Genomic DNA, 243793 nt, shown 5'->3' with positions numbered 1-243793 from the left:
ACAGCCAGACAGAAACAGAGAGACGGAGAGAGACGAGGTGGAAGCACGGGGCGAGAGAAAGGCGGAGAGGGGAGAGAGAGAGAAAGCTTGGAATCCTGCCTGGAACTTGCGAAGTCCTCTAGCAGTGTTTTCTGAAACAACAAAAGCTCCTACTGCACACGTGTGGCAACGGCCGCTAGGCGAGGCCCCAGACCGTGAGCGCGGACCTGGGACTGGACCCCGGGGGCCCAACCTGTCTTCTGCAGCTGGGACCGCCCCGCCGCCGCGCTCCGGGCCGGAGGTCCTCGCCCCGCCCCGGCCCTCGGGGAGGTGGGGGCGGGAAGGGCGGAGCCGCGCGCATGTGCACAGCTGGCGCCCCCCGCCCCCGGCGCACAGCTGGGACGTGGGCCGCGCCTGGGCGGCGGGCGGGCGCAGTCCGGAGCCGGCGGTGGACGCGCCGGGCCCCTCGCTGTCGGTCCGCGCGCCCGAGCGCCCCGAGCGCCGTGGGTCATGGCCGTGCGCGCCGCGCGCCCCTGCCTGCTGGCGCTCGTGCTGTGCTGGTGCTGGGGGGCGCTGGCCGAGGTCGCCCCCAGGCCGACCAACGGGTGTCCGAGCCGCTGCCTCTGCTTCCGCACCACGGTGCGCTGCATGCATCTGCTGCTGGAGGCCGTGCCCGCCGTGGCGCCGCAGACCTCCATCCTGTGAGTGCGGCGGGGCGCGGGGCGCCGGGGGCAGGGCCCCGGGAACCTGGGCGCGCCGGGCGGCCGGGGACCGGGTCGTGCGGCGGGGAGCGGGGCGCCGGGGGCAGGGCTCCGGGAATCTGGGCGCGCCGGGCGGCCGGGGATCGTGCGGCGGGGCCTTTGTCCTCCGTGGCCGGACGGGGGGCGGACCTGAGCGCAGCGCGCGCCGCCTCCGGAGCCGCCTTTGTTTGGAACTCGGAGTCCCCGCGGGCCGGGGGAGTCGTCGGGGCCGCCGGGGAAAGCCCCCGCCCCGCCAGCCTTGCTGCTCGCCCGCTCCTCCCCCGCCCCGCTCGGGCCCCTTCCTCCCAGAGCCCGGCGCCCCCCTCTCCCGCGTTCCTTTCCCCTCCCCCTCTCCTCCGACTCGGCGCTTCCCCCTCCTGCCCAGGGCGCCGTACCCCGGTCCGGGCTCCGGGGAGCCCTCCTGGCGCCCCCTCTCTGACCCGCGTCCGGCGGGGCGCGGAGAGCCTCCGGCCCGGGCCCGGGTGGACGCACGGCTCTCTCGGGCTCCCCTGCACCGCGTTCCGGGAGGGGCCGCGCTCCGAGTGCGGGAAGGCGCGGGCGGAGCCGGGTTCCAAGCGGGTGTGCGCTCGGGGCCCGTCCCCGCCCTCGTCTCCAGCTGCTGCGCCGCGGCCGGGCCATGGGGACCCGGCGCTCCAGTTGGCACCGCGCGCCCACCCCCGCGCTCCCCTGGGGATCCCGCCCGCGATGCCGCTGAGTCGCCGGAGGCCTGTTCGGATGCACCCCTGATTAGAAAGTTTCAAACTCGGAAAAGGCAGTCGGCGATCCAGGCGCCGACTGCGCTCGGCGGCCCACAGCCGCCCTTCTGGATGCCAAAAATAGTTTCCACTCTTCTCTGAGCCCGAGTGCTTCTGGCACTGCCGAAGCGCCTGCAAAAGTTGTAAAGTTTGGGGTGAACTATTCAGGAAGTGGGCGGTCAATGTTCTTTTAAAACCAAGTAGGTGGACTCTACTCGTGGTCGCCCGCCTGCCGGCCCTTCCTCGGGGTCCGCGGTAGGACTCACCCCCGGCCTGGAAGCCCTTTCCCCGGCTGCTCCCCCGGCCGCCCTCCGAGGACGGGGCCGGCACACAGCAGGCGTCGCCACAGGCCGACTGAGGGGTTTCTGGAGGCCGTGATTTAACTCTTCGGTGAGTCAGTGGGGAAAACGCGGACCCTGAAGCCGTTTTTCACGTGTCGCCAGAATCAAATGCATGTACTGTGCTTTGCCCTCACGTTTTTAAAAAGGACAGTGTTTTAAAATATGACTGTGGTAGAGCCAAAACGGGCTCACCAGCCTCCCGCAGGCGGTGAGATCTCCACAGAACCTCCCGGAGTTTCATAAGACAGCTGAGGGTGGGCAGAGCGGGCAACATAATGGGTGACCCTGGCGAGAATTCCAGAAATGCTTCTTTTCCATATGCTCTCAGAGATGCCGAGAAACGACCTCACGTGGTCCCATGGGTTCTGTGAGGAGGCGGGGGTGCCCAGTTTACCAGGTCCTTGAGAACCACGAGGGTTGTCGCTGGTGTGAAAGTGAAGTCACTCAGTCGTGTCTGACTCTCTGCCACCCCATGGACCGTAGCCCACCAGGCTCCTCCGTCCATGCAGTTTTCCAGGCAAGAGTACTGGAGTGGGTTGTCAATTCTTTCCATCTTCCTGACCCAGGGATTGAACCCTGGTCTCCTGCATTACAGGCAGATGCTTTACTGTCTGAGCCACCGGGAAATCCTAAATTGGGCTTCCCTTGTGGCTCAGCTGGTAAAGAATTTATCCACAATGTGGGAGACCCAGGTTTTATCCCTGGGTTGGGAAGACCCCCTGGAGAAGGGAAAGGCTACCCACTCCAGTATTCTTGGGCTTCCCTTGTAGCTCAGCTGGTAAAGAATCTGCCTGCAATGTGGGAGACCTGGGTTTTATCTCTGGGTTGGGAAGATCCCCTGGAGAAGGGAAAGGCTACCCACTCCTGTATTTGGCCTGGAGAATTGTGGTGTGAACACACACCTATCTTACAGCTGTGTAGACACAGGCACCTGGGGAGGAGGCTCCCATCGGTGCCAGTATAGACTCAGGACGGGTAAAACTGAGTCCTCTGTGAGGGGTTCTGCTGGGGGTCCGGGACTGGGAGTCCAGAGGGAGACAGTGGTGGTGGGTGGGGCCTCATGGAGGAGCCAGTCCCGGCGGGAAGGCCCGCTGGCGAGGGGTGTTGCTCTGGGGTCTGGGGTCCAGTCTGGAGCCTTCTTGGGGGCTGCTTGTTGGGACGTGGTCCCCGGCTCTGCCAGTGGAGAGGTAGTCCGTGTTCACTCTGAGCTCCTCTCCCAGAGCTCTGCCCGCCTGCAGCTGCTGTTCTTCTGCATCCAAAGTATGATGTGGGAGCAATCAGGGACTGAAAGAATGTGAGGGTAAGGGGAGACTTTGGCCCCGGAGTCCATTGGCCAGTCCGGGCATCACTTATCCCTTTGCTTTCAGGACTCTCCCCTCTCCCCCCTCCCCTCGGCCCCCCAGAAAGACTGAATGGGAATCACCAGGAGCATCAGACTTGTCCCCCATCGTGGTGTCTCAGGGGTGTGCCCACGTGGGGCCCGAGAGAGGATCATTCTGCTTCGTGGTCGGGGCTTAGAAATCCTGGTCTGAGAGCAGGCCCTGGTCCAAAGCATGTGATTCTAGTTTGACCCGGAACCGTAGAAGTGGGGTCCTGGCCACTCTGCCGGCTGGGGTCCCTGCGATCTGGCGCTGCAGCATTTCGGAGCCCTTCAGCATGGGGTGTCGTATGCTCAGCTCAACTGTTGTAGAGTTAAGTGTTTAACTTGAGTATTTCACTCTGCTCAGCACGGCAGTAGAAGTTCATCATGGTGAGGATTAAACAGCTGGTGATAAAACACGCGCGGGGGCATCCTCACTCTGCCCGCTTTGTCCTCCCCTCGGCCTGGGCCTTTGGGGGCGTCTCCTTCTATACTTGCTGCCTCACGAGTCACCCTCTGCCCCTCACCCTCATTCTGATCTTTCCTTGTCGCCTCGTCTGTGAGGTCGTGGGAATCACCCCCATCCCTCAGTCCAGGCCGCTCCAAAGCCACCGTCCACGTGACAGGAAGCCCTGGTGTTGGAGGGGGCCTGGGGACGTGGACTGGGCGGCCCGGGGGAGTGCAGCCCGACCCACAGCAGGCAGGGGGCTGGCAAGAGCGCTTCCCTGGGGTCAGGCTGCTGGCCAAACAGCTTCTGACGGCCTCTGTGTCTGGGCCCGAGCCGCGTTCCAGCCCCCACCTCGTGGGATCCTTGGTCCATGGGGGCACCAGGGAGGGAGGCCCCGTGGGCCTGTGATAAGGGTGAGCGCTCAGATGTGCCTGGCCAGGGCGACGGCAAGGGGCCGGCCCTGGACGCCGTCACCTCTGCTGGCCTGAGGCAGGGGTAGCCATGGGCTGCGCCTTCTCCACAGTCGGAGAAGGTCCTGGTGCGGCCCCTGGCGTGGGTGGGGCCCCTGCCTTCCTGTTGGCCCTGCACTGGACCTGGCTGATGGGAGAACCCAGCTTCTCACAAGCTCCCCTGTCTAGGGCGCTGAGGTCTCTGCCAACAGGTGGCAGGCGGGAGGCAGGAAGGGGTGGTCCCGTGGGGGTCCCGTCAGGTCAGGAGGGGCTGGGGGCCTCCAGCAGGGAACTGCTCATCTGCCCTGTCTCCTGGTCTCCTGTCTTCCTGGGGCTCGGGGAGTTCCCTCTCTCTCTGCTGACCTGGGGATGCACTTGGCCCCGGGCTGGGCTGGCCTCTCCTCCCCGGGGGGTGGGTGATGGGCCCGGTCAGCAGATGTGAGCAGCCGTGACTGGGGCCGCGGTTCCTGCAGGACACCCGTGCCAGCCGGGACCTTGACTGTAGCTGGAGGCTCACCTGAAACGGATTTCTGCTTTAGACAGCCTGCTGGGAGGAAGTCAAAAGCTTTTATTAATGCAGTTCAAATGCGTTTCAAAAGCACCGTAGGAACATGTTTTAAGTATGTGCATGCTGGTGGTTTATTTTTCCAAAATGGTGGCGGACCAAGTACCTCCTCCCACCACTAACAGCCCTGCGGTATCCGGAGCCCTCAGCTCCACGGACGTCCAGCCCGCTGTGGGCAGACAGGAGACCTCGGGCACCGAGGAAGCTTCCAGGGCACTGGAGACACCGCCGGTTGGGAGCAGGACCTGGGTCCCTGCTAAGTTGGGACACAACTTATCTTTGGCAGATGCACCTTGGGAAGCTGCAGCAGGCTGGCCCTAGGAAGACCCCTCCTTCGTGCCGTTAATGAGTCAGGAAATAGTTGTAAAAAGACAGCACTGCACAGGCTGCTGACCCTGGCGCAGAGCAGCTCTGGCCTCGTCCAGGTTCAAGACGCCAAGACTCACGGCTTTCTGCCCCCTGCGCTCCTGGGCCCCCCACTCCGTCCCATGACTCAGCCTCTCTGCCTGGCGACACCCTGGCCTCCTCTCCGATGGCCTCAGTGCAGGGGACGAGCCTTGCTCACAGCAGAGGCCTGGGGACTGTGCCAACACATGCGTGTGTGCCCCTGGACCCCCACGGTGGCAGGCGGGGCCCAGGAAGGCTCTGCTCTGCCCGGCAACGCCAGGGCTGGGGGAGGGGGGCTCCCTGCCTGGGGAACGCGGGCCTCTTGTTCAAGAGACGGCCGGCCGCACAGAGCCTCTGCCCACACATTCCAGGTGACAAGTTCAAGTGTCAGCAGAACAAACACAGGATCCCCGTCTCCGGAGCTGCTTCTCATCAGGTTGAAAAACTGGGTGAAAGTTGGAAGGCCCTCGCCCATGTGCTAATTCCCACTGGCCAGGCGGGCTCTTCCGGGCACTGTTCACAGGAAGACACTGCGGTGGACGCCGTGGTGAAGGCCTGGGGGCAGAGCTAGCGGGTCACCCCCAGCTCGAATCGGGCCTGGTCCCCCTGCTCCCCCCCGCCGTGTGCTCCTGGGGAGGCGCTGGGGCATCCAGCGCCCGGCCTGTGAGGTCTCGTCCAGGTTTAAAGAGTATTTTCATCGTGACAGTTTCATATATTTCAGAGGACACAAGAAAATGCAATTTGTTTACAAATGCAATTTGGGGTGAATTCCATCTAAAAGCAATGGGACATCACTGAATTTGATGCTTAAGCAGTCACTTTGGGCTTCCCATGTGTTACTGTGTGTCTCTGTGGGCTGACTGCTCCCTGGGATCCCCCTTGGACTTGCACTGGTAACAGCATACCGTTTGTCGCCTGTCAGTGGGGAGAGAATGCTTTTGTGTTTAAAACAGCATGGTCACTAACTTACGACCTTTCTAAACTCGTAAGTCCAGAGCTTCATGTTTTCTTTTGTCGTTGTTCAGTCTCTCAGTCGTATCTGACTCTTTGTGACCCCATAGACTGCAGCACGCCAGTCCATCGAGTCGGTGATGCCATCCAGCCATCTCATCCTCTGTTGCCCTCTTCTCCTCTTGCCCTCAATCTTTCCCAGCACCCAAGAACTTTTCATAGGAGTCAGCTCTTCGCATCAGGTGGCCAAAGTATTGGAGCTTCAGCTTCAGCATTAGTCCCTCCAAAGAATATTCAGGGTTGATTTGCTTTAGGATTGATTGGTTTGATCTCTTTGCTGTTCAAGGGACTCTGAAGAATCTTCTCCAACACCACAGTTGGAAAACAATTCTTCAGCACTCAGCTTTCTTTATGATCCAACTCTCACATCCGTACACGACTACTGGAAAACCATGGCTCTGACTCGACGAACCTTTGTTGGCAAAGTGGTGTCTCTGCCTTTTAATATTTAATTTGATTTAATTTAATATTTTCTTTATTTGGAGTTAATTTTGAAAGACAGAGATCACACTTGTCCATCTCTTGGTCAGATGCCACCAGTCCACACACAACACAGGGAAACCCCGAGTTGGCTCAGTCCAACAGTTACTCGTGTGACTGAATCAAAACCGGCAAAGTTTAGGTAAGAATGCGCCAGTTGTTTCAGGACTTAATTCTCGGCTCCCCTTCCTGGCTTGGACACAGGGTCAGTTAAACTCGCAGATTTGATTAGTTCCTTTATTCCAGACACTGTTGCCTTTTCCCCTTGCTTCTCAGCTCCCTCAGGGGTAGGGAGGAGGAGACGCCGACCCGAAGAAGTTTCCCTGAAGATCCTGGGTGGACACTGTGTCCCCAGGCTCTCCTTGCCCTTGCCTGGTGTCCTTCAGACGCCTGTGCTGAGGGGAGCTTGTCCGACCCGGTGGCCGCTGGGTGACCAGCTCCGTAAGGAGAGGGGTGGCGTCTGGATGCACAGCCATGGGGGAGCCAGGACCAGGTTGCGGGGTGTGGGACCTGGCTGCTGTCCCCCAGCCCGCGGAGCCTGGAGGCGCACGGGCAGTCCTCTGGCTCACTGGTCGGGCCGGCGGTGGAAGCTCAGCCAGTGACGATGGCCCCCTTTCTGACCTCGGGGTCAGTGGGTGCGTTTTCACTGGGAAAGTGAAAAGCCTCCTGGAGATCCAGCCGGCAGGAAAGCTGCCGCTCGGGCGGGGGTCTGCGCCCGGTGAGCACGCGTGCCGGCGCCGTGCAGCCATCGCCACAATCAGGATGACGAGCCTCCGCGCCCCCGCGCCTCCTGGCAGCTGGCCCCCGCGCTCTGCCTCACTGGACATGCCTGCGTCTGCTCACGGGGACTCGGGCTTTGTTTGCCTTTCCTGGAATGTCTTTGTCTGGTTTGCTTATCGCAGAGGGAGTGCGGGGCGCGGCCTCCCGTCCGGCTCTGGGGAGAGCTCGGGTGGGTGGACACGGCTCAGCGGTGCTTAAACGTCTGGTCCTGCTTCCCCGGGAAGCCCCCGGCTGCGCTCGCCGTGGCTTTGGGGGAGGGTTTTAAACCGTGACTTCAGATTCTTCAGTAATCACAGCCCTGTCAGGGCTGTCCCTTCCCCGGTGAGCCTGGGGAGCAGGGAGCTTGGCCACGTCACACAGGAAAGTTGGCGCTTGTTATCCTCTCAACACCGAGGGTCTGTAGGGATCAGGTCTCTCGTTCCCAAAGTCAGAAGCGTGTTTTTTTCCTGATCAACCTGCCTAGAGGTTTTTCAGTTTCATTGATCTTTGCCAGAACCCAGCTTTTGGACTCACTGGTTTTTCTCTTTGGATTTTCTGTTCTCTGTTTCACTGCCCTCTGCTCTGGTTTCATCGTCTGCACGCTCGAAGCCCAGGGTTCCTGGTGTCCGTCCCTGGAGCTCAGCGTCCTGGCGTCCGGCTTCTCCCCAGACACGCGCACCTGCTCTCTTGGGCAGCGACATGGGGCAGTTCTGGGCTCGCCTCCTCTGTTCGCTCCGTCGGGACCCTGTCTGTTGCTGACCGACATACGGTATCTTAAAAGTAGTTGTTTCATGTATTCTGTCAGCGTTTTGGCTGTTTCAGACAATAAGTCTGGGCCCTGTTCGCCCACCTTTTTCAGAGCTCCCCATTGTTTTTTGTAATTTTGTAAAAACCTTCATTAAAGTAATCAGATAATGCATTCACAGGCCTGAGTCTAGAGTTTATAAAACTGAGAATCGCTCAACCCGGCTCCCTCTCTCCCTGTGGGTGCTGTCGTGCTGGGCGGGGCTCCAGCCGGGCGGCGATGAGCGGGCGCAGGATCTCAGGGGATTAAAGCAATGCAACTCCTGCCTCCCTCACGTGGCCTCTGTCACTGGGGACTCAGCTCCAGCCCAGGGTCTGCAGACCCCGCCCGTGGACAGTGGCTTGGGGTATCCATCCACCCATCTAGCTAGATAGGCAGACTTGCATAGTTGTGACTCAACAGTACCTTTCCTGTCTGGCCCTTTAAGGTAGCAGCGCTCTACCAGCGACCGGGGGTAGACAGGGGGGAAGGAAGCAGGCGATGAAGGTGAGGGGCCAGGGCAGCGAGTGCCCTCCGGGCTCATCACGGGGCCCCATGTTGCCCAGCGGGCGCTGGGTGCCCTCCGCACCTGGTGCATGAGCTCTGGGGCTGCTGCTCAGGGCCTCTGTGCCCAGGACGGGACCCAGCCTTGGGGCACCTCCCGCTTCCCTCGAGCCTGGTCTGGACGGCGGTTTCTCCTCTCGGCACGGTGCCTCACGGGGGACCCCTGGCTCCCCATTGGGGAACAGAGAGGCTGCCATTCGTGACCTCGGTGTCTGATGCTTCCTGCTCTGTCCCCCTTGGCTTAGACCCCGCTGTGGGCTGTAATGGACACCATCACGGGTTAATAGAAGTGGTGGTCGTTCAGCCGTTCAGTCCTTTCCGACGCTTTGCGACCCCACAGGTTACAGCACGCCAGGCTTCCCTGTCCTTCACCACCTTCCAGAGTTTGCTTAAATTTGTGTCCACTCAGTCGGTGATGCCATCCAACCATCTCATCCTCTGTCGTCCCCTTCTCCTGCTCTCAAGCTTTGCCAGCATCAGGGTCTTTTCCAGTGAGTCAGGTCTTCGCATCAGGTGGTTAAAAGCGCACGTCTCCTTCTTCTGACAGGGGTTTTGCCCGTCTCTAAGATGCCCCGTGTAATCATCGTGGCAGGTGGTGAGCAGCCTCAGCGCTGTGACCCGTAGATCACGGCTGGGTTGGAAGCCAAGTGCTCAACCCAGGGCTTCCTCGCAGGACGAGGCAGCGGTTGGTGTGGGTCCTGAGCAGTTCCAGGAGCAAATGGAGAGGCGGTGAGGGGTGGATGGGTGCACACGGGGGCTACCCCAGGCTCAGGCTGGACCCTCCACGTCTGGGCTCCAGGAGCCAGCCGTGCTTCTGAGGTTCTTGCCCAGGATGTCAGCGGCATCTCCCACCACCAGGCGTCAATCTGACAGGGCCCATGGTGCGCCCTGCCCTCTGCCCGGAGGCCCCCTCCTCCACAGCCGTGTGTGAGCGGTCAGGGTCCTTGGAAGCTTGCTGGCCGCCTTCTCAGGCCCTGCAGCTGCCGTCCTTGCGGGTGGAAGTTGGCCGGAGGCACAGTGGTTACCAGCCGCGTTGGGGGTACCCTGTCTCCCCAGGAGGCGACAACAAGTGTTGTGAAAGCTGCCCTCACCCATCCTGTTTACTTTTCCTAGGTGCTTTTAAATATTTTTATGTAAGCTGTACATGTTCATAGTAGAAAAATGTGAACATACAGACAGAAACACCAAAATAAGTGACTCACATTTCTATTATTGGAGGGACGCATTAGCCCGTTGGGCTCCCTTCAGATACCCAAGCAGTCGTGTGAGTGTACACGGACAGGAAGTCACGGGGGTGTCTGTGCGTCCGTCCGCCAGCTGTGTTCTGTGAATCATCTGTCGTCTGTGCGTCTATGGACCTGTCCCTCTGTCTCCATAACTGCCCGTCTCTCCATCTGCGTATCAGCCTCTGCGTCTGCTCACCTGCCTGCTCTTCTGTTTGCCAACATCAGATGGGGATCTGTGTCCCACTTTCCACACCCACTGCACGTGGTGGCCCTGTGTCCGCAGTAATTAGAGGTCTGCACCGTCCTTGTTAATGGCCACGCAGTATTTATTTTTTGGAATTGCCAACTTTATTGAATCAAACTCCTTCTGCGGGTCATTTCTTTGTTTCCACTCTTCTGTTGCTGCGCTCCTGCCTCAGAAGGTCTCTGCGCCTCGTGGGTTATCGCCCTGCTGACTTCAGGCACGTGTGTAATCTGCTGACTTCCGGGCATGTGCATAATCTGCTGACTCCGGGGCACGTGTGTAATCTGCTGACTTCCGGGCACGTGCGTAATCTGCTGTCTTCGGGGCACGCGCATAATCTGCTGACTTCAGGCACGTGTGTAATCAGCTGACTTCCGGGCACGCGCGTAATCTGCTGACTTCGGGGCACGCGTGTAATCGCTGACTTCTGGGCACGCGCGTAATCTGCTGACTTCAGGGCACGCACGTAATCTGCTGACTTCGGGACACGCGCGTAATCTGCTGACTTCCGGGCACGTGCGTAGTCTGATGACTCCGGGACACGTGCGTAATCTGCTGACTTCGGGGCACGCGCGTAGTCTGCTGACTTCTGGGCACGTGCGTAGTCTGATGACTTCGGAGCACGTGTGTAATCTGATGACTTCGAAGCACGTGTGTAATCTGCTGACTTCCGGGCACGTGCGTAATCTGATGACTTTGGGGCACGTGTGTAATCTGCAGGCCTCGTGGGTTATCTCCCTGCTGCCTTTGGGGCACGTATGTAACCTGCTTGGTCTGCGTCAGGGACAGGTCTGCAAGTCGGGGGCTTCTCCTGCTCCAGCTCCTCCCTGCACACAGTCCATGTTTCTGCGAGGACAGGTGTCCCTTGTTTGCTCCACGGCTCATCTCCCACTGAACCAACGAGCTTACGTCAGGCCGAGCACGTGTCTGTGGGGGGAGGAGGCTCCTGTGGCACCTGGCGGGGAGCGTGGTCTCCAGGGTGCCTCTCACACTGACCTTGGGGACGCGGTGTGTGCACGTGTGTCTCCTCGCTTGTAGCCCTGCTTTGACGACCATCACTGGTTCCCTCTGTGGAGGCTTTGGTCTCAGCAATCCCGAAAGCCGCACCCTTCCCTGGGCTCCCTGTCTCATGGTGGGTCTCAGCTGCCCCTGGCTGTGGCCCATCTCCTGCGGGGTGTGAGGTCTCTGGCCCGGGGCTGAGCATTCCTACTTGGCTGTTGGTCACCTCAGGGCCCTGAGACATGTGGAGGGAGGAGCTGGGAGAGTTTAAGGTTGATTCTCGTCCTTCTTGGAATTGTGAGAATTAGCTACCAGGAAACCTTGCTCCGGCAGATGCAGAATCAGGGTCCAGCCAGGCCCTGGTCGCAGCATAGTCACCACTTGATCCGTGGTTTTGTGAGCTTCCTTTTACAGATGCCTGTTCAGCATCTGTTGACTCATCACCAGGAATGGGGCTCAGGGCTTGTGCCTGGAGGAGGCTTATCCCCCACATGGTGTTTCTCTGTGACCGGATGTCCTTCAGCAATACGACAGGGGAGGTTTTAAACAGCAGAGTCACCAACAAAGGGCACAAAAATGCAAGCAATGCGGCACCAAATAGACCCTGAAGAGGACACTAGCTCACATGTCTCATCTCTGAGCTCCCTGACGACAGACATACCATGAGGACCGGTGGGCGCGCAGGTGGACTTCAGCAAGTGGCGACCTTCTCAAGGCAGGAGCCTGGGGACGACGGCACACGCGGTCCTTTGTGCCCCAGGTGGAGGCACTGTGACCTCAAGGCCCGGGGACATGCTGCCCGCCTGGCAAACCCCCCTCGCGCCTCCAGGCCCTCCTGGGGGTCAGGGTGTCATGGCTTATGTGGTTGGTTAGGAGCAGCCAGTGCAGCAGGACTCCTGCAGTCTCTGCCTGACCCTCTCGGGGGAGAAAGTATCTTGCCATTGACGTTCCATCAAGTTCAGAGTCGCTAAACTTAATTCTTCTCTGAGACATGCCAGGAGAACCCTTAGGGGTGGAGGTATTGCAGGCTAGGTGCCGGGCATGGAAGTGGACACGGCTGTCTTTGGTTTGGTCTCCTGGGCAGGGAGAGGGAGCCAGAAGAGACATGATTTTAATGACGGAGGCCGAGTTTGGGGGGACGAACCCACGCCGGGGGGCAGGGACAGCTGGGCTAGCCTGGCGGCCTTGCAGGATGTGGCCTGGGGCGTGACCTGCGGGGGCGTGATTGGGGGGCCTGGCGTGTGGTCGCGTGGCACGCGGGGTGTGGCCTGTGGGCGCTTGGTCTTCGGGGTGTGGCCTGCACTGGGCGGGGAGGGGTGCGGCCTGGGGCGTGGTCTGCGGGGGGTGGCTCGGGCGTGGCGTGTGGTTGCGTGGCCTGTGGACGTGGCCCGCGGGGGGTGTGGCCCTCAGGGTGTGACCTATGGGCGTGGCCGGACCCTGCAGGCCCTTCCAGCTTTCCGTACCGCAGTCTCGGAAGGCAGGTCCCCACCTGTAGGGAAGTGCTGGGCGTGGAGAAGGGGATGCACGTGCATCTCTTGACATAGTCTGCATGGCTGATGCTCTGCCAGGAGAGCCATTGTTCTCGTCACATCTGCGTTTGTTTCCCTGCAGATGGGAAGGTGACTGTACCCGAGGAGTTCTGGAGAGGAAGTTGGGATGCTGGGGCTTGGGCAGAGCTGGCCAGTTATCGTGGGCCCTGCCTTTAATTGGAGCAGACACGTCTGATGCAGACAGGAGATAGTGCTAGGCTAGTTTTCTGTGCGTTTTACACAGGCAGCTTTCTCAAAGGGGCCAAACTCAATGTTTAAGAAGCACCTTCAGCCTCCTTGTGAGGCAGCAGCTGGAGGTCCCTCTCCCAGTCCCGGGACCAGGAGGCCTTCTATGATTGTGAGTTCCTGCGCTTCCCCACTTTCCTTTTTCCATTTTGCAGAAAATGACTTTTCTGCATAGCTCTGATGTATTTGTTGAGAAGTAAGGACATGAATGAAAATTCAGAGTTACTCTAAACAAGTGAAAGCCTGGGGTTGGTAGAGATGGGAAGATTTTGCCTCCGCACTGTTTGGATTGCTATTTTCCCTTTTCTCGGGATAAAGGGAGGCCAGCACAGTCCTTGGGTGGGAGCTGTCTTTATGCAGAAAGAGACAGGACTGATGCAGGAGAGCGAGCTTTCCCCCAGGGACTCGGGCTGCCTTATCTGCAGCACTCGTGAATTTATGCTTCTCTTCCTGGTTGCAGCTTCCTGTAGGCGAAGAGCCCGGATCAGACTTGTCACTTCCTGCAGTGGACGGTATATCTAAAAATCCAGCTGAGCAGCTCTTTAACTTTTAAAAATAGCAGTTAAAGTGGATGCAGTTAGCCACCATTGTTACTTATTCCGACATGTGGGATGTTTGTATTGGCGTGGCATCAAGTGGCCAATTGTTAATCCTGAATGTTTGTTTTCTTGTGCATGTTATTTTGTTGTGTCATTTTCTCAGGTCAGTGCCTGTGTCACCCCATCTGTCCATCCATTCATCCGTCTGCCCTTCATCCGTCCATCCATTCATCACGTTCATCCATCCATCTGCCCTTTCATCCACCCATCCATTCATGCATCTATCCTTCCTTAACCAGCCACGCACTCATCTACTCCTCCATCCATCCATCTGTCCTTCTGTCATCCATCCATCCATCCGCCCGTGTGTTTGTAGGTGGAGGGTGTCCTTGGTGAGCATCGGGCACGGGTGCTGAGTTGAGTGGACCCCACTGCCATGAGACGCGCTCCGTGTTGTAGTCGGTGCTTGTCTATCTCAACACAGATCTGTCCCCAGTCCTCCCCCACTTCCACCCCCATTCCCCCGGCTCAGGGGTGGGATTGGAAGCCCAGCGGAAGGTTATAGAAAGGAGACAGCCAGGGAAGACATCTTAGACCCAGCTCTCTTTCCTCCTAAGCGCGGATGCACTGACTTTAAAGTCCAACTTCCTTGTTACTTTTCTCAGCCCCAGAGAAGCTCTCTCATTTTCTGCAGTTTTTCAGAGCTCTGTGCTGGTGGCCTTGCTCAACTAGGTCTGGAGAGAAGGAAACCCAACGGAAAATGATCAGAGTGATTATTTTCTTAGTTCTTTTAAGGATCCTGGTGCTGAGATAACCCAGTTCTTTGTATACAGTTGGCGCTGCATTAAAGCTTCTCGGTTTTTCACTGAGAAGGACTGTGAGACGGTGAGAAGTCTGAACATCAGTGCACTGGGAGGACTAGGCCAGCATTCCTGCCAAGGAGAGGCCAGTGTGGCGGGTCAGGCTGGCATCGTGATCCCCGGGCTGAAACCGGAGGGTCCCCTGAGACTGGAGGGTCCTCGGCTGAGACTGGAGGGTCCCCTGAGACTGGAGGTCCCCGGGCTGAGACTGGAGGGTCCCCTGAGACTGGAGGGTCCTCGGCTGAGACTGGAGGGTCCCCTGAGACTGGAGGGTCCCCGGCTGAGAATGGAGGGTCCCCTGAGACTGGAGGGTCGCCGGCTGAGACTGGAAGGTCCCCTGAGACTGGAGGGTCCCCGAGACTGGAGGGTCCTCGGCTGAGACTGGAGGGTCCCCGAGACTGGAGGGTCCTCGGCTGAGACTGGAGGGTCCCCGGCTGAGACTGGAGGGTCCCCTGAGACTGGAGGGTCCCCTGAGACTGGAGGTCCCGGGGCTGAGACTGGAGGGTCCCCTGAGACTGGAGGGTCCCGGGCTGAGACTGGAAGGTCCCCTGAGACTGGAGGGTCCCCTGAGACTGGAGGGTCCCGGGCTGAGACTGGAAGGTCCCCTGAGACTGGAGGGTCCCCTGAGACTGGAGTGTCCCCGGCTGAGACTGGAGGGTCCCCTGAGACTGGAGGTCCCCGGGCTGAGACTGGAGGGTCCCCTGAGACTGGAGGGTCCTCGGCTGAGACTGGAGGGTCCCCTGAGACTGGAGGGTCCCCTGAGACTGGAGGGTCCCGGGCTGAGACTGGAAGGTCCCCTGAGACTGGAGGTCCCCGGGCTGAGACTGGAGGTCCCCGGGCTGAGACTGGAGGGTCCCGGGCTGAGACCGCAGACAGGTTCCGGGAGGGACCGCCTCGCCTGAGGCCGGTTCCTTTGCATGCCCCTCCCTCAGAACCCTTCCCGATGACTCACGTCAGACCCAGCCCTTCTGAGTCCTCTTGGGTTTCCTTAGCCCCGCTCTTCTGTTGGCCTGTGCTGTTTCCTGACTGATGAGATGACCTCTTTGCTCCCTAAAGTGTGTGGTCATTCAGTAACTGTCTGGGGTTGCGTGTCCTGTTTTCCTGAAGACCGAAGATCTGTGTGTGCAGGAAGCCTCCTGGGTGAGATGTTCTCAAAGGCTCTGGGTGGAGGGTAACCGCTTGGTGCCAGGATTTGTTGATTCCCTGTTTGGTCCGTTTCCTCCGTGATGTTAACTGCAACAGCAGGCGAAGGTCAGCCTGTGTGGTGGAACCAGAAATCCCCTTCCCGGGCCTGGTCCGTGCTGGGGCCCGTGACTGTCCGCTTGCCGGTCAGCCAAGTGTCGGGTGAGCGCCCAGTGGAATAACACGATGGATCCGTTTACTTTGCTGAACTCAAAGGCGCGTCTGGCTGTCTCTGTGGGAACAGCCTCACCCGTTCACGTGTGTGAGTGATCACGCTTGTCGCAGCCAGCGGGCTGCCTCTCACGCCCGGGTGCCTGTGCTGTGCTGGTGTCCTGCCTGAGACGCAGTTCCCAGATGCGGGTCAAGTGTTACCCTAGAGGCTTCTGTGAAAATGCTTTTAGAGAAGATGGATATGTACGGCAGGACCTTGGAGAGACCTGGAGTGCCCTCCACGGTGCAGGGAGGCCTCCTCCCGAGAGCTGAAGGACTTCGGGGAAGAGAAGCAAGCTGGGCCTTGGGGCAGACAGTGGCCCTTCCCTGCGCGTCCAGCCCACCAGCCTGCCTGCAGATTGTGGACCTGCCGGCCTCAGTCCACAATAAGTGTGCCCTTAGTGGTGATCAGTCCCGGTCTCTCTCCACACACACACACACACACACACAGAGTCCCGGTCTCTCTCCACACACACACACACACACACACACACCCCACACACACACATTCCCGGTCTCTCTCCACACACACACACACACACAGTCCCGGTCTCTCTCCACACACACACAAACACACCCCACACACACACATTCCCAGTCTCTCTCCACACACACACACACACCCCCCCCACACACACACATTCCCGGTCTCTCTACACACACACACACACACACACACACACACACAGTCCCGGTCTCTCTCCACACACACACACACACACACACACTCTCTCTCTCTCTGATGGAAGGAGGGTTTCTCTACACACACACACCCCACACACACACATTCCCGGTCTCTCTACACACACACACACACACACACAGTCCCGGTCTCTCTCCACACACACACACACACACACACACTCTCTCTCTCTCTCTCTGATGGAAGGAGGGTTTCTCTACACACACACACCCCACACACACACATTCCCGGTCTCTCTCCACACACACACACACACACACACACACTCTCTCTCTCTCTCTGATGGAAGGAGGGTTTCTCTACACACACACACACACACACACACACACACACACTCTCTCTCTCTCTCTGATGGAAGGAGGGTTTCTCCACACACACACACACACACTCTCTCTCTCTCTCTCTCTGATGGAAGGAGGGTTTCTCTACACACACACACACTCACTCACACTCACTCTCGGATGGCTTCAGGCTGCATTGCTGGGGGCTGGCAGGCTGGGCCAGGAAGGAGGGTCTCAGGGACACGTGGTCAGTGTGGAGGAGGAGGCCTGAGGCCCTCCTGGGCTGCCCGGCTGGGCTGTGTGACGGTTCCAGGCTGGTGAGCACCCTTCTCTGCGCCTCTCCTCTCAGTGTGAAATGCAGGCTCCCACACGTGCGGCAGACGTGGCCTGTCCCTGTCTGCGGGCGTCCTTCTGTGGCCTGCCCCCCCATCACATCAGCGGCCGCTCTCCAGCTTGGCTGGCCCCACGCTCACGGGAGCAGTGTGGTCCCCTTACTCAGTGAGGAGCAAACCTCGGACCAGAGAGGCCAGGGTTTGGTCCAGCTGAGAGCAGGGTGGAGATTCAGACCTGAACACCTGTGCGTTCCCTGGGCAGTGTCCCTGCTGCTGCCCGACTGGGACACCGGGGGACCCGAGCCTGGCTGTTGGGACCCCTGGGGCTGTTGGAGGTGTGCCTGTGGACACCGTGTGCACACCTGCTCACAGACCCCACTGTCTCCCACACGGGGCCTGGATGAGCCCTGGACGGCTCTTCAGGGGGCTGAAACCACACAGCCCAGCCTGCAGCCCAGGAGGGCCCGAGACCTGCACCCAGCCCCACCGCCCGCCCCCTGTCTTCAGCCCTGCAGACTCGGGCTTCCACAGGGTTGACGAGACCCTGCAGGGCGCCACGGCGAGTTCCTCCCTGGGGAGACGCCTCTCCCGCCCCTGTTTTCGCGGCAGGAGGACGGCAGGAGGACCGTCCGCCCCCGGCACAGCGGAGCCCGCTTCCCACGCCTGGGCGGAGCTGGCGTGGCTCTGCTGGGAACCGGCCTTGCGCTCTGCTCGCTGGGCTGTTCCTAATCAGGAGGACGTCGGGCCGCCGTGTTTGCTCCGACTCGCTGAGCTGGGCAGCCCGGATTTCACGGTCCTGCAGCCGCTGCTCCAGCTCGCCATGCGCCGGGAGACGGGGCGGGGGCGGGGGTGCTTCCCCTGATCACACACTGTCCTTGGCTTCACCCTGCTCAGGGGGCTTCCTGGGGACGCGACGACAGGGCCCTGGGAAAGTCTCTGGTAGACGGCCCGGCCAGTTTGGGTCTGGAAAACAGGAGAAATACTCATTTCATTTTCAAACAGCCGTGGGAGAAGCTTGGGCGTTTTTCCAGAGGACTGACGTGCGTGAATCAGCAGACGCGTTCTGTTCCTTTGTGAGGCGGTGGGGGGTTAGGGTGGGGGGTTAGGATTCGCGTTTGCATGAGGCCTGAGAACAGGTCCCGACAGTGAGGCCCCAGGACGGTTCATCTCCTGGGCCATCACCACAGACTGCAGACCCCGCACCCGTGGCTGGCCGGCACTTTTAGTGTCCTGTGAACCTTGGATTGCACGTTTTTTTAAAATAAATTGATTGATTTGTTTTTGGCCGTGCTAGATCTTTAGTTGCCGTGTGCGGACTTCTCGCTGCGATGGCGTCTCCTTGTGGAGCCCAGTGTCCAGGGCGTCCTGGCTTCAGCGTTTGCGTCTCCCAGAATCTGGAGCGCAGGCGCAGGAGTCCTGGCGCACGCGCTTAGTCGCCGCGTGGCACGCGGGCTTCTCCCAACAGGGACTGAACTCGTGTCTCCAGCGTTGGCAAGGGGATTCTTCACCACTGAGCCACCGGGGAGGCCTCTTGCATTTTTTCAAATGGTTGAAAACAGTCAGAAGAGTGATGTTTCCCGATGTCGTAGTTGCAGACCCTGGTGCGTGAACACAGGTGTGCGCTATCAGACCAGGCCCCTCTCTTCGGCTCCGCCCTGGCTGTGTGGCTGAGTGTAGGGGTCGCCATGGAGACCACGTGGGCCTACACCCAAGCATCTTTCTGCCTGGCCTCTCGGGGGAGAGTCAGGCACACCCGTCCTGTGGGCCTTGGCCGTGGAAGTGCCCGGCGTGGGGTCTGCAAGGGGCAGCTGAGGGCCCAGCTCTGCCAGGAGGAGGCGGGCTCCTGAGCCCGGCAGGTGCGCCTTCATCAGGGGCCTCCCCGCGTCCCGGGGTGGGAGGGGCTTGGTCTGGGCTGGGGTTGGTCCACGCGCGTGCTTACTGGGGGCCCGGTGACGGTGATACCACGGAGACTCGTAACAAATGACACAACCATCTGAGTGCAGAGGCAAGTCTGATGATGGAGCTGGTCCACATCTGAACAGTGAACTCCCTGCTGGCTCCGGGGCGGCTGCGGAGCTGGAGTGTCCACTCTCTCGGACTCTTTTTTTTTAGTTGCCGAGGGCTGTTCCCAGAGGCCCCGTCTCTAGAACCGCCCTGGGTCGTCAGGATCAGGGATATTTTCAGGGTGACGGAGGCGTTTGCTGCCCCTGTGGTCCTCGCAGGCCGGCAGGTGGAGACTGGGGTCTTCCCCACCGTGTGAGCTCTCCTCTCCCCCCAGTTCGCTGAAACGCTCTCAGCTCCTCCTGTTGGCTCTTTTTAGCTGCTGGGAAGTTAAGGCCAAACCAGAACAAGCACCGTTTATGTATGTCTCTTCTGTGAATGAATCAGTACCTCGGTTTCTTTCCCAAAGTCAGTTTTCTTTTGAAGTAGTTTTCTGTCCTGCGCTTTGAATCATTCTCTCAGTGTTTTTCAGAATTCTCAGTCAGAAGAAAACCGTGGCTTTTTGCCTTGCTCTGTGTTCATAGATATTACCCGGTGAACCAAACTTGGCGGGATTGATCGGTTTTCTCAGGAGTTGACCTGATTCGGGTCCCGCCTTCAGGACGCTGAGCTGGAGTGGTGGGCACAGCAGGTGGGGACCCTGCCCCAAGCAGGGCATCTGTGCCCCAAGCAGGGCATCTGTCTCCTTGTTGAAGGGGCTGCCGTCTCGTCAGAGCTCCGAGCCCCGTGTTAGCCTAGCGTCCTCAGGTGGGAGGCCCTGCAGGAGGGCCTGTCCGCCAGGAGGCGGTGGCGGCTCGGGGTCCGTCCTGGGTCCTTCCAGGAGGCCGTCCGTCCGTCAGCAGAGCTGAGGGAGCCCCCTCACCACACCGCTCCCCGAGCGAGTTCTGTGCCCGTGAGCTGAGAGAGGGGCCCTTGTTTCCTGAGCTTAAATTCTGGACGGGGAGACAACAGAGATGGGACTCAGCAAGCCGCGTCCCGCATACGTGTCCCACCCCTGTCCACGCGGCCTTTTCCTGGGAGCTGAGGTTCCAGATGGAGAGCGGACGCGGCAGGAAACTCAGAGCTCTTCCTGCGGACGGAGGGGTCTGCCCTGGTCACCCCCGGGGGCCTGCACGTTGCCCACCCCTGGGCGGGCTCCAGGGGGCCATGCCCTGGGTGACAGTCAGCAGAGACTCCAACACCTGCCCTCTTGGTGGGAAGCACCAGCCCTCGGGGGGTACAATTCCACTGGGGCCACGCCCCCTTGCCCCGCGGGTCCTGTTGGGGAAGGGCCTGCATGTCCTCTGGTGCCCTGGACATGCCCCGCCATCTGCACAGCTGACCCCGCGAGGCCTCTCTGTCCCCCAGAAACACGGCGCTGTCCCCGCAGACAGACACTGCTCCCACGTCAGACAAGGCTCTCTGTGTTTTGCAGAAGTCCGCATGTTAGGGTAAGGAAAGAGCAGACCCGGCAGCCTGGCCTTTTGCCCCGCTGGCTGGACACCCCCAGCCTCTGTGACTGCGCCCGTCCGCTTCAGGGTCGGCCGTGGGTCACCTTGTACCACAGCCAGAGGGACAAGGGTGGGCGCCTGGTTAGCCAGAACTCCCCGGCCTGGGACGGCTCCATCTCTGAGAGTGAAGCGGGTTTTAACAAGTGTGGGGCTGAGACATGTGTCCTGGGTGCTTGGGAGGGACCGCCCGTCTCGTGGTGCAGGGGACACTGAACCGCCCCATGTCCGCGCGTGCCCTGGTCCCTCAGAGGTGGCGTGTCCAGCACCCCCCCCCCCCCAGCAGGACGGTCCCCTGTGACGGGCACAAGTGTCCCTTCCGCCCCTGCCGCCCTTCTCAACGCTTGTCTGCCTGCAGCCTCTGCCCCGGACCCGCGTGAGCTCCACCTGCAGACGCTGCTTTTTCCTTTGCTGACCTGCACTGCTGTTTTTGTTGATTTGTTTATTTTACTTGGTTGATTTTTTCTTTTTTTTTTTTCTTTTTGGCTGTGCTGCAAGGCTTGTGGGAGCTTAGCTCCCAGACCAGGGATGGAACCTGTTTTCTCAACAGTAAAAGCCGGAGTCTTAACCACTGGACCACCAGGGGGTCCCCTTTGTGTTTTTAAGTTTGAGTAAGTTGGGTACGGAAGGAGAGTGGGTGCCTGTTGCACCTGTCGGTGACACACTTCTGCGGGGATCAGCGAGCCCTTGACACAGATCTGGTCCCGGGAGAAGTCTAAGGCCAGGAGCATGCGCCTGGGTGCGCAGGGTAGGGCTTTGGGACTGCGTCCCCGGCGGCGCATGGAACCCTGCGTCCCCGGCCACGCCCTGATCCCTGCGTCCCCGGCCACGCCCCGATCCCTGCGTCCCCGGCCACGCCCCGATCCCTGCGTCCCCGGCCACGCCGCGATCCCTGCGTCCCCGGCCACGCACCGGATCCTGCTGCCGCGTCCAGGGCCAGGGGCGCACCCGTGCAGAGGCTGGGGACCTGTGCTTGGAGGGTACACCTGCCGCCACAGTCCGCAGGCTGCCCTGACCTTCTGCCAGTGCTGCCCTCCCCCGCTCTGGGGGTCCCTGCCCCCCGCCCCGGTGGTGCCGCTGCCCTCAGACGCCTGGTCCCCAGGCTCCTGGGGCCCTGGCTGCTCTGCGTCCTGCTGGGGGCAGAGCCCAGGTCTGGACCCTGAGGGCTCCCGAGACATTGGGTAGATTCTGAGGCCGGGCTCCCGTGGCACACGGGGTGTGTGGGCCCTGAGTGTTTGTGGAGTGACGGGCGCTTAGCAAGTGCATGGATGTCAGCTGTCAGGACGCGTGTTTATCCTTCAGCGTAGCAGCTCCTCTAGGAGTCAGCCCTATGAAGACATCAGTGACGACTTGAGTCTGTGAGCCCGTCGGGAAGCGATGGGCCACTCGTGAAGGGATGGGTCAGTGGGAACTGATAGGTCCGTGGGAACCGGTGGGTCAGCGGGAACTGATGGGTCAGTGGGAAGTGATGGGGCAGTGGGAACTGATGGGTCAGTGGGAAGTGAGTCAGTGGGGACGGATGGGTCAGATGGGTCTGTAGGGACTGATGGGTTGGTTGGTGGGGACCAGTAGGTCCGTGTGTTGCTGGGGACAGCTCGGAGTTGGGGAGGGAGGAGGGGGTGCTGGGCACAGGTCGCAGTCACTCCCTAAAGGACGTGGGGGCGTGTCCAGAGCACGTCCAGAGCTCTGAGATTTGTCCCTTGAAGAAAACCGTGTTCTCAGCAAGCAGCCTTTTGTGCAAGAAAGGGAGGGAGGTAGACCCACATTCTTGCTTGTATCTTCAAAAAGGATCAGTGGGAGGCTGAGGAAGCGCAGTCTCCACAGGGGAGGAGGTGAGCTGTGTGAAGGGGCAGGGTTGGGACGCACCGCCTCTGATGGTTAACCACAAACACCTTCACCCTTTCTGTGATGGAGAAGACGGAAACAGGCGTTAACGCTGGCTGCAGGACTGCCTTGGTGGCCCAGTGGGTCAGGATCCCGCTGCCAGGGCGGGGAACCCGGGGCTGATCCCTGGTCTGGGGAGATTCCACGTGCTGCAGACAGCCACGTCCACCATGGCTCAGCTGCTGGAGCCCCAGTGCCCGCCTGCGGGACTGCAGAGCCTAGCCCCCGCTGCCGAAGCCGAGCCCCTCAACAGGAGACGCCCCCACGCAGGAAGTGTGAGCTCCAAACCAGAGAGCGCCCCCGCTCCCCACAGCTAGAGACGGCCTGCACCCGTCGAGGCCAAAACTGAACAATTAAATTGATCAGTTAGAGACAGTAAAGCTGGTTATGTGATGCACCGGGAGCGGCTGCCCTGCACAGTCCCCTTACGGGGCTGTGTCTGCAGGCCTGGTCAGGCGGCTGAACGTGGCCTGGGCCTCAGGAGGGCTGCGGGCTGCGGGCAGGGTGGGCCTGATGGGCTGGGCAGTCATGGACGAGTCGGATCCCAGGTCTGGTTCGCAGACTCGGCCGGGCTCTCGGGGCTCAGATTGGAGGAGTCGGGTCTGGCCAAGTGTCCATGGCGGAGGAGGTAGAATCTGTGCTGTAACTTCTCTGGAGGATGCTGGGGCCTCCTGACACTGCCCTGGGATCGGGGCCTGGGGCAGGGCTGCCAAGGACCACGCTGAGCTTCTGGCGGATGGAACCAGGTGACGGCAAGAGGAACATGGGAACCTCAGGGAAGGCTGGGGTCCCGGGGAGCTGCTCCCCAGGGAGCCGCCCGTGCTGGTCTGAACATGAGTGTGAATTACCGTTTATTAAAGTGCAAGGCTGTCTGTGCAGTGGAAGGGGGCTCCTGGGGAGCGTGTCGGTGGTGACAGGGTCATCACGGAGCCTAAGCTTGGGAGCGGGTCTGTGCTGACCGTGGTTGCCTGGGTCCCGAGAACTTGACCCAAAGTCAGGGAACTGCACACCCGCAGGCAGGGCGCTTCACCCGCTGCCCAGCGTGGACACAGGCGGTTTCAGGGATTCAAACACTTTGCCAGAAGGCTCTTATCCCGCTGTGAACTAGAACCCCTTCCGTAACCAGTTACAGCTATAGAACTGAACTGATTAGATTCCTGCAAAGATTATGAGTGCTGGACAGGCTCAGCCAATATCACAGGAGAGTCCTGTGAGTCCTTGTGGCCGTCCTAACGAGCACCCGTGAAGGGGAGGAACAGGGCTTAGACTGGAGCCTTCTTTTGCTGTCCCAGAGGCGTGCACCCAAGGTCAAGGCTGGCCCATCTGCAGCCCTGGAGGGGCCCTGAGCCAGGCCCCTGGTGCTGGAGATCCGCCGCAGTCCTTGGCCTTCCCCGAGCCGGTCTGCAAGGACACCAGCTGCCTTGGAGCAGGGCCACCTCAGTGACCTCACTTTAACTTGGTCACCCCTGTAAGGACGCCTTCTCCAAATAAGGTCAAGTCTCAGGCCCCGGGAGTCTGGCATCAACATGTGAATTTTGGGGGACACTATCCAAGCCTTAATAATCCCTGTTGGACTGTGATGGAAGAGGTGAAACCAGTGAGTAAGGAATTTTCATGTTTCTAAGACTCTTTGGTAAAGAAAGGGGTCTTTGTGTCTCATTTCCAGGGACTGGCATGCTTGTTCAATTGATAGATTTTTAATTCAGGCTGGAGAAGGGTGGGAACAGGCGGCTTAGCAGACCTGCTGTACCTCACACGGCCCCAGGCCCAGCCCTGGCCGCTCTGCGTTGGCATCTGCTACTGCCCGCCGGCTCCTGCCTGGGGCCATGATCTCTCGGGTCCTCGGTCTAGCCTCTGTTCTACTCGTGCATTTATTTCACATGCTGAGAGGTACATGTGAAATAGCCTCATTTCCAGTTCACTCGCTGAGTGAGCTCTGTGACTCTGAGTGTTGGGGCCAGACCCCTTCCTAGAGGAGCCAGTTCCAGCTCGGAAGTTACAGGAGGAACCGTGTGTCTCCACGCCTGCCCGCGGGCGACTCCCTTCTCTAGTCCCTGAAAATCGGTCCTGTTGGTTGTCTGAACACTGAGACCTGAGCATTCCCATGGGCTGGTGGGGGTGGGTGGATGGGTCTAAAGGGACCTCTTATCTGTCCAGCTGAGCTACTTAAGATCCTTCAAGATGATGCTGTTCAATCGCTGCAGTCAGTATGTCAGCAAATTTGGAAAACTCAGCAGTGGCCACGGGGCTGGAAAAGGACTGGGAAAGGTTGGTTTTCATTCCAGTCCCAAGGAAAGGCAATGCCAAAGAATGTTCAAATTTCCATACAGTTGCACTCATTTCACATGCTGGCAAGATTATGCTCAACATCCTTCAAGCTACCTATGGCTGGTTCACGTTATGTATGGCAAAAACCAACACAATATTGTAAAGCAATTTTCCTTAAATTTAAATAAAATCCTTCAAGCCAGGCTTCGGTAGTACATGAACTGAGAACTTCAGATGTATGGTTGGGTTAAGAAAAGGCAGAAGAATCAGAGGTCAAATTGCCAACATTCACTGGATCATAGAGAAAGCAAGGTAATTCCAAAAAAAATCAGCTTCGTTGACTGCATGAAAGCCTTTGACTGTGTAGATCACAGCAAACTGTGGAAGATTCTTAAAGAGATGGGAATACCAGACCACCTTACCTGACTCCTGAGAAACCTGTATGCAGGTCAAGAAGGAGCAGTTAGAACCTTCCATGAAGCAACAGATTGGTTCAGAATTGGGAGAGGAGTACAACAAGGCTGTGTATTGTCACCCTGTTTATTTAACTTGTATGCAGAGTACATCTTACGAGGTACCAGGCTCACAAACTCACAAACTGAATCAACATTGCATGAAATTAAGATGCTTGCTCCTTGAAAGCTATGACAAACCTCGACAGCATATTAGAAAGCAAAGACATCATTTTGCTGACAAAGGTCCATACAGTCAAAGCTATGGTTTTTCCAGTAGCCATGTATGGATGTGAGAGTTGGACCATAAAGGAGGCTGAGTGCCAAAGAATTGGTGCTTTTGAACTGTGGTGTTGGAGAAGACTCTTGAGAGTCCCTTGGACTGCAAGGAGATCCAACCAGTCCATCCTAAAGGAGATCAGTCCTGGGTGTTCATTGGAAGGACTGATGCTGAAGCTGAAACTCCAATACTTTGGCCACCTGATTCGAAGAGCGAACTCACTGGAAAAGACCCTGATGCTGGGAAAAATTGATGGCGTAAGGAGAAGAGGACAGCATCACTGACTCAATGGACATGAATCTGAGTGACCTCCAAGAGACGGTGAAGTAAGGGAAGCCTGATGTGCTGCAGTCCGTGGGGTCGCAAAGAGACGGACATGACTTAACAGCTGAACGCCAACATCTCCCTGCAGTTACCTTTTAAACAAACTGTAATGTGAGCAGGTCCACCTGTCATTCAGACAAATATTTGTGTCTTTATCAGTCTTTTCCCAGAGCTGATTCAGCCAAGGATTGAATTCGGAGATTTAATTTCTTAAATGCCTTATCACTGTTTGGAAACTGAATGTTTAAAGGTGACACAAAACTAGTGACAATGGCAGATTTCTCTCTGTAAATAATCCATTTCTCGTTTCTTCACAGGGATCTTCGCTTTAACAGAATCAGAGAGATCCAGCCGGGGGCTTTCAGGGGGCTGAGAAACCTGAACACATTGTAAGTCCAGACATTGTCCTGGGAACTGGTAGAAAAAGATGCAAAGACCATCGCCGCTTTCCCCTGTGGGCAGATCCCAAGTGCTTGGGGTCCCCCATCACCTGCGGAGGGAGGGCGGGCGTGGCTGAGCGGAAGAGGCCGAGCCTGCCAGAGGGGTTTGCACACGGAGGTGTCTGTGGGTCCAGACTGGTGGCCTTCGTCCCTGTCTTCCCGACTGACAGCTGTGAACCCGTCCACACCTGTGCTGGCCACGCCTCCCGGCAAGCTGACAGGGACAGCCCTCCCCCCCGCCCCCGAGCCCCCACGGACCCCGGCGGGGGTGGGGTGCCGTCCGTCCGCGTCCCAGTGTTTAGACCCCTGGGGGAGACAGAGGGATGGGGCCCGACTCCAGGCCGCCGCGGGCTGTGCTGAGCGCCGTGGGAGGGGGTTCTGGCTCTCCCCCAGGTGACCGGTCCGTGCCGGGCCTGGGGGCTGTGAGCTTGGTGGGGGCACGTGTGGCTCTGCCCCTCACTGTGAAAAGGCTCCCTGGAGAGAGACCCCCTTGAGGACGCCCTGCACCTCCACGGGGGCCTCCCAGCTGGCTGGGGGGGGACGGGAGAGACGCAGAGAGGGCGCAGTCTCTGTGCAGGAGCGAGGGGATCGCGGCCCCACGGCACGCGGAGCCGCCCGTGTGTGCGGGTGTGGACGCCGACCTGCTGCAGCCACGCTGCGCTTGGTTGTGTCGGTCTGCATTTAGCGAGTGTCAGTGTTAAGGCCTGTGGCTTAATCCTTGTGTGACCTTCTCTAGGGCAGTGGAAACGACCTCCGCAAGACAATTCAGAAGTGTCGTTGTTTGAAATTCTTACTGGAACGTTTTTTCACAGGCTTCTCAACAATAATCAGATCAAGAGCATACCCGGTGGGTCATTTGAAGACTTGGAGAATCTGAAATACCTGTAAGTAGTGACCAGTTTTCTACACCAGAGTCTGTTGTCTGTATTTGGACTGTTTAATCATTGAGCAAAATTCCGTACTGTTATGAATTATTGCAAATACATTCAAGTGAAAAAGAGGTTTTGTTTTCAGAAGGTGAGTGAAATTTTGGCTGGAATTTTTTAAGTGAGTTGTTACAGGGTCAGGTGCTGCTCTGTGTGAATTCTAGTGTTTATCTGCTAAGCCTTAAGTAAATCGATTGGATACAATTAAAAACTGCAGTTCTGAAAATCCCTGTCTGGTAGCGGTAACCCCTGTGGAGCCTTGCAGCTGCTGCTGTGAGCAGCTGACGCATGTTCTCTGGGTCTGCGCTTTCAGGGCAGTTTTGGGTTGTCTTCAGCTGTGGGCTGTGGAACCTGGAAATGACGAATCCCTTTGGAATGTCACTAATTCGTGAATAACTTTCCCATCTTCGCGGAGTGATTTCGTCTCTTATTTTTATGTAAAGTTTATTTCCCTTTTAAGAATTGATTTGAATTAATGAGTTTATTAGCATTGAAAACATTTGCTTGTTGAAGTCAGTTTTGCAGTTAGAAAATGACCCACTTGGTTCAGTACTTTCACAGGCCCTTTTTCTGAAGTTGAAAACTTTAACAAAACCCTGGGCACATTGCTGGTTCTAACAGATGAGAAGTGAGTGTCATGTGCTTTGAGGAAATTATTCTCAGTTTTAGGACTTTAGATAACTGTTCAGCTAGAGTCATTCTAATGAGGGATTTATGTCAGTGATTTTGGGAAAATTTGTAATTCGTGTGAACCTGGGTGTCTTCGGTCCTGTTAAGTTTAGATGAGAGAGTGCTGGTGATTAAGATGTAACATTAATTCTTTATTAAATGCATTTTCCTCCACAAAGCTTCTTAAAGTGTTGTGTTTACACAGTTTTCTCTCACTTTAGTGGTAGTATGTTAATTTTTCATTAGCAGGGTTCACACTAAGCCTTGCTGCTCATTTTTAAAATGAGGGAGAGTCCTCCTATTTATTCTTGAGTTTTCATCTGCTTACTTATGTTTTGGTTTTTGATTTTAAAGCAGTGTAATATCCTGAAGGGGCTTCCCTGGTAGCTCAGCTGGTAAAGAATCCGCCTACAATGCAGGAGACACTAGTTTGATTCCTGGGTCGGGAAGATCCCCTGGAGAAGGGTTAGGCTACCCGTTCCAGTTGGGCTTACCTGGTGACTCAGACGGTAAAGAATCCTCTTGCAATGCGGGAGACTCGGGTTCGACCCCTGGGTGGGGAAGATCCCCTGGAGCAGGGCATGCTACCCACTCCAGCATCCTTCCTAGAGAATCCCCATGGACAGAGGAGCCTGGTGGGCTGCAGTCCGTGGGGTCGCAGAGAGTCGGACACGACTGAGTGACTCAGCCCAGCACAGCACAAGCTCCAGAGAAAGCAGAGGCAGAGTCCGTTAACTAATCGCCAGTATTTGCAGTGTGTGTACAAGTTTAGTCTTTTTTATTTTTTAATTTTTAAACTTTTGGGGCTGGAATTACCCAGGAGCACCTTATTTACTCTCTGAATGCGTTTCCTATTAAGCAATTTGGGACACTCCATTTTTCAGTTAAGATAATTTTTAGAAATAATATTTTTGATCCTCGTCTGTTGGCGGGATTCCTCCTCAGGTGTCCACATGTCAACCTTTCCCCATCTCCAACCCGAGGGCATCTGAGCCGCCCACAGCGGCGGGTCCCGGGGTCCCCAAGGGTGGGCTGAGTGGTGTTTGGCGGTAACGGGAGGCGGTGGTGGGAAAGGGTCCCGTGACCCCACCGTCCAGCTCCTGGGGTTCCTGCCTCCTCCCCCAACTCCCTGGACCTCATCACTAGGGTCCATCTTGACAGGCACTGACCTAGGAAACTGGGCAACATGCAGTGTGAATGTTTAAGAAGCTTTCAGAATTGATTATTTCATCCTTAGTTCAGTCACTCAGTCGTGTCCGACTCTTTGCGACCCCATGAACTGCAGCATGCCAGGCCTCCCTGTCCATCACCAACTCCCGGAGTCCACCCAAACCCACATCCATTGAGTCGGTGATGCCATCCTACCATTTCATCCTCTGTCGTCCCCTTCTCCTCCCGCCCTCAATCTTTCCCAGCATCAGGGTCTTTTCCAGTGAGTCAGCTCTTCACATCAGGTGGCCAAAGGATTGGAATTTCAGCTTCAACATCAGTCCTTCCAATGAACACCCAGGACTGATCTCCTTTAGGGTGGACTGGTTGGATCTCCTTGCAGTCCAAGGGACTCTCAAGAGTCTTTTCCAACACCACAGTTCAATAGTATCAATTCTTTGGTGCTCAGCTTTCTTTATAGTCCAACTTTCACATCCATACGTGACTACTGGAAAAACCATAGCCTTGACTAGATGGACCTTTGTTGGCAAAGTAATGGCTCTGCTTTTTAATATGCTGTCTAGGTTGGTCATAACTTTCCTTCCAAGGAGTAAGCGTCTTAATTGCATGGCTGCAGTCACCATCTGCAGTGATTTTGAAGCCCACAAAAGTAAAATCTGCCACTGTTTCCAGTGTTTCCCCTTGTATTTGCCATGAAGTGATAGAACCAGATGCCATGATCTTAGTTTTCTGAATGTTGAGTTTTAAGCCAACTTTTTCACTCTCCTCTTTCACTTTCATCAAGAGGCTTTTCAGTTCCTCTTCACTTTCTGCCATAAGGGTGGTGTCATCTGCAAATCTGAGGTTCTTGATATTTCTCCTGGCAATCTTGATTCCAGCTTGTGCTTCCTTCAGCCCAGCGTTTCTCATGCTGTACTCTGCATATAAGTACATATTTCATCCTTGGTGTTTATTTAATTGGTGAGTGTTCGTTACCTGCTGGAACTCCAGTGACTTCTGGGTAAGGAATAAGCTTCCCCTGCGCTAAGATTTCCTCCTGATGAAATGAACCCTTGAGATAGAACTCATAGTCAAAGGGTAAACTTTGTGATGAAGTAGAGAATTGTTTATGGTTTCTTATTAGCTCATGATCAATACCCAGTTATTCTTGGGAAAAATGGATTATCCCTGATGTCTTTACCAACATGCAGTGGTTCAGCTGTTGCTCATGTTCTTTGAAAGGATTTCTTTACTCTCATCTTTTTGAAGTTCATGCAAGGTGATGTTCGTGTTGACATTTTGCTTTGCTTTTGATTTTTTTTGTTTTAATTTGTTTTTAAGAAGTGGGTGCAGAAACCTCCCTTCAGACTTACCTCCTATAGGAGTTGCAAGAGGAGAAATCACTCAGACCCAGACAGGAGTCATCTTGTGTGGGGCCGTGATACAGAGCTTCTGAGTGTTTGTGGAATTTCAGTGATTGACCCGGGAAGACCGCAGTCCCCAGCTTTTTTGGCACTAGGGACCGGTTTTGTGGAAGACAGTATTTACTCGGATGGGGGTGGGGGTGGTTTCAGGAATGATTCAAGTGCGTCACGTTTATCGTGCTGTTTATTTCGATTATTATTGCATCAGCTCCACCCCAGATCATCAGACATCTGATCCCAGAGCTTGGGGCCCCGTGCTATAAGGCGCTACTGCTATTCCCTCCGTTTTGCACAGGAAGAAACAGGCAGAGAAGCCTGCGTTCTTATTTAAGAATCAGCGTTCCGTGGCAGCCCGGGGATTCAAGTCCCCAACCTGGAGAAGCCACGTCCTGCCAGGCCCTGCTGGCACCAGGCCTCCGATTCGGGGCCTTCTAGCTGGTTTAGGTTCAGGCTTGCAGCTCCTTGTGACGTGGCCTCCGCAGATGGGTGCCCAGTGAGAGGGGAGGGCGCCTAGGAGGACTGCAGCCCCAGTCCCGCTGGATTCCCCGCACAGACGTCATTCAGGGAGAGCACGTCCTGGGAGTGAAGGACTGAGCCAGAGTGGTGCTCCTCGCCAGGTGGGGGGACAGGCAGCAGCCCAGCCATGGAGTGTGCAGAGGGGCCTGCCTGAGTTACTCTGCAGGGACATGTGGGATTTGATCGTCCATCAGGGAGAGTGCAGAGCAGGGCCTGCCCGAGTTACTCTGCAGGGACGTGTGGGATTTGATCGTCCATCAGGGAGAGTGCAGAGCGAGGCCTGCCCGAGTTACTCTGCAGGGACGTGTGGGATTTGATCATCCGTCTACCCGCAGCAGCAGTGGAGGGGCGCCCGGGACAGGTGTCTCCATGTCTGCATTTAGGTGGTCACAGTAGAGACGTGTTCTGAGGTCCTGGGCAGACGGGCAGACTCAGCACACATGGGTTTGCAGGGTTGGGGAATTGGACGCTTTGGTGTGAATGTCTTCATCCTCAATGAGCCCCTTATGGAGCTGGCAGACTCCTGGCAAGGACCGGACAGCACACACTTGAGGCCTTGAGAACCACAGGGGTCAGTTTCCAGGGAGCATGGTGTCAGCCACAGGTGACCATAAGTGAGGTCGTGTGGCCCTGGGCCAACACAGCTGCATTTCGGACACAGATTTGAATCTCACATGATTTTCATGTGTCACCAAATATTCTTCTTTGAAAATGTTCAGTCATTTAAAAACATAAGAACCGTTCTTAGCCTGCAGGCCATATAGAAATAGGCACCAGCCCGTTGCCTGGTTCTTCCGATCAGCCTTGGTTGCTTCTGTTTTAGAAGAATGGGATTTGAGTGGATGACTAGGTCCAGACGAATTTAGTCTTTATAATTTCTATTCCCTAGATTATTTCTGGGCGTTTGAACGTGGGCTTCCCAGGTGGCTCAGTGGTAAAGAATCCGCCTGCTGATGCAGGAGATGCAGGTTTGACCCCTGGGTTGGGACAATCCCCTGGAGGAGGGCACCCACCACAGTATTCTTGCCTGGAGAATGCCATGGACAGAGGAGCCTGGCAGACTACAGTCCACGGGGTCGTGAAGAGTCAGGCAGGACTGAGCACACATGCACACATTTGAAACTGCATCGGTGTCAGTCCCAGAGCCTTACTTTCAGTGCCTTGTACCTGTTTGTCAGGAAATTTTATTTTCTTCAGGCTCTGAAGCATGTGCTCTGTCAGCCGTTCATAACTGCCCGCCAGCAATCCGTGCGTCTGCGGTGTGGTGGTCTGACGTCTCCAGTAGGAGGTTTTCCCTGGATAAAGAGAGAGGAGCCCCCTTGGAGGAGCTCTCCTAACTGTGCAAGCGTTCTGTTGGTGTCCTCACACGGTCTCCAGGCCCGAGCGGCAGTCTCGTCGCCCTCCAAGTGCCGGCGTGGCGCGTGTTAACCCCGTGTTTCTTGTTGCAGCCTGGCGCGTGCTGACCCCATGTTTCTTGTTTCAGCTATCTGTACAAGAATGAGATCCAGGCGATTGACCGGCAGGCCTTCAAGGGGCTTGCCTCTCTTGAGCAACTGTAAGTGCCCCCTGCTCTGGGTGTCTTGGACTTCACTTGCCCCTCACCTCTCGCCCGGAGCACGGGCCCCGTCTGCTGCCTGCACGATGCATGTCTGTGCGGGGGGACACGGGTGTTGCATGCAGACCACAAAGCCGTGGTGCTCCCTCCGCTCGCGCCCTGGGCCCTGCGTTCCCAGACAAGGGCCAGTGACACCAGCTGACCTCTGCCGCTCCGTGGTCGAGACAGCCTCGCAAACAGGTCTGAGCAGCTGGAGGTCTTTTGGGGAGAAGTGGGGACAAGGAGGCAGTCGTCCTTGTGCAGCATTTCCTGTTTGTGAATCTGCACGTCGAGGCTACTTCCCTCGCTCATGACATCATTATTTTGGAGAAAATAAACTTTCCTCCATGTGTTTCCAGTTAGGGAACACCGGATGCCGTTTATGGGGCCTCGTATGAAGTCCTGGTCTGCTGTGAAGTCAGCCTGTCCATTTTAAGCAGAGCTCCCGGTTAGAGGCGTTTCTCTGACCTGCTTATTCCTTGGCCAGCGCTGGGCTGTCCCTCACTGGGCTGGACTCACCATGTGCCAGGCAGTTTCGTCCCGCGATGCCGCAGTGGAGCAGGATGTTTTTGGTGTTTTGTCGGTTGGCAGGACACAGAAGCTTCCCCAGAGACCTCGAGGCGGAACTGGGGAGGCCTCACCCAAAGCAGGAGCTTCCGAAGCACACGCTGGGCTCGTGCTTAAATACCTGTTTATTTATTCGGCTGAAAGCTGCTTTCCCGGCCTGCTGTGCTCAGCGTGGACTGGACTGGGGGAGGTTGGCCTGAGGGCTGCGTGCACAGAGGCCAGACCATTGCAGGGACCCGTGGGCGTCTGGAGAGACGCGGGGGAGGGAGGCTCCCCGGGAGCGTGTCCCCGAGTCCCTCTTGGTGTGAAGGGGTCGGGGCTGGGCGAGACTTGCTCTCAGGAGCCTCCTGCCTTGGGGTTGAGGGAGTGAGCCGGGTTGTTTTGGAGGAAAACAGAGCCCCAGTCAGGGCGGAATGGGGAGGGAAGGGAGCGGCACCCCCTGAGGTGAGGTCTGAGTGGATGCTTGCAACTAAGGCCTTGAGGACTTGGGGCGCGTCCTGCAGACCCCGGGGAGGCGCTGGGCGGTGGTCTCTGCTGCTGAGACTTGGGGGTAAAGAGACGGCTCGGACCCGGGCCCACCCGCGAGGGAGAAGGGGCGTGTCCCCAGGGAGAGCAGGCTCAGGTCCGCCACCCATGAGTGCCCACCCCTGGGGCCTCCACACCCTGCGGGAGCTTGTGCTCGGCTGGAGGCGGGGCTGGTGCGGGGTGGGGGTCGGAGGAGGCCGAGGCCCTGTCTGCCCAGCATCTCTGCCCTCTCAGGCCTTGAAGGAGGGGGGCAGGCTGGTGCGAGTGTTTAGACTTTGAGTGAATCAATTGGGGGGGGGCCTCACTAATGGGAGGTGTGCACATGCCCCCTGTCCTGCTCCCGGGCTGGGCGAGGCCAAGGAGGGGGTCTCACTAATGGGCTGTGTGCACACGCTCCCCACCCCGCTCCTGGCCTGGGCAAGGCTTATGCAAGAGGGCCTCACTGATGTGGCCCCCCGCCCCGCTCCCGGGCTGGGCAAGGCCGTGGAGCTGGTGCACACGCAGAGCGGGGAACCTCTTGAGGGGCTGCGGCCTGAGGTCGCCGGCTGCCTGGTGTCCTTCGGGCTGCTCTCTGCCCCTCTGTTGGAGCCGCCCCGGGCTCCCTGGAGCCTGCAGGCTGGTGTCAGGCACTGAGCCGTGTGGGCCCCCTCTCCTCTCTGGGCCCATTTCCTCTCTGTCAGGGGGGTGGCCTCGAGGCAGCACCCACGTCTGGCCGCCTGCGGGGCCGGCTTGTGGGTTTTTAAACCCAGCATCAGGTCGCAGCTGCCATGTCATGCCTTCTCTTCCCCGTTGTCCTCTCCCAGGACTCATCCTGGCCTGACCGGCAGGCGGGCCACCGATCAGCCCGGCTGGGCCGCCCACACTGACTGCTGGGCGCGCGCATCCTCCGTAGTCAGGACAGAGCTCTCCTCCTGCTCCTGCCCGGCCACCCTGCCCTGAGGCCCCCTCGCAGGCGAGTAGGGTGCTGGGCACAGCCCAGCCCCACCAGGCTGCCGGGGGGAGGTGGCCCAGCAGCCGGGCACCCGCGCGGTCCCTGCGTGTCTTCCCAGCGTTTGGCCCAGGGAGAGCAGACCCCGGCCGGCCGGGGTGTCAGGAGGGGCCCCTGTGCAGACAGCCATCAGAAGGTGACTTAGCCGTTCTTCTGAGGGGAGAACCCTCCAGGTTTCACAGCGAGAAGAGCAGTATTCAGGAAAACCAGAACTTAGTTTTACGGAAACCGTGTCCTTCATAGAAAGCAAGGACTCATCTTACATGGACAGCGTCTGAGCTCTGAGGCTCTGTGTAATTAGCCCAAGGACATCTGAGGAGGTGCAGTGTTCACTTAACTCGGGCAGTTTCTTCTGTTATCTGTGTGGTCGTTGTTTCTGCAGCTGAGAAACATTGTCCCCAGCGTCCCTTTGAAGTGTCCGTTAGGCTCCTAAATCCACCTGTGAGTTAGATGGTTGGACCGAAGGCGTTCACATAGCTGCGTGTGTGGTGAGGTGAAGATTCTGTTGGGTTTTCTAGAAAGGTCCGTGTCTGTGGAGCTGGGCATCCCTGGTCCCACCCCCATGAGTGGGGAAGAGGCCCGGTGGGTGAGCCAGACCCTTCCTCGCACCGCTCCGTCCGCCACTTAAAGTCTGCGCCCAGTTCTCCGTGGTCTTGAACCTTCCTGCTAGATGACTTCATTTGATCTGCATACAATGTAGGCGCTCTAGAGAGTTATCTATTGATGTGTGGATTCAAATGACTTAGAGAAAACATGTGTTCAGCGAAACTCTAGCTCTGTAGAAACACAGAATTGCTTACAACTTGTTTCTTGTCCCCTTTTTTGAAAACTTCTCTAGATACCTGCACTTCAATCAGATAGAAACTTTGGACCCAGAGTCATTTCAGCATCTGCCAAAGCTGGAGCGGCTGTAAGTCCTCTCTGCCTCCTGGTCCCCTTCTCCACCCACGGTTCTGGGGCTCCCGACTCGGCCCTTCCCCTGTAACAGAAAGAGCACCTCACCTGTCAAACTCTGCGATATCTCAGCAGGGAATCTGTGCTGCTCCCCTGACAGTCCAGGAGTGGGAGTAGTGATAAGATGGGGGGAAATGTAGTTATTTTCTCTACTCAATAGCGTTGTTCTCAAGTTCATTTGTATTAAACAAAGGCAGTCATGGAGATACTCTTTAAAGGCTGATTTATTTGACTGCGTTTACTCTTTGCTACATGTCTAAGAAGTATTTTAAAGAATCTCTTTGGTTTATTATCTCTTTCAACAGGTTTTTACATAACAACCGAATTACACATTTGGTTCCAGGGACATTTAATCACTTGGAATCTATGAAAAGATTGTAAGTATACTGACCTTTATGCTGTCTTTCCAGCAAAGACGGCTTCTCCATGCTTTTCATTTACCTCCCTATTCACGGGGTATTTCGAGGATTTCATCCCATTCTGGATGTGACTTAGGAAGGGAGGGTGGATTAAACCATCAGAGCCACAACCCGGGCCTAGCTGACTCAGGAAATGTGGCCTCAGGCTAACACACTAGGCAAGTAAGACTTTTTTAAAAATCAATTTTAAATTCTTCAAATTAGTTTTTAATTCCGTGTTAACATATTTTACTGGTGGAAATAAAATCGGCCTAGAAAGAATCTCTAAGCTGTATTCCATTCCTTTTCTTTAGGCGTGCACACAGCTGAATTCTGTCCATTTTCAGATCTCTGAAAAGAAGCTATCTTCACACTGATCACTTCTGACAGAACCGATGACAGAACCGAGGTGTTCTGACAGAACTGATGACAGAACCAAGGTGTTCTGACAGAACTGAGGTGTTCTGACAGAACCGACGACAGAACCGAGCTGTTCTGACAGAACCGATGACAGAACCGAGGTGTTCTGACAGAACTGAGGTGTTCTGACAGAACCGAGCTGTTCTGACAGAACTGATGACAGAACCAAGGTGTTCTGACAGAACTGAGGTGTTCTGACAGAACCGAGCTGTTCTGACAGAACTGATGATAGAACCAAGGTGTTCTGACAGAACTGATGACAGAACCGAGGTGTTCTGACAGAACCGAGGTGTTCTGACAGAACTGATGATAGAACCAAAGTGTTCTGACAGAACTGATGACAGAACCGAGCTGTTCTGAAATAACTGATGATAGAACCAAGGTGTTCTGACAGAACTGATGACAGAACTGAGGAATTCTAACAGAACCGGTGACAGAACTGAGGTGTTCTGACAGGACCGATGACAGAACCGAGGTGTTCTGACAGAACTGAGGTGTTCTGACAGAACTGAGGTGTTCTGGTGCTGGTGGAAGACGCTGTCTCACGTCTTCTGTGTGTTTTTCTCTGAGGTCTTGAAGGCCATTGTTTCTCAGTTAGGTATTACTAAGTGTGAACAATGAACTAGACTTAAGAGAGAGACAGAAGAGTCAGATTGCCGAGCCTGGACCCAGAGTGAACTTTTGTTTTTCTCCTCAGTGAATAAGGCACAAGCTTTCCTCACTATTTACAGTCTTTTTCTTTAGTATTAAGAAGATAAATCTCTAGCCAAATGTCAAGCTAGGTGGCAGATAAGATAACTGCTGCCTCTTCAACAGATAAGAGAGCAGGAACGAGGTTGCCAGGCATTACCTGGACAGTCAGGGCAGACGGGGCCTCCTTGAGACCAGAACAGGCCGGCAGGGCTCTGTCCCTGCCTTCTTTCTGCCGTGCGTCTGCTTCGTGGCCTCTGCCCATCTGCGACACCTCAGACTTCTTGGCCCCATCAAGGTCCCCCAACCCCGGGATGGCTGAGGGAGCGTGCAGCTGGGGGCTTCCGGCCAGTGTCACCCACTTGGGCCCGCCTGCCCACCCTCTGTCCCTGGGGCCCGTCCTAAGCACAGAGGTCCTGGGGTTTTCCCAGCGGGGCTGAGGGGCCAGCAGGCACCGGGCAGGTCCCCGAGGCGGGGGGAGCTCTGGCGGGTCTGCGTGAAGCCCTGTAGACCCCGCCAGCCACACTCAGCTGACCATCTGGAGAGGGGCCAGCCCTACCTGCCGCTCCTGCCACCCCGAGCCAGCCTCAGAGAGATGCAGGCGGGAGGTCTGATGTTGGGCTTGCCTCCAGGAAGCCCTGGCCCGTTGGGGGAGCTGAGTGGATGCCTGCGGGCAGGCCCCTGGCTCTGGTCCCGGGGGGGCCCCTGCCCAGCGTGGCCGGCCTGCAGCTGCCTCCTCTGGTCTGAGCAGAGCTGGTTTCCGGCCTCTTGCCAGCATGTGTCAGGTCAGGCAGCCGTGGTTTCTGGTCCACACGTTAGACCCCTCACCTTGGGGTTTGCCACATAAACAGCCATCGTCCCGAGGGCAGAGGCGACACCTTGTCTATTCCTCTTGTTGGGAGGGTTGAGTCCACCGTCACGGGCCCCCTCCCTGGGGGCTTGCAGGATCATTCAGCCCCTGAGAGGTGCCCCTCAGGGGTGTCAGGGTCACATGAGATAATCCTGGAAGACGGCGGGTGGCGGGGGTGGTGCTTTGTTTGGGGATTCCCGCATTGTCCGTCTCACGCAGGCTCTCGTCCTGCGCCAACTCCGCCAGCCCACGTCGGTCCTCCTTCCACCCTGCATCTCACGCCTTTGATCACTCAGCACCACCCTTTACAGTGTCGCTTGGGCTCCCTGCTCCCCGGCTCTGGTTCTGCCGAGTGTGGGTCCTGCTGGGTTGGGTCCTGGTCAGGCAGGACCCGCTCAGATTCCGTCGTCTGCAGCCCCCGCACCGCGGGTCCCTCTGGGCTGGGTCAGCCCTGCGCGTCCGCGTTTCATGTCCTCACCCACAGCCTCCTCCGTGCAGGCGCCTGGACTCCAACGCGCTTCGCTGTGACTGTGAGATCCTGTGGCTGGCAGACCTGCTGAAGGGCTACGCGCGGTCAGGAAACGCGCAGGCCGCGGCCACCTGTGAGTATCCCAGGCGCATCCAGGGCCGGTCCGTGGCCACCATCACCCCGGAGGAGCTGGACTGTGGTGAGTGCGTCTGGAGGGCAGGGCGTGTGCAGCCCTCTGTCTGTCTGTCCCCGGGGACCCCATGAAGCGAGTCTGGGTGGGCCTCACCGGGTCCCTGCTGCAGAGTCTGTCTCTGTAGTATCTGTAGGAAACTATTTGGTAATAAATGTGTGTTTTATTGTCAGGTTTCCCTGCAAAAAAAAAAATAGCAACATGAAATGCATCAGGTTCTCTGTTGCTCCTTCCAACCCTCTACCTTTAGAGGCTGCAGCTGCCGGGCGGCGGGGCCCATGGAGGGAGAGGGCAGCTCCTGGGGGAGGGCTTGGGGCTGCCGGCTGGGAGCTGGCAGCCTCCTTTGTCTGGATCTGGGCGGTGGCCACGAGGGGTGGACGAGGCTGGGTTCGTCCAGCTGATTCACCTGTGTGCTGCCTGCAGGCGCGTGACCCCTCACCACAAACAACAGTCAGACCCTACAGGGCAGAATCTCCCATATTCGTAAATGCCGAGGAACTCAGCTCATCGGCTTAGCACGCTGTTGAAGTGGGAAAATTGGCTTTTCCAAGGCATCATCTTTATATTCATAAATTAAAAACAGAATCGACTGCAGTCGAAAGTCACTCTGTTTCCTGGTAACGCAGCAGTTCAGTCCCTTGCTGGTGACCACTTGTGACCTTTCATGACCATCCCTTTGTGGTCGGGGTCCTGGCCCCTTGCGTGTGCGGGTGACTGACTTCAGCCCCGGGCAGCCCTGTGGTCTCTCCGTGTCCTGCCCTCGCCTGTGAGGGCTGGTCTGGTGGGAGGGGTCGTGCGGTGGGCCTGAGGTCCTGGAAATGCTGTGGTTCGGCTCTGGCGCCGTCTTCTCCGTGGAGAAGCTGTTCTCCGCTGGCTGTCCCCACAGGAGTGTTTTTGGCTTGGACATGTGCGATTTTCTCTCGAACCAAAGGGGCTCGCTCTGGGCTCCTGTTTGCACGGTGGTTTAGGACCAAGACAAGAGGGTCTGCTTTCCTTTTGGCGCAGAAAGGCCGCGGATCACGTCGGAGCCGCAGGATGCCGACGTCACCCTGGGCAACACCGTCTTCTTCACCTGCAGGGCCGAGGGCAACCCCAAGCCCGAGATCATCTGGCTGCGGAACAAGTGAGTGCTTCCGGACGGGATGCTGGGCACCGGGTCCTAGACATCGGACGGGGTGCTGGGGGCCCCAGGTCCCAACCGTCAGAGGGGTGCTGGACTCTGGGTCCCAGCCATCAGACGGGGTGCTGGGGGTACTTGACAGGGTGCTGGGGGCGCTGGGTCCCAGCCATTGGACGGGTGCTGAACTCTGGGTCCCAGCCGTCAGAGAGGTGCTGGGCGCCGGGTCCCAGCCGTCAGACGGGTGCTGGGCGCCGGGTCCCAGCCGTCCCGGTACCCCAGGAGCTCCAGGTTGCCTGCCCACCCTGACCTTGCCTCCTCCTCCCAGCTGACCCTTCCTGCTCCTCCCTGGAGGGAACACAAAGAGGAGGAGACGTTTCTCTGGCACCTCGGGTTGTCCATGCCTCGAGGCCAGGGTCCCTGGGCTGGGACCAGACGCCCGGGGAGGACTGGGTGTTTCCTGTGCTTTGGGGACCTGAGCCAGCCGGGTCTGTCATTATAGCAATGAGCTGAGCATGAAGACAGATTCCCGCTTGAACTTGCTGGATGACGGGACCCTCATGATCCAGAACACGCGAGAGACGGACCAGGGCATCTACCAGTGCATGGCAAAGAATGTGGCCGGGGAGGTGAAGACACAGGAGGTGACCCTCAGGTACTTCCGGTCTCCAGGTAGGCACAGAGCTCCTTGGACACTCAGCCCTTCCCGAATCCCCTTCCTCCCCGTCGCTCCCTTCTCTCTTTGCCCCTGGTGGTGAGAGACAGACACCAGTGTCCCGGCTGAAGCACCAGCAGCAGGGTCGGCTCAGGGTCACGTGTGACCCCCGACCATTGCTCTGGTCCACTGCCAACCCTTCATCCAGGTGGTCACTCAGAGTGGCCGTGGGTAGCTGCTGCTGGGGTCACTGTCCAGAGGGCTGTGGACACCTGGGGAGACAAATGCCCCTGCCCAGTACCTCTGCTGGCGGTGGTCCCGAGGGCATCTCACTGGCTGCCCCCTGGCAGTGGGCTTGCTCTTGTGCTACAGGCCTTGGCGACTTTAAAAGAAACCCAAAATCTGAATTTTGATGCAAAATTCACATGTCTAAAGTATTGGTACCTGATCTGAAAAGATAGTTGGAGCCAAAGGAAGCACAGCTACGTCCTTGGATTGGCCTGGGTCACACCAGGTTACAAACCCCACTCTTGTCCAAGTGTTGACCCTTGGGACTTTGGCCAGAGAGGAGCTGGCCCTTAGAGAAGAGCCTGGGGGTGACCCTGGCCCCAGGGCCGCTGGACACAGCACCGCTGGCCGCGGTGCCGCCACGGTTCTGGTCGTCCTCGTGTGAGTGGTCCTGAGTCTGTGTTTCTCTCGTGCTGTGTGATTCAGGGCCTGGCAACACCCTCGGCGGCAGGATGAATGATTTCTGTGGTTCTTTGTTTAGAGTCTTACTATGAGAACTTTGTATGCCTCAGTATATCCTGGCAGAGACATAGTCCAGATTTACTGATGAATGAGAATCCCCAGCTCTCAAACACCAGTTCAGAGGAATGCGCAGGGCAGATAACTGCAGCCAAGTCAAACCCCTTTAATCCCAGGTTCCCCATGTGGAACCAGGCGTCCAGGATCTCTGCAGAGCCACATGGCTGTGAGTCTGCCAGAGAAGACAACAGGGCTGCTGGCCACAGAGGAGCTTGTGCTTGGTTTGTAAGGACCAGGGAAGCCCGTGTGATGTTGGTCGCGGTGGCGCCGTGCTGGAGGGACACGTCAGGACGGGGGGAGGAGCAGGACGTGGACAGTGCGAGTCCTTAGCGCAGCGGCTGTGATAACGGGGCGGGTGATCCCTCGATGGGAACAGTAGAGTCTCCCTCTGGCCCAAGAGTTCCAAATCTAACCTCTTTTGATCTGAATTTTCGTTTGTTTCTCAGGGACGAGAGCCTTCCTTAGTACACCAGTCTGAGCTTGTTGGCCTTGCTCCCAGAAATGCACGTGAAGGGTCTCCTACAGGGGGATGGGAATGTCACTGCAGTGACGGGAAGGTCACTGCAGATCCAGGGGGCAGCCAGTCAGCTTGGACCGGGGTCTGCCCAGCCTGGACCACTGCCTGGTTTTAGAAGATGTTTACACTAAGAATGTGTTTTACCTTTTTTATGCGATTGAGGAACTTAAGAATAGCATTTTAGAATACATGATAATGAAATTAAGTTCAGATTTCAATGTCTGTTGATTAAGTCTTTTTGGAACATAATCACACTGAAAGATTTATGGCGTAAAAAGCCCAAAATATATGCACTGAGCCCCTTTATGGACGTCTGTCAATCCTATGATATAGATGATGATGATGGACCCATTTGTAAGTTTCCATGAGTCACAAAGGGGTAAATGTACTTTATCTATTTTGAAGCTCTGTTATTAGGGGCATATTAGTCTGCAGTTTTTATCTTCCTCATGAATTAAACTTTGATTATTAACACTTTCACCTCTATCAAATATTTTTTGCCTTAAGGTTGATTTGATTTTATACAGAGGCAACTAGTTTTCTTTTAATTAGTTTTTATCACCTGTACGTTCCCCACCATTTTGCTCTGCTTTAAACTGTCACAGAATCTCAGATAACATCATTATCAATATATAAAGTCCTATTCAGTCCTATGAGTGTTCGGTAAGTGGAATAGATGAGGACTGTAAGTAGCTTTGTGCTAAATGGATCAAGGTTTGTAAACAAAGAAGTTACAAAAAGATTACTTATTTTTGGAGCTTTTTGGGTTGGAAAATTGCAGATAAGGATGTCAGCCCGAAGAAACAGCACAGTAATAAGTCCTTTTTAAAAAACTTGTACTGTTCTATAAGCCTATTAAAATACCTACGGGGTAAAGTCCTAGCAGAGTAATTTCTGAGCGGAAGGGTGAGTGAATGTCCAGTTTTGATCTACGTGGCTGCATTTCTGTCCTGGTGTACCAGGGTGGTTTGTGCTCCTGACGTGTTAGAAACGTTTTGTTTGTGTACATGCTCATCTCAAGAGCTCAATAATAAATATGTGGATTTTTTTTTTCTGGATTTAGAGTCAGAAACTATTATCATACTATTCATTTGTATTTTCCTTCCTGTGAGGGAAATTTGTTATTTCTGTATGTTCTAAATACCCTTTGAAAACAGTGTTTGATAACCAGTAAGAACTACTATTAAGGTTTACCTGCTAACAAGACTGACAGTGCTTTTAGAATCATCAGAAATGAGACTGGGCCAGAATTCAGTCCATGTTTGAAAAAGGAACTGGTTCTAACTGGTCAGCACTTCTGATGCTGGCTTAACCTAAGGCCGTGCACCATCTTTATGATCTGCATGTTTCTTTAAAAAGGAAAGGAGACAAAGCGTGCAGTCAGATTGAATTGGTTCTACTTATTTTAGACGTCAATAGGCAGAACAAGTAGAAAACCCAAGCAGAACCGTATGCTAGGCTGGAGGATGTTGATTCCGAATCTGTCTCCCGCGGCAGCTCGCCCGGCGTTTGTGATCCAGCCCCAGAACACAGAGGTGCTGGTGGGGGAGAGTGTGACCTTGGAGTGCAGCGCCACGGGCCACCCCCCGCCGCAGATCACCTGGACCAGGGGCGACCGCAGCCCCGTGCCCACGGACCCCCGGGTGAGCATCACCCCGTCCGGCGGCCTCTACATCCAGAACGTGGAGCAGGAGGACAGTGGGGAGTACACCTGCTTCGCCTCCAACACCGTGGACAGCATCCACGCCACGGCCTTCATCATCGTCCAAGGTGAGGCCCGTCCGCGTGGACCCCCGGCTCCCTGGTCCCCCTGGCCTGCCCTAGAGTGGCCCTGGAGCTCCGCCGGATCCCCCTGTCCCAGAGCCTGTGCGTCTTCTCCCGTCCCCAAGCCTGCCGAACCTTCTCCCGTCCCCGAGGACCCTCCGTGGGACTGGAGACACGTTTATTTTCCGCCCGCAGGCATCAGGCGGTCAGGGCTCTATTTCTCTGCTGTGTTCTCCATGTGAATGTGGGTGTGCGTGCCAATTCACTGCTGTCTAGAAGTTTGGCACACATCTTGGAATTTCCTTAGGGTTGATTTTTGAACTCTGAGTCTGAGAGTATATGTAGTTCTAAGACTTAACGTTGTGTATTTTCAAAGTCCTTAACTGGCTAGAATGAGTTTATGAGTAGTTTTCAAGTTTAATTGCAAAGTGGGACTTTGGTTGACAAGTGCTAGGACGGCACAGAAGTGTGAATGCAGAAAAAGAGTTTTCCCTCCTGTCTCCGCATCAGCTTTTCCAGCCTCCGGCGGAAGCAGAGTCACTAAAGTTGGTGCCTTTTACTCTGTCCTCTGGCTCGCTCTTTGCACGTATGACTGTACAGTCGTGTTGTTTGGTTTTGGTTGTGGCTGTTGTGTGTGACTTCAGTTGTGCCTGACTCTCTGTGACCCCATGGACTCTAGCCTGCCAGGTCCTCTCTCCATCGGATTCTCCAGGCCAGAATCCTGGAGGGGGTTGCCACACACTCCTCCGGGGGATCTTGCCGACCCAGGGATTGAGCCCCTGTCTCCTGCGTCTCCTGCATCGGCAGGCGGTTTCTTTACCACTAGTGCCACCTGGGAAGTTGGTTTGTTGCTTTTATAAAAATGGAATTATATTGGATATATTTATTCTGTAATTTACTTTTGTCTTTTTCACCCAGTAATAATAGCATGACTCCTGTCACCGCACACAGTTGCACTAGATAACATTTTACCCTTTTGCAAATACATTCGGTTTAGGCTGAGGAGATGAACCTGGGCCCTTTGCAGGAAGCAAGGCTGGTCGTTAGGGAGTTCTGTGCTGTTAGATTGATAGTCTCCGCACACGTGAGCGTGTGATGCTGAGAAGCACCCGAGGCGTGGTCTTCTTCCTGCTCTGCATCCTTTCACTCTCTGGCCTCTTCCTCCCTCCCTGGGATGCTGCACCAGCAGAGGGGTCCTGATGGGCCCTGGGTCGGGGGGGAGGGCTCACTCCGGGAAGGAGACTGACTTTGCACCCAGAGCTGTCCCCTGAATGCCTCGTTTCTGTGTCTTTCCTTCCGTAAGCGCTTCCTCAGTTCACCGTGACGCCCCAGGACAGAGCTGTCATCGAGGGCCAGACCGTTGAGTTCCACTGCGAGGCAAAGGGCTACCCGCAGCCCGTCATCGCCTGGACGAAGGGAGGTGAGTGGCCGCCAGAGCAGCGACCCATGCTGCCTCCCCTTGCTCCCTGGGGCACAGTGCCCTGGGCAGGCCACGCAGCGGAATCAGAACATGACCCAAAGTCGTGGCATGTCCGGGTGGACCTGTCCTCACCGAGGACCAGGGCGGCAGGCCTTGGGGCCGGTGGCTCCAGGCTGGACCCGGGGATAGCAAGCTGCTCGATCCTTCCGTCCCTCAGTCAGGCCTCTGCCTGGCCCTGAGGCTCTGTCTGCCGCCCCGAGGAAGGCCAGGCTCCTGCCCCCGCGTCCGTGTCGCTGAGAGCGTGTCCCCGTCTCGCAGGGAGCCAGCTGTCGGTGGACAGGCGCCACCTGGTCCTGTCGTCGGGGACGCTGAGGATCTTGGCTGTCGCCCTGCACGACCAGGGCCAGTACGAGTGCCAGGCCGTGAACATCATCGGCTCCCAGAGTGTCGCCGCACACCTGACCGTCCAGCCCCGAGGTAGGCGCTGGTCCCCACCCTTCCCCAGGGGACCAGCCCTGGACGCACATCCTGAGACCTTGGTCATAGCCAGAATCGTCCATGTCAGCCGTGGGGACCCTGATCCTGGGGGGCGCGGGCATGGCGGGCTCCTACAGTTCAGTGGGCCGTGCTTCCACTGCTAATTTGTGCCCCGTGTCGTGGGTGGCCTGGCCTGGGGGAGGGGGCTGGAGGCTCTGCCTGCAGAGCGTCGACAGGGCTTGGGGGCCTGGTCTGATCCGGCCGACGGGCCCTGGGTTCCCTTCCAGTCCTGAGCACGCAGGACGGTGGATGGCCTGTGAGTGGGGCCGTCAGCTGGTGCCCTGCCTGCTGCCTCATCACCGGCTCCTGGGGGTTGAGGCCTTGGACTCACATGCAGGGCAGGAGCCACGTGGACAGGCGGGCCGCTGCCCTGAGGCTGCTGCTCACGGGGAGGCTGGCAACCCAGAGGTCCTGTCTGGCTCCTCGGCAGGAAGCGAGGTCGCGCGCGGCCTGGCCCCAGCGAGGGCGCTCGGTGCCCCGGGCCTGCCCTGACCGGGGGCGGGGCCTCTGCTGCAGACCTTGAGCTGCCTGGGTTCTGCGCGTGTCAGCCCCTGTTCTTGCCTTGCAGTTACCCCAGTGTTCACCAGCGTCCCCAGGGACATGACGGTGGAGGTGGGCAGCAACGTGCAGCTGCCCTGCCGTCCCCAGGGCGAGCCGGAGCCCGCGGTCACCTGGAACAAGGTAAGGGCTGATGCGTCCAGGCCTGCCATCGCGGGGAGAGAGCCAACCTGAACTAGACAGACTCGGGACATTCGCCCGTACGTGTCCTTCTTGGTGACAGAAGCGAAAGCGTCCCTCTTGTTAGGTCCTTGGTCCTGCAATCACTGAGAGATTTTCCTGTATCCCGTTTCACTGTGTTGTTCTTACTGAGCCCAGCACAGAAACGCTAGTCTGCGTTTAACTATAAACAAGTTGTTTAATACAAGACATGTTCCTGGAGGTCGTGAAGTGGTTCCCTGGGAGGGAGGTGGGGTCCTCGGGACCTTGACGCCTCCGCCTCCCTCACTTCCTCCTCGTCCTGGGAGGTCACCTGCCTTCCTTGGTGACACACCTGCCCTGGCTGCTCCCACACGCTCGGTGCCTCGCTCTGCACCCCCAGCCCAGCACACGTCCCACGAAGGTCACCTTTTGTGCCCCGGGATCCTGCAAAGTCCCACAGAGCAAGGTTTGTGTCTTAAGCTTTCTGGGTCTTTTGCAGCAGGTAGGAGGGGTTCCCGCCCTTGAATCTGCAGCGGGCAGGATCGTCCCAGTGTCTGGTGGGTCAGCCGTCAGGAGGGCTCCATTCGCGAGGCCCCACCACGTGGTGCCCCGCCTCCAAGAGAGACCCCTCGGGTCCTTGGTCTGATTCCCGCGTCCTCTCCACTTATTTTGCTCCAGGATGGGGTTCAGGTGACGGAAAGCGGGAAATTTCACATCAGCCCCGAGGGGTTCCTCACCATCCGTGACGTTGGAACCGCAGACGCTGGCCGCTATGAGTGTGTGGCACGGAACACGATCGGGCAGGCGTCGGTCAGCATGGTGCTCAGCGTGAACGGTGAGGCCGCGGAGTAGACGCCCCGCGAGGTCGGAGGCCGTTAGAGGACAGGGCACGTCTGCTTTGCAGAAAGGTCGGCGCGGCCCAGAGGCACAGCCGCGCGCCCCCCCCCCCCTCACTGCCCCAGGCTCTGAGAATGCTGTGGCTGCACGCTTGGAGGGCCTCCTCACGCTGGGTTTTGTAGTTGGTTTAGTGGTCGCCTGCACGCTTGGAGGGCCTCCTCACGCTGGGTTTTGTAGTTGGTTTAGTGGTCGCCTGCACGCTTGGAGGGCCTCCTTGCGCTGGGTTTTGTAGCTGGTTTCATGGTCGCCCACACCCTCCGGCGTTCTGCACCATGTAATTTGCAGCCACCGTTTGGCAGAACTGCAGACGCAGCTCCTACTCTGAAGGAGTCGGGGCCCTTCGTTCTGTTTTCTGTCTCTCCTGAGCGTGTGTGGCCTCGTGCGGCCCTGGGGCGTGCTCACTCTCCATCGGAAACCCCCGCGAGGGCAGGGACCGTCCCCTTCCCTGGGTCTGGTCCTGCCCCAGGGCCTGGCAGGCCCACTCTGTGCCGACTGGGGAGTGCTCCTCCACCATCCCAGAGCTGCAAACCTCCGATGTGCCCCTCAGTTCCGAGCAAACAGGGTAAAATGCAGGCCTGTGGCTTTTCGTAGGTCTTACAGCTCCACCCGGACCTGCACTTGGCAAGTGGAATTTATTTTTTCCCGAGCAATAGTCATAGAAAAGTAATTCAAAAACACATTTATGTAACTTAAAAAAAAGGGTAAAGAAAATTCACTAAAATGTGGTTATTTTGGAGATTGTGGGTGAAAGGTTATTTTTATATTTCATGTGTAACTAATTCATGGTAAAGCAACGTTATTTTTCAAGTATAAAAGAAATGGGAAAAACACCATTTTATACATGGATGCCCCAGGTGGTTCCTTGAGCCTATGGGCACATCTGCACGTCTTTTTTTTTTTTTCCTTTTTTCTTTTTTTTAGTGTTAAATGACCTTATTTTCCCATTATATTAGACTGGAGTGATTATAAATTAAATCAGTGGATTTCCTGATTTAAAAACAAATTCAACTTAAGTTGCTGTTGTAGGGAACGAAATGTTAGGTGATAAAATTATGTAAGATTGTCCTGTCCGTTTGTCTGACATGTGGCATTAGATACATAAAACCTATAAAAATATTAGGTTCTAAAAATTGCCTAATTCGGGGGGCTTCTGGTTCAAGATGGCAGAGTAGAAGGACGTGTAGAAGGATGTGAGCTCATCTCCTGTGAGGACACCAGAATCACAACTAGCTGTTGAACAGCCATTGACAGGAGAACACTGGAACCCCCCAGAAAAGATACCCTGTGTCCAAAGACGAAAAAGTCACAGCGAGATGGTAGGAGGGATGCAAACACAATCGAATCAAATCTCATGCCTGCAAGGTGGGCGACCCACAGCATGGAGAACAATGATACAGAGAAGTTCTCCGGCTGTTGGGAAGACCCTGAGCCTCACGTCAGGCTTCCCGGCCTGGGGGTCTGACAGAGGGACTGGGTGTCCCCGGGAGCCTGGCCCTGAAGGCCAGCAGGATTTGGTTACAGGACTAGGGGAGACAGAGTCTAGTCCTGGAGGGCACACACAGAATCTTGTCTGTGCCAGGATCCGGGCGAAAGGAGCAGGGACCCCACAGGCGACTGACCCAGGCCTGCCGGCCAGTGTTGGAGGATCTCCGTGGAGGCGTGGGTCAGCAGGGGCTCCCCACAGGGACGGGGGTCCTGGCAGCAACTGTCCTGGAAGGGACCCCTTGGCGGAAGTCCCCATGGAGGTCACCACTAACCCTACCATAGAGCCTGTAGACCCCAGGCCTCTTGGCTCACAAGGCGGGATCAGTGGGTAACTGGATTACATTTTTACTGAGCAAGACCCAGTTTTTCCCAGCACCCGTCCCTCCCATCAGGAAGCTTACACACGCCTCGTAGCCTCATCCACCAGAGGGCAGACGGAAGCAGCAAGAAGAACCGCAGTCCCGGAGCAGCTAGGACCAAAACCACATCGCAGAAAGTTAACCATGATGGAAAGGTTTCATCCCAGATGAAGGGATAAGATAAAACCCCAGAAAAGCAACCAAATGAATTGTAGATAGGCAACCTTCCAGAAAAAGAATTTAGAATAATGATAGTGAAGATGATCCAGGATCTCAGAAACATACTGGAAAAGATGCAAAAAATGTTTCCCAAAGACCTAGAGGAATTAAAGAACAAACAGAGATGAACAGTGCTCTGGAAGGAATCAGTAGCAGATTAACTGAGGCGGAAGAACAGATAAGTGACCTGGAGGACAGAATGGTGGAATCACTGCCACAGGACAGAATACAGAAAAAGGAATGAAAAGAAATGAAGACAGCCTGAGACCTCTGGGACAGTAAATGCACCAACATTTCATTATAGGGGTCCCAGAAGGAGAAGAGAGAGAGAAAGGACCTGAGAAAATATTTGAAGAAATAGCTGAAAAATTCCCTAACGTGGGAAAGGAAATAGTCAACCAAGTCCAGGAGGCACAGAGTCCCAGGCAGGATCAACCCAAGGAGGAATACACCGAGACGCACAGTAGTCAAACTGACGGAAACCAAAGATGAAGATAAAATGTGAAAAGCAGCAAGGGAAAAATGACGGATAACAGACAGGGGTACTCCCATCAGGCTGTCAGCGGATTTCTCAACAGAAGCCCTATAAGCCAGAGGGAATGGCATGATATATTTAAAGTGATGAAAGAGAAGAACCTGCAACCAAGAATACTCTACCCAGAAAGACTCTCAGTCAGATTTGATGGAGAAATCAAAAGCTTTCCAGACAAGCGAAAGTTAAGAGAATACATCTGTAGCAAACCAGCTGCACAACAAATGCTAAAGGGATTTCTGTAGGCAGGAAACAGAAGAGAGGGAAAAAGACCCACACAAAGTAGAGCCCAAACAATTAAGAACGTGGTCACGTCGTGCACTAATTGTCACATGTACCGATAATTGCCTTAACCGTAAATGGATTAAAGGCACCAGGCCGGCTGGGCGGCTGAGGACGTGCACACAGACGCACTTCCGCATCACGCTACTTAACCCTAACCGTGTGCAGTTTTTATATTGTTAGGTTGATCATGTTTCCTTAGGGCTTGCAATTATAATTATCTTTTGTTTTTTGTCTGACTGTTGATTGTGAAAACTGATAAACATTTGTTACTATTCTATTTTTGCTTATTACAATAATTATATCACAGTTGGTCCACAGAAAATGATAGAATTCTATATCACTGAAACTACCATTTAATAGAAAGACTTCTGAAAGTGAAAGTCGCTCAGTCGTGTCTGACTCTTTGCGACCCCATGGACTATACAGTGAGTGCGTGGGATTCTCCGGGACAGAATACTAGAGTGGGTAGCCTTTCCCTTCTCCACGGGATCTTCCCAACCCACCGATCGATCCCAGGTCTCCCGAATTGCAGGTGGATTCTTTACCAGCTGAGTCACAAGGGAAGCCCAAGATTAATCACTTTTTAAAATCCAGATGCGTAACAGAATTATCTTGGGAATTTTTTGGAAACTACAAATGCCCAGTATCGCTGTTCTTCTCCAGGGCTTGGTGTGATCCTGGTGAGCAGCTGGACTGGTCTTTCACTTTATCTAGTTTGTTTCCCTTTTCCTGTTTCATGGTCAGTGCTCCCACTTCAGTTAGATTACACTTCTTCAATTTTTCCGTCTGTTTTTTTTTTTTTTTTTGCCGTCGTTCTCTCTCAAGCCTTTATGAAGCATACTAGAAAAGCTTTTGTGTATGTGTATATTATGTTAATATAGTATTTGTTTTGGAAAATTCATGAGTTTTTGCCTAGCTGAAAAAATTATGACATTTTGATTTGACTCATTTGACTTCGTATGAAGAGAGTGCAGATTTCTAATTTATATTCACTCAGAAACTTTGATACAGCTCCGTGTATTTTGGCTTCTAGTATTACTGCTAAAAGTGATTAGTGATTTAAAAGTATTTGAATGAGACTTGAAACTTCTATTCCAATTCTTAGAATATGAAAAAATACTGTATTGAGAATGCTGTTTTTCAGGCATCTGCTCAATGTTATGTGGCAGCCTGGATGGGAGGGGAGTTTGGAGGAGAATGGATACATATGTATGACTGAATCCCATTTTGTCCACCTGCAACTACCACACATTGTTTTTTTTTTTTCCTTCTTTTTTTTTTTCCCCACACATTGTTAATCAGCTGTACTACAATACAAAATCCAATTCAGGCTCTGTTTGAGATCAGTGCCAGGAGGGGGTGCGCCTGGAGGAGGGGGTGCACCAAGAGAAGGGGTGCGCCCAGAACCGCGTGAAGGCGGCATCTCACCAAGGGCATTTTCAGCCATGTTGAGTTTTCTAGAAGGCTTGTGTATTTTGACGGAAAAATTTACTGTTGAGTTTGTTAAAGTGCATGTTGTGGGTGACCTGTCCTGAGCATTTTTAAAGATAAAAGCTTGGTTGGAACAAAACTTATTTAGCAAACTAAATGCTAGAAAAGTGAAATGCTACTAAGTGGAAAAGGAGTGAAGAGAGGACAGTGGAAAGGGAGCCGTAACTTCAGAGGAAGCAGGTTCAGGAGCCGTGTGTGTGTGTGTGTGTGTGTGTGTGTGTGCGCGCGCGCGTGCGTGCGTGTGTATGCGCATGTGTGTGTGCACGCGTGCGTGTGTGCACGTGTGTGTCGTGTGTGTGAGCACAGTGTGCTTGCACACAGGCTGGCTGTAGGATGTCTGATCCTTCCCTGAGGGTTAGGACGAGGGGCAGCAGAGCCTCGGGAGGCGAGTGGGCTGCGGTCCAGCAGTGGGCGGCCTGTCTGGCCCTCGGCAGGAGGCGTCGCAGCCTCCACCGGTGGATAAAGCCCAGCAGGGCAGGGCGGCTGCTCAGTGGACCTGAATCTGCCTCCCCGTCAGCTGATACTTTGCTAGAAGAACTTCGGAGTTTTCAGTTGCATCTTCTTTGACCCTTTGTGGGGAATCCCGTGATTTTAAAGCATCTTTCATGCAGTTTGAAAACAGCTTCTAGTAGAGTTTGTGATAAAGAAGCTTAAGTTTTAGAGGGAAAAGTAGAAACAGCTCTGGAGCAGCGTCTGCATTGCAGTGTCTGGTCTTTGTTCTGTGACCTGTGTGTGTATTTGCTGGTAACCCACGACCTCCTGCCTCCTAGTTCCTGATGTCAGTCGGAACGGGGACCCGTTTGTGGCCACGTCCATCGTTGAAGCTATCGCGACTGTGGACAGAGCCATCAACTCCACGCGGACACATTTGTTTGACAGGTACGTGCAGAAGCAGTCAGAGCTGTGACCCGCGCGTGGGCTGGGTTTACAGAGGGCGTGCGGTTCTGCACCAAGTCTTACGTGTCTCCTGTCCTTAAAGCAGTGTTTTAATTTGAGAATCATGAACAGCGTTGTGTTAACTTTTCTGGGGGCTAAGATAACAGAAAGGTGTGTCCTTTCCAAGCAGAAGCTGAGCTGTGATTCACAAATAGAACATTTCAGAAAACTTTTGACTCATTCCTTGGGCTTGTTACTCAGTGAGTTGGCAAAAACAAAGTATTTCTTAAGCCATTCATGCGTTTGCTCATCTTGGCAACCCCCAAGTGTTTTTGCTGTGTTTGAATTAAAATAGACTATCTGTGTTTTTTCAGTTGACGTAATGAGTTATTCATGTTTAGCATCTTTTGGTTTTGTTCCTTTGCTTTGTTGCCTTCCATGGAATAAGTAAGGTACGGTGCTTCGTGTCCCTAGAAATGTAGCCGTAGAAACAGGTAACCGCGGTGATTCTTGAGTGACTTTTGTTCTCGGTCGTCTGTCCCACTCTTGCCTCCTCGCCCCGCCCGCCCGCCAGCCGCCCTCGCTCCCCGAACGACCTGCTGGCCCTGTTCCGGTATCCGCGGGACCCCTACACGGTGGAGCAGGCCCGGGCCGGGGAGATCTTCGAGCGGACGCTGCAGCTGATCCAGGAGCACGTGCAGCATGGCCTGATGGTGGACCTCAACGGGACCAGTCAGTACCCGCGGCGCCATCCCCACGGCCCCTTCCGGGCGGGTCCAGCCCGCCTGGCCCCGCGTCTGTGGCGAGCATCGTCACCGCGGTCGGCCTGAGCGGGGACAGTGCTGTGGTTCTCACAGGCCTGGTGGGAGAGCCGGTGGGGACGTGATGTGTGCTCAGCTCAGGGGGCCTGCTGGCCCTGGGCTCCGATCGTCAGGTCCTCTGGGCAGAGGGGAGCCCTGGGAGGCCCTGGGTCCCGGTTAGGGGTGCTAGGAAGGACGCTGGTGGGGCCTCAGCAGGTGCTGTGTGGACGCGGGGAGTCACGCCACCCTGCCCCTGCCCTTGGCATGCCCCCCGCCCCGTGAGGCTCTGCGGGACCCGAGGGGGTGAGCACCCAGGCAGCGTGTGGGAGGCAGCGCTTCCCAGGCTGGCTCTTGGGCTCAGGACTGGGCTTCCTCAGGGCAGCTGTGACCGAGCCGGGGGCACCCTAGCCTTCTCTCTGGGAGGCAGGAGCTGCCAGACTTTGGGGTCTGAGCCCAATGCCGGATACCAGCTGGCACTGGGAGCCCAGCGTCCTGTCCCTTCAAAGCTCCTCTGGCGCAGCCCACTTCCCTGAGTGTCTGATCGCCTCTTTCCCGGCCCGAACAGACTCACCCCCTGGTCTTCCCTGCCCTTTGTGTGGGTGTTTAGGACCCTGTCCTCTGCAGAGGGGCTCTGGCTCCCATTTCCTGTAAGTCCAGGTCTAGTCAATCCTGCCGGGCTCTGAGATGCTCTGGATGTGTCCAGCCGTGTGGGGAGCGTGGAAGAGTGTGCAGCCCTGGGTGTCTGGCCCGGGAGGGCCTGTGGCAGGAGCAGGCGCTGGTGCGTCAGGTCCGCTCCTGCTGGAGCCTGCTCACCTCCCTGCCTTTCCCCTCCCGGGTCCCTGCCGGGGTCGGGGCCAGCAGGCCCAGCCTCGGGTCGCTAAGCCGCGTCTCCCGCCCCCCGACCAGGTTACCACTACAACGACCTCGTGTCCCCGCAGTACCTGAGCCTGATCGCCAACCTGTCGGGCTGCACGGCCCACCGGCGCGTCAACAACTGCTCAGACATGTGCTTCCACCAGAAGTACCGCACGCACGACGGCACCTGCAACAACCTGCAGCACCCCATGTGGGGCGCCTCGCTCACCGCCTTCGAGCGCCTGCTCAAGGCCGTGTACGAGAACGGCTTCAACACGCCGCGGGGCATCGACCCGGGCCGGCGCTACCACGGGCACCCGCTGCCCATGCCCCGCCTGGTGTCCACGGCCCTCATCGGCTCGGAGGTCGTCACCCCGGACGAGCAGTTCACACACATGCTCATGCAGTGGGGCCAGTTCCTGGACCACGACCTGGACTCCACGGTGGTGGCCCTGAGCCAGGCCCGCTTCTCCGACGGGCAGCACTGCAGCTCGGCTTGCAGCAACGACCCGCCCTGCTTCTCCGTGGCCCTGCCGCCCGACGACCCGCGGGCGCGCAGCGGGGCGCGCTGCATGTTCTTCGTACGCTCCAGCCCCGTCTGCGGCAGCGGCATGACGTCGCTGCTCATGAACTCTGTGTACCCCCGCGAGCAGATCAACCAGCTCACGTCCTACATCGACGCCTCCAACGTGTACGGCAGCTCCGAGCACGAGGCCCGCGCGGTCCGCGACCTGGCCAGCCAGCGCGGGCTGCTGCGACAGGGCATCGTGCAGCGCTCCGGCAAGCCGCTGCTGCCCTTCGCCGCCGGGCCGCCCACCGAATGCATGCGGGACGAGAACGAGAGCCCCATCCCCTGCTTCCTGGCCGGCGACCACCGCGCCAACGAGCAGCTGGGCCTCACCAGCATGCACACGCTGTGGTTCCGCGAGCACAACCGCGTGGCCGCCGAGCTGCTGGCGCTGAACCCACACTGGGACGGCGACACGGTCTACCACGAGGCCCGCAAGCTGGTGGGCGCCCAGATGCAGCACATCACCTACTGGCACTGGCTGCCCAAGGTGCTGGGCGAGGCGGGCATGAAGATGCTGGGCGAATACCGCGGCTACGACCCGGGCGTCAACGCCGGCATCGTCAACGCCTTCGCCACGGCCGCCTTCCGCTTTGGCCACACGCTCATCAACCCCCTGCTGCAGCGGCTGGACGAGGACTTCCGGCCGCTGGCGCTGGGCCACGTGCCGCTGCACAAGGCCTTCTTCTCCCCCTTCCGCATCGTCAACGAGGGCGGCATCGACCCGCTGCTCCGCGGCCTGTTCGGCGTGCCCGGCAAGATGCGCGTGCCGTCCCAGCTGCTTAACACGGAGCTCACGGAGCGGCTGTTCTCCATGGCGCACACGGTGGCGCTGGACCTGGCCGCCATCAACATCCAGCGCGGCCGCGACCACGGCATCCCGCCCTACCACGAGTACCGCGTCTACTGCAACCTGTCGGCCCCCCACACTTTCGAGGACCTGAAGAACGAGATCAAGAGCCCTGAGATCCGGGAGAAGCTGCAGCGGTGGGTGTGGGGGCCGCGGGGGCGGGGGGTGAGCTCTCGGGAGCCGAGGTTCCGTCCCTGCCGGCGGAGCCCGGGAGGGTGGGGTGGAGTCTGGAGTTAGAGACGGGGGGCTGCTGAGTGCACGCACTGCTCCCAGGTGCTGGCAGGACGATGAGTCCTGAGCCCTGAGGCTTGTCCATGTCCCCTGGGTCCCTGCCCCCGGCTAGGGGGCAGCTTCAGCCCTTCCCAGGAGAGACGTCACCGGGCTGGGGGGACAGAAGTGTGAGGAGATGCGCTGCACGGGGCAGGGTCCCCGGGAAGCCCCGGGCAGCCCGTCCTCCCGGGGGCAAAGCAGCGGCTGAGCTTGGCCTCATCAGGCCTGCAGAGAGGGGCTTCCCGCCGCGCCGCCCTGCTCCCCAGGCCCTGTGCGTCCAGATGGTGCAGTGACCGAGCTCTGCAGAACCACCACCCTCTCTGCTGGTGTCCACCTGGCTCCTCCAGTCCTGTTTCATGTCGTTTATTCCGGCGTTTCTGAGCTGGTCTCTAGTGGAAGTGACCACCCACAGCGACCCCTCCGTAGCCACTGGTCCGCTGGTCACTGTGCATTGTGCAGTAGGTTCTCTTAGGTTTGAAAGAGTCGTTTTAGAAAGAAAAAAGATACTTTGTTGAAAAGGCTCACTCTGGGTGGGCTCCAGACTCTCCTGTTCCGTAGAAGGTGGGCCGCTGGCTCCTAAGTTACACGCTTAACCCTGAGGCTCAGCCGTGCTCCTCTGGGGCTGGGCTGGTGCCTTCGGGGCAAAGTGGCGCCTTACTCACGATTCGCTGCAGGTTTTAAGTAACTGGGCGTCGTCATCTGCTAAGCTCAACACGTTCCATCCTTGGTTTAAATCACAGTGTCAGGTGGCCGGGTTCGTAGACAAACACACTCCTGAACAAGACCTTGCGTCACAGGGCTGCTCCGCTCGGGGGTGTGGATGGTCTGTGCCTTTCACGCTTGAGCATCCTCTGTTGTTCTCGTCCAGACGGACAAGGTCGCTTTCCCGGTGTCTGTCCCTTGCCCAGCTTACATCACCGCCACGCGAAGGACCTGCTCTCCAGCCCGGCCCTGCTGGCGGTCGGGGGACCCGGGCCGAGTGCGTGACCCGCCCACCCGGGGGTCCCGCGTCTCCCCTCCCCCGCTTCAGGCCCGACTCAGAGTGGGAGTGAGAGGGGTGTCCCAGAGGAGAGACGACGCAGGACAGTGGGTCCCAGCCTCAGCCCACGAGCCCATTGCGGAAGGGAGGCCTTTAGATGGAGCTTCAGGAGCGAGTGCTCCCAGCTGTGTTAGTGGCGTCTGATCAGATCTACCTCCGGCAGCCTGGAGTGAGTGGAGAGCGACCTGGGCGCGGGCTGTGATCGGGCAGGTGCCGTGTCTCTGGGTCTGCGCCCCCAGTGTGGGGGCCTCCCGTGTAGGCCGATCGTTCAGGTGGGGACAGATGGGGGAACTCCACCTAGGAACGGGGTGTCTCCTCTGGGAAGAGCGCCCTCAGGCAGAGAACAAACTCGCCTGGCTCTGTCTGACGATTTCTATCTGAACCGAAGTTCAGTGTGAAGGTCCTTGAACTTGGGGGCGGTGAGGGCGGCCTCACGCTGACCCCACTCCTGAGACGAGCAGCTCTGCAGATGGCCCTGCCCGCCCTTGCCCAAGGTCAGCATCCTGGGTCTGAGGAGGTGAAAGAGGCGTCTCAGTTGTAGGACGCGTAGGACTTGGAAGAGGTTGGCGAGAGAGCTTGTTCTTGACTGTTTAAACCTTGCTGACTTCGTCTTTTGTACAGTGTCCATTCGTAAGTGGTTTCCTCACAGGAAATACATTTTCAGTGTTGGGTAGAATGCCAGCATCTTTGGAGTGTGTGTCTTCAGCTGTTCGTAGCTTCGTCTTCACATGCATCTACGACGGGAACTTTGGAAGGTTTACGCTAAGACGTCAGGTTGTCTCTGAGCGGTCAGGAAGGTTTGGTTTTCATTTCCTTCCCTGTGTTTTCTGGGCTTCTCTAAACTTTATGTGATAAATATCTCGTGTGTGTATTTTATCATGTGTGTATAAACAGGAAGCAGGAATGTTTCTTTAATATACGACTGACAGATGCTTTAAGGAAAGAGCTGGATTGTCATTGTTAAATGAATGTTGAATCACGTCAAATCGTGATGGAGAACAGCATGAGGCCTTTTCCATTCTTGCCTGCTCTCCACCACGTCAGGACGGCCGAGCAGCCCAGGGCGCTGGTTCGGTCACAGCCTTCCCTGGAGGTGTGTGTTCGAATCCCACTTCTGACAACACGCGTCTTGGGCTTCCCTGGTGGCTTAGACGATAACAGATCTCTCTGCCATGTGGGAGTCAGTCCCAGGTTCGATCCTGGGTTGGGAAGATGCCCTGGAGGAGGGCATGGCAACCCGCTCCAGTGTTCCTGCCTGGAGAATCCCGTGGACACAGGAGCCTGGCGGGCTACAGTCCGTGGGTCGCAAGAGTCAGACACGACTGAGCGATTGAACCACCAGCACCACCTTCTTACCAAGTCCTCTCGGGAAGGAGGGCAAGCCTCTCTGTCCTGCTGTCTCCCTGGGTGCTCTCCCTGTCTGTCTGTCTCTCATGTCTTCTCATAAGGGGACTGGGCCCATCGTGGGGGCTATGCCCTCCTGCACTAGGGGCCTCCCATAGACCCCAGCTCCAAACACCATCACTTAGGGCTCTAGCGTACAGGTTTGGGGGAGGGTAGGAGCACGGTCTGGGCTTTCGGGTGGCTCAGCAGTAAAGAATTTGCCTGCAGTGCAGGAGACGCAGGAGACGCCGGGAGTCAGTCAGAAGGTGCAGAAGTTGGTCTCTGGGTTGGGAAGATCCTCCTGGAGGAGGGCGTGGCAACCCACTGCAGGGTCCTTGCCTGGAGAACCCCACGGACAGAGGAGCCTGGTGGGCTGCAGTCCACCGGGTCGCAGAAGGTCAGACACGACTAAAGCGACTAGCTAGAGAAGGGAACGGCAACCCACTCCAGTATCCTTACCTGGAGAATCTCATGGGCAGAGGAGCCTGGTGGGCTGCAGTCCATGGGGTCGCAGAGGGTCTGACACAACCGCGCGCCTGGCGCTCCCCGGGCCCCGGCGCTGAGTCTGAGGCTCCACTCCGTCTCGCAGGCTGTACGGCTCCCCGCTCAACATCGACCTGTTCCCGGCCCTCATGGTGGAGGACCTGGTGCCTGGCAGCCGCCTGGGACCCACCCTGATGTGTCTGCTGAGCACACAGTTCAAGCGCCTCCGGGACGGGGACAGGTAAGGCCCCGGGAGCTCAGCGGGTGCCCGTGCAGGGGTGTTCCCGGACAGTGGCCGTGCTGGCGCAGCAGTGACCGCTGCTGCTCTTGGTGTGGGCTTCTCGTCTCTGCGTTTCGGGTCGCTCAGAGCACTGTCACCAAAGCAGGTGACGCTCACGTCTGTGTCGTGAGCAGAGCTGAGCGTGAGGACGTTCTTAACCGGCCCCTGGGGCTGCGGCCTCGCCGGCTCTCTCTGACCTCGCTCTCGCCCCGGGGACGCAGGCTGTGGTACGAGAACCCGGGGGTCTTCACTCCCGCCCAGCTCACCCAGATCAAGCAGGGCTCGCTGGCCCGCATCGTGTGCGACAACGCCGACAACATCACGCGTGTGCAGAGGGACGTGTTCCGCGTGGCCGAGTTCCCCCACGGCTACAGCAGCTGCGACGAGATCCCCCGGGTGGACCTCCGAGTGTGGCAGGACTGCTGTGAAGGTGGGTGCCCGTCCGCCCCTGACGGCTGGGCAGAGCGCGGGCTGGGGTCAGCGCAGCGGGGGAAGCAGGCGGAGACGGGGGGCCCCGGCGGGGGAAGGCGGTCAGCCCTGAGCATCTACTGGGCAGTGCTGTGGACCCTGAAAGCGGTGAGTGACAGCGACGAGTCTGTGAAGCCACGAGACAGGAGTTAGTGTGAGGGCTAAGGTGCTCAGTGAAAGAGACGGAAAGCAGAACGTTGATGCAGTAAGTGCCCTGTTTCCCTGGAAACCGCCCACGTGTCTGCATTTGACAGCCTGCCTGTTATCTGTACCTGCAGCTTCCGTGGTGGCTTCGTGGTAGAGAGTCTGCCTGCAGTGCAGGAGACTCTGGTTGGATCCCTGGGTTGGGAAGATCCCTGGAGACGGGATAGGCTGCCCGCTCCAGTGTTCCTGCCTGGGGAATCCCGTGGACAGAGGAGCCTGGTCTGGTGCCTGTGGTCTATGGGGTCGCAACACAGTTGGACACAACTTAGCAACTAAACAGCAAGATATCTGAGCCTGCAGATAAAAGATGAACAAGAAACATGTGAAAAGTGTGTCAGACATACGTTGATGTTTTTAAATGGGTGCTGTGCGTCCTGAATGCCTAGAATAACTTACGTGTGCAGGGAGATGTGCTGTAAACACTTCTGAGGAAGCGAGGGGCCATGGCAGGTACCCGCAGGCCTCTGGGAGCCCGAGAAGCCTGTTTCTGGATGTGCCTTCTGGTTGCTCGGGGGCCACTGTCCCCCTGCAAGGCTCCTGCTCTGCATTCTGGGTCGTGGTTAACCTTGACTACACATTCTCGTTTGAACGTAGTTTTGGCTTTATTCAAACTGTGATCAGAGGCCCAGGAAACGTTGCAGTGGGGAAACTCTGAGGGCCCATTCCTGTGGTGGGATCACGGGGCCGCAAGCCCAGGTGACCCCATGGGTCACGCAGCCGTGGACGAGGCGGCCCTGAGCCCCAGCCCTTGGCCCGCCACGCTGGCGGACACCAGCTGCGGAATCCAGTTTGCTCTTCCGTGTCTTCCTGAAGAAGTCCTGGCTAGGTCGCTCTCATTAGTAATTGGTCTTAATTCACTGTTCTTTTCATTAGTAAGTGTTGAAATCTGGGTTGATACACATTCTGTGTGTGGGCGTGATGGGAGTCTTTGTGGCTTCTCCTCTCTGCCCGTATACGATGTACATATAATGCATAATATATAATATGCTAAATATATATGTATGTGATGAATGTGATTTACAATGTTGTAGAATTCTCTTAAAATTTGAAGTTTTGCTCTGTATATGCCCAAGTTTGCAAAGCATTTAATTCTTATTTTTATAGCTCTTGGGAACTTGGGAACTTGTTTTTCTTTCTTAAAAAAAACTACTTTGACTGGTTTATTAAGGTTGCAACAGTTTTCCACATATATGGCAAAGAATTTCATTTTTGTGTTTGCAGAAAGCAGTTCTATTTGAAAATCATAGGGAAAAGCCAGTTCTTTTTAGATACAGAAACTCCATTTTCTGATGAAGCTTTAGCAGACTCCCTGAGGCTGTCGAGGAAGGAATGAATTCAGCTTTGCTGTTTTTTTGCCCCCAAACCCAAGTCCTCTGAGAGCCTGAACCCTGATCCAGACTTGTCCTCTGCTTGTCCCCAAGCCTCTTCAGCTGGACAGACAGAGATGGAGGTGCTTGACATAGCTCTGCCCTCCTTTTATCTGGATTCTTCTCCTCTTAGCTGTCTAGCATAGCCCTGAGGTGACACAGCTTGAAGAACTGCTTTACCAGCTTTATCTGTTTTTCTTTTAGTCCAAAAGTCATACCTAAAAAGTGGCAGGAAAAAGAGTTCAGTTTGACAGGACCAGATGAAGATTGCTGTTGAGGTTTCACTTCCCTGAATGTGAGAGGGCCGCTCGACACAGCTTTGAGCTGCGTCTCTCAGTCATGTTTTTGTTTAGTCCAAATATGGAACTAGCGCATGTGGGAAACCCAAGAAGCTCCACCTGGGAACATCTTTTTCTTTCGATCAAAGTGACGAACTTCAGCTTCTCTGTGGGCTGATGAGTCATAGAGACGAATACACACCTGTGTTCCATTTTGAAATAATTGTAGAAATTACTGAAATAGTATCAAGGTCTCCTGGGTGGGGCAGGATGGCACGTGTGTGCTCCACTGGGGGGCTGTGCTGTGCTGGGGGAGCAAGGGGGGGTCACGGGCTCCAGGCCCCTCACCCAGGGTAGTGGGGAGGTGAGTGCGAGACGCCTCCACCCCCTGCAATGTGAGCGCCTCTAGTGTCCTTCGGGAGGGATGGTTCTTGCCCAGACGTGCTTGATGTCCTTCGTGAGAGTCGCCGACCCTGAAGTGTGTACGTTTTGCTCACAGACTGCAGAACCCGGGGCCAGTTCAACGCCTTCTCCTACCACTTCCGAGGCAGGCGGTCTCTTGAGTTCAGCTACCAGGAGGATGAGCCAGCCAGGGAGACAGGGCCCGGGAAGGTGCCAAGGTACGTCTGAGCCCCCAGCTGGCCCTCGGGCGTGCGGGGAGCCCTGTGCGTCTGCCCGCCCACGCGCCCCTCCCTGCAGCCCGGGAGCCCCCACTGGCGGCTTCATCCCTGAGTGCCCCTTGCTTCTCCGAGCAGAGCCGGGAAGCCCCGGGCACCTCCCAGTAACGCCACGGATGCCTCCTTGGAGCAGCCGCAGGGGCCGGGGACCAGCGACTTCCGGGAGTTTGTCCTGGAGATGCAGAAGACCATCACGGACCTCAGGAAGCAGGTGGGCGGCTCCCTGACCCCCCCCCCCGGCCCCGGCCCCCCACCCTCCAGTCCAGCCTGCGTGTCTCCCTCCGTGGCTGTGAGGAGAGTGATGTTGGGGCAGCCTTTCGTCCTCAGCCCTGGAGCCTCAGCGAGGCCACGTTTCTCTCTCTGCTTTCGGCTTGGCTCTGGCCAGGCCCCACGGAGCCGCTCTTGGGCTTCCAGGACTGGGGGTCCTCGGCATGAGAAGGGGTGCAGGGTCCCCTAGGACGCTGCCTAGAGCTGCCACAGAGCCCACACTCCGCTAGCGGCTCACTGTCAGGGCCGTGCAGAATTCAGGCCTTGAGTCCTGCCCAGAGCTGCCCCTCCAGGGATGCCGGTTAGACCCCTGCTCCCAGAGGCGTGGGGTTTGACAGAGGTCAGGTCCCCTTGGATGGTGGGGTGGGGAGCAACTGCACATCTACAGGAGGGTCCTGGGCCCGTCCCCGGGGTCTGCAGACGGCGACGCCACCCCACGCCAGGGCACATGTGGGGGTCTCCGTGTGCATTCACGTGGCGGGAGTGGGAAGTGAGGTGTCAGGCTGAGACAGGGCGGGGGTCAGACCACTCTGCTCGGACGGGCCGGGCTGCCCGAGGACAGGAAGGAGGCGGGAGGGGCGGTGAGAGCCGCCCCCATCCCAGCGCCTGTCCTGGGCCTCGGTCTCAGTGGTCGGGTGGGTGGGGCTCTTTCAGGTGCCCCCGAGGGAGACAGGCGGGGCTATTCGGCAGTCACGACCAGGGCCCAAGGGCCCCCAGCGTCCGTCAGCCCCTCAGTGCTGCCCCCAGCAGGGCCGATGTGCCGTCGGGCTCCAGAGCGGTCTCAGCCCCGCACTGCTTTGAGAAGCCGCTGAGAATGTTTCTGTTGCCCAGACCTGCGCCCGCCTCCTCTTTGCTCCTGCCTGCGGGTCCTCTCCTCCTCTTCAGGCACCGCTGGACCACATTTCCGGCCCAGGCACTTCTGGCCTCAGACACGGGGGTGGTGGGGACATCAGGCAGTGGTCATGCAGGTTTGGGACACGCTTGAAGCTCCAGGAAGGGACTTTGGGGTCTCTCTCGGCCCCGTCGTCTCTCTCGGGTATGGGGTCTCTCTTGTCCGTCCTGAGACGTCATCTCAAGTGGCGGAGCGGGAGCGGGCGCTGAGCTGCATCCGAGCGCCCGGGCGTCTGCTTTGCTGCAGATAAAGAAACTCGAGTCTCGGCTCGGCACAGACTGTGTGGATGCAGACGGCAGCTCGTACGCGGACGGGGCTGAGTGGGCGCGGGATCCCTGCACCACCTGTGAATGCCGCGTGAGTGTGCACCCGGGCAGGCCCCGGGGATCGGAGCTCTCAGCTGTGGGGTCCCCTCCCTCTTCCCTCGGGAGCCGGGGCTCTCCCCCCAGAACCGTACGTAAAGGTTGATGGGGACCCCGCTCCCCCTGCTCAGCACAGGAGTGCCCACACGAGCGAGGAGGGGCGGCTCCCTGTCTCCGAGCGAACAGATGGAGCAGGCAGTGGGGGCCTCGGGGGCAGGCCTGGGGTGGCCCTGCCCTAGAGGAGCTTCGGGGTGGAGTTGGGAGCCAGCTGGGGACGGGTCTGTCCCCCTGGGCGGGCAGAGCAGTGGTCTGGCATCCCTGGTTTGGACACAGCCCTGCCACTCAGCTCCTCCGTAGGCAACCTGGTCAACATGCAGGGACGTGATCCCCGGGGCCCCCAGGGCGAGGCTATGCAGGGGGCTGACAGCCCGGGGCCTGGGGATGGGAGGGGAGCCTCCGGAAGGAGCGGGGTGTCCGCTGTGGAGGAGAGTCAGTCGCCCTTTAACCCCAGAACCCCCCCAGGAGGCCAGCCCAGCGGGCCGGGCATAGCCAGGGCAGCTCCCAGGGCTGACGGCTCTGTGTTCTCCCCTCCAGGATGGGCAGGTCACCTGCTTCGTGGAGACTTGCCAGCCAGCTGATTGCCCAGCGCCCGCCAGGGTCAGCGGAGCCTGCTGCCCCGTGTGCTCCGGAGACTCCACGGGGAAGCAGCCCTGAGCGTCTGCGAGCCCGGAGCTTCTCCTGGCCCCGGGAGCTAGGCCGCGCAGGGGCCGGGGCGGTGAGGCTGGGATGCGGGGGCCACGGCTCGGGGCCGTGCGAGCTCGCCCGGGGACCCCCAGCCTGAACATTTCACCGGCCTGAGCGTTCACCGGCAGACCGTGGGGCAGACACGTGTCCTGACTCGATCTTAAGGTTTCTCAGGTTTCTATTTAATTTTTTTAATGAAAAATTGGTGCTACTATTAAATTGCACAGTTCAATCATTTAGGCTCCTAATTGATTTCACCTAGTATCACCGTTTCTTCTCAACTGAAAGTTAGTCCCGCTGGGTTCCGGCACCAGGAGCCTGCAGAGCGGAGCCGGCAGCGGAGGGACGCAGGATTTGAAAGAGAATCCGTCCCTGGCAAACAGAACAGTCTGCACGGACGTGGGGCGGCAGTGCCGGCAGCCAGCACGGGCCCCCGCGCCCCCTCCCTTGGCCCCTGCCGCTCCGCAGGCCCCGCCGGGCCCCGCCGCCTGTGACCCCCGATTCCACGCGGCCCGGAAGGTTTGAAGCCGCTGCGCTCCCCCGTGACCGGCGCACACGCTGCTGGGTGTGGACCAGGCAAGACGGCACCCCATCCGCACCAGCATTGCCCACGGCCACACTCGCCCTGCTCTGCCGCCCGGCTTCACCCGCCAGAGTCCACGGACAAGCCGCCACGCTCTCGATCCCTGTTCCAACGGGAGGAATGCGCGCGTCGGGGACTTTCTGACTTCAGGTTGTGAGAGTCCGTTCAAGAAAAGCAGCCGGTCCGTATACCTCATTCGTATCTCTGCCGCGTGTGATGTTTGATGAAATTTCACGCATGTTTTAGCTTTGAATACGGCAGAAACAGCACGTCCACGCCGCTCAAGTTCCCGTAGGGCTCAGTGAGAAACAACTTCCATACCTCATGGCCTCTGTCTTTTTACTCGACCGGAACCTCCTGTTTGGTTCCAAATGCAAATGGTCTGTGTTCTGGAAAACAGGTCCCTGGATCCCTGCGCTGTTCTCGGACCTGAGTGTCCAGCGAGAGCCGGGCCCTGTGCCGGGCGCAGACATGGTGCCTGCCCGCGCTTCCTACTGGAGACCCTCTGGGACCCCGGCTGCCTCTGTCCATGTGGGCGAGTCCGGAGTTGGTGGTACCGTGTGGAGCCTCTCATGGGCAGGGAAGAGGAGGCAGGTCTCCAGGCGGCGTCCAGCAGGTGCCGGGCACTTTGAAAGCTGAGTTCCGGCCCAGCCCTCCTCCTCCCCGCAGCAGGAGACCCCAGTGCCTGCGGGGCTGCATTCCAGCTGGGGGGCGGGCGGCGGCTTTCCACACGGGCGGCTGGACTTGTGAGCGCACATCACTGGTGATCGGATCAGTACAAGCCCCAGTGTCCCGGGCACAGGGCTTCTCTTCACATAGCAGGGCAGACGGGGTAGATAATCGGGCCTTGGCACCCATCTCTGCAGACAGGAAACGGTTCACTTTGTCTGAGGTGGATGGTTACATGAGTTGCTCAGGTATGAGATCCCACATTCTGGAGCGTGTGGAGTCTGAAGGCGCCCGAGGTTGAGCGGTGGCCTGGTGCAGAGGACGCGGGGACTGGGATGGCTCTGTCTGACGCGCCGGGTGGCCGTCTGAGTCACCGGGAAGCTCTGTGGCTGGGGGTGGACCGTCCGCACCCTCCAGCGGCCCCCGAGGAGGACGCAGTGTGTACATACTCACTGGCCCTTCTAACCAGATGTTTGCCAGCAGCAAGTGCCTTTCTTCTGTTCATTGTAATCAGCCCGTCACCAAAGAGACGTTTGCACTATGTAACAATGCCTTTCAGTTCCAATAAACGGGCCACGTTTCCAAACAGAGCATGGGTCTTCCTTTCGTGAGCCGATCGGGAGGCAGGTCCCCGAGGGGCTGGGCCCTTCATAGAGAAACGGTAAAGGGGGAGGGGAACTCGGGGATACTCGAGGAGGGCTCGTGTCTCCTCCCCTGGCTGGTGCTGTCCTGGGGACCGAGCTGGCCTCCTTGCTGGGAGTCTCGGGCGGGTCGGGGCGAACTCCCAGGAGAAAGCTGCAGCCCCTGCCCCACCCCCCGATGTTTCTGGCTCTGTGGCTGGAAATGTGTGGTTGTGGACAGCTGTCCAGCCCGTGGTGCCCTGGGCCCAGGCGGGATACAGGATGGGGTCCTGAAGGGACCTGGAAGTCATATGGGAGTCTTTGCAGGAACATCATGACCATTCATGGAAATATGAGAAAAGATAGATCAGGGGAAGATTAAGTATTGACATTTTTAAGTTGCCACATCCTTCAGAGCTTGTAAGAAGACCCCTTGAACGTTCATAGTCGCGCTGAGCCTGCGTCACTGACGGTCTCCTGGGGGTCTCGTGGGTCATGGGGGGGTGGGGAGAAGGGCTCAGCTCTTTCTCCCAGTGACAGATGTCACGTGACGTTTTGTGTGAGGTGAAGACACTTCCCTGCACGTGCGCTTGGGTGTTTCAGGATCGCCGGGAGCTGGAGCCCCGAGACTCGGGTGGGGCGGCTGCAGAAGGGCGTGTGGGTGAAAGGTCGACAAACGCTGGCCGAGGGGGATGCGGGGGCCGGACTGTGGGCCTGGCTGGGCGGACGTCCCCTCGCTTCCCCAAGACCAGCCCCGTGCCAGCCGCGTGCCCGCCGCCCCAACGCGGCCAGGGCTGAGGCCCCTGGCCCTGGAAGGACAGCAGGCTGAGCTGAGGGGTGAGGGAAGAGCCACCTTCGGCCCGGTTCTGAGCAAGCCCAGTGGTGGGGCACGGCTCCCACCCCTGGGGCGTGGGGCATCTGGGTTTCACGGTCCACGCCGCTCGCCTGGAAGCTGCCTCAGCCCGAGGCTGGTGCCCGGGGAATAGGGGGTCAGCCCACTGGCCCACCTGAGCTCAGCTGCTCGCCACCCTGCAGTCACCAGGAGACAGATCAGGCCCCTGCCTGGTCAGTGGTTGACGCAGAGCCGAGCGCCATGTGCCATTTTAACGGAAAGAAGGTGGATGCTGTAAAATCGGCAGAAGTCATTTGTGTCCTACTTTATTTTTATTTTTTGTATCTTGCTTTAGAAAATAAGGAGAGAGATTAATATAAAAAAACCAACAGGGAGATTAGATTATAGGCGGAAATCAGAAAGAGGCACATGAAGGGCTTTTGAGATGATCATGAAAAGTGAAACAGTGAAAGTGCTATTCACTCAGTCGACTGTGTCCAACTCTGTGCGACCCTGTGGATTGTAGCCCGCCAGGCTCCTCTGTCCATGGGATTCTCCAGGTCAGAAGACTGGAGTGAGTTGCCATTCCCTTCTCCAGGAGATCCTCCCCACCCAGGAATGGAACCTGGATCTCCTGCATTGAAGGCGGATTCTGTACAATCTGAGCCACCACGAAAGCCCTTTTCCTTCATCTTTGAGATCATTATGACAACATCTAACTTCCTGATCTTGGTGGTTTTCATGAGTTTCTTTATAATAATTAAGCTGTCAATTCATTTTTAGGGTTTTTTTGCATATTTTATTTCATAATAAAAATCTGAAGTCATTAGAAAGACATTGCAGGTTTCAGCAATTTCAACAACTGGGAGCAGGGATGTCTCTGTACTTTCAATTTTCTCATAAGCCTAACATCTCCTTTAAAATATAAGGTCTTCATTTAAAGAAAAAGGAGAATGTATGGAAACATACCTAGTGCCTTCTTAAAATATTTGCAGCTATTTCCTGTGGGGAAAAATGTGTGCTCACGGCCATAAATGGGGCTTCCCAGGTGTCTCAGTTGTAAAGAATCCGCCGGCCAGTGCAGGAGACACAGGTTTGATCTCTGAGTCAGGAAGATCCCCTGGAGGCGGGCATGGCAACCCACTCCAGTGTTCTTGCCTGGAGAAGCCCATGGACAGAGGAGGCTGGCGGGCTACAGTCCACGGGGTCGCAGAGAGTCGGACATGACTGGCTAAGCACACATGCAATGACATAAACCGTTGTGTTCCATCTGCCAGAAGATTCTTTCGTGTGCCTAGTGAATTACCACAACGCATTTTAAATGTATTTAGGGGGGAAAAAAGGTTTCTCTGACAGTTTCAGGAAGGTTTCTCTGGTTTTACGCCCTCATCACCTCCCGCGGCTGTAGCCATAGCACCCCAGGACCTTCGAGACAGGAAATGAGGGTGCAGGGCGGGGGTTGGGGTGGTCTCTCCCCAAACGTGCCAGAGCCTTGAACTCCCTGGGATCCCCACTGTGGACGGTGGGAGCCTTGGCTTCAACAGTGGCACCGGTCGACCTGTAAGTGCAGAGGAGAGAGTGGGCAGGAGGCGGGGGCGCGGGCACCAGGTCCCCCCACGGGGAGGCCGCCCGGTGGGGAGACAGATCTGAGCCCACCTGGCTCCCTGCAGGCTGTCCTGAGCCTGTCCTCCCCATGTCCATCCCGTCCCGTGTCCGTCCCGTCCCGTGTCTGTCTGTTCTGTCCCGTATCTGTCTGTCTGTCCTGTCCCGTGTCTCTCTGTCCTGTTCCGTGTCTGTCTGTCCCGTATCTGTCCATCCTGTCCCATGTCCGTCCCGTCCCGTGTCCGTCTATCCCGTGTCTGTGCCTTGTCTGTCTGTCTGTCCTGTCCTGTGTTTGTCTGTCCCGTGCCTGTCTGTCTGTCTGTCCCGTGTCTGTCCTGTCCCCTGTCTGTCTGTCCCGTGTCTGTCTGTCTGTCCCGTGTCTGTCTGTCCTGTCCCGTGTCTGTCTGTTCTGTCCCATGTCTGTCTGTCCCGTGTCTGTTTGTCCCGTGTCCTGTCCCCTATCTGTCCGTCCCGTGTCTGTCTGTCCTGTCCCGTGTCTGTCCTGTCCCATTTCTGTCTGTCCCGTGTCTGTCTGTCCCATGTCTGTCCTGTCCTGTGTCTGTCCCGTGTCTGTCTGTCCTGTCCCATTTCTGTCTGTCCCGTGTCTTGTCTGTCCCATGTCTGTCCTGTCCTGTGTCTGTCCCGTGTCTGTCTGTCCTGTCCCATTTCTGTCTGTCCCGTGTCTGTCTGTCCCGTGTCTGTCTGTCCTGTCCCGTGTCTGTCTGTCCCATGTCTGTATGTCTGTCTGTCCTGTGTCTGTCTGTCCCGTGTCTGTCTGTCTGTCCCGTGTCTGTCCTGTCCCCTGTCTGTCCATCCCGTGTCTGTCTGTCCTGTCCCGTGTCTGTCTTGTCCCATTTCTGTCTGTCCTGTCCCGTGTCTGTCCCGTGTCTGTCTGTCCTGTCCCGTGTCTGTCTGTCCCGTGTCTGTCTGTCCCATGTCTGTCTGTCTGTCCCGTGTCTGTCCTGTCCCTTGTCTGTCTGTCCCGTGTCTGTCTGTCCTGTCCCATTTCTGTCTGTCCTGTGTCTGTCTGTCCTGTCCCGTGTCTGTCTGTCCCGTGTCTGTCTGTCCTGTGTCTGTCTCTCGGTCCCGTGTCTGTCTGTCCTGTCCCGTGTCTGTCTGTCTGTCTGTCCCATGTCTGTCTGTCCTGTGTCTGCCTGTCCTGTCCCGTGTCTGTCTCTCTGTCCCATGTCTGTCTGTCCTGTCCCATGTCTGTCTCTCTGTCCCGTGTCTGTCTGTCCTGTCCCATGTCTGTCTGTCTGTCCCATGTCTGTCTTTCCCGTGTCTGTCTGTCCTGTCCCGTGTCTAGTCTGTCCTGTCTCGTGTCTGTCCTAGTCCACATCTGCCCTGCCCCATCGGCTCCTCTCAGAGAGCTTTCCCTCCCTTGGGGGCGCCCCTTTGGGAACCATCCTGCTTCTTGAATGCAGCTCCTGTGCCGCAGGCCCTGGGCAGAACGCTCCTGCTTCTGCAGGTGTGGAGGGTTATGCCTTCTGCTTGAAATCTTGTGTATCCTCCACCTTTTATGTTTATGGTAACAGAGACTCTCAAACCCAAACCTTGAGCATTGTCAGTGAGGTCACATGTTTTAATTTGGAAGGTTCCAGAAACTCCAGAGGTGCCTGTTTTAATGTCTGTGAAATTTGCTAAAAGTGACTCAGTCTTATTTTCTCCTTCAGCGTCTGAAGTTCTTTGTTCAGAGGCAGGAAGCCCGCCGGTCTCAGGCTCGTTCCCCAAACAGCTCTGCCTGGTGTTGTAACTTAACAGAGCGGCCTTGGAGTCAGGGTTTTCCCCTTTGTAACTCTGACCGTCAGCCCAGTGCTGGCCCAGTCGCCGCTGCCAGGAAGCCTGTGTGCCAGAAACAGCTGCTCTGTGGGCCTGCGGTGTCCCTGGGGGTGGGCGGGGACCGGGGAGGGGAGGAGGCCGTCCTTTGCTGCTGGCACGGACGGGTCCGAGGGTGGAAGCCGGAGCCCCGGTGGCTTCCCTGTCCTGGAAGTTTGGGGAGGGAGAGGGTGTGGGGTGGTCTGATCTCCACTGTAACCTCCCTTTTCCCACTCCCAGCGTCATCTCAGGCATCATAGAAAAGGTCCTGCTTGATGTGGTTTACCGAAGCCGAATCTCTCTGTCACGGGATTGGATTGAAAGCCCCAGGTTTCGGAGCTGTGTGTTTTACCCAAGCCAGTCTCTGGCACGGGCTCGGACTGAAGCCCCGTTTCCGAGCTGTGTGTTTTACCCAGGCCGAATCGCTCTGGCACGGGCTCGGACTGAAGCCCCGTTTCCAAGCTGTGTGTTTTACCCAGGCCGAATCGCTTTGGCACGGGCTCGGATTGAAGCCCCGTTTCCGGGGACCTGGAGACGGCCGTCCTGAGAGAAGGAAGTCAGACAAAGACAGATACCACATGATGGCATTTATATGTGGGATCTAAAAACAACACAAGTGGACTTACTTACAAAAGAGAAAACAGACTCACCCACAACACAGAAAGCAAACTTAGGGTTGCCAAAGGGGAAAGACTGTGGGGAGGGGTAAGCCAGGAGTCGGGGATTAACCTACACGCACTACTGTATATAAAACAGAAGACTAACAAGGACCTACAGGACAGCACAGGGAGCTCTACTCAACACGCGGTAATGGCCTGTACCGGAAAACAGCCCAGATGCCCTGCAGGCGAGACGAGGCTGCCGGAACTGTGTGAGGCCTAAATACTGTGTACAATTGACTCACTTAGCTACACACAGCATGTAAATCAACTATGCCTGCATGCATGCTAGGTCACTTCAATCGTGTCCGACTCTGCAACTCCGTGGACTGGAGCCCGCCAGGCTCCTCTGCCCATGGGATTCTCTAGGCAAGAACGCTGGAGTGGGTTGCTAGGCCCTCCTCCCAGGGATCTTCCCGACCTACCTCTGCATAACATAAAAATTGAATTTACAAAGTCACTGCTGATTCTGCTCTTCAAGGTGAAGAGCTTCACTTGGAGGCTGATAGTGACGATCTTGTTTTTGCAAATAATATATCTGAAGACAGGCAAGTCGACGAGGTCGCTGGACAGGGTTAGAGGCCACGGGCCTGGGTGCAGGGAGCAGAGACCCCACTGCTAGCTGCCACGCGGCCGTGGTGCTCCCTGTGGTCACCGCGGCCGCCGTCCTGGCCCGTGGGATGGGACAGTGCCCTCGCGGCTTGCGCCCCTGATGCCTGCAGCCTTCCTCGAGAGGAGGATGAGGAACGCACTTCTTTCCCGCTCCCTCTTGGCCATCGAGACGGAGCCCTGGAGAAGAGAGACCCCAGGGAGGTCTTACGGAGCCTCCCCGATTTTCCTAAGAATGAGTTGAAACAGCCCCACCATCCGTTCTCCTTAAACTTTCTGTTTTCAAGTCTAGGAAAAGCCCTATAAACTTGATGTCTTGTCTAAATCTTATAAAACAATGAGTCCACTCTAAACTCCGACCTACCCACTGGACGACCAGGCACATCCCCTGGAGTCAGGCCCTCAGCTGGCCTTCTGCAGCACACGGGGCTCCAGACCTGCAGATCCATGGGAGCTGGGGAGGCAGTCGGACCGGGTCAGCACGTGGCGACCATGGGGAGTGTGACCGTCCAGGTCTCGGTCTGGTCCCACTCTGCGGACCGTCCGTAAGCCCCTTCCTACCCCAGGCGAGACCCTGCAGGGCCCAAGGGAGCCCAGGTGCTCTTGGCCTCTGGGTCCTTCTCTCCTGTGACTCACCCACGGCCAGCACTGCTGCAGCCTCGAGGGGTCAGAGAACAGGAAGGAGACTGGCTCTTGGGGACAATCTAGGCTTTCCCTGTGGTTTGGGTATTTCAAGGACATCCCTGGTGGCTCAGTGGTACAAAATCCGCCTGCCGGTGCAGGAACCATGGGCTCAATCCCTGGGTCAGGAAGATCCCCTGAGAAGGAAAAGGCAACCCACTCCAGTATTCCTGCCTGGAGAATCCCATGGACAGAGGAGCGTGCAGGGGTACAGTCCACGGGGTCACAAAGAGACAGACACAACTGAGTGACTAAACAACAACACAAGGGTGTCTCGAGCATCACCCTTTCATCTCTGGGCTCTGCGAGTTTCTCTGATTTCCTCCTTGTTTGTTGCAAGAGTTGGTGTGCTGGGTGGAAGCCAGCCTGCTCTGAGTTCTTTTCCTGACACCTCCATCCCACCTGCCTCACTTTCAGCCTGGCCTGGCCTGACCTCTCCGGGTTCCCTTTCTCTTCATGTGGAATGGGACAAAGAGCGCCTTCCCTGCACAGTGAGACGTCACTGGGTGTGGATTTCCTCTTCACTTCCACCCCTGGAGACAGACACCGAGTCTTGTTGACGCCAGGAGATGTTTCAGAGGCTGAGCTGACACCCTCTGGCTGAAACGCAGAAGGTGAGCGTGGAGTCCCAGCATTACAGCCTAGAGCCGTCAGAATCTCGATGCCAATGATGAACATGTAGCTCAGCCCACGGAGAGGACCTGAACTTCCCTGGGAGGCCTGTGGGAAAGCGACCACACTCAAGGAGGCTGGCTGTGCGCCCTCTCACAGCTGCCCTGACTCTCAGCGGAAGACGTGGATCTCGGTGGCCTCCAGGGTCCTGTCGTCTGCTCCCCCAGAAAGACGAGCTCTGTCCCGCCTCACCAGGCCCCGTTCACGGCCTGGGAAACGGCTGTGATCGGGTGGCCGGTGGCAGTGCCCGCCGCCGGGGCCACCCCCGTGGGCTGAGGACACGGCCCCTCATGTGCAAAAACCCTCCTGGGGAGCAAGCCGCTCTCCAGCAATAGGGGGTCTTTGGGGAGGGGGTGGGCATGCTGGCCACACTCAGAGCCGCGGTGCCAGCTGTCATCACGGCTGTGTTCGAGTCCCTCACAGGCAAATCACACCTTTAACTACAAGGGAGCCGAGGTCCTTGGCAGGAAACACAGTGCGATCAGGCGTCTGTTCTCGGGACGGCTGGCAGCCGTCCGTCACCTCGCCCTCTGTTGGGGTTTCTCATCTCAGGGCCATGGTCAGTGGATCTTAGGAAACTCAATGTGTTTCCTGCAGATCGGCCTGCGGTGCCCTCGTGGGAAGCTGGTTTCCTGGCATTCTTGTGGTCACTGGTGCGCAGGAAACCATTAGCAACCTGGATTGTCCATAAACCGGGAGCGATGGCTTTGGTCCCATGCAGGCTTCTGGGATCTCCCAGCCGGGGCCACCGGATTGTGGTGCGGGTTCATCAGGAGGCTGTGCGCTGGGGCTCTGGGAGGCGTCTCTGGTGTTTGGCTGGAGTTGGAGCTGTTGGCGCTGAAGATTAGTCCCAGAGCCGCCGGTGTCTGCTGGGCCTGACCTTGCCCGGTGCTTTCCTCTCAGCAGACGGAGCCTCCTGACCACCCCCTCCCCAGCCTTCTGGTACACGTGCTGCCCCAGCCCGAGGCTGCTTCCCGCAGGGATTCCCGCTCCCCAGACACAGAGCCCCGAGAGGCTGCTCCAGGCAGAGCTGGGCTGCGTTTGCTGGGTCCTCACCCCGCATCCTGAACTCCCTGCAGCGGGAGAACTGACCGCCGGACGGACCTGTGTCCAGGTCTGCGCGGGGGGCAGGCCAGCGGAGTCCTTATTTCACACGCCGCCGCGTCAGTCCCTGAATTTCAGGCCCCGCCTCCCGGGGACCCTCGCCTCCTCCTTGCTGGCCCCGCCTCCGCCCCGCCCCTCTCTTGCCCTGTCCCATCCGTCCAGGATGGCAGCGGGTCGGCTCTGAACTTGGAAACCGGTCGATGCCTCAGACGACAGGGGCATCTTGGCGGGGAGGCGCCGGCCGTCCCACCCGGCTCCCGGGCAGCAGACCCCAGGCTGCGCGGAGACCTGGTTGGATCTCCAGTCTCCCCTGGACACCCTCCCGGGCCTCTGCTTGCCCGGCGCTCAGCTCCGTGACCTTCTCGGTGACCCGGAAGCCCCGCCCACCCCCGCCCCGCACTCGGGGCTGTCAGTCAGCCCCGCTTCTGTGACGCTGGCCGCGGCCTCTGCCTGCGCCTGAAGGCGGGCCCGCGTGCTGGGTCCCGGCGTCGCATGCATCCCAGCTCGACCTACCCCGACCTTCGGATCCAGAGCGTCTTCTTCTGGCCCGGGCTCGTCTCCATCAGTTTCCTTCGCACTCACATCCGCCTGCGCGTCTCCCTGGTTCATGCCTGGGTCCTGGTGACTGGGTCCGCCCGCTGGGTGCCCAGTACGAGCGCATCGCTTAAGTCAAAGCCGCTCAGTCGTGTCTGACTCTGTGACCCTATGGACTGTACAGTCCATGAAATTCTCCAGGCCAGAATACTAGAGCGGGTAGCCTTTCCCTTCTCCAGGGGATCTTCCCAACCCAGGGATCGAACCCAGGTCTCCTGCATGGCAGCCGGATTCTTTACCAGCTGAGCCACCGGGAAAGCCCGGGTGCATTCGGGCAGCAGGGACCTAAGCTAGAGGCACGTTCTCTCACAGATGGGCACCTCTGGAGCTGGGCAGCACGAGTGCCCCTCTCTGCTGCGCCGTCCTGGTGGTACGGCCCTTGTGCCATGGGGAGGACCCTCCTTCCCCGCCACAGCGGCGGCTGCTTTGACTGGGGGGCTGCCCCCGTGGGAGTGTTTCTGGGTGTATGCTGCGTCTCTTTGCTGCAGCCTGCGCCAGCGCCCACTGTCCGAGCTGGTGCAGGGGTGTGAGCATCTTCTCGACAGAAGTGGTCCAACTGCATCTCTTCTGCAGGACCCTCTGTGTCCACGGGGTCCTGGCCTTTCCCAGCGTGTTTTGGTTTCAGCCTGTTGACTCCCTGCAGGGGTTTTGGTTGGTATCACATTGAATCTAGAATTCAATCTGAGTTCAGTTGACTTTGTAAACACTTTATCCTCCCATTCATAAACATGACAAATTCCTACATTTTTAAACGGCTTCTTTAATGGGTTTTGGCAGGGATTTATGGTCTTTCCCAAAGGTTTTGCACATTTTTCTTAGGTTTGCTTCTTGTTACTGTTTTGTGTTCCCAGGTGACTCACTGCTAAAGAATCCACCTACCCCTGTAGGAGATGTGGGTTCAGTCTCTGGATTAGGAAGATTCCCTGGAGAAGGAAATGGGAACCCACTCCAGTGTTCCTGCCTGGAGAATCCCATCAACAGAGGAGCCTGGCAGGCTACAGTCCATGGAGTCACAAAGAGTCAGACATGACTTAGCGGCTAAACAACAAACTGTTGTTTCATGCTGCTGTAAACACCATTTGTTTTTAACTCACTTTCCAGCTGTGTGTTGTTCGTGCATAAAAATGCAAGTGAATTTTGGATTTTGACCTTGTATCCAACAATCTATATAAGTGCATTTATTAATCCTAATAACTTTTAAAAAATAATTTAGATTTTCTACACATCCAATCTTTTTTGTTTTCTTTTTTTTTTTAAATACGGACAGTTCTGTTTGTTTCCTTCCCATCTTCTATGGCACTGGGTGCCCTGCGTGTTCACAGCCTGGATGGTGATTTGTAGGTGGTCAGCCTCTGTTCTTTTTTTTGTATAAATAGAGTTGGTACTCAGAAATGGCTTGTTGTTTGAGAATTTTTGAATCTAATTGTTACAGTAAACTTGAGATTGCTTTTCTGCCTTCTTTATGCCATTTTGAAGATACTACTTTTGCAACGTGTAACTGCACCAAATTATCTAATTGAGCAATTTCATGGTTCAAAATGTCAAAAGTTCACAAATGATAGTTTTTTGCTTGTATTGCTGGACTGTTAAGCCTGGACCATCCCGATGACATCCTTTGTGTTAACACTAGCTGTCTGGGTGACAACGTGGCTCAGTCTGGGGGCCCCGGTTAGCGTCACGGTCTGAACGGACGGTAGAGTCGCCTGCACTGAATCATCAGACTTGTCTGGAAGTCTGCAGTCTGCTTTCTGCCCGTGGCTGAGTGCCCGGCGCAGGACGGGGTGGGGGCCGGGGAGCGGGTGAGCCTCTGACCTGGTGTAGGAGCTGCACAGGCTCGGCTCCTTGTCTCCCCGATTCTCGTCCAGCCAAGCAACGCAGCCCTGACTTGGCAAGTGGCCTCTGTCTGGAAACACTCAGCTTCACTCTCCTGGTGGTAGAGGGTGGATCGTGGAGTGAGGGGCAGAGTCTCGGGGTCTGTGGGCGGGGGGCTGGCAGGGCCCCCCTGGATGCACTTTGTTGTTTTGTTTCTGCTTCTTGCCTCACCCACACAGAGGGTGTTTGAGTCACTGTGGGAGCCTTCAAAACAAGGACAAGGGGCGGGCCCCGAGGTGGTCGCTGCTGTCAGGAAGGCCGGCTGCGCAGGGGATAGCTTGCAAAGCACTCTGACCCAGCAGGTCAGCAGGGCTGGGCGTGCACCCCAGTGGGTGGACGGCTGACTCTGCTCCCAGGGGTGCGATTCCTTGAGCCTGAAGGGCTCGAGTCATGGTTTCCTTGTTCTCCTTGGCCCTGCAGACGCAACTGAGAATGACTGTCAGGGTGGCGTGACCAGCCCTGGACACGCCCTGGGGACAGCCCATGGGGCTGGGGGCTGTGAGGACAAAGGACGGACCCTCAGAGCTGCTGAGGGCAGGCTTGCCGCCGTGGAGCTGGCCAGGCGTTCCCAGACCCTCCAGGCAGATGGACCTGCTCCTACCTTCAGGCCAGGTGCTGCAGAAACCCGGACACGGCTCCGTGAGCTGATGAAACAGAGGTCGGTGGTCCTGCTCCAGCTGACCCGGGGCCGGCCTAGGGTCACTCTGCTCAGCAGAGGAACACAGCCTCGTCCTGTGCGTCTGTGTAAGGACGCCATATTAACACAGACAGCTGAGGGGCCGTGCCCTCTCGGCCAGCAGCCCGGCACCCGCAGGACGCTCAGCTGACGTGTGTTTGCTCCTGAGACGCATCACTGCCTCCTGGACCGCGGGCCCCCAGGCCGCCCTGCGGCGCTGTGGTTGGACCACTTTAAATAGAGACATCACCCCAAGCACAGAACTACGACAGCACCCAGCTGGGGTGAGGGAGCTCCAGTGCCCAGGCCAGCTGGAGCAGAGGCTGCGCTGGGACCTCAGCTGGGCACGGCCCCTGCTCTGCGGTGCCCATCGGTGACCTCAAGATGCTCTGAGTCTCGATTCAGGGTCATGAATGCGTCTCAGAGAATAGGTGATTTGCAGACGTGGAGGAGACCAAGGAGGGAGGCGGCTGGCCACGTGGGGGCAGGGGGCGGTGGTCCCGGCCAAGTCTGGCACCCCGGCTGGCTCCGTCAGGGGGCAGTGGTCCCGGCCGAGCCTGGCACCCCAGCTGGCTCCGTCAGGGGCCGGTGGTCCCGGCCGAGTCTGGCACCCCGGCTGGCTCCGTGAGGGGCCGGTGGTCCCGGCCGAGTTTGGCATCCTGGCTGGCCCTGTCCCCTCTGCGTGGGAGCCGAGTGCGGGGTGTGCATCTCCAGCTCCCACTTCATCTGAAGGAGCCGCCCTGCTGGGCCCCGTGGCTCTGGTCACAGCCTCCAGCCCCCTGCTTGGCCGGCTCCATGGAGGACAGTTCACCTGGGGCAGAGGGCCCATGAGCTCCCCAGCGTCTGAGGGGCCAGGGACCTGGCACGTCCCCAAGAAGCAGGTCCACGCTCCCTGACCTGACCCAGAAGCTCCCATTTTCCCACGGAGCCGCCGCAGGGCTGACCGCCCCCCAGGCCCTCTGGGGTGGACCGTCCACCTCCCAGCGCCTCACACTCTGAGTCGGAGCAGGAAGCACATACATTTTGGCTGGAAATGAGCAAAACCAGTCAGCGCTCCACACACACATGGAAGCACTCCCCTGGGCGAAACCACAAACCCCGGGAAAGATCAGTCTCGACAACCATGTCAGCCCAGGCGTTTCCAAACGAAAATTGTTTTTCCAGTTTGGGGGTTGGAGAAAAGTGGATTTAAACACTGCCAATAAAAAATAGTTCACATGGCAGTTTGAGACAACTCTATTTTCTCAAGAAGGATTTTTACAGCCCAGAGCCTAACTTTTGGGAAATTTGAATGAGCTTGTGCTCAGCATCTGAGGTGTTTGTAGAAAAGAGAAATGAGAATCTATCACAAGCCCACCAGCAAGCTGGGCCCACCTGCACTGAGACTCACGTCAGGACCCCCAGAGTTGCCATTATCACTAATTAATCAATAATTTTATATCGGCATATAGTTGATTTACCATACTGTATTGCTTTCATAAGTACAGCAGTGATTCAGCTTTGTATATGTACGTGTGTACATTTATTTATATTCCTTTTTCATTGTTTTCCATTATACGTTGTCACAAGATGTTGAATATAGTTTCCTGTGCTATGTGGTATGTCCTCGTTCATCTATTTTATACAGTAGTACGTATATGTTAATCCCAAACTCCAAATTTATTCCTCCCTCAATTTCCCCCCTGGTAACCATACACTTGTGTTCTCTGGTCTGAGTCTGTTTCTTTTTGTAAATAAATTCATTTGTACCCCCTTTTTTAAAAAGATTTTACATGTAAGTGATATCACATGATATTTGTCCTTCTCTGCTTGACTTCCTTCACTTGGTATGATAATCTCTAGGTCCATCTATGCAAATAGCATAATTTCATTTTTTTTTATGGCTGAGTAACATCCCACTGCCTGTACCTAGCGCATCTTGGGTCCCCATTCCCCTGGTGATGGACACAGGCTGCTTCCACGTCCTGGCTGTTGTGAACAGAGCGGCAGTGAACACTGGGTTGCGTGTGTCTTGTCAAGTTTATTATCACTGTCATCACTGCAGTCCCACTGAGCCCGAGAGCGACCCAGGCGGCTGGAGGGGGTGGAGTCTGGGCCCCACACGGGACACCCAGGCTCAGAGATGGCAGCGGTGTGCTGAGCGTCCCAGGGCAGTAGGGCTCACTGGGACCAGCTGCTGTCCGCTCCGGACCCTCGACTGCCCACCTGCTGTCTGCCTTCAATGCCGAGCTCCCGGAAACATCTGGAAGGCTCCTGTGAAGCCTGGCACCCCCTGTTCCCTTCCCCAGCGGATCTGCAGGTTTGTGAACTTTGGGGGGTGAAACAGCAAGTTCCCTGTCCTGAAATAACCTCCCAGGCCCTAGATGGAGTTGCTCCTCCTAGGACCCTCAGGAGTGTCCGTGTCCCTGCAGAGGCTCTGTGGCCCCCAGGCCCAGCACCATGGCTGGCACACACCCCACGCGCCAAGCCACTGGACTCCTCACCCCAAACAGGGCTGGCGGGCGCCCCAGACGCGGTTTCTGCTTCTCTTCCTCAGTCTCTTTTTGCCCTGCAAAAGTTTCCTGCCCCCCACCCCACCCCTCCGCCAGCTCTCCCAAAGCAGGCTCTCTGCTTGGAGCCGTGCTGAGTGAAGTCTGCTGCCGTCACCTAAGCAGTCCCCTCAATTTCACTTCCTGTGACACCCCCAAGCTTCGCTGGCCGGGGCCTCTCTGCACACCTGGCCGACCCGGGGCTCCTGGTTCCCGCGGGCACCGGCAGATCAGGTCTGTCCGTCTGTACTGAGCCTGTGCTCAGCCGGACAGAAGCAGTTGCTGAAGTGCCTGGGCTGCTGACCGCAGGCAGGCCTTGCAGGAGGTCAGCCTGGCCCCACTGATGAGGACTGGGGCCCGGGAGAGGGCTGGTGTGGACCCTGGAGGGCGCTCCAGGGACCCCAGACTCCCGCTCCCCGGGGGAGCGGCTCTGAGACTCTCAGTCCACCAGACCGGGTAATTTTCCTCATAAAGTTCAGTAACACACAACCGCAAATGTAAGTGACCCTCTCAGCTCCTGGACGGGTCTGTAATATGAGAGGAAAGTCATTTATGAATCTGCAGAGACGGATTCCGGCTGGCGCGCGTGGTGAAACTGCACAAATCGTCTCTCCTCTCTGGCAAAGACGTGAGCCGCTGCCAAGCTCTACACCCCACCCTCCTACTTTCCCCCAAACCTTCGTTTTCTGGCATAGATTGTCACGGCCTCAGCCTCCTCCCTTTCCTCTGAATTTCTGTGGTCGGCCCTGCAATGGAAGCTTCTGAAGGAAGCATTTCTTACGAACAGTACCATGTTCCCCCTGACGACGAGCTGCCCCGAGCAGCCGCAGACTGCCGTCTGCCTCGAGAGTGCAGACGGCGGATAGTCAGGGAGGCCAGGCCCCAGACGCGGGCCGGGAGGGCAGGCCCCCGAGCACAGGCCGGACGGGGAGACCCCCTGGGTGCCGCCCGAGGGCACGGTGGTCCCCCGAGGGGCCGGGGGGACGTGGCCAGAGGACACAGCGGCACCCGGGGGCCGTGCCCCGTGGGGCTGCCCGCTCGCCCCGGGAGGGCACGCTGGCCGTTCCTCTGGTGGCCTTTAGTGCACCCTGCTCGCTCACCTCCGACGCGTGGGCTGGGTCCTGACGCAGCGCACCCCGGGGCCAGGCCGGGAGAGGCCTCAGCGAATGGGAGCCCCGGAGAGGCCGCAGCCCACGCGGTTCCACATCGCGGTCGGCCGGCGCCCACGGGGCGGGCCGGCTGCGCTCCGGATCACAGCGCCGTGGCCTGGCCCCAAAACAAGTTCCGGAAACTGGAACCCGCTTGCTTACGCCTGAGGAAAACATCTCCAGGAGTGCCTCCGCCCGCTAAGAAAATAGGTTTCAGCTGAGGTTTCTACAGCAGCAGCGGGGCCAGGGTTGAGGGGCCGTCTCTGGTTCCCCAGCAGGCCAGCCTGGGGTTCTGTGGGCTGACAGGGGTTGCCGCTGGCCGATGCGGTCAAGCCTTCGCCGTCCACACCGTGTGGCGCCCCTCCACCGCGCCCCACCGCCCCGAGTCCCTGCCGGGCTTGGGGGATGAGCGGCCACTCTCTCCCGCCCCACAGCCTTGAGGGGGAGCTGGGACAGAGCCCCGAGGAGTGCCCACTTTCATTCTTGTGTATTTTGAGGCAAGTTTCCACCCAGTCTCGACTCTGCTGTGTTCAATTCAGTTCAGTCGCTCAGTGGTGTCTGGCTCTTTGTGACCCCATGAACCGCAGCACACCAGGCCTCCCTGTCCGTCACCAACTCCCGGAATCCACCCAAACTCGTATCCATCGAGTCAGTGATGCCATCCAACCATCTCATCCTCTGTCGTCCCCTTCTGCTCCTGCCCTCAATCTTTCCCAGCATCAGGGTCTTTTCCAATGAGTCAGCTTTTCGCATCAGGTGGCCAAAGTATTGGAGTTTCAGCTTCAACATCAGTCCTTCCAATGAACACCCAGGACTGATCTCCTTTAAGATGGACTGGTTGGATCTCCTCGCAATCCAAGGGACTCTCAAGAGTCTTCAACACCACAGTTCAAAAGCATCAATTCTTGGGCACTCAGTTTTCTTTATAGTCCAACTCTCACATGCATACATGACTACTGGAAAAACTATAGCTTTGACTAGACGGACCTTTGTTGACAAAGTAATGTCTCTGCTTTTTAATATGCTGTCTAGGTTGCTCATAACTTTCCTTCCAAGGAGTAAGCATCTTTTAATTTCATGGCTGCAGTCACCATCTGCAGTGATTTTGGAGCCCAGAAAAATAAAGTCAGCCACTGTTTCCACTGTTTCCCCATCTATTTGCTGTGAAGTGATGGGACTGGATGCCATGATCTTCGTTTTCTGAATGTTGAGCTTTAAGCCAACTTTTTCACTCTCCTCTTTCACTTTCATCAAGAGGCTCTTTAGTTCTTGTTTACTTTCTGCCATAAGGGCGGTGTCATCTGCATATCTGAGGTTATTGATATTTCTCCCGGCAATCTTGATTCCAGCTTGTACTTCTTCCAGCCCAGCGTTTCTCATGATGCACTCTGCATATAAGTTAAATAAGCAGGGTAATATTCTGCTGTATATTAACTGTTTTTTTCTTTTTCGTCTCATGAGCTCAGTACCAACCAAGCCGAGTGTATCTCACTGCAGAGGGTCCCTGGACACAGATCCCCCTTCACCTGCGGGGGAGGCCGGGGGTAGGAAGGCTTCGTGCAGAAAGGGACACCCGTGAGTATTGCAGTATTTCATTTTGTCTTCAGATCATCAGGTAAGATGCCTCCGGAAGTTCATCACTGATTAAAAACTACCCTGAGAACGTTTGCAGTGCAATTCTCTGACTGCCACAGGAATTTCTCTGAGAACTCTCCCTCCACGGGAAGTGTGTTTTGTCCCAAAGTTGGGGCACCTTGGTCCTGGCAGGGTGGCCCTCATGGTGGGTGCCTGCCTGTGGGGTCCCCAGAGGCCTGGGCGGGATGGAGGCGGGTTGGAGCAGAGCAGAAGGGCGCTGACATGCACTGACACCCCAACCCATTCTCTGGGCTTGTCTCCTGTCACTTTAGCCCTGCTCTTCAAGAGCCAAATGTTAGAGAATCGCCGCTGTGTCCAGGGACACATTTCATGGCTGAAACTCATTGTGGATAAGTTCGCTTTCAGCCTAGAAGCCTTGTGAATAAGCAGAGGTAAGTGTGAAGTGCTAACAACACAAGGGCTTGCGGGACCTTGGACCAGCCCACAGGAGAAGCAGAAGGACACGGACATGCTGTGCGTCCTTTAAGGCTGGGGCTCTAAGAACCTGCCCCGCACATTCACACCCAATTCTGAACCCTCCACTTCCCCTTCCCTTGTACAGATGAGCCTGAATTCCACCCCAAGTTCAGATGGTTTTTCAGGATGCCGGTCCACCTTCCTCTGTCTGCTGGCTTCTAAGTAAAGCGGCTATTCCTTCCCCATCACCTCACCTCTCGACTTGCCGGCCCACTGTGCTGTGACCCCAATGGGACCTGACCCCTCGGGGTGACAGCCGACAGGGGCAGTGGTGACACTGGACTCCCAGGCGAGGAAGCAGGTAGAGGCAGAGGCTGCCCGTGTTTGAGGCACAAATTGGAAAAGACCCTGATGCTGGGAAAGATTGAAGGTGGGAGGAGAAGGGGACGACAGAGGATGAGACAGTTGGATGGCATCACCGACCTGATGGACGTGAGTTTGGGTGGACTCCAGGAGTTGGTGATGGACAGGGAGGCCTGGTGTGCTGCAGTCCCTGGTGTCACAGAGAGTTGGACACGACTGAGCAACTGAACTGACCCCAAGGGGGCAGTCCTCTTAGTGGAAGCCCGGGCTAGTCCAGCAGAGAGCCGCGGCCAGAGCTGCCCCCGTCCCCCAGCAGGTGGTGCCGTCCACCCACAGAGCAGGCAGCCTGGCGCTCAGGGAGCCCTAGGGGCCAGACGTGTGCTGGAGGGGATGCTGTCTTCCGGTCCTTCGTTCACAAGGCTCGGGGGCCCAGGTCCAGCACAGGGGGCTGACACACACGGAGGAGCAGAACGAGGTCCCGGAGGCTGAGGTCCCAGTGGACTGGCGGTGCTGGGGGGCGGCGCCCGCTGGGGGCCCCGAGGCCGCGGATCAGGGCTGCCCACCGCCCGCCCGTCTGTCCCTCCGCCTCCTCAGCAGGAGTCCTCCGGAGCGGCCACTCCTTACCCCCCACAGCTGCGCAGGGACCCACGGGTCTGCTGTGTCACTGCTTCCCCTCCTCGGGACAATCTAGGCTCCCCCCAGGGACCAGCTTCCTCTCCCCAGGCGAGAATGGAGGGGGGGGGGGGTCTCCTGTGGTGGCCTAATCGTTGTCATTAACGGGTCTTATATCAACAATAAGAACTTAAGATCACGGGCCAGGCTGATCCAGGACCTACGTACGAGAAGCGGTATTTTCAGGTTACAAAGAGTAACACCTGCTTCTCAGCGCAACACCTTAACATGCAGAGCAATCCTTCGCCTTCCTGGCCAGCTCCCTTCTTGCTGGCACAGAGCTGAGCTGCAGGATCTTGTCTGTCACCACCTTCCCGTGCTCTCAGGGCTGGACAGGTGCAGGCCGCAGGCAGCTCTCTGTGCCCAGTTCTAACCAGGAGGAGGCTCCCTGTGTCCTGGGGAAGCAAAGACCCAGCGGGGCGGCGGTGGCGGGGGGAGGGGACTCCCCACGAGCCCACCGGAGTCCCTTGGAAGATGATCCAGCTGAGCGAGGGACAGGGAGGGGCAGAGATCGCCTGGAGCTGTGGGGAGGGGGCTGGGAAGTGGGGCCTGGACTCCAAAATCCATCGGCAGGTTCCCAGATGACGGGACGACTCGCTGACCCTCTCCCAGCCTCAGCCGTGGGGGAGGACAGGAGGGAGGAGGGACGCGGGTCCAGGCGCCCGCAGTGACGGGTGACGTGGCCCTAGGCTCGCAGTGCGTCCAGAGAATCAGCGGAGGAGAGGCAGGGCCGGGAGGAAACCCAGGTGGAGGCATGGGGTCGTGGAAGAGGGGGCAGAATGCAAGTGAGAGACAGTGAGGCCGGGTGTGGGGGCGGGGACACAATCTTACGTTCCTCTGGGCGGAGGGGAAAGTTCATAAATATGTAACATTGTAAATACCTTCTCACAGCCCTCCCCCCCCAGGAGGGACCCATCTGGTGTGCTTACAAAATATAAATATGTATGATATGTAAATACATTCTCTTGCCCCCCCCCCAGGCACCCGTCCAGTGTGTTTACAAAACATAAATATGCATAATATGTAAATACATTCTCATGGCACCCCCTCCAGGAGGGACCCGACCGGTGTGCTTACAAAAGGAGCCAGACGACTGTACAGTGGTGGGATTTATTCACCCGGGCCCGGTCAGCGTGTCCTGATCAGGCAGTGGGCAGCGTGTGAGGGTCCGCTCACTGCGCCCCAGGTGTCCAGGCTGATGTGAGTGCTGTCTGACTCTGGCCGGTGAGCAGCGCACACGCCCCACACGGGGGCTCCTACTTGCAGAGAAGGACTTGGGATCCACAGGCCGGGCCCTAGGGAGAGAAGGAGAGAAGCCCTGGGGAGCTTCAGACCAATGGGAAGCCACGTGCCGCCCCCTGGAGGCTGGCGAAGCACCTACAAAGACCTGGTCCCGGCCCCTCCTCGCTTGGGGGAGGGGGAAGCATTCTTGGTTCCAGGCTTGCAGGCAGGTGCCAAGGCTGATTTCACTCCGCCTCCAAGGACGGGATCATTTTAGCTCTGAACACCACCTAGCCCTGAATTCCAAGCAGGCCCCGGGGAACAGTAATGACTTTTAAAATATAACCCCATTGGGGTCATTCATGCTTATAAGGTAAAAATAGTGAAAAGCTAGTTCGACTGATCTTTTCACACTGATTATAACTGTTTCCTTTTTTAAGAAGCGCACTGTAAAAGTTGACGCTTTCTTTCGGCTTCTGGCTCCTCTGCAGGCAGCGTCAGCCGGTACTTGAGACTGGATGCTGAAGCCTGAAGGGACCCTTGGGATGGTAGCCTTTCGTACAAATGAAAGGCATTTCCAGTCCTTTCCCTCCAGGTCATTGATTCCAATGTGCCTCTACTTTTTAAAAAAGTAGGTTAACACTTTGACAAATTAGCATCTCCCGTGAATGCAGTTCATAGAAGGAACCGGGCAGAGGGAAGGTGCCCTGGGGGGTGGAGCTGGCGTCAGATAGAAAATCAGGAGGGGCCAGGCTGATGGCCTGCAGCCCCAGTGCCTCCACTGACTCCCTAGGTCTTGACAGACACCTGTGAGGTTGCAAACCTCAGGAAGGCCCGCTATGAACCCACCTGCTCTGCAAGCCCCACGGAAGCGTCCGGCGGTGGAGCGCTCACGTCTCGGGATCCTTCTCCCTCTCCCTCCACGGGCGGCAGCGAGGACTTGGGGTCAGCGAGCGTCCTGTGGATAAACGTGCCCTCTCAGCGGTCGTCACCTAGAGGGGCCCGCGCCAGGCAGCCTCCAAGGGCCACTCCCAGCAGCACCAGCTCACTCCTCAAACACAGAGATGTGCTTTAGATTCAAGCCAACATCTTGGTTTAGAAAACAAAACTGGAAACTCCGTGGAGCGCGGCTGGAGGCAGACGCCTGGGCCCCACTGGAGCGTCTGAAGAGGCTCTGCCTCAGGGAACCCAGCACCACCCCCAAGTGAAGAGCGGGACAGCAGACGTCACGGTGTCGAAATGGGGGCGACTGGGACGCTTCTCAGACACAAGCTCAGGCTGAGCCAGTGGGGACTTTCAGAAACGCGTCCAAAGGTGTGAGGACGCCTGACTCAGGGTGGGCCATCAGCCTTCAGCTCTGAGCGACCCTGGGGGAGGGTGTGGCAGGGAAGGCGGGGTGCTGAAGGGGCTGGGTCCCAGGTAGGGGGTCCTGGGGCCCTGTGAGTGGGAAGGAGGGAAGGAGCAGGGGAACTGAGACGGGACCCATGGAACACGGCGTCATGGGCTCTGCCGGGCCAGGGGCCACGTGGGATACCAGCCTCCCTGGATGGCGGGGCAGGATGCCTGAGTCTGGGTCCCCTCGCTGGATGGCGGGGCAGGAAAACTGGGCTGAAACTGCCTCTACTCAGCCCCTTAACACAAGAACACAGCTCCATATTTTTCTCAAAGATAAACTGATAAACAGCAAAAAACTGACAGTAACAAAACCACACTCTGTATACTGTCTGCAGCCGCTGTTACAGCGACAGTAAGGAACTTGCCCTTTAGGCCAGCTCTGGGCTCTGGCCGGCAGAGCGGGCGAGGCCAGCCTCCCAGCAGGTCACCTCCCTGTGAGGAGGAGGCAGGACGGGGAAGCAGGTGCGCTGACCCGAGGTGTGTGCATGGAAGGTTGGCCCTTGGGCCCAGGAGAGGCTGCCCCGCCTGGGGCCCCATCCCAGCTTCTTGAGGGTAAGTGGGAAGCATGCAAATTAACCCTTCTTTCCCCAGTTACAATAGCATTCCAGTAGAAACAGCACAAAATGCAGCTGCCAGCTGCCTAAGGCACAGGATAAGGCTTGTCCTAAACAAAGAGATTCTGAGGACTTAAACCTCAGGCCCTGAGACTCAGGGTGGGAAACTCAGGACAAATGATGAAACGAGAGCACATGGGAGGAACTGAGGTGGAAGCCTCACCTTCCCGCTGATGGACTGAGGACTGACTGGTAAACACAATATGGATGAAATTTACCCCAAAAGGGTTGACCTGAGAAGTTCAGACCGCAGGAGTAACTCGGCAGAGAAGCTCTCAGGACTGGAGACTGATCAGCAAGATGGATGGGCCCAGACAACCGATCACAAACCAAGCTTTTCATGCAAAAGTTGCACAGAAAAATATTTATCTTGGTGAACATAATTTCAATGAGATAATGTAAACAGTGGTGTGTTTTCATTGCATGAAGAAAGCTGATCAGACAGTTGGTTTGATGGAGTTAACTGTTGATCAGTCTTTCAGTGGAAACATGTCAATGCTGGCGTATTTCTGGTTGAAATAATTATGTTAATAGTCATTACCCCAAAATGTACAGGCTTAGATCCAAAATAGTAGGGGAGGGATAAATGGCGGGGGGGAGAGAATCAATACAGAAGGAAGGTCAAGGCCCCCAGAGCACCTGAGAGGTGCCCTAAGAGGTGTCTGTCTCTGTCTCTGTCTCTCCATCTTTCTTTCTGTCTCTCTCCATTGTCTCTGTCTTTGTCTCTCTGTCTCTTCTCTGTCTCTGTCTCCCTCTCTGTCTCTCTGTCTCGCCCATCAGCCCCCTCCCTTCCGCGGGGCTGGAATCATCAGGGCCGCAGCGTGCAGATGCCCAGGGGCTCAGAGGAGCCTCTGGGAGAGGGAGCTGTGGGTTAGGCTCCTCCCATCAAGGCTCTGAGGATGCAGAGTATCCAGGGCCCGCGTGCAGAGGCCTGCGTGGTCCCCATAAAGAACTCCTGCCCCTCCCCTCTCTGTCAGCAGTCTCCCTCCCCCCACGGGCTGACAGGTGGCTCAGGTAAGAGACACTTCGCAAACCAAAGTCGTGTCTGTAGGGACTTCTCCAGGCTCCAGAGTCTGCAGTCAAGTGTGGCAGGTGCTTCCCTCCCAGACTCCCTCAGGAAGGTACGCATTCATCCACGCTGATGATCTTAAAGAAAACAGCTATTGCTCCCGAGTGTGGGGGCTGGAGGCACAGCATTCTTCATAATAATAGGTGACAGATGTTTGACTGCAAGGTCTACAAACGCAAAACTGCACCCAAATGCTAAGCTATGGTAACACCAGCTTCACAGTGGGAGCGTGAAAAGCTCCCAGCTGATAGCTGTAGCTCACAGCTACAGAGCCAGCTGATCGGGGCTGCTTGCCTAAGCCTGTCTCATTTTCATTGCTTAATTGATTTATCGGTATCTAAGGGTTTTAAGAACTGGTAATAGCTAAACTTTCAGGACCAAGGGATTGTGAAAACACAGGGGCCATTTCCTGATGCCATCCCCTTCTAAGACTCCTGGTCTGCAGTCAGGGTAAGTCATCTACCGGTGTGCGAGAGGCGCTGAGCTCTCGGGAAGACAAGACACCCAGCACAGGCCCCTGGGAGCAGAGGGTCAGTGTGACGTGCGGACATGGGGTGGGTGCTACACCCGAGTCCTACAAGCAGGACTCCTGCAGCCAGCAGTGGAGAGCTGGCCCCCAGGCTGACCTGAAGGTCAGCCGGCATTAGAGGCTCGTCAGGGCGGTGGGCCTGGGCCCTGGGCCAGTCTGCCCACATGGCGACTGCCACGCAATTTGTTAAGTGCACACTGGACGCCCAGCAGCAGAGCCGGGAGCTGGGAGGCCACAGCAGCGGTGGGGGCTGGGGGTAGGGCTGGGGTCCAGTCTCCCAAGGGGTGGACACAGCCCCCTAGGGGAACCTCGCACTTGGCTCTCACCCCCAGAAACACACAGACCTGGTCATTTGTAACAAAAGTTCACCTTTCAATTTCCCAGTTTCTCCGGAGTCTGCTCTTGAGGGAAAAGAGAGGAATGAAGAATAAGGTTCTATCCAGGAAAGACACTCTTCTCTGAGAAACCTTCGTTAGATCAAGAACCTTCGTCATTCATCACAACCACTTAATCTGACCAGCGATCTGGTATCACCGAGTCTCCATCCGAATGGTGGACACCCTCTGCTGTGTAGGGTCGCTCCACCCTCATCATTTCGAGCTGAAGGGGAGTCAGGAAGGCAAATGGCTCTAGACACAGATGGGTGCCAGTGGAGACAGCCGTGACCTCCACCAGCTTCAGGACAGCCGGGCCCAGGGTGGGGAGCCGCTGCGAAGTGGGGACTCACCACCTGCAAACCACCGTCCAGGTGAGGCCAGCCAGACCGCAGATAAGCACGGCGCCCAGCACCAGGGAGACCACAGACGCCCGCGGGAGCCTCCCGGAGTCTGGAACAAGGGCGTAGCCGGTCAGCGAGCCTGCCAGCCAAGGACTGGGGCCAGCCTGCCCACCCGACCCCAGCCCGGGCGCGCCGACCCTGGGAGCCCAGCAAGCTCTGTCCCGCTGGCCGCCCATTCCCTGCTCGCCTCTGCTACTCTCGGAGCTGAGCTCTGCTCTGTGCTGAGCTCTGCTCCTCTCGTGGGAGCTTTGCTGAAATGTCTCGCCCTGGTAACAGGAGCTGGTGCAGGAGCCGGAAGCCAAGTTAAGATTCCAGACCTGCAGCTGCGAGGCTGCGTGATCCTGAGCAAGCTGCTTATCCTCTCTGTTCTGCACGTGGGGCTCAAACACCGTGCTTCCCCCTCAGAGACAGTTCAGGGGGGTTGAAACTGTCTAAGCATCTGCAGCAGGGTCTGCACCGCCCCCCCAGGGGTTCATGGCCTCCTGTGTCTCAGGCACAAACCCGCGGCACCCTGCTCCCACCCAGTGTCAGAGGACGTGGTAGTGGGGAAACGCAAGGCCAGACGACGACCTGCAGTAACCCTGAGTGTCACACAGACACCCCCGGCTGGCACAGGGAGGCCGCAGTCACCCCGAGTGTAGCACAGACACCCCCGGCTGGCACAGAGGCTGTGGTCTCACCCACACAGGTCCTGCCGTCCTCGCCGGGCACGTGGGGGTCGCTGCACTCACACTGGAAGCCACCCTTGGTGTTCTTGCAGCGCGCGGATGCGTGGCAGGGGGGGTCCACTTCGTCCTCACACTCGTTGACGTCTGCACGCACGACGGGAGGTCAGTACCCAGCCCCCTCGCCCCTCCCCAGGAGGCCAACCCCTCCCCGGTCCTGTCTCTCGTCCGGAGCAGGGGGAAGTCACCCCAGGCCTGCCCCTTCCATGGCGGCCACCAGGCCCGTGGCCCCGCAGTGGGCCCGGGGCAGGCCCCTGGGACAGGGCCTGGAGGCTCAGACCATGCAGGCCGCTGGGCCTCGCTCAGATGCAGAGACTCGGCCTTCCTGGGAGACGGTGGCGCCCTCGAGTCAGCCCACCCCAAGCCGCAGCGTCCAGCCCCACGGTCCACACTGGGTCCACCGCTGAGGACATGCTGGCTGTGCAGTGGGAGCCAAGACCTGACCCCGGGCCTGAGGGTGGGGGCGCAAGCTGAGCCCCCAAAACGGGGAGCATGTGCAGCCTCTGCGGTCTGCCGCCTGAACCCATGACCATGCCAGTTCCCCAGGCTCCGGTGTCTTAAGTAACTAGCCCTCTATTCGGCCGATTCCAGGAGACTTGGGCTAGGGCAGGACGTGCAGACAGAAGATGCGTCCTGCACACTCCACGACCACACACACTGCCCCACACTCTCCGTGGGCCCTGCGTTTGGAGGCATAAGTGAGCAGGGGTCAGCCTTTGCTGACCGAGCCCCCACCCCCACCCTGGACCCCTGAGACGGGCTGTAACTCAGACCTCGGAGCAGCCAGCCTGTTCAGAATCCGGCTGACAGCGCTGTCAGCCCGATACCACCCTGTACCCGTCTCCGGGGAGCAGTCAGCCCGAGATGTGAAACCTTATGTTAGGAAAAGGCGGGAGGTGTGAGGACGTCGGGTGTGGAAGGGCGATGCTGCCCTCCGACAGATGGTTCCCTGAGGGGCTGTGTGACCTCCCTGGAGAGACCGTGTGACGGGGCCCCGGGGCGGAGCACACTCTGGGCGGGGGTGAGCTCAAGGCACGGACTCTCCTCTGCTCTCCTGGTTCGAAGCTTTCTTCCTCCTTCACTGTCCTTCACGGGCCCTGGGAATAGAGCTTTGGGGTCACAGACACCCGAAACAAACAGCCAGCGTGGTGCACAGAATGGCCGGGAGGTTTAGGCGGAACAGAGGAAGGCACGCCCACGACGCCACGCCCGGTGCGAGCGGGGCGCTTGCGCCCCAGGGCAGGTGTGTGCCGGCCCCGCGGCCCCGAGGACCGCGGCCCTAGGCGAGGCGGGCACTTCCGCTCCGCACCAGCGCTAACCGGAAGCAATGCTACGACTTCCGCTCCTGAAGGGTTACCTGCGGGACATAAGTATGGGAGTGACGGAGAGCAGGTCAACGGAGACAGCAGACGCATCCACACGTCACCGCATTAAGCCCAGCCGGGTTCCCGGGGAGCCACGCTCCGACGGAATCCGGGAGGGAGGCCTCGCCCGCCATCCTCCCCGAGTCCACTGCGCTCATGGCCTAGCCCTCACCTGGTGGGGCGCCCGCCACAGCCGCGCCCACGTCCTCCGGGGCAGATCTGGACGCGTGACGAGGCAGAAATGCCCTCACACCCTCGGTTTCCAGGCAGCACCCAGTGCCGTTGGCTCAGCTCCAGGTTGAACCTCGACGTCGCCCAGGGCCACTATCTCGCTGCCTGGTCATCCTTCTCGCACCTGGAGGGAGCATCTGCACCTTCCCTGCGGCTGCCCCCTGCCTCTCCTGGGCGCCCCTCCACGACGCAGAGTCTAGAGGCCGGCGCCCTTCTGGGACAACACTTTAGAATCCCCAGAATTGGAATGAAAATCTTGTATCGTGATGACGTGTACAGAACACGACAGTTACCATCTTCCCTGTTTTTCAGGGCACATTCTGGGAGAATTAGGTACCTTCACAAGCCGTCAACTTAGGACCACCCTGCATCTCTCGATGTTTTCATCTTCCCAGAACTGAGCAAACTGGATCTTGCTTTCCTTTCTTGTGAACCAGCCCGATTCTTGCCTGAGTCCACCTCCCACTTCTCTAAGGTCCTACTAACGCGGTTTATAATGGCGACCTCTCCTGGAGTCTGGGAGGCATCCTGCTTCTGCTCGGGGATCTCGGCTCTGGGTTCCTCCAGGAGCAGGAATGCTGGGTCCCCGCAGAGAGGAGACTGAGGTCTCGCCGGGAAATGGCGACCTCCAGTGGGGACTCCGCTCCGTTGATGTTTCCAGTAGAAACACCTGCTTCATGGCAGGACTGGCTCTGCGAGCTCCCTCCCACAAGCCTCCCTGGGGTTCCCGCCTCTTCTGCCTCCTCTGTCCTTCCCGGGTCATTCACTCTGTGAGCAACTGTGAGGTGACTCCTGGGGCTTCATTTCTAGAAAGATGACTGAGGGACGGGGGCCCCTGGGAGGGCATCCTTTATCCAGGAAAACAGTCCCTGGAAGGCAATGATACCCAGAGGCACTTCTGCGTGAGTTATACTTATGTGTGCATGCATTGGGGGTTTGCTTTCAGTTCTTTTTTTAAATTCAAGTGTAGCTGCTGTACCATATGATGTAAGTTATTTTACATTATAATGTGATATGCTATATTATACAAATTATAATGGGCTGGTGCTAGTGGTAAAGAACCCTCCTGCCAGGGCAGGAGACACAGGGTTTGATCCCTGGGTTGGGAAGACCCCCTGGAGGAAGCCATGGCAACCCACTCCACTATTCCTGCCTGGAGAATCCCCAGGGACAGAGGAGCCTGGTGGGCAACAGTCCATGGGGTCACAAAGGGTCAGACTTATGACTGAAGTGGCTTAGCATGCATGCATGCACACAAATTATATTACATAATTTATATTATGTTCACTTCAGTAGCTCAGTCCTGTCCGACTCTCTGTGACCCCATGGACTGCACCACGCCAGGCTTCCCTGTCCATCACCAACTCCCGGAGTGTCGTCCCCTTCTCCTCCCGCCTTCAATCTTTCCCAGCATCACAGTCTTGTCAAATGAGTCAGCTCTTCGCATCAGGTGGCCAAAGTATTGGAGGTCCAGCTTCAACATCAGTCCTTCCAGTGAATATTCAGGACTGATCTCCTTTAGGATGGACTGGTTGGATCTCTTTGCAGTCCAAGGGACTCTCAAGAGTCGTCTCCAACACCACAGTTCAAAAGCATCAATTCTTTGCTGCTCAGCTTTCCTTATAGTCCAACTCTCACATCCATACATGACTACTGGAGAAACCATAGCCTTGACTAGTCGGACCTTTGTTAGTAATGTCTCTGCTTTTTAATATGCTGTCTAGTTTGGTGATGGAATTCCAGTTGAGCTAGTTCAAATCCTAGAAGATGATGCTGTGAAAGTGCTGCATTCAATATGCCAGCAAATTTGGAAACTCGGCAGTGGCCACAGGATTGGAAAAGGTCAGTTTTCATTCCAATCCCTAAGAAAGGAAATGCCAAAGAATGCTCAAAACTACTGCACAACTGCACTCATCTCACACACACTAGTGAAGTGATGCTTAAAATTCTCCAAGCCAGTGTTCAGCAATACGTGAACCATGAACTTCCAGATGTTCAAGCTGGTGTTAGAAAAGGCAGAGGAACCAGAGATCAAATTGTCAACATCAACCAGATCATCGAAAAAGCAAGAGAATTCCAGAAAAAAGATCTATTTCTGCTTTATTAACTATGCCAAAGCCTTTGACTGTGTGGATCACAATAAACTGTGGAAAATTCTGAAAGAGATGGGAATACCAGACCACCTGACCTGCCTCTTGAGAAACCTGTATGCAGGTCAGGAAGCAACAGTTAGAACTGGACATGAAAAAGCAGACTGCTTCCAAATAGGAAAAGGAGTACGTCAAGGCTGTATATTGTCACTATGCTTATTTAACTTATATGCAGAGTACATCATGAGAAATGTTGGGCTGGAAGAAGCACAGCTGGAATCAAGATTACTGGGAGAAATATCAATAACCTCAGATATGCAGATAAAACCACCCTTATGGCAGAAAGTGAAGAAGAACTAAAGAGCTTCTTGATGAAAGTGAAAGAGGAGAGTGAAAAAGTTGGCTTAAAGCTCAACATTCAGAAAACGAAGATCATGGCATCCAGTCCCATCACTTCACAGCAAATAGATGGGGAAACAGTGGAAACAGTGGCTGACTTTATTTTTCTGGGCTCCAAAATCACTGCAGATGGTGACTGCAGCCATGAAATTAAAAGATGCTTGCTCCTTAGGAGGAAAGTTATGAGCAACCTAGAACAGCATATTAAAAAGCAGAGACATTACTTTGCCAACAAAGGTCTGTCTAGTCCAGGCTATGGTTTTTCCAGTGGTCATGTATGGATGTGAGAGTTGGACTATAAAGAAAGCTGAGCACTGAAGAATTGATGCTTTTGAACTGTGGTGTTGGAGAAGACTCTTGAGAGTCCCTTGGACTGCAAGGAGAACCAACCAGTCCATCCTAAAGGAGATTAGTCCTGGGTGTTCATTGGAAGGACTGATGTTGAAGCTGAAACTCCAGTACTTTGGCCACCTGATGCGAAGAGCTGACTCATTGGAAAAGACCCTGATGCTGGGAAAGATTGAGGGCAGGAGGAGAAAGGGACAACAGAGGATGAGATGGTTGGATGGCATCACCGACTCAATGGATATGGGTTTGGGTGGACTCCGGGGGAGTTGGTGATGAACAGGGAGGCCTGGTTCATGGGGTTGCAAAGAGTTGGACATGACTGAGCAATTGAACTAACTAGGTTGGTCATAACTTTTCTTCCAAGGAGTAAGCATCTTTTTATTTCATGGCTGCAGTCACCATCTGCAGTGATTTTGGAGCCCCCCAAAAAAAATCTGCCACTGTTTCCACTGTTTATCCATCTATTTCCCATGAAGTGATGGGACCAGATGCCATGATCTTAGTTTTCTGAATGTTGAGCTTTAAGCCAACTTTTTCACTCTCCTCTTTCACTTTCATCAAGCAGATTTTTAGTTCCTTTTCACTTTCTGCCATAAGGGCGGTGTCATCTGCATATCTGAGGTGATTGATATTTCTCCCAGCAATTTTGATTCCACTGCCAATTGTGCTTCTTCCAGCCCAGCGTTTCTAATGATGTACTCTGCATATAAGTTAAATAAGCAGGGTGATAATATACAGCCTCGGCAGACTCCTTTTCCTATTTGGAACCAGTCTGTTGTTCCATGTCCAGTTCTAACTGTTGTTTCCTGACCTGCACACAGGTTTCTCAAGAGGCAGGTCAGGTGGTCTGGTATTCCCATCTCTCTCAGAATTTTCCACAGTTTGTTGTGGTCCACACAGTCAAAGGCTTTGGCGTAGTCAATAAAGCAGATATAGATGTTTTTCTGGAACTCTCTTGCTTTTTCGATGATCCAGTGGATGTTGGCAATTTGACCTCTGGTTCCTCTGCCTTTTCTAAAACCAGCTTGAATATCTGGAAGTTCATGGTTCATGTATTGTTGAAGCCTGGCCTGGAGAATTTTGCGCATTACTTTACTAGCGTGTGAGATGAGCGCAATTGTGTGGTAGCTTGAGCATTCTTTGGCATTTCCTTTCTTAGGGATTGGAATGAAAACTGACCTTTTCCAATCCTGTGGCCACTGCTGAGTTTCCAAATTTGCTGGCATATTGAATGCAGCACTTCTAGGATTTGAACCAGCTCAACTGGAATTCCATCACCTCCACTAGCTTTGTTCATAGTGATGCTTCCTAAGGCCCACTTGACTTCACATTCCAGGATGCGGTGAGTGGAGCCGGGATTCTGGCTCTAGGTGAGTGATCACACCCTCATGATTATCTGGGTCATGAAGATCTTTTTTGTACACTTCTTCTGTGTATTCTTGCCACCTCTTCTTAATATTTTCTGCTTCTGTTAGGTCTATACCATTTCTATCCTTTATTGAGCCCATATTTGCATGCAATGTTCCCTTGGTATCTCTAATTTTCTTGAAGAGATTTCTAGTCTTTCCCATTCTATTGTTTTCCTCTATTACTTTGCATTGATCTCTAAGGAAGCCTTTCTTATCTCTCCTTGCTATTCTTTGGAACTCTGCACTCAAGTGGGTATATCTTTCCTTTTCTCCTTGCTTTTCACTTCTCTTCTTTTCGCAGCTATTTGTAAGGCCTCCTCAGACAGCCATTTTGCTTTTTTGCATTTCTTTTTCTTGGGGATGGTCTTGCTCCCTGTCTCCTGTACAATGTCAGAAACCTCTGTCCATAGTTCTTCAGGCACTCTTTCAGATCTAGTCCCTTAAATCTATTTTTCACTTACACTTTGTAATCCTAAGGGATTTTATTTAGGTCATACCTGAATGGTCTAGTGGTTTTCCCTACCTTTTTCAATTTAAGTCTGAATTTGGCAATAAGGAGTTCATGATCTGAGCCACAGTCAGCTCCTGGTCATGTTTTGCTGACTGTATAGAGCTTCTCCATCTTTGGCTGCAAAGAATATAATCAATCTCATTTTGGTGTTGAACATCTGGTGATGTCCATGTGTAGAGTCTTCCTTTGTGTTGTTGGAAGAGGGTATTTGCTATGACCAGTGCGTTTTCTTGCCAAAACTCTATTAGCATTTGACCTGCGTCATTCTGTACTCCAAGGCCAAATTTGCCTGTTTCTCCAGGTGTTTCTTAACTTCCTCCTTTTGCATTCCAGTCCCCTGTAATGAAAAGGACATCTTTTCTGGGTGTTAGTTCTAAAAGTTCTTGTAGGTTCATAGAGCTGTTCAACATCAGCTTCTTCAGCATTACTGCTCAGGGCATAGACTTGAATCACCATGATATTGAATGGTTTGCCTTGGAAACAAACAGAGGTCATTCTGTCATTTTTGACACCACATCCAAGTACTGCATTTTGGACTCTTTTGTTGACTATGATGGCTACTCCATTTCTTCTAAGGGGTTCTTGCCCACAGTAGTAGATATAATTGTCATCTGAGTTAAATTCACCCATTACAGTCCATTTTAGTTTGCTGATTCCTAAAATGTTGACGTTCATTCTTGCCATCTTCTATTGGACCACTTCCAATTTGCCTTGATTCATGGACCTAACATTCCAGATTCCTATGCAATATTGCTCTTTACAGCATCGATCCTTGCTTCCATCACCAGTCACATCCACAACTGGGTGTTGTTTTTGCTTTGGCTCCGTCTCTTAATTTTTTCTGGAGTTATTTCTCCACTGATCTCCAGGAGCATACTGGGCACCTACCAACCTGTCTATCCCATCAGGAAGCTTCCATAAGCCTCTTATCCTTCTCCATCAGAGGGCAAACAGACTGAAAACCACAATCGCAGAAAACTAATCAGTCTAACCACATGGACCACAGCCTTGTCTAACTGAATGAAACTATGAGCCATGCCATGTAGGGCCACTGGAGATGGACAGGTCTTTGTGGAGAGTTCTGACAAAATATGGTCCCCTGGAGAAGGGAATGGCAAACCACTTCAGTATTCCTGCCTTGAGAACCCCATGAACAGTATGAACAGTATATTATGTTACACTGCAATATTATACAAGTTATTTGAAAAATGCAGACTCTGCGGTCAAGTCTTGCAGAGACACACCCGTTGAGCCACTGACCTCGACAGACCGGGGGCTGGGAGTCCCAGCCGCGCGGCGTGCAGGTGACCTGCTCCGGCCCGTGGAGCTGGAATCCGTGACGACAGGAGAACACCAGCACCCGACGCCCAGACTCGTCGCAGAGCAGGAAGCCCCCGTTCTCCACTGTGTCCGGGAAGCCGCAGGCGTCGTCTGGGCAACCGGGCGCCAGGGACCACAGTCAGCGCAGCACACCTTCCGGCCCCTCCTCCGGGGCTGCACCCCCAGCCTCCCAGGATCAGGTCCCCAGTCTCCTTCCGCCAGGCAGGACCCAGCTCCGGGCCCCGCCCAGCTCTGGCCCTCCGATGCCCGTGCCCCGGTCAGGCCTCTAACTCCTCCCCTTGTATCAGCCTTGCCCAGGCTTCCCGCCCACCCCCCCGAACCCCGTTAATCAAGTGCGACACAGTCCACATGGCGCATGGCGGGGACGGTCTCAGCCATCTGGCCACCCTCTGAGCCTGGGAGTCGCAGTGGCTCCTGGGCAGGTACGGGCTGTGCCCCAGGGAGCAGCTGAGCAGGAAGCGCCCCCTGACCAAGCCTCCCCTCCCCTCCCCTCCGAGACACGGGGCTCCTGCCCCCAGACCCCGTCCGTGACCCCCGAAGAGAAGCTCGCTGTTCCGGTTCCGGTACCTGGAGGGGGGGCCTCCCGCCAGGCGCGCAGGTCCATGCCCGGGATGCGGTCACATGACTCGAAGTCCCGGGGCCACTGCGCCACCTGGAAGGCGTCGCGGGGCACGCGGGTGAGGCCGGTGTTGTCGCAGATGACGCGGGACAGCGAGTGCTGGCCCAGCTCACGCCGCTGGGCCTCGGTGAACACCGCGCGATGCTCCCACCAGAACCTGCGGGGGACACGCGTGAGGACACTCCTGTGAGAGCGCTGGCCGGGCCCGCCGACCCACCCCGGTGCCCACACTGCCCCCGCCGTGGCTTGAGACCCCCCCCACAGGGCAGCGCACCGGGCGGCCAGGGGTCTCGGGAGCAGGACTGGCCCTACCAGGTGGTGACGATGAGGAGGAGGGCCTCCAGCCTCAGGAGGGCCTGCAGCCTCAGGACAGGCTCCAGCCTCAGCAGGGCCTGCCCTGCAGGATCTGCCTGGGGCCCTCCCCCAGCCCGATGGACGGATCGCAGGACAATCCCAGTGCTGGAGATAGGCTCCCTTCGTCGCCAGACAACACACTGCCATCAGAGCCCGGAGCCAGACCTGAGAGCCAGTGCGCTCCCCTTGCTCCATAGTGTGAAACCCCTTCCTGCGAGGGGAGCCCTCTGCACCGCCCGCCCTGGCCCCTCAGAGGGAGCTGGTCGGGGCCCCTACCGGTCACCATCCCTCAGGGCCTTCATCTGCTTTCCCACGAGGCAGGCGAACAGCGGACCGGTCCGCGCCCCCGGAAGGAAGCTCTCCGCCAGGCCTCCCAGCCACACGTCCATGTTGTCGGGGTGCCCGTACAGGTCCAGGATTCTGTCTGCCACGCTCCCGTTGGCCGTGGCCGCGCCCAGGTCAGCCCGGGTCTCCAGCCTGGACAAGCCGCAGAACTGCCGCCACTCATTGTACCCTGCGGGGAGAGGGCCAAGGCCGCCTGTCCCCAGGGTCTGGACGCCCCCCGCCCGCCCGCCAGCTGCGGCTGTGGCTGCAGGATCCTGGCCACAGCAGCGCCTCTAGGCCCCTGGCCCGGCAAACCTCGCACCAGACAGTTCCAGCCCTGGGGGCGGCGGGGTCTCCCGGAGCCTGTCCACAGACCAGCGGGGAGTCCTGCCCTGCTGCTCGCTGCTGGCCTGGGCGGTTCCCCCAGGAGGGCTCCACCTCAGCCCGGTGCCGCGGCTGGGACGGGCCCTGGGACACGCACTCTGGGCAGCGGGCATCCCTGCTCTCCACCAGGGACGCCTGGTAGACTCCTGTCACCCTCCCCGGGCTCTCAGCGCTGTTGTGTCTTTATCACAGAGTCTAGGCCCGACGAGAGGGTCTTTACTCTCCCCAGCGACCAGGAGACTGGACCAGCGACAGCCTGGAGGCACTGGGGTAGCGCCCACTGGCCCCGAGGAGGGTCAGGGAGGGTCGGGGGGAGGGGGACACTGCATTCTGGGGCCCGACGTGCTGCTGTGTGCCCGGGAAACGGCCTCGCTTCCCCGGCTCGCTCCCCCTGGACACCTGGGCCCCTTCCCCGAGCAGCGGCTCAGGACATCGGCTGCTCCAGTGTCAGAGGAAAGCTGAACGGCCTTCAGTCTCATGACTAATGTGCCTTACAAGCCGCTTCTTGGATGCGGGCAAAGCCGCAGGTTCGGCTCGCTGAGCATGGAGGCCCACCTGGCAGGCCGTGGTCCCGGCCCCGCTGCAGGTTGATGGACGCCAGGTCCAGGGTCCCTGCGTCTGAGAGCACGAACAGCCTCTCTGTCAGCTCCTCGTTCAGCAGCTGGTCCTGCACCTGCAGCTTGGCCGGTCTTGCCAGCAGGCCCCGCATGACGGGGTCCACGCCGCCTGGAGGTGGCAGAGAAGAAAGGTGCGCCCCCAGCTGAGTCCTGGGAAACAGAACAGGCCTCGATGGCAAAGTCGGCTGCTTCGGAACAAGCGTCTCTCATGAGCTCAGGAACCACCCCGCCAGGGATCCCCAAGTCTCCCAGCCCTTGGGTGCTGCCTTACGATGGAGTCCCCCTTCCGGACCCCAAGAGTCCAACCATGATGTGCGTTGGAAGGGACCAGATGGCGGCTTAGGGGCAGGGCGGTTGTGTTCGTTTCTGAGCCACAGAAACATTACAGCAGAAGGAAGCGCTCGCTGAGTCTAAAGCGCAGACCAGTGAAGGAAGCCCAGATGGCTGAAGGCGCCCAGGGCCCTGCCTGGGAGTTCTGGAAACCCGGAACACCGGAGAGAGTCTGATGAACAGGGTTTGCCGTTTAAAAAGCACTTTGGCTGTGCTGCTGCTCTCCAGGGCGTCTAGCCAGCAGGCAGGATGCCACCCGGCCCCTCTTCTAGAGGGCGGGCCAGGAGTGCCCACCTTCCTCGAGGAGCCGCCAGGGCCGGAAGAAGGCGTCCCTCAGCAGCAGGCGGGGCCCCGGGCTCTCCTGGAAGCCGGCGTCCAGCCGCCGCACCAGCGGGTGGATGGTGGCGTGGCCGAAGCGGAAGGCGGCCGTGGAGAACACGTTGGAGACGGTGGGGTCCACGCTGGGGTCATAGCCCCTGTAGGGACCCACATGCTGCCCAAAGGCCTCGGGGCCCAGGATCCTGGGGATGTAATCGCGCAGCGTGATGATCTGCGGACAAAGGAGAGCTGGTGGGAGCCCGGCCCGACACGGGGCCCCAGCCTGGGCCACGGGGAGGGGCTTCTTCCTGCACAAGCCTGGGGGCCGCCGCACCCCAGAGTTGTCTTTGGGGGTCATGCCACTTGTCAGGGGAGGAGGAGACAGGAACTCTATCTGTTCCAAATAAATTCCCGAGTTCTCGGCCTTTGTGGAGTTGGGTCAGAGACAGTCCCAGACGCCCTCTGAGCAGGCCTGGCCCAGCAGGGCTCAGCGGCCTCTGCTCTGACCCCTCGGTGCCTGGGCTTCCCTGGACCAAAGGCGGACAAGGGGCAGGCCCATCCCATCTCGAGGTCGCCATGTGGACCTGGACAAGACCCGCCTTCCTCCTTTGTAACACAGGATCTACAGGGTCACCGAGGGCTTAAAGGGCTGCTGTCCAGGGTCTGCTGCAGGAGCACCCACATCAGAGACCGGTGAGTGGACACTACCAACTTAAAACAAGGCCCTCCATCAGCCCTGTGAGACCCGTGGATTCAGTAATGGTGTCTGTCGGGTGCAAGTAATTTTTCCAACATCACTCAACTGAGAATGGCCAACTTGACACTCCATTCAACATCCTCTGATTTGAGGTTTAAAATATCATAATCATCTTTTTGCTAATTTGTGAATCTCATTCAGATTGCTTTCCCTTTTTATTTTCTCCATTGTCTCCAAAATAAATCACAGTAATTGGGGAACCCTTCTCAAAGGGTTTCCACGAGGATTCAATGAGTTAAACCCCCCGGAGCACTTAGAATGGTCTTGGCATCTGGGGAGCACCGGTGGGCAGAGCATTACTGCAGCTGCGGCGGCCGCGGTCTCCTGCGGAACGATCACCGCCAGAGGGATAACCGGCCTTCCAGGGGATGCGGCGCTTCCACGGGGCCGCCAGGGCCTTAGTGCTTCAGAATTGGGGGGGTATAAATCTCACCCCGGGGGCCCACGCAGCCCCGCGCAGCCCCGCGCAGCCCCGCGCGCACCCAGCCGCGGCGCTCACAAGGCCCCCCGCCCCGCGCACCTGGTGCAGCGCGCCCACCACCTTGCGCGCCTCCTGGTAGGCGGTGTCCGCGCTCCAGTGCGCGTTGAGGGCCTTGAGCGCCGCGGCCAGGCGGTTGTGCTCCCGCAGCCACAGCGTGTGCAGGGCTGCCAGGGCGGGGACCTCGCTGGCGCGGCCGTCGCCGGCCAGGAAGCAAGGTGCGCGGGTTCCGGGGGCGCTGGGCTGGGGCGCGCAAGCGCGGGGCGCGGACGGCGGCGCGAAGGGCAGGAAGGCGCGTCCCGCGTCCTGATAGCGCGCGTTAACGCGCAGCAGCCCCTCGGCGCTGGTCCAGTTCCGCAGCCGCCGCTCCGAGGCCGCGGAGCTGCCGTACACGGTGGACGCGTCCAGGAACGAGGTCAGCCCGTTCATCTGCTGGCGCGGGTTGGCGGAAGACAGGTTGCCGAACAAGGCGCCTTGGGTCCCGGTGCCGCAGGCGGCCGTGGAGCGGTAAAAGGGCAGACAGACGGGGCCCGCAGCGTTCGCTGGGAGCTGGGAGAGCGGGAGTCGGGTTAGCGCGGCCTGGGTCCCTCCCCAGAGGCGCTAGGCGCTCGGGCTGCCCAGACCCGACGGCATCGGCCTCTCTGTGCCAGCCTGCGCGCAGCCCTACCCCAGGTCAGGGGTATCGGACTGACGCGCAGCTGCGCAGATGCCCGCTGCCCCAAACTTCCCTCTGGTTTTGCCCCGCCTGGGGGGACACCCCTGCGGATTTCATCAATGTGGGTGTGAGGCTTGGGGAGCGCCCCATCTGCTGGCTCTCCTTGCCTCTCCCCCAACCAGGAAGCTCCTCCTGGGTGGGGCCCGCGTCTCTCCAGCCCTTCCTAGCTCAGGGCTCCTAGTGGGGAATGCTGCTGAGCTAAGGTTTATGGAGTAAATGTGAGTGAGTACTCCCAGCCCACACATTCTTTGCTCAAGGGGAGGAAATGTCCCTTGCCAGCCTCAGAGATTCTTTCTTAGGAGAAGTCACTGTAGGAAAAGTACAGTAAAAACCCTACCTGTACATCTCCTTCCTTGCAGGCAGGGGGGAAACCAGAAGAATATTAACAGAGAACGGTTCTGCTAGCTCTGTCAGAAGTTCCTAGGCTCCTGCCTGAAAGCTAGCGGTTGAATCCCAGGGGTCTGTTAGGAAGGCAGGTGCGCTGAGGATTCAGGGCAGGGCTGTTCTCTGCTTGGCTACGTGTGACAGCTGACAATAGCCACAAAGCGGGAAGCAACCAACCCCAGTGCTCACCAATAAGCGAACCGGTTAAATAAGTTGTAATTTGAACACAGTTGGGTAATGAGAGTCATTTAACAGCCCGGTTTCTGTCCATTTGATGACGTGGAGCCGTGTGTAAGGTTTATTAGTAAGCGGCTCACGCTGTGTTCACATCATGCACGCAGTAGGACACAAGAGATGTACGTAAGGTGTGTGTGCGTGCTCGCTCAGTAGTGTCCGACTCTGCGAGCCCATGGACCGTAACTCGCCAGGCCCCTCCGTCCATGGGATTCTCCAGGCAAGAATACTGGAGTGGGTTGCCATTTCCTTCTCCAGGGGATCTTCCTGACCTGGGATCAAACCTGTGTCTCCTGCATTGGCAGGTGGATCCTTTACCACTGAGCCACCAAATAAGGTATAAACACACACACACACAAATAATTTTAATTTCTTTTTTTTCTTTGGCTCTGTGGGGTCTCAGTTCCCCCACCAAGGACTGAACTGGCACTCTAGCCTCTGGACCACCAGGAGATGCCCATACAGATAATTTCATACCCATTCATGTGCAGATACTTTCTGGCAGAAAATACAGGAAATTCATCACAGCCGTAAACACCCCCCCCCCCCCCCACCCACCTGGGAACAGTACAAAGAGTGAGCCGTGTTTGAGACTTTAACGTGGTATCTGTTAGTTTCATAATAAAGTGAGGGACATTCAGAAATCCTACCTGTATGGGAAAGCATGGGCTTCGGGGCTTGCAGGTCAGCTGGCAGTCAGCCCCCGCCCCGGGGGCAGAGGGGCCCGTGCTTTGCGGCGTGAAGGCGATGTCGTGGTCGATGTACTGGCCCCACGCCGTCAGGAGGTCAGAGTACTGGTCGTCGTCCGTCACAGCCTCATTGGAGGCGTGTAGGACGTGTCGGGTCACCTCCCGGACCTGGAAGGGCAGACCAGCCGTCATGTGCGGGAGCCACCTGCCCACGGGCGTGCGGAAGCCAGCACCTGGCAGTGAGGGGCCAAGGGCGAGCCTGCGTCTCAGGGGCTCCACGCCGCGCTTAGGGCCCTGGAGACCCCCGACTGTCCTCCTCGAGATTCATCGCTCTGTGCTGATTTGGGGCCAAGAGGGCAGGAGGAGAAGGGGACGACGGAGGATGAGATGGTTGGATGGCATCACTGACTGGATAGATATGAGAGTAAACTCTGGGAGTTGGTGATGGACAGGGAGACCTGGCGTGCTGCAGTCCATGGGGTCACAAAGATCGGACACAACTGAGCGACTGAACTGGTTTCTTCATTTGTAAATAAAATACAAAATGTCCATCTTCCGGGAGTGGTGTGGACATTACACTGAATCCTCCAGGGATTAGCTCCAGATCGTCCATGGCTGAGAGGGGGTGCCTGGTGCCCGGGGGTGAGGGAGAGGGTTGCTCCCCAGCATTGAAGCCCGTGGAGTTTGCCTGGCCCGAGCTCAGACCTGTTTGGTGTCAGTGGCTTTTTTCCCACTTCTCTGTTTGTGACCCTGTACGTGTACACCTGCTATCCTGTGCTTGTCCCACTACTGCATTTTGGGGCCAGACTTCCTTTCTGGTTTCTCAGGTCCCAAAGGAGGGAGGCTTTGCCCCAGGAGGGGTCACACCCAGAGCTTCCCCAGCCCTGATTCAGATTACTCAGAGGATGAGATTTGGGACTCTGAAAACGGTGAGAGTTAGATCAGATTTGGGATTCTGAGTTGATGCTGTGATGGCTGAGATGATGGGGGCCTTGGAATGAGGTAGGTGGGTTTTGCACATGGATTGGGTCTGACATTTCTGGGGTCTGAGGGTGGACTGGTAGCAGGGTGATAGCCCCCAGAGATGTCCATGACTGCATCCCTGGAGCCCTTGGCAACATCACATGGCTAAAGGGACTTGGCAGGTTTGGTGACTGTAAGGACCTGGAGCTGGGGGCAAGCCTAGATTCCAGGGGGATCTGATCTAACCACATGGGTCCTTAAAACCTGAGACCCTTCCCTGACTCACAGGAGATGCGACTTTAGAGCAAAGGCACAGAGATGCAGCCTTGCCGGCATGGGGGCCCATGAGCCAAGGAATGTGGAAACCACCCACTGCTTTATTCATCCAAGCAATCAGTCAGGCTGGGGACCGATGACCCATTTTTGGACCCAAGGGATCAGCTGATTAGGTATAAGTTTGATAAATGATTTGCCTCTGGGACTAGGTAGAAATTGCCATCTTTGCATAAATGAGTGAATTCGTCAATTATAAGCATCTCTGAACATGGCTAGTTTTCCGTCTACTTATTACTTGACTCTGCGTTGGTCCACTCTCTGGCTAGTCAGAGTCACAGTTCCCGGGGTACAAGGGAAGTACCCACCCTCCCCCCCTCCAACAGGGGCACCCGCAGGGGTCTGCCCTGCGGAGCAAGGTCTCATCAGAGGCTGGGCCCCCCCAGGGGAGGGGAGGTTTGCCAAGTTCTGAGACTCCTTGCAGCCCTGTTCCGGCAGCACTGACCGGGGGCAGGGGAAAGCCGTTGTACAGGAAGTGGGGGTTCCAGCCTCGGGGCTCACTGATGCCGTCCTCGTAGGCGGGGGGCAGCCATCTGGCCAGCGCTGTGTTGGAGGCTCCCCAGCGGGGGTGGTTTCTGTGGAGACAGAAGGGCACGAGCTGGGTCGGAGTCCAGGAGGAGGAGGGAGGCAGCGATGGGCCGGTGCTGTGACCTGGCGCCACGGTCTCTGGGTGAACGCGCGAGGTGCAGCTGCTCCCTGGGGGTGACCGGAGGTGAAGCCTTTGGTCCAGCGGGGGCCGCACGCCCCGCGGTGGGGAGATGCTCGGGGGATGCGCGGGAGCGGTGGTCTCGCGAGAACTGACTTCCAGGGCAGCAGCACGTGCCCCTCGCCCAGCGCCTGAGCTGATGCGGGCTGCGCATCCGCGTGCTGGCGCCCCCTCCGCCCAGCTTCCGCTTTTCCTCTGAGGCTGCCTCTCATCCCTGAACGCAGGACGCGCGCCACAGGCACCCCCGGGGCTCCGCGCAGAGGCGAGCTCTCCTGCTCCTCGGAGCACCCTCCCTCAGGGCGCCCTGCAGCCGCCTGGGCAGCTGCCCTTTCCTGTCGCCCGTGTTTACCTGGAGGACAAAGTTTCCGCTAGAAAGTGAGGTCGCTGACTTCTGAAGCGTACTCAGTTCAGAAGTGGGACGGCTGTATTCATACATTTATTTGAATCAAAAATAAGCCAGCCCTTGTCTGAGAGAGAGGAAGTGTCACTTGGTTGGCGGATCAGACAACGAGATGGACTCAGCCAAAGAGGAAGATGGGAATGTTTTCCTTAAACAAACGGATCTGTAGTTTTGTTCTGCTGGTCAAGATTTATTGACAAAAACATAAAGTTCCTGTTCAGGCAGAGTTCTGCCTAATGTCATTTTGATTTTACAAATGACTTTTGAGCTTGCCTTTTGTGTCATGAAGATGCCTCAAGGAGAAAGGTATTAAGAAGAATCAATATTAACATTAAGGTATTAATAAGAATCAATTGATAAGAATCAATCAAACTGGAAAAGGTCAGTTTTCATTCCAATCCCAAAGAAAGGCAATGCCAAAGAGTGTTCAAACTACTGCACAATTGCACTCATCACACACTAGCAAAGTAATGCTCAAAATTCTCCAAGCCAGGCTCCTACAGTACGTGAACTATGATCTTCCAGATGTTCAAGCTAGGTTTAGAAAAGGCAGAGGAACCAGAGATCAAATTGCCAACACCCATTAGAACATCAAAAAAGCAAGAGAGTTCCAAAAAAAATCTGCTTTATTGACTACCCTAAAGCCTTTGACTGGGTGGATCACATCTGGAAAGTTCTTTAAACAGCTGGGAATACCAGACCACCTGACCTGCCTCCTGAGAAGTCTGTATGCAGGTCAAGAAGCAACAGTTAAAACTGGATGTGAAACAACAGACTGGTTCCAAATTGGGAAAGGAGCATGTCAAGGCTGTATATTGTCACCCTGCTTATTTAACTTATATGCAGAGTACATGATGAGAAACACTGGGCTGGTTGAAGCACAAGCTGGAATCAAGATTGCTGGGAGAAATATCAATAACCTCAGATATGCAGATGACACCACCCTTATGGCAGAAAGTGAAGAAGAACGAAAGAGTCTCTTGATGAAAGTGAAAGAGGAGAGTGAAAAAGCTGGCTTAAAACTCGACATTCAGAAAACTAAGATTGTGGCATCCAGTCCCATTACTTCATGGCAAATAGATGAGGAAACGATGGAAACAGTGACAGACTTTATTTTCTTGGGCTCCAAAATCACTGCAATGGTGACTGCAGCCACAAAATTAAAAGATGCTTGTTCCTTGGAAGGAAAGCTATGACCAAACTAGATAGCATTTTAAAAAGCAGAGATGTTACTTTGCCAACAAAGGTCCATCTAGTCAAAGCTATAGTTTTTCCAGTAGTCATGTATGGATGTGAGAGTTGGACTATAAAGAAAGCTGAGCGCCAAAGAATTGATGCTTTTGAACTGTGGTGTTGGAGAAGACTCTTGAGAGTCCCTTGGACTGCAAGGAGATCCAACCAGTCCATCCTAAAGGAGATCAGTCCTGGGTGTTCATTAGAAGGACTGATGCTGAAGCTGAACCTCCAATACTTTGGCCACCTGATGTGAAGAACTGACTCATTTGAAAAGACTGTGATGTTGGGAAAGATTGAAGGTGGGAGAAGGGGACAACAGAGGATGAGATGGTTGGATGGCATCACTGACTTGATAGACATGGGTTTGGGTGAATTCCAGGAGTTGGTGATAGACAGGGAGGCCTGGCGTGCTGCAGGTCATGGAGTCACAGAGTCAGACATGACTGAGTGACTGAACTGAACTGAACTGAAGAATCAATATGTCCCAGAAATGTTTCTCACAACGAGAAAATGAGAGACTGATTGGTAACTAGTCCTTGAGCAAATTAGATATGAATAGTAAATCTATACATAGGTGATCAAATATGTAAACATATAAAATAAACACACAAATAAAAACATTTACAAAATATAAGGATAAAATACCTACAGAACATATGTAAAAATAAAGGAGAAAATAAAATACTTTTAATCATAGAGTATCCTACATGTAGGAAAAAAATCAGACAAATTAGAATGGAAATGTTTGTTCAAAAAGAAAAATATGGGAGTTTTCTGTTAGAGAAAAATTTGCTCTGTTCTATAAAAATGGATTTTAGGGTTTAAAATTGTGGTATCCAAGGTCTCTCGGTCTTTATCAACACAGCCCTGTGGCAGTAATAGCCATTGGGGTGTTTGGTGGTTCCAGAGTTTTCCAAAAAGACAGGAGTGAGGCTGGAGTTTGTAGGTGAACAGGAGACAACTGTGCTGGGCTCTCTGGGGTCACGCGGCAGAGCCACTTGAGTCAGAGAAGACCAGGATCTAGGCTTCTGAGCTGCTTTCCTGCATCTGACGTGTAGGCACATGTAGGCAGTGAAGTCTACAAGAATTGGGGCAAGCTGCTAAGGGTTTTTAAAGTATTTGTAAATATAAATATTGAAAAATCAGTGGTTTTCAGAATTGAAAGAGACACGTGTACCCCAGTGTTCATCGCAGCACTGTTTACAATAGCCAGGACATGGAAGCAACCTAGATGTCCATCGGCAGATGAATGGGTAAGAAAGCTGTGGTACGTATACACAATGGAATATTACCTAGCCATTAAAAATGATACATTTGAATCAGTTCTAATGAGGTGGATGAAACTGGAGCCTATTATACAAAGTGAAGTAAGTCAGAAAGAAAAGCACCAATACAGTATATTAATACACACACATATATATGGAATTTAGAAAGATGGTAACGATGACCCTATATACAAGACAGCAACAGAGACACAGATGTGAAGAACAGACTTTTGGACTCCACGAGAAGGCAAGGGTGGGGTGATTTGAGAGGATACCATTGAAACATGTATATTACCATATGTGAAATAGATCACCAGTCCAAGTTCAATGCATGAGGCAGGGTGCTTAGGGCCAGTGCACTGGGATGACCCAGAGGGATGGGATGGGGAGGGAGGTGGGAGGGTGGTCACCCATGGCTGATTCATGACAGTGTATGGCAAAAACCACCACAATACAGTAATCAGCCTCCAATTAAAATAAATTAACTAAAAAATCAGTGGTTTTGGCACTAACTTATTACCAGTGGACTGTAACACCCACCCATTGTTCCTATGTGAATGCGACTTGTTTGGTGTCCTGCCTGAGAGGGAGAGGAGCTGTGTGCTGAGGACTGTGACCGTCTCTAAGCGCCTGTTTGAGGCAGGGCCGCCCGTGGCTCCTGAGCCTGGAAATAAGGCGCTTCCTTTCTCCCGAGACTCCCGCCCAGCCCAGCTCTCAGGAGTGATGAGCAGCAGAAGGTGGGGGCGCTCCCTTCTGTCTGAAGGACAGGGAATGGGCATGAATTCTAGCATCAACCCTCTGCTGCTCTCCAGCACCATTGAAGGGGCTTGGTTTAGGGCCGCATTTCATCAGCTGCAGTGAGTCAGCCTTCACGCGGTGTTCTGATGAGTTTCAGTGGCCAGTCTTTATTGAAATCCCATAAAACGCTGATCTTTGACTCAAGAATCATGCGAGTGTTTACCTAACTGCTCAGGCGACAGGGTTTTTGCTGACTGACTGTCGGGTTTCAGCAGCTCCTGGGAGGGCCGGTGGTCTCCGTGACTGTCTCACTATGGGGTCAGAGCCCAGCCTCCTGGGCAGGACCCGGGGCGCCATGTGGGGGGCCTCGTGGCCCCTGGGTTGGGCCCCCCGCCAGGCTCCTGGCCCCGCTCTTGGAAGCTGCTTGGCTGGGGCGGGATAACCCAGTCCCCAGAGGGTCAGCTTCCCCAGCACGTGGTTCCTTTAGTAGCTTTGCATTAGTGACCTTGCTGGGAATGGTCGCAGAGCTGACAACCAGCGGGGGAGACATCTCTGGAGGGGAGTTTCAGAGGGAGACAGGTGTCCCCCCTTCCCTGGGATCTGTCTGAGCATCAGCTCCTCTCTCCTGGGCACCAGGAGCCTGACAGTCTCTGGGCCTCTTCTGATAAGAACTGGATGTGGGAACACTTTCGTTTGAAGCGGGCAGGTCTGAGCCTGCAGAGAACCAGCGACTTTGGGGCTGACCCTCAGCCTAGTGGCCCCAGCGGCTCATTTATAAGACAGCAAACCTGGCTTCAAGGTGCTGGCCCTCCAGGTCTCTGGGCAGGTGTTTTATGATTTGGACGGAAGAAGAAGTGTGACGTTCCTGTTGGTCCTTGGATCTGGTTACTGTAAATACTGGGACACAAGATACAGTAGTCGCCATGGAAGGAGAGAGACTAACCTTCACCCACGTTTCCCTGGAGGGCACGTCCACTTGGGCCCACCAGCAGGGAGGCTGGGCTGCCCCCTCGTTGGGGTCGGGGTGACAGCAGAGAGTGCAGCCCTGGGCAGAGGAGATTGGGGCCTGGTCCTGCCGTCTGCGACTCCATACCTGACTGCAGGTACAGTCTCCCTGGAACCGGGCCGTGGGGCTCACGGTGCAAGGGTCTGGAGGCAGAGGGGTCACCTGGGACACCTGAGCGCTGCCTAAATGGACTGACCTCTGGACGGAGCGAGCCGAGATTGGACAGCAGACATGCAGAGAAAGAGATGGAAGAAAACCGGGGTGACCCCAGGGAAGCCGGGGAGTTTTACAGCTAACATCCTGGTGAAAGTGGTTCCTGTCTACGGGGAGCTGAAGACCTTTGAGACCTGTGTCTTATTGAAGACACACACAGGAGTGTTGGGGACGTGGGTGTAAAGGAGAGGCTGGACCGCTTCTTATCACTGTGTAGAGTCAGTATTAGGCGCGTTCTTTAACAAAATCTCAGATGATCCAGGGACAGTCCCTCCTGATGGCGACTGTCACGTTCAAATCCAATTTGCAGGTGAGATGAGGACCCCGGGAAGTACCTGTTGTTGCAGGCGCCCGTGATGAGCCTGTACTTGTTGGCCAGGCAGGTGTCCGGACATCTGGGTGGCAGCATGTGAGGCAGGCATCCGGACAGGTTCGCGATCGCGCTCAGCAGCCCCTCTGAGAGAGCATCTGAGGGAAGGCCCCGTGGCATCAGCCCTCTGCGGCAAGGACAGCGTGCCTGCCCAGTGACTGTCCTAACCTGGCCCCCACCCCTGCCAGCAGGATTCACACGGAGACTTTGTCCCTCTTGGTGGGAAGCCCTTCCTTCTCCTTGAAATCAACCCTTTCTCATTTACTCTTCTTGAGTGTCCTCATTGCTAGGAACCTGGGGTTTAAAAGTTTATCTTTGCTTTGTGCTCTTTCGGAAAAGCAATTCTGAGCGCTCTGGCCCCAGAGATGAGCACTGGGAGCCTGGATGTAGAACCCCGGGTTTGCCGCCACCCCAGCCCCAGAAGACACTGACTGCATGGCCTTGATCAGCCCCCACCCCGCCTCAGATGCTCCCTAACAACGCCCCAGTGTCCCTCTACAAAACCCTCCGTTTTCCCTTCATGTTGATGTTGGGTCCTACTTATAAACCTTTCTAGTTTTAGGGCCCCTAAAACAATCTATTCTGGTTTTTTTTGCCAATTCTGTTGCTATTTGTGACAAATACAAGCAAGGACTATTAGTTGAAGAAACTGTTGTTTCTCCAAGATGGTTCGTATAAATCTTCAAAGACAATGCCATAAAACTGACCAGATACCAAGGAAACGAGATTCACTAGCAAAACACTGGAAGGCATGCATCCCGATTTCAAAGGGAGGAGGAACAAAACAGCTTCTCAATTATGAATGTTCCCTGTACAACCTCTGTGGAATGACTCTGTGGACAGCTGAATAAAGCTTAGGCCACGATTTTGTTCAGCTGATGGAGAAATAGGCATTCCTGAACAAAATGGGCAAAAATGCTCCATACCAGGAGATGCTCAAGCACACACAAGAGTTTAACAAACAAAGTCCATGAGAAGGACCACGATTGTAGCTGCATCAATACAAAACCAACACTAAGACGTATCCGGGAGGGAGGGTGCCAACGTTAGATTGTAGATGCCCACTGGTGATGGGGTGGTAGGGGGCATCTGGATCCTGTCGCTGGTGTTACATCCTGAATTTTCTAGACTACGCTGATGATGGGAATAACAAAATACACCCTAGATTACAGGGGTCTTAAGTTTTGCACCTTGGCCTGGGCTGAACCCATCCACGAAGCTCCACAAACAGCTGCAGCCACAGACCCGGGCAACGGCTTTGCGGCTCTACGGCGTGAACACAAGGCCCACAGACCCGGGCAACGGCTTTGCGACTCTACGGCGTGAACACAAGGCCAGGGGATTCAGGGCCACAGTCATCACCACAGGACAGGACCGCGGACCGACAGTCCTCAGAAATGATTTTCAACTGCTTCAACGGAAACCTTTTCAAACGGGTCCTTGGTTGCTATAAAGTTGGTTAAACTGAAGTGTTAAGCCCAGTGTCTGAGAATTCTGGTTAACCTCAATTTAGCTGAGTCTGTCTCATTCTAAAGTAAATCAGCATTAAACTCACCTACAGCTAGCTGGGAGGAAAGACTCAGTGACTAAGGAGCTCATGGCACCACACTGGAGAAGTCTGCAGAAGTTCACTGGAACTGATCGTGTTTTTTCAGTTCCTCGTCCTAGGGCTCACCGATGTACCTCACATTCGAAAGCACTTCCATTCTGAAGTGGAATGGAATTCCACTTAAACGCCACTCGGACTCTTAAGTCAGCGGAGTCCTCGATGGGACGCAGCCCCGGTTTACTGGTCTGCCGGCGTCCAGCTGAGCGGACCACAACGGCGACTGCTCATTTCAGGGGGAGCACGTTCGTCCCCAGAGGCCCCGGCAGGTCCCCAGAGGCAGTTTGCTCAGAAGTGGGGTGGCTGTCCTATTCTCCCTGGACCACGCTGCCTCCCCTGGAAACTTGTTTCCCCAAGTTTTAACCGGGTCGGTGGGGGCCTTGGAAGAGCCTTCCAGTTATTTCAGACCATAGAGCAGGATGCTGAGATTGTTCAGCTGGCTCTCCAAACTCAGCCTGGACAGCAGAGAAACAGTGATTTCCCACCCAGCAAAGCCAGGACATTGTGGCTCCTGACCAGCATCTCATGCACTGCTCGCTTGTCCCGTGAGCCGTCGGGGGGCACAGGCCTCACGCCCTGCTAGGACCCTCCCCACCTCCCCGCGCTCAGCCCTGCCCCCCGGGCACTCACCTGTGGGCAGCTGGGACTGTCCAGACCTCAGGTGACCCCGTCTCACCGCCTCCTGCACTGAGGCCTCCATGACCTCTGCCGCCCGGGACGCAGCGCGGCTCGTGGGCCCAGGGAGTTTGGAAAATGACAGAAGTTGCGATGGGGAAATGACTTCCCTTTTGTGGAGGCTTCTAGGCACAGAAGGAGTGAGCACGTGTGAGGTAATTCGCTTCAGTCGTGTCCGACTCTCTGTGACCCCAGGGATGGTAGCCCGCCAGGCTCCTCTGTCCCTGGGCTCCTCCGGCAAGAATACTGGAGTGGGGTGCCTCCAGGGGATCTTCCCGACCCAGGGATTGAACCCACATCTCTTTATGTCTCCTGCACTGGCAGGAGGGTTCTTGACCACTAGCGCCACCTGGGGGGCCCACAAAGAGGAGATGTGAAGTCATTTGTTCTTTTATGGTGTTTGGTGACCTCTTAATAATCAGTCATGTGAACCTGAATCATAAGTGACAGGCAGGTGGGGTTCAGGGACCCCATCCACGAGGACCAGGGATTCAGTGAAGGGACAGGACCCGCGTGCAGACAGTCTGCTGGAAGGCGAAGAGACAGACAGACTTGCACAAGCAAGCTCACTTAATCCTTGTCACCGCTGTGTGGGGTCAGCCTGCTTGTCAAAATCCAGGTGGTGAACGGACTTGCTCATCGCCTGTCCATTCACTGTGCATCACCATGGAGACAGAGATTCTGTTGCTTTTAGGACACTTTTTGACAGTGTCTCACCTGTGTGTGTCTGCCACTGATTCACATTACTCTTTGTAGTAGACTTCCATTTTTTGTTTCGATAAGGTGATCTCACATTTTATCTGGATCATTTTTCTAGCCTACTGTGAAATAGTGGTGTTTAGTGTTATTTAAGGATGTTTTAAGGGCTTCTGGTAAAGAACCCGCCTGCCAGTCCAGGAGATGCAAGAGACATGGGTTCAATCCCTGGGTCAAGAAGAGCAGGGTATGGTAACCCACTCCAGTATTCAGGCCTGGGAAATTTCATGGACAGAGGAGCCTGGCAGGCTACCGTCCACAGGGTCACAGAGTCAAACACCACTGAGGCAACTTCACACGCATGCACACGAGGCTATTTTAAGCACTAATTAATCTTTCTGAGGATATCACTGTGAATAAGTAAATTATGTAACTTGAAAAAAATCTGGCCGGACGTGTGGGTTCCCACCACTGGGAGGGGCTCTGAGAGCCAGCAGCCGTCCTGGTCCCAGTCCCTGAGGCACAGAGGCTGTGACCCCTCGGGACGCACGCTGTCAGCGGAGCGGCTCGGCACGGTGCAGCCACAGGCCTGGGACTCAGCCGTCTGGGGGCTCTGGTTTCAGTGGGGGCAGCCTGTTGTCAAGGTTTCTAGTGCTTTTCTTCTGCTGTTACTAAAATCCACTGTTGGCATAGTAAGCAAGAAGCCTTTGTTTCAACATTTGCATTTAACACAAAGCCCCAGGCCACAAATTTTGTGAACTCTGTGTGTTAGCAGTGAGTTCCCCCTGGTGAGAAGGCAGGTCACCTAGGGACAGGAAGGGGCAGTCCTTCCCAACCCGTGGAGATGTCCTTGCCCCATCTTCATTGATAGCTGACACCATGGTTGTGGACATGCTAACATTGTCTGACTTCATGGGAAATATCTTTTCTCTTTTTTCCCCTTTGATTCAAATTGTTATAAATAAAACTTGGTTGCAGCTAATATGGATAATAGAGGCTTTTTCTGGTGGGAATAATAGAAATTGTGAAATAAATCGACCACTGCCTTGTGATATTTTGTGTCTTGAGAGCTGATACAATTATTGCTTAGTTTCCAACAAAATAGCACACTTGTGAAGATAAAACCTGCGTTTTAGATTTTTGTTTGTTGTGCTTGGAGAGGAAATGGCTACCCACTCCAGGATTCTTGCCTGAGAAATCCCATGGACAGAGAAGTGTGTCGGGCTGCAGTCCATGGGGTTGCAAAAGAGTCAGACATGACTTAGCAACTAACAACAACAAATGTGAGACTATAATATCCTTAATGTTGATTCTATTTAAAATTAAGGTGTTTCCTAAAGATTCAAAAAGACTGGTGGGCAGATTTCATTCCTAGGTAAAGTTACACCTGTGTGTCTGGACCTCCTCCCCCCTCAGTCTGCGGGCCGTTTTCCAGGAGCCAGGCTCACTCTTCTGCCTTTCGAACCGGGAAATACTGAATTCCCACTGCGTCATTGCCCTTGGCTCTGTTTTGCTAAGAGAGAAACTTTGAGACTGAATGAGGTTCTCAGTTGCTTGCACACGATCCTAGAAGCATGAATAAACTCATGTGAGTTTCAGCTCCTAATTTGTAAAATGCCGGACGTCATGAAGATGAGGATCAGCAGATCCATGCAGATATCCCACCGCCCGCCCCCAGGCACCGTACCTTCTCATTGCAGCGTAGATGGACTTGTCCACCAGGAGCCTGCTTGCCTCCACGATGCCCCTGACCTGAGACTCCTCGGTCTCTCCTGCGAATGAGGCATCACAGGATCAAACACAAAGTTCACCAAGTCTCCGCTCCCTTGGGTTTCTCTTCCGAGTCCAGCTTGATGCCGTGACAGCCAGGTGGTTCTGGGCCTCCACCCGGTTACCACTCCCCTTCCTCCCTTCCTTCCCCTCCCCTCCCCCTCTCCCGTCCCCCCCCAACCCCTTCCCCTTCCCCTCTCTCCATCAGGGCCCCCACTGCCCCTGGTTCATTTGCATCTGATTCTCTCCTAACAGCTACATTTGCTGTAAACATCCTTGCATTTCAGTCTCGACTTTGCACAAAACCTAGAAACGAACCACGATCCACGTGGTGATGGAGGCACGTGATTTCCACGATAAACACTCTGTGTGGAATTTTTGAGAAAGGACTTGAAGCCTTGATACACAGACAGTCCCACGGTTCACAGACCAGATGTGGGTCTAAGGGCACCTGTTCCTCAGTGTTTATCAGCCAGATTCCCACGTGCGTGTGGTGTCCACGTGCGGCCCTGGGAGGCGGGTGTGAGCCTGGCCACAGCCCTGCCATCTCTAAGACCCCAGAGGAGGAGCAGCCCACCCAGCAGAGACCCCACGCTGAGGGGCGCCCCCTGGACACCCGACGGACACCGTGGCCCAGGCCTGGTGCTAGTGCCTGGTGCCCTCAGTGGGCTCTGGAAGGTGACAGGGAGCCCCCGACGGCTCATGCCTCAGTCTGTGAGCCTGAGTGATGTAACCCAGCTCAGACAAGAGGGCTGGAGGTTTGTCCTGGAGGCTGTGACTGATGAAGGCGATGTGTCAAAGAAAGTCCAACCCTTCAGTATGAAAGACAGCTAACCAGCCAGGACCTAGTGTGTAACACAGGGAGCTACATGCTCAGGATTCTGTAATAGCCTAGAAGGGAAAAGAATCAGAAAAAGAATGAATCTATATGTATACACACACACAGATGTAAGTATGGGCTTCTGAGCTGGGTGGCACTGGGGTAAAGAAACTTCCTGCCCGTGCAGGAGACAGAAGGGACTCAGGCTGAATCCCTGGTCGGGAAGATCCCCTGGAGGAGGAAACGGCAGCCCACTCCAGTGTTCCTGCCTGGAGAATCCATGGACAGAGGAGCCTGGCGGGCTCCAGTCCACGGGGTCGCAGAGAGTCGGGCACGACTGAGCGACTTAGCACGCGCGTGTAACTGATTCCCTTGCTGCACACCCAGAACCAACACAAGCTTGTGAACCAACTGCGTGCCCAGTCGCTCAGCCCTGTCTGTGGCCCCACGGACTGCAGCCTGCCAGGCTCCTCTGTCCGTGGGGTTTTCCGGCCAAGGATACTGGAGTGGGTTGCCACTTCCTCCTCCAGGGGATCTTCCCGACCCAAGGACTGAGCCCGCGTCTGTTGCATCTCCTGTGTTGGCAGGCAGATTCTCTACCACTAGCACCACCTGGGAAGCCCTAAATCAAGTATACTTCCATTAAAAATAATTAAAGAGTTAACGTGTAGTTGTTTTGTTTAAAATGACTGATGACTTGTCAATTGGAAAAAACATCATTGTATTAAAGATTGTAAACTTTAAACCCTATGACTAATAATATTTTCTAAATAAGTAATTTTCAAAAGTAAACAAGTAGTCACCTTCAAAATACTGTAATGAACAATGGACTAGTACAAAGTATAGTGTTTTTATCAAATGCTGTGTTGTATATTATTTATATATATACTGAAAGTTTAAGGAAAACACCTCTTCAAGATGGAGAAATAGTAACAGTTGCTCTAGCAAAGCTGTAACTACCGTCTTTCCCAGTTCCTAAAAAATGCATGACTTCTCACACTGGAGCTCTTGTGTGCGGGTACTTCTGTGTTTTAGCGAATAGATCTGGCTCATGACGACTTTGTTACTGTGGCTTTGCAGAACTAGGTCTTTGATAAGTGTGGAATGAAATGACCAGTCAGTTCACAAGCATTTACTGCAACTCATCCTGGGCCGGGTCTTGGGGTGATGGGTTCACTGGGCTTGGAGGATGGGGGACACTTAAGGTGAGGTTGGCGTTTGTGTTTTCTAGTTTGTGTTGTCCAGACAGCATGCACTCAGTACTTTAAACGGAGCGTCTCGGTGACACTCACAAATAGGACTGCGGTAGAGAACTCTCCAGTCTTCTCCGCTTCACAGACAGGAAAGTGGCCCCGTCAGCAATGTGCAGGGACGGAGCGGCAGCCTGGCCTCCTCTCAGCCTCAAAGGCCAGGCCGATTTCCCAAGGAGCGTCTAAGTCCACGAAGGGCTTTGGTGCAACTGTCCATGTGGCCACGAAGCTGGTACTCAGCAACACTGGAGACATGGGGCTCCCAGCGGGAGGCTCCCTGGGGCTGAAGGTGACTATGGGGACTCGGGCGGCTCGCCAGGCCTGCGGATGACCAGGGTCTCCAAGGAGGGGCTGGAGGAGCAGAGCATCCACTCCCGATGACCCCAGCAGGACGAGTCTGCCGGGCAAGGCCCCTGGTGCAGACGCTAGCGGCCGGAGAGCCTCCCGGAGATGCCCTCCCGTGTCCTGCACCAGGAACATCCCTTCTCTGTGTTTGAGACTTTTTTCTTTTCTTTTTACCAAAACAAAAGCAGAGTTTGAGCTGTGAAGATTTTAACCACAGCACAGCTGTACCTTTCTCAACTGAATTTGGCATTGCAGCCCCCTGATTCCACAAAATATGACAAAGGAGTGACTTAATGAGAAATGGTTGTGTGGTCAAGGAAAACACAATGACTCCCAAAGAAATGGTTTTAAAATATACGAGCAGGTAAAATTGACGTCTTCTGTTGCGTAATCATAAGAAAGTCAGTTATTTTTCAGAAAGAATTGTGTTTTAATCCTTCTAAACGCAAGAATTATTGTTCTTTTCTTGGAAAGCAAAAGAAACACTGAAGCAGTCTTACCTGACTCCGGAGAACTCACGATGCTTTCTGTTCTGGTAGCTGCAAGCAAATCCTTTATGATTTCGGAAGACCGTAATTTATCGCTACTCACCCCAAAGGAGGCCCCTGGGTCTCAGCAGGAACGAGAAGACGGCTCCGGCGCTGCTGACGGCCAGCACCGCGCCCAGCACGGCCCGCGCCCGCATCTGCGAGGAGGCACGCGTCAGCCCGCCCCCACGGGGAGCCCCGCCCCCACGGGGAGCCCTGTCTCTGCTGCCCTGCATGGTGCTGCCTGCGTCCTGTCTGCCCCCCTCGGCCAGGGTCTGACTCTGGGGGCTGATTGGCCAAGGCAGGGACCGGCCGTGCCTGCTCGACTGTCTGAAAACAGATCTTTCCTCTTGAGTGGCCGTGGTCCCCAGAACAGCTCAGTGACAACCTATTTTAACTCATGGGGATGTTGAATGGTATAAAATTTCTGGGAGTAATTACTAGGAATAAGATAAATCTATTTCCTATAACACATCTTACTGAAAAAAAAAAAAGAATAGTACAGGGAATTTAGCCTTTAGAAAAGAGGTAAGTAAAATTCCTAAATGGATATAGGGTTTCCTACAACTTTCTTTTTCCTGCTTATAAACCTATTTCAGAATTGCAGAGTTGTTAAGACAAAGCAGAAGATTCCTCGTCAAATGTTTCCTTTTTCCTAACCTATATCTGTTCCTAACCTCCGGCTTTCTGTCAATATTTTCGGGCCACAGACTTTGTGAAACCAGGTGCAGCCCAGAGCGCGTCTGGGGCTGCTGACTGCGGACCCTCCTGGCCGCACCTGCCGGCCGTGCTTCTGCGCTGAGATCACAGGAAACCTAGCGTCGTCCGCCCAGAGTCTCTCCTCCAGCTAGCTCCAGACGAGCCCTGAGCCCAAACCACCACCTCCCTCCGACCACTTTGCAGGTCTCCGTGACTGAATTCTCCCAGAAAAAAGAGATACAAAGTCCCAAGGCCTGACCTTCTCTGCTCAGCCTGGAGGCAGGCGTGCAGGGCAGGCGACCCCTGGACACGGCCAGCTGCCCCAGGGCTTGGCTTCCCGCCTATAAAGCGGCTCTGGGTTCTGCCTCCCGCCCACGTCACCGAGCTGGACTGGCTCCGGACCCTGGGGCGGCTGGACGTTGGCCTCTGGGTTGGCACAGAGTGCCGCCTGCTGGCGGCTCGGAGCAGGTGCGACCTCACCTGGGCCCACGGATGTTGAGGCTCTGGCTGAGGAATCAGAAAGAAAGGGAAAGAGGGTACGTGTCGGGAAAGAAGGAACCATGTCAAACAGGCCCCTGGCAACCCTGGCGCTGTCCCCTCTGGCTTTTCTGCATTAAATTCCGTATGAAGAGCGCCGTGGTCTTCAGGGGCCCCGGACTCTCCAAGAAGCCCTGCTGATCGTCCTCCACGACCCAGCTCACAGCCCCATTTCCGGGAGGGGACGGAGTGCGTCTCCCAGATTGTGGGGTCAGCTTCTGAACCTCTGCAGTCCCCATCTGAGTCTTGCAGTTTTTCTCTTCTACAGTACACGAAGATCATCTTTCTCCTCCTCTTTCCCCCTCTCTCCTTCTGGGACTTATTCAAGCCTGAGGCATACTTTGGACTATAGCCCACCAGGCTCCTCTGTCCATGGGATTCTCCAGGCAAGAATCCTGCAGTGGGTGGCCATCTCCTCTTCCAGGGGGCCTTCCCAACCCAGGGATCGACCCTGCATCTCGTGTGTCTCCTGTGTTGCAGGTGGATTCTCTACCGGCTGAGCCATCAGGGAAGACCCATCTCCTTCGGGACTTACTCGAGCCTGGAGGATGCTTCCTGCAGGACAGCCGAGGTTAGACGCTCACACACGTGCAAGGCCTCTGAGCATCGGGAGGTCCCTGAAGCATTGGAATGCCATGATCAGTGTTGGAAGGCTCCATCTGCAGGGACCACAGTCAGACAAGCAGGTGGGGTGTCCCTCAACAGTTCTGGTGATTTCTCCCTGAAACAGCGGGGACAGGCCAGGTCAGTGAGAGGAGGGGCCAGACCCTGCCGTCAGTGAGCCAGGGACGTGAAGACTCGCTTTCCTGAAAACGGGGACCCCAGCTGGCTGAGTTTGCCACCTGAAGTCTTGGGGACCCCGTTCTGATGCTGGGGAAGCTGTTGAAGGAGAGCTTGGACTCAGACTCTAAGGACCAGAGCTGCACTTGGCCGGAGCTTCGGGGGGTCTGCCTGAGGGGTGCGGGGGCACAGAGGGGCCGCTGCCTGACACACGAGGGGCCAGGGAGACATGGGCCAGGAGCCTCTCCTGGACCCCACTGGTGACGGCTGTCAGGGCCTGGGGTGAGGGTGACCCCAGAGGAGACCTGGGACCCCGAGGGCGACCCCGGGGGAGACCTGGGACCCCGAGTCCTCACTGGACACCACGTGGATGCTCAGAGGGGGTGAGCGTGACACAGCCTCGGAGGCTGGCCCTGACGTGGCTGTGCCCTCACCGCGGCCGGCCACATCCAGGTGCAGCGGGTCCTTGAGCTCTCGTGACCCTTGCAGAGCCTGGAGTCTGTGCGGCGCCCGCTGTGGGGTGAAGTGTCCGGGCCACTGAGCCCTCAAGGGTTTCCGGCTCAGTGGTGCCCCCCCTGCGTCCTCGTCCTCACCAGCGGCTCTAAGAGCACTGGGCTGAGCAAGCGTGTCAGACAGGGATGGAGCCCCGGGCCTTAAGTCTTCACGCTTGCCCGGGGCTCTGAGGGTTTGATGGAAGCTCAGCCAGGCAGCCTTGCCCCGAGGGGGCGGGGGGCAGACAGAGGTCACCGTCCTCCAGGAAAGAGAGGGAAGAAGGGGCAGCTTGATTCTTTCTTTCATGCATTTAAGTCACTTTAAGGAATGCTGGAGATGTCAGTGGACATTGAGAGGGTCTCGGGTTTTTCTGGTTTATTAAACATTCTGATGACCTGTTTTATATTGTGTATCAAGAGCACTGATATTTGATGAGTTATAAACAAAAACCTATATGGCTTTCCTGACATGCCCCAGTCACTGCTGATAGACAGTCTAGGAAAGGGGGCCATTCAGGAGACTCACATGGACTCGTGGTGAAGAAACGTGTGTGTCCACGGCCCCGGGCCCTCCAGACCCAGTTCACACACGATCCTTGGACGCGGTCTGTGCCAGGGACCTGCTCCACCCCCTGCCATGTGAGGGCCCCTCCCGTCCACGGTGACATGGCCGCCTGCAGGCGTGGTCCTGCCTGGGTCATGGGGGGGCTCGCCCTGACGCCAGCCCCAAGCCACGTGGGCAGAGCCAGCCCGGGAACATCAGTGGTCTCGTCTGGGGTGAGGCTGGTGGTCCGTGCCTGGGCTGGCTGGGAAAGCCCTCGGGCCCACTCTGCTGGTGGGACCCCAGGTGTGGACTCGGCCCGAGGTTGAGGGGCGGGGGGTGCAGGGCTGGAGGGCGGTGCTCGCCCTGACGTCCGCTCTGTGGTACGGGCTCCAGGGCCCTCTTCCTCCTGCTGTTCAGTCTTCTGGCCAACCCTCAGCCCCTCTCCCACCCCCGAGGAATCTGGAATTCACCCTGAAAGTCGGATGCTCGGAGCCCCATCTCTGCAGAAATGGGTCCCCAGTGGAGCCTGGTGGCCAGGTTAGAGGTGGGTGTGGCAGCTGCGTCCTTCCACTGCAGGTCCAAGGCTGGGCTGGGGTGGGTGCTCCTGGGGGCCAGCGGGGTGGGGGGGGAGCCTGGGGAGGGTGGAGCGGGTGGAGGTCAGCTATGTCCTCCAAGGCCGGGCTGGGGTGGGTGCTCCTGGGGGCCAGCGGGGGGGACCTTGGGAGGACGGAGCGGGGCGGAGCTCAGCTGTGACGTCGGCTTCTCCGGGGAGAGCAGAGTGCATTGTCCACAGAGGTGTCGCTGGACAGACCTGGGCCCAGCTCCTGGGATCACACATCCTCTGTGACCTCAGAGCCCAGGTGCCCACAAGGGTGCCTGGACCAATGCCCTCAACCTTTCAGATGCAGAGGAGGACACTCTGTCCAGGCCCAGAAAGGCTCTGTAAGGGTGGCGTTTGAATCACTTCTATTGCTCACAATTTCTGCCACAAGGACATGAGATTAGAAAGCAGCCTCTGTTTAAAATTCTGTTAAAGATAAAAGGAATTTTTAAAAAGTTCTCCCTTAGGCTTAGTCATTAGTGACTGACTTGCTGGGACATGAAGAGAGGTGACGTGGGGGGAATATTTGGTTCTCGCCAATGAAAAGCCTGAATAAACTCAAACCTGCAATGAAGCATCCTTAGTTTCCCTGCAACGTGAAGTAAATTTACATTCTCACTCAGGCTGCTGGAGGAGATTGCACATGGTAACTGTGCAATTCTTCTCAGTCACTGCAAAGTCGAATCACAAGTATTTCTAGATTTTAGGTACAAGCGTATGTGTTTTCTGTAACCCAGGAGTTCCCCCCCACCCACCGATCTTTAATAACTTTGCAAAATGAGTTTTCTGAATGTAGAAGCTTGACAACAAGGATGAAGGTTGAATGCTGTAGAAAGGACAGAAATTAGAATCCAGGAGTCCAGGCTAAAAGGGCTCTGTGGCGAGAAGCCCTGTATTCCAGGTTTGTGTTTCCTTGTGGCAAAAATGGGGCAACTTCCCTGGGAAGCAGTAATAGTCTCCTGGTTGAGAGAATTCATAGAAACCACGTGCTGAGTAAACGTGGATGCGTGTTTCCCAGGCCGGGCGCCTGGAGGAAGGATGTGACATTGCACACGTGTGACCGCGTGTTCCTCCCGAAACGTCCTGACGAGGCCCCGCCTTCCTTTCTATTTTCAGACAAGGAATCCGAGGCTCAGAGATGCCCACGCTCCTGCCAACAGCTGGGCGCCCCACTGGTGCTGGTCTGAATGAAACTGTCACAGGGATGGCCGCCTTCTCCCCAGACCCCGCCCCGTCCAGTCGGCCCCTGCTCACCCTGAGCCACAGCGGGTGTCCCCACTGTCCGTGGACCCAGCTCCCTCACAGGCTCATCCTCCTGGGCTCCCCCACCCGGCTTCCCAGGCATCCTCCTCCTGCATCCCTGTGGTCCTTCCAGCCCCAGGGACACCTCACCGCAGGGCCTGGCCTGAGCACACAGCGTAACGTGGCTGCTCCGGCCTCTGTGAGACCTGTTTATGTCAGCGTTATTCTCCAAGTGAGTATCACCATCTCATCTGTGAGCGTCGGCCCATTTTCTGTCTCGTGGTGGAGTAACAAGGCCATGGTTCCTTGCATCATGGGTCAGAGGTGGAGTAAGATGTAGTCCTTACTTCCCTCTGACTGTTTAATCCATTGTAATGCACGTGGGTTATTTCATAATCAACAATAGTGAGTTAAAATGTGCATTCCGTTTAATTCAACTTAATGACAAATACCCAATACTTTGTGTGTTAAAAGACTCGTACATAAAATAAACTCACAATTTTCGATGTATTTTGTGATGTATTTTCGATGATAAAAGTGAATTTTATTAGCCCAAGTGGACAAGAAATTAAGTCTTCCCTTTAAAATATGCTGGGTTGGTTTTATCCCAGGACTTAGCCTGGTAGGAGCTGTACAGTTTCCATTCTGTGTTTCCACCAATCCTCTCTTTCTGATTGCCTTCCCTGGGCTTTCCGTGGGGGCCGGAGTCCCCTCTGCCCCATGGTGGGCCTGCAGGGCAGCCCAACAGCCCGGTGTCCCCTTGTCCAAGGAGGCCACGGTGGCGGAAAGGCCTTCTGAGACAGGCGTCCGTGTGCACGGCCCTGTGTCCAGCAGGGACTCAGCCACAGAGAGAAAAAGGCTTTTCCAAGTGAAACCAAGTTGGCTGTGAGCGACCACTGCATCTTTGTACGGTTTTCTTTTTGAAATCTGTGTCTTAGTGTGGATATGGGCCTCCCAGGGGGCTCAGTGGTAAAGAATCTGCCTGCAGTGCAAGAAACTGGGTTTGATCCCTGGGTCAGGAAGATCCCCTGGAGGCAGAAAGGACAACCTGCCCTAGTGTTCTAGCCTGGAGAATCCTGGGGACAGAGGAGCCTGGCGGGCTACAGTCCATGGGGTTGCAAATAGTTGGGACACGACTGAGCACACGCACACATATTAGTGTGTGTGTGAATCTCAAACTCCCAAGTCATCCCTCCCTGCCAGCCTTTCCCCTCTGGTGACTGTGAGTCGGTTGTTCTGTAACTGAGTTCATCTGATTCATTTTTAAGATTCCACATAGAAGCGATCTCATCCGATGCATGTCTTTCTCTGACTTTGTGCTTCGTGTGACCACCTGTAGCTGACGTAGAGCGCAGGGAACTACATTTGCTGTCCTGGGATAAATTAATGGAATTCAAAGGAAAACTTTTCATTCTTGGGGAAAATGAAAGTGGTGAGCTCCTGGCATTTCCTCTCGTATGCTTTCTGAAAATAAAGTGTGGGTTTCAGCTGCGTGGGGTGCAGCGTGAGCTGCTGGTGCCTCCTTGCGGTCTGAGGAACGTGGGTGATGCAAGTATTTCAACGGGGAGTTGAAATATGTTCTCAACCACGGCTCTGCATCCCCCGTCAGAGTGAACAAGGCTGACTCGTCTCTGGAAACTAGTGACATATTTTATTGGTATCACAACTATAGAATCATTATAAAATCACACAACGTGGCAACATTGTGCAGGAAATAGTCATTGCTTAAGAAAATAATTTAATTTTCAGCACTCTACAGAAGCTCCGCTCAGCTGCTACACACGTGTCTTCCGGCGATGCTCTGACTGTGCACGAACGCGGGGTCCACGGAGGCCACCCTCGCAGCCATGAAGGAGTGGATGCAGTGCAGGACCGCCGTCAGATCCTGAAACTCCAGCTCCTGCCGGAAAAGCGCAAGGCGCTCACACACTCGGAGCATGAGAGCCGCACAGTGCAGAGCACTCACGTCCTGTGTTCTCAGGACCACTAGCGACTGACTCGAGAACGAACACTCACCAAGCGAGAAAGGCCGCTGTCAACACGGACACGCGGGTTTTCTGGGGGGTTTTGTGCATGGACATCCTGACTGATGGGTTCAATTCCCAATTTCTGGTGACTAACATGGGTTGGCACACAGGTGCTCTGTGTGGAACCCCTGAGTCCATCTATGCTGGGTCCTCGGCCTCCACAAAGCCTGCAGGAGCTCACGGCGGCCCCTGCCCGATGTCACAGCAGGGCTCACCGTCACAATTTAGGAGAAGGAATCTGGCTTCACCTGCACGTGTGTGAATATATGTGCACAAATGTGCCCCTCTGCATGTGCGCATGTGTCTGTGTATATTGTGCCTGTGTGCACACGTGCACTGTGTTGCATGCATCTATGCACATGCATGCATGTGCATACGCGGGCGTATGTGTGTCTGCTGCTTCTGCAGGTCAGGCAGCTCCCTGCATGAGCATCAGGTTCAGCCCCTGCTCTAACCCTGCCACCCTGGCAGTCTCCTCTGCAATTCATTTATCCTAAGGACCTAGATTTTTATTAAACTCCTTTAACATTTCACTGTGGCTGAAATACTGAGTTTAAATATGATCTGCAGCTTGATCTAATTACCAGCCTCTGAATGTTTTAATACCTTGATCTTTTCCTTAATTAGGTAAAACTCCCAGGAAGCCGGGTGGGTCTGCACTGAGCTGTCAGACAACAAAGAACGAGGTCCCTGAACTTGAGGAAACACTCCTCTCACGAGCCTCACTCTCAGGAACGCCGCGTCTCTCACACTTTCAATAAACGCATGAGTGTGAACGTTGCCTGCGCAGCCTCTGTGAACCTCCTCTGGTGGAAATCACACTCCTTCACGGAGCCCATGTTCCCCTCTTACTGCACAGAAGGCAGATGTTTGTCAGAAACTGTCCTGAGACTTCTGATGAGCGGCGGCCGTCCTGGGCTCTTCGCTTTCCCTGAGTGTAATCTAATGGCCCGACGCCGGAGGGGGGATTCTAAAGTCTACTGTCATTTAAGAGAAGGGTTCCCACTCAGCTGTAGCACTTCACATTCTGTTGTTATTCAGTCGCTCAGCCCTGTCTGACTCTTTGTGACCCCACAGCACGCCAGGCCTCCCTGTCCATCACCAACTCCCGGAGTTTACTCAAACTCATGTCCATCGAGCTGGTGATGCCATCCATCCATCTCATCCTCTGTCATCCCCTTCTCCTCCTGCCCTCAATCTTTCCCAGCATCAGGGTCTTTTCAAATGAGTCAGCTCTTCGCACCAAGTGGCCAAAGTATTGGAGTTTCGGCTTCAGCATCAGTCCTTCCAATGAACACCCAGGACTGATCTCCTTTAGGATGGACTGGTTGGATCTCCTTGCAGTCCAAGGGACTCTCAAGAGTCTTCTCCAACACCACAGTTCAGAAGTGCCAATTTTTTGGCACTCAACCTTCTTATGGTTCAAATCTCATATTTGTATAGCACTACTGGAAAAACCACAGCTTTGATTATACAGACATTTGTTGACAAAGTGATGTCTTTGCTTTTCAATATGATATCTAGGTTTGACACAGCTTTTCTTCCAAGGAGCAAGCACCTTTTAATTTCAAGGCTACAGTCACCGTCCACAGTGAATACAAACTGTATTTCAAAGGAAGCCTTAACCACTGTCCTTCCCAAAGAATTCAACGTGGAGGCTGAACAAAGCTATACTTGCAAGAGATGACTGTTAAATAAATGTATGAATACCTGGAGTAAATGAATATGCTCTATAATTTTCCTCTGAAAATGCCCCAAACAAATACAATTAAAAGTGACACTCAGCAGGAATAACCGTGCACAGAACACTTTCCTGTGTCTTGTTCTCAGGGAACTCAGATCAGGGCACAACCACTTTCCAGTTCTCATAATATGAAGGCTCACACGTGTGGGGTGGAGACGGGCCTGCCAGGGGTCAGGCGCGGGTCTTCCACTCGAGGGCTCTGTGACCCGGGTGGGGTTGTGCTCCGAGCCGCTCTGACGATGAACTGGCAGAGTTCAGAAAATTCCCCGAGTGGCTCCCCGTGTGGGCAGCTGTGGCAACGTGGGACAGGCCCGTGCTGCCGGGCAGAGGCAGCAGGGGTCCCCCGCACACCCTCAGCAGCCTGCGTCCAGCACCAGAGGCGGTGGAGATGGGAGCGTGCAGTGCCCAGCCAGCTCCGGGTCTCTTCCACCTAGCCTCAGGGTGGCCGAGGCTGGGGTCCCCAGGCCGGATGATGCTGGGTTCTGACCTGGATGCGGGTGGGTGCACCTCCCCTGTCTCCACATAACTTGTAAGTTATGTCCAGATCCTTTGAATTTACAGAGCAGTGTGTCCTCAATATCACAGACAAGTCATCACATAATGCAGTTTGTACAACTCTTCCCTTAAATATTGACTTCTCCTATATGTTTAAGCATTGATTTCCTGCTCATAGTTACTAAGAAACTTGTGCTTTTCGATGGAATCAAGTAATGGGTTTCAATAACTACAGTTTCAGGATATTAAAGCCTCTAACAGGAGACACACCCTGAGTTCCCATGATACCCTGGCTGACTCCGAGGAGGGTTCACACTTGCATTCTGGTGATTCCACAGGCCAGGAGAATGGCAGGTCCAGCCCTGGACACCTGGCTCACTCAGGCGAGGTTGCACCATGGACGAGTCCCTACCTTCATCTCGATCTGCTTGGTGTCCAGACTCTGAAACAGCAGCTTCACCCGAGCTTTCCCGTCGTCGGAAGATCCCTTCAGCTGGGAGAACTTAAACCTCCAGAGCACACCCTGTAAAGGAAGGTGGTCCTTAGTGCTTTAGATAAAGGAGCGCGTTCATTCAGTTAACATCAGTCAGTGCTGTTAAATAACCTCAGTAAATGCAGATGCTGCCGGGTTACCTGTGTACACTGATGCCTGCTGGGTCACCCACGTACACTGATGCCTGCTGGGTCACCCATGTACACTGATGCCTGCTGGGTCACCCGTGTACACTGATGCCTGCTGGGTCACCCGTGTACACTGATGCCTGCTGGGTCCCCGTGTACACTGACGCCTGCTGGGTCACCCATGCCACTGATGCCTGCTGGGTCACCCGTGTACACTGACGCCTGCTGGGTCACCCGTGTACACTGACGCCTGCTGGGTCACCCGTGTACACTGATGCCTGCTGGGTCACCCGTGTACACTGAAGCCTGCTGGGTCACCCGTGTACACTGATGCCTGCTGGGTCCCCGTGTACAATGATGCCTGCTTGGTCACCCATGCCACTGATGCCTGCTGGGTCACCCGTGTACACTGATGCCTGCTGGGTCACCCATGCCACTGATGCCTGCTGGGTCACCCGTGTACACTGATGCCTGCTGGGTCACCCGTGTACACTGATGCCTGCTGGGTCACCCATGTCACTGATGCCTGCTCGGTCACCCATGCCACTGATGCCTGCTGGGTCACCCATGTACACTGATGCCTGCTCGGTCACCCATGCCACTGATGCCTGCTGGGTCACCCGTGTACACTGATGCCTGCTGGGTCACCCCTCCAACAAGACGAAGTTCAAGTCACTCAGTGCTGGCTTCTCTTGAACCCTGCTGAATAATATGGATGATATTACCTTTGAATACTATTGCAAAGACTGCTTACTATTAGCTAAGGTACTATAGAGATGATGTGTATTCTATAAATGCTTACTCTTTTAATGGGAAAAAAAAGGCTGTTGCAAATAAAGACTTCATGACTTTCTTTTATAAAAGGTAAGTAAAAGTCAATCAGTTGTGTCCAACTCTTTGTGACCCCATGGACTATATACAGTCCCTGGAATTCTCTAGGCTAGAATACTGGAGTGGGTAGCCTTTCACTTCTCCAGGGTATCTTCCCAACCCAGAGATTGAACCCAGTTCTCCCACACTGCAGGCGGATTCTTTACCAGCTGAGCCACCAAGGAAGCCCAAGAATACTGGAGTGGATAGCCTGTCTCTTTAGTGGATCTCTCTGACCCAGGAATTGAACCAGGGTCTCCTGCATTGCAGGCAGATTCTTTACCAACTGAGCTATGAGGAAAGCCTTTAAAGAAGGTAGTCTTTAATTATAGGCCCTTTATGATAACAAATCTTTACCTTCCCAGAAAAAACCTGAATAGAGAACAGTAATTTTTCAGCAAGCTATAAGCTGCACTGTATTAAAGGCAGTTATTTTGAAATAATGAGCATATTTTTCTCTGAGGATCACAAAGGCCGAGAGGCTGGGAGCTGGGGAGGACTGCAAAGGCGCTCTTGTTCCCTCTGCCCTTGGCCGTCTGTTCACGCTGCACCGGCCTTGAGGCCCTTGCGCACCTTCCTTTCGTGTTGGATCTTGTAGCCAAATGGTCTCTGCATCTCATAGCCGAGTGCCACCATGTATGCTCCTCCTCGATGCTGGGGAACTCGGGACCCCAGGGGTCTCAGGGGACAGCGACTCCAGCACGTCCATTTCCATGATGGGGAAGTGGGGTCCAGGCTCCCCTGCCCCCCAACTTGGGCACCAAGGCCCTTTCGGGTGGGAATCACTGGACCCACCCAGCGAGGACATTCAGAAATCTCTTCCATCACTGCTACGGTAGCAGGTTCTGGAAGGGCTGCTGGTCCGTTGCGATGAGCCAGAGAAACCAGCCACAGCATCAGCAGCTCGGCCAGGAGGGCCCAGGGCAGTGATGAGATCGGGGGGAGCACTCAGGCGCCCCCTCCCAGGCAGCTCCCACCCCCAGCACATCGCCCAGCCAGGAGGGCCGGGGCAGTGATGAGATTCGGGGGGCAGCTCTCAGGCACCCCCTCCCAGGCAGCTCCCACCTCCCGCCTGGCCTTGTCCTCAGAGGGCTGCGAAAGACGGCTGTGATTTCAGCCTCTAAGATTTCATGAAAACAGTCCAAATCTCACTCACTTTTAAATCTGCCCACACCCAGCTGTCCTACCAGGAACCTGTGACCGTAAGGGCCTGTGTCCAGAGGAGACGGAGGAACCCGATACCGTGGTTTTGCCAGATTTTCCACAAAATAAGCAAGACCCAAACTGCTCTGAGAACGTTACTTGGTGTTGGGTCAGATTCAACTATGAAGAGGAAAAGCTCAGCAGTGGTAACTTTCTACCACCTACAGCATTATAGCCTACATAGAATCATAAATGACTGCTAAAACAGTACAGACAAGACCATGCAAAACTCCCCGCTTATCATTTAAAGGCTCCACGACGGTCCTTAAAGAGAAGTCCTTGCTATTTGTTGGGCACGGACGTTAAGACCACACTGAATCGCTCATCAGCCCCGCCCGGCTCTGGACCTGTAAGGTGCTGGGATCCTGAGCTCTCCGAGAGCGGGTCACCACGAAGGAGCCGGCGCAGAGGACACGGCTGTTAGGGCGGTGGTGCGCAGACGCGGACGGGCGCGCCAGCCCTGAAATGTAATGCACGCTCCGCCCACCCGCACCGCCCCTGCCTGCGCGGCACCTACCTTGGTCTTGCTGTCGAAACAGGTGAAGCCGAGAGCAAAGTCCACCGTGAAGCACAGCGTGGCTCCTTGCCAGCTGCATGGGTACGTTTTGGACTAGAAAAAAGGATCGATTGTGAGAAAACATCTTTTTAAAATGGTGCTTAATCTTAATTGGGTAGCTACAATATCCTCTGGAGGAGGAAATGGTAGCCCACTCCAGTATCCTTGCCTGGAAAATCTCAGGGACAGAGGAGCCTGGTGGGCTGCAGTCCGTGGGGTCGCCAAGAGTCGGGCACCGCTGAGCGATGGACACTTACACTTACTTACACTATTCTTCCCCATCAGAACCTGCTTTTAGAAAACCAAAGCGCACGGAGGTCCCTGGGCCACGGCTCTCACGCAGCGCCTCCCGAGCTGGCCCACCAGCAGGCGCAGAGTCAGCAGAGGTGCTGGTCTCAGCAGAGCGGAGCCCGACGGCGTCCTCCAGAAACACGCTAACCCCAGATCACAACTCCCTGTGATGCCACCCAGCAGTATCCCCATCACACGAATAAGCGTGCACACTTTGCTCCTACAAGCTGCCTTGGGACAGGCCAGCCTGCAAGTGCGTCCCCAGACACGAGACCCAGCTGCTCTCGGGAGACGTTCCGAGGGGTCTGACCCAGAACAAGAGCAAAGGACAGAAGCAGCAGAGACTCCACCAAGCTCCGCGCCCGGGGCTGCGGGAGGGAGACTGCTGTGTGGGCGGGCGGGGTGACCCTGACAGGCTCGGGGTTTTTGAGGATCAGGCGATCGGTGCACACAGCTCCTAGCAGTGCCGGCTGAGTGTGAGCACCAGAGGCACGGTCGGTGCTCCCGTGGCTGCTATTCTGTCAAATTCTCAGCTAAGCGCACGGATCCTGGCACAGTGGTGGTGATGCCAGGCGTGCCAGACCCATGAGGCAGGAGCCAAGGGTGAGCCCCCCAGCCCCTGGGGGGACTGTGCCTTCCCCCTGTTCTGTTTCAGGAGACAGTTCCTCCAGTCGCGACAGTTCCGGGCTACATTTCCTGTGTCCTTACATAACACCTTTGGGGAATTGGGTCAACACCGAGGGATACTTTAGCCAACTTGCTGAGGAGGACGCTCCCTATGAAAAGATAAGGTAAGTTTCCCCAGGCAAGCTTCTGCCCTTGTGGGGAAACAGCTCCTGGAAGACGATGCTCCCGGGGGCAGGGACCAGCAGTCCAGCAGTGTGCCCACCGCAGTCAGCCCTGTCTGCACAAAGGCACCCATACGCGCGCATGGGGCCCCGCTGGAGCGCACAGCTCCGGCGTCCAGGGGGCTGGGTGCTGCTGGAGCCTCGGGACGTCTCCAAGATTGGGAAAAGTACCCGGCTCACCTGGGACACACAGACACAGAGAAGTAGGCGAATGAGGGAACGAAGGAACGTTTCCCCAGTGACGGGGTACAATGAACCCAAGAAGAACCAAGCAAAGTGCAGATAAGAAATCTACCTAACAGAGTTCAAGGTAATGACCCGAAAGATGCTGAGAGAACTTGGGGAGGAGAATGAACACAGTAAGAAGTCTAACAGAGTCAGAAAATAAAAAGATGAATCAAAGAGCGCTGAAAAATTAGAAATGCACTAGGAGGAATCAAGAGTAGACTAGATGATACACAGGAGCAGAGCAGGACACTGGACGACAGAGCAGTGGGAATCACCCACGCCGAACAGAAAAGAAGAATTTTAAAATGAGGACAGCTTAAGAGAGCTCTGGGACAACTTCAAGGTTATTATTTTTCACATCATAAGGTCTCAGGAGGGGACTGCTCCATCCACACACAGCTCGATCTGTGGGATTTACCTTCTGTACCGAGGAGGGAGAAACAACCCAAATATTCGAGCTGTGTTATGCTCCTCACTGGGTCAGTGAGTTTGAGGAAGGGCCATCAAGTGCCTGAAGAAATGCCAAGCGTCCAGTGACGTCTCAGTAAACCTGGGTGATGAGCAGACTCCAGGGACCCAGCCGTGCCCTCAGTGGGGGGCTTCCCTTGGCTGGCATCCAGGCCCCTACCTCACACTGGACAGAAACGCTGGGTTGAACGAGATGAAAACTCCCCACCTCGCTTCCCTCCATGACCTTCCACAGCGGCTCCCGACGCGCTGGGCCCGGGGCCCTGGGCAGAGTCCTCCCGGCTTCTGCAGATGCGTGCTTCCCGGAACGACCGCCACGTCCGCTCTGATTCAGGTCGCTCAGAGACGAGCGGGCCGCTTACCCCTGTCCTCTGCACGGCTCGGAAGGTGGCTCTCTGGAAGGACAGCTCCCAAGCAGCCAGCTCGTTGCCCAGCTCCACACTGAACACGTGGCCCCCGCCGTGGCCCACGAGGACACTGAAGCAGAAGGGCCCGTGGTCCCCGCCGTCGGGATCCTGGAGTCCCAGGGAGAGGCTGGCTTGCACGCAGCAGTCGTCTGGGAGCCAGAGCTGAAATGGATGGGGGTGACGCCGGTTAGAGGGGGATGGCCCCCAGGACCCACCCGGGACGTGCTCCACGGGGACCCCCTGCAGCAGAAGCCCCCCGACACCGCTGCGGCAGAGACGAGCCTGTAAGGTAACTTCCGTGCGTCAGCTGTGTCCCACTCCCTACACGCTGGAAGCGCCTTTCACCCGCATTATCAGCGACCACAGTCTGTTTCTACGTTTAGCTTCCAGGACAAAGATGAAAGTTATGAAGTGTTTATGCTGAAGTTTATCCCCAAGCCAGCAAATGCTGAATTCAATGAGGCTCCCCAGCTGCGCCCCCGGCCGTGACCTCAGATGGGGACGCCCAGAAACCACACAGGAAATAGGATATCAGGTTGTGAGCCAAGAAGAGCAAGCCTTCGGTCACGGACCTGACTTCTCAGAAACTGTCCACGGCTACCAACCTTGAGTGTCAGGACTGCCCACCAAAGAAGGAAGGACTCCCAGCGAGTGTTTGTGTGGGGGAAACTGCGGCCGTGTTCTTTCCTACGCTGGGTGTGATTTAGGGGGCTGTGCATTTCAATAGAATAAAAACAGGCTTTGGGGCCAGACAGACAGCACTTGGGACCTTCCCGGCCAACTGTCAGCTGTTGACCTTGAGATTTTACTTCTCCCTGAGTCTCCCACTTGAACCGCAAGTCTTGGGCTCATTAAGCGACGTCGGGAATGAGGCTGCGGCTCCTGCATCCTCACCACGCGGCTCACGTTCTGCTTACACCAAGCACGCCGGCCGTCAGGCAGGGTTGAGGGGGCACAGACTGAGCTTGCACGTCTAACATGCAGGGAACAGGCTCCTGAGTGCATCAGCGACCACACAAGCCAGCATCATGCTTCCATCCACCCACCCCGAGGCGCCCCCTGCCCCAGACCCTGTGAAGAGAGACCACCTAATGTTCACTCTTCGGAAAACAAAACGCAAAGACTGTTTTAAAAAATTACCTGACTAGAGAAGGAAATGGCAACCCACTCCAGTCTCGCCTGGGAAATCCCATGGACGGAGAAGCCTGGTGGACGACAGTCTGTGGGGTCGCTATGGCACCAACGCCACTGTCTTCTGTCTCTCCAGCACTTCTATTTGTGCTACGGTCATTTTATTGTTTTAGTTGGATGTTGCATTTGTGCAACGCCCTTGTTTGGATTGTTTAAAAGTGAAAAATACCAAACAATTGTCGAAAGAAAAATTAATCTGTGATCCCAATTTGAAGATAATCTGGAAAATTAGTACATTCATCATGTAAAGTGAAATATGTCTGACCGCCTTAAAAAAATTACCTGGGTCTTTCCTGCTTCTACTTATTTGAAAATATGATAGCAGCAATATAGGAAATTTAAAAGACAGATAATTCCATTATGACTGCCTTTTGTCATCCTTTGTCTTTATAGTCCCTCCAGGCAATGTATCCAGATTCCAGATCACTGGTGGCTCAGAGGGTAAAGCGTCTGCCTGCGATGAGGGAGACCCAGGTTCGATCCCTGGGTGGGGAAGATCCCCTGGAGAAGGAAATGGCAACCCACTCCAGCATTCTTGCCTGAAAAATTCCGTGGATGGAGGAGCCTGGTAGGCTACATACAGTCCATGGGTGGCAAACAGTTGGATACAACTGAGCGACTTCACTTTCTTTCTTTCTTTCATACCTCTTTGTACACATAATTCTGTAAGTGTGTAATGTGGTTTTAATGGAGTACGTAAAATGCGCGATCACATTGAAACTTTATTTCTCAGTGGTTTTTGAACGACTCATCCGACTTTCACTGATTTAAAAGCACCACTGTGTATCTCCACGGGCGCAGCTATCTGACGCCTGTGGCTTTCTCGTGTAGACTCAGTTCCTACGCCTGAGTTCGTCTGATGGAGCAGTCAAGTGCGTGTGAGTCTTCATCTGAATGGACAAGCCTCGGCTCTATGTGCAAGAACAAAGAGAAGCATTAAAAACAGCCTTTGCCCAACCCAAGAAATCCCTGGGAAGGATGCTTAAGGGTTTCGCAGATGTGACTACTTCCTGAAACTAAATCTGTTGAGCCCCACAAAGAATGCTGAGACACTGATGCTGAGAAATGAGTGAGGTTACTGACATGCACAGCTTCGCCCCAGGTATCTCCCGGGGCCCTTTTGGAGACCACAGGCTCAGTTCTCCTGAACTGCAGTGTCTCATTATGACCAAAGACTGGGAGCGACTTTCAAACCTAAGGTCCCCAAGCTGCTGTGGAGATTGAGTAACTGGGCCCCCACTCCTTTCCCACGGCCTCAACAGCTGCCGTGGCCCCGTGCCGACTGCCCACCACCTCCCCGGGTCTGCCACCCTCGAGAGCCTTCTGAGTCCTCTCTCTGCCCCTTGGAGACGGAGATCTTATTAAAGCCGCCACCAGCTCTACGGGGCCCCCCACGCCCCTGGAGGGTGAAGGCCCAGGACGTCACCCTGTCCTCCAAGCTCTGCACGTGGGACTCTCCCTCCGAGGGGTCCAACCAAACTGCAAAACTATCTCCACCCACGGAGACACCAGAGAGGTCCTCTCCTTTTGTCGGGGGTGGGGGGTCGGGGGCTGCAGGCGGGGCCCACCTGGCCCACGCTCGCCTCCTCACCCAGCTCAGGGGCCCCCGATTATTCCAGGGGAGCTGAGGTCAGTCTCTGCCCGCACTGAACATCGTCCTTGTCCAACTTGGATGGGTACGGTTCTTCCAACGGGACCTGAGGAGTCACACTGCCATTATTCACATGGGTCCAGCGAGCGGCAGGTGGAGAACAGGTCCCAGAGGGAAGCTAGAGCGCTTCCTGCAAGGCCAGTGCTGCCGACAAGTGAGACAAACCAGCACTCACAGGTGGGATTTCCAGGGCGAAGGGCTGCTCACATTTTGATAGATCCCTCCTCCCACCGGTACCAACCTTCCCATCTTTGACACTCTAGGCGGCAAACATATCACTTCATGATTTTCACTTGCATTTCTTTTCTTATTTCTGTTTAAAAATGTTTTATTATTGGAGTAAGGTTGATTTAGGGCTTCAGTGGTAAAGGTGGTAAAGAATAGGCTCAGTGGTAAAGAATTCCCCTGCTAATGGAGGAGATGTGGGTTCCATCCCTGGGTTGGGAAGACCCGCTGGAGGAGGAAATGGCAGCCCACTCCAGTACTTTTGCCTGGAAATTCCATGGACAGAGGAGCCTGGCTGGCTACAGTCCACGCGGTCACAAGACAGTCAGGTACACTGAGAAGGCACACACACACACACACACACTCCACACACACAGACACACAGATACACACACACACCCCATACACACACCACACACACACACACTCCACACACACAGACACACAGACACACACACACCAAAAACACACACACACTCCACACACACACCACACACACCACACACACACACACAGACACACACAGATACACACCACACACACGCACAGACACACACAGACACACACCACTCACACACACAGATACACACACCACACACATAGACACCCCATACACACACCACACACACACACACACACACACACTCCACACACACAGACACACAGACACACACACACACAGACACACAGACACACACACACACCAAAAACACACACACACTCCACACACACACCACACAGACACACACACACACCAAAAACACACACACACTCCACACACACACCACACAGACACACACCACACACACACACACACACACACCACACACACCACACACACACACACACACACCACACACACACACAGATACACACACACACACACACCACACACACACCACACACACAGACATACACCACACACAAGGGTGATTTACAATGCTGTATTAGTTTCAGGCACACAGCAAAGTGATGCAGTTATACATAAGTGTGTGGGCGCTCAGTTGCAAAGTTGTGTCTGACTCTTTGTGACCTCATGGACTGCAGCACTCCAGGCTTCCCTGTCCTCCACTATTTCCTGGAGTTTGCTCAAATTCATGTCTACTGAGCTGGCTATGCTACCTAACCACCTCATCCCTTGCCTCCCCTTTCTCCTTTTAGCTTCAGTCTTTCCCAGCATCAGGGTCTTTCTCAATGAGTTAGCTCTTCCCATCAGGTGGCCAAAGTATTGGAGCTTCAGTTTCAGCACCAGTCCTTCCAATGAACATTCAAGGTTGATTTATACATGTATCTATTATCTTTCAGATCATTTTCCCATTCAGGTTGTTATAGATTATGAAGCAGAGTTCCCTCTGCTACCCAATATGTCCTTGTTGGTTATCAGAATGCAAATAGTCCACATTCTTTGCCCCAGAAATTCAGCCTCTATACATTTTTCTTGGTTATACTTGCACACATATAAAATGATTTATTACATTGTTTGTAATTTCAGAAAAGGGAACAAATTAAATATCCCTTGATAAGGGCTTGGTGAAATAAAGTATGATATATTCATGGAATTAAATACTAGTCAGTGGTATTAAAGAGGGATCACCTCTTTGTGTATATTGAAGATCCGCAAGTTACACTGCAGAGCAAAAAGTGACGTGAGGGTTAGTGCGTATGCTTCCATCTGCAGAGGGAAGAAAGAATCGTGTATGGAAAGTAAAACAGGATTCCGCTACGCTTCAGGCCAAGGGAGCCTGGGCCCCCCCGCCTCCAGAGCGGCTTCTGGAAGTTACTCCCTAGTCTGTGCTTCAGAGCCTCAGCCTCAGACGAACACGATGAGGATTCCCTCCTGGGGGGTGTGGGGGCAGGACTAACTCAGGAGGGAGACGGAGCACCCAGCAGAGCTCCAGGACCGGTGCTCACAAAGGGAAGACCCCGGTATCAAGGGCCTTTGCCAAACAGGTGAGTAACTAGTTGCACTGAGAAATGCAGACGGGATATTCTCATGCGGGGAGGGGATATTCACACAGGAGGTGCCTCACTGCTGAGCAGTGCTTTCACTACCCACTATGTGGGGGCTGTTTATAATTTCAGTCACAACTGCAATCAAGTCTGATTGATTCAATTTTCTCATCTCTTTCATGGTGAGTGTGAAATACAGACACATAACTTTAAGAACTAGAAAAAGGAATTTATGGAGAGGAGAAAGTGTTGCAGAAACACACCACCACAACCACAAAATTTGATTTCTGGACTATATATTAACGACTATACTTTGAATGATTATGAAAATAAACCATTAAAAAATTATAAAGTACTAGTTCTTAAAATAATCATTTATCTCAATTTTTGAAAGGTGAATTAAATATCATAATTTTAAATTCATATGTTCAACATCAAGGATTAAAGTCACAAGAGAAAGTGGGAGATTTTGTAAGATCACTATTTAAAGACTTCTAATAGGACATCCACAACTTTCAGTCTCCTTTTTAAAAATGTCAAATGCTGTGCATTTATTATTGTTGTTGCTATTATTTGCCCTGAATTGAGTTTAACACTTTTGCTGTAATCATCCTCTTGGCTAACTGCCTGATTTCAGTTACTTCACAGCATATTTACTGATTAAACATTTTCTCAATCTTTCTGAAAAAATATGCTGGATAAAATAGAAGAGGCTCTATAGTTTATTAATGAAGCTCACATATAAAATATGATGGTTTTGGAGACATTCCAATACCAAATACATGTCTTAGATGTATGTTGTGCTAAGTCACTTCAGTCATGTCCAACTCTTTGAGATCCATGGATGGTAGCCCGCCAGGCTCCTCTGTCCATGGGGTTCTCCAGGCAGGAACACTGGGGTGGGTTGTCATGCCTCCTCCAGGGGATCTTCCCGACCCGGGGATCGAACCTGCGTCTCTTCCGTCTCCTGCACTAGCAGGCGGGTCCTGTGACACTAGCGCCCCCTGGAAGCTCTCTTAAGTGTACGGTGGGGGTGGTTTAGTCGCTCAGTGCGGCCCCAGGGACTGCAGCCCGCCAGGCTCCTCTGTCCATGGGGTTCTCCAGGAAAGAATCCTGGAGTGGGTTGCCATTTCCTTCTCCACTCTTAGGTGTATGGAAAGCCATACAAACAAGTCGTAAACATAAAAAGGCCAGAATGAAACAATGCGGAGCCTACATAAAATGAAGACTTGAGAGCGCCTCTCTGCCACTCTTTGCGGAGTTTTGATGAGTGATGGCGGGACGAGCCTGTACATGCTCATGTCATCTGACTGTTTTGACACAGGTAAATCTCTCTCTCCCTTTTCAAGCACAAAGGGACGGCTGTTACCATGGACACATCTGGTGTGCAAAGGATGCTTAAACTTACCTTGTGAACCTTAAACAGAACCTCACAGAGGTGATAGGTTTTTTCTGCTTGCACCCAATCCAATGTGCTCACCTGTAAGAAACATAAGACAGACACGTGAATCTTACGTGTTTTCACCCAAAATACGGGGAGACGTGTGAGGTGACGGAGGTGTTAATTACCCCGCTTGTGGGACTCACTGGACAAGATACACGGACATCAAACGGTCACACTGTACACTTCACACGTATTACACTTTTCTTAAGTGTACCTCAATAAAACTGGAAAAAGGCTTTTAAAGTATACATGAAATTAGATAAATGTTTTCAGGATGAGAGTTTAAACATTTATAACAATAAAGTCAGTCAATGTGTCTTTTCCTTAATTAAGCCTTAAGCAGGAGCAGGACACCTGGCAAACTGGACTAGACGCCGTGGTGGACTCCGATGAGTACCTGTGTGTTCCTGCCCTTGGAGTCTTGGCATGAGGTTCGAATATGCTTACACACATTATTGATTCCAGAACCTGGTGATGGAGGAACTTACCTATTACACAGTTGGGCATCACTTAAGGAATTCTTTTTGGATGCTTTTACCTTAAGTAAAGGACCAACTTTGGGTTAAATTTAAGAATCTAGGGGGTATTGAGTCTCCCAGGGGCACACCTCCTCACTCACCCTGCTTCGGTCCTGACCTGTCTGCTAGGCCCTGCTCTCTTGGGTCTGCAGTGGCCACCTGTGGTTGGAGGTGTCTCTTCTATCCAACTTTTCTTGCTGACAGTCAGCCTCCTCTCCCCCGCACCTGGGAAAGACCCCTCTCCACGCCCGGCTCCCGTGGTACTGGCAGGTGGAGGCTCAGCCCGGGGGGCGGTGCATCTCCCCCTCTGGGCCACAGAGACCGTTTCAAGGAGAACAAGTCCCGTCAGGGATGCGCCTGAGGCTGAGAAGAGGCTCCGGCTTCTGGTGGAACCGTTTCTTCCCTGGACTTGAAGAGAAGCGCTTCTGCCCTGAGAGCCTCTGGAAGCTGTGTGGGGACCCCGTGGCGGCGGTCACTGATGTCCCTGTGATGGTCATCAGCTGGGACACGCCCACTGAGCCAGGACGATGAGAGGGGGGCGGGGCCTGAACTCCACTAGCCGCTCACTTTTCTGCAAACCTCACAAGGTCTATTCATCAATTCCTGAAAGCAGGGCTCTTCCTTGCCCTCTGTCTTGACAATGTTCTATTTTATCTGAGCACATCTCACCTGAAACAGAGTTGAAACTGTAGATGCTCAGATGTAATATCCTGGAACATTTAAATATTATTGTGGAACACTTACGTACCCACAGAAGTGACAAAGAATAATATTCTATACTGGGTACATAATTGTCTAATATGCCTTCAGCTTACACATCTTCTCTTAATTTATTTCTTTCCAGGTAAATATTTTTTAAGTGATACATTTCCCTACTTGACAACCGTTACTTCCGATTTTTCTTGCATATTCATAGCCAAGTGCCACGTAATGTGTGTTAACGCTGTAAGATGCTGTAAAATTGGTTTCATAAGTGCTGTTTAACACATTATAATGGTGTTTGAAAACACAGCAGTTGAAACATTATTTTTCAGGTTCCAATTTGCAAACAGAAATAACTACTCACTTTAAGGAAGAAAGGTCAAGTACATGAGAAGGCTGGGAAAATCCAGCTTCTCCCGCGTTGACCAGCCCTCGGTTATGACCTGGGCCCCCCACCCTCGCTGCTGGCTGCGTCCTCTCATGGGTACCTGGGCCCAGGGAACCCACGGTTGCCGCCGCCCCAGGTGCCCCTTCCTTCCAGCCTTTCTCCCCACTTCCCCCCAATTCCTTCAGCGTCTCCCTCCTCTCATCTCGGAGGAGCTCAGAAACCAGTCTTGACGACAGGACTTTCTCTTTCATGGTTCCCACAGAATCTCCGGGCCTTTTGAAAGTTCACTGCAACATCTGACACAGTGTGGTAGACACCCGGCTCCACGCGGGTGGCCAGGCAGCCTTGGCAATGCCCGGCGCCCCGTGGACAGATGGGGGCAGGGGGACCGGACTGAGTCCCAGGTCACATCCCAGGTGCCTCTGGGGCTCCGCTTTCCCGGAGGAATTTATTTGCTCTCCTCCCAATCCCCACCCCGCCCCGCAAGAGAGCTGTTCTGTCATCCCAGCCCGGAGAAGCCAGGTGACCCTGAGCCCCTCCCGTGTGGTCCACCCCTCTGCGGACGCAGAGCCCAGCAGCGGGGCCAGGATACCGGTAAGATGCTGCGAGTCATCGATAGTCCCCTCACCGGCACGACCTCACTCCTCACGTCAGCACACAGGAGACAGATAAATATAGCGTTAAGAGCTTCACATACGGTTGCTTTAGATTTGGGCAAAGCAGAAATCATTACTGGCAATTTGCCTCTAGCTCCAGGATACAATATCCAAGGTCAGACAGAACATATGTGGATTTACATATGTGTAAATATTCACTGGCCATACTTTGTGTATTGCTTTTACAGTGAGAAGTTGCTAAGCGTACTAAGCGTAAAATTTCATCTGTTAAATGCAAATGCTCTGGAGTTTCAGACACATTTTAAGTATATAAATCAAGCCTTAGTGTTCTGTTTGATCCTATGAGGTATTCAGCTAGCATTTGTGACTTTTCATACAACTGAGGAAACCTCTGAGCAGAGGGTGGGTGAGGTGTCTGTGTTCCCTCAGCCTGGAAGTGGAAGGATTCCGTTTACAGTCCAAAGCTTCCAGTCGTCAACTTACAACTTTTCCTTTCCCCTAAGGCCCTTTTCTCTAACATTTTGCTGAGTAAATATTTCCATTGTCTCATTAAATCTTTCAGCCTTCAATTTATTTTATTTTTTTTTCAGCCCCCATTTTAAAATATGCTTTCGTTATTTCGGATAGTCTGTGAAAACTATTTAAACATTTCACTTTAAACCAGCATAATGCCACTATGTAGGAGAAACGTTTAAATTTTCTTTTTCTATTCATAAAGTTGCTGTGTTTCTGGTTCCGCAGGTAAGCGGCTGAGCGTCAGCACGCCTGTGTGAGCGGCAGCGCAGGCCTGAACGGACGGGAGCGTCACCAATGTTCTTAGAGCCAAAGAGACGGACCGGCTGGGCCCGACGCCGGCCCCAAGATACACGTGGATTGAGAGCAGGGGGTGGAGAAAAGACTCCCCTGATCAGAAGGAAGCAGAGGGGGTATCCCTTTTCTACAGAACACATGTTACAATAAGGGGGTTATCAGGGACAAAGAAGGTTATTACGGAAGGATTAACGGTCAGTTCTCAAAGCAGACGTAACCATCCTTAACACAGCTGCACCTAACCACAGAGCCTCAGGCCACGAGGCAGGTACTCATGGCTGGTCATGGGAGCGGAGCTCAGAGCTTCCCCCCGGGGACCAGGAACCAGCCGGGTGCCCCACTCACCACGCGTCTCACCCTCCAACATCGGCGCACACTGGGCACTCACGCCCGCTGCGGGAGGTGGCACGGCTTTGCTAGATGGTGGGCAGGGTCAGGATGGATCCGGACTTCCGGCTCCCAGCAGCCACCAGCCCCGCACTGAATTCATGCAAACCTTAATGTACTGGTTAGAGCCGGAACAGCTGACCTCGGTCCAGAGGCAGCCAGGGCTTGGAGAGAGGACCAGACTTGCCGCGTTGCCCTTTTCACCTCTGGGGTCAGCTGAGCATCTGTACCCCCTGAATCCAGAGTCAGGAGCGGGGGCGTCTGTGAAAAGACGCGGTGTACCTGCTGCTACTAAACTACCTGTGACGTAGAAGTTTTAAAACTAAAAAATAGTAGAGGGCAAATCTAGTTTTACTCTCAGACATCTAGACAATAATGCATGTTTCAGTGATAAGCAAGGTTTTCTTCAATGAGCTTTTTCTTGGGGAATAATTTTAGAGGATGAGATGATAAGGTTACAACACCGACTCAAAAGACTTGAGTCTGAGCAAACTCTGGGAGATGGTGAAAGACAGGTGAGCCGGGCGGGCTGCAGTCCATGGGGCCACAGAGAGTCGGACTTCGTCAAAAGCCACCTAAGAAAAGGGAGGAGCAGGCGTAAAAGCTGCTTCCAGTTCTAGGGAGGCCAGGGGAGAGGGAGGGGGACCCTACCCCCAGGGTGCAGAGAGACCAGACGGCCCCTCGGCCAGACCCCTGCTCAGAGCAGAGCGCTGAGCGGATCTCAAGCTTCTGAGCACAGTATTCAAGTGGCAGCAGCTGGCGCCAGGCGAACACACCCCAGCGGCTGAGGTCAGCAATCGATTTCGTATGATGTGACGTTTGTGCCACGGATCGATGCCAAGAAAATTTGCCATGGGATTTCAGAACAAACAAGCAGAGCCTGGTGTTAACAGAAATGACACTGTCCAGCCGGAGATCCTGGAGGACCCTGTGACCCCCGGTTAGAATTTCTGCCCGTGAAACTGAAACTGCCATGGGAAGTGGATGAAATCATCTTTCCCCAGAGCAAGTATGGAAATTTGATTAACATTTAAAGCACTTCTCACAACTTAGAAAGTTGTGTGTGGGGAAAACTCATACCCTGAGGGTCTTAATTATCAAGAAAGGAAAGATTAGGAGGACTTTCCGGCTAGTGATCTGGGGCATCGCAGGCTTCTCCCCCTGTTCTGCGGCAGGGGGTCCCTCCCTCAGGCAAAGTGGGTGCAGGAAGGCTGACCCTGCCCTCCCCTCCTCCCCTGAACTGTCCTGGGCCAGCGGGGGGCCCCTCAGCCCAGAGCCCCGGAGTTCTGATGCCGGATCTGCCAGCCATACCCCAGCTGCCTTCCGTGACATCGTGGGGCCTGGGCTGAGACCATGGGGGTTATCTGTGGTTATCCTTATGTTTCCTTTCCTAGCAACAATGTTAGAGAACCTCACTGCATTTGAGAAAAATTCAGTGATTATGCAAATCTGTAGATAACTCTCCTGCATTAGTAATTCACAGCCTTGGTTTTTTGAAAAACTCAGGTCCCTGGTGGAATCCTGGCTTGAGTCCTGGGGACAGAAAAAAGCTCTGAGGGCAGACAAGCCTGGAGGCATCCGTGGTTTAGTACCCTGTGTTCTGCCACTGATAATCCTTCAGTTTCAACACACGGACCCCAGTTCTGTACAAAGTCAGCACTCAGGAACTTGGAGGGAGTCCTCCTCCCCGGACACGACTTCTCTACCAGAAACTGCTGTTGTTCAATTGCTAAGTTGTGTCCGACTCTTTGCGACCCCATGGACTGCAGCCCGCCAGGCTCACCTGTCTTTTACCATCGCCCACTCATTTCCATTGAGTCGGTGATGCTATCTAATCATCTCATCCTCTAAAATCATTCCCCAGTAAAAAGCTTATTAAAGAAAACCTTGCTTAACGATGAAAGCATGCATTATTGTTTAGATGTCTGAGAGTAAAACTTGATTTGCCCTCTACTGTTTTTATTTTTAAAACTTCTTTACTGAGATATGATTGACATTCCAAAAGCCGTAAGATGTACCGCACACAACTGGTGAGTCTGAAGATGAGGAGACACGTGAAACCAGCACCCCCCGTTTGTCATAAGCACGTCCATCACCCCACAGCTGGAGACGACGGTGCTGTGTGGATGTGAGGCGTGTAAACGGCGTGGCCACCGTGGAGACGGCGTGGGGGCTTCTCAAAGAAACGGAAGCAGAACTACCGTTCGATCCAGTGATCCCACTCCTGGATATTTATCCAAAGGAAACAAACTCTGAGTCTCTAGAACCCTGCGCCCCCTGTCCCTCACCATTCATAGCAGACTGGCCACAGACACGATTACAGTGTCCGCTGATGGGTGGAGGGCAGATAAAGAAAACGGGCCATGTGCGGACAGCAGAAGGGCATTCGGCCCTACAGGGAAGGACACCCTTTCATTTATTTTTAATGGCAGAAAAGCAACAATACTGTAGGTGACTTGCATCTCAACTGTTAGATCCTGAAGCGATCGGGTTGTGCTATTTGTTTGCAGCTCTGATGTTCAGACTCAGAAAGTGAATCAGCTTTTACCGATAAACCTCGAGGCAGGGCACACACTGACTGGGTCAGTTTTGAGAAAGTGGTGCTGGTGAGAATTAGAAAATAAATTGCAAACTGTAGCATTCAGCATTAAATTTCTATTGTGGGCCCTACTAAATCAGGCTGTTTATTTTTATAAAACGTGGAGGACATGAGAGAAAATGTCTTTTTGTGTTTCATTATTTGACCATGAAGTTAGGAATTTCTGATGAGAAGGCTCTTCTCCTGTTCTGTGGCTCCTTTGACCACATGAACGGTGGTCTGAGAACCCCCCGCCTCTGCACCCCCACCTCCAGGCCAGCTGGTATCTTCAGCAGGAAAACACGCTCACGTCTCAGTGGTTGCTTGAAAAGAAGGGAACCGTGGCCGGCTGATTAATGAGCTTAGAGTGAGAAGAGCCCACAGCAGAGTCCTTTCCATCTGTGGACGTGGTGCTGGAGGCCGGCCCACCGCGCACCCTCCCGACCACTTCCAAATGCTGGGCCTGACGCGTCTTCGCTTAGAGAGCGGCCTCCTCAGCGTCCCTCCCAGCCCCAAGGGCCTGCTTACCGGAGGAGAGACGAAGACGTAGAAGGATGAGCCCTTCAGCGCCAGGAACCTGGGTCTGAAGGTCTGAGATGAGCCGGCACCTCCCAGTCGCTCACTGACCCAGCCCATGTGGACGACCTGCGAAGCAAAACCTTCAGAATGAACCACCAGGCCTCGTCCAGAGCTCAGGGCCGCCGGGTGGAGGGAGCAGATGACATGCCTTCCACCCCCACAGTCCGACCCGGCCACGGCCACCCTCCAATCCGGGCACACAGCACGAATGTGTGACACCCGGGTCCAGACTGCGGCACTGGGCCAGGCTCTGAACATGAGCTTCTGAGTTATCTTAGTTTTGGCCAGTGCTGGATGTCTCAGCTACATCCGAGTTCTGCCTTCCACATATATTTAAAAGCAAGTTATTTAATCACATTCTGTTAGAGATTAGTACTTCTAATCTGTCTCTGAGGTTGCAAAAACAACTAGTATATTTTTCCTTTCTGTAGTAAACATATCACTAAGACACATGGGAGAAATGACTCTCTTTATAGCTCAGCTTTCTAAAAACAATGAATGTAACACAACAATATTAGATTCTCCTAACTTGCTTTGACTATCTAGTGACATGCAATGCGAACTGTCACAAGTCAGAATATGAGTAAAAAAGTTAATGGACACAGTCATGCAGCTTAAGAATTGAGTGCATGGATTTAGCAATAAGCTAAGCCCCTGTGCAAGACCTGGGGTGTCTTCCCTGGGTCTCTTATCCCACTTCCCTCTGCATCTGCCTTAGACCACACGCCCTCTGAGGACAAGGCCCACGGCTTCACCTGTATCTGCTCCACACCCATGACTGGCAAGGAGGGCTTGTCCTTAAAATATCTTGAAAGAAAGCATGACTCTTCACCTATCACTGTATGTGTGCATGCTAAGTTGCCTCCATCGTGTCTGACCCTTTGTGACCCCACGGACCACAGCACCCCAGGCTTCCCTGTCCTTCACTATCTCCTGAGGTTTGCACAAACTCATGTCCATTGAATTGGTGATGCCATCTAACCATCATATCCTCTGTCACCCTCTTCTCCAACTATTGCAAATCTTTAAGTCACTAGCAAGCTCAAAAATCTGCTTTGATACCGTATTTATCACCAGGAATCTTACCAAGATTCTTTTCAAACTACTAATTTAGTAAAGACTGGTAGGACCAAAAAATAAACACCATTCAGAAGGAAAACCAAGTCACAGAAAGAAAACCGCTTGGTGGGTCTCTAGCAACATGGAGTGAGGGTCCCTAAGACCGCAGACACATTCCTTCTGCTGAGGACTCCTGGCAGACCAGGCTTCAGCTCAGATCTCAAACGGGCAGGGGAGAGGAAGTAATTCATCTACATATAGGTAGGGGACCTACACATACGTGAGGGGCCTACTCATACATGAGAGGCCTACACATACGTAAGGGACCTACACATATGTAGGGGGCCTACACATACGTGAGGGGCCTACACATACATTAGGGGCCTACACATATGTGAGGGGCCTACACATATGTAAGGGACCTATATATATGTGAGGGACCTACACATACGTGAGGGGCCTACACATACATTAGGGGTCTACACATACATGAGGGGCCTACACATACATTAGGGGCCTACACATACATTAGGGGCCTACATATATGTAAGGGACCTATATATATGTAAGGGATCTACATATATATATAAGGGACCTACCTATATATAAGTAAGCTACATATACATAAGGGACCTACATATACGTAAGTGACCTACATATACATAAGGGACCTACATATACATAAGGGACCTACATATATATAAGGGACCTACACATACATAAGGGACCTACAAATACATAAGGGACCTACATATATATAAGTAATTCTTTTGCCTGTAGGAAGGAAAAACTGTTGGTTTTTCAATCATATATTCAAATGCTGCCAAGTCTCCAACAATCATCTTTCTCTTCATGAAATACTCAGAGATGGCGATGTAGGTCCCACAAGAGGTGGATGATATACTGGAACATGATACGTGGGAACTTAGCTTAAGATAGAGCTGTAATACACAGACATGAAAATGTATCAATAGGTAGGCAGACAGCCAGACAGATACGGATGGATGGATGGATAGATGATAGACACATAGATAGATGGATAGGTCCATAGATAGGTGATAGATAAGCATGGATAGATAGATGGATGGACAGATAGATGATACATGGATAGATCCCTTTCCAGGTGGACCAGGGGTGAGCAGGAAGCTGAATGTGTAAGTTCCAGGCTGACTTGGAGGCGCTGGGACTGTTTCCAGCAGGGCAGCAGCAAGCGCTGTTCTCGGGAGGACAGCGTGTTGGGGACAGTCCCCCTCTGATCCCCCGAGGGGCGCCCTGGCTCTCTGGAGACGCGGCACCCGCTGTGGGAGCGTCGCCGCTCTTCCTCCCCCGTTGGGTTGACACAGTGCGGGGCGCACGTCCAGCAGGAGTTACAAACCGAGGAGCAAACTCGGAGCTCGTCTTCCAGCAAAGATAGTGATGCACATGCCAGACTGTTAATAACCTGACAGGTCTATAAACGGGATGTGAAGTTAATGCAATTCCATATGTAATTTAATTCTGCCTGGATTAATTAGCAGAGAAATAAGTGATCGCTTAGCTGTTACTGGGAACATTGGCCGCTCTATGACTCTTCTTTAGGTATATGCAGTGCATAAATAATTTTAAGAAAAGCTAACTTTATCTTTTGCATTATGAACTTTCTAATGATTTATTACATATTCCAAGAAATGAAAATATAATTTTATGAACACCTACCTGATTGTATTAAATTAAGGGAATATAACTATTAAAATAAAGGAGCATATTTTTCTTTATCTTTTCTGATTTCATTTTTATTGAAAATTCCTTTTTCTTTGTTTTTTTCACTTGACTGAATCAAAGTAACTAGTTAAGCACCCATCAGGTAATAATTATACAACTAGTCTCTTCCTTTCCACAGAAGAAGCTCGAATACCTTAAGTTATTTAAGCCTCTTTTGGTTTTTCTGATTAAGGTATCCACTTTAAGTGAGGTTTTTCAGAAGAAATTTATTTTGTAAAATATATCCTTGCTATTTTGGCAGGGTGACCATATGTCCTGGATTTCCTGGGACAATTCTAAATTTACTGCTGTCATCTTACTATTACTTTTAGGTCTGATGACAAATCAGTCCTTTCATTAGCCAAACATAAAAGTCTAAAAATCTATATCCTATGCCTTTCTTACTATCCTTCCAGGTCTGTCTTCTTTTGTTTTCATGTGTCAATTTCAGTGGTGGTCAAATGCCTTTATTTCTTCATGCTTATTCAAATGTTATTTTTATTACCTTCCAAAATCAATAATTAGTTGCTAAAAATGAGGAAAAAATCTTTCCTTTTTAAAATAGGGTCCAACATCATAAATCTAAACTCCTACCATGCATACAAAATGTTTAGCTTTTGGAGAAATGTGAAACAGTCCTCTACTAGAAACTGGGCCTATCAGGGCAGGGCTTAGCTCTCTCACAGCCCCGCACAGCGAGGCTCATCTCTAGCACTTCTTTCTAGATAGTCGAATCCACCCCTTGAGTAAACTCAAAGTTATATGAAATATTAAAGTTAAAAAAAAGTTAGATCACCCATTACCACTGTCTTGTTTCGTAGATTAAGAAACCAGGGCCCAGCTGTTAATTTGCTCCAACTACACCACTGGAGAAGGGGTTAGTGGGATCAGAATCCAGGTTTTATTCACATAAGGCCACCAAGACTGATATCACACAAACGTGACTTAATACGTGATAACATTTCACTAAGATGAAACCATTGCAAAATCATTCCACTGCTCAGCGGGCCTTTGAAATCTAACTCATTTCATGTCCTTGTGCTGGGAGTTCTGCTCCTCAGATGGTTTTAACTTTCCTTGAACTAGTTCACGGTTCTCTCGTGTGATTCACTGAGAAAGAAGAGTTAATTTCTAAGTAAAACAAAACATGTTTTGATTTCCAGACGGGTGCTCTTTTCAACCTGCCGGGCAATCAAGTACAGTCACGGGAACGCAGTGTCCTCCAAATACGTCAGGTTCAAGTCCTGCGGAAGCGCCGTGTTCTCAGCGTAATGGGCACTCACGTGTGCGCATTTCCAGACCGCCGGCCATGCGTGATGTGTCTGGAAAGTCCTGGAGAGGCTGACGTCCCTGTGACAGGACGGAGCCGCTGAAGGGAGGGGCTCCTGGAGGGCACGCTCTCTGCGGTCCTAAAACCACGTGGGCCCCACGGGGTTTCTGGACACAAAAGCCCTTCCGTGTCCCCCGTTTCTTGCTTGTGGGGAATAGGCTTCATTCAGCCTCGGGGACCTTCCCTGGGTTCCAAAAGGCAGATCTCAGCAGCTGTTAATCAGGGACGGGTTGGGATGCGGAGACTAGGGAGGGGCGGTGCAGAAACTGCTGTGCATCCTTGGGGCAGGGTCCTGCCTCGCCCTTAGGGGACACACAGAACAGTATGTGAGCTCTTCTGCAGCATGAAAACCCCACCAGATGAAGCCCTCTTCATTCCAGAGAGAAGGTCACCGTTCGATAGGAACCACTGAAGCCCAGCACAAGACCACCTGATGCCAGCTGGTCCCTGGACAGAAAGAACGCGGCCCTGCACGCGCTGGGGCGCGGATCAGCGCTCCCACCTGGGCGAGAAGATGCCCCGCGGCCTGCCCCCCGCCCCCGGGGGTCACACCGTTCTGAGAACACTAGCCCGCTGTGGCCCCTTTGCTGCGCAAACCAATAAAGCTGTTCTTTCCTACTTCACCCAAAAGTCTGTCTCCGAGATTTAACTCAGTGTTGGGATCCAGAGGCTGGTTTCAGCCTCAAGAAGACAGACTTTTAAGTGTGAACTATGGGGAGGTGCCTCCTGGGGGAAAAGTCCAAAAGAAACGTCTTGGAAACACAGTGTACAGCAGGAAAACTCCGTTCTGTTGTGACACTATGAAATGAGTCTGTATTACCTTAGAGATTTATGGGACTATTGCTCATTAAACAGCTGACCACTCTCATTTAGCTCCGTAAACAGAGCTTTTGTTGCTGTCTAGTCACTAAGCCATACCCGACTCTTTGTGATCCCATGGACTGTGTAGCCTGCCAGGCTCCTCTGTCCATGGGATTCTCCAGGCAAGAACACTGGAGTGAGTTGCCATTTCCTCCTCCAGGGGCTCTTCCTGACCCAGGGATTGAACCCACATCTCCTGCATCGGCAGGAGGGTTCCTTACCACTGAGCCACCTGGGAAGCCGGTAAACAAAACTAGTTCTTCATAAATTTAGAAACAACATTACAAGAAATAAAAGAAAAACTTTTCTTTGTGTCTCTTTCCTAATTTAAAAATGTTTCCTAGAGGGGTCTAATTTAAAAATATGTCCAAATTTCTTATTTTTCAGTAAATATTTGATTGGCAGGTATTTACTCTCCTGAATGCCTTTCATTCTTAATTCAAATTTTATCACTCAGCACTTTTTAAAGAGTATTTCTAAGCACTATTTAAAGCAAACTGAACACATTCCTTTTGTTTTCTTGACTTGAGGCTACAATGAAGACTCCCTCAAACCTGAGAGATCTATTGAAAGCTCCTGCACCATCCATTTAAAAAGTTCCCACTTACAGCTTAAACTATGACTTTATCAAAAAGGAAAGAGAAAAAGAATGTAGTGACTTCGAAGTTTATTTATCTGATATGCATCTAAGTACTTACAGGCCTAGTAAGTGAGCTGTCCTTGAGTCAGAAAACCAGGTATATTATAAGCTGGACTTTGCTCTTGGAGGGCTTCTCCCGTGGCTCAGTTGGTAAAGAATCTGCCTGCAATGCAGGAGACCCTGGTTCGATTCCTGGGTAGGGAAAAAATCTGCTGGTGGAGGGATAGTCTACTCACTCCAGGATTCTTGGGCTTCCCTTGTGGCTTAGCTGGTAATCTGCCCGCAATGTGGGAAACCTGGGTTCAATCCCTGGGTTGGGAAGATCCCCTGGAGAAGGGAAAGGCTATCTACTCCAGTACTCTGGCCTGGAGAATTCCATGGGCTGTATAGTCCATGGGGTTGCAAAGAGTCGGACACGACTGACTGACTTTCACTTCACTTCACTTTGCTCTTGGAAGGAATGGGCTGAGGGCTCCTGAAGAGGCGGGGCTGCAGCCACCCTGGTCCAGGTTCCTCCAGGTGAACAAAGGCCTGCTTGCTGCGGCAGGACGACGCTCTCCTCCCACCCACCTGCAGCAGCACCTCCCCTGACAAAGGCCTCCCGGAGCGAAACTTGCCAATGAAGAAGTTAGTCAAGAAAATTACACGATGCTGACGACTCTGAATTATACAGGTTGGTCTCAGTCATCAAACCTCTTGAAGCCTCCACAATCATATCTGGGTTATCACTGGATCATGATTCCTTCATAAAATGTAAGTGCCCCTAGATCACGGGTAACCTGACCACCCTCAGGTAGGACGATTCCTGCTACACAATCTCCAGGATAAACAAGCAGTTTTACGGAGTTAACCCTGAAGGTGAGGACTGCGACTTCATCACACGTGTGCTAATGCTTTTCTGTCAAAATTTCCAAATCAGATTTCAAAAACAGAAAGAGGCAACTTTTGAAGACATTGTGTGATCAACATGAAAACCACAAATCCTACCTGGTCACAAGGAGAACAGCATTTATTTGCCATTTTCACCTGGAGAGAGAGGGAAGCAAGGAGTCAGTATAATTTTATTAATGGCATAATTATTCAACCTGCCTAATTGGCAACTGAAATTAATTAGCTGCATGAAGTGTCCCCAGAAGTAAGTTTCTTTTATAATGCTTTTCTTTCCTGAAAACCAAACCAGAGCACAGAGGAACGTGTGGCAGCGATTCCCATGATGGAACACCCTGGACGAGCACGCTGACACCGCTGTTTCTCAATTATGGGTGCTTCATGTAAGAGAAGCTATGAGGCTGCAGAAGCTTACATTTCAACATCTGAAAAACTGAGGGAAAAGACTTCTGCACACACCATCTCAGGTGACTATAGTTTCACATTTCACACTTCCTCCTTCCCCGATTCTCCCAGCAATCCTGCAAAATCCAACCAGCGAGGACATGAAAGTCCAGAATAATAGAACGGTCAAGATTGCTGCGGGAATGGCGCTCTGCATCCACAGTTCTGGCTCTCGGGTGTTCAGGTTTCCTTCCCTCTGCCCCGCGCAGCAGCCCCATGTGAGAGATTCATATGCAGCCAGGTGCTTCTGCAAATACCAAGCTGCCACCACCCGGCTTTCTCTTTGCCTTTAATCCACCCTGATACCCTTGAAATCAAATGTCAAGTTGGAAAACTGAGGTCTTAGAGAGGGTCTGGTGGGTTTCCCAGGTGGCCCTAGTGGTTAAGAATCCACCTGCCAATGCAGGAGACTTAAGAGATGCAGGCTTGATCCCTAGGTCAGGAAGATCCCCTGGAAGAGGGAATGGCAACCCACTCCAGTATTCTTGCCTGGAGAATCCCACGGACAGAGGAGCCTGGTAGGCTACGGCCCACAGCATCGCAGAGTCAGACACAGCTGAAGCAACGTAGCACACACGTGGTACCTCCTGTGTAGAGGAGAGCCCCTGAGCTCTTTGGAATAGAAATCTCACGCATTTCTGCTTCCCTGGTATTTCAAAGTGCTGGGGCAACCACCGTTGGGCAGCTTCCGGAAACAAGCCAGGAGTGAGAGAAACGGCCGCGGGGGGGCCGCGGGGCCCTCCCCTCACACCGCGGGCGTCCGAACACCCAGGCCCCGCCTGCCCCCAGCTGGCCTGGACCAGAGGGTGCGAATGTGGGCAGTGGGGCAAGTCACCCGGTGGGGACTGAGGACCACGAGACCGGCCCACGGCCACCTTCGGCCAAGGGCTGGTCTTCCGTGAGCCCCCGCGGCCGTGGCCACGATGTTACTGCCCGGATATGGGGTGCTCCAGGGGACTTCGGACTTGATTCACGTGCTGCTCCCACCCCATGTGCTTTTAGTACACATTTATTTATTTCAGTATTGACCTTGATCATTACACAGACCATTCAAGGAGACAGAGCACCTGTTCTCTCCTGGGGACCTGCTGTGAGCTGCTGAGAATATCTGGTGGCCGTGCCTCTTTCTAAGCTTCCTCCATGTTTTGGAGAATTACATCTCTAACAGAGTTGGGTTCCCCAAATACATGTCACATTACATCAGTGCATTTGGACAGAGAACATATAAAAGTGTGTGCTCACAGAGACTGCCATGTTGGTACGTGGAAAGGAAGAACAAGAGACAAGGCCAAGGTGAAGAGTCCTGGGGCTTGACTCAGCCTCTCCTCTCAGGCCGGGAAACTTTCAGGTGACTTAACCTTTAACTTTTCTAGTTAGAGATTAGATTTGTTGGGAAGAGAGTACAGTGTGTTTCTCTTTCTGATTTACTTCCCTCTGTGCCACAGGCTCAAGGTTCAACCACGTCACTCGGACTGACTCAAATGTGCTCTTTTTTACAGCTGAGTAATATTCCACTGTGTGTAAGCACCACAACTTCTTTATCCATTCATTTCTCGATGGACATCTAGGTTGCTTCCACGTTCTAGCTACTGTGAATAATGCTCTTGACAACCTAGGGGGTGGGGTGGGGTGAGAGGTGGGAGGGAAGTTCAAGAGGGAGGAGACACATGGACGCCTGTGGCTGATTCATGTTGATGTATGGCAGAAGCCAGCACAATACTGTAAAGTAATTATCCTCCAAATAAAAGCTTTCTTTAAAAGTAGGTTCTTCTGTTTAATGTTATGACCAACTGTCTTAGGGTTAATCTTAAATAACAAAGAGTTGTGACTATTTCCATGGACCGAAAAGCAAACACGGACTGGGGACCATCTCCACACTCACGTTTTGCAGCATCAGATCGCTGATGTTGGCCGACACTGCCCTCAGCCAGTCGGTACGCTCCTGGGCCGTGTGAAACTGGAGGGGCCCCGAGCTCACCCCATCCAGGGCCTGCACCTGGATCGCGCCAGACCTGAAGGAGGAAGAGAAGAGAGGCTGGGAGGAAGCCCTGGGCCCAGCGCCTCTGGATTGGGAGGGGGTGGTGCTGCCGCCAGCCCCATCAGCCCTGCTCAGCAACGCCAGGCTGCCACCAAGGGAGGCACAGCTCAGCCGTGGGCTTAAACTCACCTGTCTCAGCATCCTAGGCAGATATACTGAAATTAAGTTAAAAACCCTAGAATCCCCATTTCCTCCTGACGATGGAGGCTCTCCAAATGTCACTGGGTCGATTTGGCTTATAGTTCTGTTGGAGCCCAGTTTGCTTTTGAGGTTCCACCTGGCCTTTCCACCATTAAAACTGGGGTACTGAGGCATCTCAGTGCTATTGTTGAATTGTCTATTTCTCCTTCAGTATGTTAGTTCTAGCTTCATGTATTTTGCTGTTCTGTTTAGGTGCACATATAGTTATAATTGTTATATCTTCCTGATGATTTAAACATTTATCTTTAAAAAATACCCCTCTTTATTTCTAATAACAATTTTAGTTTAAAATTCTATTTCATATGGCACCACTATAACCACTCCCTCTTTCTTGTGTTTACTGTTTATGACAGCTTTCTCATCTTTCCTTTATCTCTTTGTCTCTAAAATGTGTCTCTTGAAGATAGATCTTGCTTTTTCTATTTAGTCTGAAACATTTACCTGTTAATCAGGTTATTTAATAATTCAAATATAATTTTATTATTGGTATAGTAGACCTGTCTGCCATTTTCCTTTTCATTTTCTATGTGTCTCATGTCGTTTTTGTTCCTCTGTTCCAGCTTTTTTTACATTAGGGAATATCTTCTAATTAAGCATTTACATTTCTTTAGTAATTTTAAATATACATGTGTATACCTCATGCAAAGAGGTGACTCATTGGAAAAGACCTTGATGTTGGGAGGGACTGGGGGCAGGAGGAGAAGGGGACGACAGAGGATGAGATGGCTGGATGGCATCACTGACTCAATGGACATGAGTTTGAGTAAACTCCGGGAGTTGGTGATGGACAGGGAGGCCTGGCGTGCTGCGGTTCATGGGGTCGCAAAGAGTCGGACATGACTGAGCAACTGAATTGAGCTGAACTGATACATACAGATGAAGGGCAAACTAAACACAGTGAAAGCAGGAGGAAGAAACTAATGAAGACTGGAGCTGGAATTAATGAATCAGAGCAGAGAAAATCAGTGTGACCGAAATCTGGTTCTTTAAGAAGAATAGCAAAACTGATAAACTTTTAGCTATGTGGCCCAAGGAAAAAAGAAAGAAGACTCAAAATACTAAAATACGAAGTGAAAGTGTAACAATTACCATCAGTATTACAAAAACAAAAAGGATTATAAAGAAATTATATGAACAACTATTTGTCACTAAATGAGATAAATTAGATGAAATGGGCAAATCCTTGAAAGATACAACTATTTAAGCTGATTTAGGAAGAAATCTGAAAAGATAATAATACAAATGTAGAGACTCAATTTTTAACCCCAAACTAACCAAATAGAAAAGCTGAGGCCCAGATGGCTTCACCACTGAGGTCTACAAAATATTCAGAGAAGAATTAATAACAATTATTCACACTCTCCCCCAAATAGAACAGAACATTTTCCAACTTAGTTACCTTGATACCAAAACCACAAGTCATCACAAGAAAACTACAGACCAATATCTGTTTTGAATACAGATGAAAAAAGTGTCCATGAAATACTAGTAAACTCAAAATAGGAACATCTATTAAGAATTATATACCATAATCAACGGGATTTACCCCAGGAATTCAAGGTTGGTTTGACACTTGGAACTTAATGTCATACATCATAGCAACAGAATTTTTAAAAATCACACAATCACCTCAACAGGTGAAGGAAAAGCACTCGGCAAAACCCAAAGCCCTCTTATGCCAGAAAACACTCAACACCGGGGTTGTTCCCAGTTTGAAAAAGGGCTCCAGCAAACACCTGGGCACCGGGTGTAGACAGCCAGCTCTCCGAGGAAAAGGGGTGAGTTTTGAATTCCAGCATCTCCATGCTTCAGCTCCGTGGGACAAGCAGACACCTAAGCTCTGGGAGTCCCGTCCACATGATGGGCTTCAGATGCCAACTGCACTAGAAATGGAAACCCTGGGAGAAGTACACAGGGTAATGGATATGATTCCGGTAAACCCACAGGTCCTACGCAAACACTGCTGCTTGATGAGGTCGTCTGCCAAGGAAGCAGTTAAAACTACACGAGCAGAAACAGTGAAAATGTTGGCATCAATGCAGACGACAGATGCCAACACACCAACAAAGTACGACAAGAAAACCCACGATTTGGCTTATTGTTATAAAAGTCATGCTAATTAGAGTCCGTCATACAAATCGTGTGCATGCGTGGTTGGATAACGGATGGAGAAGTCTCCCGATCAACTCTGAGGTTTTATCTTCTCAACGTTCCACTCGTGAGGCGTTCACACTCCCCTGCAAGTCCCTCCCCCTCCGCCGTCCGCAGGTGGAACGTGCCTCACGGTTCTATGGTCACAGCATCTGCTCAGGATTCTCAGTATTTTAATCGCATGGTCAAGGTCATGGTCAGAACTAGAAATGGCGGAGGACCCGCTGCTCAGGACTCAGCTGCTCCGTGAGGTCACACATCAGCTTTTAAAGATCAGCAGTAAAACCTACACCCAGAGAAGGCGGCACGTTTGGTGCCTGAGTTCCCAGGGAGAAGGCAAGTCCAGACAAGGGGAGGATGGACCGTGACCGTGCTTTTGGAAACGTCTACCCCTTCCAGGATTTCCTCATGCTTGGAGAGAAAGCCTGATTTTCAAAGAGAAATCTAGGAAGACAGTACCATACTGTAGGGATTAAACAGTTCAGTTTCTGGCTAAGAAAAGAAATCTCTTCCAGTAAGGTTAAACGTTCACGCAGCTGAGCTTATCAGGAGAGTGAGAAACTCCAAGTGCGCTGTCGCGTCAGCGCTGCGCTTGGAGGAGGAGCGGTCTGGGCCTTCTCCTCCCCTTCACACCGGCTCCCCGCTTCTCCACAGACTCCGCCAGCACTGGCTCTCCTGGGGGCACTCCCGTGTCCTGCTGCAGCTCCCCGGCGCAGAAGCCAGCCCCCCCGACCGCGGACCCTCCCTGCGTCCCTGCTGAGAAGCTCTGCACCAGCGCCTCCGCTAGGTCGGCTGCCGTGACCACACGATTTCATGGCCCTGGACCCCTGTCCGTGACCCACAGCAGCAACCCCCCTCCGACACCCCCTTCAGCTGTGCCGGGGAACTCCAGCGGCACCCAATTGATTGGCTGTCAAAGCTGTGACATCGGAGAAAAAGAACTCAGAGTTACAAATCGTTTTTGTAATACACTGTGCTTTTGTTAAAGAAAGAATACACTCGCTATTCCAAAAGACCCACAGAACAGCTGACCCACGAGTCACGGCCCACGGCCACCCAGGCCCCCAGCCCCGGCCAGTCCCATCCCGTTATACCCAGACGGCGTCCAGGGGGAGTGGCCGACCGCAGTGTCTCTGCTCTGATGAACTTGAAGCCCTCGGGCTCTGGAAGCAGGGGGTGGTATCTGTTTACTCACATCAACAGTTATGAATATTCACTAGACAAAATGAGAGGGAAAAAATGTGTATACTCCTCAGAATTTGAAAAACATCTCCAAACTGTCATTCACACATCACACTTCAAGCCTGCCTCTGTGGTGTGGGTGGTATTTTTTCACGGAAGCCAGAGAGATATTTTCTTTCTACTTTTCCCACCATGCAGCAGCATCTCCAAGGATGCACATGAACTATTAACAAAGACCCAGTTTAAATGCAGGCGCCCTTCTCCCTGCGTCAGTGTGTTTATTAAAAAGCCACTATTACTGGAAAATTCCGGCACCACCCAAGTTCGCCAAATTCAGAAAAAAAAAATAAGTTTCCCCTTTGTGCTACCCCAAAGGCCAACTTGTCCCCCCATCACCCTTGTCCTGAGGCCAGGCCTGAGTCCTCCGAGCTCCGGCCCGTCAGGGAGCAGGGGGCTGACCCCGGATGGTGGGGCCCTGCCCAGGATCCCGCCGAGGGGAAGGGAGGAGAACCACCTCATAGAGGTCTCTCTCTGCTCTGACCTCAGGCCCTGCATTTCCTGATGGACAGGAAGCTTCCAGAGAGCACGGACTCCCGGGTTTGCTTATCCTTCCCACCTCCCCACCCTGCCCCCCCAGCGAGCCAGAGCTGCATGGAGCAGGGGTGCAAGAGTACTTGTGAATTAACGCTGGAGAACATGCATCTTGATGTGCAAGCCTCCCCACTCCTCACGGCCCACGGACGCAGAACCTCTGTCCCCCAAGCCAGGGTGCAGCCTGTGAACACAGGCGCCTGAAGGGCTGCCCTCGGGTGCGGGGCGGGGGTGCGGTGGGCTGAGGCAGAGCCCTGTGCCCGGCGCACTTGGGGTGTAACTATAGGCCCAGAACTGCAGCCAGCACACAGGGATGGCAGCAAGCAGGCCGGACAACCAGCGCTGTGCTTGCGAACGTGCCTGCAGAACCTGTCTCATCATCTTCCTTATGCTCCTAAACTCTTCCTAAATTAATCACACCTTTGAAAATTCCACTTTGCATAGTGATTGAAATTACTTTGAACAAAATTCAAAATACTATAAATCAAGAACAGAAATAATTCAGTATGATAAAGTAGTTCAGCTCAGTTCAGTCGCTCAGTCATGTCCGACTCTTTGTGACCCCATGAACTGCAGCACACCAGGCCTCCCTGTCCATCACCAACTCCTGGAATCCACCCAAACTCATGTCCATTGAGTCGGTGATGCCATCCAACCATCTCATCCTCTGTCGTCCCCTTCTCCTCCGGCCCTCAGTCTTTCCCAGCATCTCTTCAGCTCCCGCGGGCTCTCTTCCCCAGGGACCCTCTGCAGGATGTACAAAGCTGGCTGACGACCCCCGTGGCCCATCACGACCTTGCCCCGAGGCCAGCCTTGCCCATAACTCTGTGGACACGGCTGCCAGCAGCTCTCAGGACAGCGCAGGCAGTCTGGACGGTTGGGGAGCATTCACAGAGGACATCATCCCCTCTACAAACACGCACACCCTAACTCCTCTCCCTGCAGCGGGAATTTCAGAACAAACTAAAGACGTGGTGAGTTGAGAACGACAGCAGCCTTGGTACCAAAGGTGCAGGCTGGCTGGCTGCTCGCTGCTCAAAAGCCAAGAAAGAGACGAAGTTGGTGGGAATGAGAGCTTGCTTTATTTTGGGCGCTGGCAACCCGGGGAGAGGGTGGACGCCTATCCAAAGGCTCACCATCCCCACCCCTTCTCCCCGGCAGTCCATGGGCGAGATATTTTATAGACAGAGCGAGGGGGCTTCAGGCAGAAACAGTGCAGTCAGCTCTGACGGTCGTCTTGAAATTGGTCATCGGTGGTCTGACCAGTGTCACCTTGACTTTTGAGGTACAGTCAGTCTTCAATTCCAGGGTCGGTGTGTTCCCGTTTCCCTGATGCCAGTTCTCAGAATCATGGCTCCTTATGACTTGGCTACAGTCCAGTCATCACATAGTTAATGCCTCCACCTGGCGGGGTTCAGTATCTACAAGACAGCTCACAGGACATGGCTCAGAATATTATCTACAGCCCTTGGGGAGGAACTGAAGCTCCTTGACTTTGCTTAATGGCTACTAATATTTGGTCTCCTTTGACTGTTTTCCTTTGTTTCTGCATTTTCTCACTTCTCTGATTAAACTTATTCTTTGACTAAAGTTTCTCTGAAGCTGAAACTCCAATACTTTGGCCACCTGATGAGAAGAACTGACTCATCTGAAAAGACCCTGATTGCTGAGAAAGATCGAAGGCAGGAGGAGAAGGGGACGACAAAGGATGAGATGGTTGGATGGCATCACCGACTCAATAGACATGAATCTGAGTCAACTCCAGGAGTTGGTGATGGACAGGGAGGCCTGGCGTGCTGCAGTCCATGGGGTCGCAAAGAATTGGACACAACTGAGCGACTGAACTGAACTGAAAGTTTCTCTACAGACAGAAGGCAGGCTGAGGACAGGTCGCAGCGAGGACCACAGGGTCCTGCTCTGTTTCAGCCTGACAGCCAACAGCTCCCAGCCAGGCTGTGGGGTTCTTCTGATGAATATAAACAGTTCCAAGGCCATTCACAGCAGACAAGGCCTCTCCCTGAAGTCTATGAACAAGAGATAAAGGGCTTGAATTCTGCCTGAGCAGAAAGAAACCCCAAGGCTGTTCGGTCACAAATCTCCCCTGCGTCCCAGCCCTGCTGGCCTCCCTGTGACGGTGCGTCCCCAGGACAGGCCTGCCCCACCCCTACAGCCCCCAGCCTGCACCCTCCTGGATCAAGGCAAGCTCAGCCACGGCCACAGGGGCCCACTCTCCAAGCCCCAGTGCAGAGCGGGCCCTGACCTGGCCCTGCTATGACCCCCAACAGGACCCCACCCTGCAGAAGGCCCTCTTTCTGGGGAGACGCCTACAGCCCCCGGGACGCTGTTTCCCCACCAAGCTAGCTGTGCTTTCAGGATTTCCCAAGTAAACAGGGGGGAGCTTGGCACGAGCGTGTAAACATGAAGCCATCCTTAGCAAAACAAACCAGGCCTCAGAGGGCTCCTTCTGACTCCCAGCATCGCTGTTCACAGTACGTCATCTGCAGTTTGTCCCAGTGCGGCTGCCGTAAAGCCCCTGGGTCCCATCCACGCTCCTTCCTCTGAAACAATGACACCCCCAACTCAGCCAAGCGGGGTCTTATTGTCAGTGACAAGCTGTCAGATCTCTGTTACTTTCACAAACACGGACGATGGGGGACAAACAAAACCAATACTGCTTAGTTCCCTCCCTCCATCCTCCCTTAGAAAGAGGAACAAAGGAAGGGACTCCCTGCACTTCTCGAGGCCACTGTGAAGCCGGAGACCTGGGCAGGGCTCATCTGGGCAGAACCATAGGACCAGCGCCTCGGGCACTGAATCCCCCAGAGCCACAGGCACGCAGACGCTGTGGGAATCAATCAGACTGTCTCCCTGCCCCTATCCAGGCACTCCTCACCCCACAAGCCGCTAACGAACCCACAGCTGTCAGTACCCTCCGGAAGGAGTTTAAAAGCTCCGATGAACTGCGTGCTGTTTCACGTTTTCTCCATAAAACGACCTTAGAAAGCAGAGGAGCACTCCCGTGTCTCCTGCCCAGTCGGCCGTCAGGCGGGGCTCGCAAGGCCCCAAGAGCCCCACGGACGAAGTGGGATAAGAGCTGGTTCCTTCCAAACCCGCTCTTTCCTCCACATCACCTACCCCCTGGAGGTAAAGCCACTGACCCAAGTCCAGAGGCCCAGGCTTCAGAGCATCTAAAGTCCCCTGCCCGTGGATGGACCCATTACGGACGTCTCTAAAGCACACATTACCCTTGTTCTTAAGGACGGTCCCTCCCCTCAGCTTCTGAAATACAGACACTAAGTGGGCGCCTTGTCAGCCCAGGTCTGGGCACCTGAACTGGACTTGTCATGGGGACCCTGTGAGCTCACACGCAACTGCAGAGCGAGGCCAAGAGCATCTTCAATGGGCCGATTCCTGAACCGAGGCTCCAGGCCTGGCCATGCGGGGCCCTTGGCGGGGCTCCCAGCCTCCGAGCCCGCAGCCGCGCCTGGGGCTCTGCGGACACGGAGCTCTGTGTTGCTTCCGGGGCTCTGCGAGCAGGCAGTAAGTCTCTACACGCAAGCCTTCAGGATGCAAACCTCAGAGCCGTGGCCATGCACCCTGCCAGCGCCGGCGGGGGCGGACCTGCAGCTCGCCCCCCGTCTCCTGTTGCTGCGGGTCCTTCAGCTCTACTGTCCCCGCATCACCCTTCTCACCCCGTTCACCAGATTCAGTCCCGTGTGCCAGCCGACGTCCCGTACTGCAGTACTTCTCCAGGTACTGAACCGCGAGATCAAAAACGCTCTCTTCATTTTTGTGTGTTTGTTATGTATCATTTGTGTGAACAGTGTTATAAACACTTCACAGCACAGCACGATCTGGACGACTGTGTTAGTTGGGTACTTAAGCATAATTTGTTGGACTTAACGTGAACAAATTAGACTTAATTAGACCTTCTTGAACTGGAACTTGTTTGTACGGAGGGGACTTACTGTAGTTAAGATCTGAAGTCAGCTGTCCTTAAATTGGGACAATTATCCAGCTGGCCCAATGTTGTCTCAAGTCCTTCCCATGAGGCCTGGAGGTCAGAGACAGGAAGTCAGGAGCCCAGGACAAGAGGTCACCTGCTGCTGCCTGACAGAGGGTGGAATGCATATGGAGATGGGGACCCAGCCCCCAAACCTGAGGAACTGAATGCCGCCCTCAGACCCAGAGAACCTGGTTTCAGGCGAGAGCGCAGCCCAGCCCCACCCCAGGCCAGCCTGCAGAGACCCCAGCACACGCATCAGCTGGCCCGTGGAGACTGTGAGATGATAAATGTGCACTTTTGAAGCTAAATTTGCACGGACTGTAGCAACGGAAAACGGATAAGAGCCTGCTTAGAAGTCTCTTGCCTTCTTCACGGCCGTCGGGCCCACTAGGAAGCACGCTTTTCTACACGTGGAGCCAAAAGCACGATCTGCTGCCCAGTGACCTGCGAGGCCACGTGGCCACGTCCCAGCATCTGCAGACGTGGTCTGGGAGCGCCGGGGGCAGCCCTGCCTACAGAGTGTCAGCCAACCTCCTGCCTGAACGTGGTGCTGCCTCTACGCCTGGTTTCCTTTTGATCCAGACGTTCTCCTCCAGATTCTTACGGAAGCATCTTTTTCTGTCTTGTGCATTCAATGATTTAAACTTCATTAATGGTGACACGACGCTTAAGCAAAAGCCTAGCTCCCACTGTGCCTGAGAACATCTGACTCTAATCTCCTGACAGCGAGCAGGTGCCAGAGGCCCTCTGGCCAGAGACACCCCTGCAGGCCCCAGGGGCAAAGTCATATTTGTTAAAACTGACTTCTATCATTTCAAAACAAATTTCAAATGTTAGCTTTAAATATGCATCTGCTTTTTATAGAATCTTTGGGAAAAAATTTCAGAAAACCAAGGAACCTCAACCATTATTGGCCAAATAACTTTCAAAAGATGAGATCGTTGGATGGCATCACTGACTCAATGGACATGAGTTTGGGTGGATTCTAGGAGATGGTGATGGACAGGGAGGCCTGGCATGCTGCGGTCCATGGGGTTGCAGAGTCGGACACGACTGAGTGACTGAGCTGAACTTTCAGAGAAGGCAAACATGCAGGAGGTGGTGATACATTTTGGTCCCACAACTGGACAATAACAGGAAGCCCAGGGCGCTGACCTCTGACCTGCTTATCCCACTTACGTTTATCCACTCAGAGGATCTCCTCAAAGTCCTTCCCAGGCTGTAGTTGAGAGCCTTTGACTTTAAAAAGCATCTGATTTGGGTTTGCAGCTTCTAAACTGCTCCTTGCAGGTCTCGCAGCCAGGGTCCCCAGGAGCCACAGAACTAACTCAGGCTGCTTCAGGCAACATGCCTGTCCTTTCCTCCCCTTCAATGTGGGGCCAGAGGGTTACAGGGCAGGGGGACCAGCATCCGCTCAGCCTCCAGACGTCACCTTAATACTGCTGTGTGTCTGACAAACACACCATAAAAGGCAGAATTTTAGTCATTTTACTTTGTGTACCTTCCTGCCCATATTAAAGTCATAAAAGAGTCAGCAGAGCTGGTAAGATGTCTTTGCTTTTGTCAAGTGTTTCCCTGGTGGCTCAGCTGGTAAAGACCCTGCCTTCATGCAGGAGATGTGGGTTCGATCCCTGGGTTGGGAAGATCCCCTGCAGGAGGGCATGGCAAACCACTCCAGTGTTCTTGCCTGGAGAATCCTATGGACAGAAGAGCCTGGCGGGCTACAGTCCACAGGGTCACAAAGAATCGGACACAACTTAGCGATAAAACAACAACAAGCTTTCTTAAAACCACAGGGAAGCCTCTGGTTTGCTGTTGGCCGAGACGGCACATCTCAGGCACAGGAGGGGTGTGTGGCTGACTTGGGGGGTGGGGGCCTTCTGGGCGCCTTCCTCCTGCAGATGCCTTGGTTTACCTGGAAGCGGCCACGACAGGCATGAGCGTTTCATCAAGGAAGGGGCTGTTTCCAAACCTCAAGCTCTCTTCCTGTGCGCACCCAGCCTCTACTCACCTTCTTAAGAAAGAAAGGAAATGCACCAGCCGCTGGGGTTTCAGCCTCCCTGACGGCCGTCGGCCACAGGTGACGCACTGCACTAACTTGGCGGGGAAAACGATAGCGTCTCCACGAAACAGTGACGAACACCCAGCCCTTAACGGTGAAACTGAAGTTACCTCATCAGCCAGGCTCACAGACTAACATCCGTTGAACGGAGGTCTGGTCTAGGCTTCTCATTTTGTTAATGAAGGAAATGAGGCCCGGAGGGCTGGTGAGAGGACTTTTCTGTAACTGGATCCACCTTGGATGAGAGCGCAGTCTTACATTCAGCCTAATTCTGTTCGCATTTGAAACTGGAAATATGATTTCTTCTGCTAATGATCACATCTCAGAAGAGGGAACAGCAACAGTCACCGCTAGACAGACCCACTCCTGACAAGTCGGTTCCTGCTCTGATAGTGTGTGACTATCATGACGATGATTACTATTTCTGCAAACGCTGAATCCACCGGGTGACCAGGGCAGGCACCTCTGGGTTTATCGGCGCGTCCCCCTCCAGACCACAGTCACACACCTGAACGTGTCCGCTCCAGCTCTGCACCTTGAGACTCGGGCCATGGACAGAGGAAGTGACAGGGCATCTAGCCAGCGCTTCTCGTATTTTGGTTCATTAGCTACGGGCGAGGAAGGCGAGGACGGAGCCTGTGCAGAACAGATGAGAATCAAGGGTCACAGGATCAGTCGAGAGCACCGGAAACAGGGAGGGGCCCTGACAGACCCCAACATCACGTCTGCAAACTCAAATTTAACTCGTTTCAGCCGTGGCAAGAGAGTGTGTGCTCTCAGAGCTCTGGGAAGAAATGAGTGCTCTTCTAGTTCAAAGTAAACTATATTCTTCATCTATTTTTTTAAACAAAATACTGCACCAAAGACAGAAAAGTCACAGGGAAGAGGCTGGGGGCAGAGACTGGCATTGGGAGGATCCTGGGGCCCTGGGGAAGGCTGAGAGTCAGACAGGCTGTGAACTGCCTCCCGTACCCAGAAGGTCAAATCGGAGTGGGATTCATACATATTAATGTTGACAAGACGCTAACAGGTGACCAGTCACAAGCCCAGCTTATTAGCTAATGGCAAAGCTCTCAGAGTCTGTCCAAAGGGAGTGGGGTGGTTGGCGGGGTGGGGCCTGCGGGTAAGGGCAGTGAGAGTTAATTCTTAGGTGGATAAGAAGCTCAGGGACCCCGAAGAGAAGAAAGAGGTCTGGAGCTCTCAGACAGGAGGGAAAGACAAACTTTCTTTTCTACCTTCCTTAGTCTTAGTCACACAAAACGTTTTTTTCTTTAAGCCCAGAGCTGCTGATTACACAGCAAAACAACTCATCTTAAACTCTGTACCAATGACTATATAACAGTAACGTACCCTGCTTGAGGACACGTTTCTCCTTCTTAAGAACCTTCTGACTGATCCTGCCATCTTAAAATGTAAATTGTGGGAGTGGGTCTGGTAAGATCTTTGCAACCTTGAGGGCTTCTTTTGCTTTACTGTAATAACCAATTGAAAAAGTCCACAGCTCCCTTGCTAACACTAGCAAGGGGGGCACTCTCCACCACCCTTCTGATGTCTGTGTCAGAAGCTTTCTCTGTCCCTTGTTACACTTTAATAAAACTCTGCTAACAAAAAGCTCTTGAGGGATCAAGCCTGGTACCTGGTCCCAAAGCTAAATCATCTTCTTCAGAGCATGAATCCAACATCGTTCACCATAAGCTATGGGGAAGATGCTCGAAAAGCTAAATGAAGCCACGCAAACAACCATGTCCTGAGACGTGACAGCCACATGTGCCCGGTGAGCCGCAGGGTCAGAGATGGTCTGTGCCAGCCCTGCAGGAGGGGCCGGCGGCATCCCGCCCCCAGCAGGGGACAGCTGGCCCCGTCAGCCTCCCTCTCCAGAAGCATCCTTACAGCAACTGTGGCTTCCGGTGACAAAGGCAGGAGCCCCAGCAGCTTCCGGCTTAGGGACAGGCGGACAGAACACGGTGCGAATCCCCAGGGCACAGCCAAAGCCACTAACCAGGGCGGCCAGCCCAGACCCGGCGGAGCGCAGGCAGGCTCCGCCCTGCGCTGCCTGTCACGAGGGTGGGGGCGGGGTCCCCCCTGACCGCGGGCGGCGAGGGCGGCGCTGGGGCTGCGCTATTGCACGGACGGACGGCCGACCTGCCCAGGACACGCGGACACCAGAGCTCGGTGGGGTCACTCCCCTGGGCCCTGCTTTGCTGCACAGGGAACTCGGCTCCACACTCTGCAACAATCTGATCGAGAAAAGAATTCGGTAAACATAGGTGCACGCCTAACTGAATCACTTTGCTGCGCACCTGAGACCATCCCAGCATCGCTCATCAGTTCTCCTCCAACGCAAACTACAAAACGAACAGCCCAAAAGGCCGGCAAGCTGCATACAGGGGAAACTGCCAATTGCAGAGAAGGCGGGGACAAAACATGCTTCCTTCTGATTTATGATGCCGTCACAGGCGCAGGGGATAAGGAACCAAGGGCCATCCTGGTTCTGAAACATTCGAACGTGACCCACCAACCCGCGGAGCTGTGACTCTGAGATGCCTTGGTGTCTGAGCCGAGACGGCGCAGTGGCGCTCGGACACTGGCCTCCTAGGACAGCATCTCGCCTGTCCTTCAGGATCCTGAGCGAGACGGGAGGCTCCCTGTGGGACTTACTGCCAGAGAGGACCAAGCGCCACAGAGGAGGGAACAAGGAGGAATTCCATGGTGTGAGTGGCAGCCAAGGCTGACAAGGCTGCCTTAAAGCCACGATCCCTGAATCACGAACACGAGCTGGGAAGGAGTGAGGGCAGACCTCCACACTTACCAGTGCTCCACCCGTGCACCCCGCCATCACGCCATCCCTGAATCACGAATACGAGCTGGGAACAAGTGAGGGCAGAGACTCCACACTCACCAGTGCTCCACCCGTGCACCCCGCCATCACGCCATCCCTGAATCACGAATACGAGCTGGGAACAAGTGAGGGCAGACCTCCACACTTACCAGCGCTCCACCCGTGCACCCCGCCATCACGCCATCCCTGAATCACGAATACGAGCTGGGAAGGAGTGAGGGCAGACCTCCACACTTACCAGTGCTCCACCCGTGCACCCCGCCATCACGCCATCCCTGAATCACGAATACGAGCTGGGAAGGGGTGTGAGCAGACCTCCACACTTACCAGTGCTCCACCTGTGCACCCCGCCATCACGCCATCCCTGAATCACGAATACGAGCTGGGAACAAGTGAGGGCAGAGACTCCACACTCACCAGTGCTCCACCCGTGCACCCCGCCATCACGCCATCCCTGAATCACGAATACGAGCTGGGAACAAGTGAGGGCAGACCTCCACACTTACCAGCGCTCCACCCGCGCACCCCGCCATCACGCCATCCCTGAATCACGAATACGAGCTGGGAAGGGGTGTGAGCAGACCTCCACACTTACCAGTGCTCCACCCGTGCACCCCGCCATCACGCCATCCCTGAATCACGAATACGAGCTGGGAACAAGTGAGGGCAGAGACTCCACACTCACCAGTGCTCCACCCGTGCACCCCGCCATCACGCCATCCCTGAATCACGAATACGAGCTGGGAAGGGGTGTGAGCAGACCTCCACACTTACCAGCGCTCCACCCGCGCACCCCGCCATCACGCCATCCCTGAATCACGAATACGAGCTGGGAAGGAGTGTGAGCAGACCTCCACACTTACCAGTGCTCCACCCGTGCACCCCGCCATCACGCCATCCCTGAATCACGAATACGAGCTGGGAAGGAGTGTGAGCAGACCTCCACACTTACTAGTGCTCCACCCGTGCACCCCGCCATCACGCCATCCCTGAATCACGAATACGAGCTGGGAAGGAGTGTGAGCAGACCTCCACACTTACCAGTGCTCCACCTGTGCACCCCGCCATCACGCCATCCCTGAATCACGAATACGAGCTGGGAACAAGTGAGGGCAGACCTCCACACTTACCAGTGCTCCACCTGTGCACCCCGCCATCACGCCATCCCTGAATCACGAATACGAGCTGGGAAGGAGTGTGAGCAGACCTCCACACTTACCAGTGCTCCACCCGTGCACCCCGCCATCACGCCATCCCTGAATCACGAATACGAGCTGGGAAGGAGTGTGAGCAGACCTCCACACTTACCAGTGCTCCACCCGTGCACCCCGCCATCACGCCATCCCTGAATCACGAATACGAGCTGGGAAGGAGTGTGAGCAGACCTCCACACTTACCAGTGCTCCACCCGTGCACCCCGCCATCACGCCATCCCTGAATCACGAATACGAGCTGGGAACAAGTGAGGGCAGACCTCCACACTTACCAGTGCTCCACCCGTGCACCCCGCCATCACGCCATCCCTGAATCACGAATACGAGCTGGGAAGGAGTGTGAGCAGACCTCCACACTTACCAGTGCTCCACCCGTGCACCCCGCCATCACGCCATCCCTGAATCACGAATACGAGCTGGGAAGGAGTGTGAGCAGACCTCCACACTTACCAGTGCTCCACCCGTGCACCCCGCCATCACGCCATCTCTGAACTCACAAATACAAGGTGGGAAGGAGTGTGAGCAGACCTCCCTGTCCCCCAGCACTCCACCTGTACACCCCGCAATCACGCCATCTCTGAACTCACAAATACAAGCTGGGAAGGAGTGTGAGCAGACCTCCCTGTCCCCCAGCACTCCACCTGTACACCCCGAGATCACGCCATCTCTGAACTCACAAATATGAGCTGGGAAGGAGTGGGAGCAGACCTCCCTGTCCCCCAGCACTCCACCTGTACACCCCGAGATCACGCCATCTCTGAACTCACAAATACGAGCTGGGAAGGAGTGTGAGCAGACCTCCCTGTCCCCCAGCACTCCACCTGTACACCCCGCAATCACGCCATCCCTGAATCACGAATACGAGCTGGGAAGGAGTGTGAGCAGACCTCCCTGTCCTCCAGCACTCCACCTGTGCACCTCCCGCCCTACACCTGTCTGATTTCTTGGGGCTGGAATGTGTCTTTAAGTCACCTTTTCCAAGAAAAATGTTCAGTGTTTTGAAATTTGGTGTTCAGATAGGAGACTTGAAGCCATTTTTTAAGGTATTCCTGTCTTACTTTTTCTTTGAATGGCTGAGGTCTTTCCACTTTATTCTTTTATTTCAACTGAACTATATCAAGCTATAAACTACACATAACGACATGTACTGATTTAAGTGCAGTGTGATGAATTCTGACAAATGTATACACCTTACGCAACCAAGCCCTAAATTATCATACAGAATAGTCTGGCCCCAGCCACACCACCCTTCCCCCGAGTCTGTCTGTGGCTGTGTCTCCTCCAGCACAGGCTGTCTCGGGTCTGACTTCCATCTCCACAGATATCTCTGGTTCTTCTAGAACTTCTATGTGCAGAATTGTATGGGAGGTACTTGTGTGTGTAGCTTCATCCTCTCGGCAGGAAGTCAGTGACAGGATCTCCGTTCCTGTGTTTTTCAGCAGAAGCTGGGAAAGATTAAGGACAGGAGGAGAAGGGAGCGACGGGGGATGAGATGGTTGAAAGGCATCATCAACCCAATGGACATGAGTTTGAGCAAACTCTGGGAGGTAGTGAAGGGCAGGGAAGCCCGGCATGCTGCAGTCCATGGGGTCACAAAGAGTCTGATACGACTGAGCACCTGAATAAGAACAGCAGGTTATTCATTGTCTTCACTGAGCGGCATTCTACTGCTTGTGTGAAAGCATTTCTTGCTTCGTTCACCTGTTGAGGGAGATCTGAGTCATTTCCAGTTTCATAACAAGATAAATAAAGGTGCTGTGCCGGCAGTTAAATCTGGGTGCCAAGCTGGCATTCCTGGGGTTCATTACTCTTCTTTGGCTTGATCGTACATTTGAAGATCTCTGTGTTGTTCTCTGTAACGTCACAGACGCCAGGACTGCAGGGCGTCCAAGCTCCTGCTCCCCTCAGGTTTTGTTAAATATCTAGAAGGCTGAGAAGAAGACAAGACTTCCTTTCCTGTGTATCGTGGGGTCAGTGATCACTATAAACAGTCGCTTCCTCTGGAATCCTGAACGCGCTCACCTCGTACATTCAAGTTTCTCCCGATGACTCAGAACAGCAGTGTGTTCACACTGGCTCCTGGTGCGGGGGTGTGTGTCAGGAAGATGCTTTCTCAAGACAAATGCCGCACGAAGAGACACCATGCGACTCACCGACAGCCTCCTGCAGGCTTCCGGCTTTCCATCACTCAAGCAGAGAAACATCCATCTCGGAGGCAGGTGTGGAGTGGAGACCTGCCCCTGGTGACATCAGAGGTCCCAGTGCTGGGTGCCCCACCTGCTTCCTCAGGTCTTGGGGGCTGTGGGATCACACGTGAGGTGGGCAGAAAAGGAGTCCCCGCCTCGGGAAGAGTTTCCTGAGTTACCCCCTCTCGTTTCCTCCCTTTCTAAAAGGCTCTGGAGTCAGTAAGAAAGGAGATGGCCCTCCAGTGCACCCGGAGGCCACCCTGGACCGCTGCCCTGAGAGGGTCAGCCCCAGGACACATACCAGCCTTTCCTGAGGAGCCACTGGGACCACCCAGAACCCAGGGTCCATGCCAGACGAGCGCCCAGTGGAAGGCATGTTTCGTATCGTAACAGTCCCAGAGGCTATGAATACATCTCCCTGGCCAGTCACCTGAGCTGCTGGGAAAAGTCTTCCACACATTAGGACATGGGGCATCTTATGGAAAGTCTCTGGGGAGTGGCCATCACATCAGATTGTCCCCCAGGGATGGGGCTGGGAGCCTGGGCTGCCTGCAGCATCCACACTGGATGTGAAGCTGGCGCCCACTGATGTGGGGGGGATGGGAGAAGAAACGGATGCCAGGCGCCGGAGCACAGCTTTGGGGGTGACAGGGCGCCCTGCTCATGCCGGGAGCTGGAGGAGCCACCAGAGGCCGCAGTAGGGAGTGTGAGAGAGCGGGTCCTGGAGGTAGGAGGGGCACAGCCTTGCTGCCAGCTGGGCCCCAGGCACTAGACAGTCCCCGGCTGAGTGCCCGGGTGTCCAGAACAGACTGGTAGACCATCCACTTAGACCCGAAGCCTAAGGATGATGGGGGCCAGGGCCGCAGCCCTGGGCAGCAGAGTGGGGTGCCTCTAGGCCCAACAAGTGGGGGCTTGCAGGAGGGAAGCACTCTGGGGGCTCTGCAAGGAGACCTGGGAGCTCCTTAGGGAGAAAGCCACGATCTCCTGCTGTCCCAGGGAGGCCTTGAGGCTGGTGCAGCTGGCCGTGGCCCCGATACAGTGGCTGTGGCCTCCACAGGCTTGGCGGGCATCGGTCCTGAGCTGCTCTGTGCTTGCTCCTGACGGTGGTAATGTCCCTCGCAGACGGGAAGCAAGTGCTTCAGGCCCTGGGGGTTGAGAGGCATCCACTTTTCCCCAATTCTGATTTAAACAGACCCAGAACGAAAATACTTCTGCAACAGAGCTTCGGCTTTGACTGCATTTCCAGGGCTAATTTTCTTTGAGAAAGCCACCTGTCCAGATGGACTGGCATTAATTAAACACGTCCGCATCTGACTCTCAGGCCCAGCCCTTCCTGGACAGCTGGACCCCCGGCAGAACAAGTATATGTGGACAAGACACCCTGGAATCCTCGCATGGCAGCAGGTTCTGTGTGACTCCTGTGAGCCGGGCTACTGACAGGTCACCAGGTCGCGGGGACCAGTGACAAGTGCATCTTAGTAAAGTGACTTGTGAAGACAGGCAGGTTTGCACAGATGTTCACATGGTCTACAGAAGTGCCTTACCCTAATCAAGCGTGTTTCTCACTAAAATACTTTGCTTTCTCTCCAATGAGCATCTCTTAAAGGCATCAATTAGACATCAAATATTAATCATTATTGAGGGAGAAGGGACACTGTCAAATATTTTCCTGCGGCTGAATTAAGATGCACATCTCAGGAATGAAGCAGCAGTGCCGTGCTCTATGGCCTCTGCGTGCCACAAAAATATGTGAATAATTTTTCTATTTGAATTTGATATATTTTGAGTGGAAATGTCTACTTTGTTATTTTAATGAAATTAATTCATTTTGTGAAGACAGCTGAGTATCTAAATTAAGTCTATACATTTTAAAGTGTTATAGTAATACAATAATTTAAAAGCAGATCAACATATCTAATAGCAGATTACTGTTCTATTCTTCTAATTGAAACCATTATTAGGATTATCAAATAGCATTATCATAATAATGAGAAGAAGTCATCATTATGATGATAAGATTAAAAACATCTCATGAAACATGAATGGTGGAGTAAAAACGGGGCCTGATTCTTAGACCCTTCATCAGGAGGTTGTCTGGAAGACAAGTGAAGTCTTTACAGCTATCAGAATCTACTCAAGACAAAGGTCAATAAACCACCGAAGCGCATGATGAAAATAAGAGAGGAGCGTGCAAACACTATTTTTAGAAAAACACGGTATCTTTACAGAGGACTGGGGGCTTCAGAGATGACACAATGTCCTGACGTGACCCGACGGCCCGTCAAGCCAAGGCACTAACGTGAGCAGAAGTGCCTCACTTCCTGGGCCAAGGCTGTCGGAGCAGACGTGGTTGGTGGGAAACAGAACACAGAAGTCACGCGAGCGCAAAGTGGCTCCTGAGCTGCATGAGAGGAAAACAGACATTCTGCGAACATCCACGCTGGGCTGGCACCTGCTGGCCTAACTCAAGTGACCGCATTACTTCCCACAGACTTCCCTCCTTTAAACTCCACACGCTTCTGGGATCACTCATGTTTTCCCTCCTGAAATGTGGCCTTTAGAAATTCTGCTCGGGAAAGCCTGTGAGTGCCAGGACTCTTTCAGATCCTCTTCCTATTACAAGTCTTTATTTTTACTTGTTCTGGAAATACGTTTTTGCAAGGAATGCAAAGAGAGACCAATAGTGATGGCTCTTGTCTCCACGATTTTGAAAATACTATTTATTGGGCTGCTTTGCAGCTTCCATTGTCACTGCTGAGAAATACATTGTTAATGGAAGGTCATTCTTCATAAGTGACCTATGTTTTCGCTGGTGGATTTTAAGATCGACTTTCAGCCACAAAGTCAGAGAGGCGAGTACGACTCTACATGAAGCTCAAATACAGATAAAATGAATCTACAGCAACTGAGGTCAAAACAATGGTAATTTTTTGAGGGGGAGGTAGTCTGAGATTCTGGTGATGTGCTATATTCTGACCACGGTGCTGTAACATTTATTGAGCTGTTATTTCAAAGTTGTATACTTCTCTGCATGCGCCTTATGTTTTAATTAAACTGTTAAATATCATTCTATCGTTCACTCGTTGATTATCTCTGCCTGTCTTCCATCTAGAAGACACAAGTCATTGTTTAACTTACGTGTTTATTTGTTTAACATTTTGAAATGTATTTCATTTAAATTATTTATTCTTTTTACATCTGCTTTTCATTTGCAACCACTATTTATAAGCTTCTTATGTGCTTCCTTATAATTTCTGTAAAATTCTGTTTCAATTTTGGGCTTCAGTATATTGTTCCTGAACACTTCTGAGTCATTCAGTTCTTTGCAATGACCCTAGTCTTTTGTGTTAATCTTCTGAAAATTTTAACTTAGGAAATCAGGTACTTATCATCATAAACTCTTTGTTCTTTAATTTGAGCTCTTTATTCATCTGCGACAGGTGCGCCGGCACCCAGAGCCCCTCAGAGGCCCAGGTCAGCAGCCAAGCTCCAAGCACGTCTGGTGAAAGCACCAGTCATTTCCCGTAAAAAGGAAAACAGTTCTGGACGATCAAGTCATCCAGGAGTAACCCCTCTGTGTTTCCACGGTGAAGGAAACATGAGCACTGACCAACCAACCGGGGCCCAGGACAGAGCGTGCAAGGGTGCAGAGCAACCAACAGACGGGCCCGCCGAGGCTCAGGTTCAGGTCTGGGTGGGTGGCACCGGTGTAACCCAGACTCCGCTTGTTACAAACATTCGGCATGGATCTGGACGTGAACAAGGATGGACTTGGAACCCTGAGCGGCGTGAGCCGTCCCCGGGCCTGGGAGAGCACACGGAGCCTGGGGTGAAGCCCTCAGCAGACTCCTGCTCACCGAGGGGCGGGGAGCGGTTAATGATTGGGTTCCGCGTGCGAGCACAGGAAAGCTGTCACACGCACAAGGCGACACCAGGAGCGGCTCGGGACGCGCACACAGTCGGCTAAACAGGAGGCGGGAGACGCGCGCTTACTGTGTTGCTGGAGGCTCCGTTCAGATGCAAACCGCTGTCGAAGAGGGGCGAGGAGGCCCCGCTGCCCGGCTGGCTGGACGGTCCCGGGGACCCTGTGAATGAAACAGAATGTGCTGCAGACGGGGCTCCTCCGGGGGGCTGCCTGCAGGTCCACGCAGCGGGGAAGCAGACGGGAACAAAGATGCACTTGGAACTCTAAGCGGGGAGTGCCATCCCCAGGTCCGCAAGAGAACAGACTGGCCCTGGGCTGCAAGCCAGCGCGGGCCTCACCCCGCCGCACGGCCACCTGTCTGGGGTCCGCGGGAAGCGCGGCAGGGGGTAGGCAGGCTCAGCCTTTCCCCAGGCCCAGGGAGACAGCGGCTGCTCCCGGCCCATCCCCAGCCCCCACGGCTTCACAAACCTGCACTCCCCACCGCTAGGATAATGATGCTAATTTCCTGTTATTCTTGACTTTCTGATGATAACTTGGATATTATTTCTTTGTCTGACATGTTCTGATTATCTTTCACTGCAAACTGCTTTAGTGAAAACTAGGAAGACAAAGAGGAGAAGGCAATGGCACCCCACTCCAGTGCTCTTGCCTGGAAAATCCCATGGACGGAGGAGCCTGGTAGGCTGCAGTCCATGGGGTCGCAAAGAGTCGGACACGACTGAGCAACTTCACTTTCATGTTTCACTTTCATGCACTGGAGAAGGAAATGGCAACCCACTCCAGTGTTCTTGCCTAGAGAATCCCAGGGACGGCGGAGCCTGGTGGGCTGCTATCTATGGGGTCGTACAGAGTCGGACATGACTAAAGAGACTTAGCAGCAGCAGCAGCAGGAAGGCAAAGAAGGTGAGTTCAAGGAAAGTGATATTTGTAAAAAGAGGAAGCAGCTCTGGACTCAGCAGGGAGCCACGGCTGGGCCTGGAGCGTGGACCCAGGTGGACGGAGCGGCCAAGTCAGCGTCCATCTGGAGCTCTCTGTCCACTCTCAGCAAGCTCAGGGATGGAAAGGAGTCCCTGTGTCCCCCCAGCCCGTGGGCCTGTCCCCACGTGTCCCCCACCACCCGCCTCTGTGGCCCTGGGTGGTCAGGGGGCAGCAGGGGGCACAGTGAGACCAGTGCTCACTTCGCGTGGACACAGGTGTGGACACGAGTCTCAGGCACGTCAGCCCCGTGTCCGGACCCCTCCCCAGACACCAGACCAGGTGCCAGTGACCCCAGGACCCAGAGGCCACCACGGTCAGGCTCAGCCCCTGCTCCTCCCAACCCAGTGGGCGTGCTCGGGAGAAAGCCAGGGATCCCGCCTCTCCTGTTCTCAGAGGCGACGGGAAGGGCCCCGCGGGTCATCCAGGGTCAGAGCTGGTGCCTGCCTGGATCACAGGTCCTTCGTTTTCCTTTAGCTTCAAGAGTTTCGAGGCCAACATTAGCCATCAAAAGCCAACTACTGGGGGATAAGTGGTATTAGGCAAAAACTCCAGACCAGCTGGGAAGCCAAGTCTGACAGGCACATGGGTTTTCTTTAATCAAAACCAAGACACAGCTTTAAAATCCAGATTTCCCACTTTCCTGAAAAGTGACAAAACCTGACTCTGCGGGGGAAAGCCGCCGAGTGACAGGCACTGGCCGGAGCTAAGGGGAGTCCAGTGGGGGCCCCACACCGCCCTCGTCCCAGCCTTCAGATGGGGCTGCAAGCGCCAGCATGCCCCTGCAGGGGAGCAGATGCACACAGGTCCCTCATGTGTCACCGGCGTCCGCGTCGCGGAGGACGGAGCTGACAGCCCAGCAACAATGCTATAATTACTCCTTTGAGACACAAGCCTCCGGTGTGGTGGTTATGGATCATTACCACCAGTTCACAGATGAGGAAATTTAGTGGACATTGTGCAAGTTACTTCTGCAAACTTGGTTTTCTTCTTGAAGAGTCAGGAACCTATTTACAGGCTCACCCTCCAAGCACCTGGCACAGTTTGGGTGAAGCAGGTGCCCCATCACCCTGGTTTCCCTTCAAACACTAGACTGCACAGCCAGAGCTTTAACGGGCTTGAGGGACCCTGAGGAACTCATGGGTCTTCACACCAATGCGTCCAGGCCGTCGAGGAGCAGCTCCAAGAGTGAGGCTGTGTTCCTTCACGCCTGTACCATCCCACCGGAGGTTTTACGGCCAGAAGACAAGTGTGGGCAGCCTGTCTGCCTGCTCCCTCTGGAATAACAGGACGCACACAGCATCCTGACCATGGGAATCCCTGCTTCTGAAGAGGCTGCGGGCGTGTTACATGGCAGGACGCTTCAGGAAAAATAACAGGTGAGGAGGAAGCTGTCGGCCCCCATGAGCCCCACCCCCACTTACCTAAGGGGAGCTTCAGAAACGATGGTGCTTCCCTGAGATACTCGACAGTGATGGTCACCTCATCGCCCGCGTTTTTCAGAAGATGCACCTGTCGGTGTGACACAGGACGGCCATGTTACCACGACAGAGGGACCTCGGAAATAACGCGTGCACCCCCACCAGGGCTTCCTGGGTGGCTCAGACGGTAAAGAGCCTGCCCGCAATGCAGGAGACCCGAATTCTATCCCCGGGTGGGGAAGATCCCCTGGAGGAGGAGTATTCTCCAGTATTCTTGCCTGGAGAGTCCCTGGACAGAGAAGCCTGGCGGGCTACAGTCCATGGAGTCGCAAAGAGTCAGACACGACTGAGCAACTAACACTTCCACTTCCGCTACATGCTTCGCCTGTCTCTCGAGGAGCCAGCATTCACAGTTACCTCTGAGACTCTGGAAGCTCCTCAAGCCTCGCCTGGGGGGACAAACAGATGCGGTGTGTCCCCAGGTACATAGCTCCGCGCCTCATCCACACACAGGTGCACACATCAGCCTGGATCCAAGGCCAGGCTCCCCGCACACTCGACACACCCCACCCCGAAACCAAAGTCCTGGGAGAAACCAATGCGAGGTGCCAATCGCCAAATCTCAGACACTGGCACACAAGCCCGCGCATCAGCTGTGACATTGCAAACTGAAAACACTAGCTTTAGACTTGAAACCACACTTTAGTTTGGAGAAACCGAGGGCATCATGTCACCCTGCTTGGTTACAAGGTCACCCACCCCCAGGTTCGGGCCCTTCAGCTGCAGTTACAGACAGCTCCCCACTTTAGCTCTGGAGACAGCTTTGAAAGCCCGATGAGTTTCCCGTCAGCTGGGCCAACTCAATCCAGACACAGCAGACACAGCCCAGAAATAAGAAGCCATAAGTGTTCCTGCCCCGGCCCCCTCGGGCACGTCCCTGATGCCTGCATGTGACCTCGATCCCAGGCAGGGCACCCCGCCCAGCCCTCACGTACACAGGCACCTGCTTCTGCCTGCAGAATGCAGGAACACCTTTACCCTCACCGGACGTTCCCGCACCCCCCGACCCTGACGTCCCCGCCGCCTCGGCCTGTGAACCCCGCTGACACCCGAGCCCGGGTCAGCTGAGCAAAGGGAGAGCAGGACGGCACCGCAAGCATGAGATGGACACTCTGCTTGGATGGCCCAGCAGCTGGGGCTTGTCTGGGACCACCCTCCACCCCGCCCGAGGCCCCAGAGACAGGAACACACCACCTCAGCCCCTCCCAGCTGACCCGTGTCTCCTGGGACAAGTGGCCCTGGGTGATTCTGATCAAAGCGCAGGGTCACCACACTCTCTCCTCCCACAGGGCAGTGAAGGGACCCCTGGGCAACACCCTGTCCTGTGGGTGTGGGTGTTGTGAGGGTGGGGGCCCCACCCGGGGAGGGCATGGCCCCCACAGAAGCTGCGGGTCCTCGGCTCAAGGAGTTTGACACTGAACACCCAGGCGTCCCCTGAATGGCAAGAGCCTAAGATCTGTGACTCTCTCCAGGGTCAAGTTCACCCACTGCTTCTGTCATGCAGATCTGCAAGTGTGTGTGCATGCACGCACACGCACACACATGCATGCACACACATGCACACACACGCTCACACCTGGAGAAACGTGCAACCAGTCTCAGCTCCCACAGGACACCTTCTACCAAACGCGGGTTTGATCAGCTGAGTGACCAGTGTGACCACCTGCAAGATGCTGGGAGCAGGGGTTTGGGGGTTCGGGGCCAGGCTGCGGCTTGGAACTTGGAAGATTCTGTTTCTACCATTTTCTAAACACAAGGGAAGGCTTTATTTCTAAGGGTTCTTGAGTTCAAAACCAGCAGAACTCAGGATCTGTCCTGAGACCCTAGCATTAACAAAGCAGCCGTGCATGACTAAAATGTGCATAAAAAAGAACCCATTTCAACTCGAAAAGGAGGCCTCATAAATGAGTCAGTGCCTTTTTATTGATTATGGCAGTTTTTTAAATCAATGGCTCTCATAGCTCCCAAGACCCTGGACTGCCATACCGGACTAGAGGTGAATTTAACATTTGAGATTTAGAAAAAAACCCTGACCATGCTGCATAGAAACGCAGTTCTGCACCATCTCTCAGGCTAGTGTCTGCAGAAGGGGCTCCGAGGCAGACACGTGGGGCTGGGGGTCCCGCTGGGGGGAGGGAGGCGTCACCACCTCCCTGCCATCACTAACCTCTGCATGCAGGTCAGACCGAGTGATTTTCCAAACATTGATTTTCCTTCCTCTCTGAATGGTGAGAGGTCTCAGAATTTGCTGAATAAGATTAAGGCAGGCTCCCTCTCGGCCAGGTCCGCTGTGATGTTATGTGTCCATGTGGACGGGGACACAGAGCGCAGTAAAAAGCGGGACATAAACACCTTCTTGTCACCCTAAAGTAGTAAGGCTTTTCCAAAGCAGGAGACAAGATGCAGGGTGAGGTTCATTCTGTGGATCTTTTGTGTGGAGCAGGCCTGCCTTTTTTCCTTTTAGTAATAATTGAATCTAGAATTTACTCTGAAAAACGAGGGTGTGAAACTATGTGATTTATGAGGTCTTCTACAAATTTAATATTTTTATGCATTTCATGAACCTGAAAAGCTGAAATCGTATATGTCATTAGCCTCGCTGATTCAAGCATGGCTTTTGTATCACATAAGACTGTGGACTTATAATTTGATATTTTGGTCCCAAAAGTATATTTATATTAGTCAAATATTGGAATACCTCTGTGTGTTAAGTTTACACATCTTTTACTCAAAAGCTTTTCTTTTGGGTGAATGCTTTTCACTTCCCCAGGGCTGGGATAAAGTTACCTAGCTCTGCGCTGTCTCTTTTTGAATTACTGTGTGTATTCTCACCTTAAGAAAGCAAGCTTTTGTAGAAATTGATAAATAACACAAGTTTTAGGTTTAGGCAGTAAATTATATGTCATCCATTTGAACCTAAACCTTAAACTACATGCCCCATCCAGCCCATAGATCTTACCTCCATGCCTGGAGAGAGTTAAAGGAATTCTTCTCTTAGTAATGAACCACTAATATGCTGCATTGTGGAGCCTGACCCGACCTTGGTTAAGGTTCACATCTGGAAAGGTGCTGGGGCAGAGCCTGTGACCCCCAAGTCCACGGGCCAGCATCTCAGACATGCCCCAGAGGTGAGCTTCCTGGGATGTCCTCCACGGTGGATGAGCACGCAAAGCCAGAGGCACCCTCACAGGTTCCACACAAGCCACCCAGGAGGGCTCCCCACTCCCTGAATTTCAGTCCCCATCTCCAAAATAGGAGCCACCAAATCTACCTTTCATGGCATCTGAGAGGCCCCTATGAACACATGCATGAAATGCACATACAGAAACAAAATAATCAGAATAAGAGAATATCTAATTAAAAGAACAATATCCATAAAAAACTCACACACTTACCACTTCTTTGTGGGTTGCACTTTCTACATTAATGCCGTTAACCTGAAAAGATGACAAATTAAGAATTTTAAGGATAATAATTGATGAGTCTCAGTTCAGAACTAACAGGAACTAACATGCAACAGAGCTAAGGACTGAAGTTCAAGATACTGACCTGGAGCAGAGCGTCCCCTACGAACAACATCCCTGTCTGGTCGGCTGCAGGGTCGTAAAAGGGGCAACAGTGTTAACAGACTCAGAGACATCGTGCTGCTTGTGGTGGCTGAAGCAGAGAGTCTGCAGCAACTGGTACAGTGTGTGCAGGTGTGTGGGTGTGTGCACACATGTGTGCATGCACGTGGACGTGGGAGCCTGTGTGGGTGAATGCACGCATGTGTGCATATGGGTACATGTGTCAGTGTGGGTAGCTGCACGTGCATGTGTGTAAGTGTGTGTGCACGCATGTGGATGTGCATGTGGGGGGGAGTCTGCATGTGGGCACAGGTATGCACATTGAGTGTGAGTGTGTGCGCATGTGTGACTATGCGTGCACGCATGTGGATGTGTGAGCATGTGGGAGTCTGTGTGGGTGAGCGCGTGTATCTGTATCTGTGTACACATGTGCATGTCCATGCACACACACGCATGTGTGGGTGTGTGATGTAAGAACGTGAGCACGTGTGTCTGTGTGCATGTGCACGTGTGTCCACGGGTGGGGGAATGCAGGAGCACAGCACCAGCCCCTCCAGAGCAGCCTCACATTCAGCTGGTTTCAAGCACATTAAGAGAGTTACTTAAGCGCAGAGCCTTGTTTAATGAGAAGCACAAATGAAGGATTGCATTACACATGTGGAAAGTCTGATCCCCATTTTCCATTAAGTCAACACAGACAATAAAATAGGAATTCTAGAAGTCCCTTAGGATTTCCCCCTCTTTCTTGGGAACACATTTACACAGACTGTTTTAATTAAAGGGAATGTGCCCAGAATATTAAAGGAAAAAGGAAAGAAAATCTTTACACTGTACAGTTTGAGTATAAGCTCTACAGCATATTTCCACTTAATTTTTCTGTTATCATAGGGGAAGAAAGAAACCTCCTTTTAACATGACTGAACAAATTCGCACCAAAGGTAAAGCATTTTGCAGTGTAAACCCTGACAGCTGTCTTTTCTTTAATGCAAGTGCCTGACTTCGGCTCTGCTCGCCCAGGGACCCTCTCTGAGGGGCCCAGCTCGTGGCAACATGCTGTCATCCACGCAGGAGACAGAGCTGGAACCCCCCACCCCCGCCCCTCGCCGGGTCTGATGTTTGAGAGATCTGGGTTGATTTCAGTAACTGATCATTTGGGCCACTTGTTTTTGCTCTTCCTGGGCTTTTAATTCCCGCTCTTGTGTTTAAATTCACCAACAAAAAGGGATCCCTGGAAAACAAGCCCCCTCCCACCTCAGGGAAAACAGGACCCAGGCCCCTCTCTGCCAGCGACCTTGGTCTCGCCATGTGACCAGGTCTGCTGCATGATTTCCAGGTCCTGTCAATAGAGAACCTCTGTGTTTTCAAAGTCCCCCCACGGCTACTGCCGAAGGTGTCTTGCAACCACAGTCAGAAACAGCAGGACTGGAGCAGCCACAGCACAGGTGAGTGACGGCCTGAGACCCACACAGAGCACATTTTCACAGGTGTCTTTTGCTTTCATCTAGATTTATTTTATGTCTTTGGTTAAATATTGAAAACCAACTAACAGGCTATTCTTTTAACAGTGGCATTCTTTAAATTCCAGAAAAATATTTAATGTCAATTGTTAATATTAGTTCTAGTCATTAACTTTATTAAATTCTGTTGAAAATAAAATACAATCTTTATACCACTAAACACAATGGTTATTGTAGATAACTATTTAAGTTACTATTTACAGAGACTGCCCAGAAAACCTCCATTGCCCATTAGGTGAGACCTACTGATGGAGACCTCTGTCTCTCTATCTCTCTGTCTCTCTCTCTCCATCATTTAAAAAAGCCAATTTAAAAAACTTTCCAATTAAATCTTTGAAGTGTTGTCCCTTTGACGGACACTTTTAGTCCTAAAAACCAAATTGGTGGTGGTGGTTTAGTCGCTGTGTCTGACTCTTGGGACCCTATGGACTGTAGACCACCAGGCTCTTCTGTCCATGGGATTTTCCAGGCAAGAATACTGGAGTGGGTTGCCATTTCCTTCTCCAGGGGATCTTCCCGACCTAGGGATCAAACCCACATATCCTGCATTGCAGGCGGATTCTTTACTGACTGAGCCACCAGGCAAAGTGGCAAAATGGATGATAAAACAGTATCATGGAAGTTTGATTTTAATTTAAAATTTTAATTAATGTTCCTAAATAAAATAAACTTTTTGGTCAGATTAAGACAGGTTAGTGGATTTCAGTTGAAAGTGGCTCCAGCTTATTTCTGTGGTAACCTTGTCATTACGTCAGGATGTAAAATGGAAAAAGAGCATAATATATTTTAATCCACGTAAATATTCAAACACGAAAACTAGCTACAAGGAGATATTCTATATTCTGTTATACTTGCCTTTTCAAGTCAAATTAATTGCTATCACTAGTGTTATGTGAGGTTATGCAAATTTAATCATTCTTTGCAATACAATTGTGCTATAACAGAAATAATTTGTTTTTTTCTGCAAGCTAATTAGTAAGATTCAGACATGTTAAATATTCATTCACGTGAACTTCTGGGGAATATTAGAAAATGATAATACCTCCTAAAGTCTTGGTATTAACTGCACCGAGAATCTGGGTTAATAATGGGGGAAGCCCAGAGTTTCTGGTGTCTCAGACCTGCTTCATCGTCCTTCACAAGCGCGGAGTCCTTTGAGCCCAGGACCAGTCAGTGTGGGCACGGCCGTCGCCCACTAGGGGTCACGGGCGCTGCGCTCACAGGACCGGGGTTGACCTGACCTGGGCTGAGCCCCTGCCTGCCCTCAACTCCCGAGGAGCCCTGCTTCCTGACACACGTTCAGCCTCCACGCAGCGCGGTGGCGGGCTTTATCCTGAAAAATGGTGCGGGACACTCAGATCAGAAAGCAAGAGTCTGGGGAGCACTGACTCACCCCCTACGTTTGCATGGATGCCTTGTGTGGACGCAGGCCGGCCTGAAATAACCCAAACAATCCTGGCTCCCCAGACAAGCAGACACCCGGTGTCCCCTAGGAGGAGGCGGCCTTCCGCCACACAAGCGTCGCTTCAGATCAGAGGGGTGAGCTATCAGAAAATGTTATGCATACCTCCACACTTACTGCAAAAACTTATGTGATCTGTTAGCTCCTTTGTTGTAAAAGCTCTTTGGTTCTCACTATAATGCCCAGAATTGCCAGTGCTGGTTACTCCAGCCATGGTCCAGTGACCCAGAGTTGGAGAAGGAGAAACTGCCCTTCACAGACCTGAGTGCCCAGAGCATCCTTCCGCCGTGTGGTCGCACCTCAGCATTGGCAGGGTCTGCTGTTAATGAACCACAGCATCCTGTTCTGGCGTTTACCACCGGGTCTCATGTGTCAGTTACCTCTTGCTCTTGGTGAAGAATGACCTAAGCCGACTATTTAGCCATTTTAGACCACCTGAAGTTTACACACTGTGAGCAGATAAGAGTGCCAGCATATGCATCTAAGGCGATCCAGGTGAGCTTTTCCTCCGTTAAGTTAGGGTTACGGTAACTCATCCAGGAAGCCTGCCCTTCGGGGCGGAGGTCACCAGCAGCCTGAGCACATGGTGATGCAAGATGATCAGAAGTGGGGAGACGGAGACCCTGACCCAGAGGCGCCGAGAGACGGGAAGCTGGGGCAGGGGGCGGCGGGGAAGCCCTCGTCCAGCCTCCTATCACACACTCTCGGCTCAGAACGGGAGAAAACGCCACCAACTTTGGAAACAAAGACGACAGAGTCTGAAGAGTTGTGCTGAGGTTCCGCCCTCAGAGGACACACAGGATGCGTGGAGCCCTGCACCCAGCAGACTCGGGAGGGACGCCCACTCGGATCCACGCAGCGGAGAGTTTTAAGTAAACAGTCTGCAGGACGTGCACCCAGCCCAGCCTCTGGGGCTGCAGGCGGGAGCGCTGAGGTGGCTGCCTGCGGGGGGTGGGGGGGACGAGGAAGCCCCTGCCCCGCCTGTGACTGTCTATTTGCAGCAGATGGCTGCCGTAAGGGGGGAGCACTTGGCGGCAGGCCTGGAGGACCAGCGCTCTGGGCTCCTTGACAGCTGACTCCCATGGGGAGAAGCCCCCGGGGTCAGGGTGGGGAGGGTGGTGGGAGGCTAGGCAGAAGCTTCGGGTCCTGGCGTCACAGCAGCTCCCCCACAGGCTCTGCACTGCCCACCTGACCCCCTGCCGGCGTCCTTCCAGGCTCCGCGCGCCTCTGCCTGGGGACCTGCAGGCTGCTATCCAACGCCTGCTCCTGGGGCTTCTCCCATCCCGCCCATGAAGCGCTCAGTCCAGGGAGCACTGGCTCTGTCCTGGGTCCTGGACAGGGACCCGCCCAGACCCTGGGGGTCTTCACCAAGGCGATGAGCTCCCCTCCCAAGGAGCCCACCAAGGGGGCTGAACCACCATCAGAGCAGCTGCGGACCAAAGGGCTGGGAGGTCAATAAAGTGAAGTCGCTCAGTCGTGTCCGACTCTCTGCGACCTCATGGGCTATAGCCCACCAGGCTCCTCCATCCACAGGATTTCCCAGGTGAGAGTACTGGAATGGGCTGCCATTTCCTTCAGGGGATCTTCCTGACCCAGGGAGTGAACCCGGGTCTCCCGCATTGCAGGCAGACGCTTTACCATCTGAGCCACCAGGGAAGCCCTGGAAGGTCAATGATACACTTTTAGAAACAAACATTCTCTTCACTTTAAGAGGTTAACCACAGGCACCATCGGGATGGGCTGTGAACAAGGGCGTTCCCTGAAGAGGTCGCCGGCTTCCTGAAGCCTGGAGCATGTACGTACGTGGACTCCTTGGGGGACGGGGGGCACGCGGCCTCAGAAAGAACGCAGAGGCAGGAGCTGCCGTGTGGATGGAGGAGACAGAACCAGAGGGGAGGCAAGGACCAAGCGGAAGAGAAAGCTTCACACTGAGTCGGCCAGAACAATTAATTAACGAAATCTCACGGGTGTGGCAAGCGCATGGCCAGTCTCGTCCGACAGCAGCGTTTCATGGCAGTGAGACCCGGAACACAGGTCAGGGCGCTGCAGAAAAACAGCTCACAGGGCTCGGGGACCCCACACCCCAGGAGGCCCCGCGGTGCCCCCGGGCTCTGTTCCACAGATCTTGAGGCTGTGGCTCCAGAAGGCAAAGGGTGGTGACAAAGTGAGCGCCTCGTGACAACTGCGTGCCCAGGGCCGATGTCCGGCCAACATGGGAAGTCCCTGTCCTCACTGAGGGGACCCTGTGATGGCCCCGCCCTGACCCCACAGCAAGCACAGTGAAGGTCAGCGGGGCACATGACCTCCCTGTGCCCTTCCCACCAGCTGCAAGGCTGGCACCCAATGCAATGTGGCCTGGATTCTGGAACATTCTCTGGACAGCAACCCGAGCGGGTATTTTTTTAATGTAAAACAGACCTTTTGACCCTGCTTTGGACAGTCCCAAATGACCCCTCTTGGACCCCTCACTCCCTTGCTCATAAACAAGACCCAAGTCCCTCTCCAGGATGAGAGCCCAGGCCCTGCCCCAGCCTCCCACACCACCTCTCCTCCCCAGCTGCCCTCCCCCACTGGCCTTCCCTGTTTCTAAGCAAACGGGCCCATTGACCCTTTGTCCTGCATCCTTTCTGAGTCTGGGATGCCACCTGGCAGGGCCTGCTCATCCCTCACTCTGTTTGATTCAAATATTTGCTTAAGTGTCACCCACAGAGAGATTTCCCCTGACCACCCTGTAACAGCAGAGATGTTCTGTCCACTGCTCGGCACGCCCCAGCGTCGTCTAATTGTCTTCACGGCAGTGGTCACTGTCTGAACGTGTCTATGATCTGGTCACTGACGGCCAGTTTTCCCCACTGGACAAAAGTGTACGCAGGCAGTGTCTGCTTGGAATGCCCGGAAGCGTTTGATCCATACAAGGTGCTCATCGAGGGCAAGTGGGTCGGTCTGCAGATGAATAACTGAATAAACGGTTTTATATTCTGCTCTGACCTCTGAAACTCCAGTATTTTGGTCACCTGATGCAAAGAACTGACTCATTTGAAAAGACTGAAAGACTGAAGGCGAGAGAAGGGGACAACAGAGAATGAGATGGTTAGGTGGCATCACCGACTCGATGGACGGGAGCTTGAGTAAACTCCAGGAGTTGGTGATGGACAGGGAGGCCTGGCATGCTGCAGTCCGTGGGGTCGCAAAGAGTCGGACACGACTGAGCGACTGAACCGCACTGAACTGAACAGTTTCCAGCCGCCCAATCCCTAAATGCAACGCCAGGTAGACGTCGGACTGCGGACCCCTCTGGTCCCCACGTGAGAGTGGGAGAGAAGCCTTCCAGCTCCAGGTTCCCTCTGGGATGACCGCGAACCTACCTCCTCAGGGAGGGGACCAAGCCAGGGCAGCCCTGCAGGAGGGTCCCCCGCCCCGCCCCTGAGGGTCTCCCCGCCCCCGGCCCCGCCCCTGAGGGTCTCACAGCCCCGGCCCCGCCCCTGAGGGTCTCCCCCTCCCCGGCCCCGCCCCTGAGGGTCTCATCCTCTGGCCCTACCCCGAGGGTCTCACCCCACCCGGCCCCGCCCCTGAGGTCTCACCCACCCCCCCGCCCCCCGGCCCCGCCCCTGAGGTCTCACCCACCCACCCCCGCCCCCCCGGCCCCGCCCCTGAGGGTCTCCCCCCACTCGGCCTCGCCCCTGAGGGTCTCACCCCCCCCCCGGCCCCGCCCCTGAGGTCTCACTCCCCCCCCGCCCCGCCCCTGAGGGTCTCCCCCCCCCCGGCCCCGCCCCTGAGGGTCCCCCCTCCCCGGCCCCGCCCCTGAGGTCTCACCCCCCTCCCCGCCCCGCCCCTGAGGGTCTCACTCTCCCGGCCCCGCCACTGAGGGTCTCACCCCCAGGAGGAACCCTGACTTGGAGGGCTGCTGGTTGCGGTGCTGGTTATCAGCGTCCCGTGCACCCGCCTCACGCGTGAGGACAGCTTCCCAGACCCCGGGCTCCTGCACACCAAGGACCTTCCTGACGGCAGCACAGGCGGCAGCTCGGCCTCGGGTCCCACTGCCTGCGAGACACGCGTGTCCTGAGCCAAAGCCTAACCACGTGAGCTTGGTGAGACCATCCCGGGCCCAAGACTCAGCTCACCGAGCAGTCGATTCGGGGTGCAGGGTGTGGAGCACCCACAGGAAAGAGGAGGGCCTGGGCGGGACGGTCACAGCAGCTGAAGGGGCCCCTGGGGTGGGCGGGGCTGCTCCCCAGCCTGGCCCTGCAGGAGGTGGGACGGAGAGGAGGCCCGGGCGCGCGAGAGGCGGGGCGCGGGGCCTGGAGGTGCGGCAGGCAGTGAGGACCTGGCTGGGAACTCGCTGGGTCTGAGATGCTCGCGACGCTTCCTGGAGCTGGAGCGCGGAGCCTCCTTTCCGGGAGAGTCGTGTCTGCACAAGTGGGCCCTGCCTAGGGGACCGGACCGGGGGGCCCGCAGACACGGGGAGGTGATGCTGTCCTGTCACCCAGCAGGCCGCCTCCGCCTGTTCACACCTCCGTAGAGAAGGGAGATGCTCTTCCTGAGCTGAGCAATCTTTTTCTGATTTTAATCTTATTCCCGAGAGGGTAACAGGCAGGAAGGCCAGGGGTCTCCAAACGGAAGAAATAGGCCGCATGTGGCAGACATGTTTATCTCTCTCTTAAGCGGCAGGAGGAACAAATTACAAGTGTTAGATTTTTTTTTTCCCCTTCTCTATACAAAATTAAAAGGAGGTTTCTCTTAAAATTCTGTGCTGCCATGATGACACCTGGCTCCACCTGAACTGAACTTTTCTCAAACCTTGAGCTAACCAGAGCGTTTTTCTTACAAAAATGTTTGTCGTAAGCTATGTTAATGAACAGAATCCTAGACTCTGTTTCTTCAAGTTGTGAGGGCTCTGAGTTTTGAGACATCTCCTTTTTCTAATTAGCAGCCTTCTGGTAGCTATATAACATCCAGCTAAAGACTAGCAGGGGAGCACTCTTTCTGCCCCCTACTGATGTCTATGTCAGAAGCTTTCTCTCTCTTCTACCTTAATAAAACTTTGTTACACAAAGGCTCTGAGCGATCAAGGCTCGTCTCTGGCCCTGGATTGAATTCCTCTCCTCCAGAAGCCAAGAATCCCAGTGTCTTTCACTGCTCTTGAAAAGTTTCAACAACTTTTCATTCCCCTGTTCTCATCCTTTTCTGAAATATATTCATACCCACAAATTTAAAAATTTACTTGTGAAAAAGAACTAAGAATGTTCACAAGCAGATTTGAGCAATCCTTCTCTCAATCATTAATCAGCCAGCCAGATGGTTATGGTCACACGGAAATTATTATACACTCCGACTTCAGCAACAACTTAATTCATTCTCCCTGCAGACCCTCGCTCTAAACACAGGGACCACTGAGCCCATCAGGCTCTTTAATCACACAGCGCAGCACTTGCTTTGTACAACAGAAGGACATCAGTCCAACAGAAGTATGTGCTTCTTTGAAGTGCTTTGAAAACCTCGAAAAAGAATGGCCATTTGGCTCAGAGACCTGTGTCCTCGTGGTTATAATTAAAGCCATATTTCCTGATAAGACTGGAATCCTTTTGTGTTGCCAAGAACAGCAGCATAGAAGGACCAGGCATGATGCCCGAGGTCAGCAGGCTATGCTGGCCAGTCCCCTGAAGGATGTGGACCAGGTCTGAGCATCCTGGGGGAAAGTGGGGCTTGTTCCCCCAGCCCAGGAGTCCAGGCATCTCACCCAAGACCTGTCAACACTCTGGCCCTCGACCAGACTCATCCCTTCAACACTCAGGCTGTCCCTCGACAACACAGGCTTCACGTTCACCGCCAGGTGTCCGTCTGCCCGGGTCAGGAGGGATCATCTCCTGGACCTGCAGGAAGGACCTGATGGAACAGGGCAGATGGGCGGCCCCGGGGAGCAGAAGAGCCTGTAAGAGCTGGATTCGAAAGTGCCACCAAAGAGAGTTTATCAGAAAAATATGCACTTTGATGGAAAGCCACCTGCCCAGTACTCATTCGCCCTCACGCTCAGCCCTACACACTCTGACCTCCAGGGAGAGGCAGCTCTTGCCAAAGCCATCATCACCGTTTCAGCACCACGGCCAGCGGCCTCCCTGCCTGGCCCCTTGGCTGTGACGCAATTTTATACCGGAACCTCGTCACGCTGACCCTCCATCCACTGCACCGCGCCCCTCCCCCGCCCCGCCCAAGAGGTTTGTCTTTCCTGAGAAACCAAAGTTCAAACCACTGCCATGTCCGTGTCTCCTGGGGTCAACATGACGCCACACTGTGGGTCAGTATCTCTCTTAAGGGCTGGCAGGATCGGGGATGAGGGCACAGACAGCTGTGAGATAAGACGGCAGGCGGATGGCCAGGCAACACACACAGCAGCTGTCTTCCCATTGAAAACAGTGCACCATACTCCAGACTGCGGCCATGCACACACGGTCATGCAGCTGCTGGTACCTGCGAGGTCCCTGAATATCTTCGATATGACCACGGGGACGCCGTGTTCCACGCCGCCCTGGAAGACAGGCAGAGGGGCTCAGTGACGACAGAGTGGGGGCCGTCACGGGAAAGTGTCCGGGGAAGGAACACATTCATACCTTTATGCTCAGGCCCAGGCCGCCCACGGGCTGTCTGCGAAGCGTAACAGTTCTGTGCTTTAAAAAATTTAGAAAACAAACCCGGCTTAGGTTAAAATGGACAATCAGAAAGCAAATGCAAAATGTATACATAACATCTTTATTAAAATTTCAGACATATCAGGGACATATGTATACCTATGGATGATTCATGCTGATGTTTGGCAGAAACCAACACAATTCTGTAAAGCAATTATCCTTCAATTTAAAAATAAAAAAAAATTTTAAAAAAACTTCAGTAGCTGTTTATATTTCCAAAGGGGAGCTGCCTAATCACTACAGCGACGGCACCATTTCAAACCTGCTCTCGGCAGTGCTACAGGCAAACAGACAGCCTGGTAAGAAACAGCCGCACTGTGCTGGTTTAAGATCCACCCCGAGGTCCTGCAAAGTTGGTCATCTCACCCCATTCTGGCTCCGAGGGATGGAGGCCCCGTTCCCAGGCAGCAGATGGGGAGGCTCCAGAGTACATGCTCAGCTCCCTGTTTCTAAAGTCTCGTCTCCACTGACCCCCAAAGAGGCTGCCTGCGCGCCGTGCTGCTCTGCACAGTTCACCGTTTTCAGATCAGTCGTTACACAGTCGATGCTAACTTGTGAACGATCAATCATTTCACGTCCTGACCCAGTTTAAAGTTGCCAGTGCTGACAACTTGAAGCCAAGACTAACCCTGCCCTGTGGCTGATGAGTTGGTCACGCCACCTCTCACGTGTTCAAACATGTAAGGTGTGTTCGTTTGGTCTAAACGATTTGTCAGTGAACAGGGTTGGCCTGGGATTGATGAAGAGGTGTAGGAAGCGTGTTCACCTCCAAAGGTAACAATGGGAATAATAAAAAGGATGCGCATTGCTTTGATAATTTCTGTAAAAATTGGACAGATTCACAGCAAATATGCTGGCATATGGCCAATATGGAGGATAATTACATGGGGTTCTGCTTGCTACTTTTCGACTTTTCATATGTTGAAAAAATTACATAATTAAAGGAAAAAATTATAAAATGTTTAGTAGACTATGCAAAATACTTTGCTATTATGATTCTAGTTATTTCAAGCTTCACTGAAAGACAAATTTTTGTGTCTTATTTCCTTACCAAGTGGCTTGTGTGCACACTCACACACACACATGAACCACTATTGATTTTATCCTTAAACTAAATCACAGTGCAGACTTTTACAATGAATCTGGCCCATCTGTTCACTCTTTGTGGGCTTCCCAGTGGCTCAGTGGGAAAGAACCTGCCTGCAACACAGGAGACGCGGGTTCAACCCCTGAGTCAGGAAGATCCCCTGGAGGAGGAAATGGCAACCCACTGCAGGATTCTTGCCTGGAGAATCCTGTGGACAGAGGAGGCTGGCGGGCAGCCCATGGGGTTGCAAAAGAGTCAGACACCACTGAGCACGCACACACATTCACTATTTCAGGGTTTTCATGTTTTCAAAGCCGGACCGTCCTTGTTGAAGAGGAGTAGACTCTGGATTGAGTCCACACACATTTAATAAGCGAATGCACAGTGCTGAGGGCCAGGACCAGGGAGAATTCCACGTGAGTCAGTTGCCGAGGTCACACAATGAACACACGCCTTTCATGTGATGCACTTGACTCTCACAGCTCGATGTCTCTGCAGACCCATCTCTGCACTTCGGCTCACGGTGGCCTTCTTCCCTGGATTTATCTCCACAGTCCCTGCAAACCTGGACTGGGAATCCTCTCAGGCCCTGGTGGAAAGAGTGCGTATTCCTGCAGAAGGGCTGCACCTTCCATCTGCGTGCACCAGGGCCCCCTGAACCTGACACCACCTACACGTGCATTTTCAGCGGGAGGATTTTCATGCCACACAGGAAGGGTAAACCATAGCGTGAGACCCAAGTGAGGGGTGCAGGATTAGTGTCCTCGGGGGTCTTTGCCTGGTTTTGTCCCTCTTCCTTCAGAAGCCAGTGCCGGCCAGGCAAGAACTCTTTCTGCGGGGGGCACTGTCTTCAAGTTCACACTCTCCACGTATGACTTGGGGCTTCCTCCCTCCGGGTGGGGGGACTACCGTCTGTCCTTTCCTCTGGCTCAGCCCCGGGCCTCCTCCTGAGGTCCACTTTCCCCGCGTTGCCCAGCTCACAAACACTAGTCCAGTGGCTGGTCCCTGGCTGGGCTCACACTGTGAACTGTCGCCAGCATCGCTGGTCTACTGCCGCTGGCCCTTCTCTCCTCTCGCTGCTCTGGGCGACCTTGAGAAGTTACAGGCAGCACCTAGACCCTCAGGCAGGAGAGGAGCAGCTACGTGTTGCCTCAACTCTGTAATTAACCCTGTGAGCTCAGACCAGCATCTTCTGCTGCTTCTTAATTTCCCAACCTGAGGGTATGGAATTTTCTAAAATACATTTCAGCCATAAATGTGCTATGACTGAAAGTGCCAGATACAACACAGAGATCTTTTAAATTCTTTCTTCCTGTCACTACTTTTTATTCCATAACTACATTCATTCAAGCCACAAATGTAACCTTACAATTTAGAAAAATAAAATATGTCAAATGTACAGACACAATCATAAAAATGAAGCAATCTAAACAGAAAGTCTGAAACATAACAAGCCAGCTTCTTCATATGGCAAAGCACATTCTTTCTTTAGGAGATAATTAGAAAACCCAGAGATCTGAAGTATTCAGAGTGTTGTGTTGATCGGAAGAGACGGAATACAAATGAAATATGAAGTCGCCAATTCTAGACTGATGTTGAATCAGCAGATTTGAGAATCTATGGGTTTTATAAAAGGGTAAACTCAGTGTTCTCTCCCTCTTTCCTGATAAGAAAATCCACCCAGAACTGATACAGTGCTTATTTTTTCCGCAGTTTCATGAACACTAACACAAGTCTACCCCTTAATCCTGTCTTCTCAAAAAGACAATGTAGAGTCTAAGTGCAACCCAAGGTATACAGCTGAGGGCAAACTGGGTCAGGGTCCAAGAGAACCAGATTCCCTCCAGTCTCAGCTTGTGAGCAAGTGCTTGGGGGCAGAGCCTGTTGGTTGTGAAACGAGCGTGAGCCTCCCACTGACAATAGAGCTCGAAATGTAAGGATCAGTTAGCAGCGTCATTTCTGTTAAGAAGCTGACCTTGAAATCAAAGCACCAGTGTGAACCAGCCTCGCATGAGTGGGGTGTCTGCTCTTAGGTTCTAACAGGCCTTGGGGCCCCAGCGACAAGCTGACCTCTGCTTGACATTACATGGGTGTGGCTGTTCAGTTGCTCAGTTGTGTCTGACTCTTTACAGCCCCAGGGACTGCAGCACGCCAGGCCTCCCTGTCCATCACCAACTCCCGGAGTTTACTCAAGCTCATGTCCATTGAGTCGGTGATGCCATCCAACCATCTCATCCTCTGTTGCCCCCTTCTCCTGCAGCCTTCAGTCTTCCCCAGCATCAGGGTCTCTTCCTATGAGTTGGTTCTTCCCCCCAAGTGACCAAAGTATTGGAGCTTCAGCAGCAGTCATGGATGGTATAGGTGCAGTAAATGTGTGTTTAATTGAATCCAATGATGCATTTTTCATCTCCTGGGACCCACACAGGGACTCAAGGTTCAGTGAGATGTGAAATTCACACTCATTTCTTCTGCTGATCAGCTGGGGAATAATGATTGCATCTCCCTCTCCCGCAACTCAGAGAATTTTAAATGATGGAAAATAAATGCTCTCCTTCAGGTTTCCTGTTGGAGGTCAACACTGAAACACTCAGCGATATGAACATAAGAGAATCACATGTTCTGACACCCTCAGAGGTGCTATGATCTGCAGAAATAGCTGTGACTGTTGTTGGAAGTAGTCTTTTTCATTCTTCAAACACATGATAAATTCTCAGGTCAAGGTTAGTTTTATTTTTATAATCAACTGAAGAACATGAGTTTCAACTGTTCTTTCAACCAACGGGATTGAACCCAGTGGGATTCTGAGGCTGGTGTAGAGAAGGCATTCTGACCTCAGGAGCTGAACATGCTCTTGGTCTGAAAACGTCCTCTGAGTCTCCTGCACAATTACCCAGCCCAGATACACACATCTATTCAAGAATATTTCACTCCTTTCCTACAAATAAGGCTTTCTCTGGAAGCAGCAGAGATCAGTAAGGATGGAGCCAGAAGACTGAGAACAAACCCTCAGGAACCTCTTATATAAAGCAGGCAGTCTCAACATCAAGCTTCGGGCACCAATAAATCACTTGAAACTGTAAACATAAATTTACGAACACACACCCGTCATTCTTATGAAGGAGCCAATAATTTCCATCAAGAAGACTCTGACAGAGTCCCTTGGGCAGAGACTCTGACACTGAATTCTAAAAAGTATAATTTATTTTCCCTGGATAATACACAGGAATCTGTATGAAGGTCAAGACACACAGTTAGAACCAGACATGGAACAACGGATTGGTTCCAAATTGGGAAAGGAGTACAACAAGGCTGTAGGTTGTCTCCCTGGTACTTAACTTATATGCAGAGTACGTCATGGGAAATGCTGGGCTGGATGAAGCACAAGCTGGAATCAAGATTGCAGGGAGAAATATCAATAACCTCAGATACACAGATGATACCACCCTTATGGCAGAAAGTGAAGAGGAACTAAAGAGCCTCTTGATGAAAGTGAAAGAGGAGAGTGAAAAAGCTGGCTTGAAACTCAACATTCAAAAAATGAAGATCATGGCATCTGGTCCCATCACTTCATGGCAAATAGATGGGGAAACAATGGAAACAGAAAAGCTATGACCAACCTAGACAACATATTAAAAAGCAGAGACATTACTTTGCCAACAAAGGTCCTCTAGTCAAAGCTATGGTTTTTCCAGTGGTCATGTATGGATGTGAGAGTTGGAGCATAAAGAATGCTGAGTGCCGAAGAATTGATGCTTTTGAACTGTGGTGTTGGAGAAGACTCTTGAGAGTCCCTTGGCCTGCAAGGAGATCCAACCAGTCCATCCTAAAGGAAACTGGTCCTGAATATTCACTGGAAAGGCTGATGCTGAAGCTGAAACTCTAATACTTTAGCCATGTGATGCAAAGAACTGACTCACTGGAAAAGACCCTGAGGCTGGGAAAGACTGAAGGTGGGAGGAGAAGGGGACGACAGAGGATGAGATGGTTGGATGGCATCACTGACTTGATGGACATGGGTTTGGGTGGACTCTGGGAGTTGGTGATGGACAGGGAGGCCTGGCATGCTGTGGTTCATGGGGTCGCAAAGAGTGAGACACAACTGAGTGACTGAACTGAACTGGACAATATAGTGTAGAAATATTACCTGTTTTTACTATAACTTATCTGAAACTTTCTATTGATTACAAATTCACTGTTAAGAAAGGTGCCACTTTTAAGTGGCTACAGAACCACCCTGGCTGCTCCCTCCTGCTCCCTCTGCACCCACTGCCCACGGTCCTGAGAGCACGTGGAAGGCAATCAGCAAAGGGATGGGCCTTGTGCGGGTGAGCACGAGGCTGCCACCTGTTGGAGAGGGGCACTCTTGGCTCCGAGGGACTCTTCTAAGAGCTGGAGGATGTGGCTCCATGGGGCGGGGCAGGGGATGTCCTCGAGAGGACGGGATGCAGAACCCGGGCCTGAGGGTCCAGGGGGAGCATCCTGTCTCCCGCCCTCATTGTGAGGCTCCGCCACCCTGGATGTGCAGGGGACACCCTCGACCGAGTCCAGAACCGGGGCGGGACCAGGGGGCGGCCTTGGGCTCCAGGACAGAAGGAGGAGGACGCCATCCAGGGGGAGACATGCGTGTGAGGACACAGAGGCAAGGTCGCGGCTCCGTTGGTGACATCAGGGCACCCACGCTGAGGACGGCATGCCGACCACAGGACTGTGGACAGGCCGGGTGGAAGCGTCCTGCCCACGTCCTCTATGCGGTTAAGGTTACAAGGACTCAGAGACCCACAGAGAAGGCGTCTCCATCCAGCACCCCCAGAAGAGCCAGCCCACCTGGGGATGGCAGAGCCTTGGGGTACTTCCAGAATCTCGCAGAAGGAACACCCTTTCCTCCACCTGGCTTCTTGCTCATCAGTTGTATAGCTAATGGGATGGTCTATTCAGAGGACGAGTAATGACCCATGCTGGTAATATCTACATAGATTATAAATATACAGAGACACAGAATGCACCTGTGTATCCTTAGCCATTTAAGCCCACTGGGAGGAAAATAGGAAACTTCAAATATAACGTGTTATATATTTATACATCATTTGCAGTAGTCACAAGATAAATTTAGAGATCAAACTAGCAAAACCATTGTTCCCTAATTTTTATTCAATATTCTAATACATCCAACACATTAAGAACATTTCACTTATAATTGAAGGCAAGAAGGACCAAGCTTTATGTGAAAACTCTATTTGCATCCACGGAGGCAAGGAACAGGTAGACTCTGCAAAGCACCTGCTGCACCTTTTGCTGCCTGTGGTTCCGGGTAGAAACTCTGGAGTTATTCCACCTTCAGGAAGGAGATGACCTTGCTCATCACAGCTTTCTAGTTTCCCATGAGAATATACTCAGTCTCATGGTGTGCTGTCTGGGGATGTTTTTAATATAAAGCTCCTCAAGGAAAATATATTAATAAAATTAAGAAAGCCATCGAGAGAGCAAACAATACAAACTTGAAAAGACACTTTGCTTTGCAATAATTGGACATCTGGACAGGGCTGAGGACGGTCAGGCCATGTCCTGCAGGACCCCCCGGGAGCTTCCGTCTGGGGAGTCCCTCTCGCGTGTCGGCGTGACACGGTCTAGACAAGCCCCGGGCCTGCAGATGCAGAGGCACTTACGTTTGCACGGAGACCGCTGCCACCAGCACAGATGACATCCTGTTTTTGAATTGTCAGTACCTCTTTCGTCAGCTTCAGGCGGACGTCATAGGCGTGGCCAGACCCTTCGCTGTGTACCGAGGCGACCCCAGTTTTAGTCTGCAACAGAGCAGAGGTGGGAGGTGTGAGGACAGAGAGCAGGGACCCCGGCAAACGCGCCCGGGCTGAAACAAGCTGTGCTCACCACACACCCGCGCATCTCACGAGGGTTTGATTCAGTTCAGTTCAGTCGCTCAGTCGTGTCCGCCTCTGCGACCCCATGGACTGCAGCACACCAAGCCTCCCTGTCCATCACCAACGCCCGGAGTCCACCCAAACCCACGTCCATTGTGTCGGTGATGCCATCCACACATCTCATTCTCTGTCGTCCCCTTCTCCTTCAATCTTTCCCACCATCAGGGTATTTTCAATGAGTCAGTTCTTTGCATCAGGTGGCCAAAGTACTGGAGTTTCAGCTTCAGCATCAGTCCTTCCAATGAATATTCAGGACTGACTTCCTTGAGGATGGACTGGTTGGATCTCCTTGCGGCCCAAAGGACTCTTGGGAATCTCCTGCAACACCACAGTTCAACAAAATCATGGGATTTTTAAAATATTTCTTCCTGATCAGTTTTTACAGGATTTGTATAATACATGTTTTTAGCAAGTGAAGAATGGATGAGTCAGAAAGGCAGCCTGGATAAACTAGAGAAGTTGGCTCCTCCACGTGGAGTCACGGATGTGCCCCAGGCTGAGCGGGGCCTGGTCAGTGGGTGGCACGGGTCACGGGAGGCCACTGGAACGGCCACCCCGTCCCCCCGGTTCCTGCGCAGAACTCTGGCCAGCACGGCCTCGGACACGGCCCCGCACCTGGGGGAGGGGAGACGGCAGGTAGGATGCTCGGTGAGGCCGCCGGGGTCTGGTCTGCCACCCGGGACCAGAGGACGGCCCCAGGGCCCGCAGAGTCCCGGCCAGGCCCCAGGAGTGAGCGCCGGCAGGGTTGAGGCTGGAGCAGAAACAACGGGCCACATGGACCCCGAGGGCGGGGCTGGTGGACACTGATCCGTGGTCAACACAAAGCTTTTCCCGATGAAGGAACAGAATATTAAGAACAAAGAAACAGTAACACGGTATGATTTTCTTCTTATAATGACTTAGTGGAATTGAGATTCCTGCTAAAAAATCTTCACTGCAGATAAAAACAGAATATTTAATACATGTCTAGGATCAAAACAACACTATATATCACTAACTTTACTATATATACAATAGATAACCAACGAACACCTACTGTTCAGGGAACTATAACCTAATACCTTGGAGCTATCTAGACAGGGAAACTGAATCACTTTGCTCTTTCCCTAAAACACACACAACGCTGTGAGTGAACCATTCTCCAGCTTGGGGCTGCCCAGGTGGCTCAGTGGGAAAGTCTCTGCCCGCCAGGCCAGGAGACGTGGGCTCCATCCCCGGGTCAGGAAGGCGCCCTGGAGAAGGAAACGGCAACCCGCTCTGGTATTCACGCCTGGAGAATCCCATGGACAGAGGAGCCTGGTGGGCTCCAGTCCATGGGGTCGCAAATGAGTCAGACATGACTTAGCGACTAAATAAAAATTTTTTAAAAATACTCTAATATGAAATTTTTTCACAGGGTCAGAATCACTGATTGTGATTCAGTGAGAAGGACCGTGTCCTCACATTCTCCACAGTGGGAAGTGAGCAGCAAGAGAGAACACCAAACCTCCTTCTCAACATTGATTAACAAACGTCTAAACCACCACAGATCAGAGGTGTAAAAATCACACTCTCTGACATAAACCACAGCAAGATCCTCTATGACCCACCTCCCTGAGTAATGGAAATAAAAGCAAAAATAAACAAATGGGACCTACTTAAACTTAAAAACTTTTGCACAACTAAGGAAACTATAAGCAAGGTGAAAAGACAGCCTTCAGAATGGAAGAAGATAATAGCAAATGAAGCAACTGACAAAGAATTAATCTCAAAAATATATAAGCAGCTTATGAATACCAGAAAAATAAACAACGCAATCAAAAAATTGGCCAAAGAACTAAACAGACATTTCTCCATAGAAGATGTACAGATGGCTAACAAACACAAGAAAAGATGCTCAACATCACTCATTATCAGAGAAATGCAAATCAAAACCATAATGAGGTACCATCTCACGCTGGTCAAAATGGCTGCTATCCAAAAGTCTACAAGCAATAAATGCTGCAGAGGGTGTGGAGAAAAGGGAACCCTCTTACACTGTTGGTGGGAATGCAAACTAGTACAGCCGGTATGGAGAACAGTGTGGAGATTCCTTAAAAAACTGGAAATAGAACTGCCATATGACCCAGCAATCCCACTCCTGGGCATACACACCAAGGAAGCCAGATCTGAGAGACACGTGCTCCCCAATGTTCATCACAGCACTGTTTATAATAGCCAGGACATGGAAGCAACCTAGATGCCCATCAGCAGATGAATGGATAAGGAAGCTGTGGTACATATACACCATGGAATATTACTCAGCTTTTAGAAAGAATGCATTTGAATCAGTTCTTATGAGGTGGATGAAATCAGAGCCTATTATACAGAGTAAAGTAAGGCAGAAAGAAGAATACCAATACAGTATATTAACGCATATATATGAAATTTAGAAAGATGGTAATGATGACCCTATATGTGAGACACAGAGACAGAGATATAAAGAACAGAGTTTGGACTCTGTGGGAGAAGGCAAGGGTAGGATGATTTGAGAGAATAGCATTGAAACATGCATATTACCATATGTGAAATAGATCGCCAGTCCAAGTTTGATACATGAAACAGGGCACTCAAAGCCGGTGCACTAGGATAACCCAGAGGGATGGGATGCGGAGGGAGGAGGGAGGGGGGTCAGGATGCGGGACACATGTACACCCGTGGCCGATTCATGTCAATGTATGGCAAAAACCACCACAATATTGTAAAGTAATTAGCCTCCAATTTAAATAAATCAATAAATAAGAAGCCATAAAAAATTAAAAAAAATCACAGTGGAAATAAGAATGTATTTTGAATGGACAATGAAGTTACAGCTCTTTGAAATGGTGTTTCAAAGAATAGTTACATCTGTCAATGCATTTTTATTTTTAAAAAAGCTGTTGAAAATCAATCTAATCTCAGGGTAGCCAAGGTCCTGTTTCTGTGAATAAAGTTTTATTGGAACAGCCACACCCACCTGGTTACTCCTATTCATCACTGTTTTTATGCAAATATTATTACATTTGTTTTAAAAGTTGAATCCACTATTAAAATTCTTTTACAAAGTAAACTCTAGGGCTATACCAGCTTCATCAGTGAATTCCACATATTTCAAGAAAAAAAACTTCACAAAGTCTTTGAGAAAAACTAAAAAGGAACACCATTTAACTTGTATAAACCCAAGCCAAGTCGGACACAAAAACCCAGCAAGGAGGTTATGACAAAGTAAATTAACTTATCTGTCACCTTCTTGAACATAAATGCAAACATGAAAATATTACCAAACCAGATGCAGAAAAATATAAAAACGAAAATACGTCTTGAGCAATGAACAAGGAAGGGAATGTAGCTTTTCACCTGAACGTCAGTGTCCCTTACTCCGTGTAACAGTCACCCACCAGGGCCTAGTGAGACGCCCCAGACCTCAGGGCTCCTGGGATCTGGAGGGGCCTGCCTGGCGCTTCTCTGTGGGTCTCCTGCGGCCGTGGTCAGTCGTGGGGCGGCAGTCGGGTGGGAGTGGGCTCCGGGGGACACATCAGCCCCCAAGCTGCTCCTGTGCTGCCAGGCCCTGGGCTGGGCCCGGGCTCCTCCCACTGGCCGCTCACAGCAGGCGACCCCCGAAAGGGTGACCCAAGAGAGGAAGAGCGTGCCCCAAAACGGAGCTGCTTTCCCTGTAACCGAGCATCGTCACTCCTGCCCAGCGCCGTGGGCACACAGCCCAGCCCGGGATGGACGTGGGACAGGACCACACGGGGCCGGTGGACGGGGCTCCTGGGAGCCCCCACACCACAGCTCAGAGCACAGAGACTCTTGTAGGATCACAAACAAGCCTCAAAAGACACCTGACAAACGTCATTCACAATGAAGCTTTCTAATAAAAGGTACCTTCCCCGACCTTCCGGGAAACCTCTAAACAAGACTCAGCATCTGTGATTCTCTGTGCTGATTATGGAAAACTTCCTCCTGCGGGCTGCTCACCCTCACAGCTGGGCCCGGCAGCTCCTGCCCTGGGGGACACACATGCCTTTACAGACAGACGAGGCCCAAAGGCGGGAAAGCAGAAACCAACCCAGGCTTTTCCACTGCCGCTGCTCCTGAGCACGGAGACAAACCTAAAGTGGGAAAACAGATAAGCGACAGCTCATGGCCTTAACGAAGGGTCAGTGCTCTTCTCTGCCAGTATTCTGAAAGTTCATGTCAGCACATGAGCAACAAGCGTGACAACTGGAAGTCGTAAAAAGATGCAACGTGCAGCAGCATTAAAAAGTCATCAACATCTAGAAATAAATTTAATAATAGACATGTAAGGTCTCTACACTGAAATGTTTAGTAATGTTATTAAGAGACTTCCCTGGTGGCTCAGTCGGTAAAGAAGCTGCCTGCAATGCAGGAGACCCTGGGTCAGGAAGAACCCCTGGAGGGGATGACAACCCACTCCAGTGTCTTGCCTGAACCCCACGAACATAGGAGCCTGGAGGGCTACAGTTCACAGGGTCACAAGAATCAGACACGACTCAGCAACTAACACAGGAGGAGGGTATGAGGGGCCTTAAATGGCACAGAACAGATCGTGCTCGTGAGACAGATGAACTTACATGGCCAAGGTGTCAGTGCTCCCCAGGTTAATCTGAGATTCAAAACAACAGAAAACCATAACCTCAGCATATTTTTAGAAATTGACAAAGTGATTCTCAATTTTAGATAGAAACACAAGGCTCAAGTGTAGTCAAGGTAATCTTGGAAAAGAGAAACACAGCTTCACATGCACACAGACTGACAGCACGAACCATTCAAAGGTTGAAGCAGCTGAAATGGGGCGTGTGCTCAAGGAGAACAGGGCTAAGGAGGAGAGAGCCGAGAACCGAGACGGACGAGGCACACATGCCCCTCGGACCGTGAACGGGGCCCTGCATGAGGCCTGGGAAGAACAGTCTTTGCAACACACAGAAAAGTGAACCCCGCTTCACAATGTACAAAAAAATCAAACATTGCTGGACGTAAGCTCTATATGAAGGCAAAGAATGAAATATTTATAAGAAAATGAAAATATATTCAACAACTTGGAGTAAGGTTTACCTGGAGTAAAGGTCAACAACTTGCAAAAAAGCCCTAACTATAAATTAGAAATTGATAAAGTATTCTGTATTAGAATTGGGAGATTCTGTTCAGTAAAAGAGGTTATTAGGAGAGAAGAATGGAGCCCACAGAGTGAGAGGTTTGGGTAGCACATGTTTGATAAAGACTCATGCACAGAGCTTACAAAGAGCTCCAAAGTCAGGAGCTGTCTTTCCTGTAACTGAGCTTCCTCACTGCTGCCCAATGCCGTGGACACACAGCCCAGCCCAGGATGGAGGCAGGACTGGACCACACGGGGCGGGTGGACGGGACTCTTGGGAGCCCCCACACCACAGCTCAGAGCACAGAGACTCCTGTAGGATTATGTACAAGCCTCAACCTGACAAGTCATTCATGACAAAGTCTTTTATTAAAAGGTATCTTTCCCAACTATCTGGGAAACCTCTAAATGAGACTCAGAGCATCAGTGATTCTGTGTTGAATATGGAAAACTTCCTCTTGGAGGCTGAGAGAGATGCTCACTAATTTTGTGAATCTATAACAGAGCGGCTGGTTACAACCTCTCCAGTAAATGTCACTCTAGAAGGTGAGATGATAGAATTCTCAACCCCCCTGCTGTGATTCAGAATTTCTCAGTTTACCTTTGCCCAACATGAGGCAGGGAAAAATACTCTTAAAGGCATAAACAATTTACTACATTAACAATATTCACAGATGATAATAATGTCCATAAATAAGACCAAAGAAATGTACAGACATCTGAGAAATTATGAACATCTAGAAATATGGATGGATAAAAGTGGAATCTATCAGTATGACTCATGCATTTACACAATAGAACCTGGAGAAAAAAACTGAGACTATGTCTTTCTCCCCCCAAGCCATTAGTTATTCAAGAATATGCAAAACAGCATGAATACTTAAAAGGAAAAAAATTAATCGTTCATTGAAAAATACTAAAGAAATACTAATTAAATAGAGAAATGCCTGTGGATGGGAAACTGTCCCCAAATTGGTCTACGCAGTCACTGTATTCCACCCAGAATATGAATCAGTCTAGACCTTGACAGAAAGACCCCGATTAAAGGGAAAACAAGGCCAAGAGGAGTTGAAGCGCTGCTAGAAAAGTGGTGGGAGGTTTGCCACTGGTTCTAACATGGATTTTTGTTCATAATTTAGCATCTGTGAAACCAAGGATAAAGGATGTTCTTTCAATATTTCATGGACAGCCTTACTCTTCACAGCGATACATAAAATGTATATTGATATTCATTGCATATTATAATTGAAGGAGTATGACACTGTCCATTTATAATAATGGAAATTGGGGGGGAAAATGATAACAGGGTTTGAAAAACTGCCCACAAGAACACAGGAGAGCCCGGGATGAGTCCCTCTGAGCGAGGAGACGGTGCCGGCGGGTGTCGCTGACGGTGAGGAACAAGAATAAACACCATCAGGACAACAGCGCGCCCCAAGAGGAAACTGTGAGTCGGACCCTTACTTTATTCCATCTGTGTTAAAGATGAATTGAAAATTTCAATAAATATATTCTTGGCTTAGGAAGTCGTTCCTAACAATGCACAAAAAGCAAAACGACACGGGAAAAACCATCACACGCACTCTGGCTGAATGCTCTCCGTCCAAGGACCGGCTGAGGGTGACAGAAATGGTCCCGGGCGGAGGGACAGGGCCTGGGGAGAGGGCAGGTTTGTGGGGCCCCTGTGGGCAGCTCACCACACCTCCCGATGCTCCTGACAACACACGCCCACCCACTTTCTGTAAACCTCTGACTTCAAATGAACATCGGCATCAGCTGAAAATCCATCCACCTCGTTAACTGAAAGCTGACAGAAAAAGAACAATGAACGCAGAGCAAACTCAGAAACCTTTGCGTTTGTGGGCAGCGGAGCTCTGTCCACAGGCACACCTCGGAGGCCGAGCCCCGCCCACCTCCGAGGCCGAGCCCCGCCCACCTCCGAGGCCGAGCCCCGCCCACCTCCGAGGCCGAGCCCCGCCCACCTCGGAGGCATCAGCAGCAGCAGAGTCGCGGGGCGGGATGCCTATGCTGTCACGAGTCCCACCTCCTGGGAGATGACGGCTGCCGTCACGCCTTGTGAACTGATACCTGCCATCAGGTGTGATGCCAATTTCAAAGGAAAGCTCCAAATTATTTTAATTTGGAACACAAAGAAGGGGACTTCGTGTTTGAGGACGCAAGGTTTCCCTGGCATCAACAGATTCTCGGGATGAGTGGATCCACCCTGAGGCTGGCAACGGTGGAGAGAAACTCCACATGGAGCCCCAGGACTTCTCAGGGCCCTGGGATGCTGGAGCTGCAGGGGGAAGCTGGGGCTGGTGGGGCTGGGGCCAAGCTGTGGGAGGAAGGGAGGAAGGAGAAAGGCTGAGGCCAGGATCTCAGGAGAGGGTGCGGGTCCGTGAGGGCATCCTGGCCGAGCTTTGGGGACCACTGCCCAGGGGTCCCACACGTCACAGGCAAGGGGAGCAGGGTCCAGAAACTCTCTGGGACACTCTCAGGGCAGGGAGCTTTGAGGACGACCCAGATGGAAGCAGGAGAAAGGATCAGCCTTCCTGGGGGCTGGAGGCGAAAGGCAGGGAGGGGGCGACCGTGGGTTTGGGGCTGCATGGGGCCCATGGGCAGATGTGGGCTGGAGCCAGGGCCGCTGACCTCAGCTCCTCCTGACTGACCGCCTGCCCCCATCCTTCCAGTCCAGAGCCCCCACCCAGGACAGCCCGACGGGGCTCAGCAGTGGGCAGGCAGCGTCTGGCCAGCTCTCCACACACGGACACGGAAGGTCTGAACACACACCAGTCCTCCCACAGGGAGGAAGGTGCCCGGAGACATAGCCGGCTGCCCGTGGTGGTGAGAGGCAGGGCTTGTATGTTTCCATGATCCAAGGAAAACGTCAGATAAGGCACTTTAATCGTCGGCTTTAAAATTTGAGTCAGACTTTAATCAGCGACACTGACCTTGAAACTGCCACTTGGACGTCAGATTCACCCCACCATCCATCCCCGTGACTTTATAGACATCAAAGGCAACAAGCGAGATCCGTCAATAATGACCTACTTAAGATGCATTTCTCGAAGGGAAAAAAGGTAGGACTCTTATGATGTTGAATGATTTCTATTTCTGTAAAAATAGACTGCTATAATGAGCCCCAAAGATCAAAAGACTCAACAAAATGGAATAACATTTGAATAACTTGGATTTGACACACAAAAAGCATTTCAGTGTTATTTAAAATAGACATCTACTTCCTTAGATTGCATTTTAAAATGAAATCCAATTGTGAGAAAAAGCTTAAGAGACGTGTACACGCATTTAAAAGTCATAAAAGACATTAAAACCATCACAAAAAAATTAATGAATTACCATTTATTATTACCTGACTGATTCAGCTGTCAGTCACTCAGACACTGTTGCTGAAGTTACCAAGACAAGTCTTTATATATTACAAGTGGGGATTTATCTGACTCCAAAAGCGAGAGTGAAGATCCTTATCCGCACTAAGAGATACTGCTGCTTCCAGCAAGGGGTCTGCCCCAGGTTCCACATGCTCTACAGAAACTTACAGCTCTGCAAAGAGGAACTGACTGTCAAGGGGAATAGTCTGAATGAGGATTTCAGTCTGGAAAAAGGCAGAAACAAAACGTGGGCTCATTTGGAAAGAGCCAACAGTTAGTGGAAATAGAATAACCCCTGCGAGTCTAAATGTCCCCAGAGTGCCCGGGATTTCAGTGGAGAGGCCTTTACCTTTGACTCTGACAATAAATCAGGCACACTCCTCACCGTAGATATTGCGAGCTGTCGTTACTGAATGCAGCAGGGTTCAGGTGAACTTGGGCAGCAAGTGTCAAAACAATCATACGGTTGAGATACTTAATAACTAAGTCTCTCAGAAGACAGATTCTTCTGTATAATCGGTAAGACCCATCTTTACTGCACTAAATTTCTTTACACTTTAACTCACAATATTACAAAAGAAAATGGCACAAATGCCTAGTTTGGATGCTACTAAGCGTGAGCACCTGACTACCCGATGGGAGTTGCTGGCTTGAAGAAGGACGGGGCTGCTCCAAGCTCTGAGGTCAAGGGCAGGCCAGCCCCTGATGTCCTCCCTGGGAAGGCTTTCTGGGAAGAGGCTTGGAGAAGCCACCATCTACTTCATTTGAAGAACCAGCCGTGCCACAAGAGCATGTTTGCCACAGTAATCTATTTGCTGTTGGTTTCTTTTTTTTTTTTTTTTCCAGTCTGGTAGTGGAAACTTACACATTCACTCTGTGAGAATGTAGTTACAATGAGAAGAAGCAATCTTGCTTAAAATTCCTAACAGAAATGAGTAATGCACAAATATCCTTACAGTACAAGGGTAATAGGCCCTTTGCAAAGATTTTGACCAGTGGATCCAGCCTGAGGCACTGGATACTTCTGTAAAGACGGTAACAGGGCTCTAAAGATAAGGTAGAAACTCTGATGAAACAGAGCGCAGACCGTGACCACCGACCCGTCGGTCCTTAGACACCAGGGAGGACATGCCCGAGGCCGCAGGTCCCCGCTCAGACAGTAAGCGTCAGCAGGGGCTCCAAGACTCTTACGACCACTGATCTGAGACTTTTAAAATGCCAAAGGAGGGGGAGGTGAAGGAGAGAAGGGGGCCAGCCTCGGCAGAGTGGGGCTCACCCACCTGGCGGGGTCTGAGGTGTCTGCTTGGAACAGCATGGACTCGCCACCAGGCTGTCCTCGTTCACTTCTGGGCAGACACCGACTACAGCGACACTTTCAAAGTTTCACTGTCTCTTCATCCTTCTTTTGGCAATCCCGTTTCGTACCTTTGAGAGGATCCATCAGTTCTCTTTTTAATCCTATTTATTTAAATTATATATATATATATATATATATGTATAAAACCAAGTTCACCACTTCCCCCTCTACCCTCATCCTGCCTCTTGCACCACCAGCCTGTTCTCTGTGAGTGTGGTTTCGGTTTTATTTTTTATTTTTTTAGATCACACGTGTAAGCGAGATCTCATGGTAAATACTTTCTCTGGAGACTCATCTCGCTGCACAAGGAGCTAGATGAAGGCACGCTTTCCTGCTGAGTACTTTTGTTAGCACACACAATGCCAGTTCTTCACTCTCCACATGAGGCAGCTACTTGCCCCCGCAAGAGCTGAACAGAGTCCCGGCCTCGGAGGCCACGCAGCGGGAAGCACTATCGGGTCCTTTGCTGGAAGAGTCTGCAGACCCCTGCCCTCAAGAGCCGTCCCCAGTGCAGACCACACCCTACCCTTCCCACATCCGCAGCTACGCCGCACCACCTCCCAGCTCAGGCACCAGCTCGAGAGCACTTGTTGGGTGGAGTCAAGAAGCTGCGGTCGTGGAGCAGAGGCGTGGCCACACCTGGAGCTGGGCGGGCACAGTGATGAGGGGTCTGGAGGAACCACTGAGTCCACGGGACCCACCTCATCTTCGTCACCCAAGCTTCCTGGACACCATGGGTCACTGAGTTGTCCAGCAAGAGGGATGGTCACTGGGGTCAGGCCAGTCAGCCTGAGAGCACGTACCATGGACCAAACCTTCATGCGGCCATCAGATCAGGGACGTGACCCATGCTATGGACATTCTCATGATAACTTTCTACCTACCTGAGGCATAAATTCATATTTTACACTTTAACAAAACATTGTTTAACAAAAAATTAAAGCCTTTTAGTCTCCATGTTCCAAAACAAAGACTCAGCATCTATTTGCACATTCTGACTGCAGAGAATTGCTTTAAAAATAGATTCACCATCATCCAGATGCACACCCCACAGGCCCGGGCAAGTCACTGGATTTTAAGCACCTCTCCTTGTTTAAATGGAGAACATTCCAGGAATAAGACCGGGCCACCCAGCACTGGAGGGGGGCCACAGGGAGGACACCCTCTGGCCAAGCGGCCATCCAGGCTCCAAACTTCACGTTGCCTTCCTGAGTCCAAGCAGACAGACAAGATGGACCAGCCGAACACCCACCTGAGCAACAGGCCAGCACCTGAGGTCAGGAAAACGACTCAGGTCATCACTGGAGGCGGCGCAGACGTAGAGAGACAAGTGTGAGCTCAGCACCGAGGTCGGAGCTCAGGCCCTGGTGGCAGCGGCCGGGCTGGACGCCCCTGCTGTCCCGCTGGACCCCCCTGCTGCCCCGCTGGACCCCGCAGCTCCTCGGCCTCCTGGGGGCTCCTCCTCCTGCTCCAGCTTCCTCTCTTCCTGGAGGAAACCTTGACTCCTTGACTCCTCACTCGCCCTGGGGCCTCTGCAGGCGTGCTTACACCCTCCAGGTGAGACACGCCTTGAGGACCCCAGACTCCGGCGGGCAGGCTGGACCCAAGGGTGGGAAGCAGAGGCCAGGAGGGAGGAGGTGTCTGGTCCTCCCAGGACGGGGACACAGTCCTCCCAGGATGGCGACACAGCCCCCCCCCACACACCCACATCCCGAGCTGATCTAAATGCACGCTCAAGCTGCCCCACGTGCCAGGCAGAGGATGGGATGCACGCGCCCCAACGCAGTCTCCTCCCTGAAAGACCAACCCAGGGCCACTGCCCACTTCCCACGGGGGGCCTGTCTTGACCCTTGACCCTGGAAGGAGGAGGCGCCTGATTAAATCGGGTCCTTGTGTAGGTACGTCCCTCCCAGACCCTCAGAGGTCTTCCTTGTCGGCCACTGGGGACCTGGGCCAAGACCTGGAACCCAGGGGGACAGCCTGACCCACCTGCTCTGACTCAGAAGCTTTTAACTGACCTCCTCCACCAAACAGGCTGTTTGCTCTGTGAACAAAACCTCAGCCTGTTCATTTGTAAAATCAGAACCAAAGAAGGAAATCTAACGTGTGTTACATAAAAGAAAGGCATTTCATTTTCCCAGTTAACGTCATTACATGGTAATGTGAGCTAATATAGTGTCAAGAAAATCAGCTTCTCTCTTTTGGAGACACTGTTCTAGTTTAGAAACTTTGTAGTAGTTAGGAGTACATCAGTTCAGTTCAGTCACTCAGTCGTGTCCGACTCTTTGTGACCCCATGAATTGCAGCACGCCAGGCCTCCCTGTCAATCACCAACTCCCAGAGCTTACTCAAACTCATGTCCATTGAGTCGGTGATGCCATCCAACCATCTCATCCTCTGTTGTCCCCTTCTCCTCCTGCCCCCAATCCCTCCCAGCATCAGGGTCTTTTCCACTGAGTCAACTCTTCACATGAGATGGCCAAAGTATTGGAGTTTCAGCTTCAGCATCAGTCCTTGCAATGAACACCCGGACTGATCTCCTTTAGGATGGACTGGTTGGATCTCCTTGCAGTCCAAGGGACTCTCGAGAGTCCTCTCCAACCCACAGTTCAAAGGCATCAATTCTTCAGTGCTCAGTTTTCTTCACAGTCCAACTCTCACATCCATATATGACCACTGGAAACCATAGCCTTGACTAGACGGACCTTTGTTGGCAAAGTAATGTCTCTGCTTTTTAATATGCTCTCTAGGTTGGCCATAACTTTCCTTCCAAGGAGTAAGCGTCCTTTAATTTCATGGCTGCAATCACCATCCACAGTGATTACATACTTGACACTAAATTCTATACAGTTTCTTCATCTGGGAAAATTTACACGAGAAAAATCAGCTAATTTTCCACTCTAATGTTATATTAGGTTGAATTAGAGAACTTCCTGTTAGACATTTTCCCCCCTTAAGTTTCAATAAATGGTTCACATACTCCATCATGCCCACGTGGTACTAACCACACACACCTCATTAGTTTATGTTTAAAAATGAAATTCAATATCCAGAGCACTGAATGGAACGCAGTCCTGGGCCTTTCTGTCATGTGTAACAACACATTTCTTACCAGAAGTCACTCTTTCTTACAAAAATGATGGACATAAATTGGATTAAGATATGAAATGAAGATAGCTTTTATTCTCCAAATAAATGCAACTCAAAGCACAAATGTAGAATCACTGCTAAAATCATTCCATTGTGCTGGGGAAATTCTTATGCTAACATCATCTCTACATAGATGGGTGTTGGGTAACCCCGCATTCTAGAAATGATTGTCCAAACCATTCCCAACACCCTGACAGCTAGTTTCATGTGATGTAAATAAAACTCCGATGAGACAGTATACAAGAACAAATCATGTGGTCAAAATTCAAAGGAATTTACTAATTGTGTCAGCAAATCATCATAATTTTGAATCACAAAAAGTCTTCACTTTATTTATTATCAGTTGGTACTAAAAAGAGTGGTTAAGTAGCATTTCAGTAAGAGCATTATTTCAAACATTGTTTTTTTTTAAGTAGAGACAAATTGCTACCTAATGCAAATTCAAGTTTTAATGGTAAGCTTTACAACTACTTCACTGCACTTTATCTTTACCGCTTCATGTTATGATAATAAATTAAATCACCACTCAATGAATTGTCCAGAGATAATACTGCAATGGAATTTCTTAATTCCTTAACTGAACACTAAACACATTCACCAGCTCCAAAATGTGTGCGCTGACAGGGCAGCACAGAACAGTTTCGCGCCTGAGAATGCGTTCAGCAGAGCACGCAGGCTGACAGCTAAGCCCCGGGAGGCTCTTCCCAGGACGGCCAGGACGGCGGTCCGGCCGCTGGGGCCGCTCCGCTGCAGCCTGACTTCCCTGCCGTCCGCGGGACTAGCCCCCGGAAGCCTAGGTGGCGCTGTTCTCTAACCGTCCGCGCCGAGCTTGGTCAGCATTTAATTAGGTGACGGTGTCACAGCACTTTCACTACAGATAAGGGAAAAAGACTCTGCCCAATTAAGCTAGAGAACTAATCTCAGATTCCCACCGGAAAACTGTAACTTTAAAAATCTGACGGACATCTTGCACAGACCTTAGAGGCCGGCAAGGAGAGCAGGTAAGATTACCCACAGCTGACACCAGAGGCATAACCAGGAGACAGGTGAAGGCGGAAATACACCTGGTCAACCAGAAGCGCGGGCCCTGTGCTCCCAGCTGGGAAGCCGTGTATCAGAGCTCTGACTCATAAACACATAAACCCGTGACAACAGCCTCCATTGGTGAACCCCTGAAGGAAATAAATTGTTCAGTTAAGTGCAAAATGTACAACCCCAGGGAGAGAAACTCAAATCCCCCAATGAAGTGTGCTTTTACTATTCGACCCTGTGACGCCTCCTCAAAAGATTCTAACTTCAAGACACCCTCACCTACAGAAAACAACATATGCAGAAATACTACCTGCAACACTTCTGTATTCCCAAAAGCCTGGAAAGAATACAGCGTCATTAGTAGGACTGGCTGAATGTACACACCGCACCTTCATGCAGTGACTGCCCTGCAACCAGGAGGGGACAGCCACACACCAGCATGGAGCCAAGGTCAAGGCAAGCTGAGGCACCATGCCATGCACACGGCGTGTGATAACTTCCGTCTGAAGGGTGATGTTGTAAGGAGAGGAATATATAAGAAAGTGAAGAAAGTACATATTAATTTTTCAAAAGTAAATATAATAAACATAAATTAACCCAGAAAATAACCAAAATGATTACCAACATGTGCAGGAAATATCCAGATTTAGTGAATAGGGACTGAATTGAGAATTCTCTGAGTTTTCTTTTCTATAGTTTTAATTTTTCACAATGTAATTTTTTACAAATTCAAAAATTTAATTAAGTCAAAAGAAAAACATTAAAACCCAAACAATAGAAACTAGTTTAATTGTTAAAGCTGATTGCACAATAAATTACAAAGTGATAATAAGTATTTCAAAAATTTTGAACTGTATACTGATCTGTAAGTTCATAATTGACTATATTCTAAAGCTCAATGATGAGCAATAAATAAATCTTCTGGACAAACACGTAAGTTGACTTTCTAAGTGCCCAGCCTCTGTCTTCATTTTGTTCTAAGTGCCCAGGCTCTGTCCTCATTACACCAAGTGTGGACCGACCGGATGGGCATCTCACTGCATTATCCCTTTCTGGCACGTTGTACTGCCCACTACTTTGTTCTGAATCACAAGCCAACACCCTTCAACCACCACTGGAGGTAAACTGCTTGTTCTGACAGTTCATCCCCTTTTCTCTCAAACACAAAGGACACCAGCAGAAGCCCTGGCCTTTCAACCAGGACAGTCCACTCCATCATCAGACGCGACGGCAGCGGGCAGAGAGCACCTTAGCAGGACGTCTTCCCCGCCTGACAGAGCATCTGATTTTCCTTAAAACAGAAAGAATGGAGAGAGGGTGAAAGCAAAGCCCCTCGTCCTCAGTCGTGACTGAGATCAGGCAGGTTTTGTTGTTGTTGTTCATTTGCTAAGTCATGTCCAACACTTGGCGACACCACGGGTGGCAGCACGCCAGGCTCCCTGTCCATCACATCTCCCAGAGCTGCTCAAACCCACGCCCATCGAGTCAGTGATACCATCCAGCCATCTCCTCCTCTGTCGTCCCCTTCTCCTCCTGCCCCCAATTCCTCCTAGCATCAGGGTCTTTTCCAGTGAGTCAGTTCTTTGCATCAGGTAGCCAAAGTACTGGAGTTTCAGCTTCAGCACCAGTCTTTCCAGTGAATCCTCAGGACTGATCTCCTTTAGGATGGACTGGTTTGATCTCCTTGCTATCCAGGGGACTCTCAAGAGTCTTCTCCAACACCACAGTGCAAAAGCATCAATTCTTCGGCACTCAGCTTTCTTTATGGTCCAACTCTCACATTCATACATGACCACTGGAAAAACCATAGCTTTGACTATATGGACTGTGGACCTTGACAAATGATGAACCCGTGTGTGGGGTGTGTGTGTGTGTGTGCATGTGTGTGCGTGTGTGTACGTGTGTGTGCGTGCGCGTGCGTACGTGTGTGTGCGTGTCTGTGTGCGTGCGCGTGTGTAAGTGTGTCTAATGACCCGACACTGAGGCAGTCACATCTCCTGAGCTCCCAGGGGTGGCTCAGGTGCACACGTCCACAGAACTAGGTGTGGTGGCCACAGAGCAGGCTGCCCATGCAGCAGAACTTTCTCTGCAAAAATCGATGTTCCCAGGTGCTCTTTTCTAAACAGTGTCTTCTCCTTCTTCAGGATGGCTCTCTGAAAGACAATTACGTGCGTGCAATTCGTGTTGTCGTGGTATTCTCTCCTGCCACACCGACGTTAAATGCTTTGAAACAGCACTTCCTGTCACACGTGCTGTTACATCACTGAGTCTGTCGGAAGACAGAACTGAAAACTACACTGCATGGGCAACTTCAAAAAGTCAAATTTAAGAATAATTTAAATATATGTAATTCATAAGCTTGTGTTTATTTTTCTGTAAGAGTAAAACATAATTACTATCCAAATCTTCTCCAAATTAGACATCCTTTCTTATCACTGTATAAGTGGTAAAACTATTATAGTCTTTTGTAAAGCCCTTAAAATAGTAAAAAATGTCTATAAATACTCAACACTAATCTACCAATGTGAAATAAAATAAAAAAGATAAGATTCCAGAATCTTATACCAGAATCCACTTATAGCCTATGAAATATAGTTATAAACATACTAAATTCCAAATAACAAATGCAAATTTATTTACAGAAGCACAGATCAGTATGTTATCTTGAACCAGATTCGATTCAGGGCACAATATGCAAATAGATATTTTCTAAAAGCTGCAAGGAAGCTTCTCATTAAAATTAAGAATCCTCCTTGCAAACCACTGCAAGATAATCTTAATGTCCATTTTTATCAGCTGTCATCTGTCATGATTTAATAAACAGTTCAGAGGTCCATGGTGCAGTGGTTGGGCCAACCACATGCCAGACTCACCAATAAACAGTTCAAATCTGGTTATAATCATGTAAAACACAAAGCAGCCCAGCCTAAAAACAAACCCAATTGTGCTCACAACCAAATTTCATTCCTACCACCAACTGGCATGCCAGGAAAGTTAATAACTGTGATGTCCATTTTTAATAAATCGCTGTTCACTACAACTAGCAAAACTTTTAAAAAAGAACTTTTGTATGATCAATTTAATTCTAACTGGGCTTAAATCTTTAGGCAACTGATCTCATGTAATTAAGATATTTTAGAAAAGGAGTTCCTCTTAAGTAGAAATTTCAAGCATATTGTGAAACAATTCACCTGAAACACCATACGGTTGGTCCATGCAGAGGAACCAATCAGAAAGCCATTGAAAAGTGCAACGTAAGCTTTTTATCTCACAAGCTTGGTTTACTGAGAACATTTCCTCTGTTTTACAGCAAGAACAGGATTATTCTGTTTGTCATAAAAACCTGAAGACTTCAGTGGTGAGAACTAAAATTTAAGTCCTAGGAGCATCCACCTTCCTGCAACAGAGACTAAGGATGTGATTTCTGTCATGACAGTAATGGCAAGCACTACACAAATGGCAACAACCTAAGAGAAGCAGCAGAGATTCAGAAGAGACTGTGGTGATACACAGAAGAACTGTACAAACAAGATCTCAGTAACCCAGATAGTCATGGTGTGGTCACGCACTGCGAGCCAGACATCCTGGAGGGTGATGTCAGGACGGCCTCAGGAAGCAAAACTAAAACGAAGCTAGGGGAGGAATGGAATTCCAGCTGAGCTAGTTCAAATCCTAAAAGATGATTCTGTGAAACTGCTACACTCAATATGCCAACAAACTTAGAAAACTCATTAGTGGCCACAGGACTGGAAAAAGGCAGTTTTCATTCCAATCCCAAAGAAAGGGAATGCCAAAGAATATTCAAATTACAGTACAGTTGCCCTCATTTCACATACTAGTAAGGTAATGCTCAAAATCTTTCAAGTCAGGCTCCAATAGTAAATGAACCAAGAACTTCTAGATGTACAAGCTGGGTTTAGAAAAGGCAGAGGAACCAGAGATCAAATTGCCAACATCTGTTGGGTTGTAGAAAAAGCAAGGGAATTCCAAAAAAAGGTCTACTTCTGCTTCATTGACTACTCTAAAGCCTTTGACTGTGTGAATCACAGCAAACTGTGGAGAATTCTTAAAAGAGATGGGAATACCAGACCACTGTACCTGCCTCCTGAGAAACCTGTATGCAGGACAAGAAGCAACAGTTAGAACCAGACATGGACAACAGACTGGTTCAAATTTGAGAAAGGAGTCCATCAACGCTGTATATTGTCACCCTGCTTATTTAACTTAAATGCAGAGTTCAGTTCAGTTCAGTCGTTCAGTCATGTCCGATTCTTTGCGACCCCATGAACTGTAGCACACCAGGCCTCCCTGTCCATCACCAATTCCTGGAGCTTACCCAAACTCATGTCCATTGAGTCGGTGATGCCACCCAAACATCTCATCCTCTGTTGTCCCCTTCTCCTCCTGCCCTCAATCTTTCCCAGCATCAGGGTCTTTTCCAATGAGTCAGCTCTTCGCATCAGGTGGCCAAAGTATTGGAGTTTCAGCTTCAATATCAGTCCTCTCAATGAACACTCAGGACTGATCTCTTCTACGATGGACTGGTGGGATCTCCTTGCAGTCCAAGGGACTCTCAAGAGTCTTCTCCAACACCACAGTTGAAAGGCATCAATTCTTTGGCTCTCAGCTTTCTTTCTGGTCCAACTCTCACATCCATACATGACTACTGGAAAAACCATAGCCTTGACTAGATGGACTTTTGTTGGCAAAGTAATGTCTCTGCTTTTTAATATGCTGTCTAGGTTGCTCATAACTTTCCTTCTAAGGAGTAAGCATCTTTTAATTTCATGGCTGCAGTCACCATCTGCAGTGATTTTGGAGCCCCCCAAAATAAAGTCAGCCATTGTTCCCACTGTTTCCCCATCTATTTGCCATGAAGTGATGGGATTGGATGCCATGATCTTAGTTTTCTGAATGTTGAGCTTTAAGCCAACTTTTTCACTCTCCTCTTTCACTTTCATGCAGAGTACATCATGTGAAATGCCAGGCTGGATGAATCACAAGCTGGAATCAAGATTGCTGGAAGACATATCAACAACCTCAGATATGCAGATGATACCACCCTTATGGCAGAAAGGGAAGAGGAACTAAAGAGCCTCTTGATGAGGGGAGAGAGGAGTGTGAAAAAGCTGGCTTAAAACTCAATATTCAAAAAAACTAAAATGGTGCCATCTAGTCCCATTACTTCATGGAAAATATTATAGAAGGGGAAGAAGTGGAAACAATGACAGGCTTATTTTTCTTGGGCTCCAAAATCACTGCAGATGTGACTGCAGCCATGAAATTAAAAGGTGCTTGCTCCTTGGAAGGAAAACTATGACAAATCTAGAAGTATGAGTCACTCAGCTGTGTCTGACTCTTTGAGACCCCATGGACTACAGCATATTAAAGAGCAGAGACATCACTTTGTTGAAAAAGGTCCGTCTAGTCAAAGCTATGGTTTTTCCAGTAGTCATGTACAGATAGATATGAGTGTTGGGACTATAAAGAAGACTGAACACCTGATGCTTTCAAATTGTGTTTCTGGAGAAGACTCTTGAGAGTCCCTCGGACAGCAAGAAGATCAAACCAGTCAATCCTAAAGGAAATCAGCCCTGAACATTCACTGGAAAGCCTGATGCTGGAGCTCCAATATTTTGGTCACCTGATGTGAAGAGCCAGCTCACTGGAAAAGACCCTGATGCTGGGAAAGACTGAAGGCAAAACGAGAAGAGGGCGGCAGAGGATAATAAGATGGTTAGATAGCTTCGCTGACTCAATGGACATGATTTTGAGCAAACTCAGGGAGACAGGGAAGCCTGTCACGCTGCAGTTCATGAGGCTGCAAAGAGTTGGACACGACTTAGTGACTGAACAATAACAATTATTAAAAAATAAAGTATATTTTTTAAAATTAAAATTAAGGTATGTTGCATCTTTCAGGTTCTTTTACATAGCTAGTCAGCAGAGTCTCATTTCTAACAGCATCTGCTTTGCAATGACTCACTTTCTAGACAACACCATTTGGGCCACTGCAGTTATTAAAATGAAGTGTTGAGGGTGCAGCGGGAATTTAGAAGTCTAAACGACAGTACATTAACGAGTAAAAACAAGAAGCATGACGATTTAGTTACTTATTTGAGAAATAACAAGGCTATGCACAAAGAAAGGTGGTGTTTCAACAAAGTCACATCAAGTGCACACAGTGAACAATAGTTTTCCAAACTGAACTGAGAGGCCCCCTACAGAGAGGTGCATGAGCCCATCCCGGGGTCACGGGACGTCCCCAGATGGATCAGGCACAGCCCCCTCACAAGCAGGAAGCCCCTGGGGTGTCACTTCCCTCACTCTTACCTGTCAAAGCACCCAAACCGAGACACAAGAAAGGAAGGCTGTCCAAACGTGGGGAGAAATGCTAAATCTCCCGACACTCCGTTACAGCCAGATGCCTGCCTGTGAGAATGTGCAGCTGAAGAAGCCACAATCAACAAGTCAGGAACAACCCATCGGAAAAGCTGGACGCGAGCATGGACAGAGTCTCAGCAGAAAAAGCAATTAATCGCACTGGATACTCTGGAGAAATCTGTAAGACAGACTTTATTAAAGAGTTGTCTTTATGAAAGAGTTCCATAGAGTTGCCTACACACTTCAGACTGAAAAAATCTGTGCCCTTAACAGGAAATCACCAAGGTGGAAAAACAGAACAGAATACATCCAGACATACCACGGTCATACTGCTGACATCCGAAGACCCAGGGGAAGTCTCAGAAGCATCCAGAGAAACAGGAAGCCTCATTCAGAGATGAGGATGAGATGCACACAGTGAGTGAGGCTAGAGGAAGCCTCAGGGAGGTGGGAGGATGCGCTAGAGACATGACTTGCCTAATCATAATCTCCCCAACAGACAACTGTCCACAGCAAAAGCAGTCACTGCTGACTCCTTACCCAGTCTGCCATCCTCTGTCTCCTAATGCAGGGGCTGAAGCCACTAAAATGGAATGTAACATATTATCCTCACAGTTTAATAATTGCTTTTTAGTTTCATCTTTTTCCTTGTTTCCTTGCCTTTTAGAGTCAATAATTTTATTATTTAATATTTTCTGCTCTTTTTCTTTTTTAACTTTATAATTCTTTTTTAAAATGTGCATGTCTGATTTGGAATTTACACTACACATCTTTAACTTACCACAATCTCCATGGTCTGCCTTCAGGTAAAACATGACCTCACATATAACCATAAGAACCTTATAATAGCATCCGGCCCTTTCCCCATCCTCCCTACTATTGTTTTCAAATCTTCAGCGCTTAAAAAATTTAAATGTAAGGCCAGAAACTATAAAGCTCTTAGAGGAAAACATAGGCAAGTACACTTCTTGACACACAGAAAGATTCTCTCTGATCCACCTTCTAGAGTAATGGAAATAAAAATAACAAATGGGACCTAATAAAACTTAAAAGCTTTTGCACAGCAAAGCAAACTATAAAAAAGATGAAAGACAACCCTCATAATGGGAGAAATAATTGTAAATGAAGCAACTGATCAAGGATTAACCTCCAAAACATATAAGCAGCTCATATAACATCACAAAAACAAATAACCCAATCAAAAAATGGGCAGGAGACCTAACAGACATTTCTCCAAAGACATACAGATGGCCAATAAAGACATGAAAAGATGCCTGACATCACTCATTACTAGAGAAATGAAATCAAAACTACAGTGAGTTATCACCTCACACCAGTCAGAATGATCCTCATCAAAAACCTACAGACAATACATGTTGTACACCCATGGAGGATTCAAGTCAGTGTGTGGAAAAACCAATACAATATTGTAAAGTAAAATAAATAAATTATTAATTTAAAAAATGTTGGAGAGGATGTGGAGAAAAGGGAAACCTCCTGCACCATTTGTGGGAATATAAACTGATAGAGCCACAATGGAGAAAAGTATGGTGATTCCTTAAAAAACTGAGACTAAATCTACCATATGATCCAGCAATCCCACTACTGGGCATATACCCTGAGAAAAGCCCAATTCTGAAAGACACGTGCATCCCAGTGTTCACGGCAGCACTGTCCACAGCAGCCCAGACATGGAAGCAATCTGGATGACCATCGACAGACGAATGGATAAAGAAGTTGTGGTGCACATGTGTGATGAAATATTATTCAACCATAAAAAGGAATGCATTTGAGCCAGTTGTAGTGAGGTGGATGAACCTAGAGCCCCTTACCAGAGTGAAATTAGAGAAAAGCCAATATCATATATTAACACATATATATGGAATCTAGAAAATGGTACTGATGAACCGATTTGCAGGAATAGAATGGAGACACAGATGTAGAGGAGCTCAGTTGGCAAAGAATCTGCCTGCAGCACAGGAGACCCGGTTTTGATTCCCGGGTGGGGAAGATTCCCCTGGAGAAGGAAATGGCAACCCACTCTGGTATTCTTGCCTGGAGAATCTCATGGACATAGGAGCCTGGCGGGCTGGTCCATGGTGTTGCAAGAGTTGGGCACGACTTGGCGACTAAACCATGACCAGCTGCTGAAGGTCTTTCAATTAAATGGAGGAAAATTGCTTCACAATGTCGTGTCAATTTCTGCCGGCCAACAACGTGAACCGGTCCTAAGTACACCCCCTCCCTCTCAAACCCCCTCCCCTCCCCACCGCAACGCGCCGGTGGGTCTCCCCTTGCTATATGGCAGCTTCCTGCTCTCTGTCTATTTCACATGTGATGTGTATACATCTGAATGCTACTTTCTCAGTTCATGCCAGTCCGCCTTCTTCCGCCGTGTCCACAGTCTGTTCTCGACATCTGTGGTGGTTCGGTGGTTTAGTCTCTTGTATTGCAGGCAGATTCTTTACCAACTGAGCTATGAGGGAAGCCCTCTTCAACACCTAACACCTTCAGTAAGTCCTATAGCTCAGTATTACAGAGCCGGAAGTGCACACCGTCAAACGCCCATCAAAAGCTTGGACACCCTGATACCACACATTCCTTTGAGTGCACATGAAACGTTAACCAAAAAGGACCACGTTCAACCTGTATCTCAAAGAAAGAATCGTAAGAGGGATTAGAAAACATTTGAGATGAAGTAAAAATGTCAAAATGACACCTCAAAAGTCTGTGAAATGAAGCTACAGTGCTACTTAGAGGACATTAATGACATTAAATGTTTAAAATAGAAACCAAAAAAAGTCCCGAAATCAGTGATCTGATCTTTCCCCTTAAGAGACTAAAAGAAGAATCATCTCAAAGCCAGCAACAAGAAGTAAATAATAAGTTATAAAACAGAAATGAGCGTTTTTTTTTTAGAAAACAGAAAAAATAAACAGAATTTTTTGGAAATCAACAAAACGGAGAGCTCTTTAGCTGAAGGATCCGGGGAAAGGGGGAGAGGAAGAGGAGGGTAGAGGTTCACAGACGGGATGCAACTGAAGTTCCAGGGATCAGAGACGATGAGAGAATACTGTGGAGAGCTGTATATTAAGCTGGATGCTGCTGCTGCTAAGTCACTTCACTCGTGTCCGACTCTGTGTGACCCCACAGACAGCAGCCCACCAGGCTCCGCCGTCCCTGGGATTCTCCAGGCAAGATCACTGGAGTGGGTTGCCATTGCCTTCTCTGATTAAGTTGGATAACATGGATGAAATTAACAAGTGTGTTAAAAGAGTCAAGTGACCAAAACTCACTCAAAAACAGATAGCCCAAATGGCCCTTTATTACCTCTACAAAGGAAGTTCAAGGCCCCAGCTGCTTTCCTGGAAGTTCTTTACAAACCTCCCAGAATGAACAAGAGGAGCCATATATGTCCCCACTTACCCTACAAACCTGGAATTACTGATATCAAGCCCAGCTGCCAACACTCTTCTGCTCCATAAAGGTTTGCAGTTTCCAGAATCAGGACACGGATGCACCCCCATCAGAATTCACCATCTGGCCCCAGGGTCCCCCCTACGGCGCCTTCCATGACCACTCCTGACCTCAGAGGCCCATCTCCTCATGGTCCCCAGGAAAGCCAGGCCGGGCAGCTGAGCCTGTCACCACCCGCCACCACTCAGACACGTCCCCTGGCCAGACAGGCGTCATCTTCCCATACTTTCTGTAACTTGTGCATTTTCCAAACAACTTGGCCCAGTGTTAAGTAAATAATAAACATTCCAAAAATCTGTGTCAGAAAATTATTTGTTAATATATATATGTAGATGTACATATACTATAACGAGTCACTCATTGACAGATTAACTACAAAGTAATATTTCAACTTTACTTTAAAGCTATTAATGAGGAAAATATATTGTATTTTAGGAATATTCTGTAAAGTTTAGCCCTTAGCTCTTCACTCTGAAAATGTTGAGCATTTTACTGGCTTTTCTAAGATGTTTCATCTTTCAGGAATGCCAAGGACATCTTTAAACAACACAATCTGTGCTTTAATTTGAACAGTACTACATTTTGTCTTTTCTACTATAGGAACAAATCCTCTATTTAAGGAAGAAAAATTGTCCCACTCACTAAGAAAGTGGTCTCCCTGGATCTTTCACAGAACTGCTGGGAGTCTCTAAGGATCTGGGGCTCTTTCAGAAGGCAGCAGCCTCAGGAACCACTCTGGCCGATGGATTTCTTCCTGCCTCGGCCTGAGCCTCCAGACACCACTCTAAGTGTTCTTCTCTCCTTCCTTGTATCTCAGCATTGTGGACTCAGAGCATTTGCCAAACGCCAGCCTCTTCACGGAAAGCACTGTTCAATTATTTTAATTCACATTATCCAGTTGGCTACTGAGTCCAGGCCAACTCAAGTAAAGGGCATCCTTAAGAACATAGAAATGAAACAGAAACCCAATCCCATGTGAGATTTTCTCTTGTTCTGAAGGTGTAGTTACTTATTTTCCTCTCTCCAAAACAACCTTGGCTCTAACAGGGAAGAAGAGTGAGTGGGAGGTCCCAGAGATGGCTGATATGAGACTCCCAGGAGATCCCCTGATAGATCATCTCAGGAGATCCCTAATACAAGATCCCAGGAGATCCCCTGAGAGAAGATCCCAGGAGATCCCTGCTATAAGATCCCAGGGGATCCCTAATACAAGATCCCAGGGGATCCCTGCTATGAGATCCCAGGAGGTCCCTTATACAAGATTCCAGGAGATCCCCTGGCTGTGCTCAGAACGGAGGAGCAGTGAGCAGACACCATCCTGCCCACACCATATGCCCTCACTCTTTGCCCCGGTCCTCCAACCTTGGGGTGTAAGAGGAAAGCAGACATTTGGCAAATATGAAATTCTGTTTGATCTCACTCTAAAAAGGTTATATGATTTTATGGCTATTTGTAGGAAAATACGCACAGATGCATTTTATATCCCTAATTTCAGCATATAATCAATCACACATATTGGAAAAGATGGGAGCAAAGATAAGAGGCCTCTCCCCTTCTCTCCTCTCTCCTCGCTTTGCTTCTCCAAAAATAAACAAGTAAACAGCTTGGGTCTTTGAGCACGACCATTTCTCTATACTCTCTCCCACCCATGAAGCTGCAGTAACACCTGCCCGCCTTAATACTAGTAACTCTTGTGAGAATAAGCTAAGTAGTTATGAGGGTCCATCCCAGAGCAGCAACAGTCCTGTCGATTCCAGGAAGGGATCCCTGGGGGAAAGTCTCCTGCAGAGCAGGGGTCACTGGGGGCTTGTGGGGACAAGACTTCCTGTGACGTCCCCTCAGCCAGTCAGGCTCTGGCTGGAGTCCTGAGGGACCAGTGGACCAGGAGTCCGTTTCTCTCTTCCAAGAAAGTTACTCAGTAGACACGCTCTGAAGCTAAAGCACAGATGTCCCCGGATGCCAGATTTCATCCTTGTAGGGACATCTCTGCCTGGCCCAGCACCACGCAAGCCAGAGAGGGTAACGGCTGCCACCAGCAGAGGCCCCAAAATTCAGGTGGAGAATCTGGTTTCTCCCACCTCCTAGAAAAGAAAACGCCAACTGAGGGGAACAGACATCCATCAGCGGACACAAACCAGCTGCTTCGGAAGAGGGAGATGTCTTAATCACACAAGCTGCTGTAGCATGAAATCCTTTCCCGCCAGTTTCTGATTTGCCCAAAAGAAAAAGAAAAGCAACTAAGCTTTCATCTAATGAAAGCAGGCACACACGTTTGAGTAGATTTTCTTTTTCAGAATCTGCTATTTATTCACTGAGAAAAAAGACAATTACTCTACAAGAGTGGGAGTTTTCTTCAGGAGGCAGTTTTTCTTCCTTGGAAACCAGATTGTGTTCAAGAAAGAAGTGATTTACACACATTTGGTTCTCCAGCAACACCTGATGATTGGATTTTGTATCTTCACAAATTGAGGTGATTGCTCTCGGGGAAAAATGAACAAAGGTTTCCTGGGAACAAAAGCGACGTATAATCTACGTGGGCCCAGAGCATCTTTCCCAGCAAATTGTGTAGCTCAGCACATCTCTTTTCTATTGCTATGGAAGAAAAAACCCTGTAAAAGAAGGAGAAAGTCTACATCAACCCCTGTTAAACTCTGATGCTGAAACTCCCTCTCTCCTATGGAATAAAGGAGTACCAGACCTGCAGACTTCAGACCTGGGCTCAGGACCGGAAAGGGGTCACGTGTCACTCCAGGCAGCGCCGAACCCGGGCTCGTCACCCAGAGCCGGCATCGAACGAGGGCCTCCACGCTGGGCTTCCTCGCTCACAGGGGTTCTGCCCTCCTGACCCTGCCCGTTACCGAGGGGCGTGCAGCACAGGGAATCTGCAGGGCGCAGGGGCTGCGGCGGGCGTGGGGAACAGGGGTCACGCCAGGCAGAAAGGAGGAGGCGCCAGCAGAGAGGGGCACAGAGGTGCTGAAAGGCAGCGGGAAATGAGCTGGAAACGAGCCTCCCCGGCCGATCAGGGACCACGGACGGCGTCGGGTCACCTCCTCTGAACTGTGCGCTGCTCGGGGAGAGAGTGGGCAGAGGGAGAGGAGGCCTGGAACAGGAGCCAGGCCAGCAGGGCGCGTGTCCGACCCGTGAGCAGCCCGCCCAGCCCGCGCTGCCTCCCTGACGCTGCTGCGGGCTCTAAAGGGGCTGGCATTTGTCCACGTGACTTGCTCATGCCCGCCCGGGGGCACACGGCCAGGTGGGTGCAGACACCGCCGTGCTGAAGCTGAGGACGGGGCACTCCGGACTGGAATGCCAGGTCCGAAGCCTCAGCTCTCACCCGGGGACAACGTGGACGGCCAGGGAGAGCAGGGCCCCGACCGGCTATCAGGATAAGGAAACGGCCCGTCCAGACCCGGGCTCGGCAAGCTGCCAGCTGCCCTTCGGGACCATGTCTGTCACCGCCATCCAAGAGAAGCAAAAACATCTTCTCTTTGTGAAGCCCAATATCAAAACAAGCGTTCCTTACATGCCTCTATTTTTATTTATTAAAAAGTAGAGAATTCCAGATCGATTCATTTATTACACTTGTGTCAGAGAGCTCATGGGGCTAAAATCTCAGATAAACATCTGGTCGGAAATATGAGCTTTGCAGAAACCATTGTATTCTTGGTAAAACAGATGATAAACCATGATTTCACTTTATCTTAAATTTAAGTACACAGCAGTGGGTGAAAATGTGGATATTGTCATCCAAAAGTGTTGTTTTCCCAATGAACACGACAGTTCCTGGAGGTAGTGCTTTGGCCCCAGATCCGAAGGAAACAGAAGCCTTCACGGATGATTCACCATCAGATGCTTTTAGTTTACTCCTGGGCACTTTCTCTCGTTTTGTTTACTATGAAAATCACCCTTTCTCATCTGTTTACCTGCAAAGAGGACTAACCCTGAGCTGTGGTTACTCATCCTTACACATGACACCTGGTTAGACTGGCGAGTGTGTGATAAAGAATTAACTACAAACAAAAAGAAGGCTAATCTGATCAATCTGAGTTTGAGACAGGCTGTAATGAGACACGCAGTTTCCCACGAGGTCACAGATTCTGCAACCAAAGCATCAAACCTTAAGGCCACCTAAAGTCCGTGGAATTTCTTCCACTAGAAATTCTCAAAGACAACATGTCTACATATTCCTTAACAAAAACATAGTACAGTACTTTCATAAATTATTTAATTGCATATAATTTAAATCAAATGAGAGTCTCTTTCTGTAAATTTCAGCAACAACTTAGTTAAAAGGTATCACCACTCTGTGGGCATTCAATGAAGTAGAAAGTTGCAAATACAACATTAAGAGTTAAAAGATATTTAAGTGGAAAATCGCTCTAGCAGCTGTTGAAAGAGGCCCACACATTTGCAGAATAAGTGGCACTGATTGTTCCTATTGCCGTCTCAAGAAAGGGAAATCTCTCTTAAAAGGAGAACAGAAAAAGATCGCAGGCAAGGAGCCCTTTTCCTAAAACTACATTTTGAGGAACAAACTCCTCAGCACAAAGTCCCAGGAAAGTTTCAGATGCCACCCAGCTCCCCAGAGGTGACTCGGGACGTGAAGAAGCCAGTTCAGTCCACCACCCAGGAGACTCGGGGTCAAGGGGTCAGCGAGATGGCGGGAGAGGCAGCTCCCAGCTGTCCCCAGACCTCCCAGACTCAGCAAGACTGCTGGCTCTGCCTCGGCCCCGTCCAGCAGGAGGGCAGACACAATGCCGACTGGGGCCTGACCCCTGGCAGCCTGACGTCAGCCACCACACAGCACTGACCCCACGGGGATCAGCCATGCCGTGACCCAGCCTGTTCCCCGTCCCACCTGCCCATCACCGAGTTTCCCTGAGACCTGCGGAGAAGAGGAGCCCTTGCTGAGTCCTCAGGCTTGGCGCTGAGCAGCCACAGCCAGGCTCCCATGAACACACCGCCCTCAACAGTCTAACTCACATGCCAGGCGGACAAAGTACGTCCCTACTCACAACAGAATTAAACACGAATATCTAGAAATCCCGAAATATTTGGAAAGTGAACTATGTACTTCCTTGTAAACCATGAGTCGCTGCAAGGATCAAAGAGCAAATCACAAAATATTTTGGCTGAATGCACGTGTGCTGCGTCCCCAAGAACCTCCCTTGTTGGCAGCCTCACCAGAGGCACGGATGTGGCCTTGCTCAGGCTAAGGAGCATCGCAGTGGGACGCGTCCTCAGTCCCACCGCTGAGCCCGGGAGACATGGGTGCGTCTGGAAGACGCCCCGGCTCTAACCTCCCGAGGGGGTCCTGGCGAAGGGGTCCACCTCTCCTGCTGGCAAAGGAGGCGCAGCCCGCATCTGAGACTTTGCGCCTGGAGCAGAGCACTGCACTGGGACAGACAGATGAGCGCCAGCGTGCAGGCTGCAAGGGGAGAAACAACAGCTCCCTTATCTGCTGACGACACCGTCACCAACACAAAAAATCCCAGAATCTACAGTCCTCCCACTGCTTTGGTTGGGACAGGATGTATCTTTTTCATGTAGTTATGACTAGTTATAATCTCTTTATTTAAAGGCAAGTTTATATGCTTTGTATATCTCTTTTCTCATGGGTTTCTTTCGCAATCTCAGAAGTCTTTTTTCTTTAATTGAAAATACAGCTCTTCAATTATCATTTATATTAGAAATAATTTTCTATCTTGTTTTGACTTTATTTTCTAATTTTTCTATATTTTTATGAGATTAAAAAACATTTCTTTATACTCTATCTGACTTTTTCTTATGGCTTCTGCATTATAAACGCCTTTCCCAATCTTATAACACTCAGAGATAAAGTTTAAAGAAATATAGTTTGCAAAGAATGCCGGCCATCAGATTTCTAAGAAACACAAAGAGAAATAATCAAAAATACAAGAAAATAAGTAATACTTCAAATTCCCTCACATCCAGGTGAATTTCCCCACAAAGAGAAGAGGTGCTGTGCAGAGGGGCAGAATTCTCAGAGAAGATGCTGGAGGACTGCTTAGAACTAATGCAGACGCCACCACAACACCGAAGAACAGGAAGGAAAAAAGGTCTTTCAGACACAGATGCAAACAGTCATCTGACCAGTGACAAATCCACTGACCGCAGAGTTCTGAGTATCGACAATGGGCATCAGAGGAAATACACTTCCAAAATACCGACAAAAAATAACCAGAATTCTGTAAGTCTTTCAGGAGGAAGGTGTGGTAAAAGGAGAGATTTCTGTCCCAAAGAGACCTTTGCCACCTGTAAGATATGTTCTTTAGGAAGAACAGGGATCCCAGAAGGAACACCTATGATGACAAAGGGACAGCACAAGAAAAGTGCAAGATGTGGAAAGAGCTTGTAGAAAAATCAGTAATAAAGTCTGACTTCTGAAGTTAAAAAACAAGAGAGCACAGCCCGTCAACAGCAGGGCACTAGAGGGTCTGTGCCCACTGGGTTCCATCTCTGGGGGCTCCCAGGTCTTGTTACAGGAAGACAGTCTTCTCTCATCCACCTGGACCTGCTTTCTGGCATCCTCAGCTCTGAGGAGCAGCTGCTCTGGGTATAAAATGTTGAACTGACAGTGTTTCTTTTTTCCCTCAGCACCTTGGAGAGTGCCACCCCACTGCTTTCTTCCCTCCATAGTCAGGGGAGAGATGCTAGATTTAGAAAATGAATCACACAAATCCCCCCCAAAAACATGACTTATTGATGCATTTCTGACAAATGAAAACAACCAGCTTGAGAACTGGAAAGCCGTTTGAGATTTAGAAATCTGGCATTTTCTCCCCATGGGATTATGAACTGTGAGTAAACTTAACAGCTACCAAGGATTCCTAAGGGACACAGTCAGCTTAGCCACAGATGAGCAAGCTGGCAAGAGAAACCAGGAGGGGCTGTGCTGAATTCCATACACAAGCAGACTTCACCACTAAATCCTTTCTTGTGGGAACAGCTGCAAAGCCTCTCTGTTGATACAATAGACTATTGAGCAGAGATTCAGCAGTATTGATGAATATATCTAAAAAGTGTGAAAATCATCCTTTTATAATGAGACAATTTAAAATGCAGGACAAAAATTGCACCTAATGGATGGTTTTAGCTAATAAGATACACGGCAAAAAAAAAAAAAAACAATAACCCAGAAGTGTATGAAATGCTAGCCGCACACATGTGTCCCGGTCACACACTTTTCTTATGCTGTTCAATGTTTTACACATTTTCCATACTGAGGCAGGAACATTATGTCACTATTCACACAAATGCCAAAATGTGAAATAAATACATTTAAACTGAAGGAGGTGATAGAAAGAGCCAGGATCCCACAGGGAAGGACGAGGAAGGGGGCTGGATGCAGCCACAAGACCTGCTTCTGAGGTCCAGCCTCACCCTTGCCACCTCAATCCTCCCCTTCCCGCTCCAGCCCCGGGGCAGCAAGTGGCTTTCACGGCAACCGTGGTGACACCACGCTGGCCCCAGAGGGACTCCACTGGCTGGACTGCCAGCTCTCTCTCCCAGGACTCCAGTCTCCGCCCTATCCCAGAACCTGCAGTGCAGGGTCCAATCCAACCTCCCACGCCTCCTCCAGCCCACCTGTGAACACGGAGACTACACATCCAAAGGTACTTCAATTCCACCCTGACAACAAGGAAAGGAGCCTACAGGTCACAGTGGAGTTTGATAAAACAAAGGAAGGAAGCAGCATCAACGCACAAAGATCTGGGCTGGCTCCACCTGTACCAAAACGAGGATGCACGAGACTCAGCAGTCTTAGCCAGCGTTTTGTGTCTTGTCCTGATGGGAAAGCTTTTCAATTTTACCTCCTCTCTTTAACTGCCAGCTTTTTCCTCTTCATTGTATTAAGTTTTCTGTTACTTAATTTAACATAGTCAACAAAAGAATCTGAAATGCAGTACTTGGATGCAATCTCAAAAACGACAGAATGATCTTTGTTCATTTCCAAGACAAACCATTCTGTAGCACAGTGATCCAAGTCTATGTCCCGACCAGTAATGCTGAAGAAGCTGAAGTTGAATGGTTCTATGAAGCCTATAAGACCTTCTAGAACTAACACCCAAAAAAGATGTCCTCTTCATCATAGGGGACTGGAATGCAAAAGTAGGAAGTAAAGAAATAAATACCTGGGGTAACAGGCAAATTTGGCCGTGGAGTACAGAATGAAGCAGGGGAAAGGCTAACAGAGTTTTGCCAAAAGAACGCACTGGTCATAGCAAACACCCTCTTCCAACAACACAAGATAAGACTCTACACATAGACATCACCAGATGGTCAATACCAAAATCAGATTGATTATATTCTTTGCAGCCGAAGCTATATAGTCAGCAAAAACAAGACTGGGAGCTATCTGTGGCTCAGATCAGGAACTCCTTATTACCAAATTCACTTAAATTGAAGAAAGTACAGAAAACCACTAGATCATTCAGGTATGACCTAAACCAAATCCCTTATGACTATATAGTGGAAGTGACAAATAGATTCAAGGAATTAGATCTGATAGACAGAGTGCCTGAAGAACCATGGATTTTTCTGTGACATTGTACAGGAGGCAGGGATCAAGACCATCCTCAAGAAAAATAAATGCAAAAAGGCAAAATGGTTGTCTTAGAAGACTTCACAAACAGCTATGAAAAGAAGAGAAGTGAAAGGCAAAGGAGAAAAGGAAAGATATTCCCATTTGAATGCAGAGTCCCAAAGAGTAGCAAGGAGAGATAAGAAAGCCTTCCTCAGTGATCAAGGCAAAGAAATAGACGAAAACAAGAGAATGGGAAAGACTAGAGATTTCTTCAAGAAAATTAGAGATACCAAGGGAACTATTCATGCAAAGATGGGCACAATAAAGGACAAGCAGAATATATTAAGAAGAGTTGGCAAGAATACACAAAAGAACTGTATAAAAAAGATTTTCATGACCCAGATACCACGATGATGTGACCACTAACCTAGAGCCAGAAATCCTGGAATGTGAAGTCAAGTGGGCCTTAGGAAGCATCACTACGAACAAAGCTAGTGGAGGTGATGGAATTCCAGTTGAGCTATTTCAAATCCTGAAAGATGATGCTGTGAAAGGGATGCACTCAATGTGCCAGCAAATTTGGAAAACTCAGCAGTGGCCACAGGACTGGAAATGGTCAGTTTTCATTCCAATCCCAAAGAAAGGCAATGCCAAAGAATGCTCAAACTATCGCACAATTGCACTCATCTCACATGCTAGTAAAGTAATGCTCAAAATTCTCCAAGCCAGGCTTCAGCGATACATGAACCATGAACTTCCACATATTCAAGCTGGTTTTAGAAAAGGCAGAGGAACAAGAGATCAAATTGCCAATATCTGCTGGATCATCAAAAAAGCAAGAGAGTTCCAGAAAAACATCTATTTCTGCTTTATTGACTACGCCAAAGCCTTCGACTGGGTGGACTGTAGAAAATTCTGAAAGAGCGGGGCATACCAGACCACATGACCTGCCTCTTGAGAAACCTGTATGCAGGTCAGGAAGCAAAAGTTAGAACTGGATATGGAACAACAGACTGGTTCCAAATAGGAAAAGGAGTATCTCAAGGCTGTATATTGTCACCCTGCTTATATGCAGAGTACATCATGAGAAACACTAGGTTGGATGAAGCACAAGCTAGAATCAAGACTGCCAGGAGAAATATCAATAACCTCAGATATGCAGATGACACCACCCTTATGGCAGAAAGTGAAGAAGAACTAAAGAGCCTCTTGATGAAAGTGAAAGAGGAGAGTGAAAAAGTTGGCTTGAAGCTCAACGTTCAGAAACTAAGATCATGGCATCTGGTTCCATCACTTCATGGGAAATAGGTGGGGAAACAGTGGAAACAGTGTCAGACTTTATTTTCTTGGGCTCCAAAATCACTGCAAATGGTGATTGCAGCCATGAAATTAAAAGATGCTTGCTTCTTGGAAGGAAAGTTATGATCAACCTAGACAGCATATTTAAAAGCAGAGACATTACTTTGCCAACAAAGGTCTGTCTAGTCAAGGCTATGGTTTTTCCAGTGTTCATGTATGGATGTGAGAGTTGGACTATAAAGAAAGCTGAGCACCAAAGAATTGATGCTTTTGAACTGTGGTGTTGGAGAAGACTCTTGAGAGTCCCTTAGACTGCAAGGAGATCCAACCAGTTCATCCTAAAGGAGCTCAGTCCTGGGTGTTCACTGGAAGGACTGATGCTGAAGCTGAAACTCCAATACTTTGGCCACCTGATGCAAAGAGCTGACTCATTTGAAAAGACCGTGATGCTGGGAAAGATTGAGGGCAGGAGGAGAAGGGGATGACAGAGGATGAGATGGTTGGATGGCATCACCGACTCAATGGACATGGGTTTGAGTAAACCCCTGGGAGTTGGTGATGGACAGGGAGGCCTGGCGTGCTGCGGTTCATGGGGTTGAAAAGAGTCAGACACGACTGAGCAACTGAACTGAACTGAACTGAACTGAAACACCAACTTTGGCAAGTGACTTCAGAGTTTTTCTCTAAAGCAATTACAGGAAATTCACAAAGCTTCCATCAGCCCAACTTCACTAAAATGTCACTTCTTTGCAGAATCAAAAAATCCGCCATGTTTTACATCAAATCTTGCATTAGGTATTCACCAGTTACCACTACAATGAGATAGAAAGTAAAAGTTAAACACCACAGATATTTTGTTTGTTAATAGCAATTCAATATAATAATAAAGGAGACTCTCCAAAAAATGCTGTTCTAAAAATTTATTAAAGCATTTATCTTACAGTTTTTAACAGAAACTGGAAAATGTTTACCTTTGAAGTTTTCAACATACTAGAAAAAATAACTTAGAAATGCAGTTCTGAGGTAAGAGGGAAAAAATACTTTAAACGTTCCTCTTCAAAAAATTAATTCATATCGTTGTTCTAGAAACAGGAGGATTCTCCCCATTCTCCTCCTGGCCTTACAGGTGAGGCACAGGGAGGCGGGGGCCTGCGCACAGCGTGGCGTCACCAGAGAGGGTCCAGACCCCGAGCCTGGAGTCACGGGCTGCAGCCGGCGGCTGATGGGCGGGGAGCCGGCTGAGAGCCGGCTGAGAGCCGCGCGGAGGAGCTGGGGTCACGCGCCTGTCACTCTAAGAGCGGGCTTGCGTCTCTCCCTCACCTGCCCACACAATTACCTGAAACCTCCCGCCGGTCTCACACCATAAGCGAGGAAGCTGAGGCGTCTTGGCCGTGTGATGCAGCCTGGCCAAGCTCACCGGACCGGCACCCCCTGCACCGGGCCAGCGCGTCCCCTGCGCCCCGCAGCCTCACGGGGTCCGCCCGGCCCAGGTGACCGTGAGGGGGCATTCCACACCTCTCAGAGCATAACAAAAACTCCACATAATTGTAGCTGGAAAGGTCAATTGACGGAGTCATTCGGTAAAGTGTGATTATCTGAAGAGCAACCAGTAAGGATAATGTCCAGCCGGACAGAGATGGGAAGAGAATATGCTACATTTTACCATTAATAGTGATGCCGGTTTATACCACTGATCTTAAGATACAGCTATTATAAAAATATAAAGGCACGATTTTATTCATACCCAAAATAGCTAATCATAATTACAAATTCTCAGAACAAGAGCCAGAAACGGAACTGGCTTTCTTAGTCACAGCATTACATACCATCAGCTGGGATGAATCCTTCGATTCAGCTAGTGCATGTGTATCGGCCATTGTGTACCAGGGTCTCACTGACTCATCCAGTCCTGAGTCTCTTTCTGGAAGAAAGGGGACTCTCCCACTCATTGACAAGCAGCCTCCCTGGCAAAGCCGCCACCCTGCCCTTTCCAAAGGCAATCACTGATGGCGCCTGGTCCACGTGAACACCCGAGAGTGGGATGAGGCTCATGAAACACACAGGCATAGATACCTGCAGGGAAGCGGGCTGACGGACAGCAGGAATTAGCAGGGCTAGCGGAGGCGGGCCGGACACCCATCCGGACGGATGTTCAGAAAGGAGGCGGGGACTGAGCCTGCTGAGGTTGATGTCAGGGAGAGGACAGCTGGCACTAAGGCCCCAGGGCAGCCCGCAGGACACCAGAGCGTCCAGTGAAGATGTGCGCTGGGGGGATGCTGCTGCTGTTTCTGATGTATAAACAGAGAGAACCCAGCTTCAGGAGGAGGTTATGAGGTGGGTCCCAGAAGTGTTAACTGACCAGCCGGGTGGGGCTCCCAGGGGCCCCACGATGGGCATTACTGGGCGTCAAGGGCCGTTTAACCAGAGGGTGAGGCTCCCTGGAAACAAGAAAAGCACCCACAGCAGCAGGTCCCCACGCCCCATGCCTCTGCAGAGCCAGAGCAGAGGCCCAGCTCTGCGGGGCTCACAGCCCACCTCTCAGCTCCTCGGGAGGGAAGCTGGGCTCCTGGTCAGAACACCCGAGGGCCACGGCACTTAGTTTCTGAAGGCTGAGTCACCAAAATGTGTGTGAACATTGACAAATGTACTGTTTATTTTCAATACCAAATGTGGTAATTTCTGACAGGAATAACTGACAGTTATGTCACACTTTTAAAATATAGACTGTTCCCCTAAACACTAATTCAATGAACAAAAATGTCCCAATGTAGAAGTTGGGTGCATTCATGTGGTTATATTCTTACAGATAATAATTCATAAAATAGAAAATTACACTCCTATTAAGAGCATTCACGTTCATTCTAGAAATGGAATTTGATTCTTACAATGATTTGTCATTTAAACTACCTCCAATAAAGTATAAATAATTACAGTTACTTCTCTTTTCGTCAACGCTTAAATGTAATTACCACTCACTGCACAGGGGAGGGGTGTCTGCCTTCAGCTAAAGTCAGCATGAGAAATAAAGTGGTAGGAATGCTAATAAACACCATGAGACTTGACACTGAACCTTACCATTTATATAACTGCAATTATAAGTCAGCACCACGATACAAGGGATTTTGGTGCCTATCAAAAATAGGGTTGATGTCCAATGACAAGCAGACTTATTCACTCAAGTAAGGACTGAGTGACACGAAGACTAGAGCCAGGTGTGAAGCAGAGGCGGCTCCGGAGACCCCCTCAGGAGAAGCGGGTCAGCGGGGGCCGGGCTCCCCGCAGGCCCCCTGCGTCCCCCCACGTAACTGGCCTTTTCTGTTTCCAGCAACTGCTAACAGGTCCGCTAAGCAGCTAAGAGGAGCAGTTTTAAAATTTCCCACTTCTCTGCTTAATCAAAACATAGCTAATTAGTAATGTTTATAGGATGTAGAACTACAGCCTCCGTAGAAAGCAGAGACGGCTTCACCAACGATTTTAACTGAAGAACACAACATCGTAGTCTTCACCACACTTTTCAACAGCGTTAAAGAGGAAAGGCGAGAGAGGCGGGGAAGGCAGGGCTCCAGGGTGCAGAGGCTGGTGCTCGGCACAGAATCGAGGGGACCTCGGCCTGGCCTGGGGGAAGGTGACCTCGAGTGTTCAGTGAGAACAAACCCAGCCCTCGCCAAGACCGCAATCTGAGTGACAACAGTAACCAGTGGGAAATAAGGAAAAGCACAAGCCAGTCTAAGTGCAGATGCGTTTTTCCATGAAATCCTCTTACATTTTTCCTCCAAAAGTATTTCTTTAACCTGCCTTGGTTCACCTCAAAAAATACATGTAGCTTCTAACTGGCGAGTTTCTGAGGGTGCTGGAATCAGATCTCAAAGGACTCTTAGAACCTGTGGTGACCCAGGGGCCAAAGAGCAGATAAAACCAAGGAGGGTCTTGGAATGCAGAAACGGAAAAACCAGACGCTTATGGCCCTTCCCTCCCCATGCCGTAACTATTAGAGGAACAGTATAACCCGCCTCCCCTCCTGCCCCTCAGGGAGAGGGTATTTGCCCTGCCCTTCCCCCACCCAGTACAGGTGCCTCGTCCAATCAGCAAGTGACCCGAAAGACCCCATCCCACTCCTTGTACCCTGGGTATAAAAGTGGACTAAGGACCCCTGTTCAAGATCGGTTCTCCCTCCAGCTGGCCCGCTGTTCTAACAGTGTCTCCCACTCAAATAAACTTTATTTCCCTCTCATTCTGTCTCATGTCTGGAAATTCTTTTCCAACCCATGCCTGAAAGAACCCAAACCGTAGGTTCTTCGGGTGCTGGTGGAGGTGCAGGGGACACATGGTCCCCAGTTCCCATCCTGCCGGGGCCACCCACTGCCCACGTCCACAAGCTCACGGGGAGTGTCTGCTCTGTGCGGACAATACAGGGCCCTGGGTGCAGAGATGACCTCACACACCTGATGCCATGTGCTTGCTGTGGTGACACGCGAGCCTCCAGGACACGCACGGCCATCCTGATTCTGCAGCCAGGGTGCCCAGGCACAGACAGGGAACTGGCTCTGAGCCCACTGACCCAGGCTCCCCTCCCTCCCTCCAGAGGATAAAGCAGCTCAGCGTCTCCACCTGCCACCCTTCCCTGGAATTCAGTCTGTGCAGCTCTGCCTTCAGCCTTGCCTCCAGCACGTCTCCTGGGACATCATGGGACGTGGGGGCTACTGCTGAAACCTTAAAAGCCATATTTATGCTTATGCAGCCATACAGACATGCAGATATAAAAGGTCGCTGCTCCTCACACTTTGCTTGGTGAAATATGCCATATTTTTACATCTGATAGTTTCAATAAATAAGCATACATTTTAAACTTGGATCTCGTTAAAATGTTTACATACCTCCTGGAAAAATCAGGTAATTCCCCATTTTTAAAGATGTCCATCTTGCTTATGACGTCACAGACACCATCAGAAGTTTCACCCCTATCTCAAAGATGAGTCAGCTAGGATGAGAAACACGTGACAAGCATGAAGCACACGAACAGCCTTCCCCCAGGTTACCGGGTTACCCGGGGGGATTCCCATTACACGGGGGTCCCAGGTGATCCACCTCTCTAACTGATGAGGAAGTGGTGACGTTACCCGACACACACTTCACATGACCTGACAGGCTCTCAACTTCCAGTCAGCACACTCACCGTGAGATCCACACCAGGCTGGCTCTCCCAGTCCCTGAACAGAAGCCTCCACTGGAGCAGTGGCGTGCATTAAAAACCGAAAATGTGTGTTCAGCACGAACGAACCACAGTGTCTGAACGTGAAAGCAGATGCACAGGTGGATCTCTCCCGCGGGGTTTACCCACTCAGGGGAGTGGGGGAGGCAGGTAAACAAACGCTCAACTCGGGGAAAGTGTGCACCAGGGGACAGACACAGACGCTCCAATCCTGAGCAAGAGACACTCAAGCAAGGCCAAGTTCTCATGATTCAAACCAGCAGTCAGAAAGAACATGTTGTTTTGCTGATTTAAAAAAACAAAATGTTTACAGCTAGAATTATAATGGGTTGAAAACAACTTTCTTAAATGTCATCATTGTCTAATTAGAAGCACTAAGTTCTCCTTAACTGAAATGATGAGTAACTATGCACATTCAGTGACATCATGGATGGTTACTGATAAGAAACACAGCAAATCCGCACGGCTGTCCAGACGCCAGGGATTCACGTGAAAACCAACGTCCGTTAGAGGCCAACAGCGCAAAGACATTTAGGGCCAAGGCAGGCTCCATGCATGACTGTGCGCTCTGAACGTTCCTGTTGGAAAAGACACTTGTAGGGGGAGAACACATAACAGACTCGTTTTATTAATAAATAAATGAGCCCTGAGCCTGGCGTGGGCCGGAGCGCACAGCACCCAGCATGCCTGGGGACCCTCGACACCAGAGAGCTCACCCCTGTCTTGCAGCTCCATGTTCCTCTCCCAGCCCGCAGCCTGGGTGCCTAGGGAACCCTGGGCAGCACGAGGTGCGGGCCATCACGTCCTCGAGACTCTGACTACAAAGGAAGCAGTCATCACAGCATCACAGCTTGGCAAACAGGGTGCCACCCTGGTCTGAGCCCCAGATTTAGTGCCTAAGGACCCAGCACTTAGCACTCCAGAACTCTTTATTTGAGGATCCACCGTTAACTTATTTTTTTCAAAGCTGAAGTTGCTGGCAACAACTCGTCTATGAGATGAATTATAGGACAAATCCACTTGGTTCCTGAGCTGTAATCACAGGGACCCTGGGAAAGCCCCTCAGCTTCTGACCGAGGGCATGGCTGTCACCCCAGGGGGGACAGAACCCCCAGCCTCCCCTTCTGAAGGATGCAGTTTACTTCCAGCACCTCTTCCCCATTTAATTTCCATCTGCAACAGCTGCAAATCTCCTCTGTGACAGAGTACTTAAAACAATCAACAGGGAACTTAAATTTACCTGGAAAGTAACTGCAAGATGTTGCAGTAACATTCCAGAGTGGGATAACTTGATGGATGAGGCAACTATTTCTACGCATATTTAAAGAAAACCACAGTCATTAATACTGCCATTAATTTAAAGAAAACCACACAGTTATTAATACTGCCAAAGTACAGAAACATTCTGACACACAAGGATTTATAAAAGCCTTCAAACCACAATCGCTTCAAACACTGCTCAGTTACCCTACGAAGGCAGCTGAGTCCACGCGGGTGTCTCCCGCCTCTCCGGGGCTTGGGGCGCCTGTGGGGAGGGACCCTACAGGAGGCGGTCCCGCTGGGGCCGGGGGTTCTCCTGGGCCCCTGTCCTCAGACGGCTCCCGGACGCTCTGCGAGGCTGGTGCGACTCCAAGGCTCTTCCAGAACTTTTCGCTTCTGTTTGGGCCACACTGCTGCTTCCCCGCAATAGTGCCGAGATTTAAAAGTAAGAGGAGCCGGGGGCCGTTTGAGGCAGGGCTGAGAAGAGAAGTCACGCACACACGCACCCCGAACCGGTGTCACGAATCCAGCACCCAGGGCTGGGCTGCCCCCAGAGCAGCGGGGATCCCGGCCGGGGTAGGGGCAGCCCCGGACACTGGCCCCCCCGAGACCGAGCTGGGCTCGGGGAGGCGCCCGCCGCGTGGGTTCAGGGGCTCGTCTCCGCGCCCCTGAACCCCCAAGCCCAGAAGCCGCTCGCAGTAACAGGAGGGGCGAGCCCAGAGCCCCCAGTCCCGGAAAACCTGCTTCACTGGGGCCGAGTCGCCGCGCCTTCCAGCCCTCAACTCGGGAGCAGGCCGACCCCACGAGTTTTCATCTGGGGTGCTGGGGTGGGGAGGGCGGAGGGTCACCGGCCAGGGACTTGGGGACGGGGACGCAGGAGGGACGGAGGTACCGGAAGACGAGGGGGCGCCAGGTGAGAAGGGGGCGCAGGGAAGGAGGCGCAGAGGGAAAGAGTGCCCAGAGAAGGGGGCGCGGGGAAGGAAGGGGCGTGGAGGGGGAGAGGGGCGCAGAGGTCAGCGGGCGCAGGGAAGGAGGGGCGCGCACTCACCTGCAAGCGGCCTGGGCGCCCGCGGCGGGCAGCCGGGGGCGGGGGTCCCTCGGCACTCATCGCCGCCCACTCGGCGGGCCCGCGCTCCGGGGCCCCGCGCCAGCCTCCCACGGTCCGGGGCGCAGAGTCCCCAGCCCCTGTCGGCGCGCGCAGCGCTCAGGCTGGGCTCCGGCTCGGCGGGCAGCGGGTTGGGGGGTGCCGAGCTCCGCCCCCGAGCGCCGCCCCGGGCCCGCCCCGGGGAGGAGGGGCGCGCGGCGGCGGAGGCTCGGGGTCGGGGCCGGGGGCACGCCCGGGGGAGGAGGTGGTGGTGGTGTCTGGCGGCTGCGGACCCCCGCCCCGGGGTCGAGCGCTCCTCCCGGCCTGCGCCCCCTTCCCACCCCTGCTCCCCGAAGAATCTGACCGGGGGCCTCCCCTCCCCCCACTCCAGGACTTCCCCGCCCTCGGGTGGTAGTAGCCCGAAGCCTTCCGCGTCCCTGGCATCCCTCCCCTGGGGTCTTCCCAGCATCCGGAGCCGATGTCTGGCCCCGGCGACTGTCCAGAAAAGGAAAGAGCGCGGGAGCCTCACCCGGCGCCGCGCCCCGAACCGCACGATCGACTCGGGTCCTCCCGGAGGCAGCGCGGACCTGGGGCCCCAGGCGCCCCCGGCACTGGGCTGGGTGGTCCCCGCCTCGCACTGCCGGGCAGTGAGGACTCAAGCAGGCACCGGCTGGTCGGCGGTCCCCTTGCTCCTCAGGGCAGTACTGGCTTGCGCAGACTCAAGTCATCCTCATTCAAACGCAAATGACAGTTTGGGATAATCTCAGGAAACACACACACCCTAAGCGACCAGCCTTCTAAAAGCGGCAAGCAGGTACCTTCCACGCTTTGCAAACCCTGTCTGCGTGTCCCTACACTTACTCGGCACAGGTGCGCGCAGGCTTTCACCTGGGGAAGCCGCCCTTAGTCCTTGCAGGCGGGAGAGCATAAAGTCCAGACGGGGACCATGTGACCTGTCTCTGCAGGGAGAAAGCCCCAGGCAGGGTGGACCAGTGGAGATCGGGCAACCAGAGAGACTGCTCAGTCTGACTGCCACCTTTCCCAGCTTTACTGGGAAGTGGTTGATTGTTGTTGTTCAGTCGCTAAGTCCTGCCCAACTCCTTGTGACCGCACTGGACTCCAGCAAGCCAGTCTCCTCTGTCCTCCACTATCTTCTGGAAGTGACTGCAATTCATGTCCTTTGAGTGGGTGATGTTATCTAACAATCTCATCCTCTGCAGGCCCCTTCTCCTTTTGCCAGAGGATGGATAACATTGTGCAAACTTAAGGTGTACAAAGTGTTTATCTGCTACACTTACAATGCAAGGTGATTACCATCCTAGGCTAGCTAAGGTCAACATAAATACCATTTCTTTATGGTAGTAGTAAGAATGTTCATAATCTGCTCTCTTAGTAACTTTCAAGTATATAATACAGTCTTGGTAACGAGTCTCCATGCTGTACATTAGGTCCCCAGAATTTATTCATCTTGTAACTGAACAGTTTGTACCCTCTGATCAACATCTTTGCAACCCTCCAACTCCCAAGTGTCGGGAGCCGTTATGGGAGGTCCCACCCGTGACGAGGTCATGAAGAAAATACCGGGCAGGCAAGGCAGTCCGAGACCCCATCCATGACGAGGTCACGAGGAAAATACCTGACAGGCAAGGCCGTCTAGAATAAGGGACCCTCCAGGTTGGCCTCGGCCTCTACCCTACCCTATATTCTCCCCCCTTTTCTGCTGTTGTTCTTGTTTGCCCTGCTGCGGATTCTTGTGTTGCCTGTCGAGAGCTCTCCTGCTCCTCTTTCACTGAGTGAGGACCAACTTAAAACCCTAATTAATAAATCTCCTGGACGCTGGTACCCTATGAAGGGCCCAGGGATGAAGGAAATGCTTCAGTTCAAACCCTTTTGCTGGCATTCTGGCTTGTTTGATAAATGTGTGCTCTCATTGCACAAAATGCTCATGATTGTTCTAAACATCCTAAACATAGTACGCTAACAAAAGAAACTATTAAGCATAGGCCCATTCGCGGGGTGAAAAAAGCTCCACAAATATTATAGCCACAAATGTGCCTAATAGAAAATAGTTTAGATAGAGATTAGCTAGCGACTTCTTGCAGGTAATTAACTTTTAGACTAAGAGCCTGTTTTGTGCCATATCTGCTGTTTTTGAAATCCTTTGCATTTCTGTTCTGTAAAAAATGTAATCCTATCTAGTTCCCTTGGAGATGACACCTAATAGAAAGAAAATAGATTAACCACAAAAAAGACAGGGTCGGCTACTGAAGTTGCTTAAAGTTGCACCAGGTGCAAGCCATAAATTGCCAACAGGCCTGAAAGCCAAAAGATATTATACATAGAGATTAACCATTAAAAAGGCCCTAATAGGCACAGAGCCCTTTGGGGGGTGAGGAAGCCCTATTAGAGAATACAAGAAATATTGTTTTAAAAGTGGTTATTAGATCAATGTTTGATTGATGTTAATGTGCTGAGGTTATGCAGTGGACACTATTGTTAATATAGTTAAAGATATAGTAAAGTAAGAGTTTAGCCCTAGTGTAAAAACAATAAGATAATTGTTAATTTTAACCAAGAGTGCTAAACAGGGGCTGCCTCTCCAGAGCCACAGAGTCTTTGTGTGTTAAACTTTTTAGATAAATTTAGCTGAGAATTTCTGCAAAAAGACTGTCTTTTATGTTAACAGGATTGTATTTCTATTATGTTACAACCTGCTGTACCATGAGACTGCCACTTTTCTGTTTTCTGCTAACCTCAAGGCCAGAAGATAATGTACAAAAAATCTATGGGAAAAGACTCTCATAAACAAAAATATATAGAGCACACCTGGTTTCGTGAAGGACAAGCTGATATAATGTTAAACTAAGTCTGTATGCTTATCTGCCCCTTAGAAATGTACCAACTTAGGGTATAAAGGCTATGGTGAAAAATAAAGCAACTGCCAGACTCTGCTGCATATTCCTGGTCTGGTCTCTTTCTTTCTCTCTCTCTCTCTCTCTCCCTAGCAGACTTGGCTCTATCAAGGCCGGTCCTACGTGTCTCTCTCTCGCCGACGCCGTTCATCCTGAGGGTTCCCCTGGATCCTGCCGGGGCTGGACCCCGGCACCCAAGCACCTTGTTACCTACGGAGTCCAGAGTCCAATCTCGCTCTGCTCCCCGCAGGACAAGCCAATGAGTTGGAGATGAGGTGTGGAGGAAAGGATGGCTGATGAAAATCTCAAAATAACTCTCTTACTGGGGTCTGGATGCCAGGTTCTTTTTTAGATCAGAGTGGGGAGGTGAGGAAACAAAGTAAAAAGGCCATTAATCTTGCAAATATCTCCTAGAATGGCAAGCCTCAGAGAGGAGATGAGTTAATTTCTTTCTTCCTGCTATCCACAGGTGGACAGGGTTCTGAACAAAGGCACTTTAACAGTCAGGCAGAGGGACAGGGTTCTCTGAGGCAGGCGATTATGTATGATTATAATAACAAAAGCAGCAGGAAGCAAGTCAAAGAAACAGTTCCAGCTTGGAGTCAGAATTGGCTTTTCCTTGCAGCACCTTTGTACCCACCAATCTACTCTGAGTTTGGCTTTTTTAGGTTCAGTATTTAAGTGAGACCACACAGTATGTGTGGAGAAGGAAATGGCAGCCCACTCCAGTGTTCTTGCCTGGAGAATCCCTATGGACTGAGGAGCCTGGCGGGCTATAGTCCATTGGGCCACAGAGTCAGACACGACTGAAGCCACTTGGAACGCATACAGTATGTATTCTGCTGACTATTTCACTTAAGACAATGCCCACAAAGTTCACCCATGTGGTTGCAAATGGCAAGGTCCATCCTTTCTGATGGATGAATAATATTCATTATCTGTACATATAATATACATGCCTATGTGTATACATAACATATATGTATATATCATATATCTGATATATGCCCCAGTACATGCATTCACAAAGGCACACACACACTC

The 243793-nt window shown here is 53.0% G+C and overlaps 4 protein-coding genes across 10 annotated transcripts; 1 reads left to right on the top strand and 3 right to left on the bottom strand.

Moving 5' to 3' along the window:
• The first annotated feature begins 367 nt into the window (after positions 1–367).
• Positions 368–65725, top strand: PXDN (peroxidasin). 3 transcript variants are annotated; one of them, XR_006345773.1, is made up of 24 exons: positions 368–680; positions 25987–26058; positions 26922–26993; positions 32277–32348; positions 35306–35377; positions 35727–35798; positions 38278–38447; positions 39444–39561; positions 40058–40227; positions 43032–43304; positions 44602–44718; positions 45037–45195; positions 45824–45936; positions 46633–46789; positions 51993–52101; positions 52673–52830; positions 53805–55308; positions 58453–58587; positions 58848–59056; positions 61443–61563; positions 61699–61831; positions 63026–63136; positions 63736–64050; positions 64148–65725. XR_006345773.1 is itself a non-coding variant. In XM_043927230.1 (23 exons), exons 1-23 carry the CDS (start codon positions 490–492, stop codon positions 63853–63855), a joined length of 4428 nt encoding a protein of 1475 aa, XP_043783165.1. In that variant the 5' UTR covers positions 368–489; the 3' UTR covers positions 63856–65725. The 3 variants fall into 3 exon arrangements, 2 of the variants coding, with proteins under 2 accessions (XP_043783165.1, XP_043783166.1); XM_043927230.1 differs by having other exon boundaries at positions 63736–65725; XM_043927231.1 differs by lacking the exon at positions 32277–32348 and having other exon boundaries at positions 63736–65725.
• Positions 65726–70554: 4829 nt separating this feature from the next.
• Positions 70555–74342, bottom strand: LOC122673037. Its single transcript, XM_043870571.1, has 2 exons — positions 71639–74342; positions 70555–71454 (listed from the first exon to the last, which is right to left on the bottom strand). Exon 1 carries the CDS (start codon positions 72631–72633, stop codon positions 71677–71679), a length of 957 nt encoding a protein of 318 aa, XP_043726506.1. The 5' UTR covers positions 72634–74342; the 3' UTR covers positions 70555–71454; positions 71639–71676.
• A 10385-nt stretch (positions 74343–84727) lies between these two features.
• On the bottom strand, positions 84728–119835 carry TPO (thyroid peroxidase). Of its 2 annotated transcripts, XM_043870569.1 has the most exons (17): positions 119741–119835; positions 118847–118940; positions 115758–115842; positions 113330–113499; positions 111059–111191; positions 105605–105734; positions 103825–104031; positions 101884–102390; positions 100583–100838; positions 99897–100067; positions 98910–99147; positions 98228–98436; positions 97580–97750; positions 89923–90054; positions 89192–89291; positions 85707–85815; positions 84728–84931 (listed from the first exon to the last, which is right to left on the bottom strand). In XM_043870569.1, the coding sequence occupies exons 2-17, from the start codon at positions 118938–118940 to the stop codon at positions 84893–84895; spliced, it is 2751 nt and encodes a 916-aa protein (XP_043726504.1). In that variant the 5' UTR covers positions 119741–119835; the 3' UTR covers positions 84728–84892. The 2 variants fall into 2 exon arrangements, with proteins under 2 accessions (XP_043726504.1, XP_043726505.1); XM_043870570.1 differs by lacking the exons at positions 89192–89291; positions 89923–90054.
• Positions 119836–125313: 5478 nt separating this feature from the next.
• Positions 125314–239968, bottom strand: SNTG2 (syntrophin gamma 2). Of its 4 annotated transcripts, none has more exons than XM_043870572.1 (17): positions 239802–239968; positions 198266–198403; positions 191438–191494; positions 191298–191355; positions 181837–181880; positions 181683–181724; positions 178231–178318; positions 175900–175991; positions 166176–166303; positions 155319–155448; positions 153092–153130; positions 146424–146540; positions 139860–139931; positions 133390–133596; positions 131154–131246; positions 128355–128465; positions 125314–125576 (listed from the first exon to the last, which is right to left on the bottom strand). In XM_043870572.1, the coding sequence occupies exons 1-17, from the start codon at positions 239859–239861 to the stop codon at positions 125445–125447; spliced, it is 1608 nt and encodes a 535-aa protein (XP_043726507.1). In that variant the 5' UTR covers positions 239862–239968; the 3' UTR covers positions 125314–125444. The 4 variants fall into 4 exon arrangements, with proteins under 4 accessions (XP_043726507.1, XP_043726511.1, XP_043726509.1 ...); XM_043870576.1 differs by having other exon boundaries at positions 191438–191489; positions 239802–239929; XM_043870574.1 differs by lacking the exon at positions 191438–191494.
• Positions 239969–243793: the final 3825 nt, after the last annotated feature.

Source organism: Cervus elaphus, chromosome 16, assembly GCF_910594005.1.
Source record: "Cervus elaphus chromosome 16, mCerEla1.1, whole genome shotgun sequence".
NCBI lineage: Eukaryota > Metazoa > Chordata > Mammalia > Artiodactyla > Cervidae > Cervus > Cervus elaphus.
The sequence above is the reverse complement of the archived record's forward strand: the minus strand, read 5'-3'. Positions and strand labels throughout refer to the sequence as shown.

What these genes read in the sequence shown, in the direction of transcription:
- LOC122673037 (XM_043870571.1), bottom strand. Translation starts at nt 72,633, where the DNA reads ATGTTCATCATTGGCATCGAGATTCTGACGGCTCTAGGCTGTAATGCT.
- TPO (XM_043870569.1), bottom strand. Translation starts at nt 118,940, where the DNA reads ATGCGGGCGCGGGCCGTGCTGGGCGCGGTGCTGGCCGTCAGCAGCGCC. An exon ending in ACCCAGGGGCCTCCTTTGGG is followed by an intron (nt 115,843 to 118,846) that starts GTGAGTAGCGAT and finishes CCTCATTCGCAG; the next exon opens with GAGAGACCGAGGAGTCTCAG. An exon ending in CTGGCGGCTCCTCGAGGAAG is followed by an intron (nt 100,068 to 100,582) that starts GTGGGCACTCCT and finishes TGCCACCTCCAG; the next exon opens with GCGGCGTGGACCCCGTCATG.
- SNTG2 (XM_043870572.1), bottom strand. Translation starts at nt 239,861, where the DNA reads ATGAGTGCCGAGGGACCCCCGCCCCCGGCTGCCCGCCGCGGGCGCCCA. An exon ending in GCTGGAGCGGACACGTTCAG is followed by an intron (nt 155,449 to 166,175) that starts GTGTGTGACTGT and finishes TTCCTCCTTCAG; the next exon opens with GTCTGGCGCGATCCAGGTGC. An exon ending in GCTGTTCTCCTTGTGACCAG is followed by an intron (nt 146,541 to 153,091) that starts GTAGGATTTGTG and finishes TTTGCTTCGCAG; the next exon opens with GTCGTCCACATGGGCTGGGT.
- PXDN (XM_043927230.1), top strand. Translation starts at nt 490, where the DNA reads ATGGCCGTGCGCGCCGCGCGCCCCTGCCTGCTGGCGCTCGTGCTGTGC. An exon ending in CTGAGAAACCTGAACACATT is followed by an intron (nt 26,059 to 26,921) that starts GTAAGTCCAGAC and finishes GTTTTTTCACAG; the next exon opens with GCTTCTCAACAATAATCAGA. An exon ending in CAGGTACTTCCGGTCTCCAG is followed by an intron (nt 40,228 to 43,031) that starts GTAGGCACAGAG and finishes CTCCCGCGGCAG; the next exon opens with CTCGCCCGGCGTTTGTGATC.